We start from the raw sequence: 284,090 nt of genomic DNA, 5'->3' as shown, positions 1-284,090 counted from the left end.
TCTTAAGAGTATACCATTCAAAGAGTTTTGGCAAGTGCGTAACTCAAACCCCTGTCAAGATGCAGAACATTAATATCACTCTAGAATGTTTTCTCATGCCCCTCCAGTCAATCCCTACCCCCATTCCCCCAGGGGCAAACACTACTTTTATACTTTTTTTTATGACAAGGTGGTTTTGCCAGTTCCAGAACTTCATATAAATGGAATCAAAGAGTTTATACTACTTTGTGTCTGACTAATTTGCTGAACTTACTTTCGAGGTTCATTGTGGTGATATGTATCAGTAATTTGTTCCTTTTTATTGCTGAGTAGGATTCACGATATGAATATTCTTTTTTTTTTTTTTTTTTTTTTTTTTTTTTGAGACGGAGTCTTGCTCTGCCGCCCAGGCTGGAGTGCAGTGGCCGGCTCTCAGCTCACTGCAAGCTCCGCCTCCTGGGTTCATGCCATTCTCCTGTCTCAGCCTCCCGAGTAGCTGGGACTACAGGCGCCCGCCTCGTCGCCCGGCTAGTTTTTTGTATTTTTTAGTAGAGACGGGGTTTCACCATATTAGCCAGGATGGTCTCGATCTCCTGACCTCGTGATCCGCCCGTCTCGGCCTCCCAAAGTGCTGGGATTACAGGCTTGAGCCACCGCGCCCGGCCTGATATGAATATTCTACAGAGGATCCATTTTTCTGTTGATGGACCCCTGGGCTGTTCCAGTTTTGGGCTATTATGAATAAAGCTTCCATGATTATTCTTCTACAAATATATTTCTGTATATATAATTTCATTCATCTTGGAGTGGAATTGCCAGGGTGGCTGAGTGTTTAGCTTCATAAGAAACTGCCAGCCCTTTTCCCAAACATCTTAACTAAGTATAGTCACAAACAACTAAAATTTATTGAATGTTTTCTGTGGGTGCTGAGCGCAGAGCTTTAGTTAATGTATTTCACTTGATTCTTACATCCAGACTATGGGGTAAATGTTATTGTTCCCATTTTACATATGAGATAACTGAGGCACAGAGAGTTAAATAACTGACCAAGGTCACATGGCTAGTAAGCAGCTGAGCTTGGATCTGGATCTAGGCAGGCTGGACTCTAGCTCCTATACCTCATGCCTCCTAGAATATAGTAGCAAAAAAAAAAAAGTGACTATTTCTTTTCTCAGGAAATTAATTAACTTCCTAAGAATAAGAAATTGGTCATGGTAACCAATTTTAACAAGAGATAACTGGAACAATAATAACAAGAGATGCTGTGTTCATCAATAAACACAATATAATGTAAATTCTCACCACCATTTAGAGGTGGTGTGCATGGTTAACAGGGAGGTAGGTAAATTCATTTATCAAGGTCCCTTTATCCTCCTGAGAGGTTCCTCAAAGTTATCTTCAAAAATGCCCCATCTCTCTAGCCCTGCACAATCTATGTAGCTTCCCTTGAGAATAAGTGAAGCGTTAAACCACTTCAGAGTCTCTTCTTTGGGCTGGTTAATAAGGGCATGATGCCTCTCCTCTATAATTACCAGAGGAGCCTGAGGCTTATTGGAGAGGTGCATATCAGCTGTAACGAGGTGAGGCAGGAGAGCGTTCCCTCCCACGATTTTTCTAAACTCATAGAGGCTCAGTCTCAGGCCCAGACCTGTTTTGGAATATCTCTAGGAAACTTGAGGCAAGAAGGAGGGCTACAGGGAACACAACAATTCTTTTGGGCTAAGAGCCCATCTCTCATCTAGGACTCCTGACAGCCTAGCCTCCCTCTCTCATCTTTGAAAAGCTCTCTAAACCAGGGGAAGTTTTGAAAAAGGATGCTAGAGATTGGAGTTGTTGGTTGGGGAAGGCTGGGAGTCCCTGAGTCTTCGGAAAACAGATGTTAGGTCTACACTTTCATTCTGGCTCATAAGCCAGGAGCCCAAACAAAAGCCAGGAGAGTAGGTGGTGGTTGGTGCCCCAAAACTTTCCTTCTCGTTTTTAATGGTTCTGGGAAATACCAAAGTAATTCTACTTCTAGAGATGCTCTTCTCGGGTCACACATTAGCCATCCCCAATGGTTATATTTGTCAGGATCAAGTCCACACTCCTTAGGATGGTGGATGAGGGCACTGTCCAGGTGGACCTAGCCTCTCACCTGGCCTGCCACTCCTCCCTGTGCTCTAGGTTTGAGGAATTGCATGCTGGTCCCTGTGGGTACCACATTCCCACCCATTTGTTCCAATAGGAAGGCCTTTGTTTCTCCTCTTTCCAGAATTCCTATTCATCCTTTAAGGACTGAATTTAAAAATCAAGAATGCGGTAATTATTTGTTTACTTCCCCTTCCTATCTTATATGATTCCCTTCCAGGTAGAAATATTCTATGTCTGTCTGAATTTTTTCTACTAAATACATATGAACAGAAACTTTTGAGTAAATGAATGCTTTATTTGATCACCTAAGAGCTAAATTATTTGTTTTCCTTGCTTCACAGAATGCTAATTTCATCTTAGGTGAAAAAAAGATTTTCGCCTAAGATATTGAGAAAGATAACTTTTACAAATATTGATACAGGCCCACTGTCCCTTCGGTCTCCTGTGCCTCCAGTGAGTCTCCTGCTGGTTAAGGTCTAGATACTCACTAGAAATCATTTTCTGGGAAATGTGTAGAGGGATGGGACAGATGAGATTCTTTCAAAAACTACTGGTATGTCACAATTTTAAATGACAATCAGGATCTTTCTCTGGAAAAGTTTAGAAAGAAAATGGTGTCTCTGAAAACTTTTCTTTTTAATTTCCAGAACTCCTCTTCCTTTCCTTCCATTTGCCTAGACACAAACATAACTAAGGCCTTATGTAGCTGCCTTCAGTTTTGGTCTAAGTCTGGCTGACTGACGTCCAGAAAACTGTGAAGGGCAAACATCCTTTTTCTTTAGCATTTTCTCTTCTTAACCTTCTACCCTTAGCCTTTTCCTTGCCCAGCAAGATGAAGTGGTTGACGGTGAAGCCACTCCTGCTAACTGGAAGCAATTGGGCGTTGTCAGGCACTAAGCCAGGAACTTGAACTCAGCAGAGAACTGGGATCTGGATAACTCCTGCCCCTTAGAGCAAGGCTGGCAGCCAGCTCATGGGCATTTGGCTACCTGGGGGAGGGATTTCTGCTCCTGACAACAGGCAGTTTGTTCAGCTCTTCCTGCCCTGATTCTTCTGTTGCTTTTCACTGCATCCCTGAGCTGTTTGGTAACTCTACCTCTCACTAGTTTTTGCAATTTGCTGTAGACTTCAAAATCCTGGCTCTACCTCTCCTTCCTCTGTAGCTGTATTTCCCTGCAAAGTTGGAAGCCAACCAAGATCAAGTTTCCTTAATTCTTTTTCTTTCAGGGTCCTGGAGCTGAACTCTTCTGACCTACATACCCGAAAGGCTGTATCTTATCCTTCCTCACCACCATTTGAAAGGTTCCCCCAGCAGACTGATTTTAGGTCCCTTTCTGACCTAGAAGCTGACAAAGGCGCCACACAGTTTTCAGAAACTCTCCCCATGCTAACAGATTTTCACTAGCACACAGCTGGTCTGCATTTGGGGTAGCCTCTGTTTTCTGAGTTCCAACACAATGGATTTTTGTGGTTGTCTACCTGTTTTTGCTCCATGCCCATGTCATCTTTCTCCTGTTGCTGTTTTCTGCACTTCCGTATTCTCTCTTTTGGTAGAATTTTCTCCTTTCTTCCCTCTTTATGATTTTTTTTTTTTTTCCTACTTACCCTGCCGCCTTCTCTTGTTCCTGCCACCCTTTTTTGCTGTGGTTTCAATTAGGAGATTTTATGAGTGACTGAAGAGTTTCTAGACTGCTAATCCAGGGATAAGGGCAATCTGTCTCTTTTCAAGGTTAGGTTCCCAGTCCAGCCTACTTCTTAACTGCATGTGTAAGCTTCATCCCCCTCCTACCGATGTTTCTGTGCCGCTTCATTAATCTGTAACGATGACCCACCCTCTTTCCAGACAAGGAGACATCTTTTCTTATTTAGATTCCTCAGCTCTTTAGACTTCTCAGTCATTTAGCTATTCTAAAAACGGCAGATGAAATCCGAGGCACAACAAAGTTATCAAGAAAACCTTTTCCTTGAGAGCCCCGTGTCTGATTGCTCCCATTAGCTGATATTTGGTGGAAAGATCACTAGATTTTTAAGTAAAGTTCTGGTTTTGCCACATGGTAGCTGTGCAGCCTTGGACAAATCATTTACCTCCTCGGGTTCTTAGCGTCCTCACTGGTCGAATGGGAATGCTTCACGGGGCGTTGTGGAGATGAAACAATCAGCAGGACAGCACTTTGTAGATTGCTCTGGGATGGTAGGGTGAACGAGCAGGGATGGTGTCCTGATTTGTCTTTAAATTCTTCAAAGATTGTTAAACGTGGAGATTTGATTTGGTTTGTTTCTGCCAGGTCTCCTGGAAAGCTACAAACTAGAAGAAGTGCAGAAATTCTTGTGGTAACAAGGGTATCAGCTTTTGGTCCACAGAGGGTCTTAAGGAATTCCGACTCCCGTTTTGAAATTGTATCGAATCCAGTCCCAGGGGAATGTGGCCCTGGGGTGGTGCTTTGAGAAGTGGAATCACTGCAGGACAGTTTCAACATTCACTTCCCAGGCAAGCCTAAAGCCTGTTGTAAAAGGGCGTGTGGGGGCCAAACCCATAACAGTCTGGGACATTTCAGACACCTCCTCTGGCTGTTTCCGAGGCCATCTAGAGGCCAGAGCCCAGTCAGATTAAATGAAAGTAAAGAGAGGACTGCGGGAGTTCGGGACCTTTGTGCAGACGTGCTCATGCTCATTAGAGTAGAGGGCGGGAGAGAGGAAAGGAAGGAGGGCATTGGGAGCTGAGGCCCCTCCTTTCATTTCAGAAAAGTGCACAGGCAGAGCGGGCTGAGTCACAGGCACAGGTGAGGAACTCAACTCAAACTCCTCTCTTTGGGAAAACGCGGTGCTTGCTCCTCCTGGAGTGGCCTTGGCAGGGTGCTGGAGCCCTCGGTCTGCCCGGTCTGGTCTCTGGGGCCAAGGCTGGGTTTCCCTCATGTATGGCAAGAGCGCTATTCGTGCGGTGCTTCTTCTCCTTGGCATACAGCTCACAGGTAAGAGCCGGCGGGCTTCTCTCAGCGTTTCCTCCTTCACTACTCACTCTATAAAGTTAGCTAATTGTCTTAGAAGTTGTAAGACTTTTGTTTGGGAGTCTGAGCCACAGATACAGTTTGTTTTACTTTGGATTTTACTGAAACCAAAGTTGGTGGACTGTTTTTGGAGAATTGCTCTTGGACAAACAGGTTTAGGTGTGTTCAGCTGCCAGTGATTCAGGCACACAGAGGGCTTTCTAATCTCAGGTTACATGCCATTTTTGTGTGTGTGGCTGTTCTCAACCTCCCACTGCTGGCAGGACTTGGCATTTGGATTTCTGTGTGTGGGTCTTGTCTGTGACTCTCAGCAACACCAGGAAAGTGGAGATTGTTAGAGAGAGACCTCCTGTGGCATTCTAAATGTAAGTATCAAGGTAAAAAAAAAAAAAAAAATGCCACGTGGTATAAAGGTTCCAGGGGTGCAGGCAAACATAAGCTGTCTGGAGTTGATTCATTCGGTTTCTGCAATAGACTAGTAACCGTACGACATCCACATAAGGACCCATCTGGAAAACTTACCTGCTAGGAGACCACTTTACATACAATACATAATACTTAACCTTAATACATAATGCAATGTCTAATCAATGTTATGATTCGTTTTAATTTTTTTGTTTATGCTTTCAATTCTATTTGCGGATGTTTGTAGTTTGTTATAACAGTTTTGAAGTCAGTACCACGAGGTGAGGCTATCATGCTGTGCAGAAAGCAAGAGCACTATGAAGGCTTGCTGTGTGGTAGTTTAGTTGTCACATGGAATGGGAGGGTCCAGATTGCATACGGGTAGGAGTATATAGATTCTGGGTGAAGTAAGTTTGGGAGCTGGGGCATCTCAGTTTCACTTCACTTTAAGTCCTACTCAGATATTTATTTTGGAAGTGTCAGCAGAAGTTCTCACAATACTACATCCCCTGTTAACCCTTCTTTTTCTTCTTTTTCATTGCAGCTCTTTGGCCTACAGCAGCTGTGGAAATTTATACCTCCCGGGTGCTGGAGGCTGTTAATGGGACAGATGCTCGGTTAAAATGCACTTTCTCCAGCTTTGCCCCTGTGGGTGATGCTCTAACAGTGACCTGGAATTTTCGTCCTCTAGATGGGGGACCTGAGCAGTTTGTAAGTAGATTATTGTCATTTTCCAGGGTACTCTTGGTTAGGGAAATAATAAGCCAGTCCATTTCTCCTTTCCCTTCCAGTATTTTTCTTAGCAGCAAGCACAAGGTTAAGCTGGGAAACAATTCCTGGGACAGAGACTGAGAGGCTGTTGAAGGGGAAAGCAAGTGACAGAGCTGCAGACAGGACAGTTGGGTTTGCTGGTGTTTCAGTTCTGCTCCCACCATCTTGGTCTCCTTGCCTGGGTGCTGAGTAAGAAGACCTTTTGCCATTTCCCCTCTCTAGGTATTCTACTACCACATAGATCCCTTCCAACCCATGAGTGGGCGGTTTAAGGACCGGGTGTCTTGGGACGGGAACCCTGAGCGGTATGATGCCTCCATCTTTCTCTGGAAACTGCAGTTCGATGACAATGGGACATACACCTGCCAGGTGAAGAACCCACCTGATGTTGATGGGGTGATAGGGGAGATCCGGCTCAGCGTCGTGCACACTGGTAGGTTATTCAGGGAACAGTGGTTTTGGAAAGGATGAGAGCTTGTAGAAAAAAAGGGGGCAATCATTGTTAAGGCTGAGAGAGAGGGACCATCTTTTTTGATGGATAGAGAGAGGGACTAGTCCTTCAGAAGTGGGAGCCTCAGAGGGAGACTGAAGAGTTCTGGGGTAAAAAGAGAAAGGCTTTGTTTGGCCGTGGAAAGAAACAGAAAGTAAAGCAAAGGAACTCAGAGAATCTGTTACAAAAATGGCATTGAGATTGTGAAAGGGAGAGGGAGCAATTCTTTGATAAAAGGCTTACAATAGGTCTGTTCACTCGCTCATTTATTCGAGACACTGAGTACCTACTCCAATGCTAGGCACTGTCAAAAGTGCATGACATACTCTGTCTCACTGAACCCCCACACCACTCTAGGAGGCAAGTACTAATAATGGTAGCTAACACTTACTGAGTACTTCCCAAATGTCAGGGGCTTTACATGACACATTTTATTTAATCTTTACATATCTCATCAGTTTATTGTGCATTTAATGCCTCCCATCTTGCCAATGAGGAAACGAGGCTCACAGAGGTTAAGTCACTTGCCCTGAGTCATGTAGCTGATAAGTAGAGTAACTTAGGACTCAAACCCAATCAACTCTGAATCTAAAACTGTGTTCTAAACTGGTGCATTGTATTGTCTGTATCCCTATAAAGGGCAATCTGGAAAACCATGCCAAGCAACAAAGAGCAAAATACACAAAACTTACAAGTTGTAGATCTGGGTTTGAGTCATTGCTACCATTTACCAGCTATCAATAAGTCTTATTTTCCTCATCTGTAAAGTGAGAGTAACACAGTGAGGATCATGATGAGGATAAAATGAGATAATAAATGTGAGTATGTCCCAGCTACTTAATAGCTACCATACACTGAGTGTTTATTTTGTACAGGCACAGCATGGAACAACTTACATGAATTATTTTATTTTTTATTAAGAACTCAACAGATGAATATCGTTATCTCTATTTTATACATGAGGAAACTGAGGCTCAAAGAAGTTAATTAATTCAAATCACACAGCTAGGTATTTCAACCTAGTGTTCTCTGGTGTGTGCTCTTAACCAACACTACCCCAAACATATAAGCCTGAGAAGTGGCATGATTTCCTTTCATTCATAGCACAGTTTGAAACCATTTCTCAACGCCCCACCAATAGAAGACTGTGTGACCTTGCAGAAGTCATTTGAGTATTGAAAGAAGTAATGTAATGGTTTGGGACTTCAGTTTCTTCATCTGCAAAATGAACAGGTTAAACAAACAAAAAATCAGTGGTTCTTAAACATATGTGGGTAATTATTCTTTGAGAATCAAATGAAAGCCATGGCCCTGCTTCCCATAAAACAATGGAGACATACACAATGAGACATGGATTCTGTGGGCTTGCAGACTACCTTCCATCCTTCTTACCCACCCTCCTTCACGGAGTCAAGGCTGGGAATCCTGAGCTAGACATTCTCTAATGTCCTTTCTGGCTCTGAGGGCTTATGGAAGTATAATCAGAAATCAAGCTAAAGGACAAGAAAACCAGGGTTCACAGACTCTAGTGTGGCTTAGGAGACCTTCCCTCTGGTTTCCCTTTTCCATCATTTATCCACTAGACTGTAGCTTCTGAATAACTTTCCTGTCCTCTCAGTGGCATGAGCTCCTTGAAGGTGATGTCTTTTTTAGCTCTGCATTTCTATCACAGTGCCAGGAACGTAGCAGGCCCTCAATAAATCTGAATAAATGACTGACTGAGTGAAAGTGGTGAGAAGTCAGGGAGAAATGAGTTGGGCACTAGGTCTGATGAGGTTAGCAAAAACCTTACCCCATAGGTAGTTCAACCCACCCAGTGGTTTTCAAAGCTGCATCAGAATCACCTGGAGGACATGTTAAAACAGATTGCTCAGCCCCACCCCTAGTGTTTCTAATTCAGCCGGTCTGGGGTGGGGCCTAAGATTTCCAGGTTCTCAAGTGATATTGTTGCTGTTACTTCGAAGACCACACTTTGAGAACCACTAAAGTATGTGTATGGCTTTCCTATTGCTAGTAGGATTTACAAGGTAATATAGTATTTTATGCATAAAGATAGGAGAAAGGAAGATTCCATCTATTGATTAAACGCATCCCTATTATGTCATTAGATTTCATTGTAGTCCTCTTCTTTTTAGAATCCTAACTTAATCTTTTTCTCCTTACAGTACGTTTCTCTGAGATTCACTTCCTGGCTCTGGCCATTGGCTCTGCCTGTGCACTGATGATCATAATAGTAATTGTAGTGGTCCTCTTCCAGCATTACCGGAAAAAGCGATGGGCTGAAAGAGCTCATAAAGTGGTGGAGATAAAATCGTAAGGCCGGGCAGTTCTGGGAAAGTTCTAACACTCTAATGGTGACTCTTGGTATTTTTCAATGGGCTAAACAGTTGCTGAACAGATGTTTTTCCCTTTAAGTAAATCCTACATAAAAGAATTCACATTTGCAGGACAGATAAATTAGGTATGAACTAGTAACTTTACAAAAGTTTTCTCGATTTTACAAAATATTTCCTTATGAGATTTCTTTACTATGGCGGGGGGGGGGGGGGTTGATTTTATTAAAATCTGGTATGTAAAGCTTTTCTTAAAAATCCCTTATGTTTAAAGTGAAGCATACATTTGTAAAACCCACTGGGCTAGGCAGTCAGCAGGGCCACTATGAGTCAGTGCCTAGGAAAGTCTGTTGTGCTGATAGCAAGTGTTCATTAAACGTATTTTAAAATTGAGATAAAATTTACTTACCGTAAAATTCACCCTTTTCATGTTCACAAAGTTGTGCAGCAATCATCACTAATTACAGAACCTTTTTACGCTTCCTCCCCTAAAGAAACCCCATATCCCTAGCTATCACTCCCTATTATCCCCTCCCACCAGCCCCTGACAACTACTCATCTACTTTCTGTCTCTATGGATTTACTTATTCTGGACACTTCATTTAAATAGAATCATAAAATATGTGGCCTTTTATGCCCAGCTTCTTTCACTTAGCATAATGCTTTCAAGGCTCATCCTTGTTGTAGTATGTATTAGTATTTCTTTCCTTTTTATGACTGCATAATATTCCATTGTATGAATATACCACATGTTGTTTGTCCATTCAATTGATGGGCATTTAGGTTTTCTCTACTTGTTGGCTATTGTGACTAACGCTGCTATAAACATTCATTTACAAGCTTTTGTGTAGATCATATGTTTTTAATTCTCCTAAAAGTGGAATTGTTGGGTCATATGGTAACTCTGTTTAGTTTTTGGAGGAATTGCCAGACTGTCTCTAAACAGCTGGACTATTTTGCATTCCTATCAGCAATATATGAGGGTTCTGATTTCTCCATATCCTCCTCAACACTCATTATTGTCTTTTTTTTTTATCATAACCATGTATTAGGCCGTTCTTGCATTGCTATAAAACAAACAAACAAACAAACCTAAGACTGGACTGGGTAATTTATAAAGAGGAGATTTAATTGGCTCACGGTTCTGTAGGATGTAGAAGCATGGCGCCAACGTTGGTTGGCTCCTGGGGAGGCCTCAGGGAGCTTTTACTGATGGCAGAAGGCACAATGGGAGCAGGCATTTCACATGGTGAGAGCAGGAGAAAGTGAGAGAGTTGGGGGAGGTGCCACATAGTTTTATAGGACCAGGTTTTGTGAGAACTCACTCACTACTGAAGACGGCACCAAGCCATGAGGGGATCTGCCCCCATGACCCAAACACCCTCCACCAGGTCCCACCTCTAGCAATGGAGATTACAATTCAACATGAGATTTGGGCGGGGACAAATATCCAAACTATATCAAGCCATCTAGTGGATGTGAAGTGGTATCTCATTGAGGTTTTGATTTGCATTTTCCTAATGACTTGATGTTGAGCATCTTCCCATGTTCTTATTGGCCATTTGTATATCTTATTTGGAGATGCATATATTCAGAGTTTGCCCATTTTAATATGGGGTACATTATTTCACTTATTCTTGTTGAGCTGTAAGAGTTCTTTAAGGGATGCTAATTCCTTATCAGATATACAACTTGCAATCATTTTTTCCCATTCTGTGGGTTGTCTTTTCATGTTCTTCATAGTGTCCTTTGAAGAACAAAAGTTAAATTTTGATGAAGTCCAATTTATCTATTTTTTCTCTTTTGTTGCTAATGCTTTTGAGTCTCATCTAAAAAATCATTGCCTAATCCCCAAGACCATGAAGATCTATGGCTATGTTTTCCTCTAAGAGTTTTATAGTCTTAATTTTTACATTTATATCTTTTGAGTTTTGAGTTCATTTTTGTATATTGCTGAGATAGAAGTGCAAATTCACCTTTTTGCATGTGGATATCTAGTTGTTCCAGCGACATTTATTTCATTTCCTTAATAAGTAATTACTGAAATAAACAGACCTTTTTTTTTTTTTTTGAGACAGAGTTTTGCTCTGGTTGCCCAGGCTGGAGTGCAATGGCATGATTTTGGCTCACTGCAACCTCCGCCTCCTGCATTCAGCGATTCTCTTGCCTCAGCCTCCCAAGTAGCTGGGATTACAGGCATGCACCACGACGCCCAGCTACTTTTGTATTTTTAGTAGAGATAGGGTTTCACCATGTTCGTCAGGCTGGTCTTGAACTCCCGATCTCAAGTGATCTGCCTGCCTCAGCCTTCCAAAGTGTTGGGATTACAGGCATGAGCCACCATGCCCGACCAAACAGAACTGATTTTAAGAAGCCTAAACAAACTCAACTCTGAAGTTCTAGTTTGAATAGAATCAATAAAGATGACTTAGGTCAACACAAAACTTTTTTTTTTTTTCTTTTGAATAACAAATATAAATTAGAGGTGGGATACTCATGGTAAAATAAGGTGTCTGCTTTAAAACTCTGGAGTTCCCGAATCAGAATCCAAACTGTATTCCTTTATATTCTGAAAAGTCTCTAAGTTCAGAGGTGTGAATATTATTAATTAGATGGCACCAGTTTAGCCCTGTGTAAACTTCAATCGACTCCCAAGTGCATGTAATTCTTCCAAAAATATGGGGGGAAAATACCTGAAGCTTCTGTGGGATTTGCCTACTTGCTTCTTGTCTTGTTCACCTGACATTCGGTTTCCACTTCTTTGTTACAGAAAAGAAGAGGAAAGGCTCAACCAAGAGAAAAGGGTCTCTGTTTATTTAGAAGACACAGACTAACATTTTTAGACGGTAAGGTTCACAAATGGGTTGATTTCTTTCCTCAGCTTTCTTTTTTTTTTTTTTTTTTGAGATGGAGTCTCGCTGTGTCGCCCAGGCTGGAGTGCAGTGGCGCGATCTCGGCTCACTGCAAGCTCTGCCTCCCGGGTTCCCGCCATTCTCCCGCCTCAGCCTCCGAGTAGCTGGGACGACAGGCGCCCGCCACCGCGCCCGGCTAGTTTTTTTTGTATTTTTAGTAGAGATGGGGTTTCACCGTGTTAGCCGGGAGGGTCTCGATCTCCTGACCTCGTGATCCACCCGCCTCGGCCTCCCAAAGTGCTGGGATTACAGGCTTGAGCCACCGCGCCCGGCCACTTTCCTCAGCTTTCTGACGTGTCCAGCCCATCTCTAATGAGGACTCCCAGATCACTTTATGGCTGTTAGGTGTCTCCCATATGAAATTAGAGGAGCTGGGTCAGGGAGACAAAAGTCTTCTCTTAGTCTTATAGATAGCTCCTCCTTCAAGTGTATTTTGTGCAAAAGATTAAGAAGCTGGACTCTACTGCCATTAAAGCTGAGAGAATTCTAAGGTTATTTGTGGCTTCGGGGTTGTATTTATTACTACCACTACCAATAAATATTCAACAAGTAAATAAATCTTTTTTAAATCAAAAGATTAGTATCTGCTTATTCTGTTTTTTTTTTTTTTTAATTGTAAACCAATTATGGTATTAAGAGAGTGACTCAACAGATGTATCTGACAGTTTTTACAGGAGAGCTTTTGTACTATTTGGAATTGATTTCAACTCTTCTCATTTAGTTATTGGCACTAATAATTACATGAAATGAATACAGTTTTAGTAGTGTATAATTTTATTTTTCCAGTTTTCAGGTTCATCGGACTTAAAAAGTAGGATAATTTATTTTTCTTTTCTTTGTTTTTGAGACAGGATCTCAATCTGTTGCCCAGGCTGGAGTGTAGTGGTGCGATCTCAGGTCACTGCAACTTCCCCCTCCCAGGCTCAAGTGATCCTCCCACCTTAGCTTCCAAAGTAGCTGGGACCATGGGTGCGAGCCACTACACCCAGCTAATTTTTGTACTTTTTGTAGAGATGGGGTTTCGCTATGTTGCCTAGGCTTGTCTCACTTGAGCTCAAGCGATCCACCTGCCTCGGCCTCCCAAAGTGTTGGGATTACAGGCGTGAGCCACTGCACCCGGCCAATTTATTTTTCATATGCTCAGAATTTCTCCCATTCTCTGAAATAGGTCCACACATTTAATTTCTAGATGTTATAAATCCAGACATGCAAATTTAAATTTTACACTCATAAGAAAGTTCTTGATATTAATGACTTGATCCTGTAAAACTCTGGCTCTCTTACATGGGAGAAAATTTTTATAGACCATTATTAGTTGCAAAGAGGGTCACATTTTTATAGGCTAAAGTTCCAGTGAAAGACCTCAAGGATTTATAAAGTAGAATATGGAGAAAAATGATTGTATTGTAAAACCAGAAAACCAAAATTAACATCAGGGAGTTTTTACCAACCAACGGTTATTGTCTTTTTAAAATTAAGGGGATTATCTAACAAGTTGGGGTCATGGAAAATAAATATGGGAGATGTTTTAGATCAAAAGAAACTTAAGAGATGAACACAATCAAAGCGCAATGTGTGATCCCCAACTGGATGAATAATAGTGTGAACAAGCTAGTTGTAAAAAATAAGCTTAGAGGGACAATTGGGAAAGTCTTGAATATGAAAATGTTAAATATATGGATAATATTAAGGAATTATTTTTAGTTTGCATTAAGTATAGTGATGGTATTGTAGTTATAAAGAAAATGTACCTATTTTGAAAAACGCTTACTGGAGTATTTAGGGGTAAATGTCAGCAATTTGCTTTAAAAGCATAGGAAAAAAGCAAATAAAACAAAAAAGGCTTCAGAATTAGGTGATGGGGGAGATGAGGTAAGAAAAGAATGAATTAATGAATTTAAGGGATGGGTAAATTCCACACACTCTCTTCTCTACTTTTCTGTATGTCTGATTTTGTTTGTAATGAGAGTGAGAAGTGGGGAGAATATGGAATGTATGTGTGTGAGCAAGTTGTGGGTCATCCAAGTGTCCATGCAAGGTACTTAGAGGCTATGATTTAAGGATACTAACTCTGAAAATTATGTAATAAAGATTAGGAAACTTCTTTTAAAAATTAAATTGGGGGAGAATATGAATATTTTCCCTCAGAATATTTTCTTTCTAATAACATATATGTAATTCATAATGCCAAGTATTCCTATTGCACTCTTCTCAAATATGTTATCCATTTAAACTTTTGTTTTGTGTTTTAGGAAGCTGATGATTTCCAAGAACAAGAACCCTAGTATTTCTTGAAGTTAATGGAAACTTTTCTTTGGCTTTTCCAGTTGTGACCTGTTTTCCAACCAGTTCTACCGCATATACAAGCAACATCCCTCTGGAGACAGCACAGTGCTCTTCCATATCACCAGTCATACACAGCCTCATTATTAAGGTCTTATTTAATTTCAGAGTGTAAATGTTTTCAAGTGCTTATTAGGTTTTATAAACAAGAAGCTACATTTTTGCCCTTAAGACACTACTTATAGTGTTATGACTTGTATACACATATATTGGTATCAAAGGGGATAAAAGCCAATTTGTCTATTATATTTCCTTTCATGTATTTCTTCTAGCAGCACTTCTGCTACTAAAGTTAATGTGTTTACTCTCTTTCCTTCCCATATTCTCAATTAAAAGGTGAGCTAAGCCTCCTCGGTGTTTTTGACTAACAGTAAATCGTAAATTCAAACTGTTAAATAATATTTTGATTTTTATGTCTCTCCTGAACTAGGAGACACATCTTGTTTTATTGAATTTCTTTCAATATTCTAGGTGATAGATTTTTGTTGTTGTTTTGTTAATTAATCCAAGATTTACAAAAGCACAACGCTAAATCACACAGTAACTACAAAAGGTTGCATAGATATGAAAAGATTGGTAGATGCCATTGCAGGATGAATCACCTGTCACTTTTCTTCTGTGCTGGGAAAAATAATCAACAATGCGGGTCTTTCATGAGCAGTGATGGACTGTTTAGCTTACTACGTTGCCCCCCATTTCAATGATCTATAATAACAGAGCAAAGCCTATATGCTCATTTGCAGACTGGAATCATTAAGCAGTTTAATAAAAATATTGTGAAACAGTGTATTGCAAGTTTGAAAATTCAGGGCTGGTGAAAAAAATCAACTCTAAATGATGATAATTTTGTACAGTTTTATATAAAACTGAGAACTAGAAGAAATTGTTAACTTTTTTTTAAAAAATTCTAATTCATTTGTTTATTTTGGGGGAGGAAGGCTTTGATATGGAGCACAGAAATACCAAAACTACTTTAAATGGAAAAAAAAAATTTTATTCTTTCTTTCCCCTATACTGATAGATAAAGCAAACTTTATAAGTGGGCTATTGAAAGAAAAGTGCCTTTTAAAAGTGTTTAGTTTCCCAGTGTCTTTTCTAAGCCTAAGATACAGAAGTATTTGTTCAAAGGACAGAAAACATCTAAAAGTTTAGGCTCAAGATCAATGTTTACAGACTGATATTTTCAGTTTTTAATTGACTGGGCTGCAGATGTTATTTCTTTTAACAAACTGGAATTTTCAAACATTATCTGTATTTAAATGTATGGACCTTGATATTTTTCCAATACTATTTTTTAAAAAATTGTTTGATTTACATATGAACCTCAATTCTGAAATTCATTACATATCTGTTTCATTCTGCCTTTTATACTGTCTAAAAAAGCAAAGTTTTAAAGTGCAATTTTAAAACTGTAAATTACATCTGAAGGCTATATATCCTTTAAACACATTTTATATTTTTTCTTCACAATTCTAACCTTTGAAAATATTATAACTGGATATTTCTTCAAACAGATGTCCTAGATGATGGTCCATAAGAATAATGAAGAAGTAGTTAAAAATGTATGGACAGTTTTTTCAGCAAAATTTGCAGCTTATATCTTGGCTAAATAGTCAAGGGGTAATATGGGCCTGTTGTTTAGTGTCTCCTTCCTAAAGAGCACTTGTGTATTGTAATTTATTTTTTATTATGCCTTAAACACTATGTAAATAAACCTTTAGTAATAAAGAATTATCAATTATATAATTTGTGTATATACATATCTAAAAGTTCTACACCGCAGGGAAAACAGATGGATATATATTTTATCTTTACTGAAAAGTTTTCTTAGTAGAGACAACCTGCAAGTCAATAATGGATACAATTAGTTTCTACTGGGTAAACAGAAGTATACAGATTTCCACAGAATTTTCACATTGCTTTGGATAGCTGGGAATTGGGCATAACAATACGACTTAGTTTGAGCGTTCTTTCAAAGAAAAGTATCAAAGATTATATTTAGTACTTTGCATTACATTTTTAATAGGGAAAACTACTGGCTTTCAAGTCTAGTAAAGGAATGAAAACTGAAAAATGGAAACTTATTCTTTCCCAAAGCGAAAGCATACTTTTATTCTCCTCCTGCTTTCATTGACACGTGGCTGTTTCCAGGGAAGAGGCTTATTGATTATTACAACAGTGTACTTACTGTACCATCTCTTTTTCAGAAGTATGTGACGCCATCTCACTTCAAGTACTGTGATAACATAACTTTCTTACTTTTCCAACCAAAGACACACAAATCCCAGTTCTCCTTTTCCTCTAATACAGACTGTAATGATTTGATCATCATTGCCACTGCCAAAAGTAATTTAATAAACCCCTAATTTTGGATGCTGTGATAGCTACCCTAAAAAGGACAACAACCAATGAGGCTTGTGGCACATATCACTACAAGCGCCTAATATATATTTATCTATGCTGTATGATCTCCCAGGTGTTTCTGAACTCTACATTTACGGGAGTGTATTCTGAGAACCTTCAACTAAATCTCGAGACGTAAAAAACGATGTCTGATATGCAGAGCATCAAAATTATTTAGTTCTGCAGAATTCCACAAAAACAAACTTGTAAATATTTAAAGCCTGTAGCCTACTTCATTTTCAAGCAATTAGCTCCCGCCTGAAAGTTAATGAATCGCTCTTCAGTGAAACCAGGTGTGGTTCTGGAAAGAAGCCAGGTTCCTATGGTAACTTCGGATCGCCATTTAAGTTGTCTCTCGGCCCCCTGCCCTGACGTCACTTCCGGCGTTACCTGTGTCGTTACTGGGAGCTGTAAACAAGGTGTGCAAGCATCTGGAGAGCTGCCGGGATGCAGCAGAGCGGAGCAGCAGGAGGCCGTGGCTACGCTCTCTTCCCTCTGCTGGGCGTCCTGTTTTTCCAGGGTGAGTGCTCCGGCTGGCTACGCTCCACTTCCGGCTTGAGGGGTTAGGGAAGATGGTCGCTTTTCCGGTTCCGGGTGGGGAGGGTCTCCGAAAAGCCCCGGCATAGCTCTGGGAGGGAAGGAGGGAGCGGGACGTTGGGACGATGTCATCACCGCACCGTTGAGGGTAGTTGGTATTTTGTCAGTCCTTGGCTGAGCCTTGGGAGCTTTTCCACCTTGCGTGACCTGTCATTGTAGTTTGGTGATGGCATACTTGATGGAACCACAAAGCGCTCTGGCTTTGGGAGCACCTGGTGTTATTTTGTGATGAGGTTGACTGCTGTGGTTTGGGCGCTGTATACCCTGATTAGAAAAATGACAGTTCTAGCATTCAGTAGTTTGTCCCAGTAGTTTTGGGTAACAAAATCATGACAGTTGGTAATTTTATTTTTGTAGGTGATTATTGTGGTCTGTAAAATGAAATATTTGTTAGTCACAGAAGAGATGTGATGTGATTCATTATAGAGAAGCATATTGATGAAAATCAACTACTTTAGCATTTTAATAACTTTTTTAATACAAGAAAGAGCATTTAATTCTGTTAAAATTTAATCTATTAAGTAGTATCAGAAGTAGGGTATTCACACTGACATTCACATCTTAAAATTTAGGTGAGTTTTGCTTTCATATAATTTTCAAATTGCATAAATGTCAGTTCAACGTAATTACCTTCATTTTAAGGTACAACTATTTCCTGGATTTTATGTATGTGTGTCTTCCTGGGAAATAAAATATTAGTATATCTAGCATTAGAGTGAATTGCTAGCTTTATAAAATTTCCTTGAGGGTAATGGGGATTTCTGAAAGAGATATTTAATATTATATAAATATAAATAATGTAAAGACTTCAGGTGTCCTAAATCTTAGCAGATAAGGCTGGAAAGTTTTTATTTTAACTGGTGACTAATATTCATGTTGCCAGCACACCCCGTGATCCCTCCCAGCTGCCTGTGTCATCATAAGTCTCCAGTTTTTTTAGCTAAATTACTTTGCCATGTGGTATTTAGGCTGGCCTACTGTCACTCCTAATACATCCAGTCCACTCTCTCTCTCTATCTTTCACACACACAAACACACACACACACACACACACACACACACACAAGAAATACTCAAATATTGTCTTATTGAGAAAAAAATCTAGAAATGGTGTTTTCTTAAATCTAATGTCATTTTGCTTTGAAGAGCATGTGTCAAGTCCAGCAGATCATATAATTCAATGAAACATTAAAAGTTGATTTTACAATCTCTGTGTACTTGTGGAATAGATATTTTGCCTTTTAAAAAATAACTGGTGGTAGGGTGTATGGCTCTTGCCTGTAATCCCAGCACTTTGGGAGACTGAGGCAGCTGGATCACCTGATGTCAGGAGTTCAAGACCAGCCTGACCAACATGGTGAAACTCCGTCTCTACTAAAAAATAAAAAAAAAAAATTAGCTAGGCGTGGTGGCGGGCGCCTGTAATCCCAGCTACTCGGGAGGCCGAGACAGGAGAATCGCTTGAACCCAGGAGGCAGAGGTTGCAGTGAGCTGAGATCTCACCATTGCACTCTAGCCTGGGCGACAAGAGTGAAACTCCGTCTCAAAAAACAAAAACAAAAAAGAAACAACTGGTTTATCATATTATTCACATGCCATACAATTTACTCTCTTAAGGGGCATAATTGAATGGTTTTTAGTATATTCACAGTTATGCAATCATTACTATGATCAATTTTAGAACATTTTCATCACCCCAAAGAGAAACCTGATACCCTTTAACAATCACATCTCATTCCCCATTTCTCTTTGCCCCTGGCAACCACCAGTCTATTTTTTTGTGTCTATTGATTTGCCTATTCTGGACATTTCATATAAATAGAATAATGTCTGTAATCCTAGCACTTTGGGAGGCCAAGGTGTGTGGATCATTTGAGGTCAGAAGTTTGAGACCAGCCTGGCCAACATGGTAAAACCCCGTCTCTACCAAAAAAAAAAAAAATTAGCTGAGTGTGGTGGCATGCCCCTGTTATCCCAGTTCTTGGGAGGCTGAAGCAGAAGAATCACTTGAACGTGGGAGGTGGGAGTTGCAGTGATCTGGGATTGCACCACTGCACTCCAGCGTGAGTGATGGAGTGAGACCCTGCCTTAAAAAAATAAATAAAGTAAATGGAATTACACAATGTGTGCTTTTGGTGACTGGCTTTTTTCACTTTGCATGTTTTCAAGGTTCACCCATTTGTTTGGTCTTTTACATCTTATGTGGTTGGCCGGGCTCGGTGGCTCAAGCCTGTAATCCCAGCACTTTGGGAGGCCGAGACGGGTGGATCACGAGGTCAGGAGATCGAGACCATCCTGGCTAACACGGTGAAACCCCGTCTCTACGAAAAATACAAAAAACTAGCCGGGCGAGGTGGCGGGCGCCTGTAGTCCCAGCTACTCAGGAGGCTGAGGCAGGAGAATGGTGTAAACCTGGGAGGCGGAGCTTGCAGTGAGCTGAGATCCAGCCACTGCACTCCAGCCTGGGAGACAGAGCCAGACTCCGTCTCAAAAAAAAAAAAAAAAAAAAAAAATCTTATGTGGTAGAGTTGGTGACTGGCTTTTTTCATTTTGCATGTTTTCAAGGTTCATCCATGTGTTTGGTCTTTTAAATCTTATGTGGTAGAGTTTGGTTTCATGTCAGTGTTTATTTGCCTTTTGTTTTCAAAAATAAGGCCACTTAAATTATTAGATTATTTGAATTCTCCTTAAGTTATAAGTCTGGTCCTGCTATATCAGTTATCTAAGTATTTAGAAATGGTAGACCAGGGGACCTAGGGTTCTTAAACTTTTCTCTTTTTTACTTAAGTGTACAATATGAATAAAATATCAGTAGATTTATATTTTAGAAAATGGGGCATACAAGATTGGGGGCTTTATTGACACATTTAATTCTTTCATGTGTAAAATTACTTATGTTAAAATATGATTTTCTTATTTTTCCCCCAGACTAAACAGTTTTTGTTAATTATTATGAATATTTCTATAGTTGGCTGTTTTTACCTGGCAAGAATGCTTTTCTGCTCAGATGAAGAGATAAGGGCATTAGGCCTGGGATGGACATTTCTGAGTGAATTAATGTGGGATTAGTATTTTTTTTTTTATGAGTGGAAGAGACAAACTATCTTACATCCATTGGTTTTAAATCATTTTTTAATTTCAGTATAATATATGTAGAGAAAAGTACACGTCGTAAGTGTATACAGCTCAATGAATTTTCAGAAACTGAACACACATGGGTAACTAGCACCCAAATCAGGATATATAGAATGTTTCTTGCATTCCAAAAGCCTTCTTTTGTACTTCTTTCCTGTCATTATCCTTTCTCCCCAAAAAGGAGTCAACACCCTGATGTCTAACAGTATAGAATAGTTTAGTTCATCCATGGATGCAGTGAGCTGAGATCACCCCACTGCACTTCAGCCTGGGTGACAGAGTGAGACTCTGTCTCAAAAAACAAACAAACAAAAAACTGAAAATATCAGTCTGTAAAGATTGATCTTGAGCCTAAACTTTTAGATGTTTTCTGTCCTTTGAACAAATGCTTCTGTATCTTAAACTTGGAAAGACACTGGGAAAGTGAACACTCTTAAAAGGCACTTTTCTTTCAACAGTCCACTTATAAAGTTTGCTTTATCTACCAGTACGGGGGAAAAAAAGAATAAAGTTGGTTTTATTCCATTTAAAGTAGTTTTGATATTTCTTTGCTCCATACCAAAGTCTTCCTTCCCCAAAATAAACAAGTGAATTAGAACCAAAAAAATCAAGAAAAAGAAAAAAGGTAATAATTTCTTCTAGTTCTCGGAGTTTTATGTAGGACTGTACAAGATTATCATCATTTGGAGTTGATTTTTTTTCACCAGCCCTGAATTTTAGTTCATCCATGGATAAACTATTACTTTTCTTATTTTTCTTTAACTATACAATTAAGACCCCACATATCCAGTATTTAGATTTCAACAAAGTGACTTTAAATGTTGATAACTTTGTGGCAAAATCATGCTCATAAATATGGAGTTCAGATATATTAACAAGGAAAAAATTGGTAGGTAGGTGGGTTTATTGATGGTGTACTTACTATAATTTGCAAACAAAATTTGGTTTAGTAACCAAAATTTACTATAGTAACCAGAATGTGTACTTTTAATGCTTATTTTGTAATAATTTTTGTTTTATAAAAAGGAAAGTACGCTGGGCGCGGTGGCTCATGCCTGTAATCCCAGCACTTTGGCAGGCCGAGGCGGGCGGATCACGAGGTCAGGAGTTCGAGACCATCCTGGCCAATATGGTGAAACCCTGTCTCTACTAAAAATACAGAAGAATCATTTGAACCCGGGAGGTGGAGGATGCAGTGAGCCAGGATTGCGCCACTGCACTCCAGCCTGGGGGACAGAGTGAGACTCTGTCTCAAAAAAAAAAAAAAAGAAAAGAAAACCGTTGTTGGTTTGGTCTAGTTGAATAAATATTACTAGACATCCATAGTACGCTAGGCTCTGTTTTGATGGGCTCAGGATCTACTGGAGAAGACATAAGTCAATAGATGATTTTGGAGTCTGATACTAAGAAATAAATGCATTAGAAACCATGAGGATGGAGAAGAGATGCTTTGATCTGGCATGAGAATAAAGGAAAGGTTTCCTGGAGGTGAAGTTAAATCTTGAAAGAGGAATAAGTTTGTTAGAGATAGGGAGTGAAGAAAATTTTAGACGTAGAGAGGAGCATAAACAAGGCATGGAGGACTGGTCATGGTGGCTCATGACTGTAATCTTGGCACTTTGCGAGGCCAAGATGGGAGGATCACTTGAGCCCAGGAATTCAAGATCAGCCTGGGCAACATAGCGAGACCCCATCTCAAAAAAACAAAAAATAAACAACGCGGGCATGGGGTGGAGGGCATTAAATAACTTTCAAAGCAGGTTTTCTGAAACTCACTTTGATTGGATTAACTTAGATCACATATTGACCCAAAACCTATCTTTGTGATTGGGACGATATGATTGGGGTATATTCATACTTAATTGGCTCTTAAGAGCCAATTAAATATTAATACATGTCTTCCTATGTCAGCATTAGGGACTTAACATGTGTAGCTTGAAATTGACCATGATAGGAGTGTTTGCACCACAGAAATTGTCCAACCCTATGTATCTGGCGCTTTTTATTTTTTATAAAAATGTTTTGCTGTTTACCAGTACACCACTAGATGTAATGATTGGTTTAAGTAAATCCGAGTCAGCCTCAGCTGGCAGTAAAGTCAGTTACTGTTTACTTTTAGTTTTCTCCCCTCCCACCAGACTCATTCTCTGCTCTACTCTACTCTTTGGAAAGCTGACTGTATAGAGTACATCATTCAGGCTCTCTTCCTCTGGTTTCCAGTTAGATTTGGCCAGTGGGAGGTTTTGGCAGGAGATTGGAGGGCAGGAGAGAGAAGATCAGGATATTTATTTCCTGCTCCCTCCCTCTCTTGGTGCCATGATCCACAGTGCCTGTATCCCTCTAACAACAGCCACCGTCAGGTAGCCCACAGCTCCCACTCTTATCAGGATCTAGTAACACCATTTCCTCCCTTTGCCCTTCAGACCTGGGGATGGTAAAGGCTTTGTGCTGTTGTCAGCTTCCTTAACCTTGGGAAAAGTCCCTTCGAAAAGTGACCTAGGCTGAGCATGGTGGCTCATGCCTGTAATCCCAACACTTTGGGAGGTTGAGGTGGGAGGATTGCCTGAGCTCGGGAGTTTGAGTCCAGCCCAGGCAACCATGGCGAAACCCCGTCTCTACCAAAAATACAAAAAATTAGCCAGGTGTGGTGGCACACCTGTGGTCTCAGCTATTTGGGAGGCTGAAGTGGGGGATCACTGAACCTGGGAGGCAGAGGTTGCAATGAACTGAGATCTCGCCACTGCACTGTAGCCTGGGCAATAGAGTGAGACCCTGTCTTGAAAAAAAAGAAAAGAAAAAAGAAAAGTGGCCCATACACTTTTCACAACCTCAACTGATTGTGCCTTCCGTTTCCTGCCTGGATCCTGACGGATAGTGTCATCTTCCTCCTAGCTCATAGGCTATGATAGGCTATGTGGGAAAAGGTAGGTATCAAAAAAAAAAAAAAAAAGGGGATATTATTAGGAGATCAGGGGAAATGGATGTTGAGCTGGCAACAAACAAATGTTTACTACATTCGATTTGAGGTCGTGTGGTGGTGATATTCAAGAGAGTATATCTGGTAACACTTGAACACTCAGAGGCAGGTCATGGCTAGTAATATAGATTGGGAAATCATTATCCTATTAGTGGTTGTTAAATCTACAAGTGAATAGGATTGTCCAAGGAGAATATGTTGAATGACTATATATTCAGGCTAGATCTCTAAGGAACACCAGTGTTTAAAGGATGGATAAGAAAATAACAGCCTTAGATATTTGATACATACTGTCAGAGATGTGGGGAGACAGAGAGAGAGTGAGTGAGTACCTGTGTGTGTGTATGTGTAACACAATCAGTGGTGGAGTTGGTTGGAGGGAAACTAAAGAGATTCTGATTTTAAATTGTAATCCATGTCTCTTTGTTCTAAACCAAGGGTTGACAAACATTTTCTGTAAAGGGCCAGAGAGTATTTTAGACTTTGTGGGCTACATGGTCTCTGGTGGCAACTATTCAATTCTGCAAAAAATGCAGCCACAGATAAATACATCAACAAATGAACATGGCTGTGTTCTAATAAAAGTTTATTTTAAAAGACATTGTAAATTTTTTTTAGCTGTTTACCAAAAGACCATTGGATGCCATAATTGATTTAGGCCAATCTGGTCACACCCAGAGCTGGCAGTCAAGTCAGTTGCTGGTTATTTTTAGTTTGTTCCCTTTCTACTAGATCCATTTGCTTCCATTTAGCTCGTGGGCCATAATTTGCTGACCTTTGCCCTAAACCAACCACTCCCTTGACATTATCCCTTGGGTATCTCAGCGGCACCTTAAATGCATCCAGAATCAAACTCCTGTTCCCCTGCCAAGCCTAGTACTTTTCTAGTCTTCCCTTCTCAGTGAATGGCATCAGGAAGTCAGAAACCTGGGAGTCATCCTTCATATCTCCCTTTCCCTAATATTCCACAGCCATACTTAGTTCAAACTTCCCTTCTTTCTTACTTGACTACCATAGTAACCTCCTCAGTAATTTCCCCATATTCACTCATTCACAATTTTTTTTTTCTTTAAGAGACGAAGTCTCGCTCTATCACCCAGGCTGGAGTGCAGTGGTGTGATCTCGGCTCAGTGCAACCTCCACCTCCCACCATCACGCCTGGCTAATTTTTGCATTTTTAGTAGAGACGGGGTTTCACCATGTTGGCCGGGCTGGTCTCGAACTCTTGACCTCAGGTGATCCACCCGCCTGGGCCTCCCAACGTGCTCAATTTCCCCATATTCACACTTGATTCCTTGTAAGTAAGTGTCTTCTCTAAAGTGATCTTTTAAGAATGCAAATTTCATCAGGTCTCTTCTTGTTCAGTCCCACAGTTAAGTACTTTCCATGGCTTCCTATTACTCTAAGGATAAGGACCCAAATCCCTAAGGTCCTGCCCGGTCTGGTTTCTGTTTATTTCCCAACCACATCTCATTCTCTTTTCTCTTCCTTTCGTATTTTTTGTGTTGCAGTCACACTCCTTTTCAGCCCCTTGACTGACTAAGCTCCTTCCTGGTGAAGGACCTTTGCATGTGCTGTGTCCTCTGCCTGGAATGCCCTCCCTCTCCTCATCTTGTTACCTCTTCCTTCAGATCTTAGCTCAAGAGTAACTTTCAGGGAAGCTTTCATTAACCACTCTCCTCTCCCCCAACATAACAGGGGCCGTACCTGTAGCCACTTTCTTTTCCCTTCCTTTATAGTAGTTATCCAAGTTTGTAATTATGCATTTGTCTTCATGATTAGTTAATGAATGTATCAAACTTCTACTGTGTTTCAAGTATACAAGGGAGTGTATTTATTTTGCTTGCATTTAATTCCAAACCCAGAGGGTGGCACAAAACAAATGCTCAATAAATGTATGTTTGAAGAATGAGTGAATGAATGAGATAATTGACATGCAAGCTTTGGGATAGAGAAGTTCATTAGTCACTGGTAAAGGATCCAGTAAAATAAGGATAGAAAAGTGTCTACTGTAGTTTTTATCCCTTGGATTTTACAATTTAAAGATATATGATGCCTTTTACCACAAGTGGTAGTGGAGTTCAGTTGTACCATAAAGTCCATAAGTGAATGGGAAGGAGGAAATGGAGACCTCAAGTATAGGCCACTCTTTCACAAACTTGGCTTAGAAGTGAGAGAAAGGGCAGTAGTTGGTAACTAGAGTAATATTACAGTGTTAAGGAAAGATTTTTTAAAATTGCTATTTGTTTTTAAGGATGGGAGAAACCTGTGTATTTAGAGGCTGAAGGGGAGGGGTTGAAGGCAGTAGAAAGAGTTTTTTTTTTTTTTTTTTTTTGAGACAGAGTCTTGCTCAGTCACCCAGGCTGGAGTGCAGTGGTGTGATCTCATCTCACTGCAATCTCTGCCTCCCAGTTTCAAGCGATTCTCCTGCCTCAGCTTCCTGAGTAGCTGGGACTACAAGCGTGTGCCACCATGCCCGGCTAATTTCTTTTGTATTTTTAGTAGAGACAGGGTTTCGCTGTGTTGCCCAGGCTGCTCTTGAACTCCTGGCCTCATATGATCCGCCTGCCTCGGCCTCCCAAAGTGCTGGGATTATAGGTGTGAACCACTATGCCTGGCCTAAAGAGGGTTTTTCTGCTAAAGCAGGGAATAGAGGGGATGAATCCAGGCAGAGCAGAGGATCTGGCCTTGCGTAGGAAAAGGGACACCACATCCTTTCAGTTGGAAGTAAGGATGGGAGCAGATGCAGGAATGTGTGTGCCTGGGTCGTTTATATGGCCTCAAGTTTCATGACGATGTAAGAGGTAACATTTTCTTCTGAGAATGAGGGGTTTGGAGGTTGCATGGAGGACTGAGGAAGAATGACAAGGGCTTGAGGAATCATGGAATGGGAAGCTAACCAAGGCCAGTTAAAGGTTTGCCAGGCCTCGTCGAGGACTCAGCTGTGGGTGACATTAACACATTTCTTATGGTAATTGTCCAGTTGTGTGATTTTTCTTGTTCAGGGTATACTAGCCCAGTCTAGTTGTGGTCATCTAGAGCTGAGCTTTTCCTGAAAGGGTGCAATGGAAAGATAGGAGTGTAGGGGAGTTAAGAGTATTGAATGTACTATAAAAAAGGTGATAGGAATAAAGTGGGTGATTTATAAGCATGCTTTGTTCCTATACTAGAATTTCTGGTGACCTGTCCGCCTGTTTCTCTCAGTGTCTCTCTGCCTGCTCCCCTCGCTCTGAATTTTTGCCCTGAAGGTGCTAACATTTGATAGAGGAATAGCCTTTGTAACTAGGTGCAATCGATGGCATCTGTGCCTGTGCAGGATTATGTACCTAGTGTTAGGAGGAGAAAGGGCGATGAACCGCATCAGGGAATTTGGGAAGGCACCACAAAGGGCGCCGATATTTGAGCCGGAATTTGAAGGTGTGTGAATGTTGGGGATGTGGTGTGGTGGGGAACAACCCAGGCAGGATTGTTAGAGGTGGGGAGAGCCTTTCAGACAGAGAGCTGTTCAAAGAGAGGCTCAGTGACTTGAAAGGACACAGTACATGTGGGAAATGGCAGGACATTCAAGTAATAATGAAGGGATTGGGAAAGTAGATGGGATGCAGTGACAGAAGTGTGGGGCTAGATTGCCACTGTTTGATTTTTATTTTGTAGCCCAATAGGAAATTATTGAACGTTTTTGAATATGTGTGGTGTTCATTTTAATAATAATAGCTAACATTTATTAAAGTTTTTATTCCAGATGCTGTGCCAAGCATTTCATGTTGTGAAATGAACAACATGATCAAAATAAAAAGTTATCTTTTTGATTATGGTCGCTCTTCAGAGTGATCCAGTGAAGTAGATCTTGTTATTATTCCCATTTACCAAGTGAAGACATTGAAGCTTGAACTGGTTAGGTAACCGAGATCAAGGTCTCATAACCAGAAAGTAGCTGAGCTAGAACTCAAGTAAAGGTCTGGCTAATTCTAAATCTCTATTTTAAATCTCTATACTATACTTATGTTTTAGGATAAAGGAATAGACATGGGGAGAGTATACATTGTCCATTCATTTCCACCTCCCAGTTTTTAGAGTTACATCTTGAGTGATGAATAAGGATTTTCTTACAGTGATGGGTCAGGATTGCAGGCCTAAGAGAGTGGGGACTGAGGGATAAAAGCTTTCCAGCAGAGGGACAGCGTTTGCAAAGGCACAGAAGGCAGGACAGGTTTAGCATGGCAAAGTCAGAAAGGGTGCCATAGGCATACCAGAAGTAATCTTCGTCTTTGGGATGGGTCATATTCTTACGAGTTCTTATTAGTGGGTTCAGTTTTGGTCTCCTCCTTTCAAAAGGAATGTCAACAGACTGGATTGTCTAGAGAGGAGCAAGAAAAATGACTCAAAGCTGGCAGAAGTAAAGGCAGTGGAACTGATGACTCATAACTGTGACAGGAAAGGTTGAGAGTGTGTGGGCAGGACTGAAGAGGTGGCAATAATGACAGTGACACTGTCTAACACGCACTGAGCACTTACTCTGGTTTGAGTAGGCTTCTTAGTGTGTTATGTGTTTTAACTCTTTTAATCCTCCCAGTGGCCTTCTGAGGTAAGTACTATCATCACCATTCCCATGAGGGTGAGGAGACTGAAGGAATACGGTAACTTGCTAAGGTTGCAGACCCAGCAGGTAACAGTGCCGGGATTTGAACCCAGACCCTCTGGCGTAGGAGCCGTGACCTGCGTGCTCAATCACTACACCGTTCTGTCTGTACTGGAAGCACTGCTGATTTTCAGGACAGCGTGTGGGTTTGCACTCTTCTGAAATCTTGCTGCTCTGTTTGTCTTGGCCTCCAGAAGATTCATGGCTTCTCGAGGTAGATAAGGAAGCAGGAAGAACAAAGTACTGGCAATGTAATTTCCTAAAATATGGCTCTGTAGGGAAAGATAAGTTTTTGTTCTCTGAAAGCAGAAGGAACTGGTTAGAGTAAAGTGCCAGCCCTTTTCAGGGAGATAAAGTGTCAGATTTGGGTACATGAGTGGTTTTGGAAAAAATAAGTCTCTAGTGGGTTTTAAAATGATACTTTATTTTTACTTGCTAGAATGCATTCACCTCTTCTGTTTTCTTCCCCATGATTTACTTTTAATGGATGTGTGATTCCTCAGCCAGCTTTAAGAAAAAGGGAAAAACTAGATAGTACCTTGGGGGCAGTTTCAGAAAATTATTCGAAATAAATGTTCCCATTCTTACTTCCAATTCTCATTTTGCTGTTGATGAGGCAATGGTAGCTTCATGATGCAACCATGCTATACTTGGAGTAAGTCCCTTAGACCACAAAAACTGCCATATTCCCAGTGTGTGTGTGTGTGTGTGTCTGCGGGGGATGGAAGGGGATGGGTGATGTTGCCTTTTAGCCAGCCATGGGCAGACCCATTGTTTGTAGTTAACTGAACCACAAGCCTGTATCTGGGAAAATGCTGGTGTGACCAGATTTTAAATTTTTACACAAGCCTTCAGTTATGATTTAAGATTAGAAAATGATTGAAAAATACTATCTTTGATTAGTGCAACTATCAATTCCTTATCCCTTGTGGGCTTGCCTGAGAAGATATTTATTCATATTTATTGCCCTGGCTTTTTGATGAGGGCTCTAAAAATAATTATTCACTCACATCTGTATATTCCACCCACATGAATGCATTTTAAGTGTTTGGGTTTGCTTTGATTAGGTGTTTCTATCGTCCTTTCCTTGGAGATTCACGCAGATGCCCATGTCCGAGGTTATGTTGGAGAAAAGATCAAGTTGAAATGCACTTTCAAGTCAACTTCAGATGTCACTGACAAGCTTACCATAGACTGGACATATCGCCCTCCCAGCAGCAGCCGCACAGTATCAGTAAGTGTGTACTTTTTTGGAACGTTCCTTTGGTCAACGGTTTTGGAATTGTTTTACTGCAAATCACAGGCATGCCTGAGGCCATCTCATCTCAGAGTAGAAGATGGACTTCTGCTTTAATAGAGATAGATGAACTTTTATCCTATATGACATTCATTTGGTCACATAGGGCCCCATGTAAGAATTCTGTAAATAAGCTGCAGGAAAAAAACTGTCAGAAACTCAGAGGAAATGTGGTTTAATTTTTTTCCTCTTTGTTGTTTCTTTTTGCATTATTTCATAGCTTCATTTTCAGATTTAATGTACTAAGAAGGGTACCTTCAGGACAATTGAATAGAAAAATTCTATAGGTCCAGTCACAGACGTCCTTTCTCTTAAGGCTGCTCATTTTCTGTCATATTAAGTTGTCTCAGTGGGTGTATCTCTTTGCATATTTGTGCTTTGTGGATTTATCTTGACACTTTTTTTCCAGTGTATAAACATCTGCATTGATTTATATGGCTGCCTTTGAAGGAAATGGTGGCACCTCGTGTTGGTGACAGATGTTGGTGACAGATGGTCTTGCAATATTGGAAGCAATAAACCTTCGTCACACATATAAAACACATTTATGGTCCAAGTTGCACTGTAGGTGTCTAATTGAAGATTAAAATGCTATAAAATTTTTTTCTCTTTAAGCTTCCAGCAGTATCCTTAGCTCAGGATAGGTGTTATTCAAGAATGTAAATGTCATAGCTGTATGGAAGATTGTATTTTTTTAAGTATTGTTAATTTATTTATCCTGTTTCCTTCACTGGAAAAATGTCCTCTTTGACTTTGTGTAAATAAGCTTTGCATTCTGTGTTAGGAGCCATTGTAGAATGCCACATAGCTTGAGGCTAGGTAGGTGACTCCAGTGAAAGAAGCTAGGCTGTATTCATGCTCCCCTCCCACTTTTTTTTCAGACTTGAAATAGTTCACTTGATTCCGAGTGATCAGGAAACTGTGGCTGGCCTTATTTGGCTCTGCCTCCTTGGTCAAAAGTAGGACAGAGCAAGCAATGGGGAGCTTCCTGGGTGAGAAACAGCAGCTCTCTTCTAGTGCTGCCCTCTGCGAGACTGGTCAGAAAATCAGCAAACTCATACAAGTTGGAATTAAAGTTACATAACATGATGTTGCAGTCATGGAATTAGTCAGTCAAGATTGTGTCAGATTAATCAATAAGCAAGGATATGAGTTTCATGATCTTAACATTGAATTTACGAGCTAGACTAATCTCGAGGATATACAATGGGCCGTGTTTTGTCAATAAGGAGTTCCAAACTCTTTTACACTGATGCTGATAATTAGTAGGGATTCTTTACCTCCCCCTTTGAAATGTTCAACACAGTTATTATTTCTCATTATCTGTCTTTATCACTAAACGTAAGTTCCATGAGATAGGAACTATGCCTGTGTGGCTCCCACCGTATCCTTTTGCTTAACAATGCCTAGCACATTAGAAATCTGCACCAAATATTTGTTGAATAAATGCATGAACAAATGAACAAATAAGTGAGTCAGCATCTTTTCTGGGAAGTTGCCTTTCAAAATTGGGCAATTCAGTGGTTGTAAATACCCAGGTTCCTAAATGGGAAGGTACCAAGTAACAAAGAAAGAGGAAAGCCTGTATTTTGCATAAGCCATATTGCATAAGTCATATTGTATTGTAATACCTGCCTGGCCTGCCCCAGGTATAATTAGGCTTTTGGTGATGAAGTGTCTAATCAAGGCTTTTGATAAGTGTCTGATAATTAGACTTTTGGCGATGAAATGTCTGATCAAGTCCTAGGCAGCATTGTTTTAATTCAACATATATTCATTGAGTACTTATCACGTATTAGACTTAGGGATTATAGTAATTGTCAAGGTAGATGACTTGAGAGAGGCTGAATTATATTACACCCTCCTCCTTTGAGAATAAGCAAAAACCTCCCTTTTGTCACCTACTAGTTGTATACCTTAGAGCAACTTACTTAGTCTTTTGTTTGGCTTTGTTTTGTTTCTTTCTTTCCTTTTTTTTTTTTGAGGCGGCGTCTAGCTCCATTGCCCAGGCTGGAGTGCAATGGCACAATCTTGGCTCACTGCAATCTCTGCCTCCTGGGTTCAAGCAATTTTCATGTCTCAGCCTCCCAAGCAGCTGGGATTACAGGTGTATGCCACCACACTCGGCTAATTTTTGTATTTTTAGTAGAGATGGGGTTTCACCATGTTGGCCAAGCTGGTCCTGAACTCCTGAGCTCAAGTGATACGCTCACCTCGGCCTCCCAAAGTTCTGGAATTACAGGCGTGAGCCACCGTGCCCAGCCTGTTTCCCTTTTTCTACGTCTGGGATAATTATACCTGCCTCATGTAGTTCAATGTAGTTGTGAGGCTCAAGTGAGTAAATGTGTGGAAATTATTGGCAAACTGTAGAGTGCTATTCAAATATGAGACGCTACTTTAGAACCAAGTTTCCCAACTTTGGCACTGTTGACATTTTGAGCCAGATAATTCTTTATTGTGGTTGCTGTCCTGCGCATTGTAGGATGTTTACTAGCATCCCTGGCTTCTACCCACTAGATGCCAGTAGCATCTCCCCAGTTGTGACAATCGAAAATGTCTTCAGATATTGCCAATATCTCTTGGAGGGTGAAATTGCCTCTGGTTGAGAACTATTACTTTAGGGTTCCAGGGAGAATTTAGAAGCGATTCAAGGATTAGGATCCCAGAAGTCTCTCATCGGGCCTTTTTCTGATCAGTTTTGTTAACCTATAGGATGGAGGTTAAAAAAGCATAAAAAGTTGCCCAACTGAAAAAAAACACAACACACCATTATACAGTTGTATTTTATTTTGGACCTACTGAGGTTTATATTTTCATTGCATTTTCCAAGTTAACTTTTTCTCTCGTGGTGTTGCTTTCTTAGATATTTCATTATCAGTCTTTCCAGTACCCAACCACAGCAGGCACATTTCGGGATCGGATTTCCTGGGTTGGAAATGTATACAAAGGGGATGCATCTATAAGTATAAGCAACCCTACCATAAAGGACAATGGGACATTCAGCTGTGCTGTGAAGAATCCCCCAGATGTGCACCATAATATTCCCATGACAGAGCTAACAGTCACAGAAAGGGGTAAGCTCATTGCCACCAACCTTCTTCTGCAGTGCTCTGTGACTGCGGTGGTGCTTTCTGGAGAGCTCGATGATAAACAAAGCTGTCTATCTTTGTAAGCCAGTTGGGTCATTAAATCATTGAGTCAAAGTAATTTTTCTGCCATCCCAATATGTATGTTGGGGTGAATTTTTAATCTTTATTTTAAAAACTGAATTTTCTCTTCAGATGTTGTCATAGTTTCTCCATTACCCTTTTTTTAAATTTTAAACGTTATGCACATGTACCCTAGAACTTAAAGTATAATAAAAATAAAAAAAATAAAAAAAAAAAGAAAGAAAACCCCTGAGCAAATATAGGGTTGTTATCTCTGTGAAATGGAAGTATTCCAGTTTTCCTAGCATGTTCATATTCCCAGTTATGAGATAGTGTTCTTGCCTGTGTCTTGAAAGGGTACCCCCCTAACCATGAGAGGTAGTGCTTTTCTTTTACGTTGCAAAGAACAGTAGTTTCCCTTTACCGTGAAACAGGAGGAGAGTAGATTAAGTACTGATTTTTTTTTCTACGTTATTCCCTGATGACGATTAAGTGGTCATTCTAGTCCTTAACTGGATTTAAGCCAAAGATTTAGAGGCACATTATGGGCCATTATAGATTCGTCATCATTTCTCAAGTCTTTTTCAAGTTTCTCTCCCTCCCTTTTTCCCTCCTTCTCTCCCTCCCTTCCTTCCTTCCTCCTTCCCAACTTCCCTTCTTTTCTCCTTCCCTTCCTCTCTCCCTCTCTCATTTCTTCCTTCTCTTTCCCTTTCTTGCTTTCTGTCTCTCTCACTTTCTTACTTCTTTTCTTTTAAAGGTAATAACTTGTAGGTTTCAAAGATGAGCGCATTCGTACTCCTGGCAGAAGAAGAAAATGGTACAGTTTTGCTGGAAGGCAGTTTGGTAGTATGAATCAGGTGCCTTAAAAGTTTAGGCCCTTTGATCTAGTAATTCCATTGTAAATTTCATCTTAAGGAATTAGAGCTAAAGATGAAGATTTATGTACAAGCCTGGCCATCCGAATGTGACTTATAGATTCTAAGAATTTGAAACAACTTGAATGTCCAGCATGAGAGGATTAGTTCTATAAATTATTCAATATGATAGAATGCTATGCAGCCATTACACATAACATCTGGAAGGAATTGTTAATTATTTATCATATAATAAGTTAAAAAAGGAGGTTAAAAATAATATGTAATTTATGATCCATACTTAAAAATATATATGCCCCCCATGCACCCCATACCCAGTACCCCTAGAAGAAGATTAAATGGGTAGATACCAAAGTCTTCTTCCTAGGAGTGGGATCGTGGGTACATTTTTATTCTTCATTGTACTTTTGTGTATTTTCTACCTTTTACACAATGATTCATTACTTTTGTAATCAGAACAAATATAAGAGCAAACGTAGAACCTAGTTGCTCATGTCACAGGAGGCATATTTGCATGTCCCTGTCTTTTACCTTCTCTTTCTCCACCTCTAGGTTTTGGCACCATGCTTTCCTCTGTGGCCCTTCTTTCCATCCTCGTCTTTGTGCCCTCAGCCGTGGTGGTTGCTCTGCTGCTGGTGAGAATGGGGAGGAAGGCTGCTGGGCTGAAGAAGAGGAGCAGGTCTGGCTATAAGAAGTCATCTATTGAGGTTTCAGATGAGTAAGTCCAGCAGGAGCCCTGGGCAGCAAGCCTGTTTCCTCCTTAGCGTCCTACCCAGACCTCCACATCCACACCTTCCTTTCTTCTGGACCGAGTTTAGTTCTTCTGGTGAACTTTCTTTTCAAAGAGAATAGTTCTGCTAAGGGCTGCCAAAAGGAAGGTTGAAAGTGAAGTATGTGAATATTAATTTGGAGAGAGATGGGGGAGTTGATATATGGTCCTAGTCTTCTGCTTTGGAAATCAGATTGTACAGTGCCATGGTCTGAATAAATTCTGAAGTTGATGTTTCATTCTTTCAATTCCAGGTCAATTATTTTTCCTTCTGCTTGTATTTGGCACTGAGCTGATGATGTTTCCTGATAGAAAATGCCTGAGCAATGAGAGAGGCTTTAAGAATAGCTGTGGAGGGCAAAAGCAATTTGAATAAGCAAGATCTATTCTTGGTCAGCATGTGTTCTGAAGTGAGGGGCTACATGGACTGTGGTTATCAAAAAGATTTATTAAACATTATTCTGCCAGTGAGCAGGCGTGATCTAGTATATTCCCTAAAAATAAATGTAGTAAAAGGAAATCAAAACAAAAATCTACATAAAACTCCTGTTCTCCATTATCTATGTCAGGGGAGGGGAGTCTTACATTGAGAAGGTCCAGAATTCTCCGTCTCTCTCTGTGTGTGTGTGTGTGTGTGTGTGTGTGTGTGTGTGTGTGTGTGCATTTATTCAATAATAAGAGAGCATCCTGTGCCCTTTCCAAGGAATCTGTGACTCTAAAAAGGCAAAGAACTCTTGGTAAAAATGCTAATGTCTATTTCTAAGCATGGTATCCAAAACCCCTTGTGATTTTACTCTAAGTCACATTGTTTCCTGACATCTCCCCACGTCCCAGCTGCCATGAACTTACTTATTTGCCCTAACATACTATACTTAGGTCAAATATTTTTCCTAACTCTTTCTCATCCTCTAAGACCCCACCTTTTGTCTTGCTGGTAATGCCCTCCTTCCTTCTCTTGTTTGCCTGGAAACTCACTCTTATCCTCCAAGACCCAGCTGAAATAGCCCCTTCTCTTGAGTTTCCCTGAGTCCTCAGGGAACAATTAGTCACTCCTCGCTCTTTGCTGCTGCAGCAGTTTGACCTTAACTCTATTAAAACCCTTATCACACTGCATTATAACATATTTGTTAAGTTGTAACAGGTCTTTCACCCCCATCATGAGCTCGTTACAGCCCCAAGTTTTATTTATCTTTTTACCTCTAGGCTAGCACAATGTTGAGACTTTGTCAGTGCTCGCTACACTTCTGAATGAGTGATTATTTATTGAGCAGTTATTATGTGCCAGGCACTATGGTATGTGTTTCACATGTATTTATTTTTTATTTACTCCTAACAACTATGCTTTAAGGGTGGGTGGTGATATGTGCATTTTTTTGTTTGTTTGTTTTTTGAGATGAGAGTGTCACTCACTCTATCGCCCAGGCTGGAGTACAGTGGTGTAATCTCGGCTCACTGCAACCTCCGCCTTCTGGATTCAAGTGATTCCCCACCTTAGCCTCCTGAGTAAGTGGAATTACAGGTGTGTGCCACAATGCCCAGCTAATTTTTGTGTTTTTAGTAGAGATGGGGTTTCGTCATGTTGGCCAGGCTGGTCTCGAGCTCCTGACTTCAGCTGATCCACCCACCTCATCCTCCCAAAGTGCTGGGATTACAGGCATGAACCACTACGCCTGGCCAATATGTGCATTTTATAGATGAGGAAACAGGCTTCTGGGGCTTAAATAATTTGCCCAGTCACCCAGCTAGTGAGTGGAAGAGCTGGAATCTAAAACCAGACCTGTCTCATTTCAACACCTGTACTTTTAACTGCTCTACTCTATTGAGCATAGTGGTGATTCAGATGTGGTTTGTCCTCTTTTTACAGCACTGATCAGGAGGAGGAAGATGCATGCATGGTGAGGCTCTGTGTCCGTTGCGCTGAGTGCCTGGTAAGTGCATGCCATTCCTTCTGCTTACTGCTGATGTCCCACTTTCCTGCTTACCTAACAGGATCCATCCTATGCCCTCAGACGCAGCAGAGGATATACAATTAGGTCCAAGCAAGATATGAGCCAGCATCTTCCCCCAAAGCATTTTGGACTCAGGGGACTCCTACCAATTCTAACTATGATTTGTTTCATGTCTCATGGGCAGAAAGTGGTGGTCTTAGGTTAGGGAAGGGGGCCACGTAGAGTAGTTTCTACTGACTGACAGAAAATCCCGAAACAGGAGTGTCCTGTGCCACTGAATTCATACTAGGAGACTTCGACTGGCTGGACCCAACCCTGAATTTAACTTTTCCACTGAGCCGTAGTATTTTTCAGGGAGTTAGGGAGATATAACCTTTTAGGTAACTTGATGTCTTTTATCAATAAGAAATAGCACCCCGGAAGGCCCAAGTTTTGATTGAAATGTCAAAAGGCTGTCATCCCTCCTGCTTTGAGTACTCGCTGTGACTAATGACAGAATCAGAGAGTCCAGTTAGGAGGCTGGGGTGGGTGTCCTAGGATCCTAGCAGGAGGGAAGACTCTCTGATGTGGTGCAGTTGAAAATAGGTCATAAAGAACTTCTGATCCCATATGATACATACCTGTCATTGCCTCCTGTTTACTTATTGCCAGGCCCACACTTGGCTTGATGACTAATTGCAGTGTTTTTTATTTCTGTTTGTCTCATGCACTTAAGTATCAAAGGGACAATGAGAGAAAGGTTGGTATTGCCAGTGCAGAGGACCTAATACCAACCTTTGGAGGCTCGGATATTTTTGAGAACACAAAATAAGTTAATGTTCATATGGTTATTATCCACATTTCAGATATTAATCCATTCAACAGTGATTTGTTGAGCATCTGTCACATGCCATGTGTGCTGTTCTAGGTGCTTAGGAACCAGCAGTGAACAAAACTGACAAAAATTCCTACCCTCTGAGAACTGAATGTTCTTTGCCTGGAAAACTTTCTCATCCTCTAAGACTCTGTTGAATTGGGGTACAAATACTCACAAAGTTTTAAAAAATAAGTAAAATATATAGTATATGAGATAGTACTTAATGATATGGAGAAAAAAAGCAGAAAAGGGGGATGGGATGGCTGGATAGGGAGTGTGACATTAAATAGGTTAGGAACAACCTCAGTGAGAAGATATTCGAGCAAACACCTGAGAGAAGCAAGCCATATGGCTATTGTGGAGGAGCGTTTCAGGCAGAAGAAATGACAGGTACAAAGGCTCTGAGGAGGGGCCATGACTGGCATATTCTTGGAGTAACAAGAGGGCAGTATGGCAGGAATGAAGACAGCAAGGCAAAGAATAGTATTTGTTGACATCAGAGAAGTAACGCAGCAGCTACGTCTTACAGAACCTTGTAGATGATTGTAATGACCTGGACTTCTACTCAATGAAATGGAATCCATTGGAGGGTTTGGGAAGAGAAGCACTATCAACTGATGTCTATTTTAAAAGTATTACTCTGGCTTTTGTGTTGAGAATGGGTGGTAATGAACAATGACAGAATCAGAGAGTCCAATTAGGAGGCATTTGCTTTAATCCAGGTAGCTGAAGATGCTGGTAGTTTGAACCAGGGTGGTGGTGGTGGAGGTGGTGAGGAGTGGTTGTATTCTGATTATAAAAACTAGCCGGGTGAGGTGGCGGGCGCCTGTAGTCCCAGCTACTCGGGAGGCTGAGGCAGGAGAATGGTGTAAACCCGGGAGGCGGAGCTTGCAGTGAGCTGAGATCCGGCCACTGTACTCCAGCCTGGGCGACAGAGCGAGACTCCGTCTCAAAAAAAAAAAAAAAAAAAAAAAAAAAAGAAAACCTGTCTGAGGTGAGGTGGGGTCAAGAAAGATTGCAGAAAGATGCATTGGGACAGTGGCTATAAACAACTCTTTCAAGGAGTTTTGCTGTGAAGGGATGCAGAGAGACAGGCAATATGTGGAGGGCAGTGTCATGGGTGGCTTTTCTTTTTAAGATGGGAGAAATTGAGCACATTCGTATGCAGATGGGAATTATGTAGTAGAGAAGGAAAAATTGATGCTGCAAGAGAGAGAGGAGAGGATTGCTGGGGTAATGCCAGGATCTAGTGCGTAAGTGGAGATGTTCACCTTACATAGAGTAAGACAGGGAGAGTGTATAAGAACAATAGGGAAGGCCAAATAGATGGGTCCAGATGTAGATGAGTGGCCACATGTGATAGAGCTTGTGGAAATTCCCTACTGATTGCTTCTCTAGTCCCAGTGATGGGAGAAAGCAAGGCCGTCAGCTGAGAATGATGGGAAGAGGAGGTGTTAGAAGTTTGGGGAAAGAGGGAAGGGTATGAAATAGTCATCAAAGAGAATGAATAGACTAGAGAAATGTGGTATACCAGATAGTGCTAATGGCCCACTTGAAGTTAGAAGTAATAAATATGAGTATGAATAATAATAATGGTAACAGGAGCTAGTCTTGAATGAGTGCTTATGAAGTGCCGGGCAGTGCTAAGTAATTTACATGTATTGCCTCATTCAATTCTCATAACAGTTCTATGAGGTGTATTTTTATTATCCCCATTTTACAGATGAAGAAACTGAGGCTTAGGAAAGTTAATAACTTTATCCAAGGTCACACAGCCAGCCAGCAAGAGGTAGAAATAAGTGGTAGACTGACACCTAGTCTAAATTCCTAACCACAATTTTGCACATTTCTGCAAGAGAGTGGGGAGAGGATCGCTGGGGTGATTCCACCAACGCTTGTTTTGCTAAGAAACGGTGCTGTAGACAGGCATCCTTTCTTGTGTGTTGAGGTTTTAAAAAATATTCACCAAGGGAAAGGAAACCACTAGGGCTTCAAAGCAGAAATTTGCCCAATAGACACCAATTATGTTGAGGTCCTGTGAAGCTCCATGGGGGAATTTAGGTGTATTGAGTCAGTGGCATTTCACTTGTGATTGTCTCCCCAAGCCAGGTTCCATCTGGAGGATCCTAACATGTGGTCTTTGCCTAAATTCCAACTCTGGAATTGTGTTTCACACCTACTGTTTTTCTCCCTCCAGGATTCAGACTATGAAGAGACATATTGATGAAAGTCTGTATGACATAAGAAGAGTCACCTAATAACAGGAAACATCCCATTCCACTGGCAGCTAATGCCTGTCAGAGAAGTGGAGCTGGCCTAGACCATAGTGACAGACAATCCTGGAGATCATCAGTAAAGACTTTAGGAACCACTTATTTATTGAAGAAATGTTCTTATATTTATAAACTGTTCAAGAACTCTCATAAGAGACTCATGACTCCACTTTCAATAAATTATGCTGTAATTGAATGAAGAAATTATTTTCCTGAGCAAAAAGATTTGCTTTGTCTTTGCTCTGGAATGTATTACATGTTTTCTTCCAACTGTTTAAAGGAGAATCCTGAGTGTTTGCCACACTGCTGATGCCAAAATAATTTTTTAAATGAAGTGGAGCTTATGATTTCCTGACGTGTCACCAGACAAAATGTTTGCTTGGGACAGGTGTTCTTTGTTTTTTGCTCCATGTACACTTTCAGCTGTGAGTTAGTATAGGGCATATACTCATTGGTTTAATCACCTCAACCTCAGTTGTGTTTGGATAATTTAGGGTGTATAGCCTTAGTTTCCTTAGAGTTTTGGTAGGATCAAGTCATTGGTTTGCTTTGACTGGGTTTTTAAAGTATTAAATACAATGTCATCAATTTACAGTTAAGGAAAGGAATCATGAAGTAGAAAAATTATTTTATTTAGTCTTGCTGGTACAATTTGGGCCAAGGAGTCTTTGTTATTTTCTTTCTTTTTTTTTTTTTTTTAAGGCAGAGTCTCACTCTGTCGCCAGGCTGGAGTACAATGGTGTGATCTTGGCTCACTGCAACCTCTGCCTCCTGGGTTCAAGCGATTCTCATGCCTCAGCCTCCCGAGTAGCTGGGATTACAGGCATGCGCCACCACACCCAGCTAATTTTTGTATTTTTAGTAGAGACGGGGTTTCATCATTTTGGCCAGGATGGTGTCAATCCCCTGACCTCATGATCCGCCTGCCTCGGCCTCCCAAAGTGTTGGGATTACAGGCATGAGCCACTGTGCCTGGCCTGTTGTTTTATTTTCTTGTGACTACAACTTTTCTTCTTGACTTCTCAGGTCGGAGGCAAGAAAAACTCTTTACAGGTTTTTAGTGGGGGCTTATGGAGTATTTCAGGAGTTCTTTGCAATTAAATAATCTTTTCACTTGTATTGTCTTTCAAAACTTTGTTGATTTCTAAAATGCACCAACTATGAGTAACTATGGTATTTGCAAGCGGTTTTTACAAAATATTTGAGATGAGGAAGTGAGATTGTGCATAACATACTTATCCTTTCTGTTCTCTCAGTGCCTTGCAGCAGGTTACTCCATTCTGCTATGACAACTTGTTTCAAATGTTAATTTATGTAGGATTTTTTATAAGCCATTAAGGCATATGTATAGCATAACAGTAAAGATGGATAGTGCATATATAAATAGTCCTCTGAAATAGCGATTGGATTTATTTCTCAATTATGAGAGACAAAAATTATCCCCTCACCTGTCTCTATTCTTTCAATAGGTTGATCCCTTATCATGGTTTTTCATTAGTTGGTCAGGAAGTTTCCATATTACAGCACTTTAGACTGTATATGTTAGTTTAAAAATCATTTTTTTCTATCTCAATTTCTTTCTTTTTTTTTTTTTGCAAAGACCTAATTTTAAAAATTTGTGTTGTTAGATCTGTATCGTAGATTTGGCGTGGCCTCTTCTGTTAACCTAGTCCACAGATTAGTGAATCTGGTTGGTTGAAGGACATTGTGATTTGACTGTGTTCATGCGAGGAAGTAGAAGAGGCAAAGACAGGACCGGCAGTTTACCACTGGTTAAACCTCACGGTACTTTGGGGGGCTGCTTGTTAACTTATGTGGTTATCTGAGGCCAGTCTAACGTGACCATTTCTGACACCTCAACAGAGAGAGGAAAGCAACTTGAACAATGACAGTAAATAATTTGGGCTCTCAGAGATTTGAAGATAGAGACCTAATTGTGAGGGGGAATATTTTGTCGGTCCTCATTTCTCCGCGAAAGAGGTGGTGTTACAGGAACCCACTGAAAGCCACATCCCATTAAATGAGGAACCAGTTTTGGCTGGGCCTTCTTGTAATGTCCTTGCAGGTGTGTTGTGAAGATTAATGTAGGGTGCTATGTTTGTAGATTGACACCTAGTCTAAACTTGAGGTAATTGGTGCTCTATGAATACTCAGTCATGTTATTTTATAGCCTTAATTGTGATTTGAACTAGTCCCTTCCTTTTTAAATGACTGGATGGTGTCCTTCGTGGTAAGGGGAGTACATTGATAATTTAGTTTACTTCATGGGTTTGTGGCCACATCCCAGTCATCAGCTGCTATCATTTTCCTTCTTCATCCCTTGTGTTGCGATTTGGGTTACAGCTTTTTATTCTTTGAAGGATCACGAAGTAGTGTACAGACACCTGCCTTCTTTAAGGATGAAAGGAAGATAAAGTGTTTTTTTTTTGTTTGTTTACTTGTTTGTTTCATCTATTGTTTGAGTAACTTCTAAGGTGCTATTCTCTCTCTCTTTTTGCTACCCCATGAGCTCTTGTCACAGCCATGGAAACCAGCCTTATTTAGAAAGGGAACTTAGTTCAGAAGGGGTTAAAAGCCTTCCAGAGTTTTTCTTTAGCTGCTGAAGTTTTTACTTGTGGTTACATGACCTTAAGTTTTATGCATTAGGCTCTTAATTCTATTACAAAATGTGAACTTAACAATTGCTTTGTGTTTTCCATGTGACTTGTTACTTCAGGCTACTTGGGGAACATCTTAGTCCTCTGTAGCTCCTGAACCCAGCACTGGTGCTTCAAGAGAGAAGGTAGCACGTCTTTGTTCAAAACAAAACAAAACACCACTTCTGGAGGCCATATCCTGAATATGAATGTTCTACTAAGTCACTCAGTTATGGTTCTAAAGGGAAACCATAAGAAGACCCACAAGGAGTGGACCAAGACTATTATTTAATTGCACAACTTGAGACTTTACTGCCTGAAGAGGCAGCTCCATTCCTTTGACTCCATTGTTGGGCTGTTAACTGCTGCACGTCATTGACTTTTTTTGTTTTTTTGTAGGAGGGTAGGCGCTGTTGGGCCATATGCACAGATATTGTAACTCTTGGTGTCTTTATTGCATCATAGTCAATAAACTTCTTTGTACCCTTTGGCTACCTTTTGGTGTGTGCATATCTACATATAAGGTGGGAATTGTCATGTGAAAAAGATGGCGGTTTGTGGTGTTAAAAGAGAAACTTCAGCTGAATTAAATTTAAAAGAGTTGAATTGAGCACAGAATGATTCATGAATCAGCAGTCTCGTGAGCCAGAGTAGGCCCAGAGACTCCAGGGCAGCCACGTGGTGGAAGATTTATGGACAGCAAAAGGAAAGTGATATACTGAAAACAGAAGTGAGGTACAAAAACAGCTGGATTGGTTACAGCTCAGTGTTTGCCTTATTTGAACAGTTTGAATCATTGGTCATCTTTGATTGGCCAAACTCAGTGATTGGCACAAGAGTAGACTACAGTCTGTGTACTATTCCATTTAGGTTATAGTTCATGATGTACAGAGAAACCTTTAGACCACACTTAAGATATGTAAGGAGGCAGCTTAGGCTGAACTTGATTTAACAGTGGTTTTCAGCATTGTGCAACCAGTCATGTCTGAGCTGTACCCCCGCAAGAACGTGCAGAGATTCCGTGGTATGCTGGAACCAGCTCACATAGCAAGAGCTAATTACAGGCTGAGTATCCCTAATCTGAAATTCCAAAATCTGAAACTTTGAGTGCCAACATGATGCTCCAAAGAAATGCTTATTGGAGCATTTTGGATTTTCAGATTAGGGATGTTCAACTGGTATGTATTCAGCAAATATTCTAAAATCTGAAAAAAAATGTGAAATCTGAAACACTTCTGGTCCCAAGCATATTGGATAAGGGATACTCAACCTGTATTACATTTTTTAGGAATTTTGCAAGCCAGTTGTTAAACTGTTGGTAGCTTGAAATAGGCCATGATGGGAATATTTATACTGTGGAGATTGCTGGCTCTCCAGCACATCACTTCTAAAGTACCATGCAGCATAGTGCTTGGGAGCAAACGTTCAACAGCTTTTCAGATGATACAGGACAAGTTCCATAAGATGAGTCTGCCCATGCCTAGGTCAAGTCAATCTAGCCAAGGTTGAAGGTGCATACATTGAGAACATCTATTTTTGAAGTGGTGACTAAGACTGAGAGGTATCTTGAAGTGAAGAAACCTTGAGTTCTAATCTAGGATGTCCAAGTCACCCAAGAGGTTCTCTATGGGAATCAATGGCTGCCTGTATTCTGGAAATGCTGATATCACATGGCCAGAGGAAATTCATGTCTACGTAGCGAGTTGGAGGACTGGGCAGGCATATCTTTGGAAGCAGGGATTGGGTGATTGCCTGGCGAGGTTGCACCTCTGTTTCGAGAGGAACAATAAAAGAGGTTTCATATCTTTAAGACAGAATGTTTTCTGTTAATATTACATTTATTGTATTTTGTTTGCATGAAACGGATTTCTTTCTCAGCACCTACTTGCCTGGTGCCATTCAAGCTCCTACCCTCAGAGGGCTTGTCATCTAAAAGGGAAGATGGCACCTGAAGAAGTCTGAGTGTGAGGTTCACTTCAGTAGGTTGAATTTGTCACCTCTTTTTAGAATGAAAGTATACATAAAAATTGGGTAATGATGACTGAAATGAGAACCTTGAGTTAGAGGTTCCTGTTTGCATCTCTGCAGCCACTTCAGAAGGCACGTGTTTGGTTTGCTCTGAGCCTAACCTAGAGTGCTCGCAGCAGTCTTTCAGTTGAGCTTGGGAACTGCAGCTGTGGGGAGATTTCAGTGCACTGCCTCTCCTGGGTGCTCTTCATCTTGGGTAAGCAGTTGCTTTGAATTTCTTAAGCCATTATTTGAACTTTTCTCATGCAGAAGTGTGCCAGTCCTGAAGGCTGGTTGAATTGGTAGTCTCTCAGGATTGTGAAGCCGTGATTGCAGAACTCTTGATTTCTGGAGGGGGATGTCATAAAGTAGTCTAGTGGGTGCTGTTTCAGTTACTGTCACGTAGAGTAACTTAGGTGAATCTCCTCAGCAAAAAGAGGAGCAAAGTTTCCTCATAATAAGAGTATGTGACAGTGATGATGACAAGGCTTCAGCTTTAAGTCACCCATGGGTTTAGGTAGAGCTGTGACTGGCTGTTCTTGAGCTCACAGCAGAGCTCTTTCTTCACTATTTTTCTTTTTAGAAGACAGTTTTTAATTTTATTTTTAAACAAATTTCATTGTGTATATTTAAGGTAAACAACATGATGTGGGATACATGTAGATAGTAAAAAGTTTACTATGGTGAAGCAGATTAATATATCCATCATTTTACATAGTTGTACCACTGTTTTTCTTCTCCCCATTATAGACATGCCAATATTTAATCTTTAGAAGCCTGAGGCTTAAATCTCCCAAGAGAGCTAGACAACTGTCCATACTTGTTACACCCTCAGCACAGCCCTGACCTTGGGAAAGGCTCATGCAGGATGGTTTAGGTATAACCTACTCTGAAGAAGGGAGCAGGAGTAAGGACCTCCAGGGTCCCATTCATGTAGAGAGTTAACCAATGTGACCTAGACTGTGTTACAGAAGCCATGTGACCTACCAGTCTGTATTCAATGGCTTAACAATGGAAAATGAGGGCACATTTTAAGAGGCATGGCTTAGAGTGATTATATAGACTTGTAGACCTAAAAACATCTGAGAGCCCAGAAGTGCACAGCAGTATGCAGATGGATTGAGAGGACTCGGCACTGCAGGTGGACAACACTCTGTGAGTGAAAGAAGGCTGTGCAGTTGTCTGTTTGCTCAGTGGTTAGTTGTCCTTACTAGGGACAAACACTGAGAGACAGCAGCTCTCCCTTATTTTGTCTCATGATGTTGTCATTTGGGGGGTAACTTTGGCATCTTGTATGGTAGTCTCATTGTGGCATGTCTCTTTTCCGAAGATGTTTTTTTCTGTAGTAACTGCCAAGGAGAACAATTCCCCTACACTGTTTAGTAACTTTAAAAATTGACACATAATAATTACACATATTTATGGGGTACACAGGGGTGTTTTGATACATACAGTGTATAGTGATCGGATCAGACTAATTAGCATATCCATCATCTCAAACTTTTTTTTATTTATTTGTGTTAGGAACACTCAGTATCCTCCTTCTACCTCTTGGAAACTATGCATTGTTGTTAACCATAGCCATCTTAAAGTGGTATAGGACACTAGAATTTATTCTTCCTATCCAGCTGTAATTTTGTTTCCGTTGACAAATCTCTCCCTATGTCCCTTCCCCTCTAGTATCCTCTGTTCTACTTTTTACTTCTGTGAGAGCAATGTTTTTAGCTTCCACATATGAGTGAATTCAGTGTTTAAGTTTCTGTTCCTGGCTTATCTCACTTTACAGAATGTCTTCCAGTTCCATCTATGTTACTGTGAATCATAGATTTCATTCTTTTTAATGCTCAAATAATATTTCATTGCGTACATATATCACATTTTCTTTACCCATTTATCTATTGTTGAACACCTAGATTGATTCTATGTTTTGGCTATTGTAATAAGTGCTGCAATAAACATAGGAGTGCAGATGTCTCTTCAATATACTGATTTCCTTTCCTTTGGATAAAGGTCCAGTGGTGGGATTGCTAGATCATATAGTAGTTTATTTGTAGTTTTTTGAGGGACCTCCATATCTTCCTGGGTAGTGACTAGCCAGGGCTGGTGTCATGGGTGGTAAGGGTATTTACCAAGACAGCCATAAGTAAAGAAAGGCAGACTTATTAGAGAAGGTATGAAAATACCTTGCAAGGTTGCTGGGCAGCACAGCAGGGAAAGGGCTGTCTGCAAAGAGGCAGAGACTAGAGAGAAGTTTTATAGGATCGTGCTGGAGGGGCTACCTGTGGAGCGAGGTCACTGTGCCCACAGAGGTCATTGTGCCCTTGGGTGGTTTAACTAGCTACTCTCAGAACAATTGTTCATTGTTCTTCCCCACCTGGGACCCTCCCCAACTTGGGGCCCTTCCTCATTGTTGCTTGCTTATCAGGACTCTACATTCCACCCTTGGCAGAACAACAATGACATATCTTTGGCACTGGACAGAGGTCTCCTCTTCCAACTACTTCCTGCTGACCAGGGGCATAGAGTTCTCCCTACCTACGATTGTGGATCTGTCAAGAAACCCATCCTGGATTGTGGGACCTAGGATACTCGATTTTGCTGGAGGAAGGGTCTCATCAGAGAGGGGGAGCATGTCAAGGCAAAACTGGTGTCCAACTGAATTCAGGGGAGACTGGTAAAGGTAGCAGGCATCATTGGGGAGAGACTGATATCCCATTCACAGCATCATTTGAAGGTGAAACTGCTGAATTTTAGAAGATACAATTTTATTTCTTAAGCCAGTTACTGAAAAGGCGAAGAAAAACCTTTTGCAGTCTGACTATTTTTCCTTGTTGAAAGCCCATTTAGATAACCTGGAAGTTACTTGATGAAAAAGTGTTTGAATTTAAACACAGCATAGGGAACCAATTTTAGACAGATTATTATACCTTAATTACATACAACATTCCTTTTATAAATTTCTTTCATGAATTTTCTCATGACTTACACCGGTCATGACCATCTATGATAGGCTTGAACTTTCTGACTTGTCCTAAACTTCCCTCTTTCTTAACAAAATCAGTCATTTTACTTTATTTTATTTTTATTTATTTATTTATTTTTTTGAGACGGAGTCTCGCTCTGTTGCCCGGGCTGGAGTGCAGTGGCCGGATCTCAGCTCACTGCAAGCTCCGCCTCCCGGGTTTACGCCATTCTCCTGCCTCAGGCTCCCGAGTAGCTGGGACTACAGGCGCCCGCCACCTCGCCCGGCTAGTTTTTTTTTTTTTTTTTTTTTTTTTTTTGTATTTTTTAGTAGAGACGGGGTTTCACCGTGTTAGCCAGGATGGTCTCGATCTCCTGACCTCGTGATCCGCCCGTCTCGGCCTCCCAAAGTGCTGGGATTACAGGCTTGAGCCACTGCGCCCGGCCTCATTTTATTTTATGACAAGAATTTACCACACGAGATCCATTCTTTTTTTTTTTTTGAGACGGAGTCTTGCTCCGTCGCCCAGGCTGGAGTGCAGTGACTGGATCTTGGCTCACTGCAAGCTCCGCCTCCCGGGTTTACGCCATTCTCCTGCCTCAGCCTCCCGAGTAGCTGGGACTACAGGCGCCCGCCACCTCGCCCGGCTAGTTTTTTTGTATTTTTTAGTAGAGACGGGGTTTCACCGGGTTAGCCAGGATGGTCTCGATCTCCTGACCTCGTGATCCGCCCGTCTCGGCCACAAGATCCATTCTTATATAAAATTTCTTTCTTTATAACTCTCCTTATCAAAAATACCTCTTCACCTTTATAACTTTCTTCTTCTTTTTTGTTTTATTATTTTTATTTTTTTGAGACAGAGTCTCACTCTATCACCCAGGCTGGAGTGCAGTGGTGCGATCTCAGCTCACTGTAACCTCTGCTTCCTGAGTTCAAGTGATTCTTGTGCCTCAGCCTCCTGGGACTACAGGTACAAGCCACTATGCCTGGCTAATGTTTGTATTTTTAGTAGAGATGGGGTTTCAACCTGTTGACCAGGCTTGTCTTGAGCTCCTGACCTCAAGTGATCCACCACCTTGGCCTCCCAAAGTGCTAAGATTACAGGCATGAGCCACTGCACTTGGTCTTCACCTTTATAACCATCTTTATGTCTCTCTTATTTCCTCATTCCTTTTACCTTGTTTTATATGTAACTTTTTTTTTTTTTTTGAGATGGAGTCTCACTCTATCATCCAGGCTGGAGTGCATCTTAGCTCACTACAGTCTCTACCTTGTGGGTTCAAGCGATTCTCCTGCCTCAGCCTCCCAAGTAGCTAGGAATACAGGTGTGTGCCACCACACCCAGCTAATTTTTGTATTTTTTTAGTAGAGACAGGGCTTTGCCATGTTGGCCAGGCTGATCTTGAACTCCTGACCACAGGTGATCTGCATGCCTTGGCCTTCCAGAGTGCTGGGATTACGGGCGTGAGTTACCACGTCTGGCCTATATATAATCTTTGAATTAGACAAAAAAAAATTTTCCTTTTGTTAGCAAGTTAAGGTTTATACTGTGTGTTGCTGTGCAAGTTCTGTGAAGGGGCCACATGTGAGGACATTATCCCCCCTCAAGAGATTTCTAGGTTGAATTTCTTGCTAGGGTGTGTCTGTATAAGTGTGGGCTATTTTTAAACCCCCGAGATAGGACTATCCAGGTTGAAGCTATTGGTTGAAGATTTAGGTAGCTTTCCTGGGAGAAAGGGGGATATTAGAGGGAAAGATGAATTCACAAGTTGGGTAAACATTAAGCAGGCACCCATCTTGGAAAGGATATTTTTGCCCCAAAGGGGTGTGGGGTATTTGGATATTACCAGGGACTGGTGGGAGATTGGTCATTGGTCCCTTAAATAATATAAAGGGGTATGGATTTTTGGAGGGGGGGTGCCACTTGTTCTCATTACCCAACAGGATTTGGAGGAGAGTTGCTCAGAGAAGATTATAGTATAGAGTCACTACAAGTCATTTATGTAGCCAAAATGATAACTCCAAAATTTCTAAAAGGCAAAAATCTTTACTTGCTGATAGAGGGGAGAGTCAACTTTCCAAGCAGGTCGCAATAAAGACAGCATGACACCAACCGAATCTGTCTCCTCTCCCCTCCTTTTTCTGTTGTTTATTGAAAGGTAAACAAAAATCTCTCATTATTTTAAAATATTATGCAAAAATCTTGTTTAAGAGAGAAAGCAAAATTTCACCTTTGCATTAGTATATTATTAATGCAATAATGTTATATCCAATTCATAATAAAACCTTATATGCAAATCTATACAATCATAGTTAGTTTGACCATAAGGTAAAATGTCCACACACCTCTCATAATTCTTTACAATTTTCTGTTAAACAAATAAATTCTCTAGAAAACCATTATTCAGACACATGGGTCCAGATTCTGGCCCTACATCAGTGTGCTTTTATTTCAGTGTTTGACCTACGGAAAAGCTATGTAATCCCCTTTAAATCTTAGCCAACTTGCTTGTACCTACAGAACTTTCCACAAGATTAACCCTTCACAAACCCTTTTCAACTTGCTTAAACCATCAGTTTTGTCCCATTACTCTTTTTTTTTTTTTTTTGAGACAGAGTCTCACTCCGTCACCTAGGCTGGCATGCAGTGCCACAATCTCAGCTCACTGCAACCTCCGCCTCCCAAGTTCAAGTGATTCTCCTGCCTCAGCCTCCCAAGTAGCTGGGATTACAGACGCTCGACACCACACGTGACTAATTTTTGTATTTTTAGTAGAGATGGGGTTTTGCCATGTTGGCCAGGCTGGTCTCAAACTCCTGACCTCAAGTGATCTGCCCACCTCAGCCTCCCAAAGTTCTGGGATTACAGGCGTGAGCCACCATGCCCAGCTGTCCCATTACTCTTTTAGGTGAGGCCAATAGTTAAAACCCTCTGAGCTAGACAAAATTACGTTCTCTTTAACAGAAACCATATTCACATGACTTCTTAATAACCTCCCACCAAAACACATTCTTTATTTACACTGTCTTTATTTTTTAAAATCATTAGAGTCATGTGACCTAAAAGGGATTAAAGTTTCAATTTTTTCTGATAATATGTTTGATTTTAGTTTCTTTAAACCAATTAATTAGTGCTCTTTTATATAAATACTACACACACAACACATATAAACACACAGACAGAAATGGAGAATCAAGACAAAATTCCATTGACTGAGAAGTTCTTAGAGGGAGAGCAGGGGCTTTTTGTTTGTTTATTTAGACGGAGTCTCACTCTGTTGCCAGGTTGGAATGCAGTGGTGCGATCACAACTCACTGCACCCTCAACCTCCTGAGCTCAAGTGATCCTCCCACTTCAGCCTCCTGAGTAGCTAGGACTACAGGTGCCTGCCACTATGCCCAGGTAATGTTTTTTTTAAATATATAGATGGGGTTTCGCCAAGTTGCCCAGGCTGCTGTCAAACTCCTGGGCTCAAGTGATCTGTCCACTTCGGCCTCTCAAAGTGCTAGGATTATAGGCATGAGCCACTGTGCCTGGCTAGCAGGGGCTTTTAAAACAATATCTGTATACATACAGCCCAAATATCATCTTTAATTAAGTTGATTTCTGACTATGGAGTTCTCAAAATAAAAGTCTCTTAAAAATCTTTTGTTATCAGATTTTAGCCAGGACAAATGGCCAATATTTCTGGCTTTTGAATCTTTACCTAAAGGTAACCTCCTATGTGAAATTAATAAACCTTAAGTAAGGGGATAACTTAAATATGGACACACAAGGTCCATGTGTGTCTGGAGACACAAGGTGTCTCCAAAGAGATGGTAAGCAATTTACAAGATCTAGAATTGCCCCAAAGGTAACTCAGAGAAAAAAATTTCAAGACAGGAAATTAGGAGCTGTCCATGGAAGGGAAAAGAATCAATAAATGATTAAACCACAAAAGACTCACTTTTGAAGCCAGGAATTGAACCCAGCGCACCACTCTGAGAGGGCAAAGCCCTAGTAGTTGAGCTACAGCAGGGGTCCCCAATCCCTGGGCAGTAGACTGGCACTGGTCCACGGCCTGTTAGGAACCGAACCGCTCAGCAGGAGGTAAGTGGCAGGCAGACAAGCAAGCATTACTGCCTGAGCTCTGCCTCCTTTCAGATTAGCGAGGGTATTAGATTCTCATAGGAGTGTGAACCCTATTGTGAACTGCACATGTGAGGGATATAGGTTTCATGCTTCTTATGATAATCTAATGCCTGGTGATCTGAGATGGAACAGTTTCATTCCCAAATCATCCTTCACCCTCCCTGGTCTGTGGAAAACTTGTCTTCCATGAAACGGGTCCCTGGTGCCAAAAAGATTGGGGACCAGTGACCTATAGTGCAAGGTGACTGCTGTTGTTTTTCCAGGAGGAGTTTAGAGTATTTGCAAGCTTGCAAAGAATTTTAACTGCTCAAGAGAACTTTCTAGGACTAGCCATATTATTACACACCTTCTTTTAATTTAGCCTTTTCCTTTAAATGGTGTACTCAATTCCAACAGTGACTCAGTCTTAAAGCCTGTTAAACTCCAGATAGTGATTTTCCAGATTTTTACCATATAGGCAAAAGGTAGTTCCAGAAAGGGGGAGAGGAGGCGTCTCCGTGACAGGCAGCTCTTGAACTCAAAGGGGAAATGGATAATTTTACTTGCCACTTCCAGAGTCACCCTTGGCTTTGTTTTGTTGTGATTTGGAATTCAGCCGGGGCAGCGAGCCCGCTTCAGTTTAAGGCCATCAGGGGCTAGAATTCTGTCCTCAGGGCCTTTCAGCCCTCAGAACAGTCCCATTTTCAGCAGCTGAGCTTGTGGCAGAGGGGGCAAGCTGTGAAGGGCTTTTTCCCATGTATCCCATTGGGGCAGTTTGCCTTCCAGTGGCCTGGCCATCTGTACTGAGGGCACTTACCTGGAGGAGTGTCCTTAGGGCAACTGGAGGGGGCCGAGGGCTTCTAAATCAGCCAACAATTGAGCCTGCCTTTCGTCCCTGCATTTTTCTTTCTCCTTAGCCCTGCCCTCCTCATTCTGCTCTTGGTTGTAAAAGACTGATGAGGCTAAGTTGAAGATTTTTTTGCATAGGGGCCATGCTGTATTACACAAGAAAGTTAGGTGTTTCTTTTTGAGAGTCTGAGGGTTAAATTTGTCTTAATGTTTTAGGATGCAATGCAGAGGTGAGTCTGAAGGAACAGATGGGATTTGTCCCATGGAGGGACTGGAAAATGATGAGCCAGCCTCTGGGGGCTAGTGTCTGCTGGGGACACAAACTGCTTTCTCTTGGGGCTTCTTGCTGAGGAAACGTGTTCCACTCACATCCACTGACGGACTTGGGTGCACTTTCTAAAGGGCATCCCAGCTATCAGAAAGACCTCTCGGCACTGGGGCCTTGCACCGGATGATTGGTTCAGGTATGAGGACGGGAGGGGAATGGGGAGACTCACTGCTCTGAGGTTGCTTGAGCTCACCTAGTTTGGGAACATCCAGAGCAGGAGGTCTGCCTGTCTTCACGGTGAGAATTTAGAGTGAGAAAGAGGAGGGTGTGAGTCCCCCAAACCACATGTGCCAATTGTGACACATAGAGGGACTTTTGACCAGAAAAGGTAGGAGAGGGTTTTCCTGTCTCCCAGGCAAGGCAGACAAGACTCTTCAGCCCCTGGCCTTCAGGCCACACCAGGAAGTGGCCCTGGCCAGTTGTCATAAGTTGCCAGAGGGATACTAGAGTTTGTTTCCATTGAAAACGGAAAAGAAAAGCAAACTCTGGTTGGGTGACGACTTCTCACCAGGACTTTCTGGTCCACTGGGGAGTGGCCCTGGCCAGGACCTTCACTTGTCTCCAAACTTGGATGCTGTGCACCGAGACATTGGAGTTGGAGGAGAGGCAAGGGAGAGAGTAGGGGAGAGGTCCCCAAGCAATCCCCTTTTGGATCACCAAAATGTTGCGGGTAGTGACTAGCTAGGGCCGACGTCACTGGCAGCAAATGTATTTACCAAGACAGTCATAGGAAAGAAGGCAGATTTATTAGAGAAGGTATGAAAATATGTTGCAAGGTTGTAATGGGCAGCACAGCAGAGAAAGCGCTGTCTGCAGAGAGGCAGAGGCTGAAGGGAAGTTTTATAGGGTGGTGCTGGAGGGGGCTATCTGGGAAAGAGGTCATTTTGCCCATAGAAGTCATTATGCCCTCAGGTTGATTAGCTGTGTCTCAGAACAGTCGTTCATTGTTCTTCCGCACTTGGGCCCTCCCCGAACTGGGGCCTCTCCTCATTGTTGCTTACTTATCAGGACTACACACATACTGTTCTCCATAGTGGCCGTGCTACTTTGCATTCCTACCAACAATGTGTAAGAGTCCCCTTTTCTCTGCATCCTCACCAGCAAATGTGTGCGTGTGTGTGTTTGTCTTTTTGATAATAACCACCCTAACTGGAGTGAGACAATAACTCATTGTGGGTTTCATCTGCATTTCCGTGATTACTGATATTGAGAATTTTTTTTCATATATATGTTGGCCATTTGTATGTCTTCTTTTGAGAAATGTCTGTTCAGACCATTTGCCCATTTTTAACCCTCCTACACTATTAGTAATAGAAAAGAAGATCCTGATAGTCATAACCCCCTAGAAAGACAGAAGGTATTTGCCAGAATTTATATTGTGAAAGAACCATGAGCTCAGGTCAAAATATTTGGCCAACAGATGAGGTAACTTACTATGGAGAATTATCTCAAAACATCTGCTGGGGAGATAAATTAGTATCTGGAAAGAGAAGGAAGTAGGGTAGAAGCTGAGAATTTCAATGGTGTCTCTTATCAAGGTGCTTAAGATGCTTCTGAATATTTTTGCTGGATTTTTTTAAAAATGGAGATTCATTTTATTTATCTATATGTGAAATCACAATTTTGTTATTCAGCTAAATGTGTACAAAAATTCAGAATTTGTGTGTGTTGGTGAATATATAGAGAGGAATTTGCAAATATCTGTCAACTAACTAGGAAATTCAAACTCAGATAGTGTTCTTGGTAAATGTCCAAGGTGTTATGAACTCATTTGACAAGTAGTTACTGAGCATGTCCCTGTACGTCACACCACGCTGGCCCTGGAAGGGTGGTGGCTCATGGGCATGGCTCTTGGCTTCATGGAGCTTATAGTGTTGGGAGTGGAGGTAGAGAGCAGGTCTTAATTAAATGAGCACCCAAATAAATAGACATAGTGGCTCATACCCTAAAGGAAAGGTAGAGGTACTATTAAGACATGTGGCTGCTGGGCGTGGTAGCTTACACCTGTAGTCCCAGCACTTTGGTAGGCTGAGGTGGGCAGATCACCTGAGGTGGAGAGTATGAGACCAACATGGCCAGCATGGTGAAACCCTGCCTCTACTAAAAATACAAAGTTAGCCGGGCATGGTGGCACATGCCTGTAATCCCAGCTACCCAGGAGGCTGAGGCAGAAGAATCACTTGAACCTGGGAGGCGGAGGTTGCAGTGAGCCCAGATCACGCCATTGCACTCCAGCCTAGGCAACAAACTGAAACTCCATCTCAAGATAAAAAAAAAAGACATGTGGCTTGGGGACCTGTCCTGGGATGAATGGTTGAGGAGAGGTTTCCCGAGGAGATGACATTTAACTTGGGATGTGAGCGATGAGCAGGTGTTAACTGGGTGAAGGCCTGAGCAAGGTGGATTGGAAGACCATTCAGTCAGGAGGAACAGATTAATCTTCTTTTGACAAATAAAGTTCAGAAAAGCTTTGCTCTAAAATATTGGTTACTTTCTCAAATGTGGAGGAACAGCATAGTGTGGCAAAGGCACAGGCTCGGATCCAGGATGCCTGGGTTTGAATCCTCGCTCTGCCACTTGCTCTGTGTTCTCAGGCAAGTCACGTTGCCATTCTCTGCCTCATTTCCTCATCTGTAAAACCTCATGAGGTGGTTGTGAGGATTAAATCAGTTAACGTGTAAAGCACCCAGGGCCTGGCATTAACCTTCTCTGCTTTATTACATATCAACTACTGATTACTAGTGTGCTGCTCTATTAAGAAAAAGGTCTGATCTTTTAACATTGAAAACAAGGCCCAGTGATTTTCCCAAAGATCAAAGAGTTAGTTAAAGGAAGTTCTGAGCCCAGAAGAGCGTTTAAAAAAAACTCTTAGTAATTTTTCCGCTAAAATCATTGCTTCTCTCTTCACCGAGTTCTAATGGTGCATTTGAGTATGTAGGACTGACGATGAGTGTCTTCTATTCATGATACTTATGTTTCTTAGAATTTGTTTGAAGATGATTTGGGTGTGGCTCTGAGTTACTCAGGTTTAGTGCCGAGATTCAGAATCTTTTTAGGGTCGCTGGCTTCCTCTTAGAATAGAGTGGAGCAGGGGCTGCTGCAAGATGCCTTTAAGTTGATTTCAACTTAATGGTCACATTGTCAGCAATGAGCATTTATTCAGTATATGCCAGGCATTTTACCGGCACTGTAACACGGTACCAGGACACACGTATAAACAAGGCACATATGGTGCTACCTTTTAGAGTCTGCAGACTTGAGTTGGTGGCAGACACATAAATTAGTCATTACTCCTCCTTGCAGTTGGTGAGCTGCTGGGGGAATGTCCCACTGCTAAGTGCTATTTTCTGGGCAGAGGAGGGAGCACAACCAACTCCCTGGGGAAGGCAACAGATGTCCCAGATGTGATGAACTAACGTTAGGACATACCATAAAGGAAGCCCCTTATGACCCTCATCCATGTATGTATGGGGCAAGGTGGGTGGTATGGAGCAGGAATGGGGTTTTGGTTATGTTGAGAGAGGTCTGTGTTTTCATTTAGAGCTTCTTTTGTTTAGGGGAATCTATGTGACTCCTGGTATATCTCGCTCAGTGTAATTATTATCCACATTGTTACAACAAGGTTCAAAAATGGAAACTTAAGTTTCCAGTTCATTCTGATTCATCATTTGCCATTTTTAGGAAGGTAGAAGCTCAGAACCTGAAATCTCCCCTAAAGCTACAAACTCTGTTTCTGACTCTTATCTATATAAAGAATCTTCCATGGTAATGCTTCCCATTTTCAAAGCACTGTTATCTACATTATCCTATTAGATCCTTTCCTTTTCAATCCCTTTTAATGGCAAGGAAACAGGTTCAGCAAGATCAGCTGACCTCTCTGTGTAAGTGGGACCTAAGGTAGGAACTTCCTTGAATAGCTTAACTCTGATTTTCCAGGTAGAGGATTTTGTTGATTGGAAAATACGATTAAGGAAGGTCTTAAGTAATCAATTTTTATTAATTAAAACGGCTACCGTATGTGCCAGATGTCCCAGCAGAGCTGGGCGGGGTACTTTGCTGTTATTGCAAAAAACACATCGTTCCTCTTAGCAGATCCTGAGGTGGAATCTCGCCAGTGGCCGGGTGGCCGGGGGTAAAGACCTCGGCTGAGACCAGGTGCAGTAGTAGGTGGGAACCCAAGACTGGTTGCACTGTAACTCCTGAGAGTCAGGGTTCTTCTGTTTAGCTAAGAAAATTTGGGGGTAGTTTGTAGAACGGTGAATCCCTTTCCAGGGACTGGTGAATGCAATGAAATGAATACTACAGAGATAACATGCATATCAAACACATACTTTTGTCCAATGCACAGCCCAATTCTCATTCTAGCCACACTGCCCTGCCTTTAAAAAGTTTAAAAAAAAAAAAAAAAAAGATAAAAAGTTCACCGTGAGCCAGGCACAGTGGCCCATGCCTATAATCCCAACACTTTGGGAGGCTGAGGTGGAGGATCACTTAAGCCCAGGAGTTTGAGACCAGCTTGGGCAACACAGAGAGACCTCTCTACTACTAACAAAAAAACAAAAAACAAAAAACAAAAATTAGCAAGCGTGGTGTAACATGCCTGTAGTCCCAGCTACTCGGGAGGCTGAGATAAGAAGGTTGCTTGAGCCCTAGAGATCACGTCACTGCACTCCAGCCGGGGCAACAGAGTGAGACTCTGTTCCTGCCCCCCACCTCTTCCTCCCAAAAAAGCAGTAATTCTAATTTAGGTGGAGAGATGGGGGAAAATTTCAGACTGGATATCCTGTAATTTTTTTGTTTGTGTGAAACACACAGGTAGTGGAAGGTCTAGGGTTGTCATCTCAAGGGCATCCTGCAATCATTTGCTTTTTTTTCCTCTATAAAAGCAACTTTCATCTAATCTTGCCTTACGGCCAATCTAAAGCAGCCCCCAAGTGACTCTTCAAACACTACTCTGTTTTGTTGCATCATAGCACTTATTGACATCTGGTATTTTCTTCTTCATTCGTTCATTTGCTTCTTTTTTCTCCACCTCCCGCTACATGCAAACTGCAAATGAGCTGGGACCTCGTCTTGTTTTTCTTGTTCAATGCTGCATACCAGTGTCTCAAACAGAGGCTGCTCCATATAGTCCTTCACTATTGGTTTTTTAAGTTAATGAACTTCTCTTGACATGATTTTCTGATTTTTGTTCTTTTACCTTAAGGTTTGAAAGTTGAGAGCAGCATGTTTTGCCTGCTGAAACTCATCCTGCTGCCAGTGTTACTGGGTAAGTAGAAGCTAAGGAACTGTGTGGGGTATTTGATTTCTCCTAAGTTCTGTGCATTATTAAAAGCCAATTTTACATATTTTCACTTCCCCTGGGTTTCTTGAAGGTGAAAATCCTAATGTGGAACTTCACAGTTTTGTTGAAGCAGCTGTTTTTGAAGCCAGCTAGCTTATGGTTTCTTGGGAAGCTGAATCTTCCTGTTTCCATTAGAAACAGAATGGCTTTGGGTCCTAAAGGGTGTTCTGGGACCCTCTTACGTGACAAAAAGAAAGTTTCTCTGTGGCATTCCTGCACTTTAAATTGTTTTCTTTAAAACCACAGTTCGCCTTGAATCAGGAACTGAAATTACCAAAGAGAGACCCAGAGCTGTTTTCATGCTACAGCCATGCTAGCGTTCTTGTGGTTCCTCAAATTCACTGAGCTCTTTCCCAATTTATGGTGGTTTCCTTTGCCTGGAACCTTCCCCCTAACACTACACCCTAGCAAGCCCGCCCAAGGCTTCCTTACCCTTCAGGTTTCCCCTTATGCTCCACTTACTTCTGAGGAGCCTGACCTGGCCATCTCCTCGGACCAGATTAGTCTCCTCTTTACGCCTCCACCTAAGTGCTGGGCTTCTTGTTGCTCATCTCCACTGGTTTCCAGGTTTTCATCCTTTCCCCCATGCTTTTTTCTTTATCCCATGGGTGTAGTTCTGGAAGGAGAAGAAATTAATCAGGTGCTTTGCTCTCATAGCCTTTTCTTTTTCTCTTTATCATCATTTTTTGAACTTTGGACAGTGATTTAAATGCTGACTCAGCAAAGTATATAACAGGGTTGCCTTTGTTCCTATTCTAGGCAATACAGTGTGTACAAACATGCACAAATGCATGCACACCAAAATGGTGTTCATTAGAGAATTTTTCTTTTCTTTTTTTTTTGAGACAGAGTCTCACTCTGTCACCCAGGCTGGAGTGCAATGGCCGGATCTCAGCTCACTGCAAGCTCCGCCTCCTGGGTTTAGGCCATTCTCCTACCTCAGCCCTCCGAGTAGCTGGGACTACAGGCGCCACCACCTCGCCCGGCTAGTTTTTGTATTTTTTAGTAGAGACGGGGTTTCACCGTGTTAGCCAGGATGGTCTCGATCTCCTGACCTCGTGATCCACCCGTCTCGGCCTCCCAAAGTGCTGGGATTACAGGCTTGAGCCATCGCCCCCAGCCCATTAGAGAATTTTTCTCAAAGAAGCAGGGTTATAATGATCTCAGAAGGTATATAGACATTTTCCCAGAGATCTGTGGAGCAGCCTGCAGGTTTTTGCCCTCCAATCCAGAAAGCCACTAGTCCAGCCCCTGTGTGTGGTGACTTGGTGGCACTGGGGGTTTTGTAGTTTTTGTGGAGAGGTTTTCTTTTCTTGCAGAAAATCTCATCTTCTTCAGCTGTTTCTCTACTAAGATTGCCCTTCAGACATCAGTTTCTCTTTGCTTTGGTTGCTGTTGTTGCTTCCTAGCAGTTCTTCATTTAATTCTACGCACGGTGTTCTTAGTATTAAATTCGCTTATTACACTTTCAACCACACGTGGAGTTGCTCAATTCTTCCTGACAGGAAAATTCCAAATATTTGTTGGAACTAATTTTGATTTCTTTCAAAATAATTCCCTCTGAAGGGTTTAGAGTTGATGTTTTCTTTTGTGTCTTCCCTGCTGTGTGAGCCTGCTGTTGGGCAGGAAGTTAACTCTCTTCTCTCAGGGAAACAGCTTGCATGAAAAGACTGGCACATTTTCTGTTCATTTCCGTCACTTGGCTCTTCTCTGATATGAACTGGGCAGCATCTAAATGTATCTTTCTTGATTTTGTTGTCTCTTTGCATAGAGCATATCATGTGAAAACAGAAATATCCATGTAGTGTTTTTTTCTTGTAGTGACCTCTTGAAATTGCTAGAGCAACATAGAGATAATGGACAGGGGTCCCTGTGTGAAGCACCTAGAGGCTGGAAAGCTGATGACAAAGCTGGAGGGGTGAGGCAGGGAGAGGATAAACACAGTGGAAATGCAGGAGGAAAGCTATGCTCTGTGGTGGCCTAATTATAAGGACCTGCCCTACAGCCAGAATCAGCCAGCAAATGCAGAAATAAGCTTTTGTAAAGGAACTAAAAGATAAAGAGGAAGTAGACAAAAGGATCTTTTTTCAGAGAGGGGGCCAGTGGGAGACTTAAGAGCAAGGAACATCCCATTTCCTGGTAAGTGGAGGTGGGTGTCTAAATTGATGATCAGAAAGGAGAGACTTCCAGGGTTTCCCTTATTTCTTTAGAAAGTTTGGGAGGAAGAATTCCAGAAAAGCGTAAGGGACTAGATAGGAGGAGGGGGCCAGACAGCATTTACTGTAGTATGAAGATTGCAGAACCCTTCTGATGAGCCATATAGGTAACTAGAGGACAGGGATGCCATGCTGCCTTTGAACACGCCTCTGAGGACTTTGTCTATGTTGGATCATCCAGGGAGAGGGGTGTTTAGTACTCCATGATTGAAATTGATTTTTGTTGTTGAGAGTATTTGTCTAAATGATGTGTCCTCTTGCCTTTGACTTCCATAGATTCTTCTTTGGGCCTGAATGACTTGAATGTTTCCCCCACTGAGCTAACAGTCCATGTGGGTGATTCAGCTCTGATGGGATGTGTTTTCCAGAGCACAGAAGACAAATGCATATTCAAGATAGACTGGATTCTCTCATCAGGAGAGCATGCCAAGGTAACGCGGGGGAAACATCATTATGTAATAGAAGCCCCTGACTGCTGGTGTCAGGACAGAGTGGTGTGAGAGTCAGGCATCAGGTGCCACCAGGAGGTGTTACAAGAGCCGGGGCTTTGGAGATGATCAGAACTGGGCCTCGCACTAGCTCAGGAACTTGGCTATGTTATCAGCTAGGTAAGTAAGTTACTCAACCTTGTTGATCTTAGCTTCCTGAGCTGTGAAGAAGAAGGCAATTACAATAATGGTAATGCTTACCTTTCAAGCAGTTAAGGGGCTAATGGGAGACACACACATGAAATGAGAGGTTCCTTGTTCTTGCACATGAAATTCTTTTAGTTTCCTTCCTTTATCTCTACCCTTTGTTAAGTAGCAGAAGCGGGTGAGAGGGGTAAATTCCAAGGTGCTAGAAAGGAGAGCTCTGACCTAGGCATAAGAACTATACCACAGTGATCTTTTTTGTGGTGGGGAGGAGAACAGATTCTTTCAGTGTTTTCACTGCTCCATTTATGTGCTGGGGAATCATCCTTTTCTCTTTTGTGGCTGCTTAAAGTGTTGGGATGAGCAGATGCAGCATGGCTGGGTGAGGGTCTTTCATGGAGCTCTTTGGAGTGAGGAACAGTGTATTAAGCCTCATCAGAGAGTCTGTATAGATACTCGTACATCAGGATCATTTGTGAAAAACATCCCAAGTAGTTTGTTACTAACAAGAAACTCCCAATGTTTGCAAATAAAATATTGTTTTTGTAGCTCAGAGCACACTCCCTGTTGTCCCTATAACGCTACTCTCACTCAAATTTTTATTGGCCTTTATTTTTACAAGAGGGATAGGTCCATGGTGTAAGTAGAGTAAGAATTTCTGCTGGGTGTGGTAACTCACGCCTGTAATCCCAGCACTTTGGGAGGCTGAGGCGGGGGGATCACTTGAGCTCAAGAGTTCGAGACCAGCCTGGGCAACATGGCAAAACTCCATCTCTACAAAAAAACAAACATAAAATTAGCTGGCTGCAGTGGCATGTACCTGTAGTCCCAGCTACTTGGGAGACTGAGGTGGGAGGATCACCTGAGCCTAGGAGGTGAAGGCTGCAGTGAGCTGTGATTGTGCACTGCACTCCAGCCTGGGTGATGGAGGAAAACAATACAAAACCAAAACCAAAAACAAAAGAATTCCCCAGGGCCCAGCCTGGAACCATTGCCTGTGGATGACTCCTTTTGTGTTATGATACTGCTGCCGGGAGGAGGGTAGAGATGAGAGAAGTGGCAGCCAGCCGACCATGCCTGGAATTCTCACGCCAACACCAGCCACAGCACTAGTGAAAATAGATCATGCATCTGAATGCCATCTAATCTGGGGCCGTGGTAGAAACTAGGGTGAAAATGAGAGATGGTTTTCAAAAGTTGTAAGTTTAAAACCGTAGAGTGATCTTCAGAGTGGGTGCTATATTTTACCTTGAACTGTAAGAAATAAAATGTGGACCACATTTCTCCATTTGTCCTTGTAGAAAGTGAGCCGCAGAGCTTGTGCAAGTTGGACTGTTGCCTGGCACATTATTTTTATTAACTGGGTACCAAATGCTTTTGGATCATGATCATGATGATAGCTCTGCTACCCCCACATAACAGAGTCTCTGGGATCCAGGATCCTCGGTCTGGCACCTCTTTTGATTTTCTCCAACACTGTTTTGCCCTTCAGGATGAATATGTGCTATACTATTACTCCAATCTCAGTGTGCCTATAGGGCGCTTCCAGAACCGCGTACAGTTGATGGGGGACATCTTATACAATGATGGCTCTCTCCTGCTCCAAGATGTGCAAGAGGCTGACCAGGGAACCTATACCTGTGAAATCCGCCTCAAAGGGGAAAGCCAGGTGTTCAAGAAGGCGGTGGTACTGCATGTGCTACCAGAGGAGCCTAAAGGTATGCAAATGCTTACTTAAAGAGGGGCCAAGGGGCAAGAGATTTCATGTGCAAGAGGCAAGGAAACTGATTATCTTGAGCAAATGCTAGCCTTTGGGCTAAGTACTTACCACAGAGTGAATCTTCAAAAAATGATCATAATTATTTTAGTCAATAAAAATATAGTTATTTTATTAAATATTGATAATTATTGTATTATTACTTTAAACACATTTCCTCCTCCCAAAAGCCCTGTGAAGGATGTTTTGTTCACATATGTGTCCAAATATGTTTTGGACACATATTTATTAAATGGCATAACTGGTACTTGATCCCTGGCACCTCTGACAACAGAGTCCATGTTCTTTTTTACTATGCCCTAATACCTTTCATCAGTTATCCACATTGATGCTACATCTGTATTTTATAGGTACCCTATGTTAGGTGTTCTGGGGGATAGAAAAGAAATGAGCAGGCCAGGCTCAGTGGCTCATGCCTGTAATCCTAGCATTTTGGAAGACTGAGGCAGAAGGATTTCTTGAGCCCGGGGGTTTAAGGCTGCAGTGAGCTATGATGGTACCTCTGCATTCTAGCCTGGGTGATAGAGCAAGACTCTATCTAAAAAAAGAAAAAAAAAAAAAAAAGGCTGGGTGTGATGGCTCACACCTGTAATCCTAACACTTTGGGAGCCTGAGGTGGGAGGATCACTTGAGGCCAGTTTGAGACTAGCTTGGGCAACATGGCGAGACCCTATGTCTAAAAAAAAAAAAAAAAAAAAAAAAAAAAATGCTGGGCGTGATGGCACATGACTGTGGTGGTTTCATGTACTAGGGAGACTGTGGTGAGAGGATCACTGGAGCCCAGGAGGTGGAGGCTGCAGTGAGCTGTGATTGCACCACTGCAATCCAGCCTGGGTGACAGAGCTGAGACCCTGACTCTTAAAAAAGAAAAAAAAAAAAAGAAGAAAGGAACAGATCTTTCTAACTCTTTGCACTTTATTTTTCCATTTATAAGTGGAGGGAGTGGTAGATGGGTGGTTTTAAAATTTGTGCTCTGTAAAACCTTAAGTTCCAAAGAACATGAAGGGTAAAAGTGGGGCAGGGGGTTGGTAGCAGACATATCTGCTCAGATAGGACCCCAGGCTCCCACCTGCATTGCAACCAAAGTCCTGTTCCTTTTTCCTGTTGTATTCATTGAGCTACCAGATAAGATTTGGTTTGAATAAGGATTCTGCTGCTTTCAAGCAGTTTGAAAGGGAGAGTATAAGCTACGGTGGCCCGAGTCATTTAGAAAGTTTTTTTTTTTTGCCTCTTTGGATATTAGTTGAAAGGAATGCAGCTGAGACTGTAACTAAAGGAGGCATTATGCTTCCAGAAAAATCTCAAAAATATTGCAAGCAACTGTAGAAGCTGTTGTATTGGGCTCCAAAGGAAAGGGTGGAGAGATTCAACCAGTTAGCCTGAAAGCTGGAGATAAAATTCTTCCCCCGGAATCTAGAATATGGAGGCACCAAAGTAGTTCTGGATGACAGGGATCATTCCTTATTTAGAGATGGTGGATTCTTGGAAAGTATATATATTGAAATAAATCACTATTGAAAAAGTCTCATGTGAAGCCACTCATTCCACTGGAGTTCTGAAATCTTTCATCGTGTAAATAATTTCCATGTCTCTCTTTTATAATAAACTAATGATATGCAAACTAATGTCAGCCAGTGTCTCTAAAATTTAGTTTTCCTTATTGATATGAACACTTACAAATAAAAATACATAAATGAAAGTAAAAGTTTGCAAGCTGCAGAACCAGATGCATTCTTTAAGATTGCGAAATAGAAGGAACAGTCTGTGACCCCAGGAAACTTTGCAATGTAGTTAGGGAACTAGAATCTGGGGCCATTTCCCACCTGCAGCTAGCTTAGGTCCTTAGCCTCCCAGCTTTATTCATGAGCTCCTCTAGTGCACCCTTCCTTCCTCTCTTATGACACTCATCACACCCATTCCCTTGTGTCTTCCCTGCTTGCCTGGGCACAGCCCCTGGTACAGAGTAAGCAATTAATAAGCATTTGTGGAATGAATGAAGTTATTGAGTTAGCATCCCTTGCTTGAATCCAATTTCTAAAAAATGGAGTTGTAGGAGGTGGCCTCTGGCCCCTCTCCTAATTATCCTTATTGTCATTTTTCTCTTAATTCCAAAGCTCTGGTTCTCCCGGAAGAAGAAGCAAATCAGATGCCTGTGCCCAAGGATTCTCTCTTCTTTTTTTTTTTTTTTTTTTTTTTTTTTTTGAGGTAGGGTCTTGCTCTGTCACCCAGGCTCTGGAGTTGCAGTGGTACAATCACGGCTCACTATAGCCTTGAACTCCTGGGTTCAAGTGATCCTTCTGCCTCAATCTCCCTAGTAGCTAGGTCCATAGGTATGCATCAACATGCCTGACTTTGTTTGTTTGTTTAAGTAGAGACGGGGTCTCCCTACCTTGCCCAGGCTGGTCTCAAATCCCTGGGCTCAAGTGATCCTCCTGCCTCAGCCTCCCCAAATTGCTGGTATTACAAGGAGTCAATTTCAAGAGCTGAGGAATCCATGGAACAGGCTAGGGCAATGTTAGAGGTAGTCAGATATCTCCCCAGTGGCTAGTGGAGCAAACTGTATTTTTTTTTTTTTTTTTTTAATTTCAGCTAGAATGGGAATAGATCCAACCCCTAACAATTTTGCCTAGTGGAAAGTGCTCCAACTTGCTTTACGTAAGTTGCCTCCACCAACGTGGCAACTCCATTTTTTGCAGTCATCTACAATTTTCTCTACAAAGTTTACCCTTCAGTTGACAGTCTATGATTCTACCACTTCAATTCTTTTTTTCATAGTTCTTAATTTAAATACTATAGATGAAAATAATAATTAGATTAATGTCCTCTACTTTTGCTCTAGAATCAGCCATCCTTCTACTTATCTGGGGTGCCACAGTAGAGTGAGTGAGAAAACCTGGGCTTTGCCTTCACTCAGGCCTGAGCTTAAATGTTGGCTTTACCTTTTACTGGCCATATGGCGTTGGGCTCCTTTACTTTCCTTCTCTGTAAAATAGGAGAGTAGTCATACAAACCTCAAAATATTGTAATGACTAACTGATCTACCATGTACAGGGTGTCTAGCACATGGCTGGTGCATTGAAATGACTCAGAATGTTCAGTTGTTATTATTGCATTTTAAAAATAGAGTTTAATTCTTAATGTGCTGATAGATTTAAAGGGAGTTTGCTTCCTTGCTGGTATTCTTTGGAGTAAATTTTTTATCGCTTTCAAAATAATTCCTTCTATAGATTTTAGAGTTCATAATATTTTCTTTTGCTTTCCTCCTATTGTGCATTTCTCCTGCTGGGCAGGAAGTTACTCTTCTCCCAGGGAAACAATTTGGATAAAAGGCTGGCTTATGCACCCTGTTCCTTCGTGATCTTTGCTTAACACTCTTTTGAAGGAATTCTGTGTGCTTAAGACCTAGACTTGTGTCTTCCTTATACACCACCCTGCCTTTCATTGCTTAATCAACTTTGTGGTTGATTTGCACAGAGCATTACTGAAAAATCAGGAAATATCTTTCCACTTCTTTTCTTTTTCACAGGCCACTTAAAATGACTTATGTAATAAACATATGGTGGGTCAGCTGCTTGTACAATAGGCAGAAGGAAGAGCCTAGGAGTTGGAAAGCCAGAAGCAGGGGAAGAGGGGAGGGTGGGGGCAGGAGAGAGCAGGATTAAAACAGAAAGAAAAGTCAAGGAGAAAGCTGTCTTTTGTCTTGGCCTAATTAGCAAGAAGTCCTGTGACTTGTACCAAGGCCAGAACTAGGTCCTAGAATAAAAGAAAAAGAATAAAAGAAGTTGAAGAAAGTTACCCATGGTTCATTTTTTTAGTTGGGAGAGTCAGTGGGTTAAATATAAGAATGAGAGTTCTATAACTTTCCACTTCCTGTTTATGCTAAGCAGATGTTGGTATCTAAGACGATGAACATAAAGTAGGGGCTTTGAGATTCTCCATACTTCCTTTAGTACAAACTTGATGTGAAATTAGAGTTCATGGGAGGAATTCTGAAAAAGGGGAAAGAGAAAGGAATGAAAGAGGACCAGAAAGTGTTTATGGCAGTATGGAGACAGCAGAAACTCTCGGGTTTGGTACATGTGGGCAGCTAGAGGGTATTCTCATCTTGGGGATGCTACTGTGCTGGTCTGAGGGAGGAGGCTCTGAGTACTTTGCCCACGTGGAATCCTCTGGATCACCTACAGAGGGAATATATATAGTGTTTGGTGGTGACAGTGATTTTTGCTGCTGAGGGTCTTTGGCTAACCATGATCTCTTCTAGAAAGTCTTTGACTTCTATAGATTATAACTTGAGTCTGACTTGATTTACTGTTTTATCCTCAGAGCTCATGGTCCACGTGGGTGAAATGATTCGGATGGGATGTGTTTTCCAGAGCACAGAAGTGAAACACGTGACCAAGGTAGAATGGATATTTTCAGGACGGCGCGCAAAGGTAACAAGGAGGAAACATCACTGTGTTAGAGAAGGCTCTGGCTGATGGTGTCAGGACAGAGGTAGAATCAGGCACATGAGGAGGTGTTGCAAGAGCCTGGGCTTTGGGGCTTATCAGAACTGGATCTTCTCCTAGCAATTTCAGCTTTCTGGTGGGAAAGATAACTCTAATGAAGAAGAAGAAGAACAAGAAGATGATGATGATGCTTAACTTTTAGATGCCAATGTGAAATTGTACATGTAAAGCATTTTGTACATGACTTGGCCCCTACATTTTAGTTTCCTTCTTTCTCCCTTTTCCTTTGTGTAGAGTCCGTGGGAGAATGAGGGAGATGATTTTTGTGGCCCAGCCAGGAAAGCAATGGGCTAGGCATAAAAATGATTACACTTTTATTCTTACTGGGGTTAGTTCTGTGACTTTTCATCTGTGCTCCATTGTCCCATTTATGTGATGGAAGGAGTTTTCATGGGTACTTCACGTGCTGGGATTGATCAATCCTGGGGGCCAGGGTGAGGGGTATTTCTTGGGAGATCTATAAAGCAGTAAACAGCAAGTTCATTCATTAGACCAGTAGATCTCAACATGATGTGGTCGTATATTTATGGGTCGACATGTATTGTGGGGATATCCCAAGTAACTTGTTATTAATAAAAGTTAAGGTGCAAAATTTATTAAAGATTAACTTTTATAAATTAAAACATATTCCAGGTCATCTCTCTAACAAAGTCATTTGCACTTGATTCCTCTATACTATCTGAGTGGGTCACAGTGGGTGACATCATGATTGAGTAAGGGGAATTACATCTGGTCCCAGGTTCACCCCTGAGAGCTTGCCATGCATTTAAATGTCATCCATTGAGTGATTCACAGGAGAAAATAGGATGAGAATTGATATTTTGAGGTTTTGAATTTGAATCACGACAGACAAATGTTAGGGGCCAGGTCACTTCATTCACGTTTGTGTCTACATACCCATTAACTTTTCTTAAAAGCTTTAAAAAAGCAATCTACATGCCTTTTCTTTAAATGCCAATATTCATTTAACAAGTTGTTTTTAAAGCATCTGCTATATGAAGAATACTCAAAACCCCTGACCTGATGGGAAACTTACAACTAAGATGAGGGAGATACACATAAAATAATAAAGAAGTATATAATACATCAGGCAATAGTAAGAGCCTATGGGGAACAATAAAGCAGGACTTTGTGGGTTTTGTTATGTGGGTGCTTGGGGAGGCCATACTGAGATGACATTTGAGGAGAGGTGTGAAGGAAGTCGGGGAGTGAATCCTGCATGTGTGTAGGGGGAAGAATGTTCTTGCAGTCATAGACAGTAGCAAGTGCAAAGGCCCTGCAGCCAGTATGCAAGGAGCAGCCAAGAGGTCCATGTGGCTGGAGTGCAGTGACCTAAGTAGGTGAGGGAAGAGCATGTAGAAGTTGAAGTCAGAGGAAAAGGGAGATGGGCTGGGTCATGCAGGGCCTTGCATTTTGGTATAAATGGGAGTAGGGGCAATGAAGGGTTTTGAGCACAGGAGTAACATGATTTAACTTACATTTTTAAAGGCTCATCTGCTGAAAATAGATTGTCATAGTGAATAAGCAGGGAGACAAGTAAGAAAGCTGTTGCAGGAACCCAGATGAGAGATGAGCTGGACCAGAATGGTATCAGTGGAGGAGGTGAGGACTGGCTGGATTGGGGATATATTTTGAAGGTTGAGGTGATAGGATTTGCTGAGGGATTTGATGTGATTTTTTTCCAGAAAGAAATTAAGGATGACTCCAAGATTTTTAGCCTGAGTATCTGGCATTGCCATGTACCAAAATGGGATGGACTGGAAAGAACTGGTTTGGGGGAAAGATGAAGAGTTCCGTTTTAGACATGTTTCAGGTTCCTATTGGAAATCCAACTAGAAATGTCATCAAGAATAAAAGTATACTTTTGCTTTTTTTATTGGAAAGGTACACAAAATGAAAGTCCTCCTTTTCTCATCCTTCTGTTCAGATGGAACAACTGTTCATGGGTTGGTGATGTCCTTCACAAGCACACACACATGCACATGTGTACGTGTGTGTACATGACTTTGTGTTATTTAAAGCTTTCTGATAATACCCTTACTGCCTTCACCTAGCAGGGCCTTGGGAGTCCTGAGATCTTCCCTCCTCCATTTTCTCCGCTCCCCCCTCCACTCCAGTCCTCACAATCTCATACTTTTTACCTTCCCCTTCTAGGAGGAGCTTGTGTTTCGTTACTACCACAAACTCAAGATGTCCGTGGGGCACTCCCGGAGCTGGGGCCACTTCCAGAATCGTGTGAACCTGGTGGGGGACATTTTCCGCAATGACGGTTCCATCATGCTTCAAGGAGTGAGGGAGTCAGACGGAGGAAACTACACCTGCAGTATCCACCTAGGGAACCTGGTGTTCAAGAAAACTATTGTGCTGCATGTCAGCCCAGAAGAGCCTCGAGGTATCTAACATTTGGCTGGGGGGCACTGAGGGACCTCCTGGCTGGTGCATGGGGCCAGGACTAGAGTGAGGCTGGAGAGGTTCCTAGGATGCAAAATTGAAGAAGGCATCCCTCTCAGGTGCTGACTCTGGCCTTGCACAACCCTGAGAATGATGCCTCCTCAGAGGTGGCGCCTCAGGTGCCTGACTTGCCTCACCCTAGTTCTGGCCCCGCTGCTAGGCCAAGGACAGGGGAGCTAATTTAGTGAATACCAATCCTCTGCCAGACCCCACTCATTGCCAGGGTCGTCTATTGATGTAAAGATACAGAAGCTCAGGGAAGGATCTGCGTTGATGTCCAAAGTCAACATACTTGGTTTCAAGGGAGGTGCTGTATGCGCTAGAGTGGAGAGGGAAGTGATCCTAAGCTAGTGAGAGACAGCCAGGAACAGAGAGGAACATGCAGGCACCAGAGCCAAAAATGGAGGGGTTTTCTGATCAGAGGTTCTCGATTCTGGCAAACAGTGTGCATCAAGGCCAGTGGTGTGTAGGAGAGGAAAGACTCGATTGTGTTGACAGAGAGAGGTTGATAAGTGAGGGATTGAAGTTAAACCATAACCCAGTTAGCAATCAGGATGTGGCCTGTGGACTTTGCCCCTTGCTAGGGCCTTCAGGAGTTGGTTGTGGTTGACTGGGGGTGGGGAAGATGGGGTGAGGATGGAACATACCTCATACCTCAGGCCAGAGATTTAAGTCTGTGGAGGCACCTTGTCTCCAGCTGGAGAGGGGAGCAGGGCAGATGGGTTTCTTAAAGAACCATCATCTCTCTGTGTGCTTCCTTCTCGAAAGTCCAATTCACAGAGAAAATCGAGCTATTATGGGGGCTCATGCAGCTTCTTTACCCACAAACATATCTATGTCTCCCCATCCTTATCTCTGCCCTGCCATCCTGAGACAGAGGAGGGTCCCTTCTGCTCTGGGCTTATCTGGCCCCCTGTGCCCAGGTGGCATCCTTCTCAGGAGCCTCACAACATGGCTCTTTGAGCTCTCACTTTCTGTTGGCTTCTACCATTCAAATTTGCTCAATTCTACCACTTACCTACTCCAACTCCCTTCTATGTCTTTTTTTCTTCAGTTCCATTCTATGTCTTTCTTTTTCTTAAGATTGCTTTCCTGAGATACAATTCACATACCATACAATTTGCCCATTTAGAGTGTTCAGCTCAATGGTTTCAGTACATTCAGAGTTGTACAACCACCACCACAATCATGTATTTCTTTCTCAACATAGCCAAATAGCTTGCTAAAGGTCTGTGTTTGGAATACTACTGTCTCATTTCCCATTAACTCTTCAGTGCACTGCATTCTGGCTTATTCCACTTCTACTCCAGCTTAGACCACCAATGGCACTGCAACTATCCATCCTCAGCCTTCTCTCCCTCAGTAGCGTTGGACACTATATTTTGTATGCACTCTATGTTGGACCCAATTTCACACACACTCATGGATATACATAGTAAACTCTACACAAGTTTTCCACAAATCCTTCATATGTGACATGTCTAACCTACCCCTGCACACCCCTCCTCAGCCCATCTCCCCAACCTCAGTTGTCTAACTAGATGCCTGGGGATGTGCTTGATTCTTTCCCTTTCCTAGACCCCAATCTAACAGGTCAGGTCAACAAGTCCTTGACTCCTACTACAGACTCTTGAAGTTGTCTTCCTTCCAGTCTGTCACTGCCACCTTAGTTCTGGCTGTCTTCATCTCTCTCTTGAACTGTAAGCCTCTAACCAGTCTCTGCTTTCTCTCTCAGCCACTGCTCCTCATTCTTCACACGGCTCTTGGTGCCATCTTTCTAAATCACATTAAGAACTTTCTCTTCCACTGCTAATAATCTTTCAATGGTTTTTTCATTGCCTGCAGAAAAATGTCAAATTCTTGGTTGAGATAGTTAAGGTCCTTCTTGAGTTGGACCCTGTCATCTCTCCAGCCAAATTCTCCAGCACACTCACAGATGCCACTTTTGTGCCAGGCCCATTGAACTCTTTCTAGTTTCTAAAATCACCATCCTGTCAGGCCTTCAGATCCCATGCAGAACATCCCCTCTGTCCTTCCCCAGATTGTCTGCCCAAGAAACTGGATGTTTCCTATAAGTCTCAGGTTAAACTTTAGAACTTTTGCTGGCAAATTCTCATTTGCTGCACATAGAATTGGGCACCCTTTTTTCTGTGCCCCTCTGTTCCCCATACAGACTTCTCTTGTAGCACCTACAGCAGCCTGTGGTTTTCTGTTGACGTGTTTGTCTCCTTCCTTGGAAGCAGGGACCACACATCAATTGTCTCTGAATCCCCTGTACCTAGTGCTGTCTGGCCCTGAGGAGGTGCTTGCTTTATGTATTTAGAAAGAACCATGCAGATGAGTAGAAGGTACTCTATGGGCAGAAGTACCTCCGGAGGCTTTCCTTGGTATCGTCGCTGTGGGGCTGAGTCTTACAGCATGTGTTCTTTTGAAGACAACCACTTGCCCTGGGGAAGATCAGTAGCCTCTAAGATGCCTGTTATTTCTCGGTCACTTGTTAAGCCAAATTTTAGAACAAAATTGTTGACGTGAAAGGAAATTTTACTACAGGTGAAGTGCTAGCCTCTTCTCCCACCCACCTTAATCTACATTTTAGGGTAAACAAGGGGGTTAGACTTTGGTTCTCAATCTCATGGAGAAAGTGTCACTAGTGTCCAGATATGGGGTAGAGTCTGGCCTTCCCTCCGCTTCCTGGCCTGGCTGGTGCTACTTTGTACAGGGCTGTGGGGCTCTCGGCTCTTTGCTAAAGTTATTGAGACCCTCTCCTTGCTTTTCTCCTTTCCCAGCACTGGTGACCCCGGCAGCCCTGAGGCCTCTGGTCCTGGGTGGTAATCAGCTGGTGATCATCGTGGGAACTGTCTGCGCCACAATCTTGCTGCTCCCTGTTCTGATATTGATCGTGAAGAGAACCTGTGGGAATAAGAGGTACAAGGCTGCCCCCGCCCTCTTGGGTTGGGAGGCTGGGGGTGCAAGGCTGCCTCTACCCAAAGTGGAAGAGGTGATAGGGTCCTACAGAAGGGGGTATTTTTAAATGGAATCCACTGTGGTAACCCTGCCCACTTTGCTCACTGTGCCTGGAAAAGAATTTCGTGTTCCTACACTCTCCTCATTCACTTTGGTATTATGTAAAGACTACAAACTCCCTTAGAAATGCGGGTCTCAGTAGGGCATAATTCAGAGCATAAATCTTACACAAGAACTATCATGGTACCATTCACTGCCTAAGAGATGATTTTAAAATTATCCACACTGTACGTTCCGCATAGAAGCTAAGATCTTAAGGGTTGCCAGTGGTTTTATCTAAAAGATAAAAGACTGTCTAAAAAAAAAAAAAAAGTGCTTTTAAAGGCCTGGATTTCATTAGTAGTTCTCCCAGGGTCTCAGAAGTGCCCAGATGCTCCAACAGGGACACTAGTGTTTCACTGGCTCTTGGCAGATCCACGCCCCTCAGTTTATCCAACTATCGATGAGGGGCGCAGATTGACTCTCTTGTTGAAATAGTGTCAGTGGGAAAGGGCCTCATGAATAATCCTGACTTTTGAGTGTTCTTTCCCAGTGGGTCTTTGATCGTGCAGAAAACACTTGGACCTGCTAAGTTTTCACTTCCACTCCCTAGGGTTTTCTGATTTGGTTTTGAACTTGGCTGGCCTCTCTGAAGGTCTTTGCCCTGGGCATGCTCGGAGCACTGAGCTAGACGACCTGGGTTCCACTCTCAGCTTACTTCTCCTGTCTGAGCCTCAGTTTCCCCCCCAAAGGAAAAGTAGCACTTCCATGTCTAGTCGTTTATTCTAAAGAAATAATTAGATGGATATGCTGAGATTTGTGCAAAACTGCAATCATGCTTATAATTTAAAATAGGGATCATTGCCAGTGTCTGTCAGAAAGGCAGTGATTCAGTGAACCAGTGTTTCACTCAATGAAACACTCCAGATCCCTCCATGTAATGACATGGAAAGATATCCAAGGGGTAAAATTGCAGAATTTATGGTATGACCTCATTTTTATAAAAGAGAAAATAATATGATGCTCACTTCAGCAGTATATGTACTAAATACATTTTATGTGAGCTTACGCTTACACTGAGAGAGGCTGGGAAGGATAGTTGTAAGATGTGGGTAACGGCGTGGAATCTGAGATGAAGGAGAAGGTGGATCCCATGGGGTGAGGGGTTGCAGGGAACTTCCACTTCCAACTGTTTACGTTTCTGTATTATCTGAATTATTTTACAATGAGAAGATACAACTTTAAAAGCAGAAAATACAATGAAAGTATTTCCGGCCAGGCGCGGTGGCTCAAGCCTGTAATCCCAGCACTTTGGAAGGCCAAGACGGGCGGATCACGAGGTCAGGAGATCAAGACCATCCTGGCTAACCCGGGGAAACCCCGTCTCTACTAAAAAAATACAAAAAAAACAAAAACAAAAACAAAAACAAAAACAAAAAACAAACTAGCCGGGCGAGGTGGCGGGCGCCTGTAGTCCCAGCTACTCGGGAGGCTGAGGCAGGAGAATGGCATAAACCCTGGGAGGCAGAGCTTGCAGTGAGCTGAGATCCGGCCACTGCACTCCAGCCTGGGCGACAGAGCGAGACTCCATCTCAAAAAAAAAAAAAAAAAGAAAGTATTTCCACTGAGACCAAAACATATGGTTTCTTTTCTAGCTTAAACCTTGATTTTTTTTTTTTTTTTAGTTCTGCCTTGGGCCAAAATAGAAAAAAAGAAAGTATATTCAGAAGGCAAATGGTCATAAGATCAAAGGCCAAGGGGCCCCGACAAGGCAGGCGCGGAGCTCCGGGCTTGGGGCTTGGGGCTTGGGTGGGGTGTTTGTGGGGATTATTCCGCTCCGCCCCCTGGAGAGGCCAGGAGCCCTTCGGATTGGCGTCTTGCTGAGCTCCTGCTGCCCCCTGCTGGTTCCGCTGCACTCCCTGGTCCTCAGAAATGTAGAGACGATGATCAAGTGGAATCCTATCTCCCCTCTCTCTCTTCATTCACTTAAAATTACCTCTCCCATAAGGACTGAAAGTGGCTTGAGTGATAATAGAGAAGTCAAAGCCGTTTTTCAGCCTAAATTATCTCCAGAACGGCTTGTTGTTCTTCATTAGAAGAGATGCACTTCTCAGGTTTCCAGGTGAGCCGGGTAGCCCTGGCTGTAGGAGTGCAGAGAGAATAGTTTCTTTTCTGGGGTCTCTCTCTTCACAAAGCCAAGAGGGGGTCTCATGTAGGGACCCTTGAATAAACCATGCCAACTGGTTAATTCCACATGCTCTTTATGTCTTGCAGTTTAGTGAATTCTACAGTCTTGGTGAAGAACACGAAGAAGACTAATCCAGGGATAAAAGAAGAACCCTGCTATTTTGAAAGCTGTGAAGGGGAGGTGAACACACGTTTCAGCCTAAAACACTAAGCAGATGCAGGCCTGGGCCGTTCTCATTCCCTCGGGAACTATGGGAATGGTTCTGGGCCAGAACCAGGCAGCAGTTTCTGGTATTGGGCTGAGGAAAGAGCACTGCGCTTGGAGTCAGAAAGCTCTGCCACCCCCCCTAGTCTCACCAGCAAAATGAGGATAAGGATAAAGATATTATAGTTGCCTGGCCTGCTTGACAGGGTTGTTGTAAGGTTCACATAAGATGATGATACGCAAATGCTTTGTAATCTAGGAGGTACTGTTTGTCTAAAGTCTAATGGGGAATTATAATACATTCAGGAGTTAAGGAGTTCTAATGCTTAAAATGAAATAGTCTAAGACCTTAGCAAGAAAGGATTAAGAAGGACTTTTCTCTCCTTATTGATTAGTAATGGAGTTATAAATAATTGCTTCTAGAGACTGAGAAATTGATTGGTTTTCTTTAACTCCTATTCTCCTTTCTTTTCTTTCTTTAATTTTTAAAACGCTCTTTGAATAGTTACCTTTCTCTGTTTTGGGCTGTTTTTGTCCCAAGAGTAGGATTTTCTCCCAGTAGAGTGCAGTAGTCCAAGAATGGGCCACTGGATGATGCTGATTTCCCAACGAGTGACAGGACCATGAACCTCACAGTTGTGAGGCTCAATGAGGGCTGGCCCTGCCACATAAACCCTCTGAAGGAAATGATAACAATTCACTGTTGATTAATGCCATTCTGCCTTTACCGTAATTAGAAGGAAATAACCCCAGAATACAAGGAATTTAGCAAGATAAGGAACCCCTGCTGCTACCTAAACATCCATCTAAACAAAGATGTTTGGCTTTTGAAGCAAAGAGTTTGGTTCTTAAGACTGTGTTCTTTGACAGTTATTTTTCAAGAAGACTGAAGACTGAATTATCATTATTGGGAATTCTCTAGCTCTCAGTAACCTTTGAACCTCCCAGTTTGGGTGGTCGATGCCCAGCAAATAGGAATAGGTGGCCTTTTCTCTGGTGTATAAGATTCATGTAATTTTTAGGAATTTTTGTACCATTTTCCCCCCTAGAAAAACATTTACTCCTCAATAATTATACGGGAGGTGATCGAGGAAGAAGAACCAAGTGAAAAATCAGAGGCCACCTACATGACCATGGTGAGAATGATTCTGGCCCCAGCTGAGCCAGGTGTCAGAGGCTCAGGTGGTGGTGGTGGTGGGTGTGGCTGGGTTGCCCAGGGAGGCTGCTGAGGGCAGTGATTTTTCTAAGTAGCAGGAAAGTCTGAGAAACTGAAGTTCTGCTGGATAGAAGAGTGATATCAAACTTTCTTACCCAAGCTCAAGGATTAAAGGTTATCACCAGAGATTATTTACATTAGTGGTGAAAAGAAGTGAAGAGTGGCCTTTACTGGGGGCAGGGAGAATGTCTTTTGCCTCATCAGTTCAATCTAATAAAGAAAACACGGTCGGGTGTGGTGGTTTATGCCTGAAATCCCAGCACTTTGGGAGGCCGAGGTGGGTGGATTGCTTGAGGCCAGGAGTTCAAGACCAGCCTGGCCAATGTGGCAAAACCCCCTCTCTACTAAAAATACAAAAATTAGCCAGGTGTGGAGATGTGTGCCTGTAATCCCAGCTACTTGGGAGGCTGAGGCACAAGAATTGCTTGAACATAGGAGGTGGTGGTTATGTGACCCGAGATCCATCACTACGCTCCAGTCTTGGTGACAGAGTGAGACTCTGTCTCAAAAAAAAAAAAAAAAAAAAAAAAAAGAAAAGAAAAGAAAAGAAAGGCCGAGTGCGGTGGCTCACACCTGTAATCCTAGCACTTTGGGAGGCTGAGGCAGGTGGATTACTTGAGGTCAGGAGTTCGAGACCAGCCTGGCCAACATGGTGAAACCCTGTCTTATTAAAAATACAAAAAATTAGCCAAGCATGATGGCGGGCTACTTGTAATCCCAGCTACTTGGGAGGCTGAGGCAGGAGAATTGCTTGAACTTGGGAGGTGGAGGTTGCAGTGAGCTAAGATTGCACCACTGCATTCCAGCCTGGGAGATGGAGCGAGACTCCCGTCAGAGAGAGAGAGAGAGAGAGAGAGAGAGAGAGAAACTAGGATAAATAGGATAAGATCCTTGGTCAAGTATTGTGTTGCAGTGAGTTGTTCTCCTTGCTATCAAAAGCTCAAAGTAGGGTTCCTTCCACTGCTTAGATTTTGTTTCTTAATTTTGTGACTTATTGTACCTTCTCATAATCTAACTGCCAGGCAGGCTACATGCTGGATCTCATACAACATTTTGGAGTCTGATTCCTACTTTCCCATTGCTTAGACTTTAGGCCCTTAGAGAACTATAGCACCTGGAAAAGGCACTGCAGGGCGTGCAGTGAGTAGGGGTAGGAACAAAAGGAGTGAGCTGGCGACGAGCATGGTGCTATTTGTAGACTAATTATAGGCACCCAGCCCATTAAGGAGCAGTGTTCTGCTGGGTTTGGGAAGGCTGGCCTCCTCTGCTTGTGGAATGATGGGCTTTGTTTGTTCCTGTCGCACCAGCCCTGAGGACACATGACTCCCAGCTGATTGCAGCAGAGAGAGGTCTGCCAGGGAAGTGTGAGATCAGAGGCCTGGCCTGGATCCACCGAGTGAAACATTAACTCCACTCTGAAGTTGCAGCTGAATGGAATCATTTTCCCCCTGTATTTTTCTCCCATTTTGTTATGTGATGCTGCAGTAACTTGCGAGACCTCATCCTGGCTCCTGGAGACCTGCCGATAGAGCTGCCTTGTGGCTACTGCTGAGTGCCTCACCAGCCAGGGTGGCACTGTTTGCAGAAAGTCTCTGAGGTGGAGACGATGCAGGAGGAACAATTGTCTTCACAGCTCCCTTCCCCAGGTTTAATGCTAGGCGATTATGGTTCCGATTTTGTGGAAAACACCATTCCTCTCCTCTTGATCCAGATCCAATAGAGTAAGAGGAGAGGCCTGGGCTGCAAACTCAAAGGCCGGCAGGGGCCGGTCAAGTTATTTTAAAATATGATGTGCCAAGTTAAATAAGTCTGTTGGTGAATTTGGGACTGCAGGCCACTTGTTTGAGACTTCATTTATAAAGGTGTTCTCTGATAGAGAGCAGAGGTAACAAAGAGCCTTTGTATTTTGTTGTTGAATTGATGAAATTCGTGTAAATGTAGTGGCACCTTGCTGTTTTCCCTTTCTGAGGCTGTACACACAGTGGTTAAGGTTGCAAGCTGTGGAGTTGGACAGACCTGGGTCCAAATTCTAACTCTGTGTTGCAGCCAGATGGTCTTGGGCAGGTAACTTGGCCTGTCTGAGCCTCAGTTTCCTTATCCTTAGAATGGGAATCATAATACCTACCTCCTGGTGGTAAGGATCAAATGAGATGATGCATATGAAATTCAGTATTGGGCTGGGCTCATGAGAAGAGCTCAATGAATGGCAGCTGCTATGATTACGAACTACTTCTTACAAGCATGTTTTGTTTCTTTCTGCCCTTCCCTAACAGCACCCAGTTTGGCCTTCTCTGAGGTCAGATCGGAAAAACTCACTTGAAAAAAGTCAGGTGGGGGAATGTCAAAAACACAACAAGCCTTTTGAGAAGAATGGAGAGTCCGTTCATCTCAGCAGCAGTGGAGACTCCCCTGTGTGTCCTGGGCCACTCTACCTGTGATTTCAGACTCCCGCCCTCCCAGCTGTCCTCCTGTTTCGTTGTTTGGTCAATGCACTGAAGGTGGAGAGTTTGGAGCCTGGCAGAGAGACTGGACAGCTCTGGAGGAACAGGCTCTGGTGAGGGGAGGGGAGCATGGACTTGGCCTCCAGAGTGGGACACTGGCCCTAGGAACCAGGCTGAGCTGAGTGGCCTCAAGCCTCCCACTGGATCAGACCCTCCTGTGGGCAGTGTTCTTAGTGGATGAGTTACTGGGAAGAATCAGAGATAAAAACCAACCTAAATCATTCCTCTGGCACATTATTTCTAAATAAGGGTGGTTTGTGGAAATCGTCCTTTTTTTATGCCTTGGTTGATGGGGGAAGTAAAGTCCTGGTGAGGAATTTACAGTTAGAAACTTCTGGAAAAACTGAAGTTCCTGGAGGAAAGCCAAACCGTGCCAACACACTAGAGGATGGTTTTGGTCCTGGGAAAGGTTTGGGGTTAATGGGTTGGAAGTGGGGTATGAATACAGCTTTGGGATTTAACTCAGTGGTTCTTCATTCCTGCTGGGCATTGCTGGTGGCTCCTTGCGGGGCCTCACCACAGGCCTCCTAATTTGAAATTTCTCAGTGAAGCTTAGGCATTTGTCTTTCTTGATACTCATGAGTTGCCACAGTGGACAGTCACTGATTTAATTCTTGGTCTGAAATGTGCGGTTCCTATACTTTTGGTTGCTATTGTAAGATTTGATAAAGTTAGTCTTAAAAATCCTTTGTGGGGGGCATCCAAGTTGGTAATTAGGAAGTCAAACTGTCTCTGTTTGCTGATGACATAATCATAAACCTTGAAAACCCTAAACACTCATCCAGAAAGCTCCTAGAACTGGTAAATGAATTCAGCAAAGTTTCAGGATACAAAATTAATGTATACAAATCAGTAGCTTTGCTATATACCAATAGCAACCAAGCTGAGAATCAAATCAAGAACTCAATCTCTTTTATAATAGCTGCAAAAAAATTAAAATACTTAGGAATATACTTAACCAAGGAGGTGAAATACCTCTACAATGAAAACTACAAAATACTGCTGAAAGAAATCATAGACAGCACAAATGGAAACACATCCCATGCTCATGCACGGGTAGAATCAACATTGTGAAAATGGCCGTACTGCCTGTATTTAGTTTGTTTTCCTGTTCCTGATAAAGACATATCTGAGACTGGGAAGAAAAAGAGGTTTAATTGGACTTACAGTTCCATATGGCTGGGGAGGTCTCAGAATCATGGCAGGAGGTGAAAGGCACTTCTTCCATGGTGGTGGCAAGAGAAAATGAGGAAGATGCAAAAGTAGAAACCCCTGATAAAACTATCAAATCTCATGAGACTTATTCATTACCATGAGAACAGTATGGGGGAAACTGCCTCAGTGATTCAAATTATCTCCCACTGGGTCCCTCCCACAATATGTGGGAATTTTGGGAGTACAATTTAAGATGATATTTGGGTGGGGACACAGAACCAAACCATATAATTCCACCTCTGGCCCCTCCAAATCTCATATCCTTACATTTCAAAACAAATCATGCCTTCCCAATAGCCCCCCAAAGTCTTAACTCATTTCAGCATTAACCCGAAAGTCCACAGTCCAAAGTCTCATCTGAGACAAGGCAAGCCCTTTCCACTTACGAGCCTGTAAAATCAAAAGCAAGCTGGTTACTTCCTACATACAATGGGGGTAAATACAGCCATTCCAAATAGGAGAAATTGGCCAAAGCCAAAACAAAGTGGTTACAGGGCCCATGCAAATCTGAAATCCAGTGAGGCAGTCAAAATTTAGAGCTCCAAAAATGATGTCCTTTGACTCCAGGTCTCACATCCAGGTCACACTGATGCAAGAAGTGGGTTCCCATGGTCTTGGGCAGCTCTGCCCCATGGCTTTGCAGGGTACAGCCTCCTTCCTGGCTGTTTTCATGGGCTGGCATTGAGTGTCTGCAGCTTTTCCAGGCGAATGGTGCAAGCTGTTGGTGGATCTACCATTCTGGGGTCTGGAGGACGGTAGCTCTCTTCTCACAGCTCCACTAGGCAGTGCCCCAGTAGGGACTCTGTGTGGGGGCTCTGACCCCACATTTCCCTTCTGCACTGCCCTAGCAAAGGTTCTCCATGAAGGCCCCGCCCCTGTAGCAAACTTTTGCCTGGGCATCCAGGCATTTCCACACATCTTCTAAAATCTAGGCAGAGGTTTCCAAACCCCAGTTCTTGACTTCTGTGCACTCGCAGGCTCAACACCACATGTAAGTTGCCAAAGCTTGGGGCTTGCAACCTCTGAAGTCATGGCCTGAGCTCTATGTTGGCCCCTTTCAGCCATGGCTGGAGTGGCTGGGATGCAGGGCTCCAAGTCCCTAGGCTGCACACAGAACAGGGACACTGGGCCTGGCCCAGGAAACCATTTTCTCCTAGGTCTCCTGGCCTGTGATGGGAGGGGCTGCCATGAAGACCTCTGACATGCCCTGGAGACATTTTCCCCATTGTCTTAGGGATTAACATTCAGCTCCTTGTGACTTATGCAGATTTCTGCAGCCAGCTTGAATTTCTTCTCAGAAAATGGGTTTTTCTTTGCTATCACATTATCAGGCTGCAAATTTTCTGAACTTTTATGTTCTGCTTCCCCTATAAAACTAATACCTTTAGCAGCACCCAAGTCACATCTTGAATGCTTTGCTGCTTAGAAATTTCTTCTGCCAGATGCCCTAAATCACCTCTCTTTTTTTTTTTTTTTTTTTTGAGACGGAGTCTCGCTCTGTCGCCCAGGCTGGAGTGCAGTGGCTGGATCTCAGCTCACTGCAAGCTCCGCCTCCCGGGTTTATGCCATTCTCCTGCCTCAGCCTCCTGAGTAGCTGGGACTACAGGCGCCCGCCACCTCGCCCGGCTAGTTTTTTGTGTTTTTAGTAGAGACGGGGTTTCACCATGTTAGCCAGGATGGTCTCGAACTCCTGACCTCGTGATCCACCCGTCTCGGCCTCCCAAAGTGCTGGGATTACAGGCTTGAGCCACCGCGCCCAGCCTAAATCACCTCTCTTAAGTTCAAAGTTCCACAAATCTCTAGGGCAGGGGCAAAATGCCACCAGTCTGTTTGCTAAAACATAACAAGAGTCACCTTTGCCCTGGTTCCCAACAAGTTCCTCATCTCCATCTGAGACGACCTCAGTCTGGACTTTACTGTCTATATTGTTATCAGGTTTTTGGTCAAAGCCATTCAACAAGTCTCTAGGAAGTTCCAAACTTTCCCACATTTTCCTGTCTTCTTCTGAGCCCTCCAAAGTGTTCCCACTTCTGCCTGTTACCAAGTTCCAAAGTTGCTTTTTGGGTATCTTTTCAGCAATGCCCCACTCTACTGGTACCAGTTTACTGTATTAGTTTGTTTTCACACTGCTGATAAAGACATACCTGAGACTGGGAAGAAAAATCGAAGCTACAGTTCCACATGGCTGGGGAGGCCTCAGAATCATGATGGGAGGCAAAAGGCACTTCTTACATGGGGAAGGCAAGAGGAAATGAGGAAGATGCAAGAGCAGAAACCCCTGATAAAACCATCAGATCTCATGAGATTTATTCACTACCATGAGAACAGTATGGGGGAAACTGCCCCCACAATTCAAATTAGCTTTCACTGGGTCCCTCACGCAACATGTGGGAATTATGGGAGTACAATTCAAGATGAGATTTGGGTGGGGACACAGAGTCAAACAATACCACTGCCAAAAGCAATCTACAAATTCAATGCAACTCCCATCAAGATACCACCACCATTCTTCACAGAAATAGAAAAAACAATCCCAAAATTCATATGAAACCAAAAAAGAGCTTGCATAGCCAAAGCAAGAGTAAGCAAAAAGAGCAAATCTGGAGGCGTTACGTTCCCCGACTTCAAACTATACTATAAAGTCACTCACCAAAACAGCATGGTACTAGTATACAAATAGGCATGTAGACCAATGGAATAGAATAGAAAACCCAGAAATAAAGCCAAATACTTACAAGTCAACTGATGTTTGATAAAGCAAACAAAAATATAAAGTGGGGAAAGGACACCCTATTCAACAAATGGTGCTGGGATAAACGGCAAGCCACATGTAGAAGAAAGAAGCTGTATCCTCATCTCTCCTCTATACAAAAATCAACTTCAGATAGATCAAAGACTGAAATCTAAGACCTGACACCATAAAAATTCTAGAAGATAACATTGGAAAAACCCTTCTAGACATTGGGTTAGGCGAAGACTTCATGATCAAGAACCCAAAAGCAAATGCAACAAAAACAAAGATAAATAGATGAGATTTAATTCAACTAAAAAGCTTTTGCACAGCAAAAGAAATAATCAGCAGAGTAAACAGACAACCCACAGAGTGGGAGAAAATCTTTGCAATCTATATATCCGACAAAGGACTATTATAATATCCAGAATCTACAAGGAACTCAAATAAATCAGCAAGAATAAAACAATCCCATAAGTAGGTGGGCTAAGGACATGAATAGACAGTTCTCAAAAGAAGATATACAAATGGCCAAGAAACATATGTAAAAATGTTCGGCATCACTAATTATCAGGAAATGCAAATCAAAACCACAGTGCAATACCACCTCACTCCTGCAAGAACAGCCATAATAAAAAAAAATTTTTTTAAATAGTTGTTGGCATGAATGTGGTGAAAAGGGAACATTTTCACATGGTTGGTCGGAATGCAAACTAGTACAATCACAATGGAAAACAGTGTGGAGATTCCTTAAGGAACTAAAAATAGATTTACCATTTGATCGAGCAATCCTACTACTGGGTATTTACCCAGAGGAAAAGAAGTCATTATACGAAAAAGATAGGCTGGGCATGGTTGCTCATGTCTGTAATCTCAGCATTTTGGGAGGCTAAGGCAGGTGGATCACGAGGTCAGGAGTTCAAGACCAGCCTGGCCAACATGGTGAAACCCTGTCTCTACTAAAAATACAAAAATTAGCTGGTGACCCATGCCTGTAATCCTAGCTACTCAAGAGGCTGAGGCAGGAGAATTGTTTGAACCTGGCAGATGGAGGCTGTGATCTGAGATCGCACCACTGCACTCCAGCCTGGGTACCAGATCAAGACTCTGTCTTGAAAAAAGAAAAAGAAAAAAAAGATACCTGCACATGCATGTTTATAGCAGCACAATTCGCAATTGCAAAGACATGGAATCAGCCCAACTGGCCATCAATCAATGAGTGGATAAAGTAAATAAATATAGTATATATGTGTGTGTATATATATATATATATATATGTACGCATGGAATACTACTCAGCCATGAAAAGGAATGAAATAATGCCATTTGCAGCAACCTGGATGGAACTGGAGAACATTCTTCTAAGTCAAGTAACTCAGGAATGGAAAACCAAACATCGTATGTTCTCACTTATAAGTGGGAGCTAAGCTATGAGGATGCAAAGGCATAAGAATGATACAATAAACTCTGGGGGCTCAGAAAGGGTGGGGAGGTGAGGGATAAAAGACTACACACTGGGTACAGTGTACACTGCTCAGGTGATGGGTGCATCAATATCTCAGAAATCCCCACTGAAGAACTTATTCATGTAACCAAACACCACCTGTTCCCCAAAAACCTATTGAAAAAAAAAAAAATCCTTTGGAGTTGGGTGCAGTGTCTCATGCTTGTAATCCCAGCACTTTGGGAGGCTGAGGGGGAGGATCACTTGAGGCCAGGAGTTCAAGACCAGTCTGGGCAACATAGTGAGACCCCCCCCCCATCTCAATAAAATAAATAAAATCGATTAGCTAGGTGTGGAGGTGCATTCCTTTGGTCCCAGCTACTCAGAAGGCCGAGGTAGGAAGATTGCTCGAGCCCAGGAGTTAGAAGCTACACTGAGATATGATTGCACCACTGCACTCCACTCTGGGCTGGGCAACAGGCTGAGATCCTGTCTCAAAATAAGAAAGAGGAAAGGAAGGGAAAGGGAAGAGGAAGGAAAAGAAGAAACAAAAGAAAATCCTTTGGTTCTGAACAACTTCCAGCCTCTGGGGATCAGCCTGGGCTCAGCTCCGGTCTCCTTTCCTTGACTGCCACAGACCCTTTCTCATTCTCTGCAACCCTTTCTTCCCATTTAGCCATGCAGGGCCAGATAAAGAGGAGGTCTTTTCTGTTTTTCTGATTTCTGATCCAGTCTTAAATGGGGTTACATTTTTTTTTTCTTTTTTTTGAGACGGAGTCTCGCTCTGTTGCCCAGGCTGGAATGCAATGGCACTATTACGGCTTACTGCAACGTCCGCCTCCTGGGTTCAAGCGATTCTCTTGTCTCAGCCTCCCAAGTATTACAGGTGATTACAGGGATTACAGGTGCACGCTGCCATGCCTGGCTAATTTTTTTTTTGTATTTTTAGTAGAGATGGGGTTTCACCATGCTCCCCAGGCTGGTCTTGAACTCCCGAGCTCAGGCAATCCACCCGCCTCGGCCTCCCAAAGTGCTAGGATTACAAGTGTGAGCCACTGCGCCTGGTGAGGCTACATTTTTGAATGATTCCCCCAACTATCCAAATACTAGGATCCTCTCATAACACACCCATTATGTTCTAGTTTAGACATGGATAAGCATCATTAAATGCTTCCTTCCTATCTGCCAGCTCTCAATGAGGAGTATGTCAGCGTTTTCCATATGGGTATTGAAGGCAGTATCCTGTCCCAGACATACCAGGGATGCAGATTGGTGAGACGAGTAGAGGGGGAAGAGGGCTCTCTTATATCCGGAGTGTTCATGGAGAGGAAGTGGTTTCATTTCTGAGCTATTAAGTAACATTCTCTCCTGGAATAAGGGACCCTTTTCCACTTCCTCAAATATTGTGTGCATTGGAAGATGGCCTTCAGGATACAGAGTTAGGTGGGTGGATGGTGATTTTACATCTGTTGATCAGGGTCTAAGAAAATAATTCGGATAAGCGCAGGAGGGTGGGCTGGACAACTTATCCACGTGATCCCCAGCAGGCACTTGGACAGCGAAAGTGTAGGTGTGCACAAATTCACATTTGATTCATTCAGAGTTTGGCTTTCATTCTGGGTTCGGCAGTTGTGGCTGAGGGGGAGGAAGAGGAGGCCCATATCTCTGCTCCAAGGCTTCTTCCCCACAAACCTTCTTATCCACAGGCATGGAGCCAAGGTCGAGGGTGGAAGTCCACAACTGTCAAACACTAATTTCACCTAAAGCCAAAGCAGCCCTACAGGGGACTGGGAAAGAGACCCGCTTCTCTCTCACCCCTTCTGCTAGAGGTGGTTTATCCGTTACACCCAGGAACATGAAGGGAAATTGTGTAGGGAATGGGCTTCAATATCTAAGAGTTCTGGTTCAAATCCTGGCTGCCTGTTACTCTTCAGTATTGCAAAGTGTATTTAAATCCTTTGAGGCTGTTTTCCCTGTATGTAAAATGGAGACTCACCGAGGTTTGTTTGTTTTTGCAAGGATTGAATGAGGTAGTATAGGGGATAGTGCTTGGCCTGAGCCCTCCATCTCCTTCAAATGTGTTTTCCTAGGTAGACGTATCTTCTTAACATCACTCAGAAAGGAAGAACCCACTCAGCAATGGGTTCTTTTATCTTCTATTTAATGCTAGTCAGTCTTTGCTGTTCAATCTTAATAACACAATTAACAGTAGGGATAACAATATCTTCTGGTGATTCAGTCCCCATCTCTTAATTTTGATTTCTATGGGCAAAAGACCCTTTACCAAAATCCCTAAATCCCTCTTCCTATTCAAAGAAAGACTGAGTTAGGAAGTTGAGCTTAGGCCAAGGCTTTGTATAGCTCTGAGGAGACAGATTTTGAAGGACCATAAAGCTACTGAAGATCCTTGTAGTAGAGCCTTTGGAAAGCAGTTTTGTTACCTGACTTTGCAGTATTTTAGATCCCTGGAACACCAGATGCTTTCCTATTTGAAGGTTTGCAGAAGTACACAGGCCTTTGCCAACAGAAAGCAGCCCCAAGGGTGGAGGGAGTGGAGCTACTCATGAATAATGGAGAACCTAGCAACTTCAGAATTTGGCTATTGCGACTGAAAACAGTTCTGCCTGTCCACTGGGGATTGGTAGAAGATGAGCTAAGTCTCCTTTAAAAGGCTGCAGCCTTTTGTTGGCCAGGCGTGGTGGCTCACGCCTGTAATTCTAGCACTTTTGGGAGGCCGAGGTGGGTGGATCACCTGAGGTTGGGAGTTCGAGACCAACCTGACCAACATGGAGAAACCCCATCTCTACTAAAAATACAAAATTAGCTGGGCGTAGCTAGGGGTGTGTTTCAGGGGGGATTGGGGCAAACCAGGCAGGCGAGGACCCAGGCCTGTGCCGCTGTTTGCCTATCCCTCATCCCTCGGCACCAAGGCTACTCGAGCCCCAGAGTGTTTTTTCCTTGTTCCCGCCGCCTCCTAGTCCCTGGCCCAACATGATACTGACCAAAGCTCAGTACAAGGAGATAGCCCAGTGCCTAGTGTCTGTGCCGCCCACCAGGCAGAGCCTGAGGAAGCTGAAGCAGAGTTTCCCAGTCAATCGCGGGCCACTCTGCTGAGCATCTTCTCCCAGGAGTACCAGAAACACATTAAAAGAACACATGCCAAACATCATACTTCAGAAGCAATTGAAAGTTATTACCAGAGGTACCTGAATGGAGTGGTGAAAAATGGAGCTGCCCCAGTGCTCCTGGACCTGGCCAATGAAGTGGACTATGCACCCTCATTAATGGCTCGGCTTATCCTGGAGAGGTTTCTACAGGAACATGAGGAAACTGCACCCTCCAAGTCTGTTATAAATAGTATGCTACGGGACCCTTCTCAGATTCCAGATGGAGTTCTAGCAAATCAGGTCTATCAGTGCATTGTGAACGACTGCTGTTATGGACCACTGGTGGACTGCATCAAGCATGCCATTGGTCATGAGCATGAAGTCCTGCTGAGAGACTTACTTCTAGAGAAAAACCTGCCCTTCCTTGGTGAAGATCAGCTCCGTGCAAAGGGTTGTGACAAAACACCAGACTTTATTTTACAAGTACCAGTTGCTGTAGAAGGGCACATAATTCACTGGATTGAAAGCAAAGCCTCATTTGGTGATGAATGTAGCCACCACGCCTACCTGCATGACCAGTTCTGGAGCTACTGGAATAGGAGCTGGACTGCAACCGGGAAAGGGGCATCCTGCTCAAAGCCTGTTTCCCTACGAACATTGTCACCTTATGCCACAGCATAGCTTGACCCTGAAGATCCTGGAAGAGAAGCTGGGAGGAAAAGAGACCCAGCGTTGCATTACCATCATGGAATAATCTAGCACAAACCTAGGAAAGCTGAAGCCACAAAGTCCGAAGCCACCTTTGCACTCACCTGCAGAGCTCCAGAAGACCTTGATGGCAGCCCGCCAATGCTGTGTGTTTGCTGTATTCGATCTTTACGGCTTCCTGACTTCTGTGACAGTAAGCCAAGCTGCAAAAATACACTTGATGAGAATTTCCTCTTTTAATAATGTCTTTTGAACACCAAATATTTTAGATTTATATTATTTGAAAGTATTAGTTCCATTGTGCCTGGAAACCACACTCCTTTAGATTGGGGGCCGAGAGGAGACGACCCAACATTGAGGACAGTTTATTTTTAAACATGGCTAGTTGTCAGTATGTACGTGAGCTAGTATTTTTATGAGTAGAGTTTTTTAAAGGCACATTCTGTATACTGCTTAGTATATGCATTTTATACCATGTAATTATATAGCACTCAAATAAGTTCAGCATTAGAAATGTTTAGCTGGCCGGGCGCGGTGGCTCAAGCCTGTAATCCCAGCACTTTGGGAGGCCGAGACGGGCGGATCACGAGGTCAGGAGATCGAGACCATCCTGGCTAACACGGTGAAACCCCGTCTCTACTAAAAAAAAAAAAAAAAACTACAAAAAACTAGCCGGGCGAGGTAGCGGCGCCTGTAGTCCCAGCTACTCGGGAGGCTGAGGCAGGAGAATGGCGTGAACCCGGGAGGCGGAGCTTGCAGTGAGCTGAGATCCGGCCACAGCACTCCAGCCCGGGTGACAGAGCGAGACTCCGTCTCAAAAAAAAAAAAAAAAAAAAGAAATGTTTAGCTTTGTATGAACTAAGTGTGCCAGAAATAAACCTGGAGCAATTTTTAAATAAGCAAAATAAAGGAGATTTTTCTATTTGTTCACTTTATTCACTTTCATGTACTTTTATGTACTGCAAATCAGATTTCAGTCTAAAGAGAAACATCAATAAGTTAGTAATAAACCTATCTTTTGGGAAGTTGAATATTAATCTGTACCCAAAACGTATTTAGTAAAATATTTGCTACAACATTATAAAACATAACTTTTATAATGTTGAATAGATGATTTGGGAAATACTAACAACAACAATGTAACTTTTACAGACAGCTGTAACTTATATACATTGCTTGATTTTTTTCAAAAGACTAAATATGTCATTTATACTTTGTTCATTTTCTACCAAAGAAGGTTTGGAAAAATATGCCTGCTGCCTTTCCTTTTGAAGAACACAAACCTGGTCCAAACATGTGTGGATTTTAACTCTGAGTGGGGTGCATTAAATCAAAAGAGAGAGGAAGAAGATGAAATGCTAGAGAAGTATCAGGCAAACTTCTGTTTCAGTATAAAATTCATCCTGCAGGCTTCTGAGTGAAATAGAATGATTTGAAACCACTACTGTATTGCCTGGATACACACACACACACACACTTTATACAAAAATGTTAAAAGCAGGTTTCCTGGCATGTTCTTAACTGTTTTTTCTTTAGGAATAAATTACATTTATCTGCACAGATGTTGAAAATCCTGTTAAACCCTTGTCAAGGATTTGTTTATTTTACATTAAACAAATTTATGATGAACGTGAACAAATAAATTAAAAAATAAAAAAGGTACTTGCATTTAAAAAAAAAAAAAATTAGCTGGGCGTAGTGGCGCATGCCTGTAATCCCAGCCACTTGGGAGACTGAGGCAGAAGAATTGCTTTAACTTTGGAGGCAGAGGTTGTGGTGAGCTGAGATTGTGTCATTGTACTTCAGCCTGGGCAACAATAGCGAAACTCAGGCTCAAAATAAATAAATAAATAAATAAAAGGGCTGCAGCCTTCTGCCAGACCTTTAGTTATCTGTTCCTGGTTTGTCCTCCACCGGTGTCCTTTTCTCCCTTTTGACTAGTCGGTATTCTCACCTGTCTGTTGGTAATTGGCCATTTTCCTTCATAAAACACTAGCTCTGTGTGTGTGTGGTTGGAGGCAGCCACTGAGTTAGCTCAGTTATTTAGAGCTGCAGAACCTTAGGTTGCAGTTATCCTCTTAATTCAGCATAAACAAAGTTTCCCAGGACCACTGACCTTCTGTTCTGGCCAGCTAGTTTGCAGATGTGGTCTAGGGAGGTCAGGCAATCCATGACCACTTCTGTAAAACCCAACTACCAAAACATCTCTTCTTCAAAAAATAAGGGAACTTAAAGTTTTCTCAGAAAGCTGAGACCTTTCTCATTTCATAGATGGTGCGAGCCATAGTGATTTACCCGTCTGAGAACTTTCAAAGCTGGATGAACTCTGCCTTGTATGTTCATGGCATTCTGTGTGTTGGTGCCATCTTGTCTGCCCATCTATACTTCATTAAAAAAAAAGTTTTAGGCCAGGTGCAGTGGCTCATGCCTGTAATCCCAGCAATTTGGGAAGCCCAGGCTGGTGGATCACCTGAGGTCAGGAGTTCGAGACCAGCCTGGCCAACATGGTGAACCCCCCCCCCCCCCGTCTCTAATAAAAATACAAAAAATTAGTTGGGCATGATGGTGAGCAACTGTAATCCCAGCTACTCTGGAGGCTGAGGCAGGAGAGTTGCTTGAACCTGGGAGGCAGAGGTTGCAGAAAGCTGAGGTCATGCCATTGCACTCCAGCCTGGGCAACAAGAGTGAAACTCCATCTCAAAAAAAAAAAAAAAAAAAAAAAAAAGTTTTAATGATATATGTATTTTTTATTTCAATAGATTTTGTGGAAGAAGTGGATTTCAGTTACATGGATAAGTTCTTTAGCGGTGATTTCTGAGATTTTAGTGCACCCATCACCTGAGCAGTGTACACTGTATCCAGTATGCAGTCTTTTATCCTCCACCTCCTCACAGCCACCCTCCGGAGTGCCCAAAGTCCATTACATCACTCCTACACCTTTGAGTCCTCATAGCTTAGCTCCCACTTATAAGTGAGAGCATACCATGTTTGGTTTTCCATTCCTGAGTTAGTTTACTTAGAATAACGGCCTCCAGCTCCATCCAAGTTGCTGCAAAAGACATTATTTCATCCCTTTCTATGGCTGAGTAGTATTCCATGGTGTATATATACACCACATTTTCTTTATCCACTCAGTGGTGGATGGGCACTGCTGTTGGTTCCTTATCTTTGCAGTTGTGAATTGTGCTACTATAAACATACATGTCCATGTGTCTTTTCCATATAATGATTTCCTTTCCTTTGGGTAGATATCTAGCAGTGGGACTGCTGGATTGAACGGTAGTTCTACTTTTAGTTCTTGTTTTTTTTTTTGAGATGGAGTTCCACTCTTGTCACCCAGACTGAAGTGCAGTGGCATGATCTTGACTCACTGCAACCTCCACCTCCTGGGTTCAAGCGATTCTCCTGCCTCAGACTCTTGAGTAGCTGGGATTACAGGTGCCTGCCACCACGCTTGACTAATTTTTCGTATTTTTAGTAGAAATGGGGTTTTGCCATGCTGGGCAGGCTGGACTTGAACTCCTGATCCCCAGTGATCCACATGCCTCCGCCTCCCAAAGTGCTGGGATTACAGGTGTGAGCCACTGCACCCAGCCTACTTTTAGTTCTTTAAGGAATATCCACACTGTTTTCTATAGTGGTTGTACTAATTTATATTCCCACCAGCAGTGTAAAAGTATTCCCTTTTCACTGCATTCACACCAATATCTACTGTTTTTTAAGTTTTTAATTATGGCCATTCTTGCAGGAGAAAGGTGATATCTCATTGTGGTTTTAATTTGCATTTCCCTGATGATCAGTGATGTTGCATCCCTCATTTTTTTCCATAACAGGAACCCTGTGCTCCATGCATTGTTGTCTTTCCTGCTGTTGGTGTACTCTCGCCTTGGATGCCCCTTTCCTTTCCTTCCTGCCTCCCCACATGAACATTCCTTCAAGGCCCTGCTTTAGATCATCCACCTGGGTGATCTACTTCTCAGCTCTTCCTAGATGTCTCTGCACTTGATCTGCTTTTGTCTTTCCTTGTCTTCTAATTGTTGCATGGGCATGATACCTCATTTTCTCTTAGAACTCTCAAACTCTTAGAAATTCTGCTTTAGGCCAGGCACGGTGGCTCATGCCTGTAATCCCAACACTGTGGGAGGCCGATGCAGGGGGATCACTTGAGGCCAGGAGATTGAGAACAGCCGGGCCAACATAGTGAAATCCTGTCTCCACTAAAAATACAAAAATTAGCCAGGCGTGGTGGCACAGACCTGTAGTCTCAGCTACCCTGGAGGCTGAGGCATAAGAATCACTTGAGCCTGGGAGGTGAAGGTTGCAGTAAACCGTGATCTCGCCACTGCACTCCAGCCTGCGCGACAGAGTGAGACCCTGTTTGAGGGGGAAAAAAAAAAATTCTGCTTTAGGTCTTTTCTGTGATCCTTGTAGCATTTGACCCCAAGGGGGACAATCCCTTGTCGAATGAAATTCCTAAGGAGTGGAGGGGAACAGCATGCGCAGGGAGCAGCTGGACCTGGCTCCCATTCCCAGTTCTACCATACCTTGACTGGGGAGGTCAGGCTGATGGAATTTCTGCCCCTTCCCCAGATGTGAAGTAGATATTCACTCATTTTCATCTGCTCAAGGACCAGTAGAGCCCCAGTGCATGCTCAGAAGAATAAGATGCAATCTCAGTACTTAAAGAACTACAGTCTAGTTGGGGAGGTCAGATGGGTAAGTAACTGATAAAAGTACTCTTTGACTCCCGTTAGTTCAATATAAGATGTCCCTGGGTCCCCATGTCTCCGGTAGATGGGACTGCACTCACCATGCTGTATTGCGAGTGTATGCATTTATCTCCCTATCTAGAATGTGAACTCTCTAAGGGCGAGCTGTATCTCCTTCATGTCTTGGTCTCTAGTTCCTAGCTGAGTGTCTAGCATATAGGGGCTGTTCCATAGATATTTGAGTTTGTTCATTGAGAGATCTGATTGACAAATGAGTGAATGTACCCAGGGTCACAGGAGCAGAGAGAAGAGGTATTTAGAAGAGCAGGAGTAGGTGACTTTGGAGCACATTTTTAAAGAGAGACCATGAGCTTGCAGGCAGGAGACAAAGGGCATTCCTATAAGAGAAAATGGTGAAGGCAAATACAGAGATGTGAGGCTGCATGCGGGGTTAGAGAAACCTTGCCTGTTAAGGAAGGGCTTCAGAGGCGTGTAGGGCAGAGAAGAAAGGTGAGTGAAATGAATCCCTACCTCGCAGCTCATGAACAGACTGCGGAGTGCTCTGCAGATCACTGAGGCCAGCATTTCATCCGAGGCTTGTTCCTGCTTCCTGCTCCCCACTCCCTGAACCCCCAAACCTGGCTTCTCATGGCCCCTTGCTCATGGTATGCAAACCTTTTGATATTGGCTGAAGGCATTGCTTCTCAAGCTTTAATATGCTCAAGAATCACCTGGAGATCTTGTTAAAAGTGTAGATTCGGGGCAGTCGTAGTGTAATCCCAGCACTTTGGGAGGCCGAGGCAGGCAGATCACGAGGTCAGGAGATCGAGACCATCTTGGCTAACACGGTGAAACCCCGTCTCTACTAAAAACGCAAAAAAATTAGCTGGGCGTGGTGGCGGGCACCTGTAGTTCAGATTGCGCCGCTACACTCCAGCCTGGGCGACAGACGCAGACTCTGTCTCAAAAAAAAAAAAAAAAAAAAAAAAAAGTGCAGATTTGGATTCCTTGGGACTAGGGTGGGGCCTGTAGTGCTGCCTTTCTCACAAACTCCCAGGTGACACCCATGATGCTGGCCTGGGGACCACACTTTGAAAAGTAAGGCTCTACAGTAAATAACTAAGGAGGCTCTCTATAGCCTCAATGAGGCATTCCAAAGGTAAAAGGAAACTACTTTTCTTTGATTTATTTGTAACACTGCTTCTGCCAACAGGGTAGGTAATTGAGCGCTGTCTAATAAAACCTTCACTGATAAATAACCCTGGGCACAAATGCCAAAACCACAGGGTTTCACTCCTAAGAAAGTGCATCTTTGACACTGGTGTCTTCATTCGGCAAAACACCGCTTAGAGCTGCTGCTTCCCAGACTTTCACTGGCTCCTCCGGCAGGCTTACTCTTTCGGAGCAAACGGGCGTCTGGAGGCCCAAGTGGGTTGTGGGGAAGTTCCGGGGTAGCTCTCCTCCTCTCCCCTCTTGGCTCTGCCTGCTACTGCCCCTCGCCCTTGATCTGGCTCTTCCTGACCCTTGGTCCTGGGGAGCTGAGTTGGATGAAGACTGTTCTAAGTCTGGACATCTAGTTTCTCTTTGCTGAATTCTGGATAGAAACAGATCTTCTGGATCCACTTCTTGCCTCAGATGCCTCCAAAATAGAAGCTTCTGGACCTAATGTGAGACCAAGTGAGACAGGCAAGCAGCTTCCTTCAGTTTCTGGGCCTCACGGGCACCCTCTGCTGCATTAAGAAAAAAAGAGGAGGCCGGCTACGTCAAACCAAAAATTTCTGGCAACGGGGCAGGGCTGACATGTGTCTGCGGCAGCATGGATGGCTGTGCTGCGGAGTAGGACTTGGCAGTGCACGCCGAAGCGGGAGCTGAGGCCCGGCTTGTGCCATTCCATCCCTCGGGGCACAGCTGTGAGCTGCTGACAGCGGGGTGGACCTCAAGGCCGGAGGGCACTGGGGATGGGGCCAGGTGTGGCCACTGAAGGACACTTTTCTTCCCATGCTGCCCCACCTCTCCTTCCCTGCAATTCTGCCCCGTGGGCCCTGTGTTCTGTGAATGGGCCAGCCAGAGCCAGACCCTAGGGATGGGACAGAGGCACTTGGGGACAAAGTCTGTGTGTGATCTGGGCAGGGACAACCATAAAGGGCTTTTAGACTACCCACCCTTCTGCCTTCTGGCAACTCTGCCTCAAAGCCCTGGCCCCCTTGCTCCTCCCCAGCCCAGAACAGCTTGAGAGGCCGTGGCAGGATTTCATTTCCTCCACAATGTCGACTTTCCCCCTTCCCTCTCCAGATTCATTAATTCATTCAGCTGTGCCCCTGTGCAGTCACTCACCGCCTGCTGATGGAGTTTCTGCCCTGAGCCAGGCATTGTGCTGGATCCTTACTCTTCCTCCATAGCCTGCCTCTTAGCCCTTGCTTTTATGTCACCTGCGGAGGCTAATTGCTTCATATGTCTTGCTGGTCTTCTCTTCCCGGTGCCTTTCTAGACAACCTGGGGGTAGCTCCATGTCTCCTTCCCTTGGTGCTAAGCAATGTGGAATGCTGGAGACATCCAGGGTTTCATGAAGACCTTGGTTTGAATCCTGACTCTGCCCTTAAACTCTCATATGTAAACCTGAGTGAGTTGAGCCCCATGAGCCTCTGTTTCCTCATTTGCCATTAAAAAAAGAATAGGGCTGGCGCGGTGGCTCAAGCCTGTAATCCCAGCACTTTGGGAGGCTGAGGCGGGTGGATCACCTGAGGTCAGGAGTTCGAGCCCAGCCTGGCCAACGTGGTGAAACCCCATCTCTACTAAAAATACAAAAATTAGCCAGGCATGATGATGGGTGCCTGTAATCCCAGCTACTTAGGAGGCTGAGAAGGGAAAATCACTTGAACCTGGGAGACGCTGGTTGCAGTGAGCCGAGATCACACCACCGCACTCCAGCCTAAGCAGCTGAGTGAGACTCCATCTCAAAATAAATAAATAAATAAATAAATAAATAAATAAATAAATAAATAAAATAAAGGCCAGGCTCAGCGGCTCATGCCTGTAATCTCAGCACTTTGGGAGGCAGAAGCGGGAAGATCACTTGAAGCCAGGAGTTCGAGACCAGCTTGACCAACATGGCGAAACTCCGTCTGGACTAAAAATACAAAAATTAGTTGGGTGTGGTGGCAGGAGCCTGTAATCCCAGCTACTTAGGAGGCTGAGGCAGGAGAATCACTTGGACTTGGGAGGTGGCGGTTGCAGTGAGCCAAGATCGTGCCACTGCACTCCAGCCTGGGCCAGAGTAAGATTCTGTCCGAACGACAACAAAAAATAATAAAAAGAAAAAGAAAAAAGAAATCGTGGTGGCAGGAGCCTGTAAACCCAGCTACTCAGGAGGTTGAGGCAGGAAAATAACTTGAACCTGGGAAGCGGAGGTTGCAGTGAGCCAAGATCATGCCACTGCATGTGGGCCATAGAGTGAGACTCCATCTCAAAATAATAATAATAATAATGATAATAATAATAAATTAATTAAAAAAAAAGAAAAAGGAAAAAGAAATCACCTATCCCAGGGTTAAGGTTAAACTGACAGGGCCGGGCACGGTGGCTCACACCTGTAATCCCAGCACTTTGGTAGGCCAAGGTGAGTGGATCATGAGGTCAGGAGTTCAAGACTAGCCTGGCCAAGATGGTGAAACTCCGTCTCTACTAAAAATACAAAAATTAGCCAGGCATGGTGGCAGGCACCTGTAATCCCAGCTACTCAGGAGGCTGAGGCAGGAGAATCGCTTGAACCCAGGAGGGAGAAGTTGCAGTGAGCCAAGATTGCGCCACTGCACTACAGCCTGGGTGACAGAGTGGGACTCCATCTCAAAAAAGAAAAAAGAAAAGAAAGGAAAAGAAAAGAAAAGAAAAGAAAAGATTAAACTGACATTGGCTGGGCATGGTGGCTCACACCTGTACTCCCAGCACTTTGGTAGGCTGATGCAGGTGGAACACTTGAGGTCAGGAGTTCGAGACCAGCCTGGCCAACATGGCGAAACCCTGTGTTTACTAAAAATACAAAAAAATTAGCCGGGGGTGGTGGCATGTGCATGTAGTTCCAGCTACTCTGGAGGCTGAGACACAGGAATTGCTTGAACCCAGAAGGCAGAGGTTGCAGTGAACTGAGATTGCACCACTGCACTCCAGCCCGTGTGACAGAGTGAGACCCTGTCTAAAAAAATAATAATAAAATAAAAAAATAAAAAATTGAGATATCACATGTAAAGTGCTTAGCACAGAGTTTATGCTCAAAAGTATTAGTTGTTCCCTGTTTGGTACACAAAGGGCCCATCACAAATGCAGGTGACTGCTGCATGCAAATATCTGCCCTACTTAACTGTCTCCCCAGGAGTATGGGGGTCACCTCTGCTTAGGGTCACCTTGGACTCCACCCCCCAAGTCCTCCTGCTTATGACATTAGCTTATTTTTTCTTCCTTCTTCAAAAGAAAAGTTTTAAACATACACAAAAGAAGAGAGAACTATATTTACACCCATCACCAGCTAGTTTCAACTATCAAGCAAAACATCTAGTCTCATGTCACCTATTCTCCCATCTCTTTTTTACTTTGAATTTTATTTTATTTTTTTAGATGCAGTCTCCCTCTGTGGCCCAGGCTGGGGTGCAGTGGAGTAATCTCCATTCACTGCAACCTCTGCCTTCCAGGTTCAAGCAGTTCTCCTGCCTCAGTCCCCCTGAGTAGCTGGGATTACAGGCACCTGCCACCACACCTGGCTAATTTTTGTATTTTTAGTAGAGACAGGGTTTCACCATGTTGGCCAGGCTGGTCTCGAACTCCTGACCTCAAGTGATCCGCCTGCCTCTGTCTCCCAAAGTGCTGGGATTACAGGCGTGAATCACCGCACCCGGCTTCTTTGAATATCTTAAAGCAAATCCAGTCATCATATTATTTCACCCATAAACACACCAATATGTGTCTTTTTTTTTTTTTTGGTTTTTTGTTCTGTTGTTGTCATTTTTGAGACAGAGTGTCACTCTGTCACCCAGGCTGGAGTGCAGTGGCATGATCTTGGCTCACTGCAACCTCTTCCCCCATCGGGTCAAGCAATTCTCCTACCTCAGCCTCCCATGTAGCTGAGATTACAGGCACACACCACCATGCCTGGCTACTTTTAGTATTTTTAATAGAGACAGGGTTTCATCATGCTGGCCAGGCTGGTCTCGAACTCCTGACCTTGTGATCTGCCTGCCTCGGCCTCCCAAAGTTCTGGGATTACAGGTGTGAGCCACCCCGCCCGGCCATCCACGTGTATCTTTAACAGATAGAGATGCTAAAGGACAAAACCACATTTATCACACCCAACAAAACTAGGAATGATTCATTAATACAATCTAATATGTAGTCCATATTTAACTTTTCCCAATTGTCTCAAAAACTTTTCTTTCCTGTTGATTTGTTTGGATCAGATTTCTCCAAAGGCCTGTGTTACATTCGATTGTAAGATCTCTTGGGTATTTTTCTATCAGCCTGCTTCAACATGTTCTGTTTTCAGTGGAAATGCTAGAATGAGGAAATCATTACCACTTGAAAGTCTCTCCAACTCACTTTCCTGAATCCTTTTCAATAACACAAGAACAAGCATCTCCTTTTTTTTAGTTTTTTTTTTTTTTTTTTTTTTTTTTTTTTTCCTTTGGAGGCTGGGCCCAGGCTGGAGTGTGGTGCAGTAGCTGGGACTACAGGCGTGAGACTTTACTTCTGGCTAAATTTTGTATTTTTAGTAGAGATGGGTTTTGCCATGTTGCCCAGGCTGGTCTTGAACTCCTGGACTCAAGTGATCCATCCGGCCTCCCAAAGTACTGGGATTACAGGTGTAAGCCACTGCGCCAGCCTGTATGGAGGTTCCTTTAAATGGGACCATTCCCTGTTTTTAAATGACAATAAGTGTTTCCCCTTTCCAGAATCTTTAAAATAAATGGATTCCTCTAATAGTTTTCAAAATCCAACAATCATCCCAGTGAAGTAAAAAGGCAGGATTTGTATTATTTCTTGTTTTAGAGGGTAAAAACTTCTGGGGATTTCGTTCTTTTCAAAATGACTTTTTTATGCCCTCCCACCTGCCTTTTGAAATCCACCAACCACAATATTTACCCCATCCCCCTCTTCTCTCCCTCCATCTCTCTCTCTCTCCTTTACACACTCCCTCTCTCTCTCTTTTTAGCAGCAACATACAAGCCGGCCATATTAGAGAGATGGAAATAAAGCTTCCTTAATGTTGTATATGTCTTTGAAGTACATCCGTGCATTTTTTTTTAGCATCCAACCATTCCTCCCCTGTAGTCCTCGCCCCCTCAAATCACCCTCTCCCGTAGCCCACCCGACTAACATCTCAGTCTCTGAAAATGCACAGAGATGCCTGGCTACCTCGCCCTGCCTTCAGTCTCACGGGGCTCAGTCTCTTTTTCTCTTTGGGTAAGTTAGACTCACATCTGCATGCTCCCGAGGGTTCAGAAGTGTAGCCGCAACGTGAAGAGGATGGGGGCAGGGGATAGGAAAGAAGACCTAGCCCTTCCCTCTGTGTCCTTGGGAGGGGAGGTGCTGGGGACTGGAAGGGACGTTGCTGGGGAGTGTAGAACCCTGGGACTACTTAGTCACAGAAATGTTGGGTCAGGGGATCTGAGTGTTGCTGGGGGCTGACAGTGGTCAAAGGAGGTGAATCTTCTCTGGATTTCCCCTAAGTGGACCAGTGTGGGGGTGGGGCAGAGAGTGGATTGACCTGCAGTCTCTTCAGGGATTTTTTTTTCTTTGTAGCTGCCGCAAATGTGGGGTCCTGGGACTTAATGTTCCCTTAAGGGGCTTCTTTTCGGAACCTTGATCCTGGTGGATTTAGGGTGTTAGGAGAGTGTGCGGGGGAAGTGGTGGCAGAAAGTTGAGTCTGGGTCTGGCTTCCTGGCACTCGGTCTCACTGATCTGTTGGAACGTGTGTGGGAGTAGGTGGGAAGCGGGCTTGGGGAATGATGTCTGGATTGGGAGGAGACCTGCTGAGGCACGCAGTGATGGAGAAGGCACCTTTGGCTTGGGCCCGATGGAATGGAGGAGGGGCCAGGTGTAGAGATTCAGGAAAAAATGGAACACACGGGCTGAGCGAGGTTGCAGCCCTTTAAATCCAGCCTCAGAACTGCCCAGCCCAGTCTTGCAGACTGTCCTGTCAAGTGGCCCCAGATATTAATTTTGTATTTGACCACTCACAGACTTCCTGGTGGGGAAGTGGGCTAGAAAGTTATTTGCAAGCCTGCTTTGTAGAGTTTCGTTCTTGCTCCTAAACTTACTTATTGCTGGAGCAGCAACTGAGAGTCAAGTCCAAGGACTTGATGGAAATATTGGCCACTACAAAGCCTCTCTCTCTTTCTGTGGCGTGATGTGCTGGGTTTGGGGTAGGAGTGCTAAACACAGACAGTGCAGAGGCCCTGCCAGCCTGCTTTGCTGAGTTACTTGGCATATTAACATCAGGGCAGGAATGCTATGGAATCTCCGGCAGGACCTGGGTTTCAAGCCACCTTTGTCATTTACGTAATGACCACAGGCAAATTACTCAACCCCTCTGAGCTTCAGTTCCCTCCCGGGTAAACTAAAGAACGCCTACTGCCTGGCGTGTTTGTGATCTGGGCACGGCAGGAACTCAATGAATGGCTAATGTAAGAATGCTTTTTGTGAGCCCAGGCACTGTGTCTTGTTCAGCCCTCACAGCAATCTGAGGTAGATTCTATTATACCTCAGGTTACAGGGAGGAAACAGATGACTATGGTAACGGGTAACGGGAGCTGAGATTTGAACTCCCTGTGTCTGACTTCACCACATTCTCTTAAACGTTGGATTCTACTGCCCCCAATGTTCAAGAAATGGCACTGCTGTATTAACAGTACCTAATTGATCAGTCTCAGGACACGCTGAAAGAGGGGGAGTTGGGTGAGTGGACTGTTGCAAGGAGCCCCAAATGGAGGACAGGACCCCTCCCTCAGGAGTTAGGAAGCAGCTTCCTGCAGGAGGGAAGCCGCCTGGTGAGAGCCATGGCTAAGTAAAGTTAGAAAGGGGGCTCAGTGACCAGGACCCAGAGCCCTGGGCTAGGGCAAGGAAGAGGGAGTCTGGGATGAAGAGGTCTGAGTGTTGGGGGTGGGGAGATGGTGGTGGGAGGCAGCTAAAGCTTCTGCAAAGCTAAGTGGGAGAGGATGCAGGAATGGGGATCCTGAACTTGAACTTGATTGGTGCTGCAATGAGGCATGTCCCTGGCACTCCAATGCTGAGGGCTGAGTTGACAATGAAACTTTGGTGGTGTTGCAGTAGCATCGATCCCCAGGATGGAGGATGCCACAAGTGATGAGGGAGGGGACTCTGTCGGGGCTGGGCTTGTGGGGATGACTATGGAGGTGGCCATAAGAGAAGAGGGCCATAAGAGAAAGGGCAGGTGGGCAATCAACTGTACCTACAACAGAAGCATATGAGGCTAATTTTAGCTAGAAACAATTCAAATGACTGGACTTCCCTCAAGTTTTTCTTGAGACCGTTAACTCCACAGTCACTGGCCTGCTTACCAATGTATGGATTATGTTAGGGGAGGCATAGAAAGTGGAGTCTGGGCTGAGCACGGTGGCTCGTGCCTGTATCCCAGTGCTTTAGGAGGTTAAGGTGGGAGGATCGCTTAAGGCCAGGAGTTGGAGACCAGCCTGGGCAACATAGCAAGACCCTGTCTCTATAAAAAAAAAAAAAAAGAAAGAAAGAAAAGAAAAAAAGAAAAATGAGCCAGGCATGGTGGCGTGTGCCTGTAGTCCTAACTGTTCCAGAATGCTGAGGTAGAAGTATCAAGAGTTCCAGGCTGCAGTGAGCCGTGATCACACCACTGCACTCCAGCGTGGGCAACAGAGCCAAACCCTGTCAAGAAAGAAAGAAAGAAAGAAAGAAAGAAAGAAAGAGAAAGAGAGAAAGAGAGAAGAGAGAAAGAGAGAGAGAGAGAGAAAGAGAGAAAGAGAGAAAGAGAGAAAAAGAGGAAGAAAGAAAGAAAGAAAGAAAAGAAAGAAAGAAAGAAAGAAAGAAAGAAAGAAAGAAAGAAAGAAAGAAAGAAAGAAAGGGAAAGAGAGAAAGAAAAGAGAAAGTGAAGTCTGGTCCTCACTCTGGCCCAATGCACATATCTGCTGCTTGTGGTGGCAGGGACCCAGACATGGCGAGAAAGCTGTCTCTTCTTCCTTTAGTAGACTTTATTGAGCCCCACTCTGTGCCACCCACTGTCCTGGGTACCAGGGGTACCAAGATGAATAAGAATCAGTTTCCCGGAGCCTCTTGAGGGAAACAGGCCCGTAAACAAATAATAACAAGACAACATTGTATGTATGGTAACAATAATAGCAATAATGATCATCAGAGTCGCAGCTAACTTTTGTCCAGGCCATGTGCTAGGCACTGTGCTGAACTTCATGCAGATAGTAAGTCACTTAATCCTTACGACAGCCCTACGAAGTTGGGCTTATTGTCGGCTATATTACAGATGAGGAAACTGAGGCACTGGGGGGTTAACTATCCTGCCATTCTGCCCCCAAGTCATGTGGAAGAGATAGGAACAGGGCTTGAGTGAGGACAAGGACACTGGGGAAACAGTCACCGAGGCTAATGCCCTGTGAGCTGGGACCTGAAGGATAAGTAGGAGGGCCCCAGGGACAGGAGGGCAAATGAGCTTCCCAACCTGAAGCAAAAATATGTGCAAAGTCATGGAAAAGGGAAGCAAGGTGGTGTTTTCAGAAAAAATCAGAACTGGGGTCACTGGAGTGAAGGAGACCTGGGGGGCTGGGGGCTGGCAGGAGATGAGGCTAGGGTATAAGTTTGCCCTCAGATGGCAAAGGGCTTGGAAGCCGTGCCCAGGAGCCTGGACTCGATCCTGAAAGCGGTGGGTAGCCGTTGGAGGTTTGGAGGTGAGGAGTGATGAGGGTGGGCTGCTCCTGGCTGCACGGGGATGGACTGGAGTGGCCGGGGCTGGGGAGGCCCTGGAGCAGGAAGGGTCTGGATGGTACGGCAGTGCAGGTGCGGAGATACGGGCTGGATGCCACACTCACCTGGGAGGCAGGAGCTGCCCTGGGAGACAGTTCATCTGTTTAGACACTTAAAAAAAAAAAAAAAAAAAGGAGGAAATAATTACCTCATAGTTTGCTGTAGGGTGGAAAGACGAGTGAAGAGATTAACTTCCAGTCTCTGCAAGAGATAGCATTTGGCGGATGAGCAAATTTTCATAGTCTCTGCAAGATGGGCTAGTTAGAACAGTGGATGACACGGTGCCTGAGGGCCCAGATGTGCCTTGGAGACAGCAGGGGGCCCGCCACTGCTGACGTTTTGGATCTAAGATCAGAAGTCACATCCCATTGATGATCATTTTCCTTCTGTGAGTTGAAAATCAGGAGACACAGGCCCCAGACCTGGTCTCAAATGGGACAACCAGGAAGACTGCGTGCCTTCCTTGTATGGAGGTTCCTTTAAATGCAACCATTCCCTGCTGGCCGGCCTGCCTGGAGTTGGACCTGCCATATAGTCGGCAAGAGATCTGGTACCCCAGATGCCTTGGGATGGGGCTCAGTTCCCCACTCAGCTTCAGTGCCTCAACCCTGCCTGGAGCCAGGCAGGCTAGATTCAGATTCTAGCTTCGCCTCTTACTAGCCGTGAACTTGGGTTCGTCTCTTAACTTCTTTGTGCTGCATCTTCCTCATCCGGAATGTGGGAGTGATAACAGGGTTTTGTTAGTATTAAATGAGGTGATATATGTAGAGTGCTTAGACAGTGCCTGGCTCGTTGTAAGCATTTTGTAAGGGTTTGTGGCTGGGAAGTCCTTTCTGTGGCCTTGGCCATGCATTCAGGTGCTTTCCTGAAGCAGGACAGTTAATCAAGAGACCAGAGTTTTGCTCAGAGCTGTGATCTTTTTAAGCCATGCCCCCCTCGTCTTTAATGAGGGCCCGGACTGGCGGAAGGTCTGAGGCCCAGCACCCTAAAGCTGCTGGGATTCTGGTAAGGTCACAGGCTCACGTGGGGATCTTGGATGAGGGGCTAGGAACCATGATTCTGGCCTCAGCTTGTCCCTATTCTCTGCGTGTGGCTCTCATGGCCTCTCTTTCCTCATCGGTAAAACAATGGGGCTAGATCTACGGTTTCTGATCTCAGCTCCAACTCTGGCTCCGGATCCCACACTCCCTCGCCGGATGGAACTTGACGTTTGACCTCTGTGACCACTAGAGGGCACGCGTGTTCCGCCCGGTACCTTCTGCAGTGCCGCGCTGCAGGGTGGGGAGGGGGAGCCCGCATTGCACCTCTCTGGCTGCCCCAGTCCTGCGGGCCAGAAAAGGCGCCCCCGCACTCCTCTCTACCCTGCCCTCCTCCACGGCAGGGTGCTAGCTCCTTCGAGATGGTGGAGTTCAAGTTCTAATCTGGAGCACTGCCTTGGGCTTGGTGGAGGGGGCGGGCAGAGGTCCGCGCAGGGTCTGCCGGTTTCACAGAACGCAGACTTTTTGGCCTGAGGAGCCCCTGATCGACCTCCCAAGGGAAGAGCTAGAGGGGCAGCACATTCCTGGGATGGGAGGTAAGCTCAGGACAGGCACTGCCAATGCCTTCCCTCAGAGCTCTGTGCCTCTGCAGATAGAGATGCTGTTGGCATTTTCTGCACACCTCCTCCTTGGCTGGTGCGGTGCCAGATGCTTTCAGAATGGTGATAAAAGTGCAGGAGATGGAATTGGGCTTTGTTCTTCCTGGCAGGGGCCCACTCATCCTCCCCAGGCCGTACTCCCCTAATGAGCACTTAAGCTCACACCTGGAATCCTCAGCCCTGGGCTCCTCCTCGAGAAAACGCAGATGGTGACACCTGTCTCCCAGCTTGGAGAACAGATGAGGTCCCCATGCCTACCCCTCCATCCAGGGCTGCTTCCAGTTCAGAGACTCTCTGGTTCTTAAGTCCTACCACTTGCCCTGATCACTCGGGCCAGGGGCGGGGCCGGCAGAAGGGTGCTCCAGGCCGACGTTGGTTTCCCAGCAGGCTGCAGGGCAGCTGCTTCTGCAGCTTTGTGCAGGAAAAAAAAAAAAAAAGTTTGAAAAATAGGAGCCCTGCAGGCCTGGGCTGTTTGCCAATTCCTAAGGACTGGCTGGAGGGGACAGTCTCCAAGGTGCCCTCAGGCCAGGCCAGATGCTCCCCTAGAAGCCCTTCCTGTTTGCAAGGCAGAACTTGGGGAGAATTGAGGATAATAGCAGCTACCATTTGCTGAATACTTACTGCTTATTTTCATTATGGAAACAACCCTGCTGCATTTTACAAAGGAGCAGCCCCCACTCTCCCAGCTTCTGATGCTGGAGCTGGGATTGAACCCAAGTCTAGTCGCATCCCCTTGTCTACGCTATTCCCACATCAGCCACTACTGGGCTCACCTGGACAGCCTCCCAGCACTCCCCAACCCTGCAGGGACCTCCTATCACACTACAAAGAGGAAACTCCTAATTCCGCATCCTGGCCCACAAAGCCTTTGTGAGCTGGTCCCTGCCTTACTTTCAGACCTCAGGTCTCACCATGCGCCCCCTCAGTCACTCTGTTCCCTCTGCCTCAGGCACACGAAGCTCCTTCCAGTCACTGGGACTTGGCTCCTGGGAGTACCCCTGCCTGGGAACTCGACTCCCTCAAAACTTCAGCGGGCTCACTCCCTCACTTCAGGTGGCACTGCCTGCGTGACCCCTCAGAGCAGTCTTCGCTGCCCACCCGACGTCAGACAATGCCCCTCTACCTTGCCGTGTGTCTCTAACTACAACTCCATGATTTTTTTCCTTGTTGATGTCTATCCTTCTTCCCAGAATATAAGCTTCATGATGCAGTGACTCTGCCTGTCCTGTTCACAGCAGTAACCCCCAGGGCCTAGACTAAGTGCCTGGCACACAGTAGGTGATTTATAAATATTTGGTAAATGAGTGAATGAATGACGCCGAACACTGCTGTTTATCCTCCATAAATAAAGGGAATCTTCTGAGATAAGGTTCTTGAGGATATGGGCAGAGCATCTTGGAATGAAGGCCAGGGCTCAGGTGAGTCCAGTGAGGTGCCTAGGGTGTGACATTTAAGGAGGTAGTTCCATGACCAGAGAGTGGATGCCCCTTAAGTATCTTGCCCCAGGCCCCTCGCTCACCTCCCTATAGGCTCTGTCCTGCTTAGAATGTCAGAGTGGGACAGGCCTTTCTCAGCCCCAGCACCAAGGTCTCCTGGCCTACATCTGGTGTTCCTAATAGGACTCCTCCACAGAACCAGCAGCTCCCACCCTGCCCTCCTGTAGCAGCTCCTTGCCGTGGTGTCTCCAGGTCTGACATCTCCAAGAGGGACTCCTGTCCCTGTAGACCCATCAGCTGGTCCTTGGAATGGTGCCTCACCTTCTGGGGCACCTCTTCCCTCCCACAGCTTGTCTGCCCTCTTTCTTGTCTGTCACAAGCCTGAGGAAGGTAGGGGGCTGGGCTGTGCTGGGACACAGCTTTGCTCTGTCCCTGGGATATGGAGAGCGAGGCCTTCCAAATCTCCAGCTGTTCTCAAGCTGCTGCCCTGAGAACAGAACTGCAGGGGAGCCCTGCAGTTTCAGCTGGAAGGGCTTTGGCCCAGCAAAGATGGTTCGAAGTGGTGAGAATAAGGGGGAAACTGAGGTAAGCATAGTGAAGCCCCTTGTCTGTGGTCTTCTGCTAGCATATGATAGAAGTGGGGCAAGTGTGGTGGGGGTGGGGGTTGCCTAACAGTGGTTCTGGAAAAGGCTTGGGGCCATTTGGCTGCCCCTGGCTTGACAGATAGATGACTTGATGATTTGATCTCTCTCCTCCCCTGCCTGCTCTGCCACCCCACTTTGCCTCAAAGACCATATCTGGTGCCCCATATGTGCCTGCCCACTCTAGGAGTATGGACTGGGGAGGCTGAGTGGGCCCCTGCCAGGAAGAACAAAGCCCAATTCCATGCGGCTTGCACCTGTACTCCCAGCTACTTGGGAGGCTGAGGTGAGAGGATCACCTGAGCCCAGCAGGTTGAGGCTGCAATGAATCATGATTGCGCCACTGCACTCCAGTTTGGGCAACAGAGACCCTGTTGCAAATAACAATAACTCCCACCTCCTGACTAACTGGAGCTGTTGAGGACCCAGTCCTCTGCCCGTTGCTCTGCTCTGCCTCATCCCCCAACACCCTCAGGCACAGAGGGCTTGCCCCTCCCCAGCCCTTCCAGCCAGACTCCTCACCAGCTTGTGCCTTCGTCTGCAGTGCCACCAGGACGGAGCATGGAGGTCACAGTACCTGCCACCCTCAATGTCCTCAATGGCTCTGACGCCCGCCTGCCCTGCACCTTCAACTCCTGCTACACAGTGAACCACAAACAGTTCTCCCTGAACTGGACTTACCAGGGGTGCAACAACTGCTCCGAGGAGATGGTGAGTCCTGGGCTGAAGGCGGGAGTGGGGGAGGAGGCAGGAGCCCTGCAGCATGAAGCTCCCATCCCACCACCAGCCCCTGCGCTGGACTAGGGCCCCAGAGGACCCTGGGTGGGCTGCGTGCTCTGGAGGCTTTGACACAAGGTGTGCTGCACACCCAGGTGCCTCCTAGAGGTAACTGCCTCTCTTCCCCAGGAAAAGGGTGGATGGGAAGAGGAGGCATCCTCGCTGTCCTTGTAGTTGCTTGCTCATTCAGCCGCCCATCCGCCCATCCTGTCCCTTACTCCATCCCCAGTTCCTCCAGTTCCGCATGAAGATCATTAACCTGAAGCTGGAGCGGTTTCAAGACCGCGTGGAGTTCTCGGGGAACCCCAGCAAGTACGATGTGTCTGTGATGCTGAGAAACGTGCAGCCTGAGGACGAGGGGATTTACAACTGCTACATCATGAACCCCCCTGACCGCCACCGGGGCCATGGCAAGATCCATCTGCAGGTCATCATGGAAGGTGAAGGCTGGGGTGCCAGCTGCGGGGCCCTGCCCTTTCCCACCCACCTACTCTCAGCAGCACTCGCTCAGGGCACTTTGGGGAGGCCATGCCTTCCTGAGCGTGGGAGCAACCATTTGTGCTGCGTAGAAGGAATCCATTTTCTTCCCTCTAGTCCTCAAGAACCTGGGAACATGTCCCAGAGAGTCCTGGTAATGATATAGACTATAATCCCGGTCTTAATGATGGGGCTGGGCGTGATGGCTCACACTTGTAATCACAGCACTTTGGGAAGCTGAGGCAGGCAGATAGCTTGAGCTCAGGAGCTCGAGACCAGCCTGGGCAACATGGCAAAACTCCATCTCTACAGAAAATGCAAAAATTAGCTGGGCATGGTGGCTGGCACCTATACTCCTAGCTACTTGGGGGGCTGAGGTGAGAGGATCACCTGAGCCCAGCAGGTCGAGGCTGCAGCGAATCATGATTGCGCCACTGCACTCCAGCTTGGGCAACAGAGCAAGACCCTGTTTCAGATGACAACAACAATAATAATGATGGTGATGATGGCAGCTTTCATTTATTGGGCACCTCTATGTCTCAGTCATAGGACTAAGCTCTGTTTATGCATTATTTCATCCTCATGAAAACCTTTGAGGAAGGTATTATTATGAACCCCATTTAACAGGTTAGAAAACTGAGGTTAGAGAGGATAAGTTACTTAAAGTCATGCAATTCGTAAGTTGTACAATCAGGACTCAAATTTGGGTCTGGTTTGATCTTAAAGTTCGTGCTCTTAAATACTTCATCACACTACCTCCTCTGGGGCCTTTGGGTGTCCTGGGATTTAAGGGTGGGGGAGCGCTTCCGGGTCAGTCACCTGGATTGCTTTTTGGCTTTGCTAAAGTCCTGTCTGTGGAGGAGAGTAAAGTCAGGGTGGTTCCACGCATGCCATGGATAGTGGGGTAGTGGGGGAGGCCCCTTACCCAGCCCTGGTGCTCAGTGGCTCCCCTTCCTTTCCAGAGCCCCCTGAGCGGGACTCCACAGTGGCCGTGATTGTGGGTGCCTCTGTCGGGGGCTTCCTGGCTGTGGTCATCTTGGTGCTGATGGTGGTCAAGTGTGTGAGGAGAAAAAAGGAGCAGAAGCTGAGCACAGATGACCTGAAGACCGAGGAGGAGGGCAAGACGGATGGCGAGGGCAACCCGGATGATGGCGCCAAGTAGTGGGTGGCCGGCCCTGCAGTCTCCTGTGTCCCGTCTCCTCCCCTCTCTGCCCTGTACAGTGACCCTGCCTGCCCGCTCTTGGTGTGCTTCCCGTGACCTAGGACCCCAGGGCCTACCTGGGGCCTCCTGAACCCTCCACTTCGTATCTCCCACCCTGCACCAAGAGTGACCCACTGTCTTCCATCTGAGAAACCTGCCATGCTCTGGGACGTGTGGGCCCTGGGGAGAGGAGAGAAAGGGCTCCCACCTGCCAGTCCCTGGGGGAGGCAGGAGGTACGTGTGAGGGTCCCCAGAGAGAAGGGAGTGGGTGGGCAGGGGTGGAGGAGGAGGCCGCTGTCCACCTGCCCAGTGCTTAGCCTGGCAGTGGCTTCAGAGAGGACCTGGTTGGGAGGGAGGGCTTTCCTGTGCTGACAGAGCTCCCTCAGGAGGGCTTGGCCTGGCATGGCTGTGCTCCTCCCCTGCTCCCAGCCCAGAGCAGCCGTCAGGCTGGAGGTGACGATGAGTTCCTGAAATTTGGAGGGGCATGTTAAAGGGATGACTGTGCATTCCAGGGCACTGAAGGAAAGCCAGGGCTGCAGGCAAAGCTGGACATGTGCCCTGGCCCGGGAGGCTGTGTCGGGCCCTCGTTTCCATTGCTAGTGGCCTCCTTGGGGCTCCCGTTGGCTCCTAATCCCTTGGGACTGTGGATGAAGCCAGACTGGAAGAGCAGTTCCAGGTAGGGGGCCAGGTTCCACAGAGGGCACCCACCAACAGAGGCCAGTTTCGAAGTCAGCTGAGGGCCTGAGGGGTGGGCCCCATGGTGAATGCAGGTTGCTGCAGGCTCTGACTTCTCCCTGGGGTAACCACCCTCACCTGGCAGGGGCAGCCAAGGCTGGGAAATGAGGAGGCCATGCGCAGGGTGGGGCAGCTTTCTTTGGGGCTTCAGTGAGAACTCTCCCAGTTGCCCTCGGTGGGATTTCCACCTGGCTTTTAGCTGCAGAGAGGGAAGGGAAAGTCTGAGGCCGGCATGAGGGGAGGCCTTGGAACCTGAGTCCCCAGTGGCAGCCCTGTCCCATCTGTGGCCACGCTACTCGCTCCTCTCCCAACAACTCCCTTCATAGGGACAAAAATGGCAATTGTAGGCCGGGCACGGTGGCTCACGCCTGTAATCCCAGCCCTTTGGGAGGCCGAGGCGAGTGGATCACCTGAGGTCAGGAGTTCAAGACCAGCCTGGCCAACATGGTAAAACCCCATCTCTACTAAAAACACAAAAATTAGCTGGGCATGGTGGCGTGTGCCTGTAATCCCAGCTACTTGGGAGGCTGAGGCAGGAGAATCACTTGAGCCTGGGAAGCAGAGGTTGCAGTGAACTGAGATTACACCACTGCACTCCAGCCTGGGCGACATAGAGAGACTCTGTCCCAAAAACAAAAAAAGGGAGCCAACCATCACTGCCATTACACTCACATTCAATGGAAATTGGTTAGGCCTGAGAGAAGGAGCAAGAGACAGAAACACTGACTCTGAGAACACGACCTTGGAAGATCCTGACATCAACTAGCCAAGTCACTCACTTACAAATGGGGAAACTGAGGATCCTGCCCCCGGCTCTGGCTCCTCAGTCTCCAGTTTGAATCAACAGAGCCATCGTTTTCCAGGTGGGAGGGGCCTCTGGGGCCTGGTCCATGATGGGGCAAGGTGGAGGGGTGGGCTCCTCTAGCCCTGCCCCCGTCCCAGGAGCCCAGCCCCTCTGGCCAGGACTGAGGAGGGAGTGGAGGGAAGCAGGGAGGGAGGGAGCAAGCATGAAGGGCGCAGCTGCTGGCAAATGCCGCATTCCCTGCCCCAGCACTTCCCAGCCTTTCCAGGAGCTCAGCCCCACCCCTGCTCAGGGAGTCAGGTGCCCAGGGTAGGGAATAAGTCTAGGAAAGGGGGTGGAGACAGGACTGTGACAGTCTCAGGGACCAATCCCTGCCTCTGCCCATCAGATGGCCAATTTGGGGAGAGAGCAATATCATCTGGGAGATTCAGCTTAATTCGCTTCAATTCAGCAACCATTCATTGAGCATCTATTATGTGCCAGGCACTGTGCCAGGCACTGGGGACATACACAAAGCCATAAGCATTGGGGGCTGCCAGGTTGGCACTGTAGGGACCAAGATTAACTTTTTGGTGCATCTAATTCCACCTTTGCAAGACACTGCTTCCAAGGCTACAATTGGGGAAGATGAAGAGATTCTAGAATCTGGGCCCTGGGAAGGGAGAAACAGCAGGGAAGAGGGGCGATACAACAGGGTCAAGGGTGCAGAGGCCAGGCAGAGTGGGCACAGAGTGGGGGATGGGCAACCAGCCTGGTAACACCTGGGTGAGGTGAGTGAGTCAAGCCCATCTGGAAATGCTAAACTCATCAGCTCAGTACCTAACTGCCAATCAACACACTGCCAATGTGGGTGGGCTAAGCCACCAGGATGCCTGCAGCAGATGGACACTGCCCATACTCGAGCCAGCCAGCTGGGGGCAGAGAGGTGGGTGGTGGGCACCTCATGCCAGCTGAGACCAAGAGTGGTTGTATACATTTCTGCAGCTTGCAGATTTCATTTTTTTGGTCACTCTTAAAGTGTCCTTCTCTCCCAGGATGAGTTAGGATCTGTGCTGATATTGGGAACTTCTCTTTCTCCAGGATCCATAGCATTTAGGGGAATTTTTTGCAGGCTTTCCTAGTGTATTCTAAGAAGTTCTAACTCTCCATCAAGAAGCCCAAGATTTCTGGAGTCTTTTTTCCCTCTGCCCTGACCAGTTGGGGCCCAGGAAAAGCAATGTCTCTTCATGGGCCTCAGGGCCCCGGCAGATGGGGCTGGGTCAGGAGCTATCTCTGTCCCAGGTGCTCAGCCCGCATATGCATTTTCTTCTGGAGCCTCTTAGAATCTCCTCCAGAGGACTCATAGAGCTGTCTCCCCCAGGACGGTGAGGTTGGGAGCAAAATGGGGCTTCTGTAAGTAGAGGTGGAAAACCAGTGAGATGTTTCCACAGCGGCCATTTCTCTACCCTGTTTCCTAACTTATGCTGACAAGTTTTTCCTCTTCCTACCATGGAGTTCAAGCCCCACTTCTGGCTGCATGTTCCCACCACCATGCTCTGCTGGTTTCAGTCTGCTGACTTTCTCAACTGCTCCAGCCTCTCCTGCTCTTTCAGAATCTCCCCCTGCCCCCCTCCCCCCAATCTGTCTTTTCCTCCTAATTAAGGGCCACTGCAAAGAGAGACGGGCGGCTAACCCATGGGATTTAGCTTATAAGAACAAAGCACAATTTTTCAGGACTGAAATGCCTTGAGGTGCCTTGGAACTAGCTTTGGAAATAGCTATCTGCCCCTTAGCTATGGGACTCTTCAGTTATTTCCAGTTTATAAAAAGGAAAAGCTGATCGGATCCATATTTATCTCTGCGAGTCTCCTTGGGAAGGTTGGGCTGGTAAATATTTGCAAGGTAAGGTTAAGCAGACAGACAATTGAAAATACTGGGCAGGTCCAAAAGGATAGTCCCAGGCCATAGGAATGGCTTGGTGCAGTTAACGGGTGATGAAGCAAGTAATCTTCCTTCCTACTTATGTCTTCAGGATGGACAGCCTGTGTCTCTTGCTGTGCCTCTTGCTGGCGTCTTCCTTTATTGAAGCTTGCTGATGCACTGTACATAGTCTCTCTCTATAGGTATAGATATATTATATATACAAATATCAAACATCTCACCACACCCACCCCAAAAGTTACACTGTGTGTGTGTGGGGAGGTGTAATCACTTCTCAGTGTTTTGAGTTGATTCACCAAAGGCAAATTTTGGAATGTTCTTGCGCTTTGTGCACTTGGAGGGGAAAACCCAACTACATATGCACTTTCTTGGTTGTGTGTGCTATAGAGAGGTTGGAAGGGGTGGTTGGAAGGGGAGAGAAACTGAGATGGCCCTCTATGACCCGACTGCTGGGATGTATCTGCTTTTGGGAGCAGACTGAGTTTCTTTTGCAATTTGTCTTATTGTTTGGGTCTACTGGCGACAATAAACTGTCTCCCCTGAAAATCCCTCGAGTGTGGCTTTATTCAGGGGTTCAGGGCAGGGTAGGCTGAAGCTTTGCCAGGATCTTAACTGGAACCCTAGGTGCTCCTTGCCTGGTAATCCCATTGGTGCTGCCAGATCTCCAGCATCTGAGGGCCTCAACGCCCCTGTCTCACAAGGGGAATGTTGTCTAACCCACACTTGTTCCCCCACAGATGTTTCATCCCTTTGCCTTCCCCAGCTCCCTGGGGACTCTGCCCACCCTGAGACAGGGTGACTGAACACCTACTTCTTGGAGGGCTCTCGATTATTTTGGAGATGAAGACAACCCTGGAAGCTCCCAAGGCTGACTGTCATGCGGATGTTGCCTGTTCTTTGCACGGGGGTGTTGGATTAGACATTTCTTTTGCCTCCTCTGGACTCAGAAAGAATAGATGACAGCTGGTCAGTCTGCCCTCATGCAATTCATGGAGAATGGTGGCTGTGAGAAGGGTCAGGTGGCTCATGTCCCGTCTACATACTGCTGGATCCTATTTACATGTGCCAAAGCAGCCCTAAGAAGTTTAGGACCAAAGGCAACCTCCTGGCTAGGGGCTCCACTGTCCAAGACAGGCCTTTTTTTCCTCCCTTGTTCTCCGTTCTTCTGTCTCTTTGCATCTCTCCCTCCCTCCCTTGCACCTCTCTCTCTCTCTCTCTCCTAGGAGGCTTACCAGGCTTACCTTCCTCTTCCTACCCTGAGGTTCGAGCCCCACTTCTGGCTGCATGTTCCCACCACCACACTCTGCTAGTTTCTCAACCGCTCTAGCCTCTCCTGCTCTCTCAGAACCTCCCCCCGCCTCCCCACCCCCCATCTGTCTCTTCCTCCTAATTAAGGGCCACTGCAAAGAGAGACAGGCTGGCTAACCCTTTTCAGCAAGAAAAACCTCAACTTGCTGAATGGCAAAGACATACTTAGGTAGTTGGGTCCTACTTTTCTCTTGGTTTCCGTCTCATTCCTGTCTGCTCCCTGGTGATCCAGAGACCCTCACCAGTGGTTAGTAGTTAGGAATACGCCAAGAGGACCTTGATATTGGTCGTTCTAATGGTTTAAGGGATGACAGCTGCCATTTGGGAGAGAAGTCAGACCAGAGGTGGCAGCGTTAAACAAAGGTGGCTGGTATTCAACAGCACCAAAGTTCCCTTGGTTTAAAAGAATGTCTATCCCTGGAGCCTGAGTCCTTCCAAGAATGGGGTGTTGGCGGGGAGGGTGCTTCTCTACTTAACAGATAGGAACATTTGGGCAAGGGACATGGACTGAGCTGCAGAAGGCACCAGGGATTCTGGTTGGTTCCTTCCAGGATGGACACAGGCCCCTGGTATTCGGCCAGGCCAGCAGCATGTTCCTCACTGGGCTTTTCTCCCAAACACTTGGTTTTGGGGACCAGGTGGCAAAGGGACTAGGAACAGTTTGCCCCAACAGATTGAGAGTTCTTCCTATGGGCAAAGAAAAGGGAGCAAGGCCCTGGGGAAGAGGGCCTTGGAAGTCACGAACTGGGCCTGGTTTCTGGGAAGGCTGGATTTTGTTCAGGCATCTCCCCTAAATTTGGGTTCTTTGGCCCGGCCTGCCTGGGGCAGGGTGGATTAATTTCGATTGCAGAATGAGCTGCCTTGGTGGGGGAAGGGATAGCTCCTACCCTGGTGCTCAAAATGATTGGTCTCCTGTGCCCCTCAATTGGGATGGAGATACCCGTACAAGAGCCTCCCAGTTCCCACTGGACACCCCATGCGTGGGATATCCCAGTGGGATAGCTATCGGCCTGCCCATGGACGGTTGCTAGGGAATAGGAATCTGGGTCAAAAGGAGTAGGGGTGACAGAGTAGACCTTTGCAACAGCAGAGATGGGAGGACCCCCAGAATACCTGTCAAGGCTCCTCATTATTCTAAAGGGGAAACTGAGGACCAGAACAGAGAAGTGACATGCTTAAGGCGACATGATGAGTCAAGCACAGACAGAGTCTGGCACTGGGTTCCGAGTCCGCTGTGTTTCCTGCAGTCCACAGGTGCTGCACCTAGTGCTCGACACAACAGCAAGCACCAGCCCAGGCCCCTCCCCTGCTCTCCCCAGCTTGGCCTGAGTTGGTGCAGAAGAGGCACTCATGCTTCCTTAAGGGCCCAGTTTTCAAAGCTGAGGTTCAGAGAGGGAACATGATTTGCCCAGTCATACAGTTGGCTAATGACAGAGCCTGGGATAGAACCCAAGTCTCTCTTCCCCCAGTAAATGCCTTCCCTAGGCTGACCTGATGTCCCTGGGCAAATAGGCTCATGTCCTTTGGCACTAGTTCCCGAAGTTCCGTTCCCATCCCCCATCAGCATGATGTGCCTCATGTCAGTTTGCATAGGGGCCCCTCTTAGGTTACCTATCTCCCTCGCATCTTGCAAGGGTGGAAGGTAGTATCAAAACATCTTCAGGTGACAGGAACCTGGGGTAGTGTCTGGTGGGGTGCAGGCTGGGCAACTGAACACAGGACAGAAGGGCAGGCCCCCACTAGGTCTCCTGGCCTTCTTCATTGGCTCTTTGGGGGCTCAGAAGGTCCACGCGGGAAGGACTCTGCAGGAACTCTTCTCAGAGAGCCCCGGTAGCCCCTGACTCTTCCTACAGAATCTCACCCCGAAACCCACCATATTTTAGTCATTCCTGGCTGCCTGCTACCAGGCTGATGTCCAGAGTGCCAGCTACTTCTTAGGACAGGCTCCAGCAGCCCAGTGGATGAGGGCTCCGGAGGGCCTGGCGAAGGAAGCGCCGCTGAGAACCACATCCTGGCACCCTGACATGGCACATGGATGTGGTGGGGGGCGGTTAGTGGAGCCTAGCCTAGGAGAAAAGGGAGCAAGGCCCTGGGGAAGAGGTGATGGGAATAGACGAGTTGGGATGGGGGAGTTGGTGGCCTGATTTGGCAACTTTTTCTTTTCTCTGGCAATAATGACCTCGAGGTCTAGGAGGTGCTGAGGAAGGAGGGGCAAGTGGGTGCCAGGCACTCAGCCTGGCTACTTGGGATTCCATGGGAGGGGTTTTCCCCTGTGGCCCTGGCAAAGTCACCTCTATCCCAACCACAGTTGCCTCTGCTTCTCAAGTGGGACAAATTCCCAGTAAACAGGTGGCAAAGGGACTAGGAATGGTTTGCCCCAACAGATTGAGAGTTCTTCCTGTGGGCAAATAGGCAGAAGAGGAGGGTGTGTTCAGCCAGGAAGGGAAGTGTGCATCATAGCTGTTGACCGATAGAGTGGCCCAGGCTGTAGCCTCAGGGACAGGGATTAGACTTGTCCCATTCTGTCCCAAGGCAAGACATTAGGACTGGCAGGGAGAGACAGATATTGATCCAATGTAAATCAGAGCTGTGCAGGGGGTTGAGTTTTTGAGGTAATGAAATCCCCATCCCAGAAGGTATTTAAGCATAACTTAGGGGTGTTGTTGGGAAGATTCATATATCAGGGCATACTTTTAGATAGCCTTTAAGTTTACGGATAATGGCCCTCTGCAGTCCTCATCTTAGGACTCAAATGATAGAAGTGGGATAGAAATCTTGCTTGCCTGAAGATAAGTATAACACATACACCGGCAAACATGCACACGCGTCTGGCCCTCTGCTTTCTTACTGAGTTGTGGTTTTCCCCAGGCCCCCTCTATACCCCTGTACCACTTTACCTGGTTCTTCTGTATCTGATTTATCCGTGGTGGGGATGTGGGGAGTGTGGGCAAACCTCTATGTACAGTGAGAAATACGCTGGGAGAGGGTGGGAAATTTGAAGTCAGGTGACCTTGGGGAGCTTCTTTCCAAAGATGAGGCCAAGTCTAACTTGCCTTCCTAGGCCCACTAGCCAGGTCAGAAACTCCCGTCTTTCCAGTCAAGACTGTAGAGGGAAGATGCAAGTCCTCCCTGCCTCCCTCTCCCTGAGTGCCCCCAGCTTTTCCAAATCTGTCAACATCTCCCTCAACTCCCCCATAGCACGCTCATACCCGTGCAGGCTGTCCACTGGAGCTGAGCCTGCTGGAAGGGCTAAGGGGTGGATTTCATGGCCATCTTGACCTTTAAGGGCATTGAGGGAGGAAGGTATGGGACTCTTGGCTAGATCAATAAGAAGAGCCACTATTTACCGAGCACCTACTCTGTGCCTGGTGCTGACCTAGGTATTCAATGTACATCAGCTTACTTCATCCTCAGGGCAACGCCCCGCCCAAATGCATCCTTTTCTCATTTTTACACATGAGGAAACAAAGTTCTGTGGTGTTATAAGTATGTGTACAAACAAGGTGGCACAGCTAGGAAACAGCAGAGCCAAATTCACGCTCAGGGCTTGGTGAGGCCAAAGCTATCACATGACATCAGGAGAAAGGACGGTGAACTGGGCTCTTACAGACCAAGCACTTGGGGGTGGGGGAAGGGTGGCTTGGAGCCAACCCTAAAGTGAACATGGACAACAACATAAGGGCAAAACTGTGAACAGAGGCCACGCTTTCCCGGTGGGCCCCTCCTGCCCACCCCTACATGGCCTGGCCCTTGGCCCCACAGCTCTGTGCAAACAGCCACAGCATCTGCTGGCCACCTTCTCCTCTCCTGGCTTCTGGCTCCACTCCCTTCCTGCCAAAAGCCTGTGTATCCTCTGCTTCACCTACTGGGCAATTGTCTCTCTGTCCCCACCCGTCCCCTTCAGCCTGAGCCACATTCCAAATTCTTTAAGTTGCCCTAGACTCAGGAAGACTCTCCTCTGCTCCCAGGCCTCCTCTCTTCCTCTCATCTGCCCCCCACCTTCTCTGCCACATTTCCTCTCCTGGTCCACATCCTCCCTCTCCCTCACTTTGCAAGACCCACTGCTCCCACACTAAAATGCTCTTAATGCATGAAACCGGAGCATCTGGGGAGTCCTGCCAGGTACTCCGTGCTATGCTGTGCTTCTGGCTTGCTCAGTCTGTCTCAGGTGCCCATTTCAGACCCAGGTCAGGAGGGTATCTGGCTATTCAGCTGACAAGGCAGTCCTGTGAGAGACAGGCTGCAATGGATGACAAACCTTCCCAAAGCCTCCAGTTCCCAGCCCTCCCGAGGCACCATCCTCCCTTGATGGGCAGGCAGGGGGCCATGGTGACCCACAAAGCAGAGAGAGAAATATAGCTCTGGAGTGCTGGGTAGGGTGGTTGACACCCTGCCCGGGGGCTTCAAACCCCACCCCAATGTGGCCTATAGTAAAGAGACGTCCAGGACTCACCCCATCTTGGAGCTACTGCAAGGGCAGCACACGCCTGCTCCTGGAAGTGGGCACACACCCTCTCCAGCTCGGGACTGGCCGGTGAGCATCCCTCTGGTCAGGATATTCCAGCTGCCTCCTCCCTCTGCCCTCCTCCTTCCAATGAGCTCATCTGTCTGGGGCTCTCTACCCACCTTAGCCTGAAAGGATGTTTGGACAGAACCTGGCAGAAAACAGAAACAGAGGAAGGGAGGGATTGAGGAGGTGGCTTCCTACCTGCCTCTGCCCAGAGCCCCTAGAAAGCAGAGGAGTGAGAAGAAGCGATCAACTCTCCTTGGGAGAAGGGTTCAGAAAGAGTTTATCTTTACTCCAACTCGTTGGTGTGAGGTGGACTCTGTGTGGTGTTCCTTGCTGGACTGCTAAGCCGTGGACTCTGTGTGGTGCTCCTTGCTGGACTGCTAAGCCATGTGCCTGTGGGTTGGTTTGGTGCATGCTGTCCTGTTAACCCCCTCGGCACCTGCCAAACTTCAGTGGACGCTGAGACTCTGGCTGGGGCCAAGCTGATGCTCTGAGCTGGAGGAAGGGAGTGGCGAGTAGGGAGGGGTAGAGGCCAGACCTTGGTGCAGCAGAAGGAAGCTTCCAAAAGTTTGTCCAGGTAGCATCCACCTAACCCCAACCCAAGTGGCAGAAGGATTTGTGAACATTTAACTTTAAGTTAGTACAAGTAGAGAGAATCTCCTGCCTGCAGTTTCCCCATCCTGAGACCGGGGCTCTGGTTACAACCAGGGAGTAGCTCAGGGAAGGAGAGGGACAGATGCATCTCTTGGTTTTGCTCTGGAGAGGAGCTGTGAGGTGGGTGTGTGGTGGGGGAGGCGGGCTCGCTGCAGAGCCCGTTGTCCTCCAGCTCCAAGAGCCAAGTCAGCGCTGCGCTGAGCTCCCTCTGTTACCTGCAGTGCCCTGGCAGGAGCGCGAGGGTTTATGGGGGAAGAGGAGGGAGAGGGAGGCAGGCGGGCAAGGGCAATAGGGGAGCCAGAGTAGGAGGAGGCTCCCTGCCAGGCTCTTGTTACTCAGGAGGAGCTCCTCTCAAAATAGCGCTGGAGACCTCCTTGGAGCTCTCTGTTGCCCTTCCTCCTCTGCACAGGGTCTCGATGGCTGTCTGAGAAATGACAGGGGAGGAAGCATTTTCCATGTACCCACCCTGATTATCTGTACAAGGTGATCCCACTCCAGGGGGTGAATGCCTTCCAGTGTAAGAGCAGCTCTGGAGGCTGGCAGCTGGAGCTCGGCCCATTCCTGCCCACCTGACTTCCCCTGGGGCATGCTGATTCCTCTCTAGGCTGGCCCCCCTGGAAAACAGGCACCCACCCTCCTTCCTAGCTCAGATCCAGCTCCCTAGGAGGGCAGGGGAGAGGAGACCAGCTGAGTCAGTTGCTTGGGCCCTGAGGATTTTTGCTGGGCTTACTGCTTCAAAGAACCCTACATGAATCCCCAAGGAAACAATCTCCTTCCCCTTAAATCTAGGCCTTGTCTCCTGCAGCCTGAGAGCGGGCAGTTCTCTGACAACTCTGTGGCACAGGGCCCAGTCCGCCTCTGCATCTTTGAAAACTGGCTCTTCAATGTATTTCTGAGCTAGGCCACCCAAGAGCTGTGTGTGCATTACCCCATCACCAGGAATCGGGCTTGTCTGACCGTGGCTGGGGACTCTGTCCCCAGATACCACCCCTGCCCTCCCCCAAGGGACTTCCAGCAGAAGGGACAGGAGCCAAGGTGTGGTATCTGTTTCTTCCTGTCCCTATCCAGTGACTGGGGACTCTTGAGCTGGGCGAAGAGGTACTAAATCAGGAGGGCCCCGGAAAAGATAGTTTTAAAAGGTAAGAGAGAAGGAGCTCTGACCTTTTGACACCCTCTCCCCTGGCATCCTCAGTAGGAGCCTCTGAGTTAGATCGATGGGCTAGGTTTTTGAGAATTTTTGAGGAAAGTGCTCTATAAATGTAAAAATTCTCTAGCCCTTAAGCTAATGCATTTCTCAAGCACTCTTTCTGCCCAACTGCCGAGCCCTCCTGGAGTTCTTTAGAGGAAAGCTGGGGGTGCGGTTTGGGGAAATCAAGTAATGGGGGGGTGCTAACCCTGACTTTAGCAGCAACTTTCTAGGTGACCTCGGGTTACATGTTCTACCTCTCTGAGCCTCTTTCTTCATCCCTAAGGCATGGGGATTTCCTATGGACCTTTCAAACTCTACGAATTGGTGAGGTAGCAGTGAGGTAGCAGGGAAGGTGGGGAGAGGGCACTGAGGACACTGGCCACCTTTTCCTGTCACCAGGATCTAAAGATATCCCTGCAGCTCTGTCGCTCTCCTCCCCCTGCTCTGGGCAGGGGTCACTTTCCTTCCTTTTGGCTCACCTCCTCTCTCACCTCAGACTAGGGCTCTGAGAAACATGACCCCTGCTGTAAAAATAAAGTGGTCAGTTTGTGTGCCTGGCCCTGCTGATCTACTGCAAGGACCTCCTGGGGGAAGGACAGGGTAAGCCTTCGAACCTGGAGACAGAGCGGGAGGCTCAGCCTCAGGGCCCACAGACCTCTTTAAGTTCAAATGGACTGAGTGTTTATCCTGTGCCTAGCAGTCTGCTAAGCACTTTTACATGCAATAATACCTCATTCCTTCTTTACAGCTAGGTCCACTTCTGATGTTGCAAGGCCTGGAGCAAAGATACAAATGGAAATTATACATATGTCTAAATATTAATCAGGAAAACAAAGTGTTAAGATTGATGTTTTATCATCTGCCTTTAATTACTTTTCCTTCATGATAACCTGGAAAACCACGTGCAAAATGAAACTTTCAGGCCATTCTCTGGTACACGCTCTTCTCTGGTCCTGTAGGGAGAGGGGTTCTTGTGCATGCCTGGGGTGTATGTCAAGTTCCATGCGTTCCCCATCACCTGCAAACAGCTGTCCCTTGCCCACTGCTCTAGCCCTTGAATGTACACCCAATATGGTCAGCCCTTGAAAGGACAGATCTGGGGAACAGGGGGAATTCCAGAGTTCCTGATACCCAGAGTACAGTCTGGAAGGGGAGGAGGTGCATGCCTCTGTCTGCCCTGCCCCCTTGGTCCCATGGACTCATTCTCCAGTGAGGAGGGGCATGGCCAGAGGAGGGTCAGAATGAGGGCCTTGAAACCAGGAATCCAGGGCTGAGGCTCCTGTTGCCCAGGTCTAGGGGTAACATTGCTCTTAGTAAGCCTAGGAGGCAAATATCATTGCATTCACCATTTTATAGATGAGGAGCAGAGGCTCCCCTGGAAGACTGTGTAACTTGCTCAAAGCCATACAGTCATAAATGGTGGCGCTGCCAGAGCCTCTGTGCCACTATAGGGAAGGCAGCGACCCTCTCTCCTGAAAAAGCAAACAGACATTCAGCATTTTGCCTGTAACCTCAAGGGGTCCACTATTACTCGAAGTCCACCCAGAGACCCCTGTTAAGAAGGTGGTGTGTTGGTGTGCCTGCAGCAGAAGTCAGACCATGAAGTGGGAGCAGGCTTCCCAGTTCGGACCAGTCCTAGACAGTAAAGACAGTAAAGATGGCCTGTGATGCAGGGAGGGTCTTGGATGGTTGGAAAGGTGCTCTGGAGGAGATCTACTCATTTACAGAACCACCACCCCAAGTAGCACCGCTCAGGTGAAACTCTTTCACTTGGGACTGTCTGGGAAAAGGCTCACTGGTTCACAGCCTCGCCTCAGCCCTCTGACCTGGTTGTCACCTAGGACTCCTGCACCCCTACCCCAAAAGGGAGACCGAGGGAGTCCGCGGTTCCGAAGAAAACAGGAGAGTTGGAGGAGGGCGAAAAGGCAGAGTCTGAGGGGGATGGCCTAGGTAGGAAAAATGAGAAGCAGGGTGCAGGGGGAGGGTGAAATGGGGCGCAGGACACAGACCAGGAGCGGGCCGTCCTGCTCCCTAACCTGGAGCATGGCGATTTCCAAGGGGTCCATGGAGAAACGTGGGGCGGGGTGGCGTGGGGGTGGGGGAAGGGAGGGCGGGGGCAGTTTGCAATTGGAAAGCTCTGTTCCAGGTTTCCTAAAACAACCGCTGGAGTTGCTGAGCGATAGGGCTAAAGGTGGCGGGAGCGGCTCCGGAAGCTGCACGCGCGCCAAATCGCACGGCCACCGAGGAGGCGCAGGCTGCAGTGGGCAAGCCCGCACACGCCCACCCGTTGTTGCAGCGTCCGCTGCGGACTTTAGAGCGGTCTCTTGGCGGTCCTGGGAAAGGGAGCCACTAACCTTCCCGTGTTCCCCTAAGCAGAACAAAACAGCCTTCCAACAACCGAAAAGCTCCACCTCTACTCCCCCCTGAACTATGTTCCTAATTGGCAGCTCAGCGCATGGGATGATGCGGGTGGCTGCAGGCCGGCCCTGCAGTGCCAGCCGCAGCAGCCCAGCCCCACTGGAGAGGGAGTTAGGGGTATGGCCTGGTCCCGGGGCTCCGGGACCGCGAGGCGGGACGCGCCTGGCGGGGTGCGCAGCGGGCGGGGGCTCCCTGGGCTCCGCGGCGGCCACCGCCCCTCCTGCGGCTGGAGCGCTTCCAGAGCAAAGGCGCAGCCTCGCTCGCCGCTGCGCTCGCTCCGTCTTCCTCCCGCTCCTGCTCCGGCTCCTCCTCCTCCTTCCCTCCCGCCGCGGCTCCAGCAGCCGGCTCCCAGCAGCGGGCGAGCGCGCCTCCCCCTCCGCTCCCTTCCTCCCCCTCCTCTCGCTCTCTGCCCGCTAACTTTACCGAGCCCCGACCCGCGGCGCAGAGCTCCGGTGTAGCTTCGTGGCGGAACGCCGACCTCGGGCGGAGAGCTCGGCTGTGCCCAGTATTCCATCCCCGCGCCCCCCGCGCCCTCCGGAGAGAACAGGACTATGCCCGGGGCTGGGGACGGAGGCAAAGCCCCGGCGAGATGGCTGGGCACTGGGCTTTTGGGTAAGGCAGCCCCAACTTGGTCTCTTCTCTTGCCTCCCCCCACCCCCAGAGAAGGGGACACTCGAGAAGGAAGATGCCTTGGATAGGGTGGGCTTTGGAGTGCGGCACTCAATGAGGACCGTGGCCGCCGGCTTCCTGCCTGGTTCCCGCCTGGTTCATAGGCTGTGCTCCCTGGGGACCGTGCGCGTCCCTCTCTACCCCATCAGCCCGCAAGTCTCAGGATTAGTTTTTTTGCTGTCTCTGGCACCTTTGGCTCCAGGTTTTTGGAGCTGGATCTTGGGGCTGCAGTGCGGGTCTCCCGAGTTCACAGGTTCAGGATGCTGGAGGAGGGGGTCCCTGCCTTGGGTGCAGGGGGTACCAGGTGGGTTGCTCGTGTGACTGTTGAGATGATGGTTTGCATCCCTGCCCAGAGCCGTCTGCTTGTTTCCCAGGCACCAGGCATGCACCAATTGGGGGCAGGGGAGTCCCCTTCTTCCTGGGCCGTTTTCCTGCTTTGCTCCTCTGCCCTCTACCTCCCTCAGGAGCCACTGCCTTCTCTACAGCAGCACCCCAAAGCTGGAAGGGGCTGGAGGGGCTTGCGGGATCATTCAAGACCCTTTAGGAAGGGCCTTGTCTGTCTTCCTACAAAGAGATTCCCTAGGGAAGACCTGTTTGACCTGCTCCTGGCTCTTCATTTTTGGAGTGAATATGGAGACAGAGGAGACATGTCCAGAGGACACGGAGGAAGAAGCATTATTAATATCTATTAATATGCACATGAGAGTTTTGAGTGTCAAACTCCAAGAGATTAGGGAATGATATTTATTAGTCCAGAATGTAATCTCCTCATAAATCATAGCCAGACTTCAATGTAAGCCGACTCCATCTCTGGCAAGGGCATCTTGCTGTTTATGTTGGTCAGATTTGGCTTTCGGCAGCTCCCTGCATTGGGAAAGACACGCGATGTAGGTATTTGTGCTGAAAACAGGGAGACAGAAGCCTATAAGGGAAGTGGCTACTATTTCTGCGAATGTAAACTGTGTGCAGATCTATCAGGTTGGTGCCTGGTGGTGAAGAGAGGAGAGAGTATTTCTTGTACTTGGGATGTTTATTTACCTCCGTACGGCTAGATGGAAGACACCCGTGTTTTCTCCTGTACCTTTGGCACAGATGTCATGCTGGTTTCACAGTGACCTTAAAGAAGTGGGCTTCAGTGAGGCCTGAGGCTCCTTTTCACAGGGTGGGCACAACGTCATTCCATGCTTCTTCCCCCCATCGCATCTCAGATCAGTCCAGGTCCCCATGGTGGCAATGGCAGGGGTAAAGGGTCACTGAGGAATTCAAACTCAGACAGTCATTAAACGACCCCACTTCACACCTCTGGCTTATGTTCCTGGGTGGGAGATGCCAGTCCCTGGTTTGTTAGAATACTCATAGAACCAGGCCTCTGTGGGCAACCGAGAGGGCTCTGAAAATGATGTATCTGTGTATGTGTGCGCGCACGCGCGTGTGTGTAAGGGGGATTGTGGGCACAGTCTCCGTACATTTCTCCAGGTGGAAGCCCCACCTTCTCCAAGGACTGTTCATCTGTATAGACCAGGTAGGGGCTAAGGCCTATTGATATAGGTTTAGATGAATTTCTGAGCTACGCTTTGGGAGCCCAGGAGAGAGCAGAGTGACTTGTACGTGGGAGACCTGCCAGCCCCAGGACTGGCCTCATCTGCTCTATCCCCTGCCCCTCTGGTCTGCAGAGGGACTCCAACCAAGGTCCCTTTGGCCCTTGACCAGGCAACACTGACTGAGCCCTCACAGGGGCATTGGTCTGAGCTTGGGACATAGATGACATCCTTGTTCTCAGTCCAGTGGGGGAGACACAGAGACGACTGGACAGCCAACTGGAAGTGTTCCCTGGGAACATCAGAGCTGGCAGGGACTTTGGGAAGCAGAGCATAGAATTCTTCTAGGGATGAGGAAGTCATGGTCCAGAGAGGGATGGTGACTTGTCTAGGGGCGCATGGCCAATTGATGGCCAAGTGGGACAGAATCTGAGTTTCTTGGGCTCTGTCACACCACGCTGCTTCCCAGTTAACTCAAGTCTGGTGAGGGGGAAGGTAAATAGGGATTGTGCTTAGGGCTGAAGAATAAATGAGGCTCTGGGGCATGGGCGTGGAAGGATAAAGACTTGAGGGGCCTAGAGCTGCTATTTTCATAGCTTTGGAGACTGGGTACAGAGCAGTGAACTTCCAGGAGTCCTCTTCCCCTCTCCCCATATCAAACCCAGTCTCACAGACTGAGACCAAAGTGATTTTTGATAACCTAACAAAATGCCCTTTTCTTAAACTGAGAAGCAGTTTCCAAGGCTGTATTATTGCCATTGAGGTTTATGTGCTTTCCTCTCTCTTCCTAAGCACGTAACTGGTAATATCTCTGTCCTGCCCACTCCTTCCTTGTTCCCCCATTTACTTAATTGCTGTGATCTGTGTTTAATTATCACTTGTGAGGGTGCTCTGTTGCATAACCCTATTTCCCCTGGTGTGTATTTATTAAGGGCTTGTTTAATGAGAATGCAATTAAGGAGAGGGTGCACAGTCCCACTCAGAGGAAGAAAAAGGAAAGAGGAAGCAAGGAGACTGTGGAGAAGAGAGGAAAGGGGAGAAGCGGAGGGAGTTTGAATCTGGAATCCTGGGTTTGAATCTGGAAAACACGCTTAATTCTCCTTCTGAACCTGCTGGAGGTGCAAGCCTGTGGGGGCACCTGAGAGAGAAGGCTGGAGTCCCAAAGCTCTTTTGACTGGCTCCCTTCTGGTGGGATCAGCATGAGAGGGAGACTGGGCACAGCGGACCATCTTGCCCTGCTGCCAGTCCTCAAGGAGGTGTAGGAATCTTTGCATAAGCCAGGGGTGGGCCATGCCAACACAACCGGCTCTCTGGCCTGCAAGAGGAGGGACAGGCATGCTGCTGGGACTTGTTTGCAAAGCTGGTTTCATTGAGCATCCCATGCTGTCTCAGGGGCGTGCTTTCATCCCAGCAAAGCTCCTGGGGGTGGGCAGGAAGCAGGCAGGTTGCCTAGGGAGAGGGAACTGAAATCTTTCCTTTGTCTCTGGGCCCAGGGGCCTTGCCTGGCCCAGCCCTGCCTCCCAAAGCCCCCAGGGCCTGCACCCTAGGAGGGGTCCTGTCCTGCTGGCCTCGGCCCACTTTCTGCACCCAGCTCTAACTTTGAGCCTTTCTAACTCTCCCTGGGCCAGAGTGTATCAGCCTCCCTATTAAAGTCAGCCATGTGTCCACTTGCCGTGCCAGCAAGCCCTCAGAGCTACACTTAGAGTGGCTACCAGCCTGCCCCTCTTTCCTGGGGTGGCTGTGAGTGATCCCTGGATGTGGGAAAAGGTGGCGGAATGTTTCCTGCCTCCACATTTGCCTTGGGATAAATGGTAGCTGCCATAAGATTCCTGCTGGTGTGAATATTTAATAATGTGATTTGCATGTGCTGAATACTTTTCCACTTTAACAAAAGTGATCCTGAGTCAGTCCTCAGACAAAACCCCAGATGAGGATGGCAGGGGGCCGAGGACTTCAGAGAAGGCAAAGAAAATGGCTGCTCTGAGAGTGGCTAAGTGGATAGGGCCTTTTAGTGAGGAAAAGCAAGGTTTTGGGGTTCAGGATGGAATTCCACGGGATCATGACTGGGAAGAGTTGTTCCTCAATTCCACAATGCCAGAAAGAGGCTCCCCACTCTCAAACACACACATGTACACTTTAACATTCTAGAATTAAGTTTAGAAAAGAGCAAAGCAAGGCTTTCTTTACTCCAGGGAAACGGCCACATGGAAATAAGCCAAGAAGTGGTACAGGGTGAAAACACAGATCAATGTGGGAATGGCCTGGAGACATTCTTGGCTGACACTGGTTATTCAGGGAAGCTAGGGGTGCCCTGGCTACCTGTGATGAGGGATAACCTTGTCCCCTGCTCCCCTTTCAAATACCATCCTCCTCTATCTGCAGGATGCCCACTCATGGAAGCCCCTCTTGTGTTTTATAATCTCCTGTTTTGGCTTCACACCAAGCTTGAGAAAGTAGGAAAGAGGCATCCCTGCCCTGGCTTGGGGATATGCACACACCGGATGTGGCACCTCTGACTTTCTCAAGGTCAGCTGGCAGAGTGGGGCCTGCCTTGCGCATGCTCACCAGTCCTCTCCAGGGTTGGTCATCCTGAAGCAGCCCTCCGGGGGCCTTTGTGGACCAACACCTGCCCCTGGTTCCTCCCTCTCCCTCAGAGCAACCTCGTAGGAGACACTGAGTTCAGTGGAAGGCAGGCCCCTCAGCTTTCTCGTGCATGACCCTCCCAGACATAACTGGCCGGACTGCATGACTCCCAGCTGGGAGGGCTGTGCACTGAAGAAGCCAGGCTTGCCCACCCTCTCTGATGCTTTCACTTGGACAGGGCTCTGGACTCTGTGAAACCATTTCTGCCAGTTTTCATTTTCCCCTTCCAGCTACTAAGGAAATAGCAGTGCTTCACTTGCAGAGTCCTGAGTGTATTGGAGTTAAGTCATCCACATAGACGCACACAAATCAGGCAGAAATGTGTACTGTGTCATGAGCCAGACCTTAAAGAAATAGTGTTCTCCTCTCTTCTGGACCCGTCTTTTGCTCATTTTTGCTTCTATTTAAAGCAACCAACAAGATTTCCCTTTTCGCATGCATCTTTTGTGCTCTTGAATATCTCTTTCTGGCTGGGGTTGAGGTGGGGAGATTTGGGCACTGATTTGAGTTGCCCCATCTCCTCCAGGACCCTGATTCCTGGACCGGTATGCTGATGAGGAGCAGCCACACTCCTTGGTGCCCTGAGGGAGGCCATTAGCTATCAGGAAGCTGCGTTGTCTGACAGCTTCCCTGTCCACTGCTCTGCTTTCACTTCCTGTTTGTGGGGGCTATGGAGGGTGGGAAGCAGAGTTGGTGTCTCCCACCAGAAGGTTCTAGTGCTGGCTGCAGACTGGAGAGTGGGATCTTGTGTCTGGCTTCTGTTCTTAGACCTCTGGGGGAGATGGGGCAGAGGAGGGCAGAGGTAAACAGAAAGGCAGGAGTTCTATGGAATGCTACGCCCTGATAGCAGTGTTTTCTTGGAGAGCGCAGTCGGTCGCAGAGTGGTGAAAAGGGGGCTAATATCTGAATGCTGCTTATGCCACTCACTGGGTGTGTGGCCATGAGCAAGGTAATCTCTTTAAGCCTGTTTCCTCATTTGTTTATTGGAAGAAAAATGTAACTTACAGGATTATGATGAAGGTTAATAACAGTAACTTATAGGATTATGATGAGACAGTGTATATAAAATAGCTCCCCTATCCTATAGTAACTGCTCAGTCTCAAATTCACCATTTACGGTGTGGCCCTGGGCAAGTCAACTTAACCTCTCTGAGCCTCAATTTCATCATATATAAAATGGGAACATTATACATGCCTTTGAGCATTCTAATAAAAGTTGGAGTTAGTATCCACAAATCCTCTCACACAGTGGTTCTCAGAGTGTGGTCCCTGCTCACAGCATCTTCTGGGAAGTTTTTAGAAATGTAAAAGCTCAGGTTCCACTCCAGACCTTCTGAATCAGAACTCCAGGGGCTGGGTGGAGCCAGCTGTAGCTGTTCTGTAGGGGATTCTGATACCTCTCAAGTTTGAAAACCATGGCTCTAGAACAAATTCTGGCTGGCCATGAATCCTAGAAGCTGACCAAAAATGAAGGCTAATTGAAATAACTTCCCAGCACTAATTAGAGCCCTGGTGGGCAGATCCGGATCTCGCAGGCAAGTTACCTAACCTCTCCAGGCTCAGTTGTCTCACCTACAATGTGGACCTATAATAGTAGGTGACTCATAGGACAGGTGAGGACGAAATGTGCCTGGCACATAGTAGATGCTCAGTTAATATCAGTTACTACTATTGTTATAGACAGTGGCAGTATCACGATGGGATTACTGGACCACGGGGTGTGATTTTAGGGCTGGGGGCTATGAGCACTCCACTTTGTCATCAGAAGTTAAGGGCACAGGAAGAAGCTGAGCCGGCAGGGCTGCCAGCTCTCCTTGGAGATCCTTTTCTGTCATTTGAAAAGCATTGCTAAGACGCATTATCATCTGGTGGGGGCAAAACAAGAGGTTTATGATGCAGAACAGGGAATTAAGTTAGACAACAGAGGGCCTTCCTGAGAGTGGGGGTGGAAGGTGCCAGTTTCCCCTAGGGACGAGGAGAGGCAGGCATCCACTTCCGGACACCCGCCCCCACCGACCTTGAGGCGAGTGGGGTTTCCTTGAGGCATCTGCAGGACGTGGGGTGGGGAGGGGGCGGGGAACCAGGCCCCCTTACAAGGACTCCGGAGCGGGAGTTTGGAGGCCGTGAGTGGAGCGGCCTTGTCCCAGCGGAGAGGGGTCGCATCGGAGTGCTAGGGAGGAGGTTCGAAGCGTGAGAAAGAAGCCTAGGGGCGCTCGGGGACGCACGGGGACGACGGGGCGGAGTGTGGCGGGGAGGCCGGGCTGCCGGGCTCAGGACGGGACCGCGTGTCCAGCGCCCTCCCCGTCCCGCCCCCGCGCGCGTGCACTTGGGCTGGCCCGGAATCCCTCCCCAGGGTGTCTTCTGCCTCTGACTTTCCCACCCTGGCTGCGCCCGCGCGCCCCCGAGGCTGCCCAGCTCCAAGACCCGCATCGGTCCCCACCCGCGCCGTGTTCCTCCCCGCCCGGCCGTCTTCTTGCGGTTCCCAGGCTCCCGTTTGGCGGCCAGAAGGCGTCGGACTCGGCTGACCCAGCGAGGTCCAGCCCGAACGTGTCCTTCTGCCTCTCAGCCCCTGGGGCCAGGGAGGAGCCTCCAGTACCGGGGAACGAGAGGCTGCTGGACTGCAGCCCGGGACTGCGGCGGCCGCGTTTCTCTTCTTCACCTTACGGGACCCGGCTCTTCCCCCGCCTCGACCGCCCCGCCCGCCAGTCCTGAAAACCTGGCGGGAGGTGCGCACTGTCCTAGGGGAATCCCCTGCAAACAGAAGGGAGCCCGCCCTGTGCGTCCCGGGGTAGGTGCGGCAGGAGCGCTTCCAGGCACTGCGTCCCCAGGTGAGGGGCGGAGCGGGCGCGGTTCGGGCAGTGGCCAAGCCTTCGTTTCCTTGGGTTGGGGTGACCCCTGGTGGTCATCCAGAGCGCCACAAGGGCTACTCCCTGATCCAGAATTTAGTCCTTCCCAGGGGAGAAATGGAGAATGATGGAGGGTGGCCCAGACGGTGTTAATTGGAGTAGAGAGTCATCCTCCCGAAGTTGGCACGGAGGGTGACAGAGACCTCCCTGCTGGCCAAGTCACTCCGCCCTGTCCGAGCATCCCCTTCCAGAGCTCCAGGCTGAGGTTTTGGTGGGGTTTTATTAAGGAGGCGGTGCTCCTTACACAGGCCTCTTCCTGCTCCCCGTAACCCTGTCGCTGGAGGTGTCTGTGGGAAAGACCACCAACATCTACGCTGTCAACGGCACGGAGATCCTGCTGCCCTGCACCTTCTCCAGCTGCTTTGGCTTCGAGGACCTCCACTTCCGGTGGACCTACAACAGCAGTGACGCATTCAAGATTGTAAGTATTTGGAGGAAGGACAGTACAGCCCAGCCTCCCTTACCCATGCCTCCCCTCCCAGGCTCTGGTCGCTTCCAGACTGAGACCCACTGCGATGGTCCCCAGAACCTTTTGCCCCCCTTTCTCCCAGTATTCTTTTCAGAGCCTGCCAGGAAGAATGTAACTGGGAGAGATGCATAGATCGTGTTGCCAGCATTCGGGGACTGTTGGAATTCTTGGCTAGAGTCCTCCGTCTGGTCTTAAGAAATACCCGGAGCTTGGATTGCTTGTCTAAAAATCAATAGTTTAGTCTAACAAACAGGAGAGAGAAAGGCCTTGGAAAGCTTGGAGAGAGGGAATGAGGAGAGTCTAAATGAGGGACGGGCTGAGAAACTGGACTGGCAGGGAAACGAGAGAGGAAGGGAGAGAGGAGGGAGAGGCGCAGGATCATTGGTGGGGCTGCGATGGGAGTGGGAGTGAACCAATCAACAGGTATTTATTGAGTACTCACTCTACAATCTAGTAGGGGATCCAACCTGAGACTTTCACAGGGAAGCCACAAGAGACCAACTCTGGTTATAATTAAATGCTGACCTCAGAGGGTGCTGACGGGCAGAGCTGTGGGATTGATCCAGGTCTTGATAGAGGGCCAGAATTCGGATGCGCGGGGGACATGGTGTCAGCAGAGGCTGGGTGGGAGGTGACAGAGGGAAATGAGTGCGGTGCTTGCAGGAGTCATTACATAAAAGGCTTTTATGAAGAGAGCGGTAAGAGCTGTGCTGCATTCCAGGGAGACCTTAATAAAAGGAAATGGGTTTAGCCTGAAACAAGCAAAATTCAGGTTAGACAGGCAGAGCTATTGACGCTGGAAGAGGAAACCGTGGGGGGAAGGAGCAGGGTGTGACTGCAGGCTCTTCCTGGTCCTGGATAGGGAAGGTACTCAAGGAGTGGGCTGGTGTGATGTCATGACCCTTGAGGACCCTGATTCTTTCTTGGCCGCCTTCTCTCCCCAATGCCTTTCCTCCACCAGCTCATAGAGGGGACTGTGAAGAATGAGAAGTCTGACCCCAAGGTGACGTTGAAAGACGATGACCGCATCACTCTGGTAGGCTCTACTAAGGAGAAGATGAACAACATTTCCATTGTGCTGAGGGACCTGGAGTTCAGCGACACGGGCAAATACACCTGCCATGTGAAGAACCCCAAGGAGAATAATCTCCAGCACCACGCCACCATCTTCCTCCAAGTCGTTGATAGACGTATGCAGTAGGGGCTGGCACAGGGCAGTGGAGTGGGAAGGACTTGGGGGGCACCCAACTCAGCATTACAGTGAAATGGCAAAGACTGTGTTGGTGTTTTCTTTGGCTTTACACTTTCCAGAGTTGCTGGAGTTACATCTAAAAGCTAGAAGAGCTCAGCTTGAACACTTATTCTGCTACCAAATAGTTTATGAAATACTCTCAGCCTTTTTAAGCCTCGTTTTCCTCATCTGTAAAATGGGAATACGACTGCATTTTCCTAGAGTTGTGGTTAGAGAAGCTACATGGGAGTGTTTTGTGGCTAGTAAGGTTTTCTCCATATATACTGATTATTAATACCATTGGGTATTCCATTAGCAAAAATTGATTGAATGTCAGGCATTGGACTAAAAAGTGCTATGAGTGATACATCACATTCTTCCTTGAGGAATTCACAGTACAAGCGTAGGACAGAAGATATATAAATAACTAGAATGGGCAGAACATGATACACACATCTGCCAGTAGCGGCGAAAACTGCAGAGATGGAGTAAGACTTGGCCCTTGCCCTCTGGGGGCTTACATCCCACCTAGGATTCCAGTCTGACACAGGAGACCGATCATACAAGGAGGGTACATATGACAATGAGCCAGGTGGTCCCTGACCAGACCTGGTGTGGTTAGAGAAGGAGGATGTGATAACCAGGGTTGGAGAAGTGAGGTGCTGTCCCATGGAGGGGAGGGGCCTGGAAGACTAGGGAAGTGCAGAAGCAGAGAGAAAAAGGGAAGGGGGCTTGCTCAAGGATCCTGACTCGGCTGCCTTTTGTGTGTACCGGGGGTTTGCTGCTCTCCTGGATGACACTGAGTCCGTGGAGAGAGAGACACCCATGAGTTCAATCTTGAGTGTGCAAGGGCGGACCCAGAGGTCATCCAATCAGCTTTTCTGAGCCTGGAGTCACAGGTCTGCCTATGGTGTCACCTCTTCCTTTCCGTCTGGGCTCCTGTCACCTGGCTTGTGCTCAGCCTTTTCAGAGGGAAGAGAATCAGCATTTGTGGAGCATTTCTGGGTGCCAGGTCCCAAGTTAGGTGCTGTCACTGACTTTGGCTCCTTTACTCCTTACCAGCTCCCTTGAGGTGGATCGTCTCTCCATCTGTACAGCTTTATTCATCCATCTGTTCAACAAATATTTACTGAGCACCTTGTATGGGCCAGACGTTATTCTAGGTCCTGAGGATGTGATATGAACAAGATAGACAAATTCCTGCCTTTATGGAGATTACCTTCCTCCCCTTCTGTGTATGGAGATACACAATAGAAAAATGATATTGTAGAAGAGAACATGACTAGTGTTAAGAAGAAAAAATAAAGCAGGAAAGAAAGATGGGGTGCCAGCAGGGTGAATAGGGAAGGGCTCTCTGGAAAAGGCGATAGAGTGGGGATTTTTGGAGAAGGTGAGAGAGGAGCCATGAGGGCATCTTTGGGAAGATAGGGAGGGAGCAGTGAGTGCAAAAAGCCTTGAGGCAGATGTGTGAAGAATCACAGCAGGCTAGTGCTGGAGCAGTGCTGGAGCTGGGCAAGGAGTGAGAGATCAGTCAGGTCAAGCCAGATTGTGTAACCACCCTACTAGAAGGGTGAGTGAGGTGGGAGCCACTGGAAGAAGAGGAGTTAAGGCCCGAACAGGTTCACTCAGGCCCCTATGCCAAGAATAGATGATAGAAGGAGGAGATCAGTTAGGAAGCTATTGCAGACATCCACGCAAGAGGTGGCTTGGGCCAGGGCCAGGGAGATTGTGAGCCATCAGATTCTGGAATTTTGTAAAGTTAGAGCCGTCAGGATTCTCAGGTAGACTGGATAAAGGGTTTGAATAAAAGGCATCGAAGAAGACTCCAAGGATTGTGGTTATAGCGATTGGGAGGGTAAAGTTGTTCTCAGTGGAGAGGTGGAAGACTGGGTGGAGCAGGTTCAGGAATCAGTCAGGAGTTCAGTTTTCAGATGAAGAAAACGAGGCTAGGAGGGTTCAATGACTTACCCAACATCGCCAGCTAGTTAGTGACAGTTAAATCCCATACTTGAAATTCAGACTATCTGACTCCGAAGGCTTCTCACCATCTAAGAGGTATCATAGGGAGGTTCTTAATTTTTTGTGGGTGAGTAAAGGAGGTCTAGAAAGAGGCAATGAAATTTTCTCCTGTTAATTTTGGGATCAAGTCACCACTCAAACTTGAGTGTTATGGGCTCCAATTCTGATTTGTTCCCGAACTTGTGTGAGCGCATCTGCGGGAGGGCATGTGCGGGGTCGGGGAGAGGGCCCCTTGTGTGTGCCCTAGCCTGATGGATGCCATGCTCTGCCTCTCCAGCTTCCTGCTGCAGGCCTGGGGAGGGCCGGGGGTCTGGGAGTGGATGTGCCCCAGATGCCAGGGGGTGGAGGCTACATGGCCTTTCACTGCCACGGTGCTCGACTCCAGGTGACCCCTGCTCCCTTTGTGCCTTCCCTTTCCTCCCTGCTCGGGCCACACAGTGGAAGAAGTGGACAACACAGTGACACTCATCATTCTGGCTGTCGTGGGCGGGGTCATCGGGCTCCTCATTCTCATCCTGCTGATCAAGAAACTCGTCATCTTCATCCTGAAGAAGACTCGGGAGAAGAAGTGAGTTGACCTGGAGCACACTCCTGTCCTCCCAGCAGCCCACCACTCTCTCATCTACCCCCATCAGCTTTCAGCCTTCCACCTGCCTCCTCATTCCCCCCATTCCCATTCCTACTGCTCTCTGTTCTATCCCTGCCACCCCCACCCCATCTCCCAGCCCCCCTCCTCGCTTTCTTTCTTCCCCATCCTCCCAATGTGTGTTTATTGAATACGTTCAATTCATTGAATACACAAACGCCAGCCACCTACTCTTCCTCATCCCACTGTCTTCCTTCCTGTCCCATTAGCCTCTCTTTCCATTTGTACCACCCAACTGAGAGCCTTACCAAAGGACTCAGGGAGCCTTTGAAAAAATCAGAGAAAATATAAGATTCCATGTACAGAGGCTCTAAAATGGGAAGACCCTTCTAGGGAGATGGGAGCGAAATTCTTCTGTTAGGAAATTCTGAAAATTCAGTAGGGGGTGATTTTTTAAAAGTTTGAAATGGCAGCTATGGCCTCCCAGGGAGCCCTAGGAAAAGTTCAGGTATAAAAATAGACATCTATAAGGGGAAGGGGAGGGAAGATGGGGAGGTACGGAGGGTGCAACCCTCAGGCCTAGAGTTTTTGGAACAGTATCAGGCTCCAGAGCAGCAAGTGGTGAACCTTGCAAAACTAGAGCAGGGAAAAGGCATTTGAAAGTTGTGTTCTGAGCCAGACGGGAATTCCTCTGGAAAGGGCAGAACTTGCTCTGGAAAGGGGGGATGGAAGTTGGAGGTAGGGAGGGGATGTACAGGTAGCAGCACTGGGGCTGTGGACCAGGGGAGGACCCCAGAACTGGGTTGTCGATGAAGAGCTCCAGGGTTGTCTGCCTGGCTTGTGGCCACAGGCTGCGAGGGTTTTGGTGATCTTGTGAGGGGCTAGAAGTATGGAGCTTGACTAGGTTCTGTTTTTAATAAAGAGTCTTACTATGGATGAATGGAGAACATATTTGTCAATATATGGTTTAAAAGCACCTAGAAAAGACAACAGTGTTCCTTCAGAGTCACAGTGAGTTTATCAAAAACAAGACATGCTAAGCTGGATGTGCGTGCCTGAAGTCCTGGGCACTGCTGTGGAGGAGGGACACACTGAAGTCGGAGCATGTCCAGCTCAGGGTGGTCAGGCTGGAACGGCTCCCAGGAGGTGTCTTACCATCTGACCATCTCTCCTTCCTGCTGTCTTCTGCTCCATCCCATCAAACTCTGCCCAGACCTGGCTTGAAGCCAAATCCACTGCCTGCTCTGCCCCTTCCATGGACTCTGTTCTTCTCTTAATACCTCTGGTCCCAGAGAGCTCAGGGAGGAAGGCGTGGGGGGCCCTGGGGAGAGGGACTCTGTCCTCAGCATACTTCTTCCTGGCCTGGACCCCTCACCCTGCTGTGGCACAGCCTGGGAACGGACCCCTGGGAACAGCACCTGGTACCCTTTCCTTTCTGCCATGTTGAGACAACTAGGTGACAGCTAAGCTTTATTGAGAACTTTCTTTTTTTCTTTTTTTGAGACAGAGTCTCACTCTGTTGCCCAGGCTGAAGTGCAGTGGCACGATCTCAGCTCACCGCAACCTCCGCCTCCCAGGTTTAAGTGATTCTCCTGCCTCAGCCTCCCTAGTAGCTGGGACTATAGGCATGTGCCACCACGCCTGGCTAATTTTTGTATTTTTAGTAGAGACGGGGTTTTGCCATGTTGGCAAGGCTGGTCTCGAACTCCTGACCTCAAGTAATCCGCCTGCCTTGGCCTCCCAAAGTGTTGGGATTACAGGCGTGAGCCACTGCTGCTGGCCAGTTGAGAACTTTCTACATGCCAGGCACTGTTCTAAGTGCTCATTTCTCCTTCCAGCAACCCCACGCAGAAGGTATCATCCCTACATCTATTTCACAAATGAGGGAACTGAGGCACAGATAGGTTAGGTGACATGGCCTCTGGCTACCTTAGCTCTGCAGAAGACCAGGGAGAGGCATAGGGCTGGGTGCAGAGCCCACGGCTCCTGCCACAATTCTCCCCCTACTCTTGCTCCTCTCTTCACCACTGTCCCCTCTCTCTCCCTCTCTAGGAAGGAGTGTCTCGTGAGCTCCTCAGGGAATGACAACACGGAGAACGGCTTGCCTGGCTCCAAGGCGGAGGAGAAACCACCTTCGAAAGTGTGAGCCCTGCTTCGGGCTGAGCAGCTACAGGGAGCCCCCTTTCTGATGATGAAACTAATGCTTGAGCCCCGTCCGTAGAACCCACGTGCCTGAGACATCTGCTGCTTGGCTCAAACTGTAGTCTTTCCAGGCACAAGAAACCGGAGTCCTGCCCAGCCTGCCCATCCCCTTCCCAGTCAGGGCTCCCCAGGGACAAGGGATGGCCAGGGGAGGGGGTCTACGGAAGATTCAGGAGAAAGAAACGAGAGGCTAGGGTGGTGTGGAGGGGCTGGTCCCCTGACACCTGGGCAGATGAGGTCTCCTTCGGTCTTCCCACCCTGCACAAGCAGAGCGTTGGTTTTCCTCCAGGCTTCTCTTCACAGGGGACTGGGAGGATCCGTGAGGGCTGTCCTAAGAGCTGGGCCCTGGAGATGGGGTGTAGGAAGAGGTGGCTTCCTTTGGAGGTGGGAGTGGGCTGGAGGACTCTGGAAAAGACCTGGGGTAGGAGTTGATGGGGGCAGGCCCACAGTGAGAAGCTGCCTCTGCTTCATAGGATGTCAGATCCCCTACAGTCCCCCAAGTAGGGAACTTCCTTTGCCCTGCCCCGGGACCCTATCTGCCTATCCCCTCCCCTGCTCAGAGTTTTTAAGCCCTCCCAATCAGGGCTGGCCGCCTTGTCTTGAGGGGTTCTGGCCACCTAGCCTGCACCTCTGCTCTCTGGGCTACTGCGGGGCTCAGGAAGGGACCCCCAAGCCTTTCCGGAGCACCGGAGTGCTCCCTATGCCTTTCCTAGCATTTTTACTTGGGGAATTGGGCCGCAGAGGTGGCGAGCCAGTGTCCTGGGCCTCTGGGATGCCCGCCCCATCCCTGCCAATGCTGGCAATCCCTCCCCTGGCATGGCAGGACCATCGCCACTCTGGGCACTCCCGAGTTCAGCTCTCCCCTGTTCCTCCTCCGACTTGAGAGGCTGCACCCTCCAACCTCCCACTGGCTCGCTCCTCCCTTGCCGTCCATCACGCCCTGCCCCCAGGGTTGTTCATTTCCCAGCCCTGGGTCAAGGGCCTGCCTTCGCCTCAGGGACTCTCTTCCTTTGGGTGAGGGGGTCCTTGGGTTTCCCAGATGCTTCCTGCTCAGCTGGGCCACCCCCTCCCACCCTGGGGTTGGGGAGGAGCAGGGAGTGGATGCCCATAGTTTTCCTTTGTTTCTCCCAGAGCTGGTTTGCACACCTCTTGTGTGTGGGGCTAGACTGTGCCTTAGTCCCAAGTCCTAGCCCTTACCCCCGTCCTCTCCAGCTGGTATGTCCTGACATAACAGCAGAGTCTGGTGTGGCGCTGGTGAGGGTTCGCCAGCCCTCCACTCTCCAAGGTCATAGAGGGGGCCATGAGGCTGGAATTGGCCAGTGACTGAATCTTGGAGACACTGGCCATTTCTAGCCTGCCCTAGGGGGAGGCAGTGATGCTGGGAGTGGGATCTCCTGATGGAGCCCAGTGTGTGAGTACCTGTGGGGCAGAACTGGTGAGGCCAGGGATGGTAGGGAAAAGTGATAACAGGCCTCTCTGCCCATCTGCTTCCAGTCCCTCTCTCCCTTACTGATTCTTTGATGCCCTGTCTTCTGGGCCCCTAGGACGGATGAGAGAGTAGTAGCCCTCTTTTTCAGAGAGTTTGGGATCTGCCTCAGAGCTCTCCCTGTCAAAAAGTAGCTGCAAACCTTGAGAGGGTGGAGGAGGGGGAGACTGAGGACCAGTAGCACCTTCAGGGTACCCGTGGCTGTGGCCAGTGTCCCTTAGCCAACCTGCTGGGCTCACCAGTTCCCTGTCTGATCTGCCTGTGTGCCTCCCATTCTTCTCTACCCAGAACCTGTCATGGGCTGGGGTTCAGATTTTCCTGGCTTTGGGAGCAGACAGGCCAGAGCCACCAGCCATTCAGAGAACTTCTTATAGCTGCCTTCATGCAAAACTGCTTTCTTCTTCCTTCTCAATGGTGACGTTTGAAGAGGCGGAGCACCTTGGAGCTCCTCTTCTCGTCTTAAGAGAAAGCCAAGGCACGTAGAGTAGGGAGAGGAAGGGCACCATCCTCTCTTTCCTCCCCTTGGTCTACTGCTGATTTCTAGATGGGTCATGCAGCTTCTCTGGGCTCAGCTCTTTCCATCTACCAAATAAATGGGTGTAATAATACTTACCTACCTCACAGGACTGTTGTGAGGCTTGGCGAGTTTTGTCTAAAAACTTCTTTTTGGCTTGGAAAGGGATCTGGGAAACCAGGTATTAATTGGAGGGATAGTTCCAAGTCTGTCCTGTCTTCATCTCTGTGTCCCATCTCTACAACCCCCCCCCCCCACACACACACGCTCTCTCTCTCTCTCTCTTTCTTTCCATCCCACCCCCTTGGAATTATTTAGTCTTTGCAATATTAGAAACCTTGACTCTGATGCTTAAAGCTTCTTGTCCATGGCTCTTGTTTGATGGTTTTCAATAGAGGTGATTGAGATTGTAGGGGGGCATTTTTGGTTGTCCCCATGCCTGGGGACACTACTAAGAATGCTAAACTTAGTCCCCGCAACAAAGAATCATCCTGTCCAATATCAACATTATACCCATGGAGAAACACTGGCATGGATTTGCACTAGGATGTATGTGGGCAAAGCTGTCTTCCCCAAGTGGACCCTCAGTGCATGCAAATCTCTGATGGTGGCTTCCAGGGCTTGTGGGCTAGAGAGAGCCACTTACAAAGATGATCTTGAGAGACCTGGGCGCATGCAGCTGCGCTGAGAGTGATGCCAGTGAGACCAAAGACAAAGTTCCGAGCTCCTCATCAACTACAAAATATGACATCAGCATTCCAGGTTCTGGGCTTCTCCTCATGTAGGAATTGAACAGAAAGCAGCCTGAATAAACCCCTGATGCTAGAGAGGCCTGGGGAGAGCAGCCGATGGGGCTCAGCCTACATACGGCAGGCCGATCAGAGCTCCTGTGGAGCGAGAGCGTGAGAGCATGCTTGTGAGATGGCAGGAGGTGGGGTGTGCTTGTGTGGAGTGTGCGTGTGCAAACGCATGCGTGTGCAGGCAGTATGGGTGCATGGTGGTGTGACTGTGGAGTGGGTGGTCTCTGCATGGAAGGGGTGATGCATGATGGGGAGATGCTGGACATTTCAGGAGCCGTCTTTCTTGGCCTGAGCTGTGCCTGTTGAGGCATCTGGAGACTGAGAAAGAATCAAAGACAGAGAAGGCCAGCCGTGCTCCTGCATTCCATCACTCCATGACTTCATCTCACTGTTACAGACAGCTGCCATCAGAGGGCTGGCGGGAGGGAGTTTCAGGAACAGGGACTTCTCGGGAAAATCCTATAGCTCGCTTTACTTTACTTTGTCCCAGGTTGGAGTCCCTACCCTCCCCCCGCCCACCTGATGTGCAGTGCTTTTGACTATCTTATGCATGGTTTATTCCTCTGGCTTGGATGACAACAATACCCGTAGTGAATTTTCCTATATAACTATAGATCAAATGATGCAGCGACGGGCCTTGGTAGGCCTCAGGTGTGTGAGTGCCTCTGGGAGGCGCGGATGCACACACACCCAGCACTCACTTGTGTTCAAGCACAGAACGGATGTAATCAGACTGGCCTCTACAACAAGTTTTGCATTGTAGAATTGTATTTAGCTTTGCCTTGGATGAAATAAAAATTATGTTTAATAGTTTGGGATTTGGGGGCTTCCATTTTTGACTGATTGGGAGTTGGGGTCCAGTTTTATTTCTTGCCAGCTGTGCTCAGGACAAGTTTCTTTACCTTCTCTGAGCCTCAATCTGTTTGTGTCTGAAATGTTACCTGCCTGGGTGAAATAACACATACAAACTGCTTAAGAACCTCTGGCACATTCACAGGCATTTGGGTCGTTTTCATTCCCATACCTTCTCTGGAGAAGTTGGCAAGGTGGTCCTTTAATACTGGAATCATTGCCAGGGCCCTCCTGGTATGGATGACCTTGGCCATGGCCCTGGCACCACAAATGTCACAACAGCTCCTCCTCCAGGCTCTCTCTCCTTCCCTCCCCCAGGTTAGTATTTAGGTCCAGGTAAAATCTGCTTCACATGAACGCCTACCTTCCAAAGAGAGTTTCCGGGTGCTGGGCATAAGGCCAGTGCCTGGGAAGGAACTGAGGATACATATACCAATGTGTAGGTGTTTGTTTATATTCTTGGACTTTCTCATACCACAGTTTCTTACCATACTGTATTCCCTTCAATGGATTCACCTCACACTGCATTTCAAAGGGTTCCAGACACTAAGCACTCAGAAGAGCTTGTTGAAAGAACTTGTCTTTTCTGTCAAGGACTCCAGGTATACAGAATCAGTTTCGGCAGATGTCCCTGCCAGCTCTGCCTCCTCCAGCCCTCAGCTATAGAGACTGCACTGTGCTCCTGCCCTGAATGGATTCACCACCCGGGTTCCCCACATAGCCACTTTCCTGTCTTCAGGTACTTCCTGTTGCCTGGGACCTCCTGCTACCTTCGCATCTGCAATACACCGGTTGGATACTGAGGTTTCGTGCAGCAAGCCTGGGTTTAGGACACGGGATGCCATGCATTGAACTTGCAGTTACCCCTGTAAGGATCAGTCCCCAGGTCTGATTAGGTCTCTGTCATTGCTCTGTTTCATCCCTACTTCCTTTCCCCACCCAACAGCCATTATAACTGAAAGATGGCCCAGTGTCTCAAAACCACATTAGGAACTGGGACTGTCCTGGGCAAACCTGGATATAGGGTCACTCCCTGTTAAGCTCCATGCCAGCCCCATGCTAACTCAATGGGGACTAACATACACACAAATTAAGGGTCCTTAATCTGAGCTGGTGGCAGGCACGCAGATCAGATTGACTTTAGGAGGTCTGTACACCTAAAAATAAAGGTGAAAGTGAACATATGTGCTTAGAGGATCTTTCAGAAGGCCTTGGTACAAAAGCTGGGAATTATCTTCTACTCCCCCACATTGGTGTTAGGAAAGAAGCTGGTTACACTTTCCTCCCCTCCCTCCTCAAGTATGTCATCTTCTCTGTTGCTTTCATAAGAGAGAGGGGAGCTTTGCTGACCCCAAGGGCTAGGCCTTTGCATTAAAGGAACAGAAAAGATTTCTTTTGATAGACCCTTTGGTCTTTTGGCCTTTGGGCCTAATTTCTTTCTTTTCTCTAAATCCTGTGTTTGGCCAACTCTCCTCCCTCCCTTGCATTCTGCAAGCCCCAGATTGGGTTGATTGACTCCCATTGGAGAACAACCCTTTAACTCCCTATGTTCAGCTTTCCAGGAGGCTGGGGGGTATCCGTGCAAATTCATATACCTAACAGAGGAGGCAATAGCACAGGTGCATCTGCTGCAAAATGGTAGACAGTTACCAAAAAGAAGTCTGGACCTTAGGAGTAAGCAATCTCTCAGATTGTGGGGAAGGTGGCTCTTCTAGATTATGGGAAGGGGGAACCTTGGTCTCTGACCTTCAGAGGCTAATTGGAGGAAAAGGAGGCCAAGAAGGGGACTGATGAGGAAGCACCCAAGGGCAAGGCAGAGTGATGTCTTTGAGGCCAATATAGAAACAGTGTTAAGAACAGGGTGACCATCACTAAGTTAAAGACCAATCCTTGCCCCTTGGTCACTGGTGACCTCAGTGAACCCAGAAAAGTGAAATGGGTCAGCCAGATGCAGGGAGATGGCAGAAGCTTGATTCCAGTATGTGGAAGAGTCAGTAGGAGGTGGAAAATGGCCCTGGTGCATAGGTTACAATTTCAAATAACTTAGCTGTGACAGGCATTGGCCCTGGTAGGAAGGAGGGTAGATGGTTTTCTTTTAAAGATGGAAGAAATAAAAAAAAGTTAAATGCACATGAGGAAGAGACAGTGGAGCCAGACAGCCTGCAGTAGTTGAGAGAGAGGAAAGAAAGTGTCATTTGGGTGGACGCAAGGGGATAGGATCCAGTGGCCAGGCAGAATGATTGGCCTTAAGACAGGTCAGGTCACACCTCTGGCACCAAGACAGAGGAAAGGGTGTCAAGGTGAAATGAATGCAGGCAAATCTGCAGAGGGGGCAGGGCAAGAGATGGAGAGACTTTGCTTTACAATCCTTGGTTCCCATGGTGTTATCAAGTCATTTGGAGAGCAAACTTAAGGTTGAAGCCAAAGAAAGCTGAAGACCCTCCCAATTCAGGAGCCCCAGGGCTCCCACTTCCTCAGGAAGGTCGCCAGCCCTTCCGCTGGCGTTCTAATTGGAGCTGTGCACACTGTAGCAGCAGAGCGCACACAGCAGGAGGGGGATGTTCTCTCACAGCTCATTGCTTAAACAAAGCCACCTGCAGTGCTAACAGGAAAGATGTAGGGTCCCCTTCCACAGCCTGCAAGCAGATATAGAAAAGAACAATCCTGGACTTAGAATCCAGGAACCCGGGTTCAAGTTCTCACTCTGTTACCTACCAGTGAAACGGCGTTGGGCAAGCCGCTTCATCTCTCCAACCTTCAGTTCCCTAACCTGCAAAATGGGGATGATGAAACCTACTGCATAGTACTCTTGCGAGATTAAATGAATCAACAGATGTGATATACATACATATATATATATATAGAGAGAGAGAGAGTTGCTCAGGCTGCAGTACAATGGCACAATCTCAGCTCACTGCAACCTCCACCTCCTGGGTTCAAGCAGTTCTCCTGCCTCAGCCTCCCAAGTAGCTGGGATTACAGGTGTGTGCCACCAGACCCAGCTAATTTTTTATATTTTTAGTAGAGATGGGGTTTTGCCACGTTGGCCAGGTTGGTCTTGAACTCCTGACCTCAGGTGATCCGCCCGCCTCGGCCTCCCAAACGGCTGGGATTACAGACGTGAGCCCCCGCTCCTGGTCTGAAATACTTTAAAAACTACAAAGTGCAGGCCATGTAAATGTTCAGCAGTTTGTAAGCTGAGCCAGCATTACGGGAAGAAAACCCAGGTACAGCCAGCACTGAGCTCACACCCTCCTGTTCCTGGTCAGGAGGGGCTGTCAGCTGAGTGGGTCGGGGCTGGGAGGGGAGTGGCCAGTATTAAGAAATGACTTCCTGGCAGACTTGGTTATGTCAACTGCCCAAAACCAAACTCATGATCTCACCTCAATCTGACTCCAAATCTGCTCCTCTCCACGTTTCCCCATTCATCCAGTCATCAGGCCCAAAATTTTAGAGTCTACCATGACTCCTTATTTTGTCTTCGACCTGAAATCTTTTTGTCAGCAAATCCCATTGGCTCTATGTTCAAAATATATCATCACCTCAACTACCTCTCGCTACCACCATCCCTACAGTCCTGACCCAGGCCGCCCTGGCTCTCCCTTGGATTATTGCAGTAGCTTTCTCACTGATCTTCCTGCTTTAGGTCCTCTTTAGTCTAATTTCCAGGGTGGTTCTTTTAAAACAGAGTTAGATGATGTCATCTCTAGTTCTGGCCAAGATGGAGGCATAGTGACCATTTACCCTTATACCTTAAACAACTGAAAAATTGGAAAACACATACGATACAATGGCTTTCAGACCCTGGACAATAGGCAGTGGAGAATTGTCATTCCTGAGAGGGAGAAACACATGAGATGAGCTTTACTATTGCTCCGGCTTACTGCCTGGAGATAGTTTCCAGGCTGCAGTGCCTGGAAGGCTGGGGAGGGGGCCCCAGGTTAGCCTAGCATTGTCTCTGAGTTGTGGAGAGGTGCCAAGAATCTGGAGGAGGTTAGGACAGTAAGAGTGTGCAGGACCAGAGAACCTTGGAGGGTCCCCCCAAGTTTTCAGCTGAGCACTGAGAGTGCAGATGTGTGAGGAAATTATCTAAGGGGAGGGAAGGAGCCTCTAGAAAGGATGAGGAAGGAAAATCCCTGGAGCTCCCATAGGGCAGCCTTTAATCCAGGGTTGACCTCACCCACTACGGAGGCAATGCCCTTGGAACACTCTTCCTCATCTCTCATGAATTGGGAAGTGTTGCCATTTTAGTTGGCTGCAATGTGAACTACTCTTGGCCCTGTGTGAGCTCCGGGGATTGCTTCCTCTAACCCTTTCTAGTGGTTCTTTCTCAGCCTCAGGCGTGCCTGGATCAGCAGCTGAAGACTCGCGGGGACCCTTTGCAGATCTCTGGAGTGCTGTCTCTGTGAAGCTATCTCTTCTCTGAGACACTGCCCAGTCAGCCCTATCCACTGGACTCCTAACTCCATCTCCTTGATTCTGGGAGGTTACCAGACTCTGCCCGAGTCCCCTTTCCTGGTGCTGTAGCAATTGGAGGGCTCCCTCATTTGGTTCTCCTCTCTCAGGAATCACTGACTTGTGCTGCTGATGTCCTGTGTCTGAAAGCCATTTCGTGCATTTTTCCCCCAGCGTTTTAGTTGTTTCAGATGGGAAAGTAAATGCATTTTGTGTTACTGCATTCTTGTCAGAGGAAATTCATGAAAATTTATGTTCATTCAAAAACCTGTACAGAGTTGCTTCTAGAGGTTTTGCCATTGTCAAAATGAAGAAATAAGCTAAATCTCCTTTGGCTGGTGAGTAGATAAAACAAACTGTGTCTAGCCATACAATACAGTGGAATATTCCACAAAATCCCATGCACGATGGGCTTCTCAAAGCAGTATGCTAAGTGAAAGCACTAGATGAATCTGTAATGCAGTATGCTGGGTGAAATAATTCAGACTCAGAAAGGTACCTGCTTTATCATCTGTGACCCATGTACCACTCTGGTGGGGGTGGTTGATGACAATGAGGGAGGCTTCTGCATGTGTGGAGGCAGGGAGTATATATGAAATCTCTTTACCTTCTGCTCAGTTTTGCTGTGAACCTAAAACTGCTCTAAAAAAAAAAAAATTAATGTTGGGTCAGTTGTGGTGGCTCATGCCTGTAATTTCAGCTTTGGGAGACTGAGGTGTCAGGATCCCTTGAGGCCAGGAGTTCAAGACCAGCCTGGGCAATATAGTGAGACCCTGTCTCTCCCAAAACATATTTAAATAAATAAATAAAATAAAAGTTAACAATAAAATAAAAAGTGAAATCTCAAGAAAGCCTAAGTCCGGGCGTGGTAGCTCACGCCTATAATCCCAGCACTTTGGGAGGCTGAGATGGGCAAATCACTTGAGGTCAGGAGTTTGAGAGCAGCCTGGCCAACACGGTGAAACCCTGTCTCTACTAAATATACAAAAATTATCCGGGCATGATGGCGGGCACCTGTAATCCCAGCTACTTGGGAGGCTGAGGTGTGAGAATTGCTTGAAATCAGGAAGCAGAGGATGTAGTGAGCCGAGATCGTACCACTGCAATCCAGCCTGGGCTGGACTCGGTCACACACACATATGCACACACACACACACACACACACACACACACACATACACACACAAAGAAAGCCTAAAACCTCAAAAACAAACAAAAAGATACTTACTATATGGTTCTATTTATACTACATTCTGGCAAAAACAAACTATAGGGACAGAAAACAAAACAGTGGTTGTAAGGCGCTATAGGTTGGGGAGGGGTTGGCTATAAAGGGCAAATGAGGCTTTTTGTGGGTAATGTAGCTAAGGTGGTAGTTGCTTACTTGTGTACATTTGTCAAAATTGGCAGAATTCTTCACTAAAAATGAATTTTACTGTGTGTAAATTACACTTAAAAAATTACAATGAGATGATGTCACTCTTTATTGCTCAGAACAAGTCTATCTTACTCAGTCCCCATAGCAGCCCAGAAGACCCTATTGTTCCAGCTCCCATGGACTCTTGGATATCTTCTTCTTCTTCTTCTTTTTTTTTTTTTTTGATATGAGGTCTTGCTTTGTTGCCCAGGTTGGACTGCAGTGGTGCAAGCTTGGCTCATTGCAGCCTTGATCTCCTGGGTCCAAGTGATCCTTCTCCTCAGCCTCTTGAGTAGTTGGGACTAGAGGTACATGCCACCACATCAGGCTAATTTTCATATTTTTGGTAGAGATCACGTTTCACCATGTTGCTTAGGTTGGTCTTGAATTCCTGCGCTTAGGCCATCCGCCCGCCTCAGCCTCCCAAAGTGCCACCATGCCCCATATAACTTTTTAAACCCTTTAGTATTGTTTGAATTTGTATAACTATGCAATACATTTGTAATCAATACACACACACACACACACACACACACACACACACACACAGGCCCACCATTTTGCATCAGTTTACCTGCCCCTAACGCCCAGATATTTTTCTCTTCACTACGGTGTGCTCCCACATCGCTCCGTTCAAATTCCCTTTCTGTTTTTCTCTCCCACACTAAACTCTCCCTGTTCTCCGGACATAGGGCTTCTTGGCATCCATTCCTTTGTAGGTGTTGAGTGCTCTAGCTGGAATCGCCTCCCTGGAACGGGTATGCGCCTGTTTGCTGCGCCAACACAGGCCTCTATTGCAGTGCTTTCCCACTTTGTATGAAAAGTCTTTTCTCTGCTTCCCCCAAAAAACTAATGGCTGGGGCTGGAGTTTTCTTTACTCCTGCTCCAGCACCTGGCCAAGGTTTGCACTCACCCTCCATCACAGTCCTGTAATGGCTTGCTTTTAGGTGAGAGTGGGGGCACCTTCTTGTGGAGGCAGCTCTGGGCCACAGTTGGCAGAGCTAGGCCCATGCTCTGGTTCGGGCCTCACCTCTCTAGGATTTATTCTTCCTTCCTTGTGAAAAAGGGGAGGATCTTCTCTACCTACCAACCTCCTCCCCACATCCTCCCTTCCAAAGACAGTGAGAATTTGCCATGTTAGTCAAATCATAACTTCCTGGTTCCCTCTTGACGTCTCCAGCAGAATCACTTGTGCTCTGAGTGTAACGTGCAAAGGTAGGTGCATCTCAGTCCAAGTCCAGATCAGGAAAGAGCACAAGCATTTCAAGGTTATCTGCTAAATGTCACACTGAGACATTCCATGAATGTATATATGTGTGTGTGTGTGTGTGTCTGCATATGTATATAATATATATTTTTTCATTATCATTCTAGTTAGGTAAATTTTTATTTATAATTTCCCCTTTGACCCATGAATAATTTACAAGTTTTTTTAAAAGCATGTATGTATTTTATATTTTTAAAATTATTGTTTGTGGGCTGGGTGTGGTGGCTCACTTGAACCCGAGTTGGAGATCCGCCTGGGCCACATAGTGAGACCTCATCTCTACAAAAAGTAAAAAACAGTAGCTGGGCATAGTGGTGTGTACCTGTAGTCCCAGCTACTTGGGAGGCTGAGGCAGGAGCGTTGCTTGAGCCTGGGAGGTTGAGACTACAGTGAACCGAGATTGTGCCACTGCACTCCAGTCAGGGTGACGGAGTGACATCCTGTGTCTAAAAACAACAACAAGAACAACAACAAAACAATTAAAAAACAAGCAAGCAAACAAACAAACAAACAAAATTATTGTTTGCTATTGCCTTAGAACTCAATAACATTATAATCAAAGAGCTACATCTCTTTGATAGTCTTAGCCCAGGTTTCTTAGAAAACTTAAGTTTTCTACATTAAATTCATATCTTAACACTTTATTGGGGGGTTTAATCCCAGGGAAATGGGCATAAGGGGAACAGGGCTGTAAGGCAGGGAACAAGAGAAAGCAAACACAGGTGATCAGGTAATGTGTGTGCTGAGCTGACCGTAGCTCCGTCAGCGGTACAGCTGGTTGCTGAATCACAAGACCTGTCCCTGGGGAGCTACAGCTTCTCTGAATAGTTCTATCCTAGAGAAGAAGGATAAGCCATTTATCTGCTGGCTCCTTCGTGTCTCTCATCTTCCATTATTCAACATTTACCCCACAAACAATCATTTCCATGTTTTGTTACTCAGCCTTTCCTGGAAGCCCTGGGGAAGTCAGAGCTCTCTGGGTGCAGTCAGCCAATCTGAGAGCTGAGGCTGCTGTGACTGTCACCGTGGTGCATGCAATGAAGGCCACCCAACCCAAAACCCAGCTCTGGTCCTGGCCCAGGGCAGGGGAAGATCAGTGGTGGTGTTAGGAGAGGAGGTGGTGGCAGTGGCCAGAGCTTTACAACTGTGGGAATGGAAGGGGCCAGAGGTGGGCCCATTCAAAGAAGGAAGCGGGCAAGTGACTAAAACCTAGAGGCGGGAGGATGAGGGATGCTGGTGAGGCTGAGTGGAAACTGAAGGGAGCAAAGCTAGGCCTGGTGGTCACGTTACTTTTTAAATTTGTTGAGACAACTTCTTGGACTAGCATGTAGTCAATTTTCACAAAAGTGCTTGAGAAGAATACTTTTTTGCTAAGTATGGAGTGTGTATCTCTATTAATCAGGCATGTAAATAGTATTGTTTAACCTTCCATTCTATTCACCTGCTCGCCATATCCATAATTGAGAGAAGTGTGCTTAATCTTCCACCTCATATCATGGTGGATTTATCAATTTCTCTCTATAGTTCTATCAGCTTTCAAGTCTATTTTATATTGTGTTTATATAAGTTTTAAAAAAATCATTGAGAAAATTTTCAAACATACAGAAAAGTAAAAAGAATAATAAAAGTCTATTCCCTAGATTTCACACTCATTGACATTTTACATACCTGCTTCAACTGTTTTTTTTCCTCCTGAAGTGTTTCTGTTGTTCGTTTGTTTTGTTTTTTGTTGAGATGGAGTCTTGCTCTGTTGCCCAGGCTGGAGTGCAGTGGCACCATCTTGGATCACTGTAACCTCCGCCTCCCAGGTTCAAGTGATTCTCCTGCCTCAGCCTCCCAAGTAGCTGGGACTACAGGTGTGAGCCACCATGCACAGATAATATTTGTATTTTTAGTAGAGATGGGGTTTCACCGTGTGGGCCAGGATGTTCTTGATTTCTTGACCTGGTGATCCGCCCCTCTCGGCCTCCCAAAGTGCTGGGATTACAGGCATGAGCCACCACGCCCAGCCCCACCTGAAGTATTTTTAGTTAAAACTTTGTGTCATTTTATCCCAAATACTTCTGTGTGCATCTCTAAAAGTTAAAAATATCTTTCTTACTTAACTATATCATTGTCACACATAATTAAATTACCAATTCCTTATTATCATATTCACATTTCCCCAATCAGCCCTTTGCCCAAATGCCTTTTGCTGCTAATTTGTTCAACTCAGGATCCGGTCACAGCCCATGCCTTACATTTGATTGTTGTGTCTCTTAAGACATGATAGTAATAATATGACATTGATTTGTTGAAGAGATGGGAATGTCCCGTGGTGGAATGTCCCACCTTCTGGATTTGTCTTTTAGTGGTGTCATTTAATTTGTTCCTCTGATTCTTGTATTTTGTTCCTCTAATTCTTGTATTTCCTGTAAACTGGAAATGAGATCTAAAGATTTAGGTTAAACATTTTTGGTAAGATGCCTTTAGGTGATGCAACATGAAGGTGTACTTCATATTCATGTTGGAAGGAACATAGTATCTGCTGATTCCACTGTTAGTGGGTAAATTGATGGTGGTCTGATCCCTTCATTTGAAAGTTAGGTTTCCTGTTGAGATTAGCAAGGAATCCACGGGATGATATGGGGGTATTATGTGACTATGCAGTTCTCCGTGGTCTTAGTCCATTCATGCTGCTCTGACAAAATACGTTAGGCTGGGTAATTTATAAACAAGAGAAATTTATTGTTCACAGTTCTGGAGACTGGGAGGTTCAAGATCAAGGTGCCAGCAGATTCGGTGTCTGGTGAGGGCTCATTCTCTGCTTCCATAGATAGTACCTTCTTGCTATGTCCTCACATGACAGAAGGGGCAAAGAGGCTCCTTCAAGCCTCGTTTATAAGAGGCACTAATTCCATTCATGAGCAGGGCACTCTCCTGACCTAATCAGCTCCCAAAGTCCCACTTCTTACTACCATCACCTTGGGGGTTAGCATTTAACATACAAAATTTGGGGGACCAAGCATTCAGACACTAGCATCCATTGATGATCCTTGCCTGAATCAATGATTTCATTAGAAATTGCCAATGGTGGCTTCCTATCATTCATCTATATTGATTAGCTTTACTTTCTCTCACCACCTGGAGCCACCCTGTTACCTGGAAGTAGATTTCTATGGCAAAGTAGAATAGTGCTAATTTTTCCTCTTTAAATATCATTTCAGAATAAGAGCCTGGTGTGATTGCCAACTCCAGTGGTGACAAAAGGATGGTGATTTTTTCTTTTCTATTTTCCTTCTCTTTGTTTACAAGTTTTCACTTATTATAGCTTACTAGTGAATTGAAACTTTCGTGACTGTGTAGTGACTCTCTTTATCCTAAAGTCAGTTTTGTCTTTTTGTCCTAAATCCTTATTTAGAAAAATATTATACAGCTACCCCAGCTTGAATTTGATTAAATGCTTGCTCTCTGTATCTTTCTCCACCTTTTCAGTTTTAATGATTCTGTAACCTGGTGTTTTGTGTGTGTTTGTTACAAATAACATATAGCTTGCTCTTATGTTTTTATCCAGTTTGCCTATTTCCGTATACTATTTGATGAATTTAACATTTATTGTGATATTATATTAGTACTTTTTTCACCATCCCACTTTGTATATTCTATTTGTTCCATTTTTCTGTGCTTTACCCTCCTTGGTGCTCTTCCTTCCCCCCCTTTCTCTTTTGTATTTGCTTGGTGTTTTTTGTTTTTTATTAATCAATTGCTACTTTCAATTGTTTTGGAAGTGACACACTTTTATTTCCATTCTTTTGTTGATTACCCTTTTAACCATCTAGAACATAGTACAAACATTTTATGTAACATAACATTAGTATTTCATCTTCCTCTTGAACAATTTAAGAACTTTAGAATATTTTAACTCCAGCTATCCCCTTTAATTTACATGCTGCATGCTGTTGTTACTCCATATTTCAGTTAGGCCTTTAAAAATTAACCTACAATGGAAACTTCTTGGTCAAATTGTAACTAGCTAGTATTATATTTATATACAGGGTCTTTTTTTCTTTACCTATGTATTTTTCTACTCATAGCCAACCAATAAATTCAATATCTGTTTAAAAAAATTAACCCACAAAATAGATATTATTGTTATTTTAATAATATGTAGACACGCCTGTAATCCCAGCACTTTGGGAGGCCGAGGCAGGTGGATCACTTGAGGTTGGGAGTTTGAGACCAGCCTAGCTAGCACAGTGAAACCCCATCTCTACTAAAAATTCAAAAATTAGCCGGGCATGGTGGCATGTGCCTGTAATCCCAACTACTTGGGAGGCTGAGGCAGAAGAATCATTTGAACCTGGGAGGTGGAGGTAGCAGTGAGCCAAGATCCTGCCACTGCAGTCCAGTCTGGGTGACAGAGCAAGACTTGGTCTCAAAATAATAATAATACTAATAATACTAATAATAAGAAGAAGAAGTAGAATGTGTTTAGACTTATCTACATTTTTGCAATTGCCTCACTATTCCTTCTCGCTTCTTGATTCTTCCTTTTAGGATCATTTTCCTTCTTCCTAAAGTAAATGCTTTATATATTCTTTTAGAGAAGGTTTGTTGATGGTAAAATCTGTTTTTGTTTTCTTGAAAATGCCTTTATTCTTGAAAGATAGTTTTGGGCCGGGCGCGGTGGCTCAAGCCTGTAATCCCAGCACTTTGGGAGTCCGAGACGGGCGGATCACGAGGTCAGGAGATCGAGACCATCCTGGCTAACACGGTGAAACCCCGTCTCTACTAAAAATACAAAAACTAGCCGGGCGAGGTGGCGGGCGCCTGTAGTCCCAGCTACTCGGGAGGCTGAGGCAGGAGAATGGCGTAAACCCGGGAGGCGGAGCTTGCAGTGAGCTGAGATCCGGCCACTGCACTCCAGTCCGGGCGACAGAGCGAGACTCCGCCTCAAAAAAAAAAAAAAAAAAAAAAAGATAGTTTTGTAGGGTTCACAATCCTTGATTGATTGTTATCTTTTGGCATGCTGGAGATAAACTTCCACTGACTTCTAGCTCCTTTATTGCTGTGGGAAAGCCTGTTGTCAGTCTAATTGTGGTAGATTTGTGGTACTGTGGGTGGTCTGGGTTTTCTCTCTGCTGCTGTAAAGAGTTTCTTATCGTCTTTGGTGTTCTGCAGTTTCATTATAATGTACATAGGTGTGGATTTATTCTAATTTTTCCACCTTGGTTGTATATGTGTACACTATGGTGGTGTATGTTCTGTGGATTCACACCTTTCATCAGTTCTGGAACATTCTCAGCTCTTACCTCTTTGGATATTGTCTCTCTCTCATTGTCTTGATTCTTTCTTTCTGGGACTCTGGATATGTTAGAGTTTACCATTCTAGGCTTCATTGCTCCCGGCCTTGTTTTCATAGTTTTAATATCCTTATCTCTGTCTGCTGTTAAGCCTAGTCACTTCTTCAACTTATCTTCTAGTTCATTTGTTCTCTCTTAATTAGTGTTTTAAATGTTATTTACCCCATCCACTTAGTTTTTTATTTTTATAATTATAATTTTTATTTCTAAAAGCTCTATTTGGTTCTTTTTCAAATCTGCCTTGTTATTTTTGCTTGATTATTAAGATACCCATTTTTAACAGAAAATAACAAGTGTTGGGTGGGATATGGAGAAATAATAACTCCTGTAAACTGTTGATGGGAATGTAAAATGGTGCAGTATCTGTGGAAAGCAATATATCAGTTCCTCAAAAAATTCAAAATAGAATTACCATATGATCCGGCAATTCCACTTCTGGGAATATACCCAAGAGAATTGAAAGCAGGGCCTCAAAGAGATACTTGTACACCCATGTTCATAGCAGCATTATTCACAACAGCCAAAAGATAGAAGTAACCTGAATGTTCATCAGTGGATGAATGGATAAACAAAATATGGTATAAACAATATAATATTATTCAGTCTAAAAAGGGAGGAAATTCTGACACGTGCTACAACATGGGTGAAACTTGAAGACACAATGCGAAGAGAAATAAAACAAGTACAAAAAGACCAATACTGCATGACTTCACTTAAATGAGGTACCCAGAGTAATCCAGTTCACAGAGACTGAAAGCACAATGGCAGTTGCCAGAGGTTGGGAGGAGGGGGAAATAGGGAGTTGTTTGATGAGTACTGAGCTTCTGTTCTGGAGATGGATGGTGGTGATGACTGCACAACAATGTGAAGGTACATAACACCACTGAACTATACACTTAAAAATGGTTAAGATGGCAACTTGTGTTATGTGCATTTGACCACAGTTAAACGTAATTTTAAAATATGGAACTAGTATTCATTTTTTATTTAAATATTTTATAAATTATCATAATGGTATAGTGTGGTAGTTTACAGCAAGACTCTGTATTCCAAGTGCTCATGTTCAACTTACAGTCTATAACCTCAGGCAAGGAGCTTAACCCCCTTGTGCCTTAGTTTTTTTAATCCATCAAGTGAGGATAAGAATAATACCTATCTCATAGATTTCTGTGAGTATTAAATGAATCAGTACATGATGAAGCACTTACAGTAGTGTCTGGCACATACAAATACTCTGTAAATATTGCTTATTATTATAAGTCTCTACTATTCTGACATCTGAAGCCTTTGGGGTTCTAAATTAGCTTGTTTTTTTATGCTGCCCACTTAAGGTGTTTTTTATTTTTCAACATCTCTGATCTTTGATTGTGAGTTCATATTTGGAGGATCTTTGGGAATCCTGAGGCTCTAAATTTGAGATATTTTCCTCCAGACCATCTGCAATTTGAGACCACCTTTACTGCTGTCAGTTATCTCTGCTTCATGTAGGAGCCCTGGTTCAGCTCCCTTGTCTGCAGCGTGTCCAGGTTTAGCTCCGCTGCCAGCCTCCTCCATATAGGTCTTGACCCAAGATTTTAGTTTATTGCTCCCGGATCATCACCTTAGTTTCCGCTCACAGTTCTGATAGTTTTGTTTTATTTTGTTTGGTTTTCTGGGTTTCTATTTTCTTTGTTTTTGGCATTTGAGGAATTCTGTTGTTTCCTAAGAACCTAGTACAATATGAACAAGTATATTTCATCTAGGATCTGACTTAACTATAGCAAGAGAGTCCTCAGAAAACCCAGGCTTTCACACAGCTGCCAAAAAAGTCCATGGGGCTTAATTCTTTGACCGTTTTGAGTGCAGGGACTTATTCATGCTTACATCCTCACAACCCAGCTTAGGAACTGCCTCATACCTGGCAGTTGATCCTTTTTGTTTTTAAAATGTAAGAAGCCACACTGAGGGCTCTCCGGGTGGAAAAAGTTAGAACACAGGACCAGCATTTCTTTCCAGCCACTTGGGCATCCCTGATCGAATGTCACCCTTGACTGCCTAACTCATCTCCTTCCCAAGGCATAGGTTATCCCTGGCTCCTGGCTGATGATCACAGGCAGGGAGGGAGGGAAAGAAGCAAAGGGAGAAGGCCCTGTGTGGGAATGAAACTTGCTCACCCTGGCTTCTCTAATCTGCAGCTCACTCTTGCTGCCACTCAGCAGATCTGGTCTCCCTAACTCTTTTTTCCCCTGCCTCTACTTTGAGACTCAATTGCTTCCCCAGAACTTTTTTTCTCTCCAAGTCAAAGAATGAAGGTTCAATGGTCCCAGATCAGTTCTTATCAAGCATTCCAGCTAGCCTATGCCAGAGATGTCACATAGCTCTTTAATAATAGTGGCCATAGCTGTAATAACAATAACAACAGTAGATAACAGTAATCACACCAACAGTAGGGCAGTGCATTTTATAGTACAACTGGTTTCTTGCTCCAGTAGGCTTGGGGATGGGTGAAGACGGACAGGGCTGGCACAGACCCTTTCCTCCTCCTCTCCAGCCCACAGTGATCTGGGCTTTCACAAGACAACCTGCTTCCATTCAGTAGTGTGGGAAAGTTCCTTCTCGGCTTAGCAATACCCCTGAGACCCTGGCCTGCAGGCTGGCTTGTTCAGTGGGCTGCATCTCTCCCTGGGATGCTGGGAGCACCAAGTGTGGCTGAGCTAGGGCTGCTGACTTCCTCTGGGCGCCTCTGGGCTGTGAGGGTCTCTTACAGGAATTGAGGCCCTTTGCTGTTCCAAGAAATGCTGAGGTTGTGGGCAGAGGGGTGTACCCAAGGGGGCTCTTGCTCTGTGTCTGACTTTGGGGGATCCCCAGGTGGGCAGGGCAGGAAGGAAGCAGCTCCCAGCACTGCAAAGGGGCAGCAGCATTACAGCTCAGCCTAGAATAAGAGAGACGGATGAAGAGAAACTCAGATTATTTGAAAATGGACAAAGTGGTGACATGTGCAAAATGAGTCTTCCTTTTCTGAGGCACTTTGCTTCTCTCGCTACCCTGCAGAGGGCCAGGAGGTCTCATGAGCCTTTCCACTCTCTTCCTTATCAGAATCTTCTCTCTAGAAAGGATCTGATAGTCTCATTCTGTCAGAAAAGAGAAAGAAAGGCTTGGTGTGTTCTATTCCCTAAGGTATTTGCATTTAACAGGAATCTCTGACCTAAGCAATTTCAGCCTTAATAGTGCAATCTCAGGCTGTCCCTTGCTTGGAGGGAAAGTTATTTGGGATGTAAAGAGTTGTCAGAGCCATTTAAATCAAACCTAAGGATGGATTGGCACCTCCCGGGTAGAGGACTGGAGGAAAGGCACAGTGGGTACGGCAAAGGTGCCTTACCTTCCGGACATTGTAGATCCAGTTAAGATAGGCTGAGACCTTGGTGTACACTCCTGGGGTGCTTGGGCCTCCGCAGCCATAGCCCCAGCTAACGATGCCCACCACCTGCCACTGGTCAGATTGGTACATCAGGGGCCCACCACTGTCACCCTGTGAGAGACCAGAACAGAGACTGCTGGGGAGGGCAGGTGAGGTGGGGGGTGGGGGCTTCTCCTTCCCGGCTTCCTGAACTGGCCCGTCTGTTCCCCTGAACTCCCTGCTGCTCTCCGATGTTCCACCCTCACCCTCTTTGCTCATTAGCACCCTGGAATGCTCTTCTCTTCTGGGGCAGAAGGGCTTGTCTGTGGGCAAGTAAGTTGCAAGCGTGCTGGTAGCCTTCTCTCAGAGATTCACAGCTCACATTAGCAAATTAAAGGCTCTGAGAGATGCCGTAAAAAAAAGTCTGGTTATTGGCCAGGCGCAGTGGCTCTCGCCTGTAATCCCAGCATCTTGGGAGACTGAGGCGGGTGACTCACTCGAGGTCAGGAGTTCGAGACCAGCCTGGCCAACATGGTGAAACCCTGTCTTTATTAAAAATACAAAAATTAGCTGGGCATAGTGGCAGGCGCCTATAATCCCAGCTGCTCAGGAGGCTGAGGTGGAGAATCACTCGGACCCAGAGGCGGAGGCTGCAGAGAGCTGAGATCAAACCGCTGCACTCTAGCCTGGGCAACAGAGTGAGACTCAGTCTCAGAAAAAAAAAAAAGAGCCTGGTTATCATTGTTTAACCTAGTAGTTCCAAAATTTATTTAATTACTTATAGAGTGCCTATTTTGTGCCAGGTAGTGTTCTAAGCAATTGGGATCCAACTGATAAAAAACCCAAAAGATCCCTGCCCTCAGAAAGCTTAGAGTCAAATAGGGTGAGAGACAATGAACAAGCAAATAACAAAACAAGAAAATGCCAGATAGTGAAAAGTGCACTTATCTGGGAGTCCTTATCAGCTCCTTTAGCCCCTGGGGCTTCCTCCCTCTGAACCCAAAACTAGCCTAAATGCCTGTTTAATGCTACCCCCTTTCTCCCAACCACTGTGAGATCCCTGAGGGGTCTCCAAAGACTACCATGTTCATGCTACACAAGCGATGACTAAGAGATGCCTCTTAAGTGAAGGAATTTAATGACTGGAAATGGAGGTGAGAGTAGGGTAGGGGTTTTAATGAAAATGGTTCAGGCCAAGCACAATGGCTCATGGGAGAATCCCTTGAACCCAGGAGTTTGAGACCAGACTGGTGCAACATAGTGACCCTGTCTCTATTAAAAAACATAAAAGAAAAAATTAAAAAAAGAAAATGGTTCAGACGATCTTCTGAAAGTATGGGGAAGGAAGAAGGTCTACAGGGATTGCTAAACAGTCCTGATGGCCAATGAGGCCGGGGTGAGGGGCACGCAAGGGGGCTCTTCTAGCATCCTGCAGGTGGTAGTTCTTTCCTAGTGTAGTTCAGCAGCTTGGGGGCAATCACAGAGAAAATAGACCTGGGATTCCTGACCTCAAGGGGCTAATCATTCTGTAGCTAGTGAGAAGAGTGGGTGGGGAGGATGAGTAATGTAATCTTTATCGTTGTTGTTTTTAGATGGAGTCTTGCTGGGTCACCCAGGCTGGAGTGCAGTGGTGCAATCTTGGCTCACTGCAACCTCTGCCTCCTGGGTTCAAGCAATTCTCCTGTCTCAACCTCTCAAGTAGCTGGGGTTACAGGTGTGCCACCATACCCGTCTAATTTTTGTATTCTTTTTAGCAGAGATGGGGTTTTACCATGTTGGCCAGGCTGGTCTTGAATTCCTGACCTCAAATCACCTGCCTGCCTCAGCCTCCCAGAGTGCTGGGATTACAAATGTGAGCCACCACACCCAGCCAGTAACCTCATCTTTGAATGTGAAAGAGACTCTCTGATTGTCTGCATCCATCCATCCACCCACTCATCTATTCGTACATCTTTATCTGACTGTATCCTTTCCTTCCCTCCCTTTCTTCCTCCCATAATCACACATTGAGTGCCCGTCATATGCAAGGCTTCCTGTGGGGCATGCAGCCTCTGGGTTTTCTCATCTCTCTAGAAGCTAAACCCTATTCTTAGAACTCCCCATGATTCTTGGAGGCCCCACCTGGCAGGTGTCCACACCCCCTTCCGGGATGCCTGCACACACCATCTTCTCGGTGACTTCCCCCTGGTACGCATCGTCTGCATTGCACCGTGTGCTGTCAATGACCTGGACTGACGCCTGCAGCAGTATGTCAGACATCTTCCCTGGGAGGGTAAAAACACTCACATTCCCATGCTTGCCTTCTATCCCCCAGCCCTGGATTGCCAAACCACTTTGCTTTCTGCCTGGCGCCTTGGTGCTTGGTCCTCTGGGATGGGTTTCTCTGAAGGGTGGTCCTCCTTCCCATCACTTCTGGAAGCTGCTTCCTCATACATGGGCATCTCCTGCCCTGGGGTCCTGCACCCAGGACTTACCTCCATTTTGCTTTGTAAAGCCCCATCCAACGACCCAGAGTGGGGTGGCTGGAGTAAGCTCCTCATCAAAGAAGGGCAGGCAGATGGGCCTGACCGTGCCTGCCAGGAGCACAGAGGAAAAAGGAGATCTTTTATTCATCATAATTGCTAATTTTCTGTAAATTATGATGCTTTATGATTATGGGGATCTTGCTGGTCTGGGAGAGACTGGGTTAGCTAATTCCTGCAGATAGTAAGCAACTTGGCTCCGGGCATGCCTTTAATAGGCAAACCAGACAACCCAAAGCCCGTATCCCCAACCACTTCCTTTATCTGACTCTCAGACACCAAGCCAACATTTTCCTGCCCTAAATCACCCCAGGGACAGATACTAGACAACCAGAGGCTGACCTCTATAGCCTAGAGAATTGTCCACACTATCCAATCCCAAGCATGCTCAATCTTGCCTTCCCTACCTTGGCCAGACCTGCCCATGGAAGCCACGGGTGGCTCTGGGCCATGCCTTCCCCTCACTCCTGTCTCCTGGTGGACCCAGCTGCTCCCCAGGTGTCCCTGTGTTGTGGGGGTTTCTCTCAGAAACTGTAAATAATAAACTCTTCTTTCAAAGTTAGTTGTGTCTGTGTCTGTCACCTTACCATACCTGATTAAAACAATTCCCAGGCACAAATCTTGAAACATACCCCAGGGTTCAGGAGAGCCTGGCAGTTAAGCTCTCTGAAAGGGGTCACACCAGGGTCTCTAGAACACTTGTTCCATGGGATGCTAGTAGAAGTGGCATGAAAAAAGGATTCTGTGGTCAAATAAATTTAGAAAATTTATGCAATAAAACAGATTATTTTAAAAATTTCTCATACCTTTAATAAACTAATGTGCTCCAAGAAGGGAGCTGTAGTATTAAAATGCTTCCCAAACTTATTTGACAATGGAATCCTCTCCTCTCCAAGGGGCCAGTGTCTTGTGGACCCCACAGTTGGGAATGCTGATCTAAATACATTTCAATATAAGCACAAGGCATCCAACAGAGCTGTTCAAAGACTCCGCAGGCTGCTTCACAGGTAATGGGTTCCCTGCCGCTGGAGGAGAGCGAACAGGAGCACAATGACTCCTTGGCAGGGATACTGAGCAGGCTCTCGGGTATTGGTCAGTGGTGGGGAATGGGCTCGATAATCTTTTTAAAAGGTCTCCTAAAACTCCAAGATCGGATGAAACTCCAGTTCTCCATTGAGGGGCTCTACACAGGGAAGACAGGCCTTGGAAGGATCTCTGGCAGGGAATGGAGTGGAGGAGGCCTCATGACATCCGTGATGTTAGGCTGACGCATTAGTTACAGACAAATGGGCAAGCGGAGGTCTTGAGAGGAGAAATGATGTACCAAGGTCACTCAGTGAGCTAACAGCAGAGTGGGTGTGAAAACTGATGGAAGGGCCGTGGGTGGCCTCAGGCCCTGCTTCTCACCTGAGAAAGTGAGTGGGAGCTGCAGCTTCATGAGGGCGATGTCATTGTCTTTGGGGTACATGGGGTTGAATTCAATGATGATGATCTTGGCCACAGCCAGGGATGGGAAACTGCCCAGTTTGTCTGAGCCGGCCCGCACCTTCCAGTTGAACACATTGGTATGTTTCCTGGGGGCAGAGACAGCTGGGTTCAGGCCTGATCCAAGCCTGAGGAGGCTTTGCCAAAGGCTGGGTCCCCAGGGCCCTGGGGATTGGGGTACTGGGTATCACTGCCTTGGGAGGGAAAGATGGTGGTGGGGCAGGGATAGTAGAGAAGGGGCAGTCTTTTGGCACTTACAAGAAGTCGAATTCAAAAAGGGGATTTGACACTTTTTCCTTAGGGAAACCTGCCCAAGGAAATCTCAAGGAGGGCTGGGAAACGGGCTCCTCTAATGCTTGAGTTCTGGGGTCCTGGCGTTCTCTCTTCCAACCCTTTTCATTGTGTTACTCATGCTGTCAGTTACATTACGTGCTTTCTTTTTCCCAATGCCAGGAACAGCTTAGTGTGCAGAGATATTTTTCTAAGAAAGAATTTCTAGCTCTTGCCAGAATCTCAGAAAAATAAACAACAACAACAACAACAACAACAAAAATGGTTAAGAAACACTGGCCTAGATCATGAGTGCCTTGAAGACAGCAGTGGGGTCTAATGCACTTGGGTGCATCATCTGGTGCTTGGTACCTGGTAGGTGCTCATTAGATATTGAATGAATGAATGAATAAAAGTGAAGGGGGGTGGGATATGGTGGCTCACACCTGTAATCCCAGCACTTTGGGAGGCCGAGGTGGGCGGATCACTTGAGGTCAGGAGTTCGAGATCAGCCTGGCCAACATGGTGAAACCCTGTCTCTACTAAAAATACAAAAATTAGCCTGGCATGGTGGCACATGCCTACAGTTCCAGCTATTTGGGAGGCTGAGGCAAGAGAATTGTTTGAACCTGGGAGACGGAGGTTGCAGTGAGCCTGAGCCAAGATTGCACCATTGCACTCCAGCCTAGGTGACAGAGCAAGACTCTGTCTCAAAATAAATAAATAAATAAATAAATAAATAAATAAATAAATAAAAAGTGAAGGGGGCCTGGGAGTGGCCCTTCCCTGAGGTAAGGCCAGGCCTCTCTGTGGACTGAAAAGGAATCTATGCTTTTTAATTTTTTAAAAGTTTCCAGACATAATGAGGAAGTGGCTATGACTCTAGACCCTGGAACAACTTCCTGGAAACAAGCAAAAAGAGTGAGTTCTTGGAACTTCAGGCAGGTGGGAAGAGCCTTTGTGGCTTGAACGATATGGGGGTGGGGTGAGGACTCTGGGTATCTGATGGTGTCCCACCAGGAAGAGGCCATGCTTGGTGACCAGTACCCTCTGCTCAGACACCCAAATGCTTAACAAAGGGCATCATGGCCATTGTTTCATTGGGGCCACCACACCCTGGCAAACGTCTCTAGTGGGAGACTGAAGAGAAGGAGGGTGTCAGGAGACAGGACTCCAAGCTCTCTGGCCCATGACTGGCCTTGGTCCCCAGAGACCTCCTTATAGCTGGGGCCTTACCTGAAGCAATGGGCTGCTGTGAGGACCCAGTGGGGGTCCAGGATGCTCCCTCCACAGACGTGCTGTTTGTCGTACTGGATGCTGACCTGCCAAGGCCAAGAATCCACAGAGGCCTCCTCCCCGCCCACCACACGGGGGGTTTTCAGGCTCTCCCCACAGGCTAGACACAGGCAGAGGCAGGAAGTCAGGCTTTTGGGGATGAGGCTGCCTCCCCTCAGTACCCAACATGTGTTCTAAGCAGGGACCTTCTGGCTGGGGCTGGAGTGGGGAGAGGACCAGGCCAATTGGAGTTATTCATGGGAGGTATTGAGTGTCCCAGACCACAGCCTTTCCCCAAACCTCCCTCTCCTTTTTCTTTTTCTTTCTTTCTTTTTTTGGTTTAAGATTGTGTTTAGGAGGTTAGACTACGAACATGGGTGTGTCCGTTGTGCTGGGAATTTGTGACCTTCCCAAGTGATGCAGAATTACGAAAGCCCTGCCCAGGTGGCGTGTCCCCAGCCACTCCCACTGAGTAACAGTAAACAGACACCCACAAGCTGTTTTGTGACTCGGAAGTGGACAGTCCCAAACTCCACCTTCTCCAAGTCTGTTCCCCTTGCCAGGGGAGTCTCTCAATCTAACATCCTGTCTTCCTATTGACTGACCTGGCTTTCACATCCCTGGAACTCCAGTAAAGCCCTCAGGTCCCACCTCTCCACCCATGCTCTGCCTCTTTAATTCTTCTGGCAGCCACCACCATGGTGGCCATTCTAAAGGGAAAGCCTGCTTCCCTTTCCTGTGTGTCAGGCGCCGTGCTGGGCTGGAGCTTTTCAAACACCATCTGATTTCAAACACTGCTTTCTCCATGCCACCTTGCCCGCTCCCCCAAAGCCCTTCAGGATCTCCCTTGAAGGCAAAGTAGGGTTTCCACTCCTCCTGGCAGTCTCCTGCTGTTTCATATAAAGTCTCTGTCTAGTCAAATTGATCTGATTGTAGTTCTCTAAAAAGTCATTCTGTTTTTGATCCAAAAAGATGCCCTTCCCATTGAAATGCTATCTCCTCTCCTAGTTCTCGAAATCAGGGATCCCCAAACCCTAACCCCCGGACCTCAAACCAGTACTGGTCCGTGGCCTGTTAGGAACCTGGCTGCACATTAGGAAGTGAGCGGCAGGGGCAAGTGAGCATGACCACCTGAGCTTCACCTCCTGTCAGATCAGAGGTGGCATTAGATTCTGTAGGAGCACAAACCTTATTGTGAACAGCACATGTGAGGGGTCTATGCTGTGCGTTCCTCATGAGAATCTAGGCTAGCTGTGGTGGCTCACGTCTGGAATCCCAGCACTTTGGGAGGCTCAGGCAGGCAGATCAGCTGAGGTCAGGAGTTCAAGACCAGCCTGGCCAACATGGTGAAATGCCGTCTCTACTAAAAATACAAAAATTAGCCAGGCGTGGTGGCACATGCCTATAGTTTCAGCTGGGCTGGTGGCGGGCACCTGTAGTCCCAGCTATTTAGGAGGCTGAGGCAGGAGAATCGCTTGAATCCAGGAGGCAGAGGTTGCAGTGAGCCGAGATCGCAACACTGGACTCCAGGCTGAGTGACAAGAGTGAGACTCAGTCTCAAAAAAAAAAAAAAAAAAAAAAAGAGAGAGAATCTAATGCTCTCTTCCCCCTCTTGGTTTGTGGAAAAATTGTCTTCCATGCAACAAGCCCCTGGTGCCAAAAAGGTTGGGGACCACTGAATTCTAAATCATTCATTAATCTAACCAATTTGTGTCAAGTGCCCTCTGTCTTGGGGCAGTGCTGGGTGCTGGGAGAGAGTGGCAGGCAAGACAGACAGACATGGCCTTTTCCTCCTTGAACCTACAGATGCATTTTTCAGTGTTTAGCCTGGGCCCCCAGTCCCTGGGAATTTCCCTTTCTCCGGCATTCCCACAGGCTGTTCTGAGTGTTGTCTACCCTTTCAGAGTTGTTGAGTTTAGGTCTTGTCTTCTTGGTAAAACAGAGGCCCCGCAAGGGAGGACCTGTCACTTACGCTCCTTCATGCCTTCAGGGCTACTCAGTGCAGAACCTCAGATGGTTTGGCCATTCATTCATTCATTCATTGACAGCTACCACGTGTCAGACCCCACACACTAGGTATTGTGGAGTCGGAGTGGGGGGCACATGATAATGAATGAAACTCTCAACATCCTGCAGGGAAGCATATACACTCCTAAATTGCAGAGGCAGCATTGTGACCTTCTTCCTTTAGGTGTTCTAATTTCTGGCTGTCCTTCCAGGCCAGTCTCAGTTCTCTGTGAAGCTGGTAGGATGAGATGAGCCACAGTGCTTGTTTTCTTCTCTGATCTCCTCTGTTAGAGCTAGAAGGGTCCCTAGAGATCCTTGATGGGCAGCTGGACTAAACAACTTCTTGGGAAAATGAACTTCAGGACGGTCAGATGAATGACTCGAGGCCACACTAGAAGTGAACGGGACTGGTGCCCAGGTCTTCTGACCCCTGTCCAGCTCTCTCTGCAGCATGTCCATTGTGACTGCTACTCAGTTTGGCATTTTCCACATGCTGTCTTGCATCTCTCTCTTACTTAGTCATAAGCTACTGAGGATAGTGGCCAATTATTTCACTCATCTGGTACTTTCTACTTCTAGCCAACAACTGACAGAGTGAGACATATTCTAACTGTTCAATGAATATTTGCTCAAATAATGAATGTGGGTAATCTGGTCTTGGATACCCGAGCTGATTGTGACAAAGAAGTCTATGTAGGTCCTGACCAGGGGTGGGAGGCAGTGGAGGCCCCGTCCTGCCCTTTTCAGTCTTCCTAACGCTCTCTCCCAGGTCTCCACTTAGGTTGTGGAGCCATGCACAGATGGTAGAAGAGGGAAACTGAGGCTTGGAAAGACCCAGAAAAAGAAAGTGACCTGCCCAAGGCCACTAACAACTCGAGGGGGCATTGACCTGCAAGCCCAAGGGCTGTAGACCAAGGCAGAATGAAACTTGGAGTCCCAGAAATTTAGGAGTGAAGATGAAGGTCTTCCTCCTTGCTCATTGCTGGCCCAGGCCCCAAACCCTCAGAGATCTGGGGTACTCACCAAGACAGTGCAGGGAGACCAGGGAGCCTGAGAGACAGGGCCTGGAAGACAGACACAGCACCCTGTGATTTAAGCCTCTTGCTCAGCTGGGAGGCAGGGACTTAAGCCTCCCAATGCTATTAATTCAAGTCCCCTCCCAATACCTGGGGAATGTGGAAGCTGCACAGTGGGGAACATGTGGAGAGCACATTGACATCCATTGCATTTCCTGCATTGACACTTCCATTTGATTGGATTCAACACCCCCACTGCTGAGTACCTATGGTGCACTGGGCCCTGCCTGCTTCAAAGCCCAGCCTGGGCTCCTGGGACCCAAGAGGGAAGAGGGCAGATCCCAGAACAGAGTCTGTGGCACTGCGGGCTTTCCAAATGGAAGAATGGGATTTTGATGGAATTTTAGGCAAAGGATCATTCTGGACCAATCCTGTCCATTTCAAGATTTACTTTTAGTGAATGAAGGGGACCAGCCCCTCCACCACCTGTGGGCATTTCTCGTCAGGTGGAACAAGAGACTTGAGAAAAGAAAGAGACACAGAGACAAAGTATAGAGAAAGAAAAGTGGGCCCAGGGGACCAGCGCTCAGCATGCGGAGGACCCGCACCACCGGCACCGGTCTCTTGAGTTCCCTCGGTATTTATTGATCATTATCTTTACCATCTCGGAGAGGGGGATGTGGCAGGACAATAGGGTAATAATGGGGAGAGGGTCAGCAGGAAAACATGTGAACAAATGTCTCTGTGTCATAAACAAGGTTAAGAAAAGGTGCTGTGCTTTGATATGCACATACATAACATCTTGGTGCATGAAAGAGCAGTACTGCCACCAGCAAGTCTCACTTCCAGCCCTAAGGCGCTTTTCTCCTATCTCAGTAAACAGAACATACAATCGGGTTTTACACCAAGACATTCCATTGCCCAGGGACAGCAGGAGACAGATGCCTTCCTCTTATCTCAACTGCAAAGAGGCCTTCCTCTTTTACTAATCCTCCTCAGTACAGACCCTTTACTGGTGTCTGGGCTGGGGGATGGTCATGTCTTTCCCTTCCCATGAGGCCATATCTCAGAGTATCACAGGGGGAGAAACCTTGGACAATACCTGACTTTCCTAGGCAGAGGTCCCTGTGGCCTTCCACAGTGTATTGTCTCCCTGGGGTACTTGAGATTAGAGAGTGGTGATGACTTTTAACAAGCATACTGCCTTCAAGCACTTGTTTAACAAAGCACATCCTGCATAGCTCTAAATCCATTAAGCCTTGAGTAAACACAGCACATGTCTCTGCAAGCACAGGGTTGGGGGTAGGGTTATAGATTAACAGCATCTCAAGGCAGAAGAATTTTTCTTAGTACAGAACAAAATGGAGTCTCTTATGTCTACTTCTTTCTACATAGACACAGTAACAGTCTGATCTCTCTTTCTTTTCCCCACAGGTGAATAAGCGGCCCTCAGCAACATCCCTGAATGCTAAGAAGCCAGCCTCCTCTCTGAACTGCTTTGCCACAACGTGACAGATTTCAACTGGATGCTCTGCTCTAACGCAGGGTGACGAGGCTCAGGAATGGGCCACCCACAAGGGCCGTGGAGCCTCTTCCCTGGAGCATCAGGAAGGTGGGGAGCTCTGGCTGGGTAAGTGGGGGGGAAGGACAAAGTGACTTTGGAATCTTGATTATTGGGCAATTTATTAGAAAATTTATGACAGTAGCAAAAACTATTTACTATCCAGGTTGAGGGAAAGGTCACATTATCCATCCCTCTGACTTTGAATAGGTCAACACACTTTGTCCAGCTGTCCATTGTGTTAAAAACAAGTCAATACAGAAAACCTCTCCAAAATATGAGTCTATAGCTCTTGGCACTGAATGATCTGTCTGGCTAGGAGTTCTTCCTGATGTCTGGCTTACATTCCCCTGGCTGCTTAGGGTTCCAGGTGAGCTGGTTGCAACCTGAAGAGCAGCATCCATGTGGGGGCCTTCTGTAGGCCAGAAGGTGTCCCCTCACTTACCCACTTGAGTTCCTCACGTGAAGCTCCTGGCTGTTTTCTGTGATTTCAACAACATCCAGATCCTGGTCTGGGCCAATCTCCACAGCTCTGAAAGTGGGTTTGCTGCTCACATCGAGAGAGAGAGAGAGAGAGAGAGAGAGAGAGAGAGTTGTGAGCTGGGGCAGGGGGTTACAACACGATGGTAGAGTTGGCTCCCACTCTTAGGAGAGAGGGTGGCAGAGAATGCCTCGTGGGGAGTGGCCAGGGAGTGGAGGTGGTCTTAGTCAGTGAAGATGGGGCCTGCTTTGCTATACAATAAAGAATATATCCTTGGCATCCCAGGACTCAACCCTTGGTGCTGTGCTGATGTAACTTGCTTTCTTGGGCAGGGACTCCAAATCCAGAACCCAGAGCCCTGGAGAAATGGTAAGGGTCTCCTTTCCAAACTCCCGGCTCTGTCCCTATTTCAAATATCCCAGCAATGTCTTTTGGTTCACAGCAGGGAAACAAAGAGGCATAGGGGCCCAGGTTAGCTCCCTTCTCACCTGGGAGGGAGTTGGAATGTGGATATTGGGTTCTCCAAACAAGGCATCTGGTTTGACTTTAATAGTGGGGATATACTTTTGGCCCCCTTAGAGCTATTTAATAGAACAGGACTGGATTATCTTCGTAAGAATCCAAACAAACGTTTATCTCAACTGGACCACCCTCCCTCTTTCTCTCTGCTAATCCATGCTTGCCTGCTTTCAAACTTTGGGTTGAAGTTTTTCCTCCAACAAGAAGTCTTCCCTGATTAATTCCATCTCTCTGATTGTTCCTTTACTGAATCTGCCTCTTCTAAATCTTTTCCTTCCATCCCCAACCATGCTAGTAATGCTAGTAGAAGCTCTCCATGGAAGGGTGGGTCAGTCCATGATACTGGTGGTTTGGCACATTCTCAGGCAGGAATGCTGGCACTTCCTGGAAGGACCCAGGGAGGACTCAGACCTGGGAGGACTAGAGTCCATTTTAGGAGTCCTCATAATCTAGGTTCTGTCCCTGGCTCTGGCACTGGTTTGATGTGTGGTCTTGGGCAAGTCACATTCTTTTTCTGGGTCTCTCCAAGCCTCAGTTTCCCTCTCTATAAAAAGATGCATGGGGCTGGGCACAGTGGCTCATGCCTGTAATCCCAGCACTTTGGGAGGCTAAGGTGGATGGATCACCTGAGATCAGGAGTTCAAGACTAGCCTGGCCAACATTGTGAAGCCCAGTCTCTACAAAAATACAAAAATCAGCCAGGCATGATGGCGAGTGCCTGTAATCCCAGCTATTCAGGAGGCTGAGGTGAGAGAATCACTTGAACCTGGGAGGTGGAGGTTGTAGTGAGCTGAGATAGCACCATTGCACTCCAGCGTGGGTGACAGAGTGAGACTCTGTCAAAAAAAAAAAAAAAAAAAAAAAAAAATGCATGGACTAGATGATCCCTAGGGTCTTCCAGATCTTGAAATGCCTATGGTTGTAGGACAAGAAGGACCTCCAATCTAGAAGGAGGAAAGAAAGTAGAGAAATCTGAGACCTAGAAGGAGGGAATATGGTGGAAATGGACATTCCCAGGAAAGTTAACTTCTGTTCACCAATTCCATCCCAATGAATGATTCTGATGAACTTTGATTTTATAAAGCACAAGAGTCAGGTGGTTTGGTGCCTTAGTGAGCTCCATAAGGACAGAAATTCCAGGAGCCTATCACCTTAAGATCCACCGGAGACACCCGGGTTTCATAATCAAGCCTCAGTCTGCTGTGCTAGGTACGGCTGACGGCTGACGCAGCAGTTGACTAGACTACAGTGGAGAGCGGGGGCTGGCTGCAGCGAGGCTGGGCTCAGTGGCTGCGGGAAGAGGGGAGAATAGCAGGTGCCGGGCATGACTTCCTCACTCTCCTTGAAATGAAGGTGGCGGGGTGTGCTTTCTGGAGGGTACTGGAAGTTGCCCCCTGTGGAGAGTAGAGAGCAGCAGAAGCCTGATGAGCAGAGAAGAGAGAGGCAAATAATTCTGATTGATTTGTAATGGCTGCCTGGAGCATTTACTGAAAAAGCACTTTGAGGCTGCATGAGGGATCCATGGGAGAGAGTTCTGTGATTGATTGGTGATGTCTGCCTGGTAGAGTTGTTTTTGTTTTTGGCCTAGTCTCTGGGTCCAGTCTCTTAGAATCCTGAAGAAGTTTGAGGCCTGCCAGAGATAGGTTATCTTACTCTGCAACTGAATGCATGGGTTCCTTTCCATCCTCTCCAGCTAAACTCTCTGAGTGATCAACCATCTCATCAGCCCCTTCCTTTATAGATGATGTCCTACATGAGAATAAAGAATCACCCAGTGTGGAAACAGAAACACTGTGAGAACTCCTAATGTGCAAGAATTAGGGATCTTGGGCTCAAATTCTAGCCCTCTACCTCCCAACTACTACCCTAGCAAGTTACTTACTTTCCTTGAGCCTATTTATGAAATAGATATAATAACTATCTTTTTGGGTTTCTGCCAAAATCAAATGAATATAAATATATAAAATGCAAATTACTCTTATTATAATCTTACACCTTTTCATCCACTCCAGATTTGGAACTGCTTTTGAAATTTGCAGAGAGAGCTGGGATTGCCGAAAATGGGGCCCCACTGAAACTAGGTTCACTTAAGCTAAATCTTAACCAATGAAACTTTGAATAAGTTAACTTGGCTTTTGTATTACTGGGCAGGAACCGTTTCTGGCAAAGTCAGGACAAAGGAGTAAAGGTTGAGGAGTAAAGGAAAGGAGAGGACTGCATAGAAGCTAGAAGTGTGTGTGTGTGTGTGTGTGTGTGTATGTGTGTGTGTTGGAGGGCAGCACACATTCTCTCACTGACGTTCCAAAACCTTCCTATGATGCATGGACTAGATGATCCCTAGGGTCTTCCACATCTTGAAATGCCCATGGTTCTAGGACAAGAAGGGGCTCCAATCTAGAAGGAGGGGGTACTATGAGGTTGGCATTACTTCCTCCAATTCACTCCTGAGGAACCTGAGGCTTAGGAAATTTAACTTCTTGTTACTTATAAGTGAAATGCTGGGATTCAAAAGCCATTCTGCCCAGCTCCAATGCCTGTATTTTTTAGGAAAGAGAGAAGAAGGGAGGAAGGAAAGGAGGAAGAGGAGGAAAGAGGAAGGAGGGAAAAAGGAGAAAGGCTCAGGTTGGTTACCTGCTGTAGCCCATTTGCCTACAGGCTGTCTCGGCCAGACCTTCTGTGAAGTTGTCGAAACAGGCAGAGAACCAGTTCCCTGTGGCCGGGTCCAGCACCTGCAGGGTGGATCGGTCCTTGGAGAGGCGGACTGGGAGGAAAGGAACCTGGGTTAGATGGAAGGGGGGCTCATCTGGTCCATCCCCCTCAGAACTCATCATGAGACTAGTCCAACCTCCCCCAACCTAGAACTGGGGGTACCACAGAGCCCCAACACTTTCAACGTCAAGGAAATTTCCTCCATTTGGCTTTGTCTATTTGGGCCCCATTTTGACAGTAGCTAGTGTGACCAGATGTCCCAGGGTCAGTCTCCGTTTTGACCTGTTGCCCTGGCCCAATGGTTAATAGTGCCCCTTTTGCTCTTACAGGTATCAGTTTTGATGATCAATTGTGTGGTCACTCTACCCAGAGACCATATACAACTTGTTTAAATTGTATGGACCACATACCCATCCAAGGTCCATGCAACTTTCTCAGCCTGGGGAAATGTCTCAGAGAGGGACCTAGGTCCTTCTCCAAGAAAGGTCAGAGGGGAGGTTGAGTGAGAAGTCCTATTGGCAGTAGGATGACAGGTGCCCTTGGGCATTTGACTTCTGATAAAGAAAGAGCAAATACACAGGAAGTCACTCAGCCCTGCCCTTAGAAGCCCCGTCACTCATCTCCCTACCTATGTTTTTTTTCTTCAGAGCCCAAGTACCAGGGGGATGAAAGTAGAAAAGTCCAGCCCAAGAGAGAACGTGGGTTTTATGCTCAAAACATCTATCCATTGAAAGGACCTGGCTCAGTCCTGTCACATAGCGCATCTCAGCAAGCACTAAAGAATAGAAGGACCAATAGCTGGTGAAGTGCTGAGAAGTCTCTTTTCTAGTCTCCTTGAAATAACAGATCTCATAGAAAGGAGGAACGCTCCAAGGTCACACAGTCTAGCCCTCTGCCTGAAATCCACCCAGGCACAGCACGCGTGGGGCAGGTTCAGTTACAATTTCCTGTCCTTTCTGGCTCACATTTGTTCGTCAAATAGTTACTGTTTGCCATGTGTTAAGTATTGGGATTTAAAGGTAGACAAGACACAGTCCTGCTCTCAAGAAACTTATACAGCAGGGTACAGTGGCTCACGCCTGTAATCCCAGCACTTTGGGAGGCCAAGGCGGGCGGATCACCTGAGGTCAGGAGTTTGAGACCAGCCTGACCAACATGGCAAAACCCTGTCTCTACTAAAAATATAAAAATTAGCCAGGCATGGTGGCTGGCACCTGTAATCCCAGCTACTCATGAGGCTGAGGCAGGAGAATCACTTGAACTTGGAAGGTAGAGGTTGCAGTGAGCCAAGACCAAGCCATTGCACTCCATCCTGGGCCACAGAGCACTTTGCCTCAAAACAAAAACAAAAACACACAAACAAAAAAAGAACCTTATACAACAAGGATGAAAAGTGACAAGTAGGTGGCAGATACTATGCAGTGGGCCATGGGGACCTGAGCAGACCTCCTGCTGGGACCACTCCTCTTGTCCCTCAGACCCTGCACTCACCTGCCACTGCAGGCCCTTCGGGGAAGCTCTTGACACAGTGCTCCTCGTCCTCTCCCAAGGGACAGTCCAGCTCCCCATCACACAGCTGCTTCCTTGGGATGAAGTGGAGGGGTTGCCCGCAGAGGAAGTAGTATTTATCCAGAATCACCTTGACTGGAAGGCAAGTGCAGGGAGGGGCAGAGAGGGCTGAGGGTCAGGCTCGAGCAGGGAGAGGCTGGGTTTTCCTGGCGATAATGCTGGGCTCTCAGACGCATGTGTGAGTTCCAGGCTCAGTTCTGCTACTTGGTAGCACATAGACTTGGCCTGAACCTCAGCTTCCTTGTCTGTAAAGTGGAGACAGTAACACCGGCCCCATACCCACACGATGTCTGAGGATCAAGAGAGGTCACGTGTATGGGAGAAATTGAGAAACAGGCTGGTACCTGCCTCTTACCCCCAGTGCTGGCTCAGTACGTTCTGGTAACAGAGGAGGAACCCTGAGTCTGAAGACCCAGTTCTGAGTCCTAGCTCTACCACCTACTGTGGAACTTAACTTTTTTTTTTTTGAGATGGAGTCTCGCTCTGTCATTCAGGCTGGAGTGCAGTGGCGGGATCTTGGCTCACTGCAGCCTCCGCCTCCCAAGTTTAAGTGATTCTCCTGCCTCAGCCTCCCGAGTAGCTGGAATTACAGGCACGTGCCACCATACTCAGCTGATTTTTTGTATTTTTAGTAGAGATGGGGTTTCACCATGTTGGCCGGGCTGCTCTCGAATACCCGACTTCAGGTGATCCACCTGCCTTGGCCTCCCAAAGTGCTGGGATTACAGGCGTGAGTCACTGTGCCCAGCCATGCTGTGCAACTTTATACGGATCACTTTCCCTCCTTAGTTCTCAGTTTCCTCATCTGTACAATGGGATGATAGTATCTATAATATCTGCCTCACAGGGCTGTTGAGAGCATGTGGTATGATGGTAGTTGTGAAAATGTCTCGTAACTATCAAGTATAGTTCTAGAGTTGGGTGCTTTTATCTGGGCGAAAGAACTGTTGAAAGATAAGAACACATGGACATATGTAGGGGATCAACACACTCAGGGGCCTGTCGGGCGGGAGGCAGGGGGAGGGAGAGCATCAGGAATTATAGCTAATGGTTGCCGGGCTTTACACCTCAGTGAAGGGTTGATCAGTGCAAACCACCATGGCACACACTTACCTATGTAACAGACCTGCACGTCCTGCACATGTACCCCAGAACTTAGAATAAAAGTTGAAGAAAAAAAGTAATTAAAATATATAAATAAAAATAACTAAAATTAAGAAAAAAAGAGAAAGATCTGTTTAGGGCTTGGTCCTTCGTTGTTCTGTTTCTCTTGCTGTCTTTAGATTCTGCCAGCTGCTTTCAAATTCTGTTGTTCTTTTGCCATCTTGGGATGATGGAAAGATGTCGAGTGTGTTTAATCCTTCAGGGAACTGATATTTTAACACTTTTTCTGGCTGTGCATGGTAGTTCACACCTGTAATCCCAGCACTTTGGGGTACCAAGGCAGGAGGATTGTTTGAGCCCAGGAGTTCAAGATCCGTCTGGGCAACATAGTGAAATCCTTGTTTCTCCAAAATAAAAATAAAAAAAATTAGCCAGGCATGGTGGTGTGCCCCTGTGGTCCCAGCAACTTGGGAGTCTGAGGCAGGAGGATTGCTTGAGCCCAGAAGTTTGAGGCTGCAGTGAGCCGTGATCACACGATTACACTCTAGTCTGGAAGACAAAGTAAGACCTTGTCTCAAGCAAACAAACAAACAGACAAACAAACAAACTTTTCCTTAGTGAAGACTCACAGGCAGACACCCTGGCAGGAGGGGACTCCTCCTTCGTAACTGAATTCTTTCTTGGCCTGATGGGCCCCTCTCCGGTCCAGTATCATCCTGGGCTGGTCTTAAGAGTAGTGGCATTAAATCTAATAATGGTCCCTGCTTGTCACAGTGTTAGGAGCTTTCCATACATTTCTTCATGTAATCCTGGTAACAGTCTTGGGAGGGAGGTGTTATTACTAACTCACATTACAAACAGGGACATGGAGAATTGAAGGTCAGGCTTTATTTTCCCAGGGCATACAGTGCTTCCAGTGTACAGCCAGGGCCCATCTAACTCTCTGGGGAAGCTTGAGATGTGATCGCTGGCCCTGATGCTCCTGGCTTGAGTGAAGCAAGGGAGAAGGAGGAGCCAGGTATTACCTAGCTCTTTGGAGTTTGGTTTATGATCAGGAGCCAGGGTACGGCAGAGTCACCCCAGCCTCCTGGGACAAATCCAGGAGACAGTGTTGCCAGTTGAGACTCCAGAAACCATAGGTTGAGGGAGCCCGGCCCAGGGTGGAGGACTGGGTTACAACCACTGATTACAGAATCCGGGGGCCAAGGATGTGGAAGCCATGTAGGACCTTCTGGGACAGGGAGTGTCCAGCTCTAAATTATGCTTCAGTGCCTGCCTGGCTTTCCCTGGATAACTCTGGCCCCCTTTATCTCCACTGCGGCAGGGTGTATGCTTGTGGAAAGCAAGCTCACTTCAACATTAGCCTGAATAGAACAAGATGGCAAGTTTGCTGATGTCACTGCAAACCTCCATCGTGTGGGCAACCAAGACCAAGGAGAAAGGGTTTGGGGTCATCTGCATCTCACACCCATCCAGGGCTCCCAGGGCTTTGAGTGGGGTTTATGTTGTGGCTCTGCATTTCTACCGCCACGAGATGGAAATGAACCTGTTCAATCAGGGCACTGGGGTCCTGTCCCAGCCTTGACCCTGACTGCCGCTACTCCTGTCTGAACCTCAGTGCTCGTGTAGAAGGGGGACCAGAGGCTCTCTCAGTGTCCTCCAACCAGGCAGTTGGCTGCTACTGCTTGAAATGTCACCACAGTTACAAGTGCAGATTCCTGAAAGGCCAGCTATTCCCTGGCTGCACAGGCAGTTCTGCCCCAATTAGCAAATGCATGTCCTGGGTCACATTTCGCCTGCTGCTGTGTGATGACACACTCTTTTGCAAAACTTGGTTTTTAGCTTGGTCGTTTACATATGTTATCTCATTGGTGCTCATGATATCACTTTGAGGGAGGAAGGACATTTTACAGGTGAGGAGACTGAGGGTACAAGGCAGTGAAGGACTTACTCAAGGTCACGCAGCAGCAAGTGGCAGAGCCAGGATCCCTGTCTCAGGTGTCCTGATTCCTAGTCTGGTCCCCAGTGCCCTACTTCTTGCTGTGAAAAGTTGCGGTCAGTAACCTGCTGTGCTCATGTGGATAACAAAGGCAATGACTCCATCATAAGATGTGGGAGCCGAAAAGGACCCACATCCCTGCTCCTTCAGTTGAATCTTCTTTATCACAGATAAGGGCCTGAGGCAGAGAGGCCTGCTCAAGACCACACTGGGCCTCAGGTACTAGCCATGGTGAAGGCCAGGCTGAAGGGGGCCAGGTGTCGGCTGCCTGGGGGGTCTTCTCTGCTGCCTCCTCTTTCTCCCCTCCTCACAAGCAGAAACCCTCCCTGTTCTTCCAGCCGCTGCTCAGAGCCACTCAGCTTTGAATCTGCAGAAGATGGGAAGGAGGGGGCAGGGGGCGTGGCGGCCCTGCAAATTGCCTGCGTGGGTTAGGAACATGTGCCACTGTGCTCTCCCTCTAGAAGAAGTCACCTGGGATAGAAGCCATCTGGAACAGATGGGGGCTGAGTTCATCTCCCCTTTCACTCTTAGAATAAGGTTCTCTTCAAAGCAGGGGGTGGATACATATGGTCTTTCTTTCTTTCTTTCTTTCTTTCTTTCTTTCTTTCTTTCTTTCTTTCTTCTTTCTCTCTTCCTCTCTTTCTCTTTTTTCTCCTCAAATTCCTTTTATTATACCAGTGATTTTTTTTTTCTGCAAAGCTTTATGCAGATCACCTGCCCCTGACTGTGGGGGTGGGGGCTGCCACTTACTGAGGGGGTGAAGGACAAGTAGGGGCTGCCACTTATGAGGTGATGATGGGAGGGGCGGGCTGCCTCTCACTGAGGGGGTGAGGGCAGGGGTGGGACTGCCTCTTACTGAGGGGGTGAGGGCAGGGGTGAGACTGCCTCTTACTGAAGGGGTGAGGGCAGGGGTGGGGGACTGCCTCTTACTGAAGGGGTGAAGGCAGGAGTGGGGGACTGCCCCTTACTGAAGGGGTGAGGGCAGGAGTGGGGGACTGTCACTTAATCAGGGGTGAGTGTGGGGGTGGGGGGGTGGGCCCTGTCATTTACTTAGAGGGTGAAAGTCGGGTAGGGGCTGTCACTTACTGAGGACAACCACAATGATGATACTCGCCAGGCTCAGTAGTGCTACGATGATGGGGATCCCCACCTTTCTGAAGGTCTCCATGGGGGTACGGGGTTTGCGCAGGGGGCTGACATCTGTAGGAAGGTGGGAGGCAGAGGGGAAGAGCATACCGTCAGCACTTGGTGGTCCCTGAGCCAAACTCCACAGCCTGCCGCCCTCTGGCTGGTGACAGCAATGCCTTGAGGACAGTTTTGGTTAATGCTAGGGGGTTATTTCTGCAGACAAGGCTTAGCTTCATCAGCACATGGTTACCCTGCCTCTTCTCACTTATCCAGGCTCACCTATCATTCCTGAGTGTCCCTCAAAGGAGCCCCCAGGCCAGGCTGCCTCCCCTGTGTCTTGCCTGAGCCTGTCCCAGGACGTTTCTAGGTTTTGTCTGACTTTTGCCTGCCCGAGAGAGGCCTGAGCCCCTGGAGCATGTACCCATTCACTGTGCCACCATTTATCCTTTTCCTGACCTCCTGACTTAGCTTTTGATTAAACATTAAGCTTCAGGGAGGCAGGGGCCCCCAGCACAGTGCGTGCTTCGTAGAGGCTTAATAAACATTTGCGAATCAATGCATCTTCAATCCCACAAACAGCAAGTCCCCAGCCTGGTCCTTGTCTTTAAAGAGATTACCATCTGGGGGAAGAGGCAGACACAGATGCCAGTCCAGCCAGGTGGAAGATAATATATGTTATAATAGAGACATCTTTAAAGGTAAGCTGATGAAAGCCTCCTCAGCAGGTGGCACTTAAATGCAGGTCAGGAGGGAGGCACTGGCTCAGCTCAGTCAGAGGCATGGAGGGGGCCTGTAGGCTGCCTGGTGTGCCTGGCGTACCAGGGGAATAAAGGCAAGTTGGAAGGCAGGATGGGTGATGGCAGCTGTGGAGACTCTTGAACACTATGCTAAGGAATCTGGGTTTTATCCTGAAGGCAGTGAGGAACCGTTGAAAGTTTTTGAACAGTGGAGAGACAGGATCAAATTAATTTTAGAAAGATGGATCTAGTCGGGTGTGGTGGCTCACACCTGTAATCCCAGCACTTTGGGAGGCCAAGGTGGGTGGATCGCCTGAGGTCAGCAGTTCAAGACCAGCCTGGCCAAGATGGTGAAACCCTGGCTCTACTAAACATACAAAAAGTAGCCAGGTGTGGTGGTGCATGTCTGTAATCCCAGCTACTTGGAAGGCTGAGGCAGGAGAATCGCTTGAACCCAGGAGGTGGAGGTTGCAGTGAGCCGAGATCGTGCCATTGTACTCCAGCCTGGGCGACAAGAGCAAGACTCCATCTCCAAAAACAAAAAGAAAAATGGATCTTTCATCAGAGAGGAGATGGATTGGAACAAAAGAGTCTGGGGTTAGGGAGACCAGGTAGGAGTTTATTACTGCCTAGAACAGAGGTGATAATAACTACATTGTCAATTGCACATCATTATCCAAGAAGAAGGAACTTGGCAAAGGGAAAACGTAGGCAAAATTAGTATCAGTAAGTATCAGAGACACATTCTTTTAAGTCCCCCCCTCCTGTGGGAAAGAAGCTGGGGAGGTGCCATGGGGACTTCTCCCCTGGGGGAGCTGTGGCAAGAATTCTGGAAACCCTGGAAAGCAACGGACCAGCTCTCCTGCCCTCACCTCCACATGGCTGGCTCCCTCTCCTCCTCCCAGTCTTTCTTCACTGTCACCTTCACAGTGAGGCCTACCTGGATCTCCCTATTTAAAATGCAGCCTTTCAACCTTTCCTATCCTCCTTTCTTGCTTTCTTTTCTTCCAAAGCATGCATCACCTCTAACATATGCTGTATTTGACATATTTTCTGTCTCCTCCGACCCTTCCATGAAATGAAGACTCGTTGAAGACAGAACTTGTCTGTTTTGTTCACTGCTGAATCCCTGGTACCTAGAACAGTGCTTGGTCCATAGCAATTGCTCAACAAATATTTGTCACATGAACATGAATTGTTCTTGGCTCTGTTCTCTTAAGCACATCCCTTCTACTACCTACTTCTTTTCTTTTCTTTTTTCTTCCCCTCCCCTCCCCTCCCCTCCCCTCCCCTCCCCTCCCCTCCCCTCCCCTCCCCTCCCCTCCCCTCCCTCCCCTCCCTTCTCTCTCTCTCTCTCTCTCTCTCTCTCTCTCTCTCTCTCTCTCTCTCTCTCTCTCTCTCTTTCATTCACTGAATCTGCTGCCCAGGCTGGAGTGCAGGGGCAGTGGCATGATCTTGGCTCACTGCAACCTCTAACTCCTGGGCTCAAGCCATTCTTTTACCTTAGCCTTCTGAGTTGCTGGGACTACAGGCATGTGGTACCACACCCAGTTAACATTCATATTTTTTGTAGAAATGGGGTTTTACCATGTTACCCAGACAGGTCTCAAACTCCTGGGCTCAAGCAATCCACCCCCCTTGGCCTCCCCAAGTGCTAGGATTACTGGCATGAGCCACCATGCCCGGCCCCCTCTACCTTTCTTACAGGTCACATTTTATTCTGCCTTGAATGATGGCTAATCACATATCTGGCTCTATTTCTTTCCTCAGCTCTTCAAAAGCAGAGAATGGCATCCTGCCAGAGATTGGCACCCAGTGAATGCCAGTACTAATGAATCTGTTGACAAAGGAAAGCTTAGGACACTTTGTGTTTCCCCAAAAGAGAGTTTTAACTTCAGACACAGAGGCCACGCAGTGGGAATGTGGACTGGAATGGTATTGCCTGTAAACTATGACCTGGCACAAAGTAGCTTATCAGTAATATTTGCTGACACTGTTTTTAAAGTTCCAGCAGCCAGTCTTCACAATTGTCCTCTTTCCTGTGGCCATGACTATGATGACATTTTGTTCATGAATTCATGCATGATTTATTTATTGAGCACCCACCTCTGGTAACATGAGATTGGTTTGTTTTCTCCAAGAGTGAGTGACCCACGGGGAGCCCTGGGTTCCTGTGTCCAGGGCCAGATATTCTCCGGGAGCATCTGCTTCCCCCACCAGGAAGGAAAGAGCTTTCATACCTAGTTTAAGTTAACGAACACAGTGAGCTATGAACAGCCTCTTTGCCAGCTGTTGTTCCTCCCTCCAGCCTGTCCTATCCACTGCAGCTAGACAGAGCTTCCTAAAAGCTGCTTTCATCCTGTCACTTCTTACTCGAGGGCCTACAAGAGACTTCCACATCTGGATTATGTCTTTCAAAGCCAGTGTAATTTGGCCTCTCTCTCTGAGCCAAATGGACTTCCACTGCTAGTCTTCACCAACCCCTAGTTCTGCATAGGCACGTTCACTCCCTGGTCCTCGAGCAAACTCAGCTTGTTTTCTGGTTTGAGAGTTCTCAGGCTTGCTTAGGTGGTGGAGCAGCTGGCACCCTGGTGTTCTTTGGGGACACCATGGCCTACTCTTATATTAAATTCCAAAGTATCAACTAGGCACCATTTTACTTGCTAAAGATTACTTCGTCTGTGGTCGTTGTTAACTCATGACCCAGAACTGGGAAATAAATAACCTGTCAAGCAGGACTGGCCATTTTCTCACTGATCTGTTCATATTAACGTGTTCCTTGCTCTTCTGTTTTGCTGATCTAGCAGGCTATCAGGAGTAGATAATAATGGTTTAAGAAAATGCAATGGAAGAAAAATACCTCCTTAAATTTGAGATCATTCTATTTTTTAACTTATTTTTCTTCCCCTGGAAATCAGGCAAGCACTGCCATTTTTCATGAAAATGCTTCTGGCCAGCTTGTTCCTTGGCAGCACAGTGGGACCGTGAACTCCATGAGACCAGGGACTTCGGCTGTCTTAATTACTGTGATAGGCCAGCGTCCAGCCCAGGGCCTGGCACATGGCAGGTACTTACAGTTTTAGTGAAAGAATAAGAGTAACTGAATGAATGAATTGGAGAATCATTGTTTTGGTGATTTTAGGTTTGTTGGTCCTATTTCCCCAGAGACCAGGCCTTCTGCTTCTAGAATGAATCCTGCAATGTTTGCTGAGTGATGGATAGACAGGTGGCTGGATGTCACCCATGGCACTTATCACTTTGGTGGTGGTGGTGAGGGCCAGGCGAGAGTGGCTTAGGATCTACTTGGTAGCTGAAACTCAGAGGCTAAGGTGGACAAACGAAAGCTGGACCTGAACTTACCGAGGCTGTTCAGAGGTTGATCACTGTCAGGATCCTGCAATTGAAGGAAAAACAGTCAGTGAGTTGAGGTGGGAGCCTCTCCGGCTGGGCCTAGCAGCCTAGGGGAGGTTCTTGGGTCTTGTCTATATTCCCTTCTCCCTGAGTCTAAAGTAGGGGTCTCTGTGATATCCAAATACCTGGTTCAACAAGAAACATTCAGTCATACACCTATTTGATCTGTTTCAATTAGTTTGCTTATTAATTTACTTAGCCAGTAGCAACTGATTAGCAATTGTAGAACCAACTGGCTGCTGGTTTGTTGTGTAAATTGCTGAATTCCTAAAGATGATTCTGCTCTACTATCTGCTTTTGTCAATGATTTGTCTATGTTTACAGATACTATATTTCTGTAAAAACTTGGATCGACATTTTACAAAAGGGAACACCCAACTAGCCAACAAATACCAAACAATGCTTAATGCCATTACTTATCCGGCAAATGCAGATTCAAACCACAATAAAATATCTCTACATAAACACCAAATGTCTAAAATGTAAAAGACTGACAATGCTGTGTTGATGAGGATGTGGGAAAACAGGAGCTCTCAGACTGTTGGTGGGAGTGTAAATTGGTACAAATACTTTGGAAAATGGTTTGGCTGAATCCACTAATGCTAAACATACAACTATTTTATGATTCTATGATCCAGCAATTCTGCTCCAGGAGATAGCCAAGAGAAATGAGAACAAACGTCTAGCAAAAACCCTGTGCATGAAGGTTTATAGTTGCTTCATTTGTAATAGCTAAACATTGGAAAAACCCAAACGTCAGTCACTGGTAGAGTAGATAAACTGGTATTTTCATATAATAGAATATAATTCAGCAATAGACAAGAATAAACTAATTCAAAATGCAATGATATGGATGAATTCCATAGACATAATGATGAAGGGAAGAAAATAGTCGCAAAAAGTACGATTCTACTTATCTAAAGCTTAAAAGGTGAGGTTAATCTATAGTGATAGAAGTCAGAATAGTAGTTACCATGGGGGGGGAGTTAGTTATTGGAAGGAGCACAGTGGAGTCTTCTGGAAAACTTCTGGATCTTATTCTTGACATTGGTTACACGGGTGTTTATATGTGCAAAAATTCACTTTAGACTTGAATGCCTTACTACATATATGCTACCAACACTATGACATTTCTGAGCATAGTCTTAGGCCACCATTGATGCATGTACACAAATACACGCAAAGGCATTTCTACTTACTCACACCACTTCACGTGTGCACTCGGCACACACACAGCCACATAGAGTCACATGGAGGAGCCCTTGACACAAAGGCTCACATACAAAATACATGCACACCCTTTCGGCCAGGCAAATGTTAAAGGGAGGATGCTGTCTGGGTTTACGCCCTCTGAACCCTGTGGTCTAGGTCTCCACCCAGGGACTTGCCTGCCCTATTGTGCTGAAGTCATGACCCGCCTTGGTGGTGGTTGGAGGAGTCGCAGGACCTTGTACATTTCCGGCTGGAGATTTTTTCTGTTCCTCTTGGGAGTGAGAGGGCCCCTTTTAATCCCTGAGTGGGTGACCCTGATTAGATATGGAGGGAGGGTCCCTGGGTGTCGCCTGCTCCACGGCTAAGCATGGTGGACACAGCAATAGGGAGGAGCTCTTTCTTTTCCTCCCAAACGAGCCTGTAATCTGCTGGAAGGACATGCCTGGCCTTACCCTTGGGTGACACTAGGCCATGGGCAGCCTTGTGGTGTAGCACACAGCTTGGTTCTGCAGTCTGCAGGGGTCGAGTCAGAATACAACCCCAGCCTCCTGTTAACTGTGTGCTTTCAGGAAAGATCCTTCACCTCTCTGAACTCCAGGCTTACCCTCTGTAGAGTGGGGACAATAAAACCTGCTTCAAAAGACTACTGTGAGGATTATATGAGTTCTCTGGTAGGAAATGCTGGGCTCTCACATGGGAACTCTCTTCCCTCTGCCCTCCCATTGAAACTGCCTTTGCAAAATGATGCCTGAGACAGTGAAAGAGATCTAACTTAACCGACTCCGTCTCACTTCTAACCTCCAAGCTGTCCTTGGTCATTCCTGGGCATAGGCTGAACTAACTTTGGGAGAAACTCAGCTTATAGTTTAAGCAAAGTTGGTAACAGCTCTTTCCCAAAGCAAACCTCCTTCTTGTCTGGGGACTAGATTAACATTAGCCCCGAGATTAGATATTATGGTTTAGGAATCATACAGCTGGAGGCCACAAGACTCTGACCCTCCCCAAACTGCTTCTAAGATCAGTGCTTGAGATATTTTGCAGACCCTGCACTTGATGGATCAGCTGGCACCACCCAGATCGATAAACTGGCTTATCTGATCCGGGGCCCCCCACCCAGGAACTGACTCAGTGCAAGAAGTCAGCTCCAACTCCATATGATTCATCCCTGACCAATCAACATTCCTGGCTCACTGGCTTCCCCCCACCCAAGTTATTCTTTTTTTATTTTATTTTATTTTATTTTTTTTATTATACTTTAAGTTCTAGGGTACATGTGCATAACGTGCAGGTTTTTTACATATGTATACTTATTCTTAAAAACTCTGCTTCCTGAATGCTTGGGAAGACTGATTTGAGTAATAATAAAACTCCAGTCTCCCGCACAGCTGGCTCTGCGTGAATTACTCTTTCTCTATTGCAATTCCCCCGTCTTGAAGAATCGGTTTTGTCTAGGCAGCAGGCAAGGTGAACCCCCTGGGCAGTTACATCATCCTCTGCATTTCTGTAGCATTTGGTACAGGAGTTTATCACAGGACTTCTCTTGTAGGGTGGTCAGCGTTTCCTTTTGTTTTTTCTTCTTTTTGGTTGCTTTTTAAAATTTAAAATTTTATTTTTAATTGGCCACTCTTTCTCATTGCCTTTGTACCCTTGGTGTTTAGCACCAGGCTGATACTGAAATTTGAGCTCTGCATAGCAGTTCGTTCCCAGCTGTCTCTCCTCCACCATCACCAGGGCTGGATAGAGCAGACTGTTTCCAGGCTGAAGATGAGACCCAATTGGGCAACTCTGCATTGTTATGGCTAGAGTCAAGGTAGGATAATATGAACAGTAATTCACACCCAACTGGCATGTGATGGTTTACAAAGTCCTTTCATCTAACTCTTGTCTAGTCAAGTCGATATCAATTGTCTGCTAACCAGGATGGGCAGCATTAAAGAATTAATTATTAACTAAACAAATGCTTGTAAAGCATCTACATTGTACCAGGCACTACTCCAGGAGGATTCAGAGACAGATTAAGAAACCACCTCATCGCTTCTCGGCCTTTTGGCTAAGATCAAGTGTAGTATCTGTTCTTATCAGTTTAATATCTGATATGTCCTCTATCCGAGGACAATATATTAAATGGATTTTTGGAGCAGGGAGATGGAATAGGAGCTTGCTCCGTCCACTCCACGCATCGACCTGGTATTGCAGTACCTCCAGGAACGGTGCACCCCCTCTGGGGATACAACGCGTTTGCTAAAAGTAGAGGGAGAGAGAGCATCGGCGGGGCGGCTTGACACGCCAAGTATCTGTGATACGCCGGCTTAACTACTCGTTGGAGTACCATGGGGTTTACTCACCTGCGGGCGGCAGACGGTAGGCCTTGCGGCACGCTTCCGTTTACGCTGTGACTATAGCGCTTTGGGAAGGCTACGACCCCCGCAGCCGACTGACTACTCCTTTGGAGGTCGTTAGATCTCAGCTTGGCAGTCGAGGGGTGGTGACCTTTTAAGGGAATGGGATCCACCCAGAATTGAACTTCCTTCCTTCCTTCCTTCCCTTCCTCCCTCCCTCCCTCCCTCCCTCCCTCCTTCCTTCCTTCCTTCCTTCCTTCCTTCCTTCCTTCCTTCCTGCCTTCCTGCCTTCCTGCCTTCCTGCCTTCCTGCCTTCCTGCCTTCCTGCCTTCCTGCCTTGCTTGCTTTCTCTCTCTCTCTCTCTCTGTCTCCACCTACTTTTTGGTTTCCCCCCTCTGCCCCCCCAAGTTCTGGGGTACAAAAAAAAAGAAACCACCTCAGCAAGATGGGGAAAATAGTGCCCAAACAAGACAGCTGAGAGTCTGTCCCTGAGAAGCTTGTTTCTTGGTGGAGAAGAGGGCTAGGGGGAAGGGGGAGGACAGGCCATAAACAGATAAACCAGAAAAGGTCAGAGAGGCGTAGGTGTTATGCAGAGAGTAATCCAGGGTGAGGAGACAGCGCCTGGATGGAGACGGAGAATGGGAGCTCTAGGGAGGGGCTCAGGATGGTTACGGAGGATCTCGCTGGTCTCCCTAGAGGAGGTGACAAGAAGGAGCCAAGTGGGAAGGAACAAGCTTGGGGGGTTGGAGGAACTGAATAGAGATGGGCATGGCTGGAGCAAGGCAAGGGCCTAAGGAGAGAGGAGGTTGGTGGTAAAAAGACGCCATATGTGTTTGGAAGATACAGGCAATAGGCCTCGCCGATGGATTGGGTGTGCTTGGGTTTAGTTTCGTGGGTGAGAGGGTGCTTGCTGAGCTGTGGGAGGCTAGAGGAGCTGCTCGTGGAGCAGGGAAGTGGGCCCTTTCCTGTCGATTCATTCTTTTCCACTGAGTCTATCTGTGCATGCATGCCTGCATTCATTGAGGTAGGTAGGGCAAGTTTCTTTTGTTTATTATTAATTTAACAAATATTGACTATACACCTTTGATGGACCCGGAATTGTGCTAGAAGCCGAGGCACAAAGGAGGTTTATATTTTGCACTTTCTGGGGCCTTGGATTCCTTATCACTGGACCGAACAGTGGCTAATTGTGTGTGTGTGTGTGTGTGTGTGTGTGTGTGTATGTGTGTGTGTGTGTGAGAGAGAGAGAGAGAAAGAGAGAGTCCTCATTCTTTCACCCAGGCTGGAGTGCAATGTTGTGATCTCAGCTCGCTGCAACAGCCACCCACTGGGCTCAAGTGCTCCTCCCACCTCAGCCTCCTGAGTAGCTGGGACTACGGGCATGCACCACCACGCCCAGCTATTTTTAATTTTTTCGTAGAGATGAGGTCTCACTCTATTGCCCAGGCTGGTCTCGAACTCCTGGACTCAAAAGATCTGCCCACTTCAGCCTCCGAAAGTTCTGGGAGTACAGGTGTGAGCCACGATGACTGGCCCTTAATATGTTTTCAATTGCTATTCACTGAGTAGTAGCTGTGGGGAAAAATTCTATACCTGTTTGAAACCAAAAGAGAGAAAGAAAAAATAAAGCAAAACTGTAAGCTAGAATGATAGGAACTGTGACTATCTTGTTAACTGTGGCATCCCTGATGTCTCCTACAATGTACAGTACATAACGAGTGTTGAAAAAATATTTGTTGAATGAAAGAATAAGTGAAAATATCTCAGTTTGAGGACTCAGTCTCAGGTCAGTCTTTACGAAGCTGGCTGTGGGATATTCACACAATGACATATTAGGTTGAAGTCAAAACAAATGAACTATAGTGACACAAAATAATATGGATGGGGCCAGGTGTGGTGGCTCACACCTGTAATCCCAGAACTTTGGGAGGCTGAGGCGGGTGGCTCATGAGGTCAGGAATTCGAGACCAGCCTGGCCAACATGGTGAAACCCTGTCTCTACTAAAAATACAAAAATTAGCCAGGCATGGTGGTAGGCGCCTGTAATCCCAGCTACTCAGAAGGCCGAGGCAGGAGAATCCCTTGAACCTGGGAGGCGGAGGTTGCAGTGAGTGAGATAGCGCCACTGCACTCCAGCCTGGGGGACAGAGCGAGACTCCATCTCAAAATAATAACAATAATAATAATAATGATGATGATATTAGAATGTAATATTAAGTGAAAAAGTTAGTCCCAAAAGATTACCCATAGCACAGAATCTTTTCCATAGAGAAGCAAGGGAATGACGAATATGGGGTTTGGGAAGAACTTACCTGGGCAGGCAGCTTGTAGCACAGTCCCTGGCCTATCAAATATGTACAGCCAACATTTGTTGAATTAATAAATGAAAGACACTTGCCCCACCCACCTCAGGAGGGGGATGGATATGTGTGCGCAGGAGTGGGGACCTCATGGTTAGATGTAGGTTACTATTAAGTCCTAGCTTTTGTTGGAGATGGTGGATTTATGGAGGCTTATTACATTGTTAAAATCAACTAACTAGCAAGTTACAAATGGGCCCTGCATGGACCAATAGTGAAAACAGTCATGAAGCAAAGATTCTAGTTCCGCCAATGCTATGCACCTGAGCCTCAAGGAAAACATACAAAAGCCATCACCTGGCTATGCGGAGTGGCTTCAGGAGGTCAAACTCGTGTCCTCACCATGCTCTACCCTTACTGTTGTGCTGCCTGAGTTTCCCCATGAGCTCTTGGCGAACATCTCTGACACAGAGAGATCAGAGATGATGGACAGATACACTTCTGGAAGAGGAGCTGCGGAAAGTCACGAGTACTGGGGCTGATGGGCAGAGAGGTAGGTGCATTGTAGGCCTGTGAGTGTCAACTGGGGTCCATCAATGTCGATGACATCTCTGAGCAGGATAGAAATAGGGACTTATGACCAGCTGCATCTCCTCTGAGCCCAGAAGCAACAATCCTGAGCTAAGGAAAGGAGAGAATGAGGCTGAGAGATGTGGGTACCAGGTAAAATTCAGAGATCCAGCCAGACCCCCTCACCATGGTGGGTCCCTGCCATGATCAGAAGATGCAAAGATGAAACAAGGCAACTTCCTTATTTTCAGATGAGAAAACAGAGATCAGATAGAATTGTCTTAACCTGGAGTTAATAGAGGGAAGGAGGAAGTTGAGATGTCACCAAACAACGCATGTGCTTCCTTCGGCTTTGCTGGAGATGTATTTATTTACCCCCAGCTTGAACTCAGCTACTGGCTACAACTGTTGCAGCCCCGGCCCAGCCCAGACCAAGCAAAGGCACTGGCCTTTCCCTTTCTGTTTGGGCCACTGGCTGGGCCAGGCCTGTCTGCTCTGTTGATTCAGTCTGCCACAGAAGCCTGACTCACGGGTCCAGCCCAGCCAGTGTCTGACCTGGGGCTCATCCGGGAATGAATCCCCTGCTGTCTGTGGTACAGTGGAAGGGCAAGAATGCCCAGGCCCCCAGGGCCCAGGTAGCGGGTGAGGTGGGGAGGTGGAAGTGGGTGGGTGTTCGATCGCTGGAAAACCTGCCATTGCCTGATCAACTCAGAGAATCTTCTTTTCCTGCTTCTCAGTTTGTCACAGGCAGCAGGAAGACATTAATCCAAGCCCCAAATATGGAGGCAGAACCATTAATTATTGTAGTGGAGTATTATTATATAATTTACGATGTCTTTCTTTCATAAATGCTGCCCTCTATAATCTGTGGAACAACCCTGAGAAATTGTCCCCGTTTTATGGAAGAGGCAGCTGTTCCGGCTTCAGAGCAAGTAAGGAACAGATCCAGTTCTTCGGGCTCAGTTTCTGGGCTTGGTGGACTGTTGGTTTCATTTCCTCGTGGTTTTAGGAGCTCATCTGGGTAACAGTCATTAGCTGGTGCTGGGTCCTTTTGAATCACTCCTCCCTTGCAATGCAGCCTTGTTGGATATAATCAGCACGCAATCATCATGCAGAGATTGCCCCCAGCATCTCCCCAGCTCTTCCTTGGTCTGAAGGTAGAGTGACTTTGCTCAGTTCTGGGCTCTGCATGTCATCCGTGAATGGGGTCAAGATACTTCCCTCAAGGAGCATGTCGGGAAAGGGGCCTATTGCAGGACTTGGTTCCTGGGAGGGGCTTTATTGATATTAGCCTTTGTTCTTCCCTTTCTCCCATTAAGTTCCCACCTTTCTCACCTGCCTCTTCTTCCTTTATTCCTACTCCTCACCCCTACTACTGTTTTAGATCATGGGGAACCTCCTGGTTGGGCTTAGCTCAGCTCCAAAAAGCAAATGGACATCTTAAGGTCCACTTCCTTTCCAGCTCAGAGATGATGAACCCAGATACAAAGCAGCTCTTATTTTTAAATAGAGTGAAGATTAAGTGGCTGCAGAGAAGTCACAAAGTGTGCTGCAGAGAAGCCACCAGCCTGGGGAGTATGAGTTCTCATCTTGCTTTGTCTTCTGACTTGCTGTGTGACTTTGGGCACGCTCCTCAGTGTCTCTGAACCTCAAGGTCCCTTTGGGTAATTGGGAACTGTCTTTCAGAGATGGAATGAAAGGGTTAATAACCTCACAATGAAACAGGCAAGTCCACCAGGCTAATAAGGAGGGGAAGAAGAGGCGGCAGCTCAAGGAGGCCAAAGGAACAGAAAGCTCGGCTAGCTCCTGTCTGCTTCCCTTGCCAAGCAGCCTGTCCCTGGAGCCTTATTTCTGTCCTCCTCTCTGCAATGCTAACTTGGCATTGCCTTGCTCTGGAAAGAAGTCAGTAAGGGCAGAGCTGGAATGACCGGAGTGTGGACAAAGAGAGAAAAGTAGGGACACATAAAAGGGGCCTCCTGGCCCTGTTCCTGTCTATGGCAGCTTCAGTCTTCCCTGGAGTCCAAGGCCCTGGCTTCCCATGGTCTCATAGGAAAACCTAGAGCCAGAGATGCTGCTGTTGCTAGGTGATGGGATAAACAGGTCCTTTGAGGATTGGGCAGGTGGCAGTAGGTTGCTGAGGTCAGTGACAAGCAGTGGGGAAAACCCAAGGGAGGGGGTGGGGAAAGTTCTTTGAGTAAGCCAAGAGACCCAGAGGTGCTCACCATCAGCTTGCAGAGTGGGGCCTGGCCACAACGCTCCTCTGAGGGAGCCTTACTCTGCTCTCTGATCCCGGAACCTGCATCCCTCCCACAAGCCGACGGCAAACAGCTGTGTCCTCGCCACTTACAACTGGAATAGGCAGTTTGATGCCTTTGCTGCGCTGGAAACAGGGCTCTGTCTCTTGAATGTCTCAGCCATGACAGGTAAGGGGAGAAGAGGGTCACTGAGGGCTGGAAGATCATGGGGCAGGAGAGGAGGGAGTGAGTTTCCTGAGATGAGCCTGGTGGTGATGCAGCAGCCCAGAGTGCATGGGAAGTCCTCAGAGATGATTGATCATGCCTGCTTCCAAGTATCCTGGGATCTCACCTGTTACTCTGTCTCCAGGTGGGTCAACTACCAGCCCAGGCCATATGCAGCTGGGCATCTAAGCTCACGTGCAGAGATTCAGGGAGCATCCTCACAAACACTGCCTGGCGTTGAGGCATTCTTAGAGCAGCACTTTTTTCTCTGGGTCTACCCTCAGCCTCGGCTGCTACATTAGAAACCATTTTGCCTTGTTCTAAGCCACATAGGTGCTGACCTGTTGGCAACTTGAGCCTGAGCGCCTCAGCCCCCACCTTAGCACATAATGGCTCCAGGGCAGGGCCTGGGGCAGAAGGGAGGGGTCAGGCAGCCTGCCATTGTCCCCTGCCAGCCTGCTGTTCAGCTCCCATCATTTAAGAATCAGCTTTTGTGTTTGGGCGTAGCTCTTAGGTTTAGGTGGGGCCGGGAGGCAGGGAAGATGTAACTATCCCTATTTCACAAATGGAGAAACTGAGGCGCAGCAGTTATGCTCTTTCTCCAGAGACAATGTGAAGGGCAGGAGTGAGGTATTTGTACATGCCCATTGGGCTGAATTAAACGGAAGACGGACCTGGCTCCCACTGGAGAACCCTTGCTTCCAGGCGATGCTGCTGTTTACTGCCGTACTTAGGAATCCCTCTGCGATCTTCTCTTTGTCCTAGGGGAAGCAGCTCATTCTCTCCCACCTTTCGGAACTCTCAACAATTCTTCTTTGCTCAGCTTTCCCTCTGTTCTAGGGTGGTGGGTCCATCTGAGCCCACCTTCCCTTCCTGGAAGGGTCTGATAGGAAGGAAGGTGCTACCATCTTTGCACACCTGAGGACAATGCCTGGACAATGACTGGAGTGGACTTGAGAGGGCCTTTCAGTTCAGCCTTTCAGCCTGACAGGGACCCTCATGGGTTTGCCGTTGGGAAGGGCTGATGGATATTGAAGCTTAGAGGGGTTCTCTCAACTTTGCAATTTACCTGAACTGGGGAGCTGCCGTCCATGGAGCAGTCTGACGTTAATTTAAAAAAGTTCAAAGACAGAGTGTATACCATCTTTCAAGAATCATACTCACTTTTGCTTGACCTGAATTGTCCTTGAAACTTTAAGGGGAAGGGAAATGGCTGGGAGGGAAAAGCAACTGACTGGAACTGACTCTAGTCAGGAGTTTGAGACCAGCCTGGCCAACACAGTGAAACCCCGTTTCTACTAAAAATACAAAAAATTAGCTGGGCGTGGTGGTGGGCGCCTGTAGTCCCAGCTACTCGGGAGGCTGAGGCAGGAGACTCGCTTGAACCTGGGAGGTGGAGGTTGCAGTGAGCCGAGATCGTGCTACTGCACTCCAGCCTGGGCAACAGTGTGAGACTCTGTCTCAAAAAAAAAAAGAAGAAGAAGAAGAAGAAGATCTGACTCCTCCAACTGTAGAAAAACTTTGAGCAAGTCACTCAACAGCTCCTGGACCCAGTTTCCTTCTTTGGAATGTGGGTACAATAAAAGCGACTTCACAAGATGGTAGGGAGTAGGGTTCTGTAAGGTGTACCACCTGCTCAGCACCAGGCACTTTTCAGCACCTTTGCAAGGCCCCGGGAGCCCCATCTAGTCCTTGCATGATTTTACAGACTTGCTGATAGTCCCCTAAATTGGTCTTTGCAGTTTGAGGGGTCTCAGCTACCTTGATCAGAAGGGGGTTGTCCCTTGATCCTGCTCCTCCTGAACTCTGAGGCAGGCACGCTGGCCTGAATCCAGCTCTACCTCTTCCCAGCCAGGTAGTCTTGGGCAAATTAATACATTTTTCTGAGTCTCAGTTTTCTCATCTGTAAAATGGGGAGAATATGACTTACTTCACAGGGTTGTTGATGAGAATTAATGATGACACATGTGGTGTGCCTGGCTTGGTGCTTGAAATATAGAGGAGTTAGGCCGGGCGCAGTGGCTCAAGCCTGTAATCCCAGCACTTTGGGAGGCTGAGACGGGCGGATCACGAGGTCAGGAGATCGAGACCATCCTGGCTAACACTGTGAAACCCCGTCTCTACTAAAAAAAAATACAAAAAACTAGCCGGGCGAGGTGGCGGGCGCCTGTAATCCCAGCTACTCGGGAGGCTGAGGCAGGAGAATGGCGTGAACCCGGGAGGTGGAGCTTGCAGTGAGCTGAGATCCGGCCACTGCACTTCAGCCTGGGCGACAGAGTGAGACTCCGTCTCAACAACAACAACAACAACAACAACAACAACAACAACAACAAAAGAAATATAGAGGAGTTTAGTAAGTGAAAATTAGTGCCCTCTGCCCCAGTTACCCTACAGGCATGGAGAGCAGAACTCCACACATGCTCAAGGAGGGTCTGCACTGTGGTTCCGTACAGGGGCAGGGTTGAGGATTCTCATTTGTTCTGGAGGCCCCAGGATAACCAGCCTTGGTGGGCTGGTGTGGCTGCTGCAGCCAATCTCCTGGCACAGGTTTCAGTGACTCTAGATCTGTTTCCTGTGAACTCTGAGCTCAGGATCCTATAAATAGTGCTTTAATAGTGCTTCAGTGTCTTCTCTGCATCTCCGACTTTGTAGCTGCATAACCTGAAGTTCCTTTACTGCTTTCCTGCCCACTCACATAACTCGTTGAATGCTTCATGAAGTATTTCCTTGCTGAGATTTCATTTGCTAGGAGAGGCTGTGTTTTACAGTGCACAGAGCACAGGCCGTGGAATCCTGCAGCCTAGGTCTGAATCCTATTTGCTCGTCGGCCTGAGGCTTTAGGCAAGTTATTGAACCACCAAGAGCCTGAATTTCATGTGTGAGTGAAAAAGAGGGAGAGAGAGAAAGAGAGACGCAGTAAATCTCCCTCCTAAGGAGCCCCAGATATGCATAGCGTATAGTACATTGCCTGGTGCATGGTAAGAGTACAATAATTGTTTGTTTGTTTGTTTGTTTATTTCGTTTTGTTTTGTTTTTTTTTTGAGATGGAGTCTCGCTCTGTTGCCCAGGCTAGAGTGCAGTGGTGCGGTCTCGGCTCACTGCAACCTCCACCTCACCTCCCAGGTTCAAGCGATTCTCCTGCCTCAGCCTCCCGAGTAACTAGGATTACAGGCGCCTGCCACCACGCCTAGCTAATTTTTTGTATTTTTAGTAGAGATGGGGTTTCACCATGTTGGCCAGGCTGGTCTTGAACTCCTGATCTCTGGTGATCCGCCCGCTTTGGCTTCCCAAAGTGGGATTACAGATGTGAGCCACCGCGCCCAGCCAAGAGTACAATAATTGTTAACTGTAATAATAATAATAATACCAATAATAATAGTTTAGTCATTTAGTAAGGCACCTTTCTGGGCCCTGGAGATCTAGCAGTGAATCAGAGGTAAAGCTCTTTTGCTCATGGAGTATATCTATTATTTTTATTAATTATTATTAACAATATTAAGATAGAACCTGGGAAGTTCATGACATAGTAGATACTCATAGTCAAAAATTATTTACTGTCAATGGGAAGGAGCTTCATAGAGAGCCTGTCATGTACGTAATGCGAACTGAACAAAGAGCTACTTTTATGATTTCATGGGCCCCGGGGCTTGGCTTCAGCAGGGTATTCTGTGGACTAAGTGCATCTGGGGAGAGTGACCAGGGCAGTCAGGGGACCGGAGGGCATGTCGTGTGACCTATGTGAACCCTCTTGGAAGAGAGGGTGGGGGACGCAGTTCAGAGAAGCAAGGACCAGTGGAAGCATGAAAGCTTCAAGTGTGTGTGGCCATCTGAGAAAAGCAAAAGACCATTCCAGGAGGAATGGGGGAAGTTACAGAAAGTCTTTTCTCCTGGCAAAGGAAAGATTGTTTTCAGCAACCGTAGCTTCTAGAAACAGATGTGTGAGCAAAAGCTTGATTGTGAAGGTTTCTGTGGCAGACAAGGGCCAGGGTCACGTAAGGGCTCTGAGCACCCCTGGGGGATTTGACCAAGCCCCCCAGCGGTGCCGCAGAGGAGCAGTGAGGCAGGGCAGAAGTGGGGGTGGGGGACAGTCCTTCCAAAACCTGCAGCTCTGTTTTTCCCTCGGTGTCCCGGATGGGGGTTCTGCATTTGATTTCAGTGGAGCAACCGGCTCTGAGGCCAAAGTACACTTGGGGAACCCACTCGCCGAGAAGACCTCTAACGTTCTTCCTTAGGGTCTGTGATTCTGAAGCGCTCACTCTCTGTCTAAATTTCTCTTGTTTCCTCTCACAGATAGGATTAGTCCTAGGCCTGATCCGCTTATAATATTCTCTCTTTATATCAATTTTCTATCCTTAATGGTCTCCTGGTAATTTGGGTTTTTTCCCTGAGCAGCATTGTGTATGAAACTTTAGTCTTCTCGAAAGTCTAAGTTAATTATAGCTACTGGTTTTCCCTTTGCCCTTGGCTGAACGACCCTTTTCAAGTCATGAACCTTTTTGGGCCTCCATTTCTTTCTTTTCTTTTTTTTTTTCCCTTCTTCCTTCCTTCTTTCTTTCTTTCCTTCCTTCCTTCCTTTCTTTTCTTTCTTTCTTTTCTTTTTTTTTTTTTTTTTTGACTGAGTCTTACTCTATTGCCCAGGGTGGAGTGGTATGATCTGGGCTCACTGCAACCTCTGCCTCCTGGGTTCAAGTGATTCTCCTGCCTCAGCCTCCCGAGTAGCTGGGATCACAGGCGTGAGCCACTGTGCTCGGCTAATGTTTGTATCTTTAGTAGAGACGAGGTTTCACCACGTTGGCCAGCCTGGTCTTGAACTTCTGACCTCAGGCGATCCTCCCACCTTGCCTCCCAAAGTGCTGGGATTACAGGCATGAGCCACCACACCCAGCTGAACCTCAATTTCTTCGTCTACAGAATGAGGATTACAATGTCTCAGAGAGTTGTATCAGACTGAAGGGAGATTTTGGATGTGAAAGTGCTTCTTGAAGCACAATATGGTGCCTTTGTTGCATTTGGATAGAGACATGATACTGCCGCTGTAGCTATTATTCTCTTTAAGACCACCAGTGACACCTATGTGTCCGGGTAGGTTCTCCTGGCAGCCTGGCAGGACCCTCCTCTCTGGGGACTGGAGATGTGATGGTGGGTGAAGTCAGGGTGGAGAGGGGATGAAGGTGAGAGGCTGACCTCGGCTCTATAGTTACCCCCTTCTTGTAGACATCAGTGAGTGAGTGAGTGTCAGGTTCTGCCTGGGGTGTGGGCAAGCGGTGTCCCCTGCTCCTGTTCCATCTATGGAGTGCACAAAATTGAAGGCCTAGATTTTACATGTTCTCTGAATCTTCCATGGTATCTTGCCAGTACCTAGCACAAAGTAGATGCTCAGGGAACACATGCTGAATGAATGAATACAGATTTAGAGGAAGAGACTGAGACAGCAGGATATGCTGAAAGCATTGGTTGGCTCAACCGCACCAGCGGGCGAAGGTCAGCCAGACTGATATGCAGAACATTTTGTGACAGGGTAAGCCAATGCCACCCCTGGACAGGTGCCTACTCCTGGACAGGGACCATCGTGTCTCTCACCCTCTTCCTCAGTGTTTCTTTCATCTGCTACCCTTCGAGAGTTTCTGGTTGCATGTGGATTACACGAGGAAGCTGGAGGGTGCTCTGGGGGCATGGGCAGGGGAGGACTGTTGTGGTTTTCTGTCTTGTTTACACATTTCTCTGCTGCCGACGTGCTGGTTAGTCAGAGCGGCAGGCTGGGAGGTGGCGCTAGACGTGTCACGGGGGATTGCCACATTGGCTCTGTCCCACTTTTCCCCTTCCCTATCACCAGGGTTTCCAGGCAGGCTCAGACCTGTGCCTCCCTCACGCCCATCCGCCTCTGGGATAAAAATACTTTAGTAACCCCTTAGACAGAATCTGGCGTGCTTTCCAGTTGGACTTGGGGTGAGCCTTGTTTTCAGTGTCAGATAAATCAGACACTGGTTATAGCGGATTCCGTCTTTGATCATTTATCTGTCATCCATCAATCCACTCATTCATTCATTCACATTTACTAAGTGCCTAGTCCATGCCATGGATGACATGCCCTGTGCTAGGTTTGCGGCTAAAAACAGAAAAGACACAGACCCTGTCCTCAAGAAGCTCCCATTCTGGTGGCAACAGGTTTATAAGAAAATGTGGGCCGGGCGCGGTGGCTCAAGCCTGTAATCCCAGCACTTTGGGAGGCCGAGACGGGCGGATCATGAGGTCAGGAGATCGAGACCATCCTGGCTAACACTGTGAAACCCCGTCTCTACTAAAAAAATACAAAAAAGTAGCCGGGCGAGGTGGCGGGCACCTGTAGTCCCAGCTACTCCGGAGGCTGAGGCAGGAGAATGGCTTAAACCCGGGAGGCGGAGCTTGCAGTGAGCTGAGACCCAGCCACTGCACTCCAGCCCGAGACTCCGTCTCAAAAAAAAAAAGAAAATGTGGCAGATGGATGCACTTTAGGTTTGGAGGAGTTCACTGTCCTGGGGAATCCTTGCTTGGGAACTTGAAGCATTTTATTGAGGCTGTTGTTTTCACCTAAGCAGGAGGAAGGCTGAGGGCAGAAGAGGCACCTGAGAAGGCTGAGGCCATGGAGATTTTCAGGCCTGACAGCATTTGTCTCCTGCTGCCCTGGGACTGTTCTGGGGCTCTGGGAAGCTTGTCAGGAGTTCCCCAGCCCTGTTTTTGGTCTGTTTTTCTCATCTGTCCCCCTGCCCACGACCCCCCTGAACTGGTCTCTCCTCATTTCTTTCATTCAGTTTCTCAGATCTCTTGGGCTTTGGCATGGGTTTGGGTTAGGGAGGTGGCTGCTGGGTCCTCAGCCGCACTGAGCGAAGACTGAGAGGAGGAGAGGCCTGGGGGCACACAGGAGCCCTGACATCTAAACCCCTTCTCCAGGGAAGCACCCAGGCACAGAGCTTGAACCCCAGGGTCAGGCGGGAAGCGCCTTGGGAGATGGACAGGGCCTGAGGATGCAGCTTCCACCTCGGCAGGTGCAGCTCCCATGGCCTGGAGTGCCAGCACCTTTGCTCCAGCCACAGCACAAGATCCTCTTGTCCCTACACTCCCACTCTTTCTTGCTGTTCACACATGCAGTTCCCTGTGTCTGGAGCTCCTTCCTGCTTTCCCTGCCTGGAGAGAGCCTGCTCATCCTTGCAAGTCCATTGCAAATCGTTTCTCTTCCAGCACAATTTCCTGACTGCCCTAGAGAGAATCTGTTGCCTTTTCAGCTCCAGGGGTACCTTGTAACCACTGCTGGTGTTATACTTGTCACACTCTGTTGAGCACCTGTAGGGTGAAACCTAGATATTGTGTCCCCCAACCCCCAGCCCCATTTAGAGACTGGCCAATGACCAGGGCTGATTAAATGGTGGCTGGCTGGAGCTTCTCTGGGGGGAGTTACAGTGACACCAGGGCCCGTCACCCAGGTGGCGAGGGATCCAGGAGAGCAGGCAAAGCAAGCAGCCCCTCCTTGCCTGTCTTGCCTTTTAGGACCTTCCCACTGCCCAGCTCAGTTTACCACCTCAGAGCCTAGGAATGGCACCGCTGGGACCGAGTGGGCTTCTGGATTCTGTGCCCCAGTCAGGGGTGGACTCCACAGTGCTCCCAGCACCCCACTGCCCGCAGGCTGGCTCCTGACTGCCACATTTCTGAGCCCAGCCAAGCCCAGCCAAGCCCCTTGAATCTGTACCAGGCTGGCACAGAAAACAGGAGGTGGGAGGGAGGATCAGCTTCCTTCAGAGCAGCGTCAGGGGTTTGACCTCAGGTGTTAACACCCATGTCTGGTGGCTCAGGGTGCATCTGGTGGCTCAGGGTGCATTTGGGTCTCCGAAACAGTAATGAGTCAAGGCCAGGAGAACCAGTCCCAGGGTCCCTGACTTCCCTCCAGGCCTCAGCTACGGAGTAGTTAGCATGGGACACATTTCCTTTGGGGACAGGGCTTGGGTTCTGACCTCTGCCTGGGCCTGAGTCCCTGCTCCAGCTCTCCCTAGGAGTACCCAGCTTAATGGGCTTAATGGGTTCCGGGGAGAGCAGTCGTTAAGATGCAGCAGCTCAAAGGACCCTGACTGTCCCAGAGAGGGGCCTGTGGGGATGGAAGGAGGTAGGGAATGGAAGGGAAGGGAGGGCTGAGCCTAGGCGAGGAGATCCCATCCTCCCCTCAGGGCTGGGAGCTATGGCTGTCTAGGGTTATTAAGCACAGGCTTAATGACAGGGTTATTAAGCACAGGCGGTATAATGGCTAGCTCTGGGGCTAGAAACTTCCTTGACCATACCATGGAGATTGGCCATGCTGCTGCCTTGCCTTTGGGGCCCCAGGCCTGACCCGACCCCGCCATCAGTGTGCCCACCTGCCCTCCCCTGCTCCTGCAGCAATGCCCAGCTCCTTCCCTGGTGGCAAAGGGTCTGTGTTGGGTGTGCTACCCAGCTGTCATTTCCTAGCGCAGACTCCTCTTTAGTCCTAAGTCCTTACATTTGTGCGGGGCTTCATGGTTTCCAGAACCCGCTCACATGTATTAGCCGTGTAATCTCTGCGAGTCCTGTGCGTGTGTGTGGAGGTGTTGTGGTTGATATCATCTCCACGGACAGGGGAGAAGGTGAGTCTCAGGAAGATGAATGCCTCAAGGTAGCACAGCTAATCAGGGAGCTGTCACCTACCCTAGAAATGATTCCCTTCTCTGTTGCTCCCCCAAGAGACACCCCAGGTCTCCTCAGTGCCTGCCACCCAGAAGCAGCTCACAGCTAGGTAGGCTCCACAGCTGCTCTCTTCTCCTGGGAGCCCCAGGGGATGAAGCGTCTCTGCACACAGGCCAAACTTCGGGGCACCTCCTTGGATGGGAAAGCAGGAAGCTTGTGCTTTGATCCTGGCTCAGAGGGAAGCCCCTCCCCTTTCTGATCAGCAGCCACAACAGCACTAGGAATTGTTCTTGCCAGAATTTTCAGAAGAGTGTCATGGGAAGTGCTCAGGTTGGGAATAGGAAACAATCACTCAAGGGGCCCCTGCAGGTCACATCCTTCCCCCTTCGACAGTGGCTTCTCCTTTCCTCTCTTCCCTTCCCTTTCACGTTGGTGACTGGGCAATTGCTGCCTCTTGGCCAAGGATTGGAGAAGGAAGACTCCTGGACTCAGCAACTATCTCTTCCCCTCCCTGGCCCTCAGCCGTCCTCCTGAAAGGTGAGGTTGATTCTCTTTGCCCCAAGACAGCGAAGGTGCTCCAGGTATTAAGAGGAGAAGGAGGAGAGAGGGTGAGGGCATGAAAAGAGACCAAGTAAAAGATCTCCACAAACACCCTAGATTGTTTGAAGGCATTTCTGCACTGTTTTCTTTTCTTTTCTTTTCTTTTTCTTTGTTTCTTTTTTTTTTTGAGACAGAGTTTCACTCTTGTTTCCCAGGTTGGAGTGCAATGCGTGATCTTGGATCACTGCAACCTCATCCTCCCGAGTTCAAGCGATTCTCCTGCCTCAGCCTCCCAAGTAGCTGGGATTACAGGCACCTGCCACCATGCCAGGCTAATTTTTTGTATTTTTAGTAGAGACGGGGTTTCACCATGTTGGCCAGACTGATCTCGAACTCCTGACCTCAGGTGATCCACCCACCTCAGCCTCCCAAAGTGCTGGGATTACAGGTGTGAGCCACCGTGCCCGGTCTGCACTTTTCTTTAAAAAGAAAAGGAATCAGTTTCCCCATGGAGTAGCAGAGGGCCACCGTGGCATCAAAACAGCCCCCTGCCTTGGAAAAATAGGGCCAACCTCTAACCAACAGACCTGGAGACACTGGGCAAAAGAACATTCAGGATTCAGGAAAGAATAGTCAGGAAGGACAGCCCTGGCTCTGTGCCTGAGGACCATGGCAATGGAGGGAGAGAGGAAGGCAGGTGTGTATGAGATGTGTACAGGACTGGGGTGTGGGGGGATTTGGGTGTGGCCTCTTCTTAACCTAGAAGGTGTCACAGAATTCTCAGCTGATGAGCACTTAGGCTGGTTGAAGGGCCTTTTATGGGGAGACCCACCCTCCCCGTGTCTTGGGAGCAGAGGGCCCCCACACTCACCATGCTGGCTCTGTGATCCTCCCAGTCTCCCTGTAGCCTGGAGCTGAGATTGTCACTCCAAGACAGCAGGAGGGCCTCTCCACACAGGTCCTGGCTGGCCAGCAGGTCAGAAGTCCCCGGTCAGCACTGGCTGGAGGAGGCCCGAGTGCAGGGCGGGCCTTGGTCCCTCATGTCCAGCATCCTTGTCCACGTAGCAAGCTGCTGCCTCTCACTGCTGTATTCCGGGAGTGATTGGGGGACTGTGGGCAGCTTGATCAAAACAGCACTACAGGTGAAGTTGCCAAACTGGAATGATTATGTGTCTTGTAACCTGACACCTGTCTTAGAGGCGGGAAAACACCTGAAGTCATTCATGGGCCCTTTGGCCTCAGAACAGGTGACATACCTATGTCACAAAAGCCTTCCCGCCTGAATGACTTCCACCCAACCGTGTGTTGGCTGAAGGTGATGCCAGGAGTTTCCGCCCCTACTCCACCTACCTTGTAGGTGCATGACGTCTCACTGTGTGAGTGCTTTGGTTTGGGGTTGTGGGAAGTTGGAGTGGTCTGGGAGTTGGGTGACAGAGTTTGCAGCTCAGTACAAAGGGATCATTGACAGGTGTGGGGCAACAGGATTGGAAAGTTCACAGAGAAGGAGGGAGTTTCTTCTCTTAGGGAGATAAGATGTGCCCCCTTTCCCTGGATCCCAGAAGCGAATCCACAGAGCCAATGTGCTAGTGCTTCCTGCCCCTGCCTCAGCGGCCATTCAAAATTCTGAAAATCACTATTGGTGCTCTGGCTAGAGCCCACGTCTCCTCGTCCACAGGGGCATTTCTTTCTTTTTTCTTTTTTAAGACAGGGTCTCTCTCTGTCCCCCAGGCTGGAGGGCAGGGGCACAATCTCAGCTCACTGCAACCTCTGCCTCCCAGGTTCAAGTAATTCTCATGCTCCAGCTTCCCGAGTAGCTGGGACTACAGGCGTCTGCTACCATGCCCAGCTAAGTTTTGTGTTTTTGTATTTTATTTTCTTTTGAGACAGAGTCTTACTCTGTTGCCCCGGCTGGAGTGCAGTGGCGTGATCTTGGCTCACTGCAACCTCCACCTCCCAGGTTCAAGTGATTCTCCTGCCTCAGCCTCCTGAGTAGCTGTTGGAATTACAGGTGTTGTGCACCACCATGCCCGGCTAATTTGTATTTTTAGTAGAGATGGGGTTTTGCCATGTTGACCCAGCTGGTCTCAAACACCTGGCTTCAACTGATCCACCTGCCTCAGCCTCCCAAAATGCTGGGATTATGGTATGAGCCACCACACCCGGGCCCACAGGATCATTTCTGGTTCATGCTCTGCCACATCCTGATAGCTGGAGCTGCCCCCCTGGGCAGGGGATGTGCAAGGTGAAACCTTACAGCCACAGACATTTTGCTGAGAGGGACTTGGATAATTGTCCACATTGTTCCTCCATTCTGTGGGTGACAAAACTAAATTCCAGACAGGCAAAGTCAATGACCCAAAGTCACATAATGAATTAGTGTCTGGTTCCGTATGAGTCCAGATCGCCTTCCATTTCTCAGACCTGACCTTCCCGGGAGACCAGCCTGGGTTAGACGTGTGTATTAGTCCTTCTGTTGATAACGTGCTTCTATGTATCAGCCCTTTAATTCTCCAAAAACAACAACCCCAATGTTTTGTTTCCATTTGTCAGCTGAGGAAGCTATAGCTCATGGACATGAAGTAGTTTGGGGCAGAGTTGCGGCTGGAACCTGGTTCTCTTACTGGTTCACATTGCCAGCCTTGTGAACATGCTGAATGGAACACAAATGTCTGAAAGCTCTAGGTTTGTGGTTTGGGATAATATGGCCCATGGAGGACCCAAGTGATGTCTGAGCAGGAGGAATACCGGGTCAATGTAACGGATTGTTGGCCAGATCTTGGCTGATGTATGCAATGTGGCCTTGTACTTGTCTCTGAGCAGCAGAAATCTGAAACTGGCCTGAAGGGTTTCAGTAAAGAGCCCTTCCTTACTCAAGGCTGGTGGCCTTTAGAGTTGAAAGTCTTGGGCAGATGCAAGAGTCTGTGATCTCAGGTTACCTCAGGGTCAGGGCTGTGATGATCCAGGCAGGCACCTCCCCAGCAGCAGGGCAGTGAGAAGCCAGTAGGCCACTGGGAGCCACGTTTTCAGTTGTCTTGGTTCCTCTATGTGCCAGGCTAAACATCTGGTCCACAGGTTTGCATTGCTTCACCTGGTGCTCAGGTGATGAACCAGGAAAGAGGCAGCTGTCTGGGCATGAAGGCTGCTGGGCATGGCTGGTTGGAGGGATGATGACTCAGCCTTCCTGGCTTCTGCTCCCCGTTTGATCTGGGAATTTGTGGAGAGGTCTGGGAAGAAGGCACATGAGCAAGACTGGGCAGGGTGGTTGTGATGCCTGCAGGTGGGGGTGAAGGTTTATAGAGGGAGGCACAGGGGCCTGGAGAGAGCAGAGGCCCACCTCTCCCAGGTGCCAGGGAAAACCAGCTGGACCAGAGCCCACATTCTTTTTTTTTTTTTTTTTTCTGAGACAGGGTCCCACTCTGTTGCCCAGGCTGGAGTGTAGTGGTGCAATCTCAGCTCACTGCAACCTCCGCCTCCTGAGCTCAAGGGATTCCCCTGCCTCAGTCCCCCAAGTAGCTGGGATTACAGACTTGAGCCACCATGCCCGGCTAATTTTTGCTCAAGCCACGATGCCCGGCTAATTTTTGTAGTTTTTTGAAGAGACAGGGTTTCACCATGTTGGCCAGGCTGGTCTCGAACCCCTGAGCTCAAGCAATCCACTCGCTTCGGTTTCCCAAAGTGCTGGGATTACAGGTGTGAGCCCCTGCACCCGGCCCAGAACCCCCATTCTCCCAGAGGGAGCCTCAGCTCACCGTCAGCTCCGTCTTGCCTGCCTCTTTCTCTTGCCCACCCATCTCTTTAGATTCTCCTCCCGTTTTTCCTCCCTTCTTTCCCTCCCATTACTACTCTTCTATCTCTTCTTCTTTATTTTTGACATTTTTTCCCTTCCTTCTTCCCTTTCCTTATCTGTTTCCAGCGTGTGTGTCAAGATCAGAGGCAGAGTTGTCATGAAACTCCCGAATCTGAAGCTTCAGAGCCCATCAAATGCACAGCTCCTTCCAGGGCCCCGAGTAAGGGCCCAGCAATAGGTTCCCACTATCATACGTTTTTGTAAATTTTGCCGAATATTTCTTTGATATGCTTTTTTTTTCAAGAAAGCCCCTCAAGAGGTGGCCTATCCCTGTGAGTGAAGGCCAGAGCCTTCCTCACCCAGGCTGGTCCCATACAGGTGACCTCAGTTTTAGGACCAAGAGGTCTTGTCCAGCTGAGAGCTCCATGCACACCAGATTCTGAGAGGTGTCAGCAGCACTTTAAAAAACTTTGTTGTTTGTTTTCTGTGAGGTTTCTGGACCATGGACTGAGCTCAGACACATCCTGTAGGAGAATATTATTTCTGTACAGATGGTTATTTAACCCTCCTCCACCCCATCATGGCGGCGCTGCTGAGGGCTGACCCAGAGGCCAGGGGAACTCGCTGGTGTCCATGGAGGAGGTCCAAGGCCTATTGCCGCAGCCCTCCCGCCTTGCACAGCACAGAGGCGGTCATCCCAGGGACAGGCAGGCACCTGGCTGCTCCTCTCGCCCTTCCTGGAGGAGGGGCTGCCTTCTATCCCTGCAACTGCTTTCCTTATGGGCCAGCCTGACACTCAGACTTGTTTGAAGCTGCACTGGCAGCTTTTTTGTCTCTTTTCAGCATTCACAACAGCCAGGGACTTGATCTGAATGTATTTTGAATCACATTAAATAAAGAGTCTGTTGCTTTATGAAAAAAACCACACCGCTCAAAATGTATAAGCTTCAGGCCTCTCAAAACCTGGATCCTCCTTGGTCAAGAGCGTGAGCTCTAGTGGCCTGGGGTCCTGCCTCCTAATCTCAGCCACTAATGATTTGTGTAACCATGGGCATTTTATTTAAACCTCTTGCGCGCCAGCTTCCTCATCTGTAAAGTGGGGATAATAAAAGTACTGACTTCATAGGGTTGTTATGAAGATTAAGAGATAATCCTGGCTGGGCGCAGTGGCTCATGCCTGTATTCCCAGCACTTTGGGAGGTCAAGGCAGGCAGATAACTTGAGGTCAGGAGTTTGAGACCAGCCTGGCCAATATGGCGAAACTCCTATTAAAAATACCAAACCACTCTACTAAAAATACCAAAAAAATTAGCTGGGCATGATGGCGGGCGCCTGTAATCCTAGCTACTCAGGAGGTTGAGGCAGGCGAATCGCTTGAACCCAGGAGGTGGAGGTTGCAGTGACCCAAGATTGTGCCACTGCACTCCAGCCTGGGTGACAGAGCAAGACTCTGTCTCACAAAAAAAAAAAAACAAAAAACAAAAACAAAAAACAAAACAAAACCTTCACTTCCATGTGAAGTGTTTGGTGCCTAAGAGAGAAGTTGTAAATGGCACTCTTATCCCTATTCATTTCACAAAACATGTGTTTATGTAGCTCACGCTAGGCCTACCTCTTGTGTTAGGCGCTGTGGATTAGGAGATAAAACACAGGCTCTGAATACACACACCCCACAGTCTACTGAAGGAGACAGGAGACATCCATACATTATAGTAAGCTTAAAAAGATGTTCCAGTAGAGATAAAAAGAGAACATTTGGGGGTTTGGAAACCCTTTTTCAAATTTTTACAGCAGTTCTCTCTGCTCCCTTCCTCCTTCCTTTCCTCCCTGCCTGATTTCCTTCTTTCTTCCTGCCTTCGTTTTCCCCCTAGATATTTTTACTTAGCTACAGTAATTTGTAGGATGGTATATCAATTGCCAGTTGTTTCTTTTTGAAGACGGAGTCTAGCTCTGTCACCCAGGCTGGAGTGCAATGGCACGATCTCGGCTCACTGCAACCTCTGCCTCCCAGACTCAAGCAATTCTCCTGCCTCAGCCTCCCGAGTAGCTGGGATTACAGGTCCCTGACACCACACACGGCTAATTTTTGTATTTTGATAGAGATGGGGTTTTGCTGCATTGGCCAGGCTGGTCTCGAACTGCTGACCTCAGGTGATCCACCCATCTTGGCCTCCCAAAGTGCTGGGATTACAGGTGTGAGCCACGGTGCCTGGTTGCCAGTTTTTTCTGATTGTACATTTGATCTCAGTATCAGCAGCCACCCACTCATCCATCTATATGTGCCTGGCCATCCATCCACCCATCCATCCAGCCAGCCAGCAAGTATTTTCTATGATGATATCAGACAATGTGGTTAGACACTGTGGTTGGGGAAAGCAAAGTATCTCCCGCCTTGAAGAGCTCAGTCTGCCCATATACTGCACCTCCCTTCTAGGAGCTTCTGAAAGCAGCAAGCCCTGCAGATCCTTCCTGCTCAAGGTATGCGTGCCCATGGACCCAGCAATGCCACCAGTGCTGGAAGCTGGTTAGAAGAGCAGACTCTCAGCATGCCCCGCTCTTATTCAATCAGAGTCTGCAGTCCAAGATCCCCAGGTGATTTGAATTTACCTGAAAGTTTGAGCAATGCTGTTCTAGGTCTCTTCCCACGCTCAGGAGTGGGTAGAGGCTGTTATTTCTGAAGTGAGCTGAATTCAGAGACTGGAGCTTGACATAGATGAACCCCTGAGGCTCCTTCCAGCCAGCAGAGCCTATGGTTCTTCCCTTTGAACCCAAGTACATTGAGATCAGTTTTAGTGACTGGCTCGTTTGTTCACATCTCTTCCAAGAAAGTAGGTAGAGAAGGGTGCAGTGGGTGGGCATGAGCTGGCAGCAGCCCAGGCTCACTCATACCAAGCAGCTCTGGAATGCGGTGTGGAGGGAATCCAGTGTCTCTTTTACAGAGGCCAACGGGGGCACCTTGGCTCACTGTGCAAGCAGGCTCCCTGTTGATTCACTAGCTTTCTAGAAAGGATTTTAACTGCTTAGCAATCCTTCTCCTAAGACATTGTTTAGGCTCAGAGGTGGTTGAATTGAGCCTCAATTATCTGTACCAAAGAACCAAGGCAATTGAGAATCCCAAACCTGGATCCCAACTCTGAGCCCTAGTCACCTCTGTTTCGTGGGAGCTGACCTTCCTCTGGCCCCTGCCAGGATGAACAGGTGTTCCCTTCCACATGCCTGACTTAAGGCTGAGGGTGGGGGTGAGGGGAAGACAGGCATGAGCCTGACAGAATGGCAGGACACGTTTGCTTCAAATAAGCCACACATGGTAAGGAAACAGCTACCACATAATGTGCGCTCCCATGTGCCAGGCTCTTATGCCTGAGTGAAATCTCATTATCTCATTTTGTCTTTGCAGCCACCTTATAATGTGGGTGCTGCTGTTACCTCCGTTTCACAAGGGAGTAAACTGAGGCTCAGGCAGGGTTGAGATCCAGGTCGCTGTAACCCAGGATGCCTAGTCCCTTTGCCCTAGACCATGCACTGTAGGCCCTGCATAGATCCTGGAGGGGGCCTTCACTGGCTTCTGCAGCCCGCCAGGGACCTCTGGAAAGCACTCAGGTTCCTGTAGCACCAGAATCCTGTCTGAGTTTGCCTCTGTTCCAGGGGGCGGTTTCCATATTGTCCATGTAATTTGCTAGCAGTCTCAGTGAACATCCTGTTCGCTCAGTCCTCTCCCCTTTAATTAGGCAAGGAACAAATTTCAGATTATTTGTGAGTCCATCCCGTTTCTTTTCATCTGTCTCTCCAGGATAGTCTTAATTTCACCCTGGGGCAGCCCAAGGGTTAGAAGACACAAGGACGGTGGAGCTGGGACATATTGCTTTCCATCCTACATGCGCTGTAAACTCCAGACCATGAACATACAGTGCTTTGACAGTCTTTTTAATAAGGATCTGGCTAGCGGCTGGGCGTGGTGGCTCATGGCTGTAATCCCAGCACTTTGGGAGGCCGAGACAGATGGATCACCTGAGGTCAGGAGTTTGAGACCAGCCTGGCCAACATGGTGAAACTCCGTCTCTACTAAAAATACAAAAATTAGCTGGGCACGGTGGCGGGTACCTGTAATCCCAGCTACTGGGGAGCCTGAGGTAGGAGAATCGCTTGAACCTGGGAGGCAAAGGCTACAGTGAGCCGAGATCGTGCCACTGGTGACCTGGGTGACCTCTGTCTAAAAAAAAAAAAAAAAAAGAAAGAAAAGAATCTGGCTAGAGAGTAAATAGCATAGATTTACTTTATCCCTTTTATTTTTCTCAGGATCTGGATAATGAACAACATGTACATGGAATTACCTCCATGCATAGCTTTAAATCTTAGCTCTGTTGCCTCCCAGCTGTATTGCCTTGGTGAGTGGCATGATCTCGACTCATTGCAACCTCTGCCTCCTGGTTTTGTGCGATTCTCCTGCCTCAGCCTCCTGAGTAGCTGGGATTACAGGCGCCTGCCACCATGCCCAACTAATTTTGTATTTTTAGTAGAGACAGGGTTTTGCCATGTTGGCCAGGCTGGTCTCAAACTCCTGACCTCAGGTGATCCATCTGCCTCGGCCTCCCAAAGTGCTGGGATTACAGGCATGAGCCACCATGCCTGGCCTTTCTATCATTTTATAAGGAACCAGTTCCCAAGATAACAGCATGAATCCATTCACTGTGCCCTCATGGCCCAATACCCTCTCCTTAGGCCCTACCTCCCAACACTGTTGCATTGGGGATTAAGTTTCCAACACATGCTTTTAGGGAGACACACTGAAACCATGGCAATATTCTAGCTAAAACCATCTCCAAAGTGTATATGGAGCCCCTGTGCTGAGCTCCTTGGGAGATCTCCCCTTTATATCTGTGGCACCAGCACAGTGCCTGGCAAACAAAAGGTGCATAAATGCTGGTAGACTGAATTTGGTTTAAAACATAACTCCTGCCACAGAGGAAGATAATTCTGGCAGTGGTGTGGGGGCGAGGCAGGGAGAGGGGGTTAGAGACAGTGCCAATAGTTCAGGCGAGAGATGGAGAAGATCTTAATTAAGGCCTGATCCAATGGCATGAAGACGAAGAAAACGAAGATGAATATTATTTACTGACATTCTACTCTGTGTTGTGCACATATAAGATATCTAATAACCTTGCAAACAAAGTCTTAATGTTCCCATCTTACAGATGAGGGAACTGAGGGGGTGGCCCGATACCCCACAGCCTGTACTTGGCAGGCAGACCCAGAGCACAGGTGCGGTGTGGGATGCTGGGGTGCTGGCATTCACAGATGCTGCTGATGCAGAATAGAGAGGACTGGCGGGGGGAGGACCTGGGGATGATTCAGTTTTCCATGAGGGTGATGAGTCAGTGGTGGTCCATTAACAAATGAGTTCTTTGGGTTGACCCTGTTGGAAGAGAGAATGCTTTTAGATCGTCGTGGTTGGATCTTGCCAAATCCCACGGATGATAATGTATTGATAATGCTGGTACCTCTGGCTCGACTGAGTGCTTTTGGCCATGGAGTGATGTGTGGGGAGAGACCATGGCTCCTGGATGTGGTGGGGCCTCTGTGGGGTGGCCGGGAATGCAGACACAGCGCCACCAGGTGGTGGAAGGTCACTCCGCTACCCCGGGTTTCTCCCTTTTCCCAATAGACTTCATCTGCAGCCTGAAAGGCCAGCAGGGAACAGCGCTGTGAGGTTCCACATGCAGGTACCATCCTGGCTCACCCTCCCTGGCCTCGCTCCTTCATCCTCGCCCCAGCTCATTCCCCAGGCTGCCTGCAGAGGGGTGGGTTCAGGCTGAGAATAAAAGTACTTGAAACTGAATTCCTTGGGCCCAGACTGTCCCTTGGCCTCACCCCTGTCTCTGTAAAAGCCTCTCATTCATCCAACGTTTACGAGCACCTCTAGTGTGCTGGACACTGAGGACACAAAGATGAATAAGGCGCTGTCCGCAGCTCTTTCACAGGCCGGGAGGGAGACTCGACACAGAGATCGTGCTGTCATCCTGCTGGCCAACTCTAAGAGGAAAGAGCACACAGCCGGAGGGCTCCCTCCCCAAGGAGGGAGCATTTGGATTGAACTTACGGGAGGAGCAGGACTTTGTCAGGTGGAAAACCGGGGGTGCAATTGGAGGAAGAGCACTTGGCGCTGGGGCCAGGAAGATGAATCATACGTGGCTCCAATTACGAGAAACTCTTGCAATAGACATTTTCTTTTGAAGGATCTGTACACAAGGAATCTGGACACAGACCTTATGTACTGGAAGTCTGTGATACTGAAAATGTATGTGTGTGTGTGTGTGTGTGTATATATATATATATATATTTTTTTTTTTTTTGAGATGGAGTTTCACTCTTGTTGCCCAAGCTGGAGTGCAATGGCATGATCTCGGCTCACTGCAACATCCATCTCCCGGGTTCAAGCGATTCTCCTACCTCAGCCTCCTGAGAAGTTGAACTATAGGTGCGCCACCACGCCCAGCTAATTTTTTGTATTTTTAGTAGAGACGGGGTTTCACCATCTTGGCCAGGCTGGTCTTGAACTCCTGACCTCAGGTGATTGGTCTGCCTTGGCCTCCCAAAGTGCTGGGATTACAGGCGTGAGCTACTGCGCCTAGCCAATTTTTTTAAAGAGACAGGGTCTCGCTATGCTGCCCAGGCTGGAGTGCAGTGGCTATTCACAGGCACGATCCTACTACTGATCAACACGGGAGTTTTGAGCTGCTCCATTTCCCACTTGGGGGGGTTCACCCTTCCTTAGGCAACCAGGTGGCCCCCTGCCCCTGGGAGGTCACCATATGGATGCCGAACTTAGTGTGGACACCTGATAGGCATAGCAAACCGAGGCCCAGAACTCAAGTGAGGACTCAAGCGATCCTCCTGCCTCAGCCTCCCGAGTAGCTGTGATTACAGGCACGTGCCACCGCACCTGGTGCATTTCTAATATTTAATGTACAGGTTGGCCTCATGTCTGCACTTGGTCCCTGTTCAGTGGCCCACAGGTGCGCATCTGTGAGGGTCTGAGGAGGTTAGCATATTGTGACATGTTTACACTGTGGTCTGTGAAGTGGATTTATCGGTGATCTCATCTGGTTTTAACTAAATTAATCCTCATACAATGGATAAGGTATTTAGCAAATTTCCTGAAAAGATATCAGGGATTAAGAGAAGGCCAGTAATGCAGGTAGGCACAAGCCAATGGCCAGGCTCTTGCTCCCCTACTCAGAATGGGCTCTCATTATCCTTCTGTCTTGAGTGTAAAATTGTAACAATCTCATTTTGCTTGATAGAAGCTGGCCCCCCCCCAAAAAAAAAAAAAAATCCAGAATTATCAAGATAATGTTTTGATTTTTTTTTTTTAAGTCAAGGTCTCACTCTGTCACCCAGGCTGGAGTGCAGTGGCAGGATCACGGCTCACTGCAGTCTTGATCTCCTGGGTTCAAGTGATCCTTTTGCCTCCTGAGTAGCTGGGACTCAGGCATGCCACCATGCCCGGCTAAGATAATTTGAAATATAGTCTCAAGTCTCCTGACGTTAGTACTACTCTGTCTCTCAGGGCGCATTATGCCTTCAGATATTGGCTAGTGATGTTAATGTACGTAAATATAATTTATACATAAACAAACAGACATATATTAGAGATGTGTGCTAAAATTCTTTTGTTATTGACAGAGATCAAAGAAGTTTGGAGACCACAGCTCTAGGCAATAAGGAGCCAGCAGGAGTTGTTTAAGCAGGAAGATGAATTGTTTGTTTTTGTTTTATTTTGAAAGATCACTCTGGTAGCTGTGTGGATGGAGAGCCTGGGGTAGAGAGAATAGTAGGGAACTCATGCAGAGGTCCAGGTGAGAGATGAGATCCCAAACCCACAGTAGGGCAGCCAGGAGGGCAGAGCAATTTCATATGCACTTTGGACTTAGTGACTGACTAGATTTGGAAAATAAGGGTGAAGAGATCCGATCCCGGGGTACTTGCAGGTGTCTGGGTGATTAGGCAAATAATGGTACCACTTACCAAGGTGGCAAACAGAGGTGGGTTTGGGGAGAAAGATGAAGAGCCTGGGACTGAACAGGTTCAGTCAGAGGTGCCAGGGAGAGCCCTGGGTGGAGGTCATACTTCCTAGGGTCCTGTGGCTGGTTTGGGGCTGCAGCCACCTCTTCCCCAGCAGGGTCCGGGTGAGCGAGTGGGCTGGGTCACGGTCATGATGAGTAAATCAGGCAGTAATGGTGTCCTCTGTCCAGACCTCCTGATTCTAGCCTGGTCACTGGGTGCTGCATCCCAGGTATCAGACCCTGATTGTTACCAGTGAGGGTGTCCAGGTTCTTGGTGCTTCGAACAAAGAATTGGACAAAACGCACAAACAAAGCAAGAAAATAATGAAGCAACAAAAGCAGAGATTTAATGAAAATGAAAGCACACTCCACAGGGTGGGAGTGGGCCGAAGAAGCGGCTCGAGGGACTGGTTACAGAAGTTTCTGGGGGCTTAAATACCCTCTAGAGGTTTCCCGTTGGTTACTTGGTGAACACCCTATGTAAATGAAGTAGAGGATCACAATCAGTCTGGTTGTGAAGAGGGACCAATCAGAGGTTGAAGTGAAGTTACAAAGTTACACCCTATGCAAATGTCTGATTGGTCGTAGAAAGTGACCAGAGGCTGAAGTGAAGTTACAAAGTTATACTTCTTTTTTTTTTTTTTTTGAGACGGAGTCTTGCTCTGTCACCCAGGCTGGAGTGCAGTGGCTGGATCTCAGCTCACTGCAAGCTCTGCCTCCCGGGTTTACGCCATTCTCCCACCTCAGCCTCCCGAGTAGCTGGGACTACAGGTGCCCGCCACCTCGCCCGGCTAGTTTTTTGTATTTTTTAGTAGAGACGGTGTTTCACCGTGTTCGCCAGGATGGTCTCGATCTCCTGACCTCGTGATCCGCCCGTCTCGGCCTCCCAAAGTGCTGACTTCTATGCAAATAAAAACTTGGCCAGCGACCAGCCTGATTGGTTGTGGGAGGGGACCAGCTAGAGGTACTTTCCATTTTTCATCTGCCACAGAAAAGGTAGGATGGGGGGTGGTTGCAAAGGGAGTAGCCTCTGGTCCTTTTGTTACTTGAGTGTGAAAGTTGGGGTTTTCCTTTTGATTTAGTTCTGGGAAGTCAGCATGAATTGGCCTTAGGTTCCCTGCCTCCAGGCCCTATTCTCCTGCCTCATGATCACTCTGTATGTTTCACTTCTGCAAAACCACTCAAATGCAGGTACCCTGTCTTCTTCCTCCTCTGAGCCATCATGGACGTGACAAGGTTACTTCTTCATGGTGCTCTAGGCCAAAGCATTGGGAAAGCCGGGTTAGGTTGGGAGTGTCCTTGCTGGCATCGGATGCTGAGATAAGCAAAGCAAAATGCAGTGGAGAAGCAGGTGGGGCAGGGCAGGTTTGGGTGCTGTGCAACTGTCTAGGTTGGGGAGGGACAGGTGTTTGACCATGGAGAAAGGCTCTATAGGGTCACACTTTAGGATAGGAATATGCATTCTGGCCTGATCTGGTCATTTCTGAGTTGGGATATCTGGACCACCCCAGGGCAGGGTGTGCTTGACTGAGAGCCCACTTGGGGCTTGACCAGAGAAGGCTAGTATTTAATATTAGTGATGAAGGCTGGGCATGGTGGCTCATGCCTGTAATCTCAGCACAATTCCACCAGGCGGGCATATTGCTTGAGTCTAGGAATTTGAGACCAGCTTGGGTGATATATATAGCAAAACCCCACCTCTACTAAAAATTACAAAAATTAACCAGGCGTGGTGGCACACACCTGTGGTCCCAGCTACTTGGGAGGCTGAGGTAGGAGGATGGCTCGAACCTGGGAAGTAGAGGTTGCAGTGAGCCCAGATCTTGCCACTGCACTCCAGCCTAGGCGACAGAGGGAGACCCTGTCTCAATAATAATAGTGATGAAAAAAAAAAAAAGTCTCCACCCCTGAAAAAACAGACAGACAAGAATAACAAAATCCTGGCATGATGGCGCATGCCTGTAGTCCCAGCTACTCAGGAGGCTGAGGCAAGAGGATCTCCTGAGCCAAGGAATTTGAAGCCAGCCTGGGCAACATAGGGAGATTTCTTCTCTTAAAAACAAAACAAAACAAAACAAAACAAAACCCATTAGTATTAGTGATGACTCTGAGGATGACAACCAGAACCACCAACCTGAACCTCCAGTGGGACCTTGGGGTCCATGTGCCTGGGGAGCAAGGTGTATGAAATCAATGGCAGATTGGTGCCTATCTGATCTCCCATTTAAAATTTTCTCTTTGGAAGAGAAAAGAAGAGTGATACAGACTGGTGTGTTAGGAAAAAACTCAAACTCAATTTTCCTGTTGGTTCTCATGCCACAATCATCAATGCAATAGACTTCTGTGACCAAATGCCTGGGTGTTCTCCCCACACACCAGTAGGCAATCATTTGTGCAGCAGACACTGGCTGGCACTTCAAGTCAATTCAATTCCAACACTGTCTACCAGAGAGCAACAGATCCTATGGTTGATGAGAGCTCAGTGCTGCAAGACCACGACTCCCTTCCCACCAGTTACAAATCTAGGCCTCTGGACCTTCTACCTAGTTGGCCTTCATGTGGGGTTCCCACAACTCCCTCATTTGCTAGAGTGACTCAGAGAACTTAGGAGAACACTTACCTTTACAGGTTTACTATAATGAATATTACAAATGATACAGGCAGAGATATACGTAGGGTGAGATATGGGGTAAGGGACACAGGGCTTTCATGCTCTCCCTGGCCGCCTCCCCTTCTGGGAACCTCCACCTGTTCAGCTATCTGTCTTGTTTTAGGCTTTTATGGAGGCTTCATTATGTAAGCATGATTGATTAAGCCACTGGCCATCCGTGATCAACTTACCCTTCAGCCCCTCTCCTTTCCCCTAAGGTTAGGGGTGGGGCTTGAAACCCAAACCTCTAATCCTGCCTTAGGCTTTCTGGTGATCAGCCCCTGATCTACCTGAAGCTACCTGGGCACTGCCAGGCCTCAGTCAGCTCATTTGCACACAAAAAGACAACCGTTAGAGTTTCTAAGGACTTTAGGAGTTGTATGCCAGGAAATGGGGTTGAAGATCAAATATATTTATCACAATAGGCAAAAAGATTCAACACTAAGGGGGTAAAGAAGATTTAGAAATAAAGACAGAAAAATGGAGATAAGAGAGACAGTAAACAGAAAGAGTAGAAAGGTAAGCAGAAAATGATCAACTGAAAGAAACAGAAGGAAGAGTGGAATTGTTACAGGAAAGAGGTCCCCATCCAGGCCCCAAGAGGGGGTTCTTGGATCTCACCCAAGAAAGAATTCAGGGTGAGTCTGCAGTGCAAAGGGAAAGCAAGTTTATGAAGAAACTAAAGGAATAAAAGAATGGCTACTCCATAGACAGAGCAGCCCCAAGGGCTGCTGGTTGCCTATTTTTATGGTTATTTCTTGATGATATGCTAAACAAGGAGTGGATTATTCATGCCTCCCCTTTTTACACCATACAGGGTACTTTCCTGACATTGCCATGGCATTTGTAAACTGTCAGGGCGCTGGTGGGAGTGTAACAGTGAGGATGACTAGAGGTCACTCTCGTCACCATCTTGGTGTTGGTGGGTTTTAGCTGGCTCCTTTACTGCAACCTGTTTTATCAGCAAGGTCTTTATAACCTATATCTTGTGTTGACCTCCTATCTCATCCTGCGACTTAGCATGCCTTAACTGTCTGGGAATTCAGCCCAGTAGGTTTCAGCCTCATTTTACCCAGCTCCTATTCAAGATGGAATTGCTGTGATTCACATGCCTCTGACAGAATTAAGAGAGAGAAAATAAAAGAGACAACAGAAAAACAGATGGAAGTCAATGAAGGGCAGAAACTCAGAGACACAAAGAGGCCAAGTGTGCAGGGGTATGGAGGGAGGGCCGGGAGAGGGCTGGCAGGGATGAAGCCCTTGTCCTGGGTTCCTTCTTTCCCCGCCCACATGCCCTGTTCTCCACTGCAAATGGAAGGAGCCAGAGCCCAAGTGAACCACCTGTCTCCACTGCTGACACCCAACTGGGCTTTGGGAAGCATCAGAGGCAGCTGTCACCTTTGCTCTGACCGGGAAGGAGCCTTCCAGCAGGGTCTGGAGAGGAACTGGGCTGGCCTGTGGTCTTGGCCCCTGAGAACTGAAGGGAGGCCTGACTTGATGTATTAGCTCGGGGGTGCCTCTCTTGACCCACTTTTGTTTGTTTGGTTTTGAGATGGAGTCTCGCTCTGTCGTCCAGGCTGGAGTGCAATAGCGTGATCTCAGCTCACTGCAACCTCCACCACCCGGGTTCAAGAGATTCTCCTGCCTCGGCCTCCCAAGTAGCTGGGATTACAGGCACACACCACCACGCCCAGGTAATTTTTGTATTTGTAGTAGAGACGGGATTTCGCCATGTTGGCCAGGCTGGTCTTGAACTCCTGACCTGAGGTGATCCACCTGCCTCGGCCTCCTAAAGTGATGGGATTACAGGGATGAGCCACTGTGCCTGGCCTCCTTTCATTTTTGATGAAACAAAATTGGAAGCTTAGTTGGTGGGAAGTCAAGGACCTTCCAATTCCAAGGGGGATACTGGGTTGTAATAAACTTGGACCGAGGCAGTTGGTGGGGTTCTGCCCCATGTGGTGAATGACGTTGTTACTTACATGCCAATGCTTTTGCTGTGGGCTGCAAAAGTGGGAATCCCTTGAGCAGGGAGGGTTGGTTTTGTGAAGTCAACTTAAATGGAAACGGAGGCTTGATGCTGGCTTAGTCAGTGATACCCACATATCTAGAGAAAGAGTCACCAAAGAGGGGTCCTGGGTGCAGAGGAAATGGGCCCTGTAGATCCAAGCTAATCAGTGCCCAGCAGCCCAGGTCACAGGAAGGGCTGTGGGGGACATGAGCAGGTTCTGCCTAACAGAGGTTGCCTCTGTGGAGGCCAGTGGGATCTGTGGGTTTTTCCCAGGGTTCAGGTGAAGTATCCTCCACCCCTCCCACTTCCTTTGATCTGACTGTGTTCATCTGGTAACCTAGTTACTGATTCTGCTTCTCAGGAGCACTAATGCCAAGAAGAAGGTAGCTCCAACTGGGGACCTGCCACTCTAGTCCCTGAAATAATTTACTACTTAAAAAATGCAATACATTGGCATAAAAGTAACTAGAAATGCCACTTATTGAGGGAGCACTCGCTAATGCCTTCTGTGAATCTATCATCCAATCTTTTCAGTCTTGTGAGGTGGGCATTATTTTCTCCATTTCACCTACAGGGAAACACACTCAGATCTGGGGTTTGCAGCTAGGTCTCTCTGCAGCTGAAGCCTGGGGTCTTAACCACTTCCCTTCTTGGAAGAGGCAGGGTTGAAAATGATGCTGGGCTTGCGTCTTGGCCTGTCTATAGCCTCTCAGTCATTCCCACTGTGGGTGTCATGTGTCTGTCGTGAGTGGCAGTGCTCCCGTCCCAGAACAAGCAGGGCCACGACCATATGCTAGAACGGGTGACTCAGCGGAAGCGGTGCCTCTGGGAGCCTCTGCTGGCCTGGATGCCTCCCACTGGAGTTCCTCAACCTGCAACCAGGACACTGTGATGTGAGGCCACGGGGCTAGAGGGGGCAGCATGGAAGTGCTTTCTCTGTCCTTCTCTTACTTATAGATCAACAAAGGAAAATTAAAAGGGGGCCAGGGTGGGTGTCTGCCTGGGGATCCAAAGGATGAGGGCAGCCCTGTGGGAGGGGTATGGGAGGACCCACGTCTGGCTAGCTAAGCGAGACTTGGAAGCCAGATTGGAACTAGCATTCCAGAGAACCTGGAGCTGGCAGGGAATTAGAGGAAGGGGTGGGGAGCGGAACAGCCATAGGGACACCCTGGCTTCTGTAGAAGGGGGTCCCAGACAGCCATTTGCAGTTGCTCTCCCAGAACCCTGGGGGGCCCAGAGGAACACAGGATGCTAGACCTAGAAGGGAAAGGCTGCCAAGGACAGTCTCCCAGGTGAGCATGGCAGCCGTCCCTGGGCTTCCACCACTAAGGCTTCCTGGGGCTGCCTGGCTCCCAGCCTGAGAAGAAAAAACTGCCTATAACATTGGCCGAATTGAAACAGACTACAGCAAAACTCTGACTCATGCCTTCCAATGCCAATAGACCTGATTTTATATTTCCCAGCACTTTTATGAGCACCAAGAGCTATTAGAATTGCAAGCGGTGTGTGGGGAGGTGGGAGTGGGTGCTCACACTCACAGCATGGGAAGCGGGGCTGAGACTCTTGTCGGGGGAGAAAGACCTCAGCCTCCCACCCCATCCCCATTCACCTGAGAGGTGGTGGGAAAGGGAGTGGTCTGGGCTCTGGGCAGAGACTCTAGGTAGGCCATACGGGTGGGGGACCTGGAGGAGAGGCATGTGAGTGGATATGGTTTGAGGGAGTCCCTAGAACATGGGAATTGGGTTGTGATAAGAGGACTGGGCTTGGGTGCAGCCCTGGCTGCCTCTTAGCACCCCACTCAGACTCCTCTCCTCTTGGGCCCTCACAAGTGGGTCTGCAGGTGTGTCTGTCAGGGCAGTGCAGGCTCCACTCGCTCCCAGGCCCAAGGCTCCGAGATAAAATGCGAATCATTCCCTGCCTGTAGGCTCCTAGCTTGCTTCAGTACTTATCTTCCCTGTCATGGAGGGAGTGGGAGGTCTCCGATCCCTAGGCCGGCGTGGGAGCCGGAATTCTAGACAAGTTTATCCAGTAGGATTGAGCACCTCACTCTGCATCTCAGATGTGGGGGTTTGTAACAGCAGTTCAGGTTTCATCTGGGCTCAGAGTGAGGCAGAGCTCTGGGATTCCAGGCTGCTTTTCCAGGTGAGGCGGCAATTGAAGGGAGGTAGAGCTACGTGGGAAGACCTGCCAAGACTGAAAGATCCCGACAGACCCCAGGGCACCCCAAGGCTTATCAGTTAGTTGCTTGCCTGGGCCCCATAACCCCTGTTGCGTGTTGCGTGCTTTTGGGATTTTAACAACAGCAGCCAACTTGTGTGTCATGCTTCACAGTTGGCAAAGACCTTTCACACATTCTGCACTCTGAGGTGTGTCTATGAGGCTGCTCATGTTCCACGTAAGAGGTGAGCCCTCAGTGAGTGGCAGAGCCCAGACCCCTGCAGGGCTGTGGGCTCCACGCTGGGTGCTCTTCCCTTGTCTCAGCACCTGCGTGAGGAGTGAGGGGCACCACTTTCCCTCCCAGACTGAGAACTGCCGCCGCCCCCATGCCTGGGCATCCCAGGTGACAGCGTTCTTCATGTGACCTCACCCCTTCTAGAGACTTCTCACATCGGAGCAATGTCATGGGATGATATTTACTGTGAATAGGAAGTCCCACGCCCCCCGGGTTATAACTCCTCTGCAGGATGGCCGGGGGCTTGAAGATGACACACTCTGGCTTCTGCAGACCCTAATGCTGGACGGGATAGGTGCCGGCAGTGCCTGGTGACTCAGACTGAGGCTGTGTGTAGACGCCAGCCTGGGACAAACCCAAGTGTGGAGGAACTGGGAAGGCCCCTTTCTCTGGAGAAGACCTGGTGGGAGGCCTCCCCCCAGCTCTGCCACTGCGCTCTGGGGATGTTTCTGAGGCATTTGTCGCTTGCCCCACTTGCCCTTTTTGGTCTGTCTCCTGCTTCTCTGTAGTTACCAGCAAAGCCTCAGAAGCACTCGCTGCTTTAGGGATAGGAAGGTGGGGAGAGGCTCTGAAGCTGTGGCTTCCTCTTCTGCAGAAGGATGACTCCCACCCCATTCCTTCTCCAGATCCCCTGAGCTGGGCTCTTGGTCACCTCTCAGAGCAGTTTGGCCTGGAGGCAGGACGTGTGCAGTGCTGCAGCTCTCAGGTCCTGGGTGGACTTAGATGGGTGCCCTGGGTTTTTGGTTCCCAGTCTGCACTGCTTCTGCTTTGATAGAGACGCACCTGCCCTGAGTTCCCTGAGGATTTTTCTCTTATGCTTACAACTGGATTTCTGGTTTTGCTTCTACTCCAAGCCTGGTCCCCGGCATTTGCCTCTCACCTGTGGTTTTGCATCCCATTCCTCGCCCTGTCATTTCTTCTTGTGCCGAGGCTGCAGCTGCTTGCTGGTCCCTCATCCATAGCTGCCCACCTGCCCAGGCCTGCGCCTCTCCCGGCTTGGATTCATATGCAGCGCCTTCCCCACACTCCTGGCCCTGGGGTGAATACTGAACCTGAGACTGGGATAGGAGGAGAGAAAGCTCTGTGCAAGGAGGGGCGGGCCCCGGAAAAGGAGACGGAGATCACCTTGGGGGCTGCAGGGATGTCCTGAGAGGTACACGGCAGCCCATGCAAGCTCTGTTTCAGGGACCCTGCTCTCCTGGCCCAGCAGAACAGTCCCACAACAGGGTGACTGGCCCCCAGGGCACGGGGACGAGACAAATTTTTAACACAATTACAAAACTTGTTCTAATTAGGCAGGACAACTAATTAGCTGTCAGTATGACCCTATGTCAACTAGGTCACAGGGTCAATAGAGTTTAATCCTCTGCTTGCAGTTACCCTGCCCTGCAGCCAGGTATCAAATTACAGGTTTGGATGAACTGGAGATGAATGTCATGGTTTATTTTGAACAATAATGTCTGTTTGTGTTTCATTCCACAAAAATTGCCTCTTGGCATCATCAAGCTCAGTCTCCGGTCAGTCATCCTCCAGTCCTGCGCTGCCATCCTTCTAACCTTCTCACCCTCATGCCTGCATTCCGCCTACTATCTGCCTCATAAAGAATCCCAGTTCCCAACCCCACCGATTTCTCTCATTTCATCCGCTCCTTCCTGGCATTGCCTTCAGCCCCCAGGGTGAATCCCCTCAACATACCATTCACTTGCAAATATAATACCTTCATCCTTGTTCTCCCACACCTGGCCAGCAACACTGCAGTCCTGGGGCAGGCCAGCCATCCACCGACACCACCCCTGCACCTGGGTGCTGAAAAGTCCTTCAGCCATGGGGTGGCGACCACAGCAACGGCACTGCCTCCAGCGCCCAGCGGAGTCTCCCACCCCCAACAGTGTATCACCTCTGGTCCAGAGGAGCCTCCTGAGCTCTAAATCTAGATCTCCATTGCCCAGTGGACATCTCCTCATGGGGTCTGGCAGGTACCTTGAGCTCAACAGGATGGTAGAACTGCCTTCCTGCATGTCTCCAGTTTGATCAGTGGCACTGCCATCCACCCTGTTGCCTAATCAACACCCAGGTCTCCCTGCTTTCCCTAACTTATTACCTCCAATTGATCACCCAGTTCTGCTGACCCTCCCTTCCAGATGTCCTATCCACCTCTCCCCTGTCCCTTGCCCTGCGTCAGGCTCCCACCATCTTTCCAGGATGACCGTGCTGACTACCTGGAGGGCCGCCTTAGCCTGGGCTCGCTACTCCCAGCATGTCCCAACCCTGGCCAAAGTGAGCCTCTCAGGGGTCAATAGAATCCTGCCTCTCCTCGAGAAGCAGCAACGCCTCCATGACCTGCCCCGTCCACCACTTGATCCTCTGCCACTACCTGGCCACATGGAACCTTCAGGGAACCGTGATCTCTCCTGCCTCACCTTCAGCCTAGATCCTTTTCCTTCACCACATCCTCTGCTTGGCAACTGACTACTGACCATCCTTCACAATTCATCACAGACCTCACGTAGCCCAGGGGTGCTTCCTTGACATCACCCTCAAATCTGGGTTTTGGGCTGTCCCCCAGTGCTCTCCAAGCCCCCACGTTTACCTCTTACAGCACAGATTACTTGTCAGTGTGTGCTATCTCAGCTCCTCTTTCTCTCCACCAGAGGTCTGTGGCTGTTTCTCTCATTTCCAGATGCCTGGCCTATGTGGGAAAACAATAGTATATGATTATCCAATCAATAATCAAGGAGGACTTCCTAGAAGAAGCAGCATTAGGTGGTGTTTTGTAGGCAGACATGAACCGGTGTGAAGAGGAGGATGAGAATAACTTGCATACAGTAGACTCTCTGACTCAGAGTCCTTCAAGAGCCAGGGGAAACTGAGGGAAATGACTAGACATATTTGACAAGGAGTGGGGGACACCAGCAGAAGACATGCTGCACCAAAAGACATCACATTCAGGTATGAATTCAGCACTGCAGAGGCCAAAAAAGCACAGACAAAGCATGTCTTGGTTGGAGGTGGCAGGGCCAGGGTGGTGATGGCAGGTGTGGCAGAGAGTAAGGCTGTTGAAATGGAACAGCTGGTGGGGTCCTTAGGAAACCAGGAATAGGGCATGACTTCCTGCAAGATGGGGTCTCTGTAGTTCATCCTGGCCCTGGCAGAAAATCCAGGTATCTTGGAGGCCCTGGAATTTGAGGGATCCACTCAGAGGCTGCCAAACTGGCCTTGGCAGCCACAAACAGGAATGTCATACCAGAGACATAGGAGGCAGGGATGGCCTTCCCTTTTTGGAGCTGATCATAATTCCAAAAGACACAATCCTGAATGTTGAAATCCTGAAAGTTCAAAATCCCAAAAAATAGGCCAGGTGCAGTGGCTCATGCCTGTAATCCCAGCACTTTGGGAGGCTGAGGCAGGTGTACCATTTCATACCTCACTTGAGGTCAGGAATTTGAGTCCAGCCTGATCAACATGGTGAGATCCTGCCTCTACCAAAAAATACAAAAATTAACCAGGTGTGGTGGCGCACACCTGTAATCCCAGCTTCTCAGGAGGCTTGAGGCGGGAGAATCTCTTGAGTCCGGGAGGTAGAGATTGCAGTGAGCCAAGATCATGCCACTGCATTGCAGCCTGGGCAACAGAGCAAGACCCTGTCTCAAAAAACAAAATCCTGAAAATATAATTCTGGAAAAAATAATAAAAACATTCATTAAAACATATTTATTTACATTTAAAAGGGGATTTATATTGGAAACATATAAAAACAACAGAATACTTTATAGTGTACATTACACAATAAAATAGGCAGTGATAACATATATATTTTTGCAAGCATAAACACTCAGGTAATGACGGTTGCATGGGTATAAGAGTCATGAGCAGATGAACCATGTTCATAAAGAAATAGGTCAAAAAGAGCAAGACATAAATGCATGTCACTAAGGTTGGTACTTGTGTGCACCCAGCTTTATAACTGTGGTCATCTGAAACAACAGGATGAGCAACCAAAGTCTTTCAATGAGTTTGATCAAAAACTTCGATGGATCACCACCAAAAATGCGGTTGTTTATGCATGGAGCTGCATTCCAAGCTGCATGGAGCTGAGATTCCAAGAAAGTTTAACTTCACAAAAGCAGATGTACAGAAAGGACATCTCTGTAACTACTGAGAAAATTTCAGTGTTTTTTTGTGCATACACAATGCATCCACAGAAAGTTGACATTGTGATAATGCACTTTCAGGGAGCCAAATTTGAAAACAAACAAACAAGAACAAACAAACCAAAAATCAAAAACCAAAACAAACAAACAAAAAAACCAAAAACCCTTCATAAAACAAATTAGAACTCTCTAAAAGTCTATACAACTTGGCCTCCAGTCTTGCAAATATCGCAAAGATGAAATACCCAGAATAGGGAACTGTGAAAAATAATGCTCAAAATTTAAAATAGCGAAAAAGAAAAGAAGAAAACAACAAAAAAACTATCCTGTGATTGTGATTTTGGGGATTTTAGATGTTAGGGGTTTTAGACTTTAGAGATTATGATCTTTCAGGATTTTAACATTTGAGGTTAAGTGTTTGCGATTTTGTTTTGGTCCAACTCCTCTTTCTCCTCTCTGAGACCTTATAGGCAGATGTGGAGACCACATCACTGTCAGGGGAGCAGGAGCTGGGGTGGAAGTCTTTGGGACCTTGAATGAGATGAGTTCTCAAAGCTCCTTCCAGGCTAAAGAATAACAGAAATTGTAGGACTTAAGCCTCCAGGTGAATAAGAGCTTCGTAAACACATTGCTTTAGGAGGTTAAAGAGCTCTGCTGGATATCCCAGGAATGCCCCACCTGTTGCCTCTAGTTTTTGGGAGGACACCATTTCAGCCACCAGAGGGCGCACAGGTTGCAGGAATGGTTTCTCAGGACTGCTGCTTGGAGGAGTTGAATAAGGAATCTAAGGAAGGGTGGCTGGAGCATGGGAGCCATGCAGGTGGGACTCCAAGACTGAAGTCCGACCTTTTCAATCACTCTGGCATTGTCCCCAGCTAAGGCCATTAATTAATTCATTTATTCAAGGAATATTTGCCCTGTGCCCGGGAGCCCTGAGCTAATAAGCTTTGTTTTTGTTTGTTTTGAGACAGAGTCTTGCTCTGTCACCCAGGTTGGAGTGCAATGGCATGATCTTGGCTCACTGCAAGCTCTGCCTCCTGTTGGCCAGGCTGGTCTTGAACTCCTGACCTCAGGTGATCCACCCGCCTTGGCCTCCCTAAATGCTGGGATTCCAGGTGTGAGCCACTGCACCCGGCTGTGAGCTAGTAGGCTTTGGAGACACAGAATCAGATAGACCCGTCTGGACCCTGGAGGAACCACAGCCTGGGCTTGGAGGTGGACTTTCAACACTGCAGTCCCCTGTGGGGTATTTGTGCTATGATAGCGAGACATGCTGAGCATGGTGGCAGTGCCCAGGAGGAAGTGTTGATTCTATCTGGGACCTGGGGGAAGGCTTCCTATTGTTGGAAGTATTTGCTGTGGGTCTTGGAGGGTGAGCAGGAGTGCACCAGGCTGAGAGATTCAGGGAGAGGCAGGCAGGGGCACATTATAAGCCAATGTCTGCCTAAATTTGGATAGATAGGGAAATGCCCAGGTGGGGGTCATGAGATGCGGCTGGAAGGTGGGGGGCATAGGCGATCAGGTTAGGGAAGAGCTGGAGGCTTATCTCAGAAGAGAGAAGCATTCTATGTGGGAGCCAGGGCAGACTCAGGTTCTGTGGGGACCTGAAGCTTACATAGTTTTGAGGCTTTCTTAGATGAAGAATACAAAATTATAAATACAAACTTAGGAAGAGGGGCTTGGAAGGGTCCATGCAAATGAGCAACTTGAGGCTTAGCTTATTGGCCTCCTGGCGAATCCTCCTCTGCGTGGGAGACACATCTTCTACAATCTCCCTGCTTCCCTGCAGGGGCCCGGCCTGCCCTCAGCAGCTCCCTGCTGGCAGCAAACCACTTCCCTCTCACTCCTGCCTCTCGCCCTTCTTGGGACCCCTGGAGTCTTGAGTAGCAGTAGAAGGCCAGATGCAGGAAACTGGAGTCTGAGGTTTCGTCTGGGGAAAGGGAGGCAGAGCTGCACAGCTGTTGGGGGAGGTGGGTGGGAACGACCTTTCCTATGGTGTCTATGGAAATAGCACCCCCTACCCCCATTGTTCCAAGAGCTGCCTTTGAATCTGACCAGCAACTCTTATTCACGCTTTCAACAACGCAGTGTGGAAGAGTTTCCCCTCTTTGCCAGGCACTTTCACGCCTCTCGTGTCATCTGCGCCATGTTTCAGGGAGGCAGGCGGTACTGTTCCCTCTGCAGAAGGTTCACGATTCAGATACCGGGCAGGTGGGACCTCACACTTAGCACTCTCCTGGCGTCACCCGTGTTTCTTGTTCACAATCAACCCAAGAGTATTAGTATTAGCATTAGCATTAGCATTAATATTAGCATTAGTATTAGTATTAGCATTAGTATTAGTATTAGTATTAGTATCAACCTAAAGTAAGATTGCCCTGCTGGGGCACCAGTGCAGGAAAATGAGTCACTGTAGACGTGAAACCACAGATGACATGGCTGGCTTTGTTTTTCTCCCCTTCCTGTGGCGTGTTTTGATGGTAAAGGTGTGCACAGGTGGGGTGGAGCTGGCAGCCCTTGTTACACTGTCTGCACTGTAGTGAGAGTTCTCACCTTTACCCCCTTCTTGGGCTGTTGGGAGAGCTCTCGCCTGGGTTTAACCTCAATTTCAGGCTATCACCAGTGCAATGGATCCCTGAGACTCAGCACTGATTTGCAAGATCTACTGGGTGTTCAATGTGATGTCTCATCCAGGGCATGGGAAGGAGACAGGTGACTGCTAATTTCAGTAGCCTTTAATCAAATAAAGAGAACTGAGCATCCACCTGTGTTAGACTGTGCTAGGATAGTGCCCAATCAGGCATGGCCTTGTCCTCGTGGCTCACTTCAGCATCCATGAACAGCTCCTGTGTGCCAGGCAGTGAGCTGGCCTGTGTGAGACCCAGGGGTGGGTGAGCAAACTGTGTGGCTGAGAGTGAGAAGTTCCCATCTGTTTCAGGATGTCAGCCTTTGTTATGCATCCACAGAGAACAATACAAGGCATAGCATCGTCTGTACAAAACTGGACTAGGATGGTTTCTTTGCTTCTTGTGCCACCAGTTAGAATGAAAGACAATGCCTCTGATATCCACTGGTCCTTTCTTGACTCTGCATACAGGCAAACATGAGCCTGCCTCTACCTCCCTCACACATCTTCACAAAAGCCCAGAGCAATCCTTTCTGTCCCTCCTGCTTCACTAAAGGATGAGAATCAGAAGTAGGGGAATGGAATGAGTCAAAGCATCTTCCCTGCCCCCAGAGAAGCTCTTTTGCAGATGCGGGGAGGATGGATTGGGGGAGGTCACTGAAGCCATCTTCTACAAAGGATGCTCAAAGGTTTGAAAGTTCTGGGTCTGGGATTCAGGAAGTATCCTGGTGGCAGAGGTGACAAAGGAGAGAGGAATCATCCAAATATTTAGGTGTTTCAACACTTTGGGCAGATCTACAAAACCCCAAAACTTCTGAACTTGCAACCAATCAAAGAAGCCCTGATTTATCTTATTTTCTGCAACATGCATGCATTGGCCAGCACTTATGGTGAGGAAGCAAGGACGGGGCCTAGAAGAGTGAGTGAAATGGAGGCTTTGAGGCAGGAGGACTGCGGGGGTGCTCAGGATGGGTGACCTTTGTATGTATCAGTTGTTTTTGCTCCTCACCTTCCTGCCCAAGGTCTGGTGGGAATAAACGGAGAGCCAAAGCTGCCTTGGGTCTGCAGATGGCAGGGGCGGCTGAGGGTTGGTGTCAGTGGCTGGGTGCTGGAGCCCAGCTCACCTGGGCTGTGCATAACTCTGGCCCACTTGAGCAGAGGCCTGGTTTTGTCTGGGCAGGGGCCTTGGCCTAGGTTCTCCCAGCTGGCACCCCATCTTTGCAGACCTAGGAGCCCAGGAGGCCTGTGGGGCAACCTGTGCCTAGGATGCTGCCTGGGTGAAGGATGATGTTCTATGATTCCCCAAAGGCCATTTCCTCTTCCATAACTTCATGTGATTCTCACAGCAATAGCACTGAGGTATACACCACTCACCAGCCTCTTCATTTTATGGGAGACAACCTGGAAGGTCGGAGTGGCTCACCTGAGACTGGACAGCTGGTGTGTCCCAGGGCTGGGGCTCCAGCACATGCTCCTCTGAAGGCGAACCCTGTGCTCATTCCAGTACTGAGAGACTTCAAAGAGCCTCTCTATATCCGTTCCGCACAAGGATCCTGGGCCCCTTGGTACCTTCTAGGCCCCAGTGACTCCACTACAGCATAAGGTGGTTTGAACTCAGTGGCACAGGTCTCCACAACACCTCCCTGACTATCCTCCCTCAGCATCTAGTGTGGGAGGCACAGTTTGCAAGGCAGACACATTGACAGCAATCCAAGGCAGGAGTAGTTAGTGAGGAATGTGGACTTACCCTTGCCAAACTCTTTTGATTATGCCTCCCATCAATAAACAATTTTGCATGTGCACTCTGATATTTATGTATTTATAAAGTATATTTGTACTTATACTCGAGCATATATAACCATTATAAAGCACACATGCAAAAAATAAATTAAAAACATTAAGGATGGGCCAGGTGCGGTGGCTCACGCCTGTAATTCCAGCACTCTGGGAGGCCGAGGTGCGTGGATCACCTGAGGTCGGGAGTTCAAGACCAGCCTGGCCCACATGGTGAAACCCCGTCTCTACTAAAAATGCAAAAATTAGCTGGGCGTGGTGGTGTGCACCTGTAATCCCAACTACTCAGGAGGCTGAGGCAGGAGAATGGCGTGAACCTGGGAGGTGGAGCTTGCAGTGAGTAGCGATCGCGCCACTGCACTCCAGCCTGGCTGACAAAGCGAGACTCCGTCTCAAACAAAACAAAACAAAACAAAAAATTAAGGATGGAACAAACACGTGAGAATTGCAGCTTCCCTTCAAATCACTCCCAGACAGTTCTGGGGTCCTCAGCCAGTGTCCCAGATTCAATGTTTGGACCAGCCTCCCAGCCACTCTTGGCAGGGGCCATGCCTCCTCTCTGGCTCTGTGCAGCAGTGTCTCCTGTGGCCCCTGGTGCCAGGGCAGTGGCTACCCTGTGGAGGCCTGGAAAAGAGCCCTGACTCCTGCCCACACCTGATGTTGCTGCTAAAGCTCACGCTGGCAACGTCCCTGGCAAGTTTAGTGAACTAGCACTCTTACTTAAAAATATGTATTTTTGGTTGCAAAAGTAGTACATTATGATTATTGGCAAAATCGTCATCATTTTCACTTGCTCTTTTACTTTATTTTATTTTATTTTTTTGCAGCTGTTCAGCCTGTGCCATAGGCATGAGGCTGCAGGAGGAAGGAAAACTGAAGGGCAGGTTTTCCCCTTCCCCATCCTGGCCCAAGACCCTGACACTTCGTTCCTTTAGGTCATGTCCTTTCCAGAAGACAGCTCCATCTCTTCCGGGATGGCCTGCTGTTTGGCTATTACTCATGTGTTTAATCTAGAGCCGTGTTTTTTTTTTTTTTTTTTTTGTTGGTGGTGGTGGTGTTGTTTTCCCATACTTTATGACTTTTGCCTCATTCCTGAGCCAGTTGTACCATCACTTACTTAATATTTTTCTTTCTTTATTTTTTATTGAGATGGAGTCTCACTCTGTCGTCCAGGCTGGAGTGCCGTGGCGCAATCTTGGCTCGCTGCAACTTCTGCTGCCCGGGTTCAAGTGATTCTCGTGTCTCAGCCTCTTGAGTAGCTGGGACTACAGGAGCACACCGGCAGGCCCAGCTAAATTTTTTTGTATTTTTAGTAGAGACTGGGTTTTGCCACGTTGGACAGGCTGGACTCAAACTCCTGACCTCAGGTGATCTGCCCGCCTCAGCCTCCCAAAGTGCTGGGATTGCAGGTGTGAGCCACGGTGCCTGGCCTAATATTTTTCTTAAATCTGACTCACTTTTTAAAATTAGTTACTTCCTTTAACCTTGTTCTAAGAAATAAAATCCACAAAATCAAGATTTGATATGCTAGTTATGTCTCTTCTTAAATATGTGAAAATAAATGCATAGCTATTAAAACAATAAATGGCTCGTGGGTACCACTGTGATCACCTCCCGTGTTACCAATGGATGCACCCCCACTCTGGGGGCGGTGATGGGGAGGCATGCAGAGAGAGGCCTTGGCGAGGTTCCATCTGAGCCCCAGAGGCAGCTCCTAAGAGACTGTCCATAAGCCACTTGAAACACGCTGGGCTGCTGCCGGCATCTCCTTCTTCCCAAGGCACAGACCCTGCCTAACAAAACATAGGCACTCAAGCCAGTACCCTGGGACAAATGTGGAGGGTCACAGAGATCCCCAGCCCACAGAAGGCATGTGCTTAGGCCGCTGTAAAGGAAGCTTTGCCTTGACTCCCCCCAAGGTGAGTGGTCATAGCTTATACTCAAAGTCTCATTTTGGCTGCTGAAATAACTTATTTGCTTCTCTGTCCACGGGGCTTCTCCATCCACTAAATCCTTCAAACAGAAGCACTGTGTTCTCCATCTCTCCCAGCTCTCAGTCTCTGGACAGGACAGTCTAAGGTCTGGGGTATACATCACTCACCAGCCTCTTCATTTTATGAAAAACAACCTGGAAGGTCAGAGTGGCTCTGAGATGACTGTGGCTGGCTGCGGGTGTATTGCCCATGCCTGCTCCTAGATGACATCTTGGCCGTCCTGAGCCACCATCAAGACTCTGTTCAGGAAAAGCCAGGACAGAGGAGCTGAGCTTCAGGGTGTCATCTGTCAAGAAGGCTCCAGAATGCCAAGCTCCAAAGCCCTTGACTGGGGCCGGGGTTCATTCTTTGTATATTTTCTCTGTCTCCCTCTCTCTCCCTTTCTCTCTGTTGTCAGACACACAACAAGTGTATGTATTCTAGAATCCTTGTTAATTGGTTAATTTAGTTAAAACCAGATGAGATCAGTGATAAATCCATGTCACAGACCACGTGTAAACATGTCACAATATGTTAACCCCCTCAGACCCTGGCAGATGCGCACAACATGTGGGCCACCGACACAGGGACAAAGTGTGTGTCATTTCTCCCAAGGCCACCGCATTGGGGTGGTGGCTGACTCTCAGCAGTCGGTTTACTCCTAAACTCAGTAGACGGGAGGCTCACTTCTATTCATTGACTTAATCTTGCTTAGGGAAGTAATAAAACTAAGTATTCTTGGGACTGACTTCTACAAAGAAATTTAAAATGTTTATTTATCTTAAACTCCTTGACTCAAAACAATACATTTTCAAATCTAAACATCCTTCTCTCTAAACTGAAATATATTCAGTATGACTCTCACTTTCTTCCTCCTCCATGTGAGATAATCAGAACTAATTACTTTGGGAAACTCCCTACACTGACTCTCATATGAATGGACTTTGATGGACCTGTTCCTCTGTCCTCCAGACCCAAATGGTGTCAGTCTGGCTGTGAAAGAATCCCCTGGGGAACTTACTGAAAATTACAGATTCCTGGCCCCACCTCTGGAGAGCTTCCTTGGATAGGTCTGGAGTGGGTCCCAGGTACTCCATTCTTTGAAAGATCCGTAGGGAACTCTGAAGAATTTGGGAACAGCTGCTCTACACCTGCCCTGACTTGCCTTAATTGTAGGGACAACTTGGCTCAGACTCAAGGCAAGGTTCTTGATACCCAGGGGTCTGTTGAGATGGAGGGCTGAGCAGGCAGGAAACTACCTGATGTCAAGACTACATTTCTGACATAGCCAGGCACCAGGACTTACAGCTTCTCGAGGCTCCCTGGTTCTTCATAAACCCTATCATCAGTGCGGAGGTTGATGCCAATCTTCCTGTGTGCTTGGAAGGAGATCACACATCCATCTAATCTAATGTGGTATCAGACCAATGTGGCATCGTCACTTAAAGAGAAAGGGGCCCGACTCTGAGCCTTGCTTTATGTCACAGGAAATTGTGATCTGTCAGGGGCTGTTTCTATCCATCTCATTCTTGTATTAGAGATCAAAGGCAGACTTTTGGTTGTCAGTAGGTGGAGATCTCTATGGGCTCATGTAACTTGGTGCCTAACTGGTCTCTTCCCAGAGGAGGACAAAGGCTACTGATAAATTAATGAAGAGTTGCCAACACTCTTATGCTGTTCTAGAAAATTTCACTCTAAGTGAAGGAAAATAACTTATCGAATACCTACCATGTGTCAGGAATCATATAACTCTCCTTTCACACACACGTCTCACTTAATCTTCACATTAACCTTGTGAAGTTAATATTTTAATTCCCATTTCAACATAAGAGAGGATTAAAACTCAATCTTGCCCGGAGTAATGATATTTTAGCTTCCAGATGGCCTGGCTCCAGGTCTCTTTCCATCATCACACACTGCTAAGGCACATATCCCAGTGGTCAAGAGTTACAAAGATCTGCCTGAAATCTGCTGTCTGTTCATTCATTATACTGGGTTGAAAGACTCAGCGCTGTACATTATCAGAGAGAGAGTGAGGGTAAAGTTTAGAGAGCAGTCAACAAACCAGTGGGTCCAGTTTCAAACAGGAGACACTTGATTTTGTATTGTTATTATGTGATTGGTTCCTTTCTCTTCAGCAATATTCATCACACGAATATTTCTATTGAAAAAGACAAAAATCATATGAAATTGATGATGCTTGTTTTACCTTTAAAAATGGCAATTTTATATGGTTCAAGCTAATACTAAGGCAAAACTTGAAAGGCTCTTTTTACTTCTACTCCCTACCCCACTCCCCTGGTTCTTCATAAACCCTGTCATCGCCTGCTTTACACCTGCCCTGTCTTACCTTAATCATAGGGAGAACCACAACTTGGTGAGAGCCTCTCTCTCTCTCTCTCTCTCTCTCTCTCTGTGTGTGTGTGTGTGTGTGTGCAGGTGTGTATACCACAACTAGGATTATATGATATCTATTCTTCTGCGACTTGAACTGATCTTTAAAAAATGGAATTGATGAGCAACAAATGAGCAACAAAGGAAGGATTCTTGATTCCAGATGAAGAAAAGTGTAGGCTCCATAAAACCTAATGTATTGAGGGTGAGGGGGCTTAGAAGCCGCTGGAGATGAAAATGTTCCATTTTTCTTGCCAAACCTGGACCTTGGGCAATATCATCTCCACATCTGCTTCCACCATTGATCCAAATAGTAATGCCTAGGGCCTCCCACTAGGGTCTGTTGTACTCAGGTTTTGAGTTTTAGAACTTCCTTCTGGTTTTGTTTGATGTATTGCTAATCTTGCTGCTCGTTTGTTCATTGTTTTGTTTTGTTTTAAAGTTCCTTGTCAGTATGATCTAAAAGCTAGAAAGGTCCAATCACCTGCTGGAGGTTTCTTCTAAGTGATCAAACTAGGATTTTAAAATTTTTTTACTTTTTGTTAGTAGAATGAACTTTTTTTTTTTGGAGACGGAGTCTCACTCTCGCCCAGGCTAAAGAGCAGTGGTGCAATCTTGGCTCACTGCAACCTCTGCCTCATGGGTTCAAGCAATTCTCCTGCCTCAGCCTTCTTAGTAGCTGGAATTACAGGTGCCTGCCATCACACCTGGCTAATTTTTGTATTTTTAGTAGAGATGGGGTTTCACTGACCTCAAGTGATCCGCCCACCCTCAGCCTCCCAAAATGCTGGGATTACAGGCATGAGCCACCACGGCCATCCTAGAATGAACTTTAAATGGGAGTTAGAGGGGCATTTGGAGAGAAATCATGATTTAGATGGGCAGCGGGATGACCATGTGCAAGATCTCCTGGCCTTAGGTCAGTTCATCCAAATGGCTTGGTAAATAGTAAGGTTCATAATGCCACCATTGCCTTCATGCTGCATGGCATGTACTCATGGCTGTATTTTTTTTTTTTTTTTCAATTCTGCTAGACTTCTCAGTGACTAAGATTTGGTTTCTGGAATGTGAGTAGATGAATAGACAAGTAAAATTAGGGTAGATTCTTACCCTAAGTGTAAGGATCTTGATACCTCTGCTTTTTGCATGGGTTTTGAGCTTTACGTATCTGCAGGAAACCTGGATTATAGAAAATGCATTTCAATGCACTTCTTCAAGTTTAAGGATTTAGGAACTCCTCTGTCCAGAGAATAATTTAGACAGAGATACATATAGGCTGACATTTTATCGCTTTTTAAAACAGCTTTGTTTAGATATAATTCACATAACATACAAGTCACCCATTTGTTTTTAATATATTCACACATATCTGCAGCCACCATTACAGTCAATTTTAGAACAACATCACCTAAAAAAAAAACAAAACCCATACCCTTTAGCTAAGATAACCCCCTCTTTTTCTCCCCATCTCCCCTGGCCCCCCATAATCTACTTTCTTTTTCTTTTCTTTCTTTTTTTTTTTTTTGAGATGGAGTCTTGTTTTGTCGTCTAAGCTGGAATGCAGTAGTGCGATCTCGGCTCACTGCAACCTCCGCCTCCCAGGTTCAAGCGATTCTCCTGCCTCAGCCTCCTGAGTAGCTGAGACTACAGGCATGTGCCACCATGCCTGGCTAATTTTTTGTATTTTCAGTAGAGACAGGGCTTCACTGTGTTAGCCAGGATGGTCTTGAACTCCTCACCTCGTGATCCATCGGCCTCGGCCTCCCGAAGTGCTGGAATTACAGGTGTGAGCCACTGCGCCCAGCCTCTACTTTCTTTCTCTATGGATTTTCCTCTATAGATTTTCTGAATATTTCATATAAATAGAATCATATAATATGTGGACTTTTGTGACTGGCTTTTTTCACTTAGCATAATGTTTTTGAGGTTAATTCAAGTAGCATGTATCAATACTTCATTTCTTTATATGACTGAATATTCTGTTATATGGATATACCACATTCTGTTTATACATTTGTCTATGGATTCCTTAAGATTTTCTTCTCTAAAAAAAAGAAAAAAAAAAAAAAAGAAAAAAAAAAGAAAAAATCTTTACCAAATACCCATACTTCAAGGAGAAGGATTTTCCATGTATAAGACTGTGTTATCTGTGAATAGAGATATTTTCATTTCTTCTTTTCCAATCTGGATACCTTCTATTTCTTTTTCTTGACTATTTCCCTGGCTAGAAACTCCAGTACACTGTTGAACAGACGTGGTGAGACCAGACATCTTTGTCGTGTTACTGATCCTAGGAAGAAAACATCTGTCTTTTACCATTTAGTATGATTGCTGTGGGTTTCTCATAAAGGCTCTTTGTCAGGTTGAGGAAGTTCTCTTCTGTTCTTAGTTTGTTGAGCGTTTTTATCATGAAAGAGTGTTTGATTTTGTCAAATGCTTCTTATGCATCTACTGAGATAATCATGAGATTTAAAAAATTCTACTGGTAAGATATATTACAAGAATTGATTTTCAGATGCTGAACTAATCTTGCGCTCTAAGGAGAAATCCAGCTTGGTTATAATATACACTTATTTTTAGATACTGCTGGAATTGGTTTGCTAGTATTTTGTTGAGGATTCTTTTTTCTTTTTCCCACATACAATCATTCCCAATTGTTGAGGATTTTCGCATCCATATTCATAAGATATATTTTTTCTCTGGTTTTCTTTTCTTGTGATGTCCTTGTCTGATTTTGGCATCAGGGTAATATTTGCCTTATAAAATGAGTTGGGAAGTGTTTAGCCTCTTCTATTTTTTGGAAGAGTTTGTGAATAACTGATATTAATTCTTCTTTAAATGTTTGGCAGAATCAGTGGGAAAGCTAACTGGGCTTGGGTTTTTCTTTGTGGGCATTTTTTTAAATTGCTAGTTCAGTGTCTTTATTTGTTATGCCTATTCAGCCCGTTTGTTTCTTCTTGAGTCAGTTTTGGTAGTTTGTGTGTTTCTAGGAATCTGTCCATTTCATCTACATTATCTATTTTGTTGGTGTACAATTGTTCATTGTATTTCTTTATTATTATTTTTGTTTCTGTGACATTGACAACAATGTCCCCTCTTTCATTTCTGATTCTAGTAATGTGAGTCTTTTTTTTCCTTGTTTAACTTAGCCAAAGGTTTGTCAGTTTTGTTGATCTTATGCCAATTTTTTGTTTGTTAGTGTTCTCTATTGTTTATTTTATTAGTTTCCACTCTAAACTTTATTATTTCCTTTCTTCTGCTTGCTGTAGTTGAATTTCTCTTTCTTTCTTTCTTTCTTTCTTTCTTTCTTTCTTTCTTTCTTTCTTTCTTTCTTTCTTTCTTTCTTTCTTTCTTTCTTTCTTTCTTTCTTTCTTTCTTTCTTTCTTTCTTTCTTTCTTTCCTTCTTCCTTCCTTCCTTCCTTCCTTCCTTCCTTCCTTCCTTCCTTCCTTCCTTCCTTCCTTCCTTCCTTCCTTCCTTCCTTCCTTCCTTCCTTCCTTCCTTCTTCCTTCTTCTCTTCTCTTCTCTTCTCTTCTCTTCTCTTCTCTTCTCTTCTCTTCTCTTCTCTTCTCTTCTCTTCTCTTCTTCTTCTCTTCTCTCTCTCTCTCTCTCTCTCTCTCTCTCTCTCTCTCTCTCTTTGTTTTTGGTAACAGAATCTCACTCTGTTGCCCAGGCTGGAGTGCAGTGGCACGATCTTGGCTCGCTGCAACCTCTGCCTCCCAGGTTCAAGCAATTCTCGTGCCTCAGCCTCCCAAGTAGCTGGGATTACAGGCATCTGCCACCATGCCCAGCTAATTTTTGTATTTTTAGCAGAGACAGGGTTTCGCCATATTGGCCAGGCTGGTCTCGAACTCCCGACCTCAAGTGATCCACCCATCTCGGTCTCCCAAAGTGTTGAGATTACAGGCATGAGCCACCGTGCCTGGCCTATTTTAAATAAATACATGGTAATTCCAGGTGTTAGGTACTTTTATTATTTCCATTTCATAGGTAAATGAACTGGATTTTGAAGAAATTAAGTATCTTGCTCATAGACACATTGTAAGTAACTGGTAAAACTGAGATTCCAGTTAACGTCTGTCTGGCACAAGCACCCAAACACTTCACTTTTGTTCTATATTGCCAAAGGATTGTAGAATTCTATAAATGATTTCTTGCTGTCTGATGGTCTTTTGAAATTTCATTTACACCTTTCACCTGAAGTGCCTTTTGAAACTGTCATCTTGAATTGCCCCCGAGGGAGGGAGGCACTTTCCTTTTGATATCAGATCACTGAAACCCAAAATCTGTGTTCACTGTTCCATGTTTGAGTAAGTGCAGGCCTTGCGCTAAACTTTCTTGATTTTACAAGCACATTTTCTGGAAGCCAAAGCAACAACGACAACAGAGAAAGTCCCTTGACTATACAGAGAAGGCAGTTTGTAAAGAAATAGGAAAGAAAATACACAGGAATGTATTAAATTTAAATTATATTTAAACAGATAATGTTCAAAGGCTCTAAGTCTGATGCTTGTCAAAGGACTTTGACCCAAACAGAAAGGTAGATTTTAAAAAGTATTCCACAGGGTAAGGTTTGGGTGAGAAAAAAGTCATCGAAACATAGACCTAAATTAATAAACGAGGCTTTTCTCAGCTACACGGTCCTGACAAAATAGCTTTGAAGTCTGTCTATGTGTTCTAGAATCCTTGTTAATTGGTAACCAAGAACAATCCCTTATACAGATCTTTCAATTAAAAAGCCTAAATTAAATAAAATACCAGGTAAAGGCTTTCTGCTACCAAAATTGTTCAAAGCTTGACTTAATTGATGAGAGCTGATCCTTATTCACTTTTTGCCTTAACTATAGAGAAAAAAATAAAAATTTCAAGATATGTGCATGCAAATGTCTAACATTATTACGTATTAGTTTTTTGAATGTAAAAAAATTAGAAAAATAGAAATGACACATATCTCACTCTCCAGAAAATTCCTTTTTTTTATTGTTGTTTTTTGTTTTGAGGCAGAGTCTCATTCTGTTGCCCAGGCTGAAGTGCAGTGGCATGATCTCGGCTCACTGCAACATCTGCCTCCTGAGTTCCAGTGATTCTCGTGCCTCAGCCTCCCGAGTAGGTGGGACTACAGTCTCCTGCCACCACGCCTGGATGCTTTTTGTATTTTTTGATAGAGAGGGGGTTTCACCATGTTGGCCAGGCTAGTCTCAAACTCCTGACCGGAAGTGATTGCCACACCTCGGTCTTCCAAAGGCTAGGATTACAGGTGTGAGCCACCATGCCCGGCCTCCTGTATTTGTTTTTATTAGAGTAATACATGTACCTGTTTAAAAAAAAATGAACTATGCAGGAAGATATAAAATGAAAAACCAAAGCTCTTTCCTACCACCACCCAGTTCCTCTCCCAGATTATCACATTACTTTTCTTCTGCATCTGTCCAGAAAAATAAGGTGTATATATACATTAAAATGCATATCATGAAATATAGTCTTTTAAAAGAATTTTACCATATCCACTTAAACTTTGCTTTTTCATATATAATGTCTTGAAGATTTTATAAACCAGCAAGTAGAGACCAATTGCATTTTAAAAGTTATTATTTTTCATTTTGAAGTGATTACAAACCTGTAGAAAAGTTGGAACTACTGTGTATTAAACAACAACAATAAAAATGTTCTTGAGTGATTTGAAAGTGACTGACCTGATGCCCCATCACGCCTGAATACTCCAGAGTCTATTTCCTACAAAGACGTTTCCGTACATAACCATGATACAGTGATCAAAATCAGAAAATTAATAACAGTACACTACTCCCATCTAATTCTCACATTATTCAAGTTTTGTCAGTTGCCCTGATAGTGACTTTTATAGCAAAAGGATCCAGTTCAGAATCACAAGTTGCATTTAGTTGTCATGTCTTTTTATTCTGCTTCAGTCTGGAGCATTTTCTCAATCTTCTCTTGAATGATCTTTATACTCAGGCTGGAGTACAGTGGTGTGATCTTGGCTCACTGCAATCTCTGGTTTCTGGGCTCAAACCATCCTCCCACCTCAACCTCCCAAGTAGCTAGGACCATAGGCACGCACCACCACACCCAGCTAATTTTTTTTTATGTTTTTGGTATTTTTTTGGTAGAGATGGGGTTTTGCCATGTTACCCAGGCTGGTCTCGGACTCCTGGCCTCAAGTGATCTTCCTGTCTCAGCCTCCCAAAGCACTAGGGTTACTGGTGTGAGCCACCGTGCCTGGCCGATGCTGGGTTCTTCTCCTCGCCTCCCCTCAGGTGGTATGCTGTTTCTGTTTGTCTCATTACTGATGAAGCTCACTGTGGTCACTTGATTAAGGTGGTGTTTGCCAAGTTTCCCATCTGTAAAGTTATTATTTTTTTCTCTTTGTAATTAACAAGTACTTTGTGGAGAGGAATTTGAAACTAAGTATGTCATTGTGCAGCAAACTTTTAATTAATTAATTAATATCTTTTGGACTCATGGTTTCTATTTTATTCAGTAGGTTGTTCCCACCATCACTTATTTGGATACTCAAATATCAAATCAAATTTTGATACTCTCGCCTTCCCTTCAAAACCCAACAGCCACTGCTTTGTCCAATAGAAGCTAGCTTACATGTCTTTTGACATGCCCCCATTGTTGTTTAGGACCTTCCTTATTGTTGCTGTTATTGCTTTGGCACAGAAAGATGATTCAAATTCATCTTTTACTTTCCCTGCTGGTACTGAAATCTGCCATTTCTCCAAGGGACCCTGGTTTCTTTGAGTGGAAAAATGGCATTTAGAAGCCAAGATCTTGGTGGTAGATGTGTCTATTGATATTGGGACATTGCTGCCTCAAGCCCTCTTAGTGGACAGAGCTACATACATCCATACATGTCTACGTTCATTTCTATATCTATTTATATGAGTTAACACCAATAACTTCAATTCCAATCTAACACCACAAGGTTTATTCTAGGTGTCTCTCTTTTTGTATTTGTAACTCTTGTTTCCAACAGTGTGAAGTCTGGCTTCCGTTAGTCTTAACATACTTACTTAATCCTTTGTATGTAATCAATATCGATATTGTCATTGATTGATCAGTATCAATCAATATCCAGACTCTGCTGCCACATCCCCTCTAGCAGTAATGCCTGTCTTCTTCTGTTTGGGCTCTGATACCTTATGCTGGGCTGCTCCATCATGGCCTTTCTTTTTGCTCTGCTGGGCTCTGACTCCACTTGCTGGGCCATAATCCCCAATACTGCCATGGATGTCCTCTTCATCCCATTCAGGCTCTGACTCCACATCCCAGGCTATCCTCCACCTAGAATCCTCCTCACCCTGCTTCGGCTCTGATGCTCCAGGTTAGACTACCTCATTCCCTATGCCTTCCTCTTCCTGCTCAGCCCTGACTCCCCACACCAGGCTTCCCATCTTCATGGACACCCTCCTCCCCCAACTTGGGATCAGGCACCTTGTGCTGAGCAGCCCTCCTCCGTGGACCCTGCTTCACACTGCTCAGGACCACCATGGTGCCACTCCAGCACCAATGGCTGCTGGGCCCAAGAAGAACATGTAGATGTTCTATTATTTAAGTTCTTTTATATTTGAAAATGTCTGTCTTTTATCTTTATATCTGAACATGTTGGGTTGTTAAAATATTTTTGGATTTCATCTTTTTTCTCTTAGAACCTTGTAGATTATGCTCCATTGTCTCCCAGCATTATGTTCCTGTGAAGAAGCCTGGGACCAACATAAATTATGTTGCAAGTCGGGCGCAGTGGCTCACACCTGTAATCCCAACACTTTAGGGGGCTGAGGCGTGTGAATTACTTGAGGTCAGGGGTTCAAGACCAGCCTGGCCAACATGGCGAAACCCCATCTCTACAAAATACAAAAATTAGCTGAGTGTGGTGATGCATGCCTGTAATCCCAGCTACTTGGGAGGCTGAGGTGGGAGAATCACTTGAACCTGGGAGACAGAGGTTGCAGTGAGCTGAGATCACGTCACTGCATTCTAGCTTGGGCGACAGAGTGAGACATTGTCTCAAAAAAAAAAAAAAAATACTTCTATCTCCCTGTCCATTCCCCAAGATATTTTTATGTTTCTGCATGGATAATCAGGGTCTAGTTAGGAAACATAAGCCACAACAATCATTTTATCAGAGAGAATTTATTCTAGAGAACTGTGAACTAGGTAACTGAAAAGACAGACAGAGAACACTTGGTGATGTGGAGGCAGCAAAGCAGGAGGCAGCTGCTAGCATTAAGACTGGGGAAACAAAGGGAAGAACTTGGAAGTATCAAAATACAGAGCCTGGGGGAGGACCTCAGACCTCTGGGAAAGTGGGCTTTGGCAGTCTGGTGCTGGTGTTTCTGGGGCAGAAGGTAGGGTGTAGCGAGACTGGTTCCAAGAATCTGGAAAAACTGCGAACTAGACCCAACTGATACTAGAAGAAACTGCTGGGGTGAAAAAGAAACACTAGGTGATGCTGATAGTGATATGACAATAGGAAGCAGATAGGGGGTAAGTCCCCTCTTCATCCTCCAGCCTTGTAGCCTCTCTCTATTGCCTCCTATTGGCAGAACTTCCCCCAGCTGGCAAGAAGAAACTTTTGCAGAGTCCTCACTGTAACATCACAAAGCCAAATAGAGAGAGTGGGTTTGAAATTGAGAAACAATAGCTTAACTAGAACAATACTTTAACTAAACTATATCTTGGTCTTGAGTATTAAGCTAACCTCCCATCTCAGCCTCCTGAGTAGCTGAGGTTACATGTGTGTGCCACCATGCTTAGCTACTTTTTGTATTTTTGTAGAGATGGGGTTTCGTTGGCCAGGCTGGTCTTGAATTCTTGACCTCAAGTGATCAGCCTGCCTCAGCCTCCCAAAGTGCAGGGATTATAGGTGTGAGTCACTGCCCTGGCCTCTTAAGTAATATTTTATTGTGTATCAGATTCTTTATCCCTCTTTTGCATTTGATTTTATTTATTTATGCTATACTTCACACGTGTGGTTGCTATGTCCTTTATTTGAGTGATTAAGTCCAGACATTCTGTTTGTCTGACATTGATGACAGACTATTCTCCTGTATCTTGATTCTATTTTCAAAAAGTGAAATTACTATTTTTACCCCAAACAATATAGCCACGAATTTCTCCTCGTCCTCCTCCTCTTCTTTTTTCCCCGCCTCCTCCTCCTCCCTTCTCCCCCTGCCCTCCTTCCCCTCCTCCTTCTTCTCCCCCACTTTTTTTCTTCTTCCTCCTCCTCCTGTTTCTTCTCCTCTTCGCCTTCTACTTCTCCTCTTGTTCCTCCTTGTTTTTTCTCTTCCTCCTCCTCCTTTTGCTTTTCAGTTTCTCTTCTTCCATCTCCTTCCCCAACCTCCTAATTTACCCCTTGACTTTACTTTGTTTTTAGACTTTTTTTTTCTCTCCACCTTCTCCTCTTTCTTCCTCATCATTCTAAGTAAATTTTATGCCAATTTTCTTCTTTACAAACTGAAAACCCAAGTTTCCCATGTCAACATTTTATATATGAATAAGCATAGTTTTATTTGTAAAATCAATTTGTAATTTTTTAAAAAGGGGTTTTTATAGAATTAAGATAGTATTTTGCTCAGACCCAGGAATACTGGAATCCTGTCATTGACTACACAAAATCTCTATGGCAGAGACACATAAAGAAACTGGAGATAAATGTCAAAGAAAAAATAATATATCATAGGACTCGTATCCCAAGACCCCGCAGGCCTGTCTTGTAAAGTTGGCTGGAGCAATGACCAAGGTTAAAGAGCCTTAGGGCATGTTTTTCTCCTCCTTAGCCCAACACCAAATCCTGGGGCTTACCATGCTTTGGTCTGCAGGGGTAGGGAACTGTCACAATGAGTGTGACTGCATGTAAATGCGGGGACATGATGGTGTCTACACTGGCTCCCTACTGCTCCAGTCATATGGAAGGGGGCAATGGAATAGAAGGGCCATAGTTATGCCCTCTGAACATATGTTGATCCTGTCTGTCAGTAAACTTGGCCCAACTGGCATGACTTCAGAGAGACAGTGAAGCAGGGAGGAAAGAAAAGTAGATGTAAAGGATCGTCTTGAATGCATCTCTTGCCCTAGAGCCCCATGCTGCTTTCTGGGATCAGGACTAATAGAAGATCACAATTATATTGACTCTTCATGAGCCTTTGACTACATGGTTGCGGATCCACATGTAACACTCGCATCTTAATGGTAAGAGTGGAGGTTGGGAGAAATGGCTCCCCCTAGGCCAAATACTACTGTGAGTGACACAAAACAGGACTCCATTTGGAAGAACCTCATTCTCTCAAACACCTTTGTGGTCTGAAACTGCTTTTGGATAATGTGTATATGTGCCTCCCTGCCACAGGTGTTGGAAGTGTGAGTCCTTATGTAAACTGATGGCAGTGGGTGGTGATGAGGTGAATCTTCAGGAATCAGTTGATGTGGTTATCTAACTGCTAACATAAAGAAACTCCACATAGGCTGCTCTAAAAGTCATAGCATAGTTCTGGAGATGTCTTCTAAAATTTATTTTATTTTATTTATTTTATTTCTATCTAATTGCCTTATAGAACAAGTAATTTTAAGCAATAAAGAATAAAAAATAATGGAAAGGACATGGGTTTTGGTGACAGAAAGAACTGAGTTTTCACTGTGGCTTTGGCATATACAGCTCTGTGAATTGGGTGATTACTTAACTACTAGGAGCTCTACTTACAGTTTCCTTAACTGCAAAATAATGGGCAATAATAATGTAGTCTAAAAAACTAAAAACTACCAAGCAAAATAAAAGTGGTGGTGGAGTTTTAAAAAATTCATATAGCCTGTTGGAGAGACATCTGAGAATTTTCACCTGTAGCAACATCTGTGGGGCAAAGGTTTTATTAACCCTTTCTTAAATTTGGATTTTGTGGAGAGGAATATCAGTTTACCATAGATTCTTGGCTACCGAGACTTACATAAGACCTGCATTCTATTTTATTTATTTATTTATTTATTTAAAAAGAAACAGGGTCTCACTGTGTTGCTCAGGCTGGTCTCAAATTCCTGGGCTCAAGCAATTCTCCTGCCTCAGTCTCCCAAACTGCTGAGGATTATAGGCATGAGCCACCATGCCCAGCCTAAGACCTACATCTTAATGAACGCAGAGTCAGTAGATACATTATTTCCCTCTGTTAAATCCTAGGTAAAGATTCATGTGCCCATCTGATGTCCCAATTATTTTGGCCAGTAATTAGAATATATTAATTAATCAAGCAAGAAATTTATTCTGGCAAGATCACCAAGAGTGATTTTTCTAAAGCCAGATGTTCTAGTGGGAGTCCCATGATAACACATCTGTTTGGAATATATTAACCACAAAGAAATCATCTTTAATTATTCATATAGTAGAGATATCCTAGACATATTTCTGAGAAAAACTCTGGCTGTGCCTGAAGATTGGCCCACCTCAGTATAGGCATTGTCCAGGAGAGAAAAAAGGTCAGGCTTCTCCATTTCTATTGAGTAAATACCCCCTCATCCCCAACTTATTCATTTTCTGTGTTTAGTTCTAAAATATTTGGCTTTACCACAGGCATCACATTACCCAACTTCAAACTATACTACAAGGCTACAGTAACCAAAACAGCATGGTACTGGTACAATGAGACACATTAGACCAATGGAACAGAATAGAGAACCCAGAAATAAAGCTGCAATCATTGGATCTTTGACAAAGGCTACAATAATAAGAAATGGAGAAAGGAGTCCCTATTCAAAAAATGGTGCTGGGATAGCTGGCTAACCATATGCAGAAGATTGAAACTGGATCCCTAACTTTCACTGTATACAAAAGTTAACTCAAGATGAATTAAAGACTTAAGTTACACTTAAGACCTTTAGGTCTTACAGACCTAAAACTGTAAAAATCCTAGAAGAAAAGCTAGAAAATACCATTCTGGACATTGGCCTTGGCAAATAATTTATGACTAAGTCCCCAAAAGCAGTTATGACAAAAACAAAAACTGACAAATGGGACCTAATTAAACTAAAGAACTTCTGCACAGCAAAAGAAACTATCAACAGAACAAACAGACAACCAGTAGAATGGGAGAAAATATTCATAAACTATGCATCCAACAAGGGTCTAATATCTAGAATCTATAAGGAACTTGGGCAATTTGACAAGCAAAGACCAAATAACCCCACTAAAAAGTGGGCAAAGGACACGAACAGACATTTCTCAAAAGAAGACATACAAGTGGCCAACAAACACGAAAAAACGCTCAACATCAGTATCATTGGAAAAATGCAAATCAAAACCACAGTGAGACAGCATTTCACACCAGCAAGAATTACTACTATTAAAAAGTCAAAAAATAACAGATGTTGGAAAGGCTACAGAGAAAAGGGAACGTTTATACACTGTTGGTCGAAATGTAAATTAAAATGTAAATGTAAAATGTAAAATTCAGTCACTGTGGAAAGCAGTTTGGAGATTTTTCAAGGAACTCAAAACAGAACTACCATTTGACTCCACAATCGTATTACTGGGTATATACCCAAAAGAAAATAAGCAGTTCTACCAAAAAGTTACATGCACTCATATGTTCATTGCAGCACTGTTCACAACAGCAAAGACATAGAATCAACCTAGGTGCCCATCAACAGTGGACTGGATGAAGAAAATGTGGTACATATACACCATGAAACACTACACAGCCATGAGACAGAACAAAATCTTGTCCTTTGCAGGAAAATTGATGAAGCTAGAGGTCATTATCCTATGCAAATTAACACCGGAACAGAAAATCAGATACCACATGTTCTCCCTTACAAGTGAAAGCTTAACACTGGGTACATATGGACAGGAAAAAATAGAAACTAGGGACCACTAGATGGGGGAGAGAGGGAGAGGAGCAAGGGTTGAAGAACTATTAGTACTAAGCTCACTACCTGGGTAATGGGATCATTTGTACCCCAAACCTCAGCATCATTCAATATACTCATTTAACAAACCTGTATATCTACTCCCTGAATCTAAAATAAAAGTTGAGGTTGGGCGCAGTGGCTCACGCCTGTAATCCCAGCACTTTGAGAGGCTGAGGCGGGCAGACCACCTGAGGTCAGGCATTCGAGACCAGCCTGGTCAACATGGTGAAACCCCGTTTCTACTAAAAATACAAAAATTAGCCAAGCATGGTGGCAGGGACTGGTAATCCTAGCTACTTGGGAGGCTGACACAGGAGAATTGCTTAAACCTGGGAGGCGGAGGTTGCGGTGAGCCGAGATCACACCATTGCACTCCAGCCTGGTGACAGAGCGAGATTCTGCCAAAACAAAACAAAAAACAAAAAAACTGGCCTTATCCTTTATAAGCAATATAGTAAACATGCAGCCCAGGACCTTACCAGATACCCCTTGACCTGTATATTTTCCAACCTATACTATGGTTTAGTTAAAAAGAATGATTCTTATGAAGGATCGGTTGAAAGGAAATGTAGTCTATTTCTTCGTAAGGATAGTTTAGGCCTTCCTTGATGTAATAAAAAAAAGTTATGGTATCAACCATGGGCACTAGAATTCCTCATAGGAAAAGAAATGTCTTGTTTGAACAAATAACTTGATAGGTTCTTCAAAATTGGAAAATTGTTGGCCATATCTCATCAATTTTTTTTTTTTTCTCGTATTCTCCTTCAGGGAATCTAATCACACGTATATTAGGTGGTTTGGAGTTGTCCCGAACCTCACTGATACCCCTCCCTCCCTCCCTCCCTCCCTCTCTCTCTCTCTCTCTCTCTCTCTCTTTTGTGTCTCACTCTATCACCCAGGCTGGAGTGCAGTGCAACCTCTACCACCCATGTTCAAGCAATTCTCCTTCCTCAGCCTCCTGAGTTGCTGGTATTATAGGCGCATGCCACCACACCTGGCTAATTTTTTAAATATTTTTGGTAGAGATGGTGTTTCACCATTTTGGCCAGGCTGTTCTGGAACTCCTGACCTCAAGTGATCCATCCACCTTGGCCTCCCAAAGTGCTGGGATTACAGCTTGAGCCACCACGCTCAGCTTTTTCATTTGTTTTATTACTTTTTTTTCCCTCTATGTCTCATCTTGGATAGTTTCTATTGCTATGCCTTCAAGTGCACTATTTTTATCTTCTGTAATGCCTAGTCTGCTGTTAATTCCATTCAATTTAATTTTCATCTCAGATGTTGTAGTTTTCATCCCTGGAAAATAATTTGGGTCTTAAAAAATTTGGGTCTTTTATAATTTGAGACTTATTGAATCTTCTCTCCCTCTCCCTCTTTTTCACACACACATGAAACTGAGGCTCTTGGTGGTTAAATAACTTGCTGAAGGCTACAGACTGATGAGTGAACAGTATTCAGACTCAGGCTGCAGGATTCCAACGCCTGTGCTCTGTTGATTGTTCTGTTCATTATGAGTCATTTTGCTCTGCTCTCTGAGTGCCTGGCAATATTTGATCGAATGAGGATATTGTGAATTTTTACTTTGCTGAGTGCTAGATATTTTCGTTTGCCTATAAATATATTGGGAAGCAGTTAAGTTACTTGGAAGCAGTTTGACCTTTTTGGGTCTTGGTTTTATGATTTGTTAGATGGGTTCAGAGCAGTAGACAAATCATAAAACCAAGACCCAAAGTGGTGGAAGTAATTAGCCTTAGGCTGAACAGTCTAAGGCTAATTATTCTCACCACTAAGGCAAGAGCTTCCTGAGTTCCCTATCCAATACCCTGTGAATTATGAGTTTTTCTAGTCTGGCTTATGGGAATAGGCACTGCTTCTAGCCCTATTTGAATGCTAGACACTGTTTCCCACCAATGCTTTTGGATGATTCTCTGGCCTCAGGTAGCTCCTTTAACACACATGCACTCATCACTTATTGAATACTTGAGGGGGTCCCTCTGCACATCGCTAGATTTTTTACCTGATGCAGCTTTTTCCTCTGTCTTGTGAACTTTAGCTGCCTTGGACTGTCTCCTCAACTCACATTTTTGATATGTTGTGTTTTCAATATCATTCAGATCTAAGTATTTTCTAATTTCCCTTGTGTATCTTCTTTTACCCAGGATGATTTTAGAAGTGTGTTGTTTAATTTCTGAATATTGAGATGTTTTCCAGATATCTTTTTGTTTTTATTTTCCAATATAATTCTGTGGTCAGGGAACATATTGTATATTATTTTAACTTCTAAAAATTTATTGAGATTTACTTACTTAGACTTATTATTGGGCCAGGCGTGGTGGCTCACGTCTGTAATCCCAGCACTTTGGGAGGCCAAGGCAGGGAGATCATGAGGTCAAGAGATCAAGACCATCCTTGCCAACATGGTGAAACCCCTTCTCTACTAAAAATACAAAAATTAGCCAGGCATGGTGGCAGGCACCTGTAGTCCCACCTACTCGGGTGGCTGAGGCAGGAGAATCACTTGAACCTCACTTGAACCAGGGAGGTGGAGATTGCAGTGAGCCGAGATTGCGCAACTGCACTCCAGCCTGGTGACAGAGCAAGACTCAGTCACACACACAAAAAAAGACTTATAGTTTTATGGTTTAGCATATGATCTGTCTTGATGAATGCTCCATATATACTTGAGAACAATGTGTATTCCACAGATGTTGAATGTAGTGTTCTGTAAATGTCTACAAGGTCACATTGGCTGGCAGTGTTGTTTGTGTATTCTACATCCTTACCTGATTTCCTATTCTATCAATTGCTGAGAGAGAAGAGTTGAAATCTCTAATAATAATTATGAATTTTTAAAGTTTGTCTTTCAGTTCTATTCATTTTTTCTTTTTATATTTTAAAGCTATATAATGAAATGTCCTCTTGATGAATTGTCCCTGTTATCATTATGAAATGTCCTTCTTTATCCTTGGTAATATTTATTGTTTTAAAATCTTTTTTGTCTGATATCAATATAGCCACTTCAGCTTTCCTTTGATTAGTTTTTATAGGGTATATCTTTATTTTCCCTCTTATATGTGACTGTGATAAGTTAAAGATACATTTTATAAACCCTAGAACAACCAATAAAAAATATGGGAAAGATGTATAGCAAATGATATAAAATTAGATAGAATGGAAAATTTTAACAAATATTGGAAATTATAAAAAAAGTTAAAATTATGGAAATGAAAAACAATAACAAATTAAAACACCAAGGATGATTAATAGCAGATTAGACATAGCTGAAGAGAGAATTAGTCAGGTAGAAGATAGGTCAGAAAAAATATCTAAGACTGAAGTTTAGAGTGACAAAAGTAAGTAAAAAAATTTTATTGTTAATGTCAAACTTTTAAACTGAATTTTCAGTAACAGTCACAATAATTTCCAATGTTTTACCACCTAAAGAGTAAGCTTCTAAAAGCTTTACTTTGACTTCATGAGTTAGATGAAAACATTGAGCTACTGTTAAAATTAAATTAATTGTTACTCTTTTCTTATACCAGCTATAACTCTACAACTCATGTCCATCTTAATAAATAGTAAAAAATAAAAAAATAAAAAAAACTTACCCTGTGAATCCGGAAACTAAAAAGGCACTGCCAAATACCTCAAGTGTTAAAGAGGATATCCCAGTGGAAATTACAAAACATTTAGATCAGACAAAGGTAAAAATATTACATATCAAGTCTTATAAAATGAAGCTAAAGCGATGTTTAGGAGTAAATTTAGAGCATCAAATACATATATCAAAGTACATTATACTGGAAGTTCTAACCAATACAATTAGACAAGAAAATAAATAGAGACACATAAGAACAGAAAGTAAGAAACCAAATGGCCTTTATTTGTGGACAATATAATAGTCTACATATCCAAGGGAGACCAGAAGAAAATGATTAGAATGAGAGAATTCAGCAACACTATTACATGGAAGACCAATGTACACAAAACAAGCTCCCATTCACACTTACAACATTATAAAGAATTGAGGAATAAATCTAGCAAGAAGAGTACCAAGCATTTAAGGGACAAATTATAAAACATGATAGTCTATAAAAGATGACCCAAAATAAATGAAAACAGTTGCCATACTTGTAAGTTTGAGGACTCAGTATCTCAAATATATAAGTTTTATGCAAATAAACCTATACATTTACTGCTACCTCAATCAAATTCTAATAGAGATTTTCACTGACCTTGAAAAACAAATTCCCAAATTCACAAGAAAGAGCAAAGTACTCAGAATAACTAACATGCTTATGAGGGAGGATAGAGTGGAGCATTTATTTTACCAGTTATCAAGATTTATTTATTTATTTATTTATTTATTTATTTATTTATTTATGATGGAGTCTCATTTTCTTGCCCAAGCTGGAGTGCACTGCTGCTATCTCGGCTCACTGCAACCTCTGCCACCCAGGTTTAAGTGATTCTCCTGCCTCAGCCTCCTGAGTAGCTGGGATTACAGGTGCTTGCCACCACACCTGGCTAATTTTTGTATTTTTAGTAGAGACAGGGTTTCACCATGTTGACCAGGTTGGTCGCCTTGAACTCCTGACCTCAGTTGATCCCACCATCTCGGTCTTCCAAAGTGTGGGGATTATAGGTGTAAGTCACCACGCCCAGCCAAGATTTGTTATGAGGCCATAGTAATTAAGATAATGTAGCAGTGTTTGTCATTACATGTCTAGTGTCCAGTGACAGACATGTAGACAAATAGAAGACAGCTGAAAGTCCAGAAAAAGAAGCAGGCACATCTGTATAACTTGATATATGAAAACAGCAGCAATGAAGGGGAAAAGGATAGAAAATTAATTTCCATATAAAACTTATGGAGAAAATGTAAACAAAATGAATTCCAGGTTGATTCAAGTCCTAAACTGTAAAAAACAAAATGTTAAAACTTTTAGAAAAAAATTAAGAAGTATGTCTTGGAGTAGAGATGGATGTCTTAAATAAGATTTTTAAAAAGCACACATATGGATAAATTTGATTAAAATATTAGTTAAAATTCTGCTCAGGAAAGATACTATAAGCAAACTTAAAAGGCAAGCCACAGCCAAAGACTTTGGGGGACCCCTTTGCAGATCTCTGGGGGTCCTTGTCTCTATCCAGCTCCCTTCTCTCTGGTGTTTTGTCCTGTAAATCCTTGCTTCCTCGGCTTCCCTGAACTCTAAATTGACTCCTTCATTTGACTGCTGGGCTCTTTCTGGGTTTTCTCTCCTGTGCTGGAACTTAGGGAACTCACCCAGGCAATAAGCTAGGCAATCCTAGAGAGCTCTTCATTTTATTTCCTTCCTTCAGAGATCACTATTCTGTACTACCTTTGCCCATTGTTTTAGATGGTTTGTCGGTTTTCTAGTTATTAAAGTAGGAGAGTAAACCTGGTCCCTATTATTCCACCATGGCCGGAAGTGGAAGTGGTCCTAATATGATTTTCATGAAGTTTGAAAACATGTAAAACAATGCTATATATCTCTATATCTATAGAGATATATAGAATTTATTAAAAATATGAAGTAATTATATAAAAAAGGTGTATAGGAGAGATAAACACCAAATTTGGAATGGTATTTACTTGGAGGGAGAGATAGGAGAGGACTACACTGAAATGGAGCTACTTTATAAGTAAGAATGGTAGCATTTTAGAATTCTTTGAAAAATTAGTAGTAGGCACATGGCTGGCTATTCTTCATGCTATTTTATGTACTTCTTGTATGCATGAAATATTTTATAATAAAAATGTAAAAGTATTAAAAAGACAACTAAAGAATATTAGGTAAAGGAGCATCCCAGAAAGATCAAAAGGTAAAATAGAGTAATTGTTTCTGCAAGCTGCCTAAGTCAGAAGGCAACTGTGTAGAGGGGACAAAAAAGTAACAACGGAGACATAGCATCTCCTTCCCTCACCTTGGGGTCTCTGGAGGGCCTGTGATTTCCCTGCTGGTGCTTTCCTACTGGTATTTCCTACTTTTGGACAGACTTTTCTTTGATGAAACCCTTCAAACCCCAACTTCCACAAACACCACCAGTATCACTATGACGCTGTGTTGTCATCTGTTTGTCCACCTGTGAGTCACTAACCCTTAGTTCTTGAAGATTTGAGCCCTTGGCTCACTGTTCCTCTCTCTGTCATCCACAGAGATGATCTTCTTTGACCTTGGCTTCTTAGTTCCTTGCACTGCTTTCCTCCAATTACCGTCTCTTGCCTGGATATTGCAGTAGCCTCCTGATTGGTCCCCTTTCCCCAGCATCATTCCCTACGTCTTTAATTCTTAACACAGTAGCCAGTCAGAGACATCCTTTTAAGGCATTGGGTCATGTCTTTCTCTGCTCCAAGTCCTCAAGTGACTCCCCATCTCACTCAGAGGAAAAGCCAAAAAAAAGCCATTGTCTTCAGAACACTACATTATTTGACTCCTGGACCTCCTCTCCTGCTGCCTTCCTGCTCATCACCCTGGGCTCCTGGATGCTTCTGGAACTTGCTAGGCATGCTCCTGCCTCATTTGTACCCACTGCTCCCTCTGCTTAGACATTTTCACTCTAGATACCTCTAAGGCTTGTTTCTTCTCTCACCTCCTGATATGGTTTGGCTGTGTCCTCACCCAAATCTCATCTTGAATTGTAGTTCCCATAATCCCCATGTGTTGTGAGAGGGACCAGGTGGGAGGTAACTTAATCATGAAGGTTGTTACCCTCAGGCTATTCTTCTGATAGTGAGTGAGTTCTCATGAGATTTGATGGTTTTATAAGGGACTTTCCCTGCTTTTGCTTGGCCCTCTTCTCCTTCCTGTCATCATGTGAAGAAGGATGTGTTTGCTTCCCCTTCCACCCTGATTGTAAGTTTCCTGAGGCCTCCCCAGCCATGCTGAACTGTGAGTCAATTAAACTTCTTTCCTTTATAAATTACCCAGTCTCAGGTATGTTTTTATTAGTAGTGTGAGAATAAACTAATATACCTCCTTTAGGTCTTTGCTCTTCAATTGTTACATTTGTCATAAGACCTTCCTTGACCACTTTATTTAAAACTGCTCTCTCCCTGTACAATGCTTTTTTTCTGCTTTTTTTTTTCCCTAGCATTTACCACCCTCTAATATGCTATATAATCAATTTCTTTATTTTGTTTATTGCCTGTCTCCCTTCACTGGAATGTAATCTCCATGAGGACGGGGGATTTCATATGTTTTATGGCTTCAAGTGCCTGGAACAGTGCCTTGCACAGAGAAGATGCAGTTAAATACTTGCAGAAAGACTGGAAGCTACTTGGGCTTGCAAGAGGCTATTCCATTGTTCCCCTTCCCTTCCCAACCATCTGTAGCTGCCTCCCTTGAAGCACCTTCCAGTTCCCACGGCCACTGCCCACACACGCTTCTCTGCCAGCATTTAAGCTGTTCTTGTGTTCTGGAGTCCTGGGACAATAGCTCGCTTCCGTGCTGGACTCCAGGATTGGGGTCAACAATAAGCCTTTCTTTCCATAGCACAGGAGTGTGTCATCTCCTGCTTCTTCCTTTTACCTGGCTGTCTAGCTGAAAATGATTCCGTAGAGTCAAATAAGATTAGTAATTACATTGGTCAAGCAGGCTAAACTGCTGTAACAAGCAGATCCCAACTAATTATGGCTGAAACACAACAGAAGCTTACTTAGACCTCTAGTCTAAGTAGGTGTTCATGTCTGTAATGGCTCTCCTCCACATGGTGACTCAGAGATTCAATCTGATAGCAGCTTTGGCATCTTCAGCATGTGACTTCCACATTTGTCCAGGCTATTATCATTCCAGTTGGCACATAACTGCAAAGAAGCCTGAGGAGAGTGGATTTTGGTGGACAAGTAGTCGCCTCCACACAGTAATAATATTTGTCATCTTCATCATCGTGGTCTTAGTAGGAGGCATACATTTCAGTGGATAAACTCATGTATGCAAGAAATGTAACTTTGTTTTTTCTAAAATCTAACTTCTATTTTCAGTCTCAGCCTGTTAGCATAATTTTAATTTTAGTCACTGGGAGATCCCTGTTCCCCTCTTTTCTTGGGGAGGGGTTTGAAGGGTGGGGGTAGGGAGAAGTGCATAGTTCCTGATGTCATCTGCTCACACCAGTACCCATAGGGATGGCCATCATCTGGAATAGGCTTTGAGCGTCAGTCCTGAAGGGTGCTGCAGAAGTGTCCCTAGATCCCAACTCTATGGCTCCTCCAGGTCTGGAGGGGCTCTCTATGACTTCCCTGCCTCTCTTGTGGATACAGGAATCATTTGGTTACTCTCATGTCATGACAACAACTCTTCAAGGCTGTGTGAGGCTCCATTTGGCAAGGCACCCCATGCAACTATTCTTATCTGGGCTCTTGCTGTCTTGGAGCTCAGCCCAGCTCTTGGATCCCCTACAACTCCATCTGGGAATTCTATTGCCTTCCCGGGGCTTGACTTTGGAGCAGGGAACAAGGTTGCTCTCTCTGGGACCCATCGGCATCTTTGTAACCTGGTCTTTTTCTTTATCTCTTTCATCTCTCTGGGCTGGGTATTTTTTCCTAGTATGATGAGGAGGGTAATTCTTGTTCTGGCTCACTTCTTGTCTATGCTGTGAATTCTTCCCCTCTCTCTAAGGGCATGGGTTTTTGGAACTTAAAACTGAAAGGAGAGACCGCTTCCCTCTGCATTTGGCTGTCACATTCTCTTCACTGAGTAGAGAATAACCTGGTTGCTAGTGAGAGGAAGGACCAAGGGGCATAGCATGGGCATACCATTTTTAATGGTAGAATTGTGAAACACTTAAAAAATACAATTGCACCATTTGATAATACTAATGACAACAACAATAATGATGTAATTTACATCTACTGAGCATTTACTGTATGCCAGATCCTCTCCTAAGTGTTCTCTACATATGGTATGTCTTTTAATTGTCACAACAAATCTATGTGTATTTAATATTAGTCTTATTTTCCATCAAAGCAGTTGAAGTTCAGAAAGGTAAAGGGACTTGCATATGTCAGGGTCTCACAGTTTGCAAATAAGCCAGTGAATCTAGGCTTCAGATGCTAGCCTTCACCTAAAGTCTGAGCTCAACCACTGCAACTCCTGGCCTCTTGGCAATATCCCTGGAACCTCAGGACACCAAATGGGGAATCATTTCATTCTTCCACACTCATGGCATCAGTCAGGAGTGGGGCTGGCCTTCCTGATTCCCTGCCCCAGCAGAGGTGGGTTGTCCCTAGGGTGCCCCCACTGTCAGCCTCTTCCTCAGAACCAGTTGCCCTTTCTGCTTCGACCATGGCCTGTCTCATCTCCCTGCAGATTTCCAACCTCTCTCTCTCTCTCTCTTTCTTGGTTTGGCTTTACAAATAAAATATAAATTTAGCTAAGAGCTCATACCACAAAAAGGGAAGAAGTGGTAAGTACAGGCAGCAAACAGAGCTCAAGGGTTAGCACCCTGCTGCCACTGGGTGCATGGGCTTTGCAAAGGGGAGTGGGGACTGAGGCTCCTAGGTCGGTGTTCTTGGACCCTCCAGGTGGCCCCTCTGATCACCTGGCTCATGCTGAGGCTGGACCTCCCAGGCTCTCCCCTAGACAGGCAGAGCCTTTTCCAGGTAGAATGCCTGTGGCTTCAAAAAGACCTCAAACAATCTCTACTCTCAGATGACTATTCCTTTGGATTAACAAGCTCCAAATACTGGATAGGCTCACTCTAAAAATTCAGGTGTCAGACATTTTCATCTTAGTATAGCTGGGCTGAATCCTCGGGCTCAGAGCAAGGCTCCCAGGGGAGTTATGTTGGTGGGCAGTGGGAAGGGAGGAGAGGAGCTTTGGAACGTGGTGCAGGTGGTTCGGTGCAGGGGGGCTGTGGGAGGGTGCACAACTGTGTGTCTCTGCAGGTGAGGACTCCATCAGCACCTTGGGCCTGATCCTTGGCGTGGGGCTGTTGCTGCTGCTCGTGTCCATCCTCGGCTATAGCCTGGCCAAGTGGTGCCAGCGTGGGTACTGCTGGGAGGGTGAGTGTGCACTGGGCCCTGTCGCCCCAGTTCTGCCCAGCTCCTCCTCTCCCATAGCAATGCCTGGCAGGGCAGCAAACTCTTCAGCATGGTGGGATGCAAAAATATTTCCTGTGGTGGTTGCAGTGGTTGAAGACTTGAGTGGGTGGCTGAGCAGTTGAGGTGGTGAGGTGGGGCAATGGCTCCTTTATCGAGGGAATGGGGGCTCCTCCCACCCCAGCAAGCAGCCAGCTTCCTCCTACCTCAGCGTCCATGCCAGGGGTCTGTGTGGGCCCCCAAGGCCAAGAGCAACAGGCTAGACAGGCCAAGCTCCGGGTGGTCTAACTCTGGCTCCTTTTGTGTCTCTGCCCCTGCCTATGGGTCTTGGGGCCCTCTCCTAAGCTTGTGGAGGTATCAGCTTCTCTGGAAGTCTCCTGGAAATTGCTGTGGTGTGTTCCCAACTCTAGACATAGCTGCACTTTTCACTGGATTCTGGGAAAGCTGGAAGGGTATGCTGGAATGCCAAGAGGTAGAGATTATTTCTGAGATCGCAGTTAACTTGAACAGAGTCCATGGATATTTGTCAGGCACCTACTATGTGCCAATGCACTTTCGTCTAATTAATTTTCTTTAAAATTCCACATGAGAAAGACATTATTATAGGCTTCATTTTTATAGATGGGGACATGAGGCTAAGGTCATAGAGTTAGAATGAGGTGGAGTCTGAATTCAAGCCCAGGTCTGGTTCTTTTGGGGTCCAGGCTAGGACTGCCTTCATCCCAGGATAATCAGGACCCTTAATGGGGGGCCCTGAAGGAGGCTGGGATGCTCCCACCCCATCCTGAGGTCCAGTCCAGCCACCTTCCTCCTCCAGACAAGGGGGAGGAGCACCAGACGTTCTTAGAAGGGTGATGGACTGCTTCCCCTGGAGGTGCTAACCCTCTCTTTTTGGATTGTCCTCCTAGGGCCTAATTTTGTCTTCAACTTATACCAAATCCGGTGAGTAAATTCAGGGAAATCTGGGTGATGTGGGGGTTGGGGGTAGATATAATAGAAAAAGAATCAAAGATAGAGTAAGAACTGACTGGTTCCCTTTCCTGTCTTCTGTTCATGCCCCTAAGAAAACAAAAGAAGGGCATGGGAATCCATTTAGAAAAGTCCCATGAATTAAAACTTGAACACAGACAGGACTGTGTGAAACCCTGATGACAATGATCTCCTTAACACTCACCCTTAGGCAGGGAATATCCATCCATCCTTCCATCCATCCATCCATCCATCCATCCATCCATCCATCCATCCATCTCTCCCCCAAGCAGGCAGAGCCTTCCTTCCTTCCTTTTCATTTATTCAGAAAGATTCTATCATAACCACCACTACTGCGGTATTAGTTTCAAGGAGTACAAAGATGACTGGGCATAGTCTCTGTCTTCAGACATTTCATGTCTCTGCTGGAGACAGGTCTGATTACAGATAATGTAATCTCAGGCACAAGATGGTATCAAAAAGAGGAACATATGAGAAAATCAGGGATTCAGGGAGTGCGAGCCAGAAGTCCTCTTGGCATTGGTCATCTCATCTACCTGCCACAAACGGGGCTGTACCTCCTTTGGCCCTGAGAGATGATTACGGTAATTGGCCCACTTGCTTTTCTGGAAGACGAGTCAGTGAGTTGGTGCCCTGGAGTCAAGGGAGATGGGGTCCCGGGGAGAGGCTGGGTTATCAGCTCCAGTAGCCTGATTGGATCATCTTTTTCAGGAACCTGAAGGATCTAGAGATGGGTCCGCCCTTCACCATTAGTGGTCACATCAGCAGCTCAGATGGTGGCTACATGAAGTTCTCCAACAGGCTAGTCTGATGCAGAGGCAGCAGCTTGTGGAGCCCTGGGGAGAGGAGTTGGAGTTGGGAGAGCTGCCGAGTGAGCCTGATGTCCAAGTAAGGTGTTAAGACCGTCCAGGCACCCAAGCCTCGCACCAAGGACCATTTGGAACCCAAAGAGATTATCTGGTTCATCCCCTGTCTTCTGGTGCTGATCTCAGGCTTGGGGGCATGTTTTCCCCCCGCTTCTGGCACTAGGCCTGCCCTGTTTCCTCCTGTCCACCCAATCCATGCCCAGCCTTTCCTTCCTGGGAAGGTTCTGTTTGTATTCAAGGTGGAAGCTTCTAGAGCAGAGCTTTTTATCTCAGCTCTTGCTCTGAGATGAAATTTCCAGACGGCCAATATCTCCAAGAAGCATCACTTCGGTTCTGAGCTTTCCACGCCCAGGAGCCTCCCCTGCTTCATGGCCCACCAACACTTTGGCCACACCTTCCCTCGACTGCCTTCAAGTCAATCCCTTCCCTGCATCTCAGTTACTTTGTCCCATCCAAACCATTTCTCCCTCCGGCAGTTCTTGCCCCTCCCAGGCTCCCCTGGACTGCCCTCATCCCCTTGGATCTTCAAGGCCTGACCTAGCCCCTCATTGTGGAGAATGAGGGGGTCTCCTCTGGATATGCCATCAGCCTATGGCATGGGAGTCCTGGGGAGTCAGGCCTCCGGGGATGGAGTCTGGCTGGGCAGCAGCAGCTTTCTCACAGAACTAAAAGAGCCCGCCATTCTTTAGGAGGGAGCTGGATCCCGGGAAGCCCCTGAGCCTGTAGGAGGGGTCAGAGATGTCCTGGAGAATGAGCCCTGCCCAGTGCAGTCCAGTGTGGGCAAGGCCTCCAGACACCAGTGGGGAGCTTCTTTATGGGGTATCTCCAGTCACCTCCCCTTGTACGGTTGACTAGGGGCTGGAAAGTCAGTCATAGCTTCAAATAGGCAAAGTTATACAGAGGTGATTCCAGACATGGCTTTAACATTCCCACCTGAGGCCAATTTCCCTGAAGCCTGAGCTGGGCCTCGACTCTGCCCTGCCCCACTCTGTACTTGGTTCCAGCACTTTCAACCCTCCCCTTGCCCCGTCCCCAATCTGGGCCTGTCCTCTTACTGCTGAAGGCCTTAGTGCGTCCTAAACATGGCCAACTCCCAATTTTGATGTGCAGTGCTGAGCACAGTCTAGAAACATGTTCTTGTTGCCTAGGCTCCTGCGATGGGGTGGGTACGGGGGAGTGGGTGAGTGCCACATTACAGTGTTCTGCATTTCTTGTGCAAAGCCTGCCCTGTGGCAAAAGGGGGCCGGAAATGGTGGAAGTGTGAAGAGGAACCCAGGCGAGGCTGAACAAACCAGATAATGCAGCAGGGAAACCAGGAATCCACTGTAGTTTGGTGGACAGCGGGGCAGTTCCCCTCGTGAGTCATCACTCCTTTTTCCGGTCTGTGCCCTGCTGGACTGGAGGCAGAGTGTGCACGGGACGTCAGCTCAGAAGGTGCTTAGTGCAGACTTGTTCAAACCAGAGAGGCAGTGTCCTCAGGACTCCTGTGATTGGAGTAGGACAAGAGAAGGGGGCCTGTCACTGCTGAAACCTGCAGTTAGAACAGCCATCCACCAGCCCCTCTGCTAGCAGCCCAGCAACAGACGCAGGAGCCCAGTACAGCAAGGGGGAGGAGGAGGGAAGCTGTGTGATTTCTCTTCCTATGCTCCCTTTCCTGAAGCCTCATTTCTCTTTTTGGGTTGTAGCAGATTGTAGAGGAAGGAAGGCAAGGAGCCTCACCAGCCCTTACCCCATTTTCTGCCAGGGTCTGGGGGCCATCCTCCCAGCATAGCCAGGCTTTGACTTAACTACCAAGTCTCTGGATTTGGAGGTCTTCAACGGAGTCTTCTGCCCCTGAGTAAGTGGGAGTGAGGAAGATCCCTTAATGGTTCTGGGACCCCTCCCTTCCTTGAAGGCCTCTTGGAATAGCAAGGAGGGGAGATGGGCTGTCTTCAGCTTCCTTCCTTGGATTTCACTTCTGAGGACTGGGGCCTGTTTCCTAATCCCTGAGGTTCCGGCCCCAGTAATCTATCTTTCCTCCCTTCCTCACTTCCTCCCTTCCTCCCTTCCTCTCTCTCTCTCTCTCTCTCTCTTTCTCTCTCTCTTCTTTCTCTCTCTCTCTTTCTTTCTTTCTTTCTTTCTTTCTTTCTTTCTTTCTTTCTTTCTTTCTTTCTTTCTTTCTTTCTTTCTTTCTTTCTTCCTTCCTTCCTTCCTTCCTTCCTTCCTTCCTTCCTTCCTTCCTTCCTTCCTTCCTTCTTCCCTCCTTCCTTCCTTCCTTCCTTCCTTCCTTCCTTCCTTCCTTCCTTCCTTCCTTCCTTCCTTCCTTCCTTCCTTCCTTCCTTCTTTCTCTTTCTTTCTGATGGAGTCTCGCCCTGTTGCCCAGGCTGGAGTGCAGTGGCGGGATCTTGGCTCACTGCAACCTCCGTCTCCCAGGTTCAAGGGATCCTCCTGCCTTAGCCTCCCAAGTAGCTGAGATTACAGGTGCATGCCATCATGCCCAACTAACTTTTATATTTTTAATAGAGATGGGGTTTCACCATGTGGCCAGGCTGGTCCCGAACTCCTAACTTCAAGTGATCCACCTGCCTCGGCCTCCCAAAGTGCTGGGATTACAGGTGTGACCCGCTGCACCTGGCCCAGCCCCAACTCTTTACCTGCACCCTGCCTAGCAGTGATCCTGGGTCTGCAGTCCATGCCTGGCCTATGCCCCTGGAAGTGCTCAGAACTCAGTAGCCTTGGGGAAACTTGAAAGGGAGGATGGGACCCAGGAGCCAGGTGGCCCTGGCCTCAGGTCTGTGGCTTCAGGTGAGGAGATGGGGACAGCTGCCCAGGGCTGGGAGCATGGAGGGTATTTCCCATCCTCGGGAGCAGAACTGATACTGGGCGACTTCCTCTTTTAGGGCCCTCTGACGCACCCTCTGTCCCCTCAGCCTCCCCCTCTTTTCCTTACTTCCGCAGGCCACTGGTGAACACAGCTTTCTTCACCCTTGGGGCCTGGGCCCCACCCCTGGACTCTGCGTGTTTCTGTTGAGAGCTCCAAAGGGCAGATTCCAGCTTGTTTAGAAACGATTCTGGAGCAGATGCCTGGAAACCCAGCCACAGGTTTGACTGAGCCAGGCACTGGTTGGGCACCCAGACCATGGCTGTGCCAGGGCCTCTCCCAGTACCTTCCTACTACCTTTTTACGGTTCTTCTTTCCACTGGCCCTAAGAGCCCAGCGGCAGTCACAGGGGCCGGGGGCCCAGGGGCTAGCTGCTCCCAGTTCCCCTGCCACCCTTTGGTGCCTTCTCTGGGGCTATTCTCCAGCTTGGATGCCCTTTTGTCCCCACAGCCCCTCCCTTCCTAGCCATAGCTAGTCTCTGTGGGACGGCTCAAGTCCATCTTTGCTGTGACTTTGCTCAGGGTTCGAGACTTGATACCACCCATTTTGATCTGAATTGCAGGTGACCACATTTCCTCCATTTGTGCTGTTCTTCAACCAAGCTGAGCCCTCTGCAAGCAAGATTATGTTCTATAGGTCTTTAGTAGCTCCTAAAACTGGAGCGTGCCAGAGGAGGCCAGTAACTACTTGCCGAGTAGAGATGAGACACCCAGTGTAGCCACAGAAGGCTTCTTTGTCCTAGAAAATCATTTAAAATCATGATGAGGCTGGGAGGTGAAGAGGGAGCTTTTCTCTCCTCTATGTTCTCCTTGAAGTCTTAATGATCTTCTCCCATGCCAGTGGCATTGGAGGGGGCCAGGTGACAGGAGCCAGGAGGCCAGAGTCTATGGTGCCCCTCTCTCTGCTTCAGGAGTCTGAGAAACTCAAAGTAAGAGCAGATGGGAGGATCATTATTATATTTTTAAAAACTGCTTAGTGATTAAAAGGAGGAGCAGAGACCGTTTGCACAGTCCACAGTTCACAGAGCACAAAGCCTTTTCTCGCATGGTACTGCGTTTTGAGCCTTATGTCAAGCTTGAGACACAGGGATTATTCTTGGTCCTGTTTTACATATAGGGACACTTGGGTCAGAAAAGCAGTATGCTCTACCCAAGTTCCACAGCTGGCTACTGGCTGCACCAGAGCTAAGCAGAGTCTGCGCCCTCACGGATGCAGCTGACATCAGGGCGTAAGGATGAGGACTGAATGTAATATAAGGTCTGGTTCTGACCCTGCCCTGATGTGCTGTGTGGTCATGGGCTACTTAGTCCACCTCTCTGGACATCTATTTCAGCATCTGGAAATCAAAAGATTGGACTATTTTTCCAAGGTTTCTCCTGGTTCTTGTAGAAGAGCAAAGACCTTATCTATTTCTTTTTTTTAAAGCCTCTGCATTCTCAGTTCTTAGCATATAACCTGGTCTGTAGTAGCTGCTCAGTAAACAATTAAAAGATGCAAGTACAAAGTGTCAATATATCTTTCTAATCTAGGAGACGGTAGTTGAAAGGTGACGGCTGCAGTTCCCTAATAGTCTAGGATTCTAAGCATTACTTAGCCTTTCCTTGACTCTGAATGTGTCTGACCAGGTTCCAAGTCTGGCCCATTCCCAGCCAAATTGTTCTTTACCTGTAGGGTGAAACGCTAATGTTTGCTGAGCACATATCAGTGCAGGGCAGAGGCTTATGATGCACAGCCTGTCTTCGTCCTTACAGCCTCACAGGTGAGGGAACAGAGGCTCAGAGCGCTGTGAAGTGATTTGTTCAAGGCCAGGGAAGAATCTATTTTCTTTATAATCCTTTGTCACCCACTTCTAGCCTCAGTCCAAACTGGCAGCTATCCTGACATCCTTGGCCCCCAAGAACATACTCCTCCCTCTAGATGGTCTCTAATCTCTTTCTGGGGTCTCCTTGTGTGGTGAGAAGGGAGCTCAGGAGCCCAGTTCTCCCTAGGCCCCATCCTCAGCTCTGAGCTTCCCACTGACCTACTCCTCTTTCTTCCTTTTGTATTTTTAGACCTTCCTTGACCTCCAAATCACCAAATTCTGCCCATTCTTCATGCCAGCTCAAATTTCCCTTCTCCAGGGAGCCTTCTGTAAGACCCATGGATCTTGTGCTCTGCTGATTTTAAATACACATAGTCTCAGGCTCCCATAACTTTATTATTGATTATTTCTTTGCATTCATTTATTCACACTGCTTCCATAACATGCCAGGAACTATGCTAGGCACCATGGGGGCATCCAGTCTCCCTGAAATTAACCTTGTTTTCTCCTATTTGACGGGCATTTCTTGCAGGCAGAATCAGGTTTTAAACCTCTTCTGAGTTCTCCACGGTACTTTGCATGGCTCTGGCTATAGGCCAGGAACTTCTCAGGAAATTGTGTTGAAATCTCTCTTCAGAACATCTTGAGCATTGCTTCATCCCTGGTGCAATCCCAGGTGCTCTGAAAACCAAAACTTTCTCTCTCTCCCCATCCTTGACTACATTCAACCTTGTGTTCATGATCAGTTACATTTCTGGGAGCGAGCACATAGACGACGATTTTTCTATCTTGAAGTATAACCTAAGGAGTGATCAAAACCATGGCGACGCTGGCAGGTGAAGAGGGAGCTTTTCTCTCCTCTAGGTTCTTCTTTAAGTTTTAATGGTCTTGTCCCATGCCAGTGGCATTGGAGGGTGCCTAGTGCCAGGCACCAGGAGCCCAGAGTCTATAGTGCCCCACTCTCTGCTCCAGGAGTCTGGACAAACTCAAAGTGGGAGCAGATGGGAGGATCATTATTATATTTCTAAAAACTGCTTATTGATCTAAAACCATCTAGAAGCTGTGATATTTAAACAGATCTGATACAAAACAGGAAGCTGGTGGCCTGGTGAATTCTCACACTTGGAGACCAGAAGTGAAAATGTTCTGCCTGCCCGGAGCAGCAGCAGGCCAGCAAAACAACAGGTGGGGCTGGGCGCAGTGGCTCATGCCTGTAATCCTAGCACTTTGGGAAGCCAAGGTGGGAGGATCACTTGAGGTCAGGAGTTCAAGATCAGCCTGGCCAACATGGTGAAAACCCGTCTCTGCTAAAACTACAAAAATTAGCCAAGCGTGGTGGCTTGTGCCTGTAATCCCAGCTACTAAGGAGGCTGAGGCAAGGGAATTGTTTGAACCCAGGAGGCAGATGTTGCAGTGAGCTGAGATTGTGCCACTGCACTCCAGCCTGAAAACATAGCAAGACTCTCACTAAAAAAAAAAAAAAAAAAAAAAACCAGGCTGGGCAGTGCTGGAGGTGAGTTTTTATCCACAGAGCTTTTGGGCTGGTCTCCTCCTCTCCAATCAGGAGGGTGCAGTTTCTCATGGTAAGCAGGGAGCCACTGGGGGAATGATGGTGGGCAGTATAAGAAGTTGCATCTTCAGCCGGGCATGGTGGCTCACGCCTATAATCTCAGCACTTTGGGAGGCCAAGGCCGGCAGATCACAAGGTCAAGATATTGAGACCATCCTGGGCAACATGGTGAAACCCTGTCTCTACTAAAAATACAAAAATTAGCTGGGCGTGGTGGCACGTTCCTGCAGCCCCAGGAGGCAGAGGTTGCAGTGAGCCGAGATCGCACCACTGCACTCCAGCCTGGCAACAGAGTGAGACTCAGTCTCAAAAAAAAAAAGAAGTCACATCTATTCTAGTCCCATTTCCTCCCCTTGTAGCTGGTGAGCGCAAGCTTTGAGCCCCTGGTGCTGTGTTTGTATAAGGCTGCCACTGGACCTGAGGACTCTGAGGTCCCTTCCAGCTGGGAGGCTATTTCAGAGCTCAGGTAACTCTGAATAATCCTTTTTCACCCACTTCTACCCTCAGTCCAAACTGGCATCTACCCTGACATCTTTGGCCCCCAAGAACCTACTTCTCCCTCCAGATGGTCTCTAATCAGTTCCACAGTGCTGGGTGGGGGTGGGGAGTGGAGAAGGAGGTGGGTGGAGACACCCCTGTGTATGCCTGTGTGTGTGTATTACACAACTGAGCCAAGAAGGAGAAGGATCATGTCAGATTGCCTTTTGTGTTTCCAGAGAGCCCGCCCATGACAGAGGCTCAATGTTTGCCCAAAGAGTGAATGCATGTTGAATGTTTTCATGGTCCTTTGCCTTGCCTCTTGACCACATCCCCTTGCCTTAGTCTTCCTGTTTGGTCTGTAGCCCTGAGTTCCTACAACACCCAAGAGTTGTAGGGTGAAAATAGCAAGGAAGGGAATCAGCATGGTATAATATGCCTTGGCTAAGAAGATGGCAAGCCTGAAGATAAAATCTTAAATCACAGTTAGGTACAGCCTGCTTTTCTTTAGGCTCAGTCTAAATCTCAGTCTAAATGCCTCCCAAGTGTCTGTTCAGCCACAAGCTACCATCACCACTGTTACCTTCTCATGTTTGGATACCATGCTTCTTCAAGTTCCTTCCCACGAATGGAAGAAATTCATTCATTCATGCATTCATTTATTTATTGAGCACCCATTGCAATGTGTTAGGCATTGATTGGGTGCAAAGGACACAGAGAGAAATCAGAGGGGTTTCTGTTGTCCGGGAGCCCACAGTCAGTACTGCATGTAGCACACTCAGGGATAGCAATGTGCCCAGGGCACTAATTAAAGAAGTCAGCTTGAAGACTACTCTGTCCACCTCACAGATAAGAAGACTGAGGTCCAGAACTGACATGATGGTTTCATGTGGAGAGAACAGATAGTGGCTGAGCATTCTTTCTACTCCCTGGGGCTGTTGCCTCTTCCTGTTTGCCCTTGGAGCATTTTCAGACCAACAAGCTTGCTGTGGCAGTCCATCCGGCCATTCGCATATTATAGCACACCATGTGTGGGGTGTCCCTGGAGCTGTCAGTGCTGCAGAAGCAGTTGGAAGTGGAGTCAGTGAATCTTTCAATTATTTCAAAAAGTTGATTGTGAAGGATGGGAGAGAAGGTGGTGCTGGCCAGGAAGTTTTCAGAACCCTTGGCTTGTCTTCCCCAAGGAGGCCTCCCAGAAAGCACCAGCTGGGCCAAATGCCTGCTGTCCACACGCCGTTGATCCCTGTGCACATCCCCATGACAGTTGGTGCCTCCTGTCCTCCTGGCCTGACAAAGTCTTGTCTCCAGTGCCCATGGCCTGCCATCTGCTTACTGCCTGACTCCTCCAGTTCTGGGGGAGCCCTTGCAGCCCTGTACACTGCACCGGGATGACTGAGGGATGGAGATTAGACTGAGGGAGCAGGAGTGGATGTGGAGGAGCAGGACAGTTCCTCATGGTGGTCCAGGGGAGAGGTGACAATGAATTTGACCAGATGACAGTGGGAGGTGGCAACAAGTGATTGGATCCACCATCTATCTGGAAAGTAGAGCAGATAGGACCTACTGAGGAGTTTGATGGGGCAGAAAGGGCTGACTCCTGGATTTTTGGCCTGAGCTAGGGGAAGGGTGGTGCCATTTATCAGGCAGGGAAGACTAGGGGAGGAAGGACTGTCAGGGAAATCTTGAGCTCTGTTGTAGACACTGTAATGTTGAGATGCATGCTAGACATCCACATGGAGCTGCTGATGAGGCAGCTGGATAGAGTTCTGGAGAGAAACCCTGTTTGGGCATTTGGAAGCCACCAGCATCCAGATGACACTTAAAGTTGTGGACTGGGTGATACCAAGTAGAGGGCAGTGGGGAGAAAAAGGACTGATTTTAACAGAACAAGCGGCAAATCATCAGGTTGTTCCTTAAAGAGGTGACTCAGTGTGTGCTGGAATTACCTGCAAGGTGGTCGCTGTAAGTTGTTTCCCTAGCAGGTCCTTGGGAACTGGCATTCAGAAATTCTGGGCCTTGGGGAGCAGCTTAGGGAGACAAATACTCCCAAGTAATTCTGACAGAGGCAATCGTCTGAGAAACTCTGCCTTAGGGGACAGGTAGAGGGGGTGTGGGGAGGTGGAGGGCAAGGGACACTTCCAGGGCTGGGGTAACCAGATAGTAGGATCCTGAGGAATGTTCCTGTTCTCTCCAGGGTCATGCGAGGTCTTAATCTCCACCATGCCCTTCTGCCCCATGTGGGTAGAGGTAGACAGGTGTGGCACCCTACACCCAGGCCTTTGCTGATCATGTACTAGTCTGTACCCCTCCCTGAGCCTCTCAGCTCTACAGATTGGACAACTTACTAAAGGGAGCCCTCAGCTGCATCCTTGATGATGGGCTGTGATTGACCAAGGACCCCCAGTGAGGCTCCTGGCTGGGCTCTGCAAGACAGATGCCAATTACAGCCACGGCTCCTGTGACTCGGTGAGTCGAAGGGATGGCAGCCTGCTTTTCCTCAAGGAAGGAAGTCATCACGTGAATATTCTAACTGCTTATTGGCTGCAGGGGTTTGGGGATCTTCTCCAAGCCGGTGTCCTTACCTTCACACTAAGGGCTATGGGCTCATTCACTCTCACATGGGAATCCCCAGCCCTGAGCCTCACAGATCCAGGCCAGCCTTGCCAATTGCTGAAAGACCTCTTCTGGGATGACTTGTCATTATTAAGCCAGAACTCATCATCTCCCCTCTCCCTCCACACGTGTCTCCCTTCCATGTCCGTATTTTGTTTTTCTCATCATCGGGTTCAAGTGTGACCAGCACTTCTGAGACCTTCTTCTTTCACTCTGGCCTGTCGCTCCATCTTGATAACTCTTTCTTTGCAATGTCTTTGAGTCTGTCCCTTTCTCTCTGTTCCCACTGCCCCTGCTCAATACTCTCATTTGATTAGGCTATTGTATAAGCCTCTCTTATGAACCGAATATTTTTGTCTTCCCCAAATTCATGTTGAAGCTCTCACTCCCAGTGTGATGGTAGTTGGAGGTGGGGCCTCTGGGAGGTAATTGGTTGAGATGAGGTCATGAGGATGGGGCCTCCGTGATGGGATTAATGCCCTTGTAAGAAAGTGGAAGAGAGGCCAGAGCTCTTTATCTCCACCATGTAAGGCCACAGCAAGAAGGAGGCCGTCTCCAAGCCAGGAAGAGAGCCCTCCCAGGGAACTCACTCAGCTGGCACCTTGATCCTGCACTTCCCCACTTCCAGAACTGTGAGAGATAAATGTCTGTTTTTTAAGCCACCCAGTCCATGGTGTTTTGTTGTCGTAGCCCAGTCTAAGACAGCCTCCTACCCTGTTTCTCTGCTTCCTGCCTCATCCTTCATGTGGAATATTAGTTTCTTTCACACCACTTACACTGATTGTAGTAATACATTTATTGTGTTTATTTGTTTGGTGTTTATCTTCATAACCAGATGACAGGCTCCATGAAGTCATGCTTCTTTAGTTCACCACTCTGTACCCAGGGCTGAACACCATGTCCAACACATAATACATGCTTCATAATGTTTCTTGACAAAATGAAATGCTGACTACAATAAAAGCCTCCCCCAGCCTCCAGTCAGGTCTCTCTGCCTCCTGCTCTATTCTTTCTGATTAATGTCTGATGCTTTGGCCAGAGCCATGTTCTTAAAACACGGGTTTTATCCTACCCAACCCTTCCTTGGCAGAGTGTTTATTGGGTCCCACCACCCTTTTTGGAGGTTTATGGGAAATTAAGTGAAGTTAGGATCAAGATGATAGTGGGAAAATGTGGTGTGGGTCATTAATAACAACGCATTTAATTGTAAATTGGGGTTTACTTCAAACCCAAAACTGTGGGTTTGCTTTTTTAACCCATGAGCACAACAGGAAATGAATGAGTCAAGCTTCCTAGTATCTAGGGTCCTCTAGGTTGAGGCTTGATCAAATCAGCCCTGACTGCCCAGACCTGCCACTTACGCAGCAGACCGCCAGTGGTCCCAGGTGGTCACAGCCTACAGCTTCCCTTGCTGTGCTGTTCACATGTGGGGCTCAGAGACATTCCACCCAGAGAGCAGTGTGGGCTCAGGGGGTGAGGCCCAGCCTCCTAGGGACTGTGTGTCTTCTGTGAAAGTGTGGACACTGAGGCGGGGGGTTGGATATATGTTGGGTAGACAAGGCACACCCTGACTATGGCTATTTACAAAGTTGGGAAAACACAGTTCTGTTGAATTTCCTCTTCAGTCAGTGGTGGCCCATTTACCCCCTCTCCTTACTAAGAGGAAGTTCCATTAGCTCACAGAAAGACAGTATCACGCATTCCTCAGCTTGGAAAAGCCCTTGAAGGAGATTGCTCAGTTGAAGAACAGCTGGGGCCTTCTGTTGGCGACTGTAATCCGAAGTCCCAGGAAACCTGCAAGTGTCTCATCAGCCCCAGCTGCTTGGAAGGACTCACTCAGTTTCTCCCAAGGGCCTAGTGTGAGTGGTGACAGAGCAGCCTCAAAGCAGAGGTGAACCAGCGCAAACTCCTACTCATTCCACAGAAACGGAGCAGGCAGGGTCCATACCATGGGCTGCATCTTCTGACTTCCTTCTGTCCTGCAAGCTGCTCCTTGATCTGTCGTATCCAACCAAACTGGCCGCAGTTCCTTGAATGTAATTCCTTTTATTCTCTGAATCTTTATATTTACACCTCAGGGGCCTTTTCCATGGGGAAGAAGCCATCGCTAACACCTCATTTCCAGGAGAAAATGACCAACACTACTTTCCTTTCCAGTCTTGACAAGGAGGGCTCTAGGGCAAAAGCCTGAGCAGGTCTGAAATCGTGTGGTATTAGTCAAGTTCTCTGAAGATGATAGGATCAGCACTTCCTCAGAACTAGTTATTTTCTCAGAATGAATGGGTTAAGGCAAGATTGGAGATGACACAGGGCAAAAGAGGTGAGGTGTCCCCAGTTACCTTCTAGGGGATCCAGGTAGGACAAAGAGAAAAGCATACCCAGGGGCTGGGCGTGGTGGCTCAAGCCTGTAATCCTAGCACTTTGGGAGGCCGAGGTGGGTGGATCACGAGGTTAGGAGATTAAGACCATCTGGGCTAACATGGTGAAACCCCGTCTCTACTAAAAATACAAAAAAAAATTAGCCAGGCATGGTGGTGAGTGCCTGTAGTCCCAGCTACTCGGGAGGCTGAGGCAGGAGAATGGGGTGAACCCAGGAGGCGGAGCTTGTAGTGAGCCGAGAGCCGCCACTGCACTCCAGCCTCCACGACAGAGTGGGACTCCATTAAAAAGAAAAGAAAGAAGAGAAGAGAAAAGAAGAGAAAAAAGAAAAGAAAAAAGAAAAGAAAAGAAAAGAAAACAAAAGAAAAGAAAAGAAAAGGAGAAAAGAAAAGAGCACACCAGGAAGCTCAGGCCACGGGCCTGGGTTTGTTCTACCCACTGGGCTGAGCATGGGGAGAAATTCAAACCCACATGGGGTTTTTCATGGACGGAGCAGGCTGCTTCTAGAATAGAGTGCAGAAGACTTCCACACTTAGGAGAACACACCTCCTGGGTGACGGGAGCCAGGGACAGGGCTCCGGAGACAGAGCTCCGGGGAGGTCCGGTTTGCTGTCTTCCTGGAAAGGAGGGATTTCCAGGTTCTTCTCTCCACACTGTCAGAACTCACATCCAAAACGTTGCATTGTGCTTTCCACCGTTTCCTTTTCTGTCTTCTGAAAGAGCCCCGCTGCATACTCCTTATCGCTTTCATTTTCACCTGCTTCCAAGAAAAGCTGTCCATTTCTCTTTACAGCCTTAACAGCCAATGACAGCTATGTGCACATGGGGACCACCACATGCCTGGCACCATGTTAAACTTTTTATGTGCAATTTCATTTAAACCTCACAACATCCCCATGGGGAGTTGTCAACTCTACATGACGAGTGGGGAAATGAAAACCTGGAGAGGATAAGTAATGGGCCCAAGGTCACAATACAGGTAGCACGAGGACTCCCTGGGTCCGTCGGATTTGAGCCTGAGTCCTCAGCCCTGTTTCCTTAAAGTGACATCACACATCCCACCCATTATTACCCTCCTCATTATCAACAACTGAGTCCTCCATGAGCCACTGTGCCATCAGCAATCTGACTGGTTTCACACAATTCCTGTGGTCTCGACAATTTATTGGAATAAAAACCATGTATTGTTCATTGACAGAGTTTTGTGTTCAAGGCACATTCATACCCATTTCCTTAGCAGAACCTCACATCCCTATGGATTAGACAAGTCAGTCATTATTTTGCAGATGAGGAAACTGAGGCTGCGAGAGGATAAGTGACTTCCCCAAGGTCACAACCCTGGGAACAGCAGAGTCAGAGCTAGAACTTCAGGGCTCCTGAGATATCTAGAATTCTTTCACTGTGCAATGCTGCCTCTCCAATAAATAAAGGAACAAAATAAATAAATAAAGCTTTCAAGGGAACCCTGAGGAATCCTCCCTCAAGCCTGTCTCCAGAGGGAGTTCAGTTGCCAGACTGGCACCTAAGAGCACTCTGGCAGAGGGGTAGGGGTCATGGCTGGATTCCCTGGGCCAGAATGTGTTTTCAGAATGCTCCAGAGAAAGGCAGGGCTCAGAGATGACTCTGGATGGCATGCACAGGCCTGTCCCCTCACAGCTTCCATGCCTGTGGACTGAACTGCCTTTGTTTGAAGACAGATTCCAAATGGCCTATGGGGAGGCGGGGCCCATAATGCCCCCTTCTGGGGCCGTGTCTGATACTGTCTTGGCATGACACCATGGACTCCCACTGGATCTGTTAGCCCCTGGCATGAGAAACAAGCCAGCTTGGTAGTCCGTGGACAGTATCTACTTTCTCCCAGGGCCAGCTTGGCTAATACCCAGCAAACATGGAGGACCCCCTAAAGGTGGAGTACTTATTTCACAGAAGGGGAAATTGAGGCCCTCTGACAAGTGGCTAGTCCAAAGTCACATAGCTGAACACCAAGAAGGCAGGGACCCCAGCCCAGTGCCCAGTGGCTTATCCTCTGGGTCTGTAGCTGGACATTAGCAGCAAACACAAGCACAGGCCTCCAACCCTGACTCTCTGGGGCTGGCATGAGCTGGTGCCCAAGCCCAGAGGCTGCCCAAAGGGCGGAGTTATGACCAATACAAACAACCACGGCTTCTCTGGAACTTGTCAGCAAGACGGTGGGGCAGCAGGGTGGGGATGTGAGTGGCTTGGCCACAGCCAGTGCCCCAGGGGGGTGCCACTCCATTTGCTGGAGAGAGGGAGATATTTGCAGATGGGCTCCACAGGTACCCACCAGAGGGATGGGTTCTGAGCTGGAAGCCCCATCCAGGGTCTCAGCTCCCTTTGTCTCTCCCCAGTGAATCATCATGATGCGTTTGAGTATCCAGAAAATATATACCTTAAGATCTTCCAGTGACAGGCTTCCTGCCTCAGAGGCCTGATGGGGGGAACCCATGTGACCATCCCAGAGATCAAACTCGGCCTCCATATCCTCCTTTTCCCCCTAAAAACCACGCCAGAAGCAAGGCCCTGAAGCTTCCATTCCCATAGCCCTTCTTCCTGCTGGAGGCCCTGATGCTTGGGTAGCCTAAGCTGGGAGGTCTGGCTCTGAGCTGACTTCAACCTGGCGGCCTCACCACAGCTCCAGAAAGCCCCATGGTTCCCCTGAGCAAGTAATCCTTTATGATACAGGAAAGAGTTCCAAGGAGGGAGACGGTCCCTGCCTTTCTCAGCTCTGCCAGAGTCTGCAGGGCCTCAGTCAACGGAACAGGTCGGTGCCCCCCACACTCTGCACTAGCTCAGTGAGTTGACCTCCTCCTGCCCCAGGCATCCTGACCAGCCCTGCAGGGCCTGACTGGGGCTGTCCCCAGTGAACTTGCAGAAAAGTGCCCAGACTGCCCTGTGCCTTACTTCGGCCTTGGTTGCCCCTCCTCCTGGTCCAGGCAGAGGAGCAGGCATGGTTAAAATCAAAAGCAGCCTCTCAGCTCGAGTCACTCACTTGAGTGCAGGCTAGAGATGAGGGGCAGGGTAACCAGGTCTGAGTTAAAGCTGCCCAGGAGACCACCTGGGGCTACCACACAGCCTAGAGGGGCAAGGTCATGGGCAAAGCTCCAGTCAGATGTTCCCAGGTCACTGCAGCTGCTCAAGGCCAGGAGTGACCATTCCTCAGTGGGCTGGTTCCACTGTTCAGTTGGGGCCCCCGAGGAAGCCAGAGTCATTTCTAGGGGATCCTGTTTCAAATAGCCCTTGGCCAGGGCTGGTGGATGCAAGCCTGCCTTGTCATCCAGGCATCCCCTGAATTTGGGCCCAAGGCCACCTGTCAGGGGCAATTCTTCCTCCAGGCAGCCTGTCTTGGTTGCCTTCTCCTCAGCGCATCTGGTCTGCCTCAGGTAGCCCCGGAATACCACAGCAGTTGGGTCTTGTTCCGCAGGCACCTCAGGCTCTGGGGGACTGTCGTGGCCCAAGGCTGAGCCACCCTGTGTGTCCCCAGCCTGGCCCTCAGAGTTTTGAACTAGGCCAATGCCACTGTCATCCTGGCCCTTGCTGTCGCTCCCCACCTGCTGCTCCCAGGTGGGCCCAGTGCTGGGGCTCAGGCTGGGCTCCTGCAGGCAGATCCCGCTGTCTGTGCTATTGCTGCTACCACTACTGCAGCTGTCGCCCAGCTCAGGGGGCTCTCCATTTCCCAGCGTTCTGTCAGCCTGGGGGTGAGGGTCAGGGAGGAGGAACTGGGGCTCTTCAGTCTGCAGGGATGGCTTGGTACTGCCAAAGCCACTGTCCGTGCTGCCATGCAGGTCCGAGTTCCTCAGCTCTGGTGACACCTTCAGGAAGGCCTCCTCATCAAGCGGGTGGATGGTGTCTTGGATTTCTGGGGAGGGACGCTGGCTGATGAAGATGAAGGCGTTGGGCTTCCTGAAGAGCTGGGGAAGAGAGGACAGAGTGAGAGAGGTGGGAGTCACCTTCCAGCACCCATCCCAGTGCTGCCGGGGAAGGCCAGGCCCAGGAGGAGAGCTCAACGGAGGGGACTGCAGTCTTAATTACACTGCAATGTGTTCTGTTTTGTTTTCAAATCCAGCTTTCCTCCTAATGCTATTCCCAGTTTGGCTCAGTCCAGATACATAAGAAGTTTGTATTCTTGGGCCCAGATGGAGTAACAGGCAGAACCAGGGTCTGCTGAGCATGGTGAAAACTATCAGGTGGCTCCATCCACAGTGCTTTTCAAACCTGAAAGCAGGCTAGACCCATCTAGAAGCGTGTTTCAAACTTTTTTGATGATGACTCAAAATCAGAAATAAGTTGCATAATGACTTGTATATATACCCATATGTAAATAACTGAAACCAGTTTCACAAAATAATACTCATCATTATGAGCTGTGCCACATATTTCTGCAGTTCTTATTCTATTGTATCCTAGTCTATGCCCTCCTGCCCATTTCATTTTCTAAAATTCTGGATGTGAGACACCAAATTAATTTCTCTATTCCCTGAGTCATGACTCACACGAACATGGTGGCTGCAGTGTGGGGCAGTGGCACAGGTGTGGAACTCGCAGAGAAGGGGCTGCTCTCTGTTAATTGCCAAGGGTTTTAAGGAAGTCACATAACCCCTCTGCCCTAGCCACACTGGTGTTCTTTCTGTCCCAGAACACATCAAGCACCAGACTGCCTCAGGGCCTTTGCACATGCTTTCCCTCGTGCTTGACATGATCTCAGCACTTTATATGGCCGTGTCCTGTTCATGGTTTAGGTCTCAGTTCAGATGTCACTTCTTCAGCAAAGCCTTCTTGAATACCTTGACTAAACCAGCACTCCTGCCACTCTCTCCACATTAACTCTGTTACTTCTTCCTAGCACTTTGTTCCTAGAATTATTTTACTTGTTTGTTTTCTGTCTCTCACCATACACACACTCACTTACTCCACATTCCCAAAAGAACACAAACTCCTTGAGGGCAGGAACTATCTAGTGTTGTTTACTACCCTGTCTCCAGAGTCTAGACTGAGCTGGCACACATTAGGTCCTCCTAAGGTCTGCCGATGGATTCACTGACTCATGGTTGCACATCTGCCCTCATTTCCTTGGTACATGATGATTCAAATGCAGCTCTGATTGGTTGAGTCCCTATTCCTATCACATTGTTTGGTGATTTAGGATGTGTCCTCTAGAGCCAGACTTCATAGGTTCAAACCCCAGCTCTGACTCTTATCAGCTTTGTTACCTTGATCAAATTACTTCCCCTCTCTGTGCTTTAGCTGCTCATCTGTAACATGGAAATAATGACAGAACCTGCCTCCTTATGTTGTAGTTAATGTGTCTACAGTGCTTAGAACAAAGTGTGGTACACAGAAGGTGCTCAATAAATATATGTTGAATTGAACTTTACCCTCCAATAATTCTGTAAGAGAAATATTATTACCTCTATTTCCTAGAGGAGAAAACTGAAGCTCAGAGAAGTTAAATGACTTGCGCAAACAGTAAAGAACACATGTGGAATTCATCCTCAACTGTCCTGATTTGAAATTCCTTTCTTGTCCAATAATACTTACCTTGATGAACTGTTGAAAGATCAGATCAAACAAGCTAATGAACGAGAACAAACTAATGAATGTGCCAATGCTCTGTGCATTAGAATTTATTCATGTGGTGATGACTACGATCATCAGATGAAGGGAACTGTGTTATATTTATCCTGAAGAGAAAAAACCCTCAAGGACAAGTCAGTTCTGTGATCCAAAAGTACAAAAGGGGCAGGGTGCGGTGGCTCATGCCTGTAATCCTAGCACTTTGGGAGGCTGAGGTGGGCGTATCACTGGAGATCAGGGGTTCGAGACCAGCATGGTCAACATGGGAAAACCCCGTGTCTACTAAAAACATAAAAATTAGCTAGGCATGCTGGTGGACACCTGTAATCCCAGCTACTCGGGAGACTAAGGCAGGAGAATCACTGGAACCTGGGAGGTGGAGGCTGCAAGTGAGCTGAGATTGCGCCACTGCACTTGTCTCTCTTCTTGTTTTCCCTAGAGATCCCAGGATCCCTCTGGAGATTCCCCTTCCAGTTGTGGGGCCCCTGCCTTGCAGACGGAGCTGGGTCCTTCCCAGCTGATCCCTTGGCCATCATGCAGTAGTGCCAGCTATGCGGGCTATGGTGGGCAACCTTCAATGTGGCCTGAACTCCAGGCCAGAGACAGGCCGAGGTTTGGAAAATGCTGCCCAATCTTTGCAAGCTGAGTTTTGGAGGCTGGCTTGCCGCAAATGTATCATTTGTCAGTACAATGTAGCAAGAGGACACACTCTGGGAGGGGAGGAGGGCTTGGCCTCCTCCATGAGCCCCTCCCTGCCCCAGCCCGCATCCCCTCTACAGTGGCCCAGCATCCCCACCACCCCTCAGCGTCCTCTCTCCTCTGGCCCACTCTGACAGCAACCCAAGGACCAGCACTTCTGGCCTTTCCTTCTTTCTCTGTTGTGGAATACCCATGGCCACTAGCTGTGGGAAAGTGGGCTCCATCCCCGACGCTTCCTGGTTGTGTGGCCCTGTGTGTGTAACAATCTCTCTGTGCCTCAGTTTCCTCACTTGTGAAAAGGGGTTAAAACTGTGCCTCATTATCAGAGATGTAATGCACAGGGGCTAGTCCATGGCCAGCTACTAGTAGATCATACCAAAATGGCTCGTGGTCATTGAGGTTTGTGATTCCATGTGTCTTATCTGAGCTACTGGACGGCAGCATTCTTGGTACTGGGCTTCATGCTCACTTCCTCCCTCTGTCCCCATAGTGCCTGATGAAGGTATCTCCCAATTACACCAGGGCTGAGAGCAGAGGCAAGCTGAGGCAATGGACTGTCTGGGAGGAAAAGAGCTCCCTGCCCTCCTGGAAGCTCTGGTGTGGCTGGGAAGGATGGGGCAGTGACCTCCTTGCAAGACTCACCAGGACCCTGGGCAGCTTCTTTCGGCGCCGCACATACAGCTGGAGGGCCAGGCAGTAGGCCAGGGCTCCGGAGAGCAGCAGGACAAAGGCAAAGAAGATGATGACGTTGGTCACGGTGAAATCTGCAGGCCAAGAGAGATGTGTTTGTGGCCTGGCCCCATGGAGCATGGTGATTCTGGTCACAGGACTCTGGTCCCATGAAATCCATTGGCCACTGTCAGGAACCATTCAGTGGCCCAAGGCGACCTACAGGCCACAGCTCTAGATGAGTCTAGGTTTCTGTGAATCCCCACCTGGTCTTCCAAACCATGCCCTGAAGGATTCCCTTAGGAGATGTGCTGACTGCTTCCAGCTCTCTGCACACGACTCTCATCACAGCAAACAGAACAGCGAGGCAGGATGGTACAGCAAGTAAGAGTCGAGGCTCTGGGGGCTGCTAGATCCGGGTTAAAGTCCCAGCTTCACCACTTACTAGCTGTGCAACTGTGGACAAATTACTTACTCTCTCAGAGCCACCAACCTCATAAGGTGGTTGTGAAGTACACAGCACTGACCATGTACCAATACCATGAGATTCTTTTAACTTTTATACTTATAGGAGGTAAATACTATCATCAGCACCATTTTTACAGATTAGGATCCTGAAGCACATAGAAGTTAAGTAATTTTCCCGAAGTCATATACCTCAAAAGTAGTAAAGCTGAGATTTGAACAGAACTATTTCATGTATCAGTGAAAGAATGTATGAAAAACTCTCAAGGCTGCCTGATACCCACTTAGTGCCTTACTCTGCATTGAGACTTAAATGACACTGAGCTGTTGAGTGTCCTTCATAAACTGAAATTTGTTGCAGATCTAGCAGGAGTCACTTTTGTCTTTGCCAGACCCTGCCCACACTGGACTGGGCCCTCCCAGAGCACTTACTGTTGGCCTGATTCACTGGGTGCTGGACATCTCATCAGCTGTCCAGAAAGAGTTGCTTGTTACAGTCTCCTCTGTGCACACTGTATCTCCCCAGCCGGGAAGCGAGATCCTCCTAGGCAGGACCGTGGCCTCCACGTCCTCTATTCTCTCCCTCCCCCTACAGCCCCGGCACCTGACTGACAGCCTGGAGCAGTATTTGCTGACATTAGCAGCTCTGGTAAGGAGCGGAGCAGAGTAGGGGAAGTAAGGAGAAGCCCTTTGTATCCCTGGCTCTGAGGAAGAACAGCAGAAGACCTTAACAACAGGAACTAGCACAGCTGACTGAAGATGGTCCTGGGGGAGGGGGATGTTGTTGGGAAACACCGCTGTGCTCCAGTGGGAGGATACTAGATCACAAGAGACCTGGTTCTGCCACCAAGTCCTAGCTGTGCAACCCTAGGAAGTTGCTAATACTGAGCCTCAGTTCCCTCATCTCTAAAACGAGGACAGTAGGACCTCTCTCCTGTTAAGGATGCAGAGTTATATGAAGCAGCACCTAACACAGTGGCTGGCACCAGCTTCCCGGGTGCACGCATTTTGGATTGCACCAGGCCCTCCCAGTCTCCCTTCCCATGCTGAGAGCAGCCCGGCTGACTCACACTGCCTGGTGAGGGAGACGCACTCCTCTTTAGACCACATCCCCTTGTTAGTTCGGGAGGTGACAGATGGTTTCACCTGGACACAGAACTCTCCCACTTCTCCAGAGGTTAGGAGGCTGAAGTTTTCATGTTTTACTTTCTTGTGTGTGAACTGGAACAAAAATGATAGCAATTAACAAAATCATTTTATTTCACGGCACACAGACACTGAGAGCTGGCGGGCCTTTAGAGGTGATTTCAGCCAACTCCATTCAGTATCCTTTGTGTAACAACCCCCACAATTACCAAGGCAGCACATGATCTCTGTAATGACCACAATTTTATTTTGTATTTTAAAAGAAAAAGCAGTGTTTGATAGATGCTGAAGATCTTCCCAGAAGGCGCTGAAATCAACTGTGGTGGAGAGGAAAGAGAGTGGATTTCGCAGATGCCAGCTCTCCCATACCAGGGGTGCCCTCTGTTAGCTTACAGAGCCTCTCAGAGCCATATTGCTTCATCTAGAAAGGCTCTGGGGTGCCCAATTGCCCTAGTAGGCAATGCCTTTGAGGAGCATCTCACAAGAGCATAGCTCTGAGGGCTGAGGTGGGTTCTGCTCCCTCCTCTGCTCACCTACCATCCCAGACCCTCCCTTTAGTCCACAAGCAAAGTTCCTAATGGCACACAAGGGTGCTTCCAGCCCAGGGGACAGGGAAGCCAAGGGAGCTCTGGTTCTGGGGCCTTGGGGAACTCCATACCGTAAAGTTTCCCGGCACCTTGCGAATGGCAATCTCATACTCTCGGAAGTGACTGAAGATGCTTTCATATGTGTCATTTTCAGGGGCCATCTTGGGCCTGGGGGGCTGAATCTTCCCGAGGATGAAGCCATTGTGGATCTCTAGCTTCACACTGCCAACTGTCAGAGTCACTAAATGGGGTGGAGTAGGGGGGCAAAACCATGAGACCTGAGGGCTGAGGAGGGCTTGGCTGTTCCCCCCAGACTTTGCCTCCAGAATTAAGCTTAATTAAAACCTAGGCCACAGGTTTGTCAATGCAGCAGGATATAAGGGCATCTTGGGGAGCACATTAAAAATACATATACTCTAAAATCAGATGCATCAACCAATGGAATATGATGGAGAGCCCAGAGATAAACCCACAATTGATTTTCAACAAAGGGGCCAAGAACACACAATGGGAAAAGAACAGTCTCTTCAATAAATGGTGTTGGGAAAACTGTATATTCACAAACAGAACAACGAAAATAAATCTTTGTCTCACCCCTTACATAAGAATCAACTCAAAATGGAGTAAAGACAAATGTAACACCTAAAACTATAAAAAACTAGAAGAAAACCTGGGGCAAAGTTCTAAGATGTTGGTCTGGGCAAAGGTTTCTTGGATACGATCCCTAAAGCACAGGCAACAAAAGCAAAAATAGACAAATGGGATTGCATTACACTAAAGAGCTTCTGCACAGCAAAAGAAACAATTACTAGAGTGAAGACACAATCTATGAATGGGTGGAAAATATTTACAAATGTACATTGAATAAGGGGTTAATAACCTAAATATACAAGGAACTCAGAATACTCAATAACAAGAAAACAAATAAACCTGTTTTTAAAATGGGCAAAGGACTTGAATAGACATTTAAAAGAAGACATACAAATGACCAACAGATACATGAAAAAATGGCCAACATCTCTAATCATCAGAGAAATGCAAATTAAAACCACAATGAGATACCACTTCACATCTGTTAGATTGGCTATTATCCAAAAGATGGAAGTAACAAGTGTTGACAAAGATGTGGTGAAAAGGGAAACCCTTGCACGTCGCTGGTGGTGAATTTCTCAGCCATTGTGGAAAACAGTATGGATATTCCTCAAAAATCTAAAAATAGAACTACCATGTGATCCAGCAATTCTCACTACTGGGTATATATTACTTAATTAAGAATTAAGTAATAGAGTGCTTGGGATTTTCTTTAAAATGCTAAAGTAAATTTCATGGGGGGATATTGATGACCCTCCCCACCACCAATTACTTTAAAATTGGCCTAGTGTTTGCAGTTACTAAAGATATTGAAATTAGTGTATTGAAGAGATACCTGTATCCCCCGTTCACTGCAGCATTATTCACGACAGCCAAGATATGGAAATGCCCACCAACAGATGAATGGGTTTTTAAAATGTGGTATGTGTATACAACAGAATCCTGTTCAGCCTTGAAAAACAGGAAACTGAGGCCTGGCCCAGTGGCTCACGCCTGTAATCCTAGCACTTTGGGAGGCTGAGGCGGGTGGATCATTTGAGGTCAGGAGTCCGAGACCAGCCTGGCCAACATGGTGAAACCTCATCTCTACTAAATATGTAAAAGTTAACCAGGCGTGGTGGCACGTGCCTGTACTCCCAGCCAGTCAGGAGGCTGAGGCAGGAGAATCTCTTGAACTCGGAAGGTGGAGGTTGAAGTGAGATGAGATCAAGCTATTTCACTCCAGCCTGGGTGACAGAGCAAGACTTTGTCTCAAATTGAAAAAAAAAGGAAACTCTCATTTGGGACAACACAGATGGACCTAGAGGACATCATTAGCGAAATAAGCCAGGTGCAAAGAGATAAATACCATAAGATCTCACTTAGGTATAGAATCTAAGTAGAATTATTTTAGAATTCGATTCATAGAAGTAGAGAGTAGAAGGGGTTACCAGAGGCTGGAAGGAGGCAGGTGGGGGAAGTGAATAGGGAACAAGGAGATGGGTACCAAGTTACAGTGAGACAGGAGGAATAAGTTCTGGTGCCTATTGCATGGCAAGGTGAATGCAGTGGTAATAATGGACTGCATATTTCAAAATAGCTAAAAGATAATATTTTAAATGCTTCTGGCACAAAGAAATGCTAACTATTTGAGGTGATAGATATTCTAATTACCTTGATTTGATCATTCCACAAGGTATACATGTATTATGTATACATAACACTGTACCTCATAAACATGCAGAATTATTACTTGTCAATTAAAAATAAAACAAAAACTTTTTTTATAAAATGTTTTCAACACTTTACTGTTTTGTTTTTGTTTATTTGTTTGTTTTTTTGAGACAGAGTCTCCCTCTGTTGCCCAGAGTGGAGAGCAATGACTTGATCTTGGCTCACTGCAGCCTGTGCCTCCCAGGTTCAAGTGATTCTCCTGCCTCAGCCTCCCTGAGTAGCTGAGACTACAGGTGCATGCCACCAGGCCCCGTTCATTTTTGTATTTTTAGTAGAGATGGGTTTCACCTTGTCAGCCAGATTGGTCTTGAACTCCTGACCGCAGGTGATCTGCCCACCTTGGCCTCCCAAAGTGCTGGGATTACAGGCATGAGCCACTGTGCCCAGCCCAACACTTTACTGTTAAGCATAATATTTATGGTAGGTGTGTGTAGATAGATACCTTTCTACAGGTTAGGACATTTTCTTTCTACTTTAACTTCGCTTAGTTTCTCTTTAAATGTCGTTTTCTTTTCTGAATAGTTAATGTGATAAATTACATTGATTATATTTTTATGTAGAAATTTTGGATAGACACAAAAGTAGAAGAGAATATAATGATTCCCAAAGTCCCAGCTTTAGTAATTGCAAACACTAGGCCAACTTTAAAGCAATTGGTCGTGGGGGAGGGTCATCAATATCCCCCCATGAAATTTACTTTAGCATTTTAAAGAAAATCCCAAGCACTGTATTAGTTAATTCTTAATTACTTAAGTATGTATCTCTCACGTATCACACCTTTGTAAATATAACTACCATGCTGTTATCACCTGTAACAAACAAACACCTAGCAATATGCCCTAAAAACCATTTCATATACAAATATGGCAAGTTCCTCAAAAATGTCTTTTTATAATTGCCTTGCTCAAATCAGAATACAAAGAAGAACCAAATATTAAAAAAAAAAAAAAAAAAAAATACAGATGCCCTGGGCCCATTCAAGACACAGTTAGCTTGAATTTCCGAGCCTGGGCCCTGGAAATAGGTATCTGAAACACCTTTGCTGGGAAATGCTTCTGCACCAGCTGAGCAGTGCCCTGTGAGCAGCCAATGACCTCCCAGACCATCGGCTCTAACTCTGAATCCTACAGCAAGGTCTCCGTGCACACAAAACTTTCTTAATCCCAACTGGTGGGATGCAAAATCCCACTGAGTTGGGGGCTTATCCTTTCCTCTTACCTCTCCAGAAAGGGATCCGTAACTTCTCCTTAGTAGCACTTCCCATTTCAAAGGGATGACCCCTGGGTGTTCACCCCTAAAGAAGCGGGGGACTCACCCGAATTCTGCCTACTGCTTGCTGCCCTATGCTGAGTGTTCATGGATTCGCTTCCTCTCCCTGAACCCTCCCTCAAAAAAGAAGTTCACAGGCCTGGACCTGATGACTCAGCTGCCCCAATCCACCCCAAGACCTCTCTTCTGTAAGATAAACAACTCCAGTTCTCTTTTAAATTTTAAACAACTTGAGCTATATTTTATCTAACGTTCTCCAAAGTCCTGCCCTGTTTGGGCAACTAGCTCTCCAGCCAGGGAGCCTGGCTGACGTGGTAAGCGATGGTAATAGACAGAAAAGCTCTAGACTAGAGTTCCTGGCTGGAAGGGACTTCAGAGACATGTTCTAAGTCAAGGGAGGAAAAGCACCTTCATCCACAGAGAAGCGGGTGTTGGTGACGGTCCAGTTGGAGTGCCGGCTGCCATCCACAGCACGCACTCTGGCCCGGTAGCCATTGCTGCGGTACAGGTCCAAGGTCACTGCGGTAAGGTCATAGGACAGGGCCTGGCTACAGTTGGAGATGGAGTTCCAGGGCTCTACTCCATACCTGAAGAGATACCAGGTTAGGCACTGGAAAGGAGCCTGTGCTCAATCCTACCTCCTTTAAGGGAGATGCAAGAGGCCAGGAAGAGAGCTCCCACAGTGGGAGAAACTGGGACAGACCTCAGGCTATATCCTCTAGTCCACGGCAGCTCATTGTGAGGGGTCTCCCTTGGTCCTGGGACCCTGTACCAATTTCCATGTGGTCTACAAGATTTTTAGATAGAAATACGAGTAGTCCCAGCTCTTCCAGAAAGCCTTGCTAGCTCCTACAGCACAGCCCAGTCTCTCCCTTCACATTGTGTTTGCAGTCATTAGGGTTCCCCTGTTGTCTGGCTATACTGTGGATGCTTCTCCTGCTTTTCCAGTAAGACAGAAAAGCCTTGGAGGCCGGAGGTGGTGGCTCACGTCTATAATCCCAGCACTTTGGGAGGCTGAGGTGGGTGGATCCCCTGAGGTCAGGAGTTCAAGACTAGCCTGGCCAACATGGTGAAACCCCGTCTCTACTAAAAATGCAAACATTAGCCAGGCATGGTGGTAGGCTCCTGTAATCCCAGCTACTAGGAAGGCTGAAGTGGGAGAATTGCTTGAACTCAGGAGGCAGAGGCTGCAGTGAGCTGAGATTGCACCACTGCACCCCAGCCTGGGGGACAGAGCGTGAAGCTGTCTCAAAACAAAACAAAACAAAAGAAAAAAAAGAAAAGCCTTGGTGCAAAGGCTTTTCTTACTCTGGAATGAGCAAAGGCGCTGGCCTTTTCACCCAGAGCTCCGGGCACATTGCTTAGCACAGGAGTCTCAATCAGTACTTGTCAACTGCTGGCTTTGTGTCAGGGGCCCTCAGGCACTCACTTCATTAACAAGGCAGGTATCTTCCCATACTAGGGGAGTAGGGGACTAGGCGGGGATTCACTCCTCCCTCCCCTTCGCTCTTCCCCTTTCCTCACCTCAGGAGCGCCACTTCATAGCAGGTACTTTCAGACTGATTTGGGATGGGTGTCCAGTGGAGGATGTGGTGGAAAAATTCTGCTTCAAACCACACAGATGGCGGGCTGGGTAGCTCTGTCCCTGGGGAGAAGAATGTCAGTACCACAGCTGGGAGGGCCCACCCCCAAAGGATGAGGAGGAGGCTGGGGATGGTGGCAAGGAATATAACAGCTACCATTTCTTGAGTGCTTTACTATGAGCTGAGTGCTGGGCTAAGTACTTTACATATGTTCCATTTAATTAGCACAGTAGCCCTACACAGCAGGCATTGATGACCCCAATTTTATCAAAGAAGAAAGGCAGGTTCAGAGAGGCTATGGCTCACCTGAGGCCAGTGGAGCCACTAAGGGGCAGAGTGGGCACATGAATCCAGATATGTCTGATTCTAGAGCTAGTGTGTCTCCCTAAATCACTGTCCTGTGCTGTCTGTGATCAGAAGCTGCAGTGGTGGCTGAGAAGAGCCAAGCTGAGTCTGATGCCTCCCAGGGAAGAAGGCAGGGGCCAAGGGCTAAGCAAGTTGGCAATAAGCTCTCAGATGTGTTAGTCCCTGGCTCTGCCCAAACCCTGTCTCTGCTCTAGCACTATTCCTAGGCCTGGCCCCATCCCCACACCTGGTCCCCACCCTGGCTTGGCCCAGGCTCCAGCTCAAAGCCATCTCATTAAGTACACAGACAGCCCGCTTGCTGACATCTGCCTGCTTCTCTTCACAGTTCTCCTGGGCTCCCCAAGCTAAGTGCTTGCCTCATTCCTTAGTTTCTAGAAGGGCTTTGCCTGTAGCCAGATGCCCAACCCCTGGCTGGGCAAGGACAGAAGGAATAAGTCAGCTGTGGCTCTACACATGACTGAGGACATCCCCACAAGTGCTGGCACCCGTAGCTCCCAGGCAAGATACTCAATACCAATTCCTAGCTCCACTCTCCCTTTACCCCTAGGACACACCATTCACCATGGGAAACACTGCTGAACCCATTGTCTTCTTTGTAAGAATGCAACAAACATTTCTACTTTAAGAGTCTTGCTGATTAAGCAGACTGAAGTATGTGCAAGGCCAATGGCTGGTTGATTCCCCTTCTCCTTGACCTCTAAGTTCTCTCCATTTGACAGCGACTCGGCTCCACTCCCTAGTTTTCTAACTTCTCCACATCTCTCTAATCATGCACCTGTTTTTTATTTATTTATTTTTTGGGGGATGCTGTCATCTGTCTCTTGCTTTCTTTCTTATACCGTCTTTGATCTTCGCGTCAGTGCCTTGATTTCGAAACATTAGACGGAAAGTGAAAAACGCAGGGAGTCTTTGTGGTGTTTGGGCTGCACGTCCCCGACTCAACTCTCGATCACGTGAATGGCTGACTGCATGTTTTACTTTGTATTTTGGTGTCATGAAGAAGCAGTTTCGGTCATTGCTCTCTGTCTCTGCTCTTGGTCCCTCCAACTCCGGGCTCTTTCATTCTCTCTCTGGGGTTTACTTTTCTTAGTTGCAGAAACTTTGCCAGAGAACTGCCTGGGTTAGGAGCCTGAACTAAGTAAGGGAAGAGGGAGGCAGGTGGCAGTGGGAGTGAGTTGGGGGCTACAGGTGGAGCACGGAGGATCAGATCGGGGAAATCAGGGAGGGATGAAGGTGAGATGGGAGGAGAACAGAAAGCGGTTAGTTGAAGGACTAAGAGAAGGGAGAGTCAGAAGATCAAATTTATTCCCCAAGGGGACAAGAAGTCCCGTCATTTGAACCTAAACAGCAAAAAACCTAGATCTAAAGTTAAGGCTCATGGAGAAGTGGGTGGATGATGAGGTTTGCGGGGTGGGGGTTTGGCCTTGAACATACTTCTCTATCCTTCCCAATCCGTCAGTTCCTGTCAGCCTCAGCCTCCTCCACTTACACAACAGGTAAGCCTGAGATCCAGGTTTGCCAGAGTAAGGGAGCCCGGCCCGGCACCCCTCTCCCCAGAGGGCCAGCCAGCCAGGGCTCTCCACTGGATGGAGAACTTTAACGGAGCGGGCGCGGAGAGGGCAGGGCAGGGAAGGGCCGCGTCCCAGAGCCTTACCATGAGCGTCTGAGCCAAGGCGGCGACTGAGGAACGCCGCCAGCAGCACTACGAGGCGCGGGAGCATCCTGGGCACGCCGCATCGTCCGGGGCCGGAGCCCAGCCGGCCTGCGCGCCTCCAGCAACCCTTGGGCTGGGACTGACAACTGCGCCGTCCGCTCCGCCCGCGCCCAGCCGGGCTGACGTCCGCGGGGCGTTGTCTACAGACGCCCCGCCCCCGAGGCCGCGGATGGGGAACCAAGTCCCGTAGGGAGCCCGCCTGGGGCAAACCCGAGACTGTCCCGGGGCGGAAGCGGGCTCCGGCCACCCCTCCTTTCCCTTGCCCCTGGGCCTCCAGTGCCTTCGGGTCAAAGTGGTCCGGGTAGCCCGGCTGGCCGTGCGTGTGTGTGTGTGCGTGCGTGCGTGTGCAAGTGTTGGGGAGCAGGTGGCCAGGCACAGCCTCGCCCCTGAGTGCGGAAGGTCGGGTGAGGGCGTCCGACCCGCTTTTGCTGGGCGTGCCACGGCTTGGCGTTGAAGATGTGGCCGCGGCCCCTCCAAATGGGGAGGAGGTAGTTGCAGGCGCTTGAGGGCAAGGGCGCCAGGACGGGGGTTTGGGTCTTGGCGTTGCCCCAGGGCCTCCGTGTGGGGGTCTGAGGACACCGATGAATGAGTACTACGTAGTCACCTACCTAATTGTTGGAGGGGGGTCTACGACTAAGCAGTTTATGCAGACCTGCCCCCAAAGTCCCAGGAAACTGAGAGGCCCAAGAAAGAGGCTTTTAACCAGCAGCTTAACAGCTGAGCCTCAAACCGCGATTTTTTTTTTTTTTTTTAAGACAGTCTCGCTGTGTTGTTGCCCAAGGTGGAATGCAGTGGCGCGATTTAGGCTCACTGCAACCTTCGCCTCCCAGGTTCAAGCGATTCTCCCTGCCTCAGCCTTCCGAGTAGCTGGGATTACAGGCATGCGCCACCACGCCTGGGCTAATTTTTGTATTTTTGGTAGAGACGGGATTTCACCATGTTGGCCAGGCTGGTCTCGAACTCCTGACCTCAGGTGATCCACCCTCGTGGCCTCCCAAAGTGCTGGGATTATAGGCGTGAGCCACTGCGCCTGGCCTTAAACCGTGTTTTAGACTTAGTTTTTCTTCTTTCCTTTTTTCTCTCCCCCCCCCGCCGGGCCTCAAGAAATCACTTTGAGATAAACTGTGTGTATGTTACCTCTCATCTTGAAATACAGCCTCAGGATGTGCTGTGAACATCCACTCCCTTTCCTGTCCCATACTGTACTCCCGTGCCTTATGCACAGTTATTTACCCACGTGCTTGTTAAGCACACGCTATGCTCTTATCTGGTCATATATTTCCTTAGATGCCTCAGGAGATGCATCCTGATGGGGACCAGGCACCTCCGGAATTCTCTCTCCAGCAAAAGCTTACTTCGGGAGTTGAACATATACCCTGCTGAAGAGTAACTAATTTATAACCTGGCAGGATCCACGATTGCACCAGCCCCTCCACCAATTAAGACCATAATTAAAGAGGACCACCCGAACAAGTCATGCTACCTGGCACCTCCTAACCTCACCCTTGCCTTTTCTGCATTTCAGATCCTTTCTTAAAGAACCCCTGTGCTCCCCCCGTGAATTGAAGAGTGGAATTGTTTGCTGCTCTTCCCCTGCTAGCACGGCAGCTAGCAGATTTTCCTTTAGTATCCATTCTTTCTACAAGCAGCAAGAGCCAGACCCTTTTGCAGGTTACAGGCTGACACATCCAGTTCCTTCGAAAAAAACATTTTGTAAGGACATAAACAGAAGCCATGTTTGTGTCTCCACGCTTCACTCCCAGGCCCA

The 284,090-nt window shown here is 46.7% G+C and overlaps 8 protein-coding genes, 1 non-coding gene and 1 pseudogene across 19 annotated transcripts; 8 read left to right on the top strand and 2 right to left on the bottom strand.

Annotated features, from left to right (window-relative positions):
- Window positions 1-4,644: 4,644 nt before the first annotated feature.
- On the top strand, window positions 4,645-16,111 carry MPZL2 (myelin protein zero like 2). 2 transcript variants are annotated; one of them, XM_010367439.2, is made up of 6 exons: window positions 4,645-5,078; window positions 6,064-6,230; window positions 6,513-6,723; window positions 8,946-9,093; window positions 11,884-11,959; window positions 14,353-16,111. In XM_010367439.2, exons 1-5 carry the CDS (start codon window positions 5,021-5,023, stop codon window positions 11,945-11,947), a joined length of 648 nt encoding a protein of 215 aa, XP_010365741.1. In that variant the 5' UTR covers window positions 4,645-5,020; the 3' UTR covers window positions 11,948-11,959; window positions 14,353-16,111. The 2 variants fall into 2 exon arrangements, with proteins under 2 accessions (XP_010365741.1, XP_010365740.1); XM_010367438.2 differs by having other exon boundaries at window positions 14,278-16,111.
- Window positions 16,112-16,422: 311 nt separating this feature from the next.
- MPZL3 (myelin protein zero like 3) lies at window positions 16,423-42,417 on the top strand. Its single transcript, XM_010367435.2, has 6 exons — window positions 16,423-17,291; window positions 29,187-29,353; window positions 32,280-32,490; window positions 33,993-34,158; window positions 36,074-36,137; window positions 39,212-42,417. Exons 1-6 carry the CDS (start codon window positions 17,219-17,221, stop codon window positions 39,236-39,238), a joined length of 708 nt encoding a protein of 235 aa, XP_010365737.1. The 5' UTR covers window positions 16,423-17,218; the 3' UTR covers window positions 39,239-42,417.
- Window positions 42,418-57,386: 14,969 nt separating this feature from the next.
- Window positions 57,387-78,443, top strand: JAML (junction adhesion molecule like). Its single transcript, XM_030917571.1, is given in 10 exon segments — window positions 57,387-57,449; window positions 60,017-60,171; window positions 61,865-62,090; window positions 66,473-66,582; window positions 68,812-69,049; window positions 71,895-72,033; window positions 74,386-74,479; window positions 75,553-75,639; window positions 77,993-78,035; window positions 78,038-78,443. Coding segments are annotated over 10 exon segments (1,182 nt in total). The 5' UTR covers window positions 57,387-57,406; the 3' UTR covers window positions 78,085-78,443.
- Window positions 78,444-84,584: 6,141 nt separating this feature from the next.
- On the top strand, window positions 84,585-88,023 carry LOC104665568 (annotated as a pseudogene). The gene has a single exon (XR_748426.2). The product of XR_748426.2 is annotated as an uncharacterized protein C15orf41 pseudogene (transcript).
- Window positions 88,024-98,303: 10,280 nt separating this feature from the next.
- SCN2B (sodium voltage-gated channel beta subunit 2) lies at window positions 98,304-112,315 on the top strand. The gene is made up of 4 exons (XM_010367433.2): window positions 98,304-98,581; window positions 106,400-106,566; window positions 106,862-107,072; window positions 108,072-112,315. The coding sequence occupies exons 1-4, from the start codon at window positions 98,512-98,514 to the stop codon at window positions 108,269-108,271; spliced, it is 648 nt and encodes a 215-aa protein (XP_010365735.1). The 5' UTR covers window positions 98,304-98,511; the 3' UTR covers window positions 108,272-112,315.
- A 9,715-nt stretch (window positions 112,316-122,030) lies between these two features.
- SCN4B (sodium voltage-gated channel beta subunit 4) lies at window positions 122,031-139,727 on the top strand. 2 transcript variants are annotated; one of them, XM_010367432.2, is made up of 5 exons: window positions 122,031-122,458; window positions 129,851-130,023; window positions 131,033-131,261; window positions 133,760-133,889; window positions 135,960-139,727. In XM_010367432.2, the coding sequence occupies exons 1-5, from the start codon at window positions 122,398-122,400 to the stop codon at window positions 136,051-136,053; spliced, it is 687 nt and encodes a 228-aa protein (XP_010365734.1). In that variant the 5' UTR covers window positions 122,031-122,397; the 3' UTR covers window positions 136,054-139,727. The 2 variants fall into 2 exon arrangements, with proteins under 2 accessions (XP_010365734.1, XP_030774783.1); XM_030918923.1 differs by lacking the exon at window positions 122,031-122,458 and adding an exon at window positions 128,785-129,524.
- Window positions 139,728-154,549: 14,822 nt separating this feature from the next.
- On the bottom strand, window positions 154,550-198,661 carry TMPRSS4 (transmembrane serine protease 4). 8 transcript variants are annotated; one of them, XM_010367428.2, is made up of 13 exons: window positions 198,367-198,661; window positions 179,351-179,394; window positions 175,222-175,335; window positions 170,955-171,107; window positions 169,386-169,515; window positions 166,200-166,301; window positions 164,201-164,241; window positions 161,132-161,291; window positions 159,548-159,714; window positions 158,093-158,191; window positions 157,740-157,882; window positions 155,601-155,750; window positions 154,550-155,153 (listed from the first exon to the last, which is right to left on the bottom strand). In XM_010367428.2, exons 3-13 carry the CDS (start codon window positions 175,301-175,303, stop codon window positions 155,142-155,144), a joined length of 1,239 nt encoding a protein of 412 aa, XP_010365730.1. In that variant the 5' UTR covers window positions 175,304-175,335; window positions 179,351-179,394; window positions 198,367-198,661; the 3' UTR covers window positions 154,550-155,141. The 8 variants fall into 8 exon arrangements, 7 of the variants coding, with proteins under 7 accessions (XP_010365730.1, XP_010365729.1, XP_010365733.1 ...); XM_010367427.2 differs by having other exon boundaries at window positions 179,361-179,394; XM_010367431.2 differs by having other exon boundaries at window positions 166,200-166,286; window positions 175,286-175,335; window positions 179,361-179,394.
- LOC115893807 lies at window positions 182,654-182,844 on the top strand. Its single transcript, XR_004053855.1, has one exon. It is a non-coding gene; the product is annotated as a U2 spliceosomal RNA (small nuclear RNA).
- Window positions 198,662-216,594: 17,933 nt separating the features above from the next.
- SMIM35 (small integral membrane protein 35) lies at window positions 216,595-254,647 on the top strand. Its single transcript, XM_030918642.1, has 6 exons — window positions 216,595-216,769; window positions 224,740-224,800; window positions 235,555-235,672; window positions 252,220-252,336; window positions 253,281-253,314; window positions 254,074-254,647. The coding sequence occupies exons 1-6, from the start codon at window positions 216,633-216,635 to the stop codon at window positions 254,171-254,173; spliced, it is 567 nt and encodes a 188-aa protein (XP_030774502.1). The 5' UTR covers window positions 216,595-216,632; the 3' UTR covers window positions 254,174-254,647.
- A 12,424-nt stretch (window positions 254,648-267,071) lies between these two features.
- Window positions 267,072-282,444, bottom strand: IL10RA (interleukin 10 receptor subunit alpha). Its single transcript, XM_010367426.2, has 7 exons — window positions 282,263-282,444; window positions 280,184-280,304; window positions 279,068-279,246; window positions 275,158-275,327; window positions 274,424-274,574; window positions 272,862-272,983; window positions 267,072-269,857 (listed from the first exon to the last, which is right to left on the bottom strand). Exons 1-7 carry the CDS (start codon window positions 282,327-282,329, stop codon window positions 268,931-268,933), a joined length of 1,737 nt encoding a protein of 578 aa, XP_010365728.2. The 5' UTR covers window positions 282,330-282,444; the 3' UTR covers window positions 267,072-268,930.
- Window positions 282,445-284,090: the final 1,646 nt, after the last annotated feature.

Source organism: Rhinopithecus roxellana, chromosome 15, assembly GCF_007565055.1.
Source record: "Rhinopithecus roxellana isolate Shanxi Qingling chromosome 15, ASM756505v1, whole genome shotgun sequence".
NCBI classification, from domain to species: Eukaryota; Metazoa; Chordata; class Mammalia; order Primates; family Cercopithecidae; genus Rhinopithecus; species Rhinopithecus roxellana.
Note: the sequence above shows the minus strand (reverse complement) of the source record. Positions and strands in the feature narration are given on the sequence as shown.

Excerpts from the sequence above, each read along its gene's own strand:
- MPZL2 (XM_010367439.2), top strand. The coding sequence starts at position 5,021 with ATGTATGGCAAGAGCGCTATTCGTGCGGTGCTTCTTCTCCTTGGCATA. Across the intron at positions 6,231-6,512 it reads ATGGGGGACCTGAGCAGTTT|GTATTCTACTACCACATAGA; the intron begins GTAAGTAGATTA and ends TCCCCTCTCTAG. Across the intron at positions 6,724-8,945 it reads GCTCAGCGTCGTGCACACTG|TACGTTTCTCTGAGATTCAC; the intron begins GTAGGTTATTCA and ends TTCTCCTTACAG.
- MPZL3 (XM_010367435.2), top strand. The coding sequence starts at position 17,219 with ATGCAGCAGAGCGGAGCAGCAGGAGGCCGTGGCTACGCTCTCTTCCCT. Across the intron at positions 29,354-32,279 it reads GCAGCAGCCGCACAGTATCA|ATATTTCATTATCAGTCTTT; the intron begins GTAAGTGTGTAC and ends TTGCTTTCTTAG. Across the intron at positions 32,491-33,992 it reads GCTAACAGTCACAGAAAGGG|GTTTTGGCACCATGCTTTCC; the intron begins GTAAGCTCATTG and ends CTCCACCTCTAG.
- SCN2B (XM_010367433.2), top strand. The coding sequence starts at position 98,512 with ATGCACAGAGATGCCTGGCTACCTCGCCCTGCCTTCAGTCTCACGGGG. Across the intron at positions 106,567-106,861 it reads ACAACTGCTCCGAGGAGATG|TTCCTCCAGTTCCGCATGAA; the intron begins GTGAGTCCTGGG and ends CTCCATCCCCAG. Across the intron at positions 107,073-108,071 it reads TCTGCAGGTCATCATGGAAG|AGCCCCCTGAGCGGGACTCC; the intron begins GTGAAGGCTGGG and ends CTTCCTTTCCAG.
- SCN4B (XM_010367432.2), top strand. The coding sequence starts at position 122,398 with ATGCCCGGGGCTGGGGACGGAGGCAAAGCCCCGGCGAGATGGCTGGGC. Across the intron at positions 130,024-131,032 it reads GCAGTGACGCATTCAAGATT|CTCATAGAGGGGACTGTGAA; the intron begins GTAAGTATTTGG and ends TTCCTCCACCAG. Across the intron at positions 131,262-133,759 it reads CCTCCAAGTCGTTGATAGAC|TGGAAGAAGTGGACAACACA; the intron begins GTATGCAGTAGG and ends CGGGCCACACAG.
- TMPRSS4 (XM_010367427.2), bottom strand. Across the intron at positions 169,516-170,954 it reads CGAAGGGCCTGCAGTGGCAG|TCCGCCTCTCCAAGGACCGA; the intron begins GTGAGTGCAGGG and ends CTTTCCTCCCAG. Across the intron at positions 157,883-158,092 it reads CTTTACAAAGCAAAATGGAG|GGAAGATGTCTGACATACTG; the intron begins GTAAGTCCTGGG and ends TTACCCTCCCAG.
- SMIM35 (XM_030918642.1), top strand. The coding sequence starts at position 216,633 with ATGATATTTACTGTGAATAGGAAGTCCCACGCCCCCCGGGTTATAACT. Across the intron at positions 235,673-252,219 it reads TCCTCGCCTCCCCTCAGGTG|GTGAGGACTCCATCAGCACC; the intron begins GTATGCTGTTTC and ends GTGTCTCTGCAG. Across the intron at positions 252,337-253,280 it reads GCGTGGGTACTGCTGGGAGG|GGCCTAATTTTGTCTTCAAC; the intron begins GTGAGTGTGCAC and ends TTGTCCTCCTAG.
- IL10RA (XM_010367426.2), bottom strand. The coding sequence starts at position 282,329 with ATGCTCCCGCGCCTCGTAGTGCTGCTGGCGGCGTTCCTCAGTCGCCGC. Across the intron at positions 280,305-282,262 it reads CCTTGGCTCAGACGCTCATG|GGACAGAGCTACCCAGCCCG; the intron begins GTAAGGCTCTGG and ends TCTTCTCCCCAG. Across the intron at positions 269,858-272,861 it reads AGAAGCTGCCCAGGGTCCTG|CTCTTCAGGAAGCCCAACGC; the intron begins GTGAGTCTTGCA and ends TCTCTTCCCCAG.